Here is a 275,159-nt window from a genome sequence, read left to right on the forward strand (position 1 = left end):
AAAGCATTTACTTGTGTCTTTATTTGTCATGTCTTATTTATTTCACTCGAGTAAATTTCCATATGCTTTTTTTTTTTTGTGCAGCTAAAAACCCTCGTGTTCAGCCAGCTGAGTGTCAAGTGTCGGCGGCCCCGATGTTCCGTCAGGAAATGACATACAAAAACACGCTCGGGCAAAATCCCCATTCTCAAGACACCACAACACTTCTGTTTTTAGCTTGTGGCGAGCAGCATGGCCACTGTGCTCCACAGGGGGATGGAGCCCCCCCCCCCCCTCGTGATGCCATTTACACACATACGGCTCTGACAGAGCAGATGCATGACACGAGCTCACAAGGGATACAAAAAAAAAAGGGGGACCATTTTCAACGTGGTAACTTAGCAACAGCATCTTGATCTGGAGACTTTAATGTCCTGGCGTGGATCTAGCTGTGCCGGCTGCCATTGTGGAAGGTGTGATGAGAGCAAAGTGGCCATGAGATCTGGATGTTAATTCAAAGGCAGAAAGTGAGCGTGGGAACAACTAATGACATTTTCAGTCATGTGCTTCCTTTAACAGGTTAAGTGGCCAATTAAAAATACACTAAGTTGCGTGATGTACATTGTAGCGATCGTATCGGCGAGGTACAAAAGAAGCTAATTTAAAAGGGCATACACAACCTTATAAATAATGCAACTCAAGTGCAGGCCTTCGGGGAGAAAATGAGGGGAATCAGCAGCAGCAGCGTCCCGCTGCACAGGTCAGCTCCGGCGTCTCTCACTCATCGGACTCCATCTGCAGGCCGCTCACGCTCTTATTCTACATGCATTTTCCCCCAAAAAAGGTAGGAAAACCATTTCCCTGCATCCAAAGCGGTTACACAGCAGCAGAAACAAGCTCCTTCGGGTCACGTTGCGAGTTCACTCCACGCTTATTATCACGGGGTACTTGGTGGTGTTCATCTATTTTTGTTAAGAGGAACACCAAGGTTATTTGTGATGGGAAAAGTGGGGGGGGGGGGGGGCGGGGGGGGGAGTGAAATGATGAATTCGTGCGAGAATTTAAAAGTTGTAAAAACGTCAAAGAGTTTTGCCGACATCTGTCTTGGTGCATTTGAATGATTCACCCAGCGGAGGAGTTTTTGTGTTTATCTTCCACCCGAAGACACAGAGGGCAGCTCTGTGCCGCTGAAGGTTACGACATGTCCCTCAAGCTGTCACACAGCCATCTGTCATGTTCGTTTAAGCTCTGGATCCTCTGCAGTCGTGCAGCCTTCCGAGTGTCGAACTGTATAAAACATGTACATTCCCTTGTGTCATACAAATAATAAAGAAACGGTGAACATCTGATATGCGTGTGTAATTTAATCAAAGCTACGATCGGGTCAGTCTGTTGATGTTCTGAAACCTTGTCAAAAGAAATCAAATGTAAACAACAATGCCAGCATTCTCACAATAACATTTATTTCATAAAATCTGCTCCATGCCGCGCGTTTCCACAGTGAATCTTCAAATAACCTTGACATTAAAAAACAGTTATCTGCCGTTTTTTTTCATGTACCAGCTGACAAAGCCTCTCGTGGATTCATGCAGAGTCTATTCAACATTCAGAGCTGGTGTTGTTTGCACTTTTCTGCACGGATACAGAGAAGTCGCTGCCACCCACAGACTAAAAAGCCCAGTGGAAAGCATTTCCTCTGTTAGTTTGGGGGGGGGGGGGGGGGTCTTCTGCGGAATCATCCGACTGCAAGCGCACTTGAGCTGCGATGTTGCTGAGATTGTGCAGTTGAAACGGCTTCAAAGAAGGACATCGCGCGAGAATATTCAGCAGTTAACTATAGACAAATAACTGTGGTCCTCACTCTGCGTGCTGCTTCTGTGGCCCGATGGGGCCGACGGAGGGGGGGCGGTTGGTGAACGGGTGCCACTGGCCCTGGATGCTGGGGCTGTCTGTGTGGAAGGGTTTGCGGATGCGGATGATGTCCAGGCCGGACTGATCCGTCAGCTTGGTCAAAAGCTCCGAAATCTGCGGGGACGTCTTGCCTGTGACGATTTCCTCCCTCACGTTTCCGTTTACTGCACAAGACGATATACAAGTGACTTTAACACTTTTACTTATTACAGAGGAAAACCCGCCCGGTGGGAAATGTAGCAGAGTCAACCAGAATACTTCACTTCTACTGGGCTAGAGGGCTCATAAGAACAAACCAGCGTTACACTGCCCCCTACAGTATCAGGGGGTAGTTGCGAACATAAATCAACATACTTTACTGCAGTTCTCTGTTTGATTTAACTATTAGAAAAACTACAAGGCGTAACGTGTCACACACTTTACCAGAAAGATTGTTGATAACCCTCAACCTTCTCACTGTGAAGCACACCTTGGAAGTCGCATATTTTAGCCGAGGCAAAGTATATTGTACAACAACTTGCTTCAGAGCTCTGCTTACATTTCAGATTATATCAAGAATAATGGATAAAAAGATTTTGTAATGTTTCAATTTCTAATAACCAAGGCTCCTTTGATGGCCGTATTGATACTGAATGGTTTCAAATAAATTAATAATTCACTTAACTGGTCATAAATAACTGGTTACAATATAATGCTTGATTTTACAAGTTCAACAATATAGTTAAAAATCCTGGAAAATGAGCCGAAATGTTACAGTTAAAAAAAGCTATTCGGTGACTCATTAATTCAATTATGTCATATTTGTTTTGGTGTTCTATTCTAAGGGAAATTGAGAAAGTGTTCCAAGAAATATTCCGTAAATAACAATAATAAAGTAAAAACAAAGATGTGAGCACTTACAGTATTCTGCGACTATTTTGGGAACCCTGCACGGCTGAGGAGACACGTAGACCACAGTGGAAGGGTTGCTCTTGGCATAATCCACCACTCCCTCTTCGATGAACTCCCTGAAGACGAGTAGAAAGAGGGGATGAGGCTGTTTGTGTCGCTATGCATGAGCATTTTTACTCATTAGTGGAAACCAAATAAGATGTCGCCCTTTTGCTACAATGCAACTGATTATTTTCATTACCGGTCTATTTGTTTAAGCAATATTTTTACCCTAAATACGGTTTCCATTTTCTGCTACTTCAAAATCCTCACCATTTTAGAAAAGAAAAATACAGGGAGTACATGAAAAATACACCTAGTTAATCGGCAGATAAAGATTCTAAATCTTAAACAAGATGAACAAATACAATTACAGATTAAAGTAGCCAACAGTATATGAAGTATAAATAGGACGTAAATGGGGATTCAATTGACCATTGAGTTCAGCAATAACTAATCGCATGCTGTTTTTTTTTTTTTTAGCTTAAACACATTTACACAATTTATTTCGTAAATAAAATGTTAAAATATCGGTCCCAGCTTCTTTAAATGTCTGAGAAATGAGAAACAAGTTTTTAAATTCATTGATTTAGCCCATTTATTTACACGGTGGAGGCAATATTGAGATGGTTTGCTTATATAAAAGTCATATCCATCTAACGTTATATATTATAAGTCATTTTTGTTGTTGTTACTAAAGCTATTAGATACTTGTGTCGAGTGTAAAGTGCTTTATTACAACAAGTTTGAGATTTAACGTTGCTGCAGTATAAATATTGAGAAAATACCAGGGTGAAATACAAATAGAATACATCAAATGAGAACTTCGTACATAGTAAATTAACTGTAATAACGTTATATTCCACTACTGGTGGGATCTTCATTTTTTGGTAAAGTAGGAGTTAATAATTTTACTGTAACGTTTTATTTGAAAGAGTTTTTCTACCTGACTCCCAGAGAGCTCTGGCCCTTCTTAGAGAAGCGGATGGAGACTCGCTTCAGCTGACAGACGTACCGACCGACGCCGTTCTGAAGAACACTTTTCAGGAAGCGACTCGCCGTCCCTCTGGATGTCATTGTTTAAAGTGTTTATGAATTACAGTAGTTTGAAAGAAGTGGACGTTAGCTAGCAAACAAGCAGCATAGAGGACGACCTAGCGGACATGTACGTGCGCCGGTCCGTCGGGGATAATGTTCCGGAGTGCAACACGTGACTGACAAGAAAATACGCTTTTCACGTTAAACTTCTTCGATTAGCACATTGAAGTGTTGGAATCTAATTTAATGAAAGACAAATTTCACACGCGCATGTTTAAAATGTTTTGAACTGTAACATTCATTTTGTTGTCAAAAAAATGTAGACGCAGTTCACCTTATGTTTCGGACGGACTTGTTTTGATGGCACACCAAAAAGCCCGGGTTTCAACAGCATGGAGGAAAATGAGGGAAGACTCCAAAGCCAGTAAGAAGGATTTTGTCTATTTGTTCTTTCATCTTTTAATAGTTTTTAATAATGCTTTTGTGCACATTCAAGCTGATTTTCTGTTACACTCAAAGTCAGTTTAGGAAAAAATAAGAATATTTAAAAAAAACGTGTTTTAGCCTCACTGTCTGCCCTGTCTTTGACCCAGACTAGCATAGGTCATCCAAGCTTCTGCAGCTTTGCTGTGTGTTACTTGATCTCTCTTCCTCTTGTCGTGTCCGTCGCAGGTTCGACGATCTAACCAGCTAACTAATGTGGAGGAGCTGGCTGCAGAGGGGCACCACCTGTCTCCTGCAGGTGGCACCCCCGAGGTTTCTCCACCAGAGACGCCTCCCCTCCGTCCGTGGTAGACTTCCAGCTCAGAGGCTCCTTCACAGGCCTCCCTGCGGTTTGGAGCTTCGGGGTAAAGTCTACTTCCTGTCCCAAAGCAGGACCAGGGCTTACAAAAAAGATGCAAAGTCCACCGTGGAGTGTCCCGTGAGCCCCATCACAGTCACAGACATCAAACAGTATTTACGCACCAAAGAGATCTCCTTCCACGATGGCTACAGCTGCCTCCACGCGCCGAGCATCTTCGTCGAACCGTCCGCCAGGAGGGACAACTTCGCCCTGTTCGTCGACAAAACCACCGGGCAGTTCCTGTGCAAGGACACGCTGGTGGAAGGGAGCTGGGAGGATCTCCAGGACTGCCTGGAGGTGATGCAGAAGGAGGAGCAGGACTTCCTCAGCCCTGACGTGCTACTGGGATACCCGGAGAGTCTGGAGGAGCAGGAGGAGAGGGAGAGGGAGCTGAGGGAGGTGCAGAGGATCTGGTCCAGCTCCGTGCCTTTCTCTGACCTCCCCGAGGACGAGGCTCAGCTGGTCAAAACCATGTTTCAGGTCATTTTGCTATAATAAGTGATGGGGAGGGATTGCTTGCTTTTGTTATTCTTGCGTATTACACTTTTCCAGAATAGACAAAGGAACAACAAAGTACATCACAATCATTGGAAAGCAAGGAAAGTAGATCCAAAAATGTATTTATAGGTGCATATATTAAGTGATATATATATATATATGTAAACGAGGCAAACGAATATTGCACCTGTAAATGTTTTAATTGCATTCCATTTACAACTAAACAAACTCGTACAAATCTTGTATAAATACTATAAATGTTCAGAATAAAGCGCATTAGTCACTTCAACATAAAAGAACAAGACAAGGATGCAATAGAAGACTAACCAGAAAAGTCTTAAGTTATTGTGAACAGATCAATACAATCAACTGTGGTTAAAAATATGAATTGTGTTTTTTTTCTAGGATGCATATGTATTTACATGTTTAATACATGAGGTTAATCACAAACCTCATGTATCCCCTGCAAAAACATCTCATTTCATCAACATTTTGTTTCAGATCACAAAGGTCTCCAATGCGACCCTCAAGAGGTTTGGCGTGAGGCTCTTCAAGCCGACCAAGAGTCTGGTGTTCCCCTGGTTCGGTGGACCCGACTCCTCCCTGAAGGGGGTGAAGCTCCTCTCCGCCCAGAGCACAAACACCGACAAGGTCGCCTACAACGAGGCGACGGTCCCGCGGTGCAACTCCTACTACAACCTCTTCGGCCTCCCGCTGGTGGGCCGCATGGACGGCGAGGTGGTGCTGACCGGCCACGAGCTGGACGCCCTGGCCGTGAGCCAGGCCACGGGACTCCCCAGCGTGGCTCTCCCGCGGGGGGCCAGCTGCCTCCCGCCCGTCCTGCTGCCGTACCTCGAGCAGTTCAAGCGCGTGACGCTGTGGCTGGGCGGCGACATGCGCTCGTGGGAGGCCTCCAAGATCTTCTCGCGCAAGCTGGGCCTGAGGCGCTGCTCGCTGGTGCGGCCCGGGGAGTACCGGCCGTGCCCCGCGGAGGCGCTGGCCCAGGGGAAGAACTTCGGCCACATCGTCAAGTCCGCCATCCCTGCGGCGCACAAGTCCATCGTGTCCTTCAAGCAGCTCCGGGAGGACGTGTACGGCGAGCTGGTCAACACGGAGCAGGTGGCGGGGGTGAAGTGGGGGAGGTTTCCGGAGCTCAACAGGATCCTGAAGGGACACCGCAGGGGGGAGCTGACTGTTTTCACAGGTAAGGTCCTCGGTGATTTAAGTTGGTCACATACAGGAGAAACTCGAACAATTAGAATATCGTGCAAAAGCTCATTACTTTCAGTAATTCAACTTATATTAGTATATATTATATAGCCATAATCATCAAACTTATATCAGATAAAGGCTTTAAATATCTCACTTTGCATGTAATGAGTCTATATAATATATTGGTTTCACCTTTTAAGTTGAATTACTGAAAGTAATGAGCTTCTGCACAATATTCTAATTGATCGAGTTTCACCTGTAATTGGAATTTGAAATATTGTCATGAGTTTAAAACTCTGCATGTCCCCTCGGCCCTTTGGCTTCTTTTCATTGTCCGGGCTTTGTGGAAAAATACACCGTAGGTTGGCGTTTTCATCAAAAAGCTCCAGAACGTTACTCTCTTTTACCATAAACCAGAGAGGAGTCGATGGTAAGAGGTTACATGTCAGTGTCCGTTAAAAAAAAAAAAAAATTATCCCAGCTTTAATTTTGTTAACATCAATGATTTTGCAAACACGCGGCTATCATCAGCATCATCTCTTCTTCATCCCGTGCACCAGGTCCTACCGGCAGTGGGAAGACCACCTTCATCAGCGAGGTCGCCCTGGACCTTTGCATGCAGGGCGTCAACACGTTGTGGGGCAGCTTCGAGATCAACAACGTGCGCCTGGCGAAGATCATGCTGACGCAGTTCGCCATGCAGCGGCTGGAGGAGAACCTGGAGCAGTACGACTTCTGGGCGGACAAGTTCGAAGAGCTGCCCCTCTACTTCATGACCTTCCACGGGCAGCAGAACATCAAGTGAGTCTCGCCCAAAGACTGCATTGTGTGAAAAGCACCTCAAGTAATTCGGTGACTCGTAGCGGTTCAATTTAAGCGAAAAGAGAGCTGCGATGACTCTGCCGCAGCTTCATTCCACTGGTTCCTGCACAGAATTTCTGTATTTCATAGTTTCAAAGAGATATTTCTTTCAATTAAGGCCTTTCACTTGGGTTAAAAAAATATTTTCTCTCTATAATTTGGCGCACACAATATAAAATAATATCAACAAAAATATTACATGTATCTAACCACACTAACACATGTGCGCCCTGTTTTGCCAATGTTTCCTAATTTTTCTCATTTCTGTATCATTATAACTTGAATATATTCAGGTTTTGGAGATATCTGAAGATCTCAAACTTCAAATAACAAATTCAATGCAAAAAATGAATTTGTTATGAAAATAATTGAAGTCTCTTTTGCAGCCCTAACGCTAAATAACTTGTCTGAAATACTTTTCTACCACTGTGGCAGATGCAAAGTATACAAGTTTTTTTAAATTTGCTCTGTGATTAGTAATTACAGACTTAAAATTTGATATAAATGCAGCATTTTTCTACGAATCATTTTTTTTTCTCCAAAGGACAGTGCTGGAGACGATGCAACACGCCGTCTACCTTTATGACATCAACCACGTCATCATCGACAACCTGCAGTTCATGATGGGGCAGGAAAACCTCTCCGTGGACAAGTGAGTACGAGTCACATGGTGTTCAAAGGGAACCGATCCAAACGCGGTGCTTTGACGGTGCGTTTTCCAACTCAAAGGGGGGGGAAATAAGGGATGTTTTCTGTTTCCAGGTTCGCCGTCCAGGATCACATCATCGGAGCGTTCCGGAAGTTCGCCACTAACAGCAGCTGCCACGTCACCCTGGTCATCCACCCGAGGAAGGAGGAGGATGACCGAGAACTGCAGACCGCCTCCATCTTCGGTTCGGCAAAGGTAACCTCTCACTTTTTCTCTTTGAAAAGGGACTGCGCTGCAAATTGGGCTCTTTGCCCTTCCAGCTGGGACGGATTATCCAACGTGGTTGAAACGCATCTCGACCTTTGACCCCCCCCCCCCTCCAGGCCAGCCAAGAAGCCGACAACGTCCTGATCCTGCAGGAGAAGAAGCTGGTGACGTGCGCCGGCCGGCGGTCCCTGCAGGTGACCAAGAACCGCTTCGACGGCGACGTGGGAATCTTCCCTCTGGACTTCATCAAGTCTTCGCTGACCTTCGCCGCGCCCGTCAAGGGCAAGCACAGGCTGAAGAAGGTCGCCGCCAAGCCGGAGGGCGAAGAGGGCGAGGAGGGCGAGGGCGGCGAGGCGGCGACGAAGGTGGCGAAGGTCGAGGTTAAAAACGAGAAAGTGAGCAAAACGAAAAAGACTCCACGAGCTGTTGCCAAAGGAAATGAAAGCGCAGAGAAGTAGCTACAAGTAGGGTCCGTTTTTCTATGTCCATGAAAAGGTTTGACTGAAAAGAACATTCAAGTATGTGGGAGCGATGCAAAATCATTGTAATTCACAATGAAACAATCGGAAAGATATGAGACAACAAAAGGTTTATTTCATTATGAATGAATGAATGAAGTAGGGACGTCTTAGAATGTGAATGACGGTTTAAGTGTTAGTACCACAGTGTTGGTACTTGTGTATGTTACTACTGTGCAAAGTGTTGATAAACTACTGCTAGAGTCCACTCATTTTCACAAACAAATACTGTGACGACAGGCGCTACTGTTCCCATGGAAGTGTCCACTATTTAGTGGTAAAACAACACCACGCGGTCACATGACCGTAGTGTGTCCTCGACTGACTTTTTCTACAATAAGAATTCATTGACTAAGCTTTTTTTTTTTTTTTTTAAATAAAATGCTCAGTTGTTTGTATGTGTTTTTGTGTCGGTTCAGCAGAGGGCAGTGTGTGCTGTATGCATGACGGAACCTCCATACACACAATCTCTTCTTTACAACTGACCGCCTCTGTGGGTATTTATTTACTGTTGTCTTTTTGCCCCGGTCACCCTTTTGATTTAGAGATAATAACAAGTATGAAAGTGCACACTACAAACCCCCTGTGACAAAGTTTCCCTATGTGATAACTTCCACATATATATATATATATATATTTATTAAACCATATAGGTACCATATCATATAGCTTTAATTGGGCAATTTGTTAGATCTTTGGGCTCATTTTCACCTGCTGTAAGTGTTTTCACCTTGATAACTTGGTGGTTTCAGATTACACTGCTGTAATAGTGTTTTTCATCCACGGATCCATCTCCAGTGTCCAATTGCAGAATCTATTATTTAGACTTTAAACAAAGAAAAACAAACCTGTACATCTTCATGTGGATGTTTCGTGCCGGCGGGGTTTGGTGTAGAATCGGCAGTTTTTTTTTTTCGGAAGGGAGAAACCCCATCATTGCTCTGCTCTCTCATCTGCTGCAGGACGTGTTGATGCTCCAAGTGTCGTATTTGCTGCACAGCCAAATCGATTCTGATTAACGGTCGAAAGGTACGTGCTCGGTGTGGTAAATATGGAAGGCATTTGGTGATTTACTACCCTGGCTACCTCTTGGTCTGGAAATTAGGGAACTTTGGTCTCTGAAGATATAACTTAAACACTCTTGGAATAAAAGTTGTAGCGCTGCCACACACCAATACCGTGTCTTTGGATCAACAGAAAAACATCGGCTGACTTGTAATGGACAATTCAAGTCCAAACAGCAGAACCAGACACTGTACTTTTCGTTGCTTGTGGGCCGGCATTTACCCAGAATGCAACCTGACCGCCTACAGTTCAGACAGAAAAAGCAGTCTGTGCAGACTGTTGTGTTTTGGTGTTGTTGTGTGACGCGGATGAGATGTCAGGTGATGGACAGGCTTTTTGCTCTCAAGCCTTCCTGTGCTGCTCCATGTTTTACTGTCTGTGTAGACATCTGTCCGTGATGACTCCGGGGGGGGGGTGCATGTGCTGGATGGGTCTGCGTGTCCTCTCGGCTGTGTGGGTGGGTGTGGGACAGCTTTTCGGCAGCTGATGGACTCCGTGAATGGGGCTCTTTGTGTCCTGGCGCCTCACTGCGCCCAGATGATGGCCCGGCTCTGTCGCCTCAAAAAAGGGGAAAACACGCAAAAAAAAAAAAAAAAAAAGGTTGGGGAATGAGTCTGCAGATGCATGTCCCAAATACTTCTGCTCCGTCGCTTTCCGTCACGCTGTTCAGCAACAATGAGCTTCACCCAAAGAGGATAACTCGAGCTATTCCTTTCCCAGGATAAATACGACGTGCGTCCTGATTGTTGCGTTTGTTTTTTAGCGGCCCGGGCCCAACAGCCGCCATCTGGACAGCGCCGAGCGACGTGAGTAACGCGGCTCTTAATCACCAATCAGACTAAATTGTGCGGAGACCAAAAGGATTCCAATCAAAACGGTACAAGACGCGGGAGAACGCGGATGACGCGGGGCGCTGAGAAAAGATGATTCAGCTGCAGATAAACCTTGTGTTGAACCCTGAACTCTGACCTCAAATCCTCTGAAAACAGCAACCAGGAGTACAGGAACTAAATCTACCTCATTAACTGAGTCTGAGAATGATGCAGTGGAGGCTCCAGCTGCTCTGGGCACTGCTGATGATGGGACGCATGGAGACGTGACACGCACGCATACCTCTCGGTCCATTAGCCGCCCCTTCATTACGCCGACTGTTTGACCGAGTCTGGAGGTAATTTTGGGGCCTTCAATCAGAGATAATCTGCTGCGAGCTTTGGCTCGGGGCGAAGGGGGAGATTACTCAACGTTCAAGGCAGGATCGTATTGAGAGAACTTGGTCACGGTGGTGGGTTTCCTCTTGGACGTGGTGGCAAGAAGGTATTGTGTTGATTAGAGCAAGACGGCCGACAAAAACACAAGGAAGCGCTTGGAGTAAAACAGAAAAACATCTTTATTTTTTTGCAAATGTGAAAGAATTGACTTAAATGTGAATTTTGTTCTTCTGATGAGAGGATCGATACCTATCTCTTATGTGTAAAGCAATTAAGAAGTAAAAGTCAGCCGCTTAGCTTAGCTTAGCTTAGCCTAGTTTAGCACAAAGACTGGAAATAGGGGGGAAACTGCCCCTCTGAAGCTTGACAATTAACACGTCATGTGTTGCTTGTTTAATCGGGACAAACGCGAGGTTTTAATTGTTGTTACTTGTCACCAATGTTTGCAGTGACTTCCTGAAACCAGGCTGGCTTGTGATGTAAGAGTTCAACCATCAGAAGGATTTGCACTGTTTTGTCCCTCAACAACCAAAGCAAATCAATTATTTTACAAAATACCGAACTCATCAGGCCCGTTCATATGTATTTGTGGCATGTTTATCTAAGCCTGGAGAGAGACATATAGAGAAATATTCAAACACAAATATCCTCATCTTAAAAAAAGTGAACCTTTTGATTATGTGATTCACACTTCCCGCATCACTACTGGTGTGGTTGAAAGTTGTTTGACAAACCCCATCAGCTTTAAGAGACTCTGAGAACATGACTTGACCCAGACTGGCCTTAAAATAGAAATGATGGGAGAACAGCGAGTGCAATGGAGGGCTTCATTTAGCATGTGGAGCAGGTTCATCGCTGCACCTTCTCTGTCACTTCGGGGCTTCTTCCTTCAAAGCGGGGAAACTGGGACCCGGTTCTTCCCCCCCCCCGGTGCGTCGCTGGCAGACGCACCGGGGGCCGGTTCACTTCCTCACGTGCACTCTGCACGTTTTGACCCACATTACCCAGCAGTACGCCTGCCGCTGAATATATATTAATAAACATGTGCACATCCTCCCCACTGACCAGGAGGGAGCTTGTGTTTTTTTAAACTTAAGACTCGTTGCACTACATTTTTATTATTGCCAACAAATGAAAAGACCAGAATTGTGGAGCCTTAGCCTATTGCATTTGTTTTGCATTCCTTTTTTCCATAGAGGTACGTTGTTGTCTAAGTGCATCAGTGTGGTTGCACTGAAGATATAAACGACTCATTCTAAGGTTTTCCTTTCCCACTGTGCCATGCACAAGAATCGATTAAAAACTAAAAATATTTTTCTAACTTCATACACGTGGGACTCACACGGCTTTTAGTTCCCAATGTGAGCTGGACCCCCCCCCCCCCCCCCGTGAGGATATCTGCAGTGCTTTCCCTCTCCGTGAGGGGCCCCGTAGGGTGCAGTCATCCCAAATGAACCCAGCGTGTATCGACACGAGTTTGTGCACTCTCGTTGAGCTCGGGGGCCGCATCCATGCAGATACCAGGCCGGGGGAGGGGGGGGTGCACGCCTCGTGCTCATCTCCGGAGATGGCGAACCGTCGTGTAGCGTTAGCAATGTGCCGTAAATACCATCTGTGTCACTGTGCTCTGACTCCTGGACTCACTCGTTGAGAGTGTCAGGAGCTTATGCAACAACAACCGAGACCCACACTGGCACTGCGGATGTGGAGGGACTGGAGGGACTGGAGGGACTGGGGGGGGGGGGGTGGGGGGTGCAGCAGGGTGCACTGTCACACCCTGCTGTTCAGGTTGCTGAGGCCAAAAAAGAGGGGGCAGGTGTGATGGGTGTGTGGTGAGGAGAGTGGAGGTGGAGGGAATAGTCGAGGAATCTGTGAAATGGGGGCTTTGAGGAGGAGGAGGAGGAGGAGGAGGAGGAGGGAGGGTGGGGGGGGGCACCCATCCCTGTTTTTAATGAGTTAAGGGCCTCATTCCTCGTCGGCGAAGTGGTCATAATTGGCAACCTCCACCCGGGGAGGAGTTGGGCCCTTGGAAGGGCTCCAGCACCCTTACACCAGACTTTCCTCTTTCAGTTCACTTTGAAAAGACGGAGCGGAGCGAGGCGGAGGCGGCTTTGCTCCCACCCTCCCCCCCCCCCTTACCCGAGCCTCGCCAAAGAAAATCGTCCCATTCACTCCAGATTAAGCCGTCCACACGGCCGCCTTCATAGGAGGCCCCTCTGTGCCTAATCTCCCCCGGACTGTGTGCACACACTCACCGTCTGCTTTGCGGGGAGCCAGTGCCCCCCGCCCCCCCCCCCGGTGCAGCAGTCGGTTAAAGCATTATCGGCCTGTGCCCGGTCACTTAAGCTGATTATCTGATCGAGATGCTAGTGGGATGGAGCCGAGCACCAGGATGCTGGACTGGATCGTTTCCCGTGTCAGCCGAGCCACGGTTTGCATCAGCAGGGGGGGGGGGAGGGGGGGGGGGGGGGTGTTGAGTGTTCCTCTCACATTCTGCGTGAAATTATTGCATGTTTTAATTAAGCTCCTTGGTTTTCAAAAGGATGAAGTTGGAGAAAGAAAAATGGGGATTGAAGTGGGCTATTCAGTACAACAACAAAAACAATTGCCGTTGGCACGATGGTGTCCAGATTAGATGGCTGATGGAGCCTTTGGCACCTCGCAGCTCCAGACAATAACGACAAAAGAAGCTGAATTCCTGCAGAAAATAAACAGAGCCCACACGGAGCCATGCCGGAGATGTTAAAATTCATGTTGAGGGACATTTTCTGGCTTTAAATGTGAAGATTTTGTAACTAAATTTGTGGGAATCGGTCTTTTAGCAGCAAGGGACACACGTTGACGGTTAGTGACCGCTTTGTTAGAACAACACATGTGGAAATATGATTCATAAACTGCTTACTCCTAATGAGGCAAAGCTTGAACACCATATGCTCCACTCAGCTGCGGGACATTCTTTAATGAGACAATATGGACTTAGCAGCTGCCATGGAAATCAGTTTAATAGCTGCTGTTCATCAAAGTTATCATTGGATCATCCATCAGACTTTGACTGTGCTCTCTCTTCTCCGTTATAACACAACGCTCTTCATGACTATTTCACGTTGAATATCCATCTGTTTGATGAATGTGTAATATAAAAATAAAGAAAAATAAGAAATAAGTCCTGCAGCATCAGGACAGGATTTAGTCTGAGCTGATCCTCCTCTTTGTGTTCTTCAAAAGGAGAAAATGAAGTTGAACAGCCGTATTATCTGTATTATTATCTTTAAACAACTCGCATGATTTAGTGTGACTGTGTCATGTGACCATCTGTTTTTGATGAGATGCTTTTTCTCCAGGTGGAGGTCACATTCTGCCGGTGTTCGACGCGGCCTTTTCAACAGGTGCAGCGTTTCTGTTCATTCCTCCCCCAACAGGTAACATGCAAAACAGGGTGTTTTTGGGCTCAAGTGTCAGCGGGTCGCCCTTTGTTCCCACATTCATGCAATTTAAAGAGACAGGTAATCCCCCCCCCCCCCCCACACACACACACACACACACAAATGAAAATGACATGTTGGAATGTCTGCCTTATAACAACCGCAGGTGATAACATTGGACTTGTGGTGCTCAAAGGGCCCATAAAGAGGTTTGAAACACTTCAGTCTCATTCCAGAAGTCATGAGCGTTGAACGTTCCACCAGGTTTCTATTTAACATCGTTTTTTTTAATGCTTTTCTAACTACCAACAAGAAATAATTAAGAAAACGCCACCGAATACCTCGAGGACAGAAGAGGTCCGTGCGGGAAATGTAAGTCAAGGAGGCTCCAGCCTGCTCAGCAAAATAGTCCACGTCATGCAAGTCTGCCAGTGCCCAAACAGGAATATCAACTGCATGCGTGATTCGCATCGCAGGGCACTTGAAGTGTGTCTTCCTGGCTTCCAACTGCACGCTCCTGATGCATCACAATAACAAAAAGAGGAAGCACTGCAAGGGGCCACTCTCACGATAGAGGAGATTTCCAGGCGAGTTGCATGGTCCGACTGCATTTTTTCACCAATTATCTCCATCCGGCATGTTTGTGAATAAAAAGAGCTCAGGGTGGAGGCGGAGGGAGGCGGGTTGGGGGGAGGGGGGGGGGGGTCATTATCAGCCAACGAGGCGGAGAGAGGTCTCCGAGGTCGGGGTTTTGGGGGGAGTCATTATCGACGAACACGCCACATTCAACCCACGCACAATTATCAAATTACCGTAACAGCTCTTCTCGTATTCTCCAGCGGCCAGATAAGTGGGGGACAATCCCCCCCGTCCCCACCGGCGCCTGATTGCTGCAGACCCTCCCCCCCCCCCCCCCCCCCCTGCTCCACCAAGCCGCCCAGTTCTGTAAAAACAATTTCCTGGCTTTGTGCAGAAAGTTTATTCTGTGAGGACACACATCGACGTGATAAAGCCTTCCAGATGTTTTCTGTTTTCAGTGTCGATTGCTTTAATGAAGCCTTTTATTCACAGAACCCCTCAGTTTAAAGTTGACATTGTTTGTTTTGGTTTGTTTCGGTCTAAAACTGAATGAATTGCACCCAAAAGTACCTGCAGAAATAGCGACACCAGCCGCAGTAATAGGACTAGCAATACTTAGCACACTGAACTAAGCTGGTGAACATTGTAAATCAGTGTGTTAGCATCGTCATCGTCATTAATTATAGAAAGTAAGTATAGGAGCGGAGGGCCAGAGTCCACCTCGCAAAATGCCGGGCAAACTGGGAATTTAATTTAATTATTATTAGTACGCTTCTTATCTAATTTTTTTGCCCATGCGGAGAGAAAAAAAAGCCCGGGTGACGTTCACCACAGATTGAAGACTCTCAGTGGGACTATTTTTATCCTTGTTTTACTCCTCTGGAACAGAAAGGCTTGCCTGGGAGGGTTGAGGTCAGTCAGGTGACCTCTTTCTACATATTTAGAATACAGAGCAAAGAACTGGTTGTTCTGGGACACGCCAGGAATCTAGGGTACTTTCATCTTTGTCACACCGCTTTAATCCCTTTACGTACCAACCACACGGCTTGTAACACCACTCAATAGAGTACATATACAGAACGTGTTCATACAGATATTTGATATTGTTAAACACAGAATGTCTTATTGGAAAAACATAGTTTCTTTAAATTCTAATTTTGAAATCACAACTTTAAAACACAAGCACCAAATAAAAAGCTCTTACATACAAACAGCCACATTATCCACAGGCTCATGCATTCCGATGTCAAGAATATTAACGCAAATACAATAAGAAAATGAACTAATTTGTTCGTTCCCAATACTCAAAGTTATCTGACGCTGCCGTGAACATGTTTACTGTAAATAAGAGGCAGTATTTTGCAAACGTCGTCCTTCAACGCTCCATGCACTCTCAAGAGCAAAGCCTGAATCCTGTTTGGGTTGTTTCCACCTGTGATTATTACGTCATCTAATTGGTTACCAGTCATTTGCGTTCTGGGTGCAGGCGATTGGTAGTTGAGTTTTGTATTTCAATGACGGTCTATTCATCTGACATATTGGGTGTAAGGAAGTCGTTTGGTGCTTTATATATATATATATATATATATGTAACGTTTAATTATAATAGAACCTACTCTCTTTGTGGCAGACTGTGAGCATAAGTGTTCCACGTGTGTTTTTTAGGGTAAAGGCATGCGCGTGCGCGCGTGTGAGAGAGAGGGACAGAGAGCGAGCGAACTGTCCAGGTGAGTCAAGCACATCATGCAGAGAACAATACCGGAAGCTATTCAGGTTGCGTTTAAAATAAAATAATTTAATAAAAGTTCTGAATTCACCTAAACTCATTCATGTTCGGGTTTTGGGTTTCGCCTTTATTGTGCGGCATATATTTCTTCTACAAACTTTACTTCAACACCATTTCAGGTTAGTTTTAGAAATGTTCAATAATCCATTTCTAATGTTTTGTTTATCCCATTCTAGTCATTGAGAGTTTGCTAAATATCAGACATCAAACATCAGTTTCAACTCTAGAACTCTGATTGCATATACATTTATATTTAATACAATCAATATACCAGTAATGTTTCTGACACACACATTTCTGGTAGCTGGCCTGTGTATATATGGTTATCATATTGTTTCTAACTTCTCTTAGTCTCCTAGTGTCTATTCGTTTTTTTACATTCAGAGTCTGAGAAGGTAAAAAAAAAACTGTCCGAGACTTAGGCTACAAAAAAACCCCGTATACATTAACATGATTTGTTCACTTGTACCCAAAGGGAAATGTATCTCTCTTATTTTGAAATCCATAACCGGATGTGGCCGCCTCGTCTCTTGCCAGCTTGATTAAAACCCGTCTCAGCCGCGTCCAGCTCCGCCGCACAACAACAAACGGGCTCAAACCGAGAGAAAGAAATTAACATTCGGGAACAAGTTCCTTTTGTCACGGGTCGCCCTTTGGTGAGGCTACGGGTTTGTGGATAAGAGGGTTAATGAACGGACGAAGCGGAAGAAAGAAGAAGAAGAAGACCGGTTCGGATTTCCTCGGCGGACTTTCGAGGACTGAACGGTACGTCACCGGGGTTTCACTCATTCACTCGGCCGGTTTTAACGCGAGTGTCGCGTGTTGAGGGACAGAGTCGTAGCCGTTGCCTCTTTGACGTTCACGGACACCTGCCACCTTTTAAAAGGTAACAATCTGTGAATCTAATCTTTTAGATCGTGTATGGCCTGGATCAGCGTCCTGGAGGTCTCCCCTTGGTATCAGCATGTGCATCAGACATGGCAGGTCCACCGGGTTCAGACACAACAAAGTGCCTCCTACGTACACACTCACTTCCTGCTCAAACCTATGCGTCAATCAACAGCTTCCCCCGAATGCAACCTCCCCAAAACCAATCTTCTAATGTTGTCTTTTAGTGGACATTGTTATTATTAGTGGAGACTTATTTTTTTCTTCTTCTCGTGTTTTGCTTGTTTTTAGCGGTTTGCACACACACACACACACACAGAGGTCCGGGGGGGGGGGGGGGGGGGGGGGGGGGGGGTTCACAGTTGGAGGCCACAGTTTTTATTTACATTGCTAATGTCTCCAGTGATTTTATTATATTCTTATAAGGGCGTTGCAACCTTCCCTCAAGTGTCCTTGGAGGAAATGCTGCGTCGCCCTTTCGGTGGTGACATGAGGAATATTAAGACTGTGCGCGTTTTGCATTGGGGATTTTTTAAAAAAAATTTTTTATTTGACCTCCTGTGATTCATCAGTGCACGCGTTCTTGATCCCTTGTTTGTTTGGTGAGGAGTGGTTTGGTAAAATTGCACCCATAGTTTCTCCAGAGGAATTGATATTATTTGAATAAGGTGTTCACACTGTTTTGGCACGAGACCCAAAAGGATAAAGAAGAAGTCTGAGAGGGCAGAAACAAAAGCAAACGCAAACAGGAAGTAATTTATATTATATTGGAACTATATTACATCAGCGATCCTGGATGAGAGGTGTTTCCTCCTCTGATGTCACCTTTCCCTCAAAAAGGCGTCCCATCGAGGAGCCACCGGAGATGAGGAGAAGCTTTGAATCGTCCTTGTGTGTCTCTGAAATCCCACCCGTGTGTGTGTGTGTGTGTGTGTGTGTGTGTGTGTGTGTGTGTGTGTGTGTGTGTGTGTGTGTGTGTGTGTGTGTGTGGGACTCGACAAGCAGGGTCACTCCTTCGCTTCTCCTCCTTCTTCTGGAGCAAAACAAAACAAACCGCAGCAGGCTGCCGGACCGGTTTTACTGTGGCGGTGTGACTCAAGTCAGACCGCAGGAAGGTTCTAAGACTCTGAAATCAGTTTTGTAAACACTCTTTGACTTAGTGTGTGTGTGTGTGTGTGCGTTAGTGAGTGTGTATATAGCAGTCAACACAAATGGTTCTTTTCTAAAGATATTTGTGGTTGATCCCCTTCAAGCCTCCATTCAGGTGGAGGTTTTTATTTCCGGTCTTGGGTCGGTTCGGTACTTTTATAGTTTTGGGCCCAGGTGTCAGAGGTGGATTCTCAGGTACCGACACCGAACCGTAGAACAACTTGATTCGTTTTTATTTTTATTATAAATTAGCTGTGATATTGAGATAATTCTCATTAGAGACCTGAAGAGCCTCAAACCTTCATATTTCAGTGCCTGGACTTCAGATTTTCAGAATATTTAACACTCTAATACAATCACATTATATATTATATCAAAGTTCATATAACCTCTATTCATTCACACTGAGGCCAAAAGTGAGCACAATGTAACTCACTAACAGACGTCACTATGCGAGTCCTTGTAACGATTAAAGTTAAACTTTAACTTTTGGGGTTTGTTTCCTTTTCAGATGGATTATTTTAATCTGCAAAACTTGACTTGCCAAATGATTTGTGCATAGAGTCGGTCTCCTTGGCGTCCCGGGGGAGGAGGAGGGAGGGAGGGGGGGGGGGGGGGGGTTCAGCCTCGTCTCCTTATCTCTCCTCCCCCCGAAGCCACAGGTTGTTCGCAGCGTCTCGAATGTTCAAGGTTGCCGTCGATCTGAACGTGACGCAGAGCCAAAGTTATGCAACCGGTTTGCGGTTTTGGTCACACCCCCCCCCCCCCCCCCCTCTTTCAATGGTACATGTGTTCATCCTTCTGAATTCTGATGACGGGTAAATACCCCCCCCCCCCCCACATGTGCCCACCTTCCTTCCCAAAATCTCCCCCAAACCCTTTTCCTTTCACGATTGACCCTCTTTTCCTTGCAGCCACTTTGCTGCAGTGCTGATTAGATTTAGTAAACAGTCCAGATAAGATGGTCATGAGTTTGTTGCCCTCACTGCAAAGTCACATCACTTTCAGGGGGGGGGGGTTGTCCTTGGATTGGAGGGACTTCTTACTCAGGATAACTTAACAAAATGTCCTCTGTATTCCTTTTTTTTTTTAAAACGACTTGTACTTCACCAGTTTCAGCGTCGCCATGGCTACGGCTTTTTTTCAGTTGTTATGGTGACGACACCCCGAGAGCGGACGGATGGCGAGTCGCGCCTCGGTCACTCCCCCGGGGGGGGGGGGCGGAGTGATCGTCCGCCCTGCCGCCCTCATTCGCCCCGTCGAGTTCCCGAGGAGCGGCCTGCGATCCGCCGAGGTCGTGCCCCCCCCCCCCCCACAGCGGCTGCGTGTGTGCTGACGTCCAGGGTGGGCGGTGGGGTGTGCCCCCCCCCCCCCCCGCGGCCCCTCTGGAGTCCTTGCGCTCTTGCCGCGGCGGCGTTTTCACACTCGCCCGCTACTTGGCGGCGTCAACCTGTGATCCATTCCGCTGTGATCCGTCCCACGCCTTCCGCCCGGCGTGGAGCCCTCAGTCATTCCTCACAGACCCGGGGGGGGCAGGAGGGGGATTTAGTATCTTTTTTTTAAGGTCCCTGAATGAGAAGAAAACCCAACAAACCTCAAAGCTCATCCGTTTTGGGTTATTTCTCCGTAATGACATCACTAAAAGAGGGAGGGGAAGAAACCAAAACCTGCTTCAGCCGTATTTAAACGTGGCTTTGACCCCCCCCCCCCCCCCCCCCCCCTCCATCGCTTGTTGTTTGTTTTTCTCGCCATCGGAGGCGCAGCGTGTGAAGTGGGACGAACCCCTTCTGACCCCCCCCTCCCTCCCTCCCTCCCTCCCAGAGGCTGCTTCTTAAATACATTTCTCCTCGCCGTCTCTCTTTCTGCCCTGTTTATTATAATCTCATGCTGAGAGGACACACACACACGCATTAGATTAAAAACACACACACACACACACACACACACACATTAGATTAAACACACACACACACACACACACACACACACACACACACATTAGATTAAAAACACACACACACACACACACACACACACACATTAGATTAAACACACACACACACACACACACACACACACATTAGATTAAACACCGGCATGATGTGCACTAAAAATAAAACTACATGCAGTCCTGACGGTTCTGAAGGCAACTGAGGAGTGAAGGGGGGGGCGAGAGGGTAGGAGAAGCTACGTAGGTGGTGGGATGCCTGGCCCCCGGGGGGGGGGGGAAGTAGCTGCGTCACAGTGTTCCATAAGGCCTTTCACTTCATGGCTAACGCTGCCGTTTTTTCATTGAGTGGCTTTTTGAAAACCCTTTTTTAGTTGGCAGAGTGTGAGTCACCGCGGAGATCCACCGCTGCTGCTGTCGACCAATCGATTTGTGTCGATCCGACCTCGAGTTTCCCCGTGAAAAAGGGTCACGGAGTCGTACGTTGAGGTCTTGGCCTGAAAGGATGATCTGAGAAAATGCTGCGGCCCGCTGGAAACGGGATGGTTTTCCACGCCGCTGTCAGGTTCTCCCTCCGGCGCTCACCTCCCACCTTCTGAACCCCTCGCCGTGGGCGTTTTTCTTCACCTACGTGACCCCCCCCCCAAAGCGGGCGGCTGTCAGGCGGAGGGCGACGAAGAGGCCGGTGTGCCGCCCGCTCTTTGTCTCGTGGATCCAGAGGACAGAGCTGTCAACACATCGGTTTGTTTGATTTCCCCCCCCCCCCCCCCCCCCTTTTTCGCTTTGCGCCACTTCCCTGTTTTCCCCCGAGCGGCCTTTTGTTCAGGGTGTGTTGGTTTCCCTCCTTCTCTCCTGTGGGGGGGGTTGTTTGGAACCTTTTGGCACACGGCTGAACTTTTGGGATAATAAACCCAAGTGCTGTGGGTGGCGGTGTTTGGATAGGAGGAGAAGTGGGCCGCCTCCCTGTTTCTTAACGCCCCAGTGGCCCTGAGGGGGAGGGGGGGGGGCGGGGGGCCTCCGCCTCATTCATTACCGTTTCTTCCTGTCCGGCACGCCGCTCTCCTCCTTTAATCTTGAACTCAATTCATTTCCGGTCCTTTCCGAACGCGACTCCAAATTCTCCAGGACTCCAAGTGAATGCTGATGTGTTCCAGCGGGTTTGTTGATCTGATTCGGGGGCTTCGGTGGCGCCGAGGATCGCCTTTTTGAAGGCGCCTGTCGGCAGATGGATGATGTCTTTACACGGTGGTCAACTCTCTCTCTCTCACACACACACACACACACACACACAGAGATGGGACGGCTGCAGGTTTGTTTGCTGGTGATGGTTGAACCGGTTGGCCTCAAAATAGTTTGTTAGAAAGAGAAACAAATAATACAATAATAATAACTAACGAACTTGTTTCAGACGACTTATTGTTTATCTTTAGTTAGTTTTCGCGCCAAAAAGACCTAAATAAAGATTGGTTCTACGCCTACTGTTATACTGCAGGAATATTTCTCTCTTTATAACCTCTTAATGGGAAGTATTTTCTTTTTTTTTCTAGTCTTTTTAAAGTAAGTTTAGGAAACGGATTAATTTTGTCTGTTTTATTACGAAGCTCCAGTTACAACAGGTTGGAAAGCTGGACGTTGAGCACCGTGGTTTTAAATTGGTCGATTGAACCTGAAGCAGCAGTTTAAAAGAGGTCTGGACTTCTTCCCTCGGGCCCCTTTCTCAGGCTCCTCTGCCCCCAAACTCAAACCTTCCCAATAATAACCCTCGCTTTAATGAATTACAGATGCACTGCACTTCTTCACCGTCTGCTACTTACCTCTTTTGGTCCTTTTGCTGAATTGAATTTTTTTGTTGCATATCATCAACGGGTATTTCTCCAGTTGGAAACTTTAATGGTGGTAAGATGAAACCTCGTGAAGAGTAACGCTGCGTGTCGAGTGAACGCGGGGCGAGTTTTGTTTTCTTTCGCTGTTGTTGACACGGCAAAAAAAAATAAATAAAAAAATCCCCTCGCCATGGTGACTCAGGTTTTCCTCTCCCGGTTTCCCCGTGAGCGCAGCTTCGTTCTGACTCCCCAGCAGGCAGCGGTCTCACTGAGTCTTGTCTTTTTTGTTGCTTTTCTTTGCCCTCAGAAGCGAGAGAGCGCAAAGGTGTGCTCGCCGCCGGCCACCGTGAGCTCCCGGGATGACCCCCGCCGACCCGCCCGCCATGTTTGTCTAAGGCGCCCCCCCCCCAGAAGCTAGAGACAGGGCGTCGTTAACAGGTGAGCCTTTCTGACAAACACCCCCCCCCCCTCTTTTCTGACCAAGAGAGATTTGTGTTGACCCTCCGCCACCTTTCTGGGTTAGACTTTATTTATTTGTGTGTGTGTGTGTGTGTGTGTGTGTGTGCCCTCACACCCCCATTGTCACAAGGCCCAGGATGACCTTGAACTCCCTCTCCTACGTCTCACTGCTTGAAGGGCAAACTTTGGTCCAATCACATGACCCAGTTCTAGAAGCAGGGAGGTGTGTGTGTGTGTTTGAGAGAAAGAGGCTGTTGCAGCCCATAGCCTACTTCTCTTACCCTACTTTACCCCACTCCTCATCTCTGAGCCGGGCTCTGACTGAAACATCTCCCGTTGTTGTTTCTTTTTCATTTTTTTAAAATAAATTTTGGCCAGATGGCTGTTTACGCTGCCGCTGTCACGAGAAGTATTTTGGGAGCCGATCTACTGTTTCACAGGATGCTACAGACCCTGAACATCCGATTCAAGGTCAAATGAACACATGGAGTTTATTGGTCACTAATGGCTCGCAGGGAACGCGTGCACAAATGGATCCATTTAAAGTCAAAGCTATAAGATCAATATGTTTATTTAAACATGACATCAGATGACTGACGCCTCATTCAATGCACATGCAGCTTAAGGCCTTTTTCTTTCTCTGCAGTTGATGGACAGTTCATTGTTTTGTTTAATTATATTGTTTAATCTGGCACTGTTGGATCTGTATTTTTTTAAAAAGCATTCGCTGTTACCAACAGCGACCAAAGGGATCTTCCCAAAGCAGGACTGGTTTCACTAAAGGGTTCTTTGATATCTTCTCTTCTGGTAGCAGACAAGTGGGAGTTGAGGCCTCCTTGTTGCCTTCATGTTTGCTCCTGTGAGTGTGTTTTTTTTTACTGTAAGCTGAAAGATCTTTGATCGGTTTACGTCTCTTTAGTTTTGGAGCGACGGCTTCGTTAATTAGGACTTTGCTCGGTAATTAACTGAGCATCGGTTCTGTGGCTTTGGATCGGATTGACGGAGGAGAAGTAGGTCTTTGGTGAGGATTTGTGAACCTTTTCTGGATGTTTGCCTCCTTTTTTTTAAAGTTTAAGTGTTGCACTGCACAGATTTTTCTTTTCACCCGCATCTTTTAGATTTCTCAGTTCTTATTTGACGGATGAAAAGGCCGAGGCAGCCTCTCTGAACGGAGTTGATAACCCTCACGCCTTCCTTTCTACTTGTTGCACCCAGGGGAAGTAGAAGAGCCTTTGACTGACAACTCCTCGTTTCTTTCTCCTGTCTTTTCTCTTTTTAGCAGCTGACAAAGGCAGCAGAGTGTAGTTTCAAAGGAAATGGCAGAGGGAGGGGGGGGTGGGGGTGTATCTGTCAGTAAGAGAGGCCGAGAGGAGGAGGAGGAGGTGGGAGAAAGAAGGGGCATTAAGGGAGAGGGGAGGGGACTGTGCTCCCGTCCACATTGGCAGCGTTGGGCTTAAGAATAAGCCGGGGGGGGAAGAAGTTGTCCACCTGGTTAAAGCCAAACGTCCAGGAGAGCCGGAGCAGAGCGGACGGCTCTTGAAGGAGCCCCTCGGACGCCGGAAGCTAAATGCAGGGAGCAAAGTGGGGTGAGAATGTTTTGGGGGGAGGAACGTTGGAGAAAAGGGGAGGTGACCACATGACTGCAGCGTGACGAGAACGTTCCACTCTGTTCATAAAGATGAAGAAGTTAACTGCAGGTTTTTTTAAATTGAGACTTTATATGAAAATATGATTCTATAAAAAATTTGTATCATTTTTGTCATCAGCAACGATAAAATGTTAACTTTTACTCTTCATTACTGCCTGTTAAAATGGGTTTAAACCTTTTAATTCCCATGGCAGTCATTAAGAATTTGAAACATATCGACAGGAACAGTGAGTAAAAGAAAACCAAAATATTCCCCAATATGTATTTATTCTCTGCCCTGACTATTCAGACTATTCAGTGTACCCATCATTGCATTAGCATAAACATGCCCTGAATATCCCTGACCCTTAGAGATGCCTTTCACTGATATTTCAGTTTAAATGACATTGAGAAACGAGCTGTGCTTCACATCTGGCACCGTGACCGTAGTGTCTGCCTGTGCAGAGGTAGGTTGTCTACAGCACTGAAATAGCCTGGTCACACTTTTCCTCTTATGGTCCAGTTTCCAGGGAGGAGGGGGGCTGTGGGGGGGGGGGCAACCAGAAGTTTGGGCAGCGAGAGCGAGGCCCTGGATGTGTGTTCACGGCGTGGCACCAAACAAAGAGGGATTTAGCTCTTTCAGCTTGTGTCAAAGCAGGTTTGTGTGACGTTGCCGTCCGGTAAACCCTGTCTGTACTGTATCTTAAAAAAATCTGCCTATTCCTAAATGACCACAAACCCAATTAAAATCACATATTTTTAAAGGCTCTCCCTGTATAAAAGGATTGGGAATAAGGATGTGGTGTGATGGCAGATCCCCAGAGAGGCTGTTTTTTTGTTTATTGGTCAGTCGTTCTTTTCGATGTGATCCTTCACATAAGGTGAAGGAAGGAAACGGATAAACACGTCAAATAAAAGACTGACATTTATTAACGGAGCGTGAAATAGTTCGTCCAACCACTCAAACGGGAGGATTTGCTGCTTTTCTTCAATCCTTTATGTGAATTGAATAAGTAATCTGATAACATCCCTTTTGGAAAACCAAATGTCAAAACGTTGTGAAAAAGGCCCAATTAATTAAGCAAATGATCCTATAAAGGCTCCATAGATCCCTGAATGGTTCCTCCGGGGGTCATCAGATGTTAATGTGCATTTTCCTCCCATCAGAGCCGACTGGAAGATGGTCCAAGCTGTACAATGTCTCTGGGGGCTTGAAGATGCTAAGGAGGTGCTCCTGCCCCCCCCCCCCCCCGTGTCAGCCCTCTGACCCCTTGTAAGGTTTGAGGGCCCCGGTCGCCATGGCGACAACAGAGAGACTAGGGCCGCATGATCGTGGGGGGGGGGGCAGTCTCTCTGGCCCTCTCTTTTCCTTCGTAGAGTCCAACTTTAACGGATTAGAGCTTATTCAGCTTGAGGGCAACAGACATTTAGTTTTCTGTTTTTGTTTGTAACAAAACCCTTTACAGCGCAGTGCCGTCATCAGAAAGGATTATTTGTAATAAATATTGTCACCGACTAAGTAGCTTTTCTCAGTGCAAAGTGAAATCACACAAGATTAATCCTAGAGGCTCATTAGGGCCAATCCTGCCCCCCCCCTCCCCAAAACGACTCTCCTGCTGCTGCCCACTTACCGTTTCCCCCCCCCCCCCCCCCACTGTGGTAGAAGTACACTGAAACACATTGAACTCATTGTATTGTTATAAATAAAATTCTAATTTAGTACATAGGTGACACAAAGGATGCCTTAAAACTACCAGACTCGGAGTGAACTATTAAGGATTCTGGCGCAGTATTCGTCACAGTAGAAACATTCATTTGCATATTTAACATTTTAACGTATCATAACCACACAATTCAGTAACAGAGTTGTCTCGGCCAGTCATTGCGAGTATAAGTCGGGGCTTCATGCCGCCACTGAGCGAATAAATGCGCTCTAATCACAGTTAAACCCCACTTGGCTTTCTGTTGACTTGGCGAGGCCTCGTCCTGGCAGGTGGAGTCCCCCCCCCCTCCTCACCCCCTCACCAGGTTAAGAGGTTTAGAGAGGAAGTCCCGCCACACTTTGACGGATACTCCGTGACTCCGCCCCCTGGGGCGCCATGACCTCGTCGGCCATTGTTCTCCACACAACCTGTTCAAGCCGTGTCAATATTTACCTGCAGCTGTGAGGGAGGCACGAAGTGCTGCTTGAATGGGCTTCATGAATGGCCCGCCCCGGTTCTCCCTGTGTGGGCCATAGCGGGACCTTCGCACGCCTCAGTCTACTGGACATCATCTCTGTTTTGCCTCTGTTGTTAGTAGAGACATTCCTTGAATGCCCCGCCCCCGTCGAGGCGGTTGAACCACTTGGATTTGACCTATTTAATGTCCGGGGGGGAGGAGAAACATGCCATTGGGAGCATTTTGGTTTTCCAGATGAGCCAATTTAAATATGTCATCGGTGACTAAAGCCATCTGCTCTCGTTTCTCAGGAGCAAGTGACCCCTCCGAGCTGCCGCCATGGCCCTGGTTCAGGCTCCGCCCCTCTCTGCCGAGCCGCACAACCCAGGCCACGGTGGAGGATCCCGCAGGAGACACCCGTCCAGCTCTTCCCCCTCCACCAACGCCGCCGCGCGCCCCGCCCCCTTCCAGGACTACCGCTCCTTCGCCGAGCCGGGGGCGAAGGGCCGGCGGCCCACGCCAGGCGCCTCCTGCCTGGGTTCGGAGTCGCCCCCCCCCGGACCCTCTGTTTCTTCAGGGCGCCGCGACGTCCGGCACGTGGGCGGAGAAGGAGAGCGGGAACGGGAACCACGCCTATCGGAGCGAGGACTACGCAGGCGACTGGAACGACAACCGCTTGGCGCGCGGCAGCCTGGGAAGTGACGCAGACGAGACCAAAGCGTCGGGGTTTAATGGCACCATGGGAGGCCCTCCTCCAAAACTCATCCCTGTGTCTGGAAAACTTGAGAAGGTACGTGTGTAGGTAGCGGTGCCACTAAACCACATTGCACATAAAGAGGTTTCTGTTGTTAAGCTGATTTTAATTCGAGCTCATTCCCTCCCCCCCCCCCCCCCCCCTAGAACATGGAGAAAACGGTGCTGCGGCCCACTGCCTTCAAAGCCGTCATTCCAAAGAGCCGCGCCGCCATGCAGTACCTCTCCCCCCGCCACTGTGCCAACGCGCCGGAGAGCCAGAACAACCTGAACCTGCTTAGCCCCGCCCACACGGAGGCGCTGCCGCCCTCCGAGAGGAGCTGCGCGTACAGCCGGGCCCGCGTCGGCTCCCAGCTGAGCGACTCGGGACGCAACTCCCTCTCCAGCCTCCCGCCCTGCGGCGGCGGATACGGGCCGGCATCGGGGGAGGCCCCCGCCGGCCACCCGGTGCCCGTGAAGGGCACGGCGGCGGCGGGCGGCGGCCACGGACACTCCAACTCGGACAGCGGGCGCTCGTCCTCCAGCAAGAGCACGGGCTCCGGCTCCATGAGCGGCCGGGGCCAGCCGCCGTCCGACAGCGGGTCCGGCGGGCGCTCCCCCGGCCCGGCGGAGGGATACGAGGGGCTGGTGAGGGACCTGGAGGACAAGCTGAGGGAGAGGGAGCTGGAGCTGCTGCAGCTCCGGGACCACCTGGACGAGAACGAGGCCGCCATCTGTCAGGTCAGCAGACGGCAGATTCAAATAGAGCGTCTCAGACCGCTTCCAATGCTTGGAAAACACTCAACACTCGTTGTGCGTGTCTTTTATTTACTTTATTTTTTATGTCGCAGGTTTACGAGGAGAAGCAGAAGCGCTTCGAGCTGGAGCTGGAGGAGCTGAGGCAGGGCTGTGCCACCAGGATGCAGGGGGCCTCGCAGAAGGCCCAGCGTGCCCAGCAGGTGGCCCAGTTGCAGGTGAGAACCTCCGGCTGCAGTGAAATAGACCGATAAGCAGCAGTTAAACCAGCTGCTGAGTCTAGTACGAGTCCAAAGGAGGCGCTTGACCGACTCGGGCTGTGTCCTCGGCTGCAGGTTTATCAGCTGCAGCAGGAGAAGAAGAAGCTGCAGGAGGACTTTTCTCAGCTTCTGAAGGAGAGGGAGCAGCTGGAGGAGCGCTGCACCTCCTATGAGCACGAGAAGATCCAGATGGGGCCCCGACTGGAGGAGAGCAAGTGGGAGGTGAGCGGCTCAACGGGCTTTTGTATTAATGGCCGCAATAAAAAAAAAAAACGGTTTAGGCTGTAAAGTTTATTACAGAGACAGAGGGCTTTATTGATCCCTGCTAAAAGTCAGTACCACTTATATTGCTGCACATATTATTCCAGTCAGTCAATCTGACTATGACCGCTTCCCCTTGATCCACATTTATGGACATGCTGTTTCTTCACTTGATACTCAGGTGTGTCAGAAGTCGGGGGAGATCTCGCTGCTGAAGCAGCAGCTGAAGGAGGTGCAGGGGGAGCTGGCCCAGCGCGTGGGCGAGGTCGTCCTGCTGCGGGGTCAACTCAGGGAGACTCGCGGCGAGCTGACCGACACCCAGCTCCTGCTCCAGGAGGCCACCGGCGCCGCCCGCACGCGGACCCTGGAGCTGGAGGTGTGCGAGAACGAGCTCCAGCGGCGCAAGAGCGAGGCGGAGCTGCTCAGGGAGAAGGTGGGGCGCCTGGAGGGGGAGCTGTTTCACCTGCGGGACGCTTTGGCCAACCAGGGCCCGGGGAACCGACAGTGCCAGGTGTTCCAGGAGGCCGAGGAGCGCCTGCTGGCCTACGAGAGCGAAGAGGCGAAGGCCCAGCGGCTGGGCGGGGGGGGCGGCGGCGGCGGCGCCGAGGCGCGGGCGGACGGGATGAAGGCCGAGCTGGACTACGAGCGCCAGCGGGCCCAGCAGCAGGCCGGGGGCTTCGAGGAGGAGCGCAGGATGTGGCAGGAGGAGAAGGACAAGGTCCTCCGCTACCAGCAGCAGCTGCAGCAGAACTACGTGCAGATGTACCGCAGGAACCGAGAGCTGGAGCAGCTCCTGCGGGAGCTCAGCCAGGAACTGGAGAGCAGGGAGGAGGACGAGGGCAGCGGCAACGAGATCATCTTCGACGAGATCGCCGCCACGGAAATTTGACCCCCTCCCCTCCCTTACGCTCCCCCATGCGTCTCCCTTATCTTTGGATTTGCACTACTGTCAGCGTGTTCTCTCTGCTTGACCAGACCTCTCCCACGTTTTTTTTTATTTTTTTATTTGACGCATTCGCGGGACAATTTGTCATCCGTGAGTAACTCCCTCGCACTCGACCTTTCGCTCGCTCGTGAGTCCACACACACTCCCACTCGGCGTGAGCAGCCCGCTCTGGTGAGACGTGGGACCGCGCACATTCAGCGCGTCGTGATGCGTGCGAGTGAATCACAGGCCGGCGGGCCCCCCCCCCACGTGACCCACGGGGCAAACAGTAGGTGTTTCCAGAAGAAGTCCACTTTCAGAAAATATATGTGGGGCCAAAAAACACTCCAGTTCTCCTGTCTCTCTGGTTGATTTGTTTTAGAGCTCTACCCCTCCTCCACACATCCTGACCACTTAAACCCTAAATGCTGGGAAGAAAATCATGAACATCTGGGTTGAATACAGCCTTAATGGGACAGTGTGGATTTTTTCATGTGGTGTTTGTAAAAGGTATTGAACTCATAACCTACAAGTAACGGGGGGAGGGCCCTTTAAATAGCTCATTAAAGCGGCTTGTTGCACCTGCACGTTTCCACCGTGGCTGGACTTTCCTGCGTGTGCACGAGTTATCCAACTGAACACTTCCTGCTAAGACACAGTAAACATTTACAGTAATACCTCATCGTCACACGTTGATGTATAAATATCTGAACTCCCCATTTCCTGCTGCTCACCATGCAGCAAACTACTGAGGGGCTGGGGGATTTATTGGTCGTCACGTCGTCCTAAAAACCACTGGCGGTTCTTAAATCCCATTAATGCTAAATGTTCGGTCATTTCTGCCTCCCAAAGAACGCCAAACCGCTGCCTTAAGTTCGCCTGCTCCTCGGAGGCTCCTGGTTTGGTGCCTTCGTTATGTTTTAAGAACGTATTCCATCCATTGCCTGAATGCAAGTCATATATCAATTTATGGTTATAAAAGTAGTAGTCGTAGTGTTTCTTTCCAGTAAAACAGATGTTTTACAGTTAAAACCCTCTATAAAAAGGTTGCTTATTGTGTGTATTCTTTACACCCCTGACAGAAAACCTTCCCTGGGTGTTTTGGTGTAAAGTGTCACATTCACAGCATTACATCCGCTTCGTGTTTATTTTACTTTGCCTGTACGGCGGAACCAGAAGAACAGAGAGCATCTCCGTTTTCTGCTGATTGAGCCGTTGCCCTCTGTAAATAACCCCGAAGCTTCATTCCACCCCCGAAACCCCTACAACAGCCACTGTGAACGGACCAAAGCAATTTAGCTTCTGCAGATACGATGCCCGTCTTAATGGTGGAGTGGATGTTTGCTCTGGTTCCTCTGTATCATTTTATAATCCACAATATTTGTATGAAGACATTAGATGTATATTTTCATGCTGTGTACCTGTTGGACAAACTTACAATGTTTTTATTAAAAAGAAAAAAAAAGACAACATTTAAAAGCTTGTGTGCTACATTCAGATTTGTCTCCATCGAGGACGTTGTGGGGAAACGGTTGTCGTTTTAACGGATTGTGGTTCGGGGGAAGCCTCAGAGAGCAGCCGTGTGCGTGTGCGTGTGTGTGTGTGTGTGTGTGTGTGTGGCCCTCTGCAGGTAAGTGTACATTCACAGTGTACATTCTACAACTCGGTGCTTTAAAGCCACTCCGGTTACAGTTTGCCATCCTGCACATTTAAACTAACACGGCTGCACTACCTTTATGGGAGGAGCTGATTGTTTATGCATAACCCTTTTTTTTTTTAGGATAAAGGGTCATTTTAAGGCATCAAAAGCGCCATTTTTTCCATCATTTCTGTCCTGTTGCTTATGTGTTCCTCTGACACGGTCCTTCCTGTGCATGATCCTCACGTCCTGTGATCAGCTTCCTCAACACTCACCGTCTGAGTCCGTGTGATTATTTCCGACCTGCGACCCCGGCTCGGCGGTGTTTAGAATCCACGGAGCGCTCCTCCGAAGTCACGGCGGGGAGATGTTTTTGGGGACTTTGACCACGAACACCATGGGGTCTTTGGCCTTGTGGCTGAAGGCCTTTCGGATGATGTCGACGGCGTGCTGATGGGTTACGCCTTGAAGCGAGACGCCGTCCACGGACACCAACTCGAATCCAGCCTGGAGATGGAAGGTCATGAACAAATATTTTAGTTTGATCCGCACATAATATACTATTTAGCATGCAAAGGAAATATTTAGAATGAATCTCATATGTAAGGATGTTCTAATACATGTGGTCGCATTGTGCAGTGGGTTTTTTTTTGGCTATTCTGGCCCACAATCTTTTGCACAGCAGATATTTATTTGAGCAAGAGGGCCATAGATCAAGGTGCAGAAATATGTCCCACGTGCATTCAGCAGTGTGTCGTTCACTCTTTCACCTTGAGCACTTCACAGGTGGAGGCAGCTCCTCCGGGAAAGATCTTCTCGATCTTCACCACCGGCTGAACCTTGGACTCCATGCCACCCGATATGCTGATGCCTGAAACACCAAAAACGCAGAGGAGCGGGCGGGAGTCAGGGACTCCTTTTCGATATCGATGACTCTCAGGGGTTACGGTGTAAACAGAGATGTTGTGCAGATGGCAACAAGTAGAAAGACACAAGCCAAGTTCTCTCCAGTAACTGCTCCTGTTTTGTAGATACAAAGTAGGCCTTCTGTGATAAGCATCCATGAATATCTAACATGTTGCTGGGTTTCATCCTCCCACTCCATTTACTGCAGTTTGTTTCTAAGAAGGGAAGAAGAAGAAGAAGAAGAAGTGTCCAGCCAAGTGGCTGCGTGGAGGCCTGATGAACATCTGGGTCAACTCGCCCTTTTTTTATGACGACAAACTGTCCACATCCACAACACAGTGACGAGCTTAAATCCGACGCTTACCCAGCGACTGTCTGGTCTTGGAGATGACGACGGTTTTGAGCTCGTGCTCCCGCTGAGGCCCGGAGCCGCTGGGCCCGTTCCCGGGCGGCGCCGGGTGCCCGTTGGTCCGCTCGCCGCCGGCCCTCGGACCGGGACTCGACCTGAACACCGGCGGCAGCGGGGGCCGGGGCCGGCGAGCGGCGCTCTGCAGCGTGAACACGGCGTCCTCGCTCCCCCCCGTGTCGCCCCGGGAGTGGCCGTTCCGGAAGGGCGACCTCCCCCTCTCCGGGGCCGTGTCCGGGGTCGAGTGCAGCGAGACCTCGTCGAAGTGGACCGAGCGGATGGTGCCGACGTCTCTCCGGGGGGGAGGGCGGGAGTCCCGGCCGTGGGCGGCCAGCAGCCAGTTGGGGAGCGCGGCGCCGGCGGGAGGCGGTCGCGGGTCCCCGGGCTCTGCGCCGTACCCGTCCACCGGCACGTCCAGCAGCGGGGCGAAGAACCTGGAGGGGCGGGGCCTCTCCCTGGACCCCCGGGGCCCGGACACGCTGAGCTTCTCCAGCTCCTCCAGCAGGTTGCTCTCCTTCTCCACCTCCTCAGCATTGTGCAGCTCGAAGCCTCCCCTGAAGTCTGGAGGGGGAACATGGGTTCTATTGACTTTTAATAATAACATGTGCAATTGTAATTACGTGTGTAATTAAGACATGCTTTTAGAGAATAGGAAAACACTAAATGAAGCACTGACCCGGGATCGGAGTGATGAGGCGCCGCTTTGGTGCTCGACCGGGTATGGGGGAGCGTAGAGGCGGAGTTTGGACTACGACACCGAGAAGAAAATGAAGAAGAAGAAGAAGAAGCGTAAGTCGAACTGTTCCGAGTCCACGGGATCGGACCGATTCTGACTGACGCACTTGAACGATACTTGAGGATTTCGTAGGCCTCGACTTCCACGGGGGTCACCACGTTGTTGAATGCGTTGAGATCAGGAGGAGGAAGCAGCATCCTGGAGGATAAACAGGCCCAGTCAGTTTCTTTACTCAACAAACCACTAATCTTCTCACTGATGGTTTACTTTTGAATATAATGTCTGAATGGAATCAGTGTTAAATTGAGACTCGTATGTATTGTTTTCTACATTTTTAACCACAATATCAGGCTGATGAAGAGATAGGACGGAATGTCTTTGATCCATTTGTAGTCGTCCTTCAGGTCATCACCAGTTTAAAGAACGCATTGCTGTAAATATCCAGTGATTATTCCTCTTTTCCTCACTGTCCTCACCGGACTTCCCTCAGCAGCAGCAGCTTCTCGGGTCTGTCCAGCACGGCCAGCAGGTGGCGTACCAGGTTCTCCACTGACTGCTCTGCCACATACTGCAGAAGAGCAATGACTTGAAATCAATGAAATACGTTGCACGATGAACAACTGTCAACACGGACTCAATCTAAGAGCAGAACATTAAAGAGCTTCGACAGGTCGTGTGCTGCGCTTGAGAGCGCCTCACCCTTCGGCACGTCTTCATCACAGCAGCCACCTCCTCCTCAGCCAGCAGCCGGCGGGCCATGTCCTCCACCACGCCAAGCATCTCCGAATTTGGCTTTGCACCGGCCTGTTGTCCCCCTGAAAAGCCGAACCATTGCTTACTTTACAACATCTGACAAAGGGGGAAGATATTCATGATCGAGGTAAAAGTGTAAAGTAGAGGTACTTTTCATTATGTATGAATTGATGTTCTTGCATTAGAGAAAATAACAGCAACCCCTCACCGTATATTGCGACACTTTTTAAAATATTTTATATTTTAAAATATGAATTATATTGGTTAAGAATTTGTAAAAAAGAAAAATGCCAGAAATGCAATTTGTCATGACCAAAATCAAGGAATCAGATAACTCATCACAAACCACTCAAGCTCTAAATGTGCTCTAAATGTCAAGCTCAACGTCCACAGTACAGTTTGCTTTTGCTCCTTTCATGAGATCCGTTCTGAATACAGATCAGTGTTTGACGCCGTGACCTTGCGTGGTCCTACGTGTGCCGCTACCTTTGCCGGCCTGGTGCGTGGACGGGGACTTGGAGCGGCCCCTGCCCCTCAACAGCAAGTGGACGAAGGTCTTGGAGCGCTGCAGGGTGCTCTTCTTCTCCTCCTCCGGTCGCTTCCCTTTCTGCTTCTTCTCCTTCTTCTGCTGCTGCTGCTTGATCTCTATGGCGATCGGGGGGGGGGGGGGGGGGAGAGAAGAGCAACAGTCGGCCATTTTTGACCCCGACCACGTCACGCCCCCGCCCTGGATCGTTCGCTCGGGGGGCCTCACCAGCCACGGTCACCTGGCTCTGGGACCTGCTGATGGGTCGGCTCGGCCGGCTGAGGGCCAGCAGCACGGCTGTCTTGGCGGACTCCCGCCTCCCGTTGGCCTCGCCCTCCTGCCCGCCAATCACCGTGTCCCGGAGCAGAGTGGTCCGGCCCAGGCTGCGAGTGGTCTCTGCGGCGGCCCGCTGAGGGGGAAGGTCCGTCTGCATGGCGGTCTCTGTTCTCGCCGACTCCGACCTGGACGACAACAACAACGAACGACTAGAAGTTCAGCGTTTCGAGAAAAATACTACGTTGCTTTTGTCTAGAACCCGACCCTGACCTCTGGTCCTCGGTAGAGATGCAGACATCCACCATGTCTGACCCGAACGGCGTGCTGGGAGGGAACATGACCTGCGACAGGCCGCTCAGAGAGCTGACCGGGGTCCCGGACGACAGAGAGGAGGCGGAGGAGGTGGACTCTGACCCCTGGGAGGAAGACTTCTGAGTACCGTTGGCGACTGAGGAGGAGAAAACAAAAAGACCGGACACAAATGTTTCCAGGCGTACCGGGGATCTCCACAGACTCTCAGATGGAACCAGATAGCCCTCAGAGCAATGAAAACGGATACATACGCTTATTGAGCCACCTGTATTCCGCCACCATCTCTTTGTAAGCAGGGTATCGTCCCGCTTCCTGTGAAGATGTGGCCACAGATTTGCAAATGAGATACAGTAGAGACCCTGAAACCTCTCTCTCCTTGACTTTTCGATTAACCTTTTGATCGTCGGGATGCTTTTCTAACTCCTGAGTTTCCTCGGGGGGGGAGGGAGGGGGGGTCAAAGCGAGGGATCCCGCAAGAAAAAAAATAAAAACGTAACGCGGCTCCAAGCTTTTTTGATCGGCACCTGATCCCCCGGCTGCCTGGTGAATAATGCACACGGCCCGGCTATTTCTCACTGCGAGAAACCCAAGCTCCGATAAGTAAAGCGAGCAAGGGGAATATTGCGGCTGCTCGCCGGCTGTCGGGGGCCATGCTACACCGACCGCCACTGTGTGTGTGTGTGTGGGGGAGAATTAATGATGAAAAAGGTTAGAAAGTTAAAAGCGTCGTCACGGTAATCAAAGAGCCGCTATGCCTTCTGATAACAAAGGGTCCTTATGAAATATGATCCTTCAGCCCTGAATTCAACACTAAACATTCAGCTGAGACATCTTCATTTCTACGAGGCTCCAAATTCACCCAAACGTATTACAGACGTTATCAGAAAAGCTTCGGTTTACGCATGAAACGTCTGATGAAAAATCTCCTGCAGGATTTCAAAAGATGTTTAGTTCTCTGACGATGTCTGCGTCACATCATCGCCGCTCTCACCTTGATGGTCAGCATGACGTGTGTGTGGCTCTTCAGCACCTCCACGGCGCTACTGTGACTGATGTCCTCGAAGCTCACGCCGTTGGCCGCCAGGATCTGGTCCCCCATCTTTATGCCGTTGTGCTCAGCCACACCGCCGGGATCCAGTCTGAAAAAGCAGCACGCGGAGGGGAGTGAAAACAGTGCTCGGGGGTCCGCTTGGAGGCCTTGGAGGCATTTCAGGGTTTGATTGACAGCTCTAACACCACACGAAACAAACGGGACTCCAAACTCTCCCGGGAGACTTAAGTCTTCTCAGATGGAGGGGAAAAAAATGCACCTTGGCCGTCCACGGTTGGAGGTACCTACTTGGAGACATAGATGCCCAGACCAAACTCCTTCCCCCCCCGGATGTTGAAGCCCAGGCAGTAGTCGTCGGAGGTGGTCGAGAGGTGGACGATCCTCTGGAGTGCGCTTCCCGAGCTGGCGTCCGAAGGCGTCTGCCCGCTCTCCTCTACCACCATGCGCCTGTGTATCAAATCCACCCTGGAAGAATTGCCCACAGTCGGTCACAATCTCTCTTTTCGTTTTGTCGGTAAAAAGTATCTTTGGTAATAGCTCCGTGGTCACCAGGTAGTCTTCTCCTTGGAGTAGCGGATGCCGGGGACTTTGCCCACTCGCCTCACCACCATCCTCAGCCTGTTGTTGCCCGTCAGGACCTTCACGGCGCTGCTCATGGTGATGTTCTCCAGGCTGACGCCGTTCACCTCCACCAGTTTATCCCCTACGAGCAGGCCGGCGTCCTCTAAAACACACACACGAAGGAGTGTGAGATCACACACACACACACACAAAGTCACAGATGGTGTTAGCGTGGAGTCACTATTACCTGCTGTGCTGTTGTCCTCCACCTTGCTGACGAAGATGCTGAGGCCGTGCTCGGAGCCGCCGCGCACGCTGAAGCCCAGCTTGCCGTCCACGCTCTTATCCACCGTGATCGTGTGGAGGTCCTCGCAGTCGTCGCCGCCTAAGCGACATCAGATAGAGATGTTTCACTCTTTGTGGTCTGTAATCATAATGTTGCTTTCTGTTGTCAGAGTAATTCAGACGTACAATATTGGCTTGATTTTCTTCTAAAAGCTGCACCCACATGACTCATGAACCAGTAACCAGTATTCGGTGTCTCGGGGTGGGTCGCAACGTGCGCTACACACCCAGCCCAACCCCTCCTTACCATCCACGGGGGAGTTGATGAGGATGACCCGGCCCATGGGCGAGCAGGATCGGATTCCACGCCGGCGCTGCTCCTTCTTCCGTAAGAGGTTGCGCGTGGCCGTGTGTGACCCTTTGGTCCCGGGGGTCTTCTCCCTGCGGGACGGGTCCGACGAGTGAGCCATGGAGGCCGGCGGGGTCCCGTTTCACACGCGCTCCTCTGACAGGGGGGTCTCAGCTCCGGGCCGAGGAGCCTACAGCAACATGCAGGAGAAAGAGAGAGAGAGAGAGAGGTAGAGAGAGAGGGGGGGGTGGATTCCGGCACACTCGCACTAGAAGCTACGCTCTCATATCATCCAACTCACCGATGCAGGTGGCTTTGTGACATGACAGCTGACTCTTCGGCTTCCTGCAGTCACATTTTGCCCGAGTCCCGGCATGTTTCATCTCTCTCACCTGTCTGAGTGTCGCAGACACAGTTAAACACATTAAATATCTAGTCCTCACAACTCACATTAGGTCTCTTCAACAGGTGAGGTTAGAAATCGGATTAATGGGTTAATTTAGCTCAGACCTGACCGATTTAAGAGTCGGGATGTCACATGGTGCCGCTGCCATGGTTACCAGTCACTAAACTTAACCCCCTGATAACCGTGTGTCCTCAGTGTTCTCAATGTGTTTCAGCACCCCGGACCAGCGACCCCCCCCCCCCCACCCCCAAAATAAAAACGCATACCTGCGTCACAATCAAAGTTCAATTTAAAAATTATTAAACCGGAATTATTTTAATCTTTGCAGCTTTATTTTATTCCACCGCCCCATCTTACTGAAGTGGGAATAACGTAGAGTAATATCACTTACCGAACATTTTACGTTTCATGTCGAGGTCACAATGAAGATATACAAGATATGGGGCAGCTCTTCGTATGCTGCTTAAAAACTACCGGACAGACACGAACAGGAATAATAATAAAAAATGTTCCTCGTCCCTCTCAAAGCTATCCCATATTCTGTAGATGAAGTAAACGAGTTGGCCTACCTGAGTCAATGTTGTGCAAAATGATCCGTCGCACCTGGCTGAGATATTGCTGTGACCGGTACCATAAGGCCCGCCCCTCTGCCACGTCGATTGGCTGCATAGAGCGTATTTGATTGGACGACTGACATACCGGTACATTGACAACATGTCAGTACTTACAGACACGGGAAAAACGATTACAGAGCAACACTGGGCACACACAATTATTTATGAAACTCTACATAAAACAATGTTTTATTTAATATAGACTACTGCAAGGAAGTACGACATGTGAGTGCATATCCCCAAAGGGTGTAATAGAAGCAAACGGAAGGGCACAAAGCTGGGTTTTATTGGTCAAAGGTTTCTTGGCTCCTACGACAACATGAAAGAATCACAGCGTAATGGACCGTGTGCAGGAAGCAGAGTGTTAGGCATCAGGTCAGCTTCCTCTCTTTGAGTTTAAAGACGGACCATCATTAACACACTCTGCTCTTCTCACTTCACCGTGGAACCCCAAAATGCATCATGGTTGCCCAGAGGTCAGTAAACCAACTAACTCCAAACTCTAATGTGCCCTTTTTGGATTATTTTTCTCCCCAACATGATCACTGGTTGTGAACGGGTGTGTTTGGTATCACTCCCCTTATAGTTCTGATGAAATTCGTCTGGCAGCTTGGATGACATCTTGAGTGTTAACTTTATCTCCAAATTCAATCTCCCTGTGCTCCAAAAGAATTCCCTGTAGGAAGATAGAAACAAAAAAAAGGGTTTTATATAACATAATTAAACAGTGGAGACACAGTTTGTGACTGTAGGCGTGTCACCTGCTGGCCTTGCCCAATGACGAAGACCCCGCCGAGGACAAAGCCCTCCCCCAAAACGTTTCCCATGAAGCGCTTCTTGAAGGCCCGCAGGCCATTCATCCACACCCCGACACGCAGGAACGCAAGGAGACCCATCTTCCGCTCACGCGGCCCATAGAAGCGCCTCTGCGATGCAAGCAGACACAAGAGAAGCTTTTGAATCAACTCGCGCAGAACTAAACAGATTTCACGTCGATGCCGAAATGAGTCCTTATCAGGCGGGACCACACAGTGCATGAATTCATCAGAGGAGAGGGGGGGGAAAAGCAGCGCACCTTCTTATCCAAGAAGACCTCGCCCTTGAAGTACGGTCGGAAATTCTGGACCTCTGTGCCGACGTCCTCCTTCACCACCGCGTACAGAGGGACCCCGAGCTCATCCAGCTGGGGCTTCAGAGAGGACAGCGCCGCGGCCTCCTGCGGCGAGAGGACGGCGTCAAACAAAGACACTGCACATGCACAGCGGACACCTGTTAATGTCTGGATGTTTTAACCTCCTAGAGGGGGTGGGTGGGGGTCTCTTTCCTCCAACTGCAACTTAGTGGCTGAGCTACAACAATGTCTGTACAAGTCCATTATCCGTGGAGGACCGACCCAATTTCCCCTCTGATTTAATCCGTCATTTTGGTTGTTGCACAAATACAAAGTGGTGGTGGGGGGGGGGGGGTTTAAAACCTCTCAAACTCAGTGGTTGCTCATGCATGCAACGTCAAACACTGTTCAAATACACAGAACTTGGAGGAGATCCCAAAGATTAAGAGATGTGTGAGGGAGGGGATTTGGGGTCAGATGTACGAGAAGATGCTATGTATTTGTTGGGGTGGTGCAGAGAGTAGAACGAGTAGATATTTAATAGATTGTGAATCTTTTTTCATAAAAAATAAAAATAAAAACACGAGACACTGACGATTACCTCTCTGCACAAAAATCACCCTGGTCTCCGCACTGCCATGATGACAGCCCCGGATCTCTCCCACAGGGACCTGGCCTTCACAAGTTGTGTTTCTGAGGGAAGAAATCAAGCAGAAAATAATGCATAAATGTAAAATAAGGACGGAACTACCGCTTCGTTCAGCACGCACAGCCCCCCATTGAACCGGATTACGAAATCGTAAACTCGACCTCATTAAAAAAAAAAAAAAAAAAAGTTACCTCCTTTCAAAGTTTTCAGTTCAGCCTCCTCCAAACTTTTGAGTGTTGCCTTCAGCGGTGGAGTCAGAAACATGTCGGTGAAGAAGTTCATGACGGCGGCGAAGAGGCCGCATGCTGCAGCCAGCGCGCTGCGGATCATCCCGGTCTCCGTCCCCGTCTCCATCGCCCCTCTGCGGCCCGCCCAGTGCACCTCGGGCTCGGCTGCTGCTGTGTGAACGCGCCGCGGATCACCGCGCATTTAAATCCTAGCTGTAGCTGTTGATTTCTCTTCTCCCCCCCAAAAAAAAGAGTAAACCCAAGCTTTGCACCGAGATATCATCAGACCACGTGATTGAACGCAGCTGCGTGTGATAAGCGGCGCCGACATGCAGTCTGCTGCCGTGAGTAAAAAAAAATGAAATACATTACTGTCGTTTTTGCACAAGCGCTCTGTTGGTCCTCCTCTTTCAGGCCAAAGGTCTCTGGAAGAAATGTGCACCGTCATTCTTTCAAAACATCACAAATAGCCTCAATGTGGAAAGCTTGTGCAATATAATGCAATCTGTGGTTGGAGATTATGGCTCGGAGTACTTCACCAGGGATTTGTACTGCAAGGAAGTACGACATGTGAGTGCATATCCCCAAAGGGTGTAATAATAGAAGCAAACGGAAGGGCACAAAGCTGGGTTTTATTGGTCAAAGGTTTCTTGGCTCCTACGACAACATGAAAGAATCACAGCGTAATGGACCGTGTGCAGGAAGCAGAGTGTTAGGCATCAGGTCAGCTTCCTCTCTTTGAGTGTAAAGACGGACCATCATTAACACACTCTGCTCTTCTCACTTCACTGTGGAACCCCAAAATGCATCATGGTTGCCCAGAGGTCAGTAAACCAACTAACAAATATGCATCATTGCATGCATTGCAAGAATAACTTAACAATTTGGCTACAGAGGTGCATAAATAACAATGATAAATAAACAGGTATTGGAAATAAAAGTTTCTTTATTGTTTTTTATTTGTATCAATCTACACATATACTGCATTAATGGAATAGTTGAAACATTTTTAAGAAAAGATTGATCGTTATGCGCCACTGTTAATGGTCTGCTTCTTGTTCTTCTTTCTGAAAAGCAACACAAAACGTTTTTATACAATTCATTCAACACTAAAGCTGAAACAGTGCCACCTATCAGATGCCAACAAACTAATACCCATCGTTATGGCTCATCATTCCCATGAATATTTATGCCCATGATTCGTCTATACCTTCTCTTCCTGCTCCACATCTGGAGAGTTTTCAGCCTCCTCTTGAGTTCTCTTGCTGGACTGCGTCCCCTCTGCGGCTGCGCCACCGTCGCCTGGGGACAAGTTCTCAGCCAGAGCCGAGCTTTCAGCCAGGGCCGAGCCATTGGCTGGTGCCACACCGTCACCTGGGCCTGAGCTGTCAGCCGGAGCCGAGACGTCAGCTGGTGCCAGGATGTCACTTGGAACTGAGCCGTCTGCCGTAGCCAAGCTATCGACCAGAGCCGAGCTATCAGCCGGAGCCGAGCCGTCAGCTGGTGCCGAGTTGTCACCTGGTGCCGAGTTGTCACCTGGACCTGAGCCGTCTGCCGTAGCCGAGCTATCAGCCGGAGCCGAGCCGTCAGCTGGTGCCGAGTTGTCACCTGGTGCCGAGTTGTCACCTGGACCTGAGCCGTCTGCCGTAGCCGAGCTATCAGCCGGAGCCGAGCCGTCAGCTGGTCCAGAGTTGTCACCTGGTGCCGAGTTGTCACCTGTATCTGAGCCGTCTGCCGTAGCCGAGCTGTCAGCCGGAGCCGAGGCGTCTGCTGGTGCCGAGCTGTCACCTGGACTTGAGCTTTCAGCTGGTGCCGAGCTATCAGCAGCCTCAATGGGGCGTTGCCCGTCTGGCACCTGAGATGACGTGGACATAAAATCTGTGGTTAAGCATTAAAACGAAGCAGTCTTTGCCTTTCTATCCTCTGATAGTTGTTGATTGGCTGACTGTCTACGGCTGTTGGTGCCGTTCGGTTGTCAAACTCAACGCGATAATGAGTGAGTACGCGATAATAACAATCAGGCACCTTTTCCTGGTTTTGAGGAGGAGGATCAAGCCCTCGTGTGGTCACCTTCTCTGCGTCTTGGGGGACGTGTTTGTCTTCCGGTTTCGAGTTGGAGGCGATTCGACTGGGGGTCGAGCGCAACGCTTCACCAACGTCCGCTTCACCGGGGACCTGCAGGGGAGTCGCGAGACATACAAAAATGAGTTGGTGCTTGGATGTGATTTGGCCACAAAAAGTGTCTCCTCACCTTTTCTTTATCTTCGTCCACTTCTTTCTCTTCTGTTTGATCGGGGGTAGCGGTTCTGTCCTCCACACTCAGCTCCACCTCCGTTTGCTCCTCTTTCACTTTGCTCTGTTCAGCAGGCATTTCGGGCTCCGGTTTGACCTCTGCGCTGAGGGCGCCTGGGAGGGCAGAGCTGCCGACCTCAGGCGGTTGTCTCTCGTGCGGCTCTGGACTGGTGGCGTTATCTGTGACCTACACTCCGGTAGACACACCACCTCATTGCATTTGAAGACGTTTGGCAGACATTTCCCTCACCACACAAGGCGAGTCATGCATTTTTAGAATAAACAGAAAAGACTTGATCGAAGCTTGTGAATCCAGCCCAAAGGTCAAAATCTAACCACCGAAGTGATTGCATTAGATCACCACCACCTGAAATACACAGATCTTTTCATCACCTGCAGTTCAGTTTCCTTTTCCTGAGCTTTGGTCTGGTGTTCGTCTGTGTCCATCTGGGTTTCTGGATCAGAGGGTTTTGGTTGCTCTTCTGTCACGAACTTGTTGTCCTCTACAGCTCCGGTTGTGGGTGACAGGGGCCCATCATGCTTCTTAGAAATCTGTGAAGAAAAATGAGAGATTGGCTTCAATCCACAAAATATCTAAAACTGGATACCAAGGAGGGTTTCAGTTTAAAATGAAAAAAGGTGTTTTTGTTACCGTAGCTCCTTGTAAACTAACTTAAAACAGAGATTTTGTCACACAACATACGTCTGTTTTTGACTCTGCCAAGGCCTCGCTGATGGTTCGTTCCTCCTCCCTCAGCTTCTCGCGGTGCATCGCCTCCTCTCTGGCTTTCGCCTGCTCCTGCTGCAGGAGCGCCAAAGTTGCTTTTTTCTGCAGATAAGAGATTGTGACAACAAAAAAAGGTATGTGACTGAGAAAAAACACTTCCACATTTTAAAGTTCCTCCCCGACGCTTTACCTGAAATGAAAAACAACTTTTAAGACGTCCCAAAGGCTTTGACCTGTGATAAACACCCGAGGGAGCCACAGATTTGCAGTATAAGCTAAAGGTGAAAGGGGGCCGGTTGCCAAAGACCTTATAAGCTTTACCACACTCATCTCGAGGAGCTTAGACTCTTTAAGTCTGTGGCATCCTTCACAGCGGCTCTCCAAATCTGGAGATCAGAGCTTTGAGGTAGTGGTGTGGCAGTAATGAAGCAGCTCGAGCACTTAGCGGTTCAATAGCTTGCAGCAATGATGCCGTTTTTCTCTAACCTGTATCGGGAAATTTAAAAAAAAGCAATTTTCCACTATAATTTAAAGATAAGCCCTCTATTAACACTTGGATGAATGTGTAAGGGGACAGATTAAGCTTGAGTTTGTGATTAATCTCACTTTTGTCACTATGAGCAAGCACCTTTCACAAGGAATCATGCTCCCTTATGAAAACAGATTATACATTATAGCCACATATTATTTTTAATTCCATTTTATTGTTGTATTAATAATCCCTTATAAGTAACTGACTGTTTTGATTTACCTCTTTATATTTATATTTTTAATCAGAAGTGTATAATCACCCTCTGTCAAATGAATGTAGTGGGGTTAACCCGAAAGTAAAAGAACAGTAGTAAAATAGAAGGATACTCCATGCTTGTACCTGACATAAAAGGAGAAAGCAGCTTACCTTCTGCTCATATTCAGCGTTGGAGTTGAACCTGTAAAGCCAGTGGCCGAGGTGCTGGATGGGGTCCACGGGGCGCTTCTCGGCCACGTCGGCGAGTCCTTCTGCCAGACACTTCCCCAAGTTACTCTTTATATACTCAGAGTCCATATTTTAATCCAAACACAACTGAAATAGACTTGGCGAGTGGTGAACCTACTACTGACTTGATTCAACGGAGATACGAATCCGGGTTTAACTATTTAATATTCAGCTTATTGATTACTGTGTATTATTTCGATAGAAAGCAAAATCCAACAACCGATTCAAACAATAGTATCCACCAAACAAGGAAATTGCCAAAACAATCGCTCTTCCGGATGTAGCGTTTGAGTCTCCATGGTAACGGTGTCACGCTAAGGTTCCCCCTCAACTATTTACAAGAGGTTCCTACTGCGCATGTTACTGTTACTGCTACTACTATTATTACTACTACTACAATTATTACTACTACTACCGCTACCAATACCCCTACTACTCCTACGGTTACCACTACTTTTGGTCCTACCATTACCAAAGCCAGCGCCACTTGGACTGTTCCGACCCCCCCCCCCCCCCCCCCTCTACAGTGGTATGTTCCACATGGCCGAGTTTAGTTCCCGGTCCAAAAGAAGTTTTTATGACTTTCAATTAAAGCCAAAGCAGAGGTGCCACTGGCTTTGTTGGACGGCTGTGGGTCACATGTTACTATAAATCATGCACAGTGTGTTCAGCACTTTTTAAGTAACTATGGAATTGTAATTGTGTATCCAATGTGGGATTTACATAACCAGACAGCTTGATTGTTATGCATCAATAAGACGTTTTTGTGACGGAGATTGAACGTTAAGACTTTTTTTTCTTTCTTTGAGTTTGTGGAACACTATGTTAGGATTTGTCATGTGTTCTCACTGGTTATTGTTATACAGCGCTGAAGGGTTTGCCAAAATACTTCTATATATATGACAATAATACTATAATTACTAAGCACAAATAACTATATGATTTTTTTTATCAAGGATCAATGCTTAACATTTTCTTAATTTCCATTTAAGCTACTTCCCTTAAAGATCATTAATTATACTGTCCAATCGCATTGTATTTGCTTTTTGTTATTTCACATGAATTTAACAGATTCTCTTGAAATGTCGTAGGTTTCTTAACGATCACGTGCAAATCGTGACATCGGCTAATATCTTGAAAACTTGTGACTCAGAGCTTGCACTCCACAACAGCAAAAGTAAGAAAGGATGGAAAATACAAATTTGATTCACTATGAACATACTGAATTCTCAGCCTATACACATCAAATATCATCGTGACGTATTATGTGGGGCAATGTTTTAAGTGAGATTTGTAAATCATCATTAACTTCATTACTCATTGAGGAAATAAGAGACTTAACGTATTATTTGCTGCCTGTCCTGAGACTCGGGCAGTTTTCTCACACGTGGGGGGCAGCAGGCTCAGTTTCCCAGATGACACCCAGCTAATATTTGTAATATAATTTTCCTTGTATAATCATACTACACACCCTACAGCCAAATATAACTTTCACGGTAGCAGAAGGAGTCGTCCAATCACACCGGGTGCAATCCTGTGCCTCTCACTGCACACACGGCTTATTGGAGCTAATTTAATTTAAAAAATGCATAGTTTGACTTCTGAAAGCTTCATATCAACGTTATCGAGTGGATTGTTTCCGTCATATGAAAGCAAAAATATCAGACACTGGTCCTTAAGTGATGTTGGCCCCATGGGCAAGTGGCCTAATTGTTAACTCCTCTTAAACATGGACCATTGTACGTGAACAACGGACATCTTTTTGTGATGTCCACACTTTGTTCAAGCTGCAAAGCCGTCACGGGTCATAAAAACGGGATAAAAGAGAGAACGTTGGAGAAATATTTCCTAAAAATGTCATTCTTTTCTTTTTCTTTTTTATATTGAATAATAGGATATGATATTAAAATCCACTATGCTGCCCTCTGGTGGTTGTATACTGTTTTTCTCATTAATATAAATAGTTGAAATATTTTCATTAGTTCATATCAGTGGGCATGTCTTTTTTTTAGGAACTTTTCCTCATATGAAAAATATTTCCCCCTTATGTCCCTTCAATTCTTTCTGAAGAACAAAACAAAAACAAATGCTTTTCTAGATATTTAAAGGAACTACACAATCCGCGTGTGTCAAAATGTTCTAACAGCTAATCCAGACAACCACAATAACCCAAATGAAATAAAAAGGTAAGCATAAATCAACACACAACTAAATTGTGCATGCATGCTTCTAACATAATCAATCTATTAATCTGTACACAATTACTTCTAAAGCAGATCCTGCAGGTGAATCCGTAGAATAAAGCACTTTTACGCAGAGAAGCGTCGACTTCACCCCGAACCGCCCTCCAAAAAAAAACCCCGTCAGTGAGCGACCAGCTGTGTGGGAACGGGGGGGGGGGGGGGCTATGGTCCCGCAGCTTAAGTGTCAAAGGTCTGATGTGATACCTGCAGCGACTCCTCCGGTTGCACTGCAGGTCTCCGCCACTGCGTCAGCAACACGTGTCCCGCAGCCGCGCGCCGGCTGCCAGAAAGGGAGAATAAACGTCCACGGTGCACGGCTTCACGGAAGGCTTCATATATATATATGTATTTACATATCTATATTTTATCTATATCTATAAATATTGATATAGATATATTTGTCTCTCTGATTTTTGGATTCATTGGGAGTATTTGCTTCATCAGTGCAAGGTAACCCGTCACCTGAGATTGCATGAAGCTCAGAGTGTCAAACGTTTCCTGTCAGGCTGGAAGTTGGATGGTTATTCTTTGAGAACTTGGTGATTTATTCTTTAGTGTCTTTTTTTTTCTTCCTTTCTTTCTTGCTCAGAATATTCTTTTGCACTGTGCCCTTTGTTCTAATTATAACCACCTGGACTCAAATGTGGAAATAGTAGATTTATGTCTTCTGGTTTTAATACGATGTTTGTGTTGTGAAGGCGCACAGCACATGCAGTGCTGACCTGGTGTTTATTAGCAGACTACAGTGGAGCCGAGCACGAGCATCAGAACAGGTCTTCACCTGGAGGCGCGTGGATGTAGTGTCCGGTTGTGGACAATTTGCAACCCTCTCAATCCCCGCTACCCCTCCTTCCCACGGGGGGGGGGGGGGCGAGGCGTTATTTTTAGCTCATGTCCTCCTGGCAGATGGGCGAGACGCGGCGATGCTGCTCATGCATACCCCACCGTTTCTCCACTTGACCCCTCGTAGCCCAAAGCAGACGTGTTGGATGGAGGCGTCGTGGCTTCATGAATGCCCAGCAGATCTTTGGACACGTTGGTGGCAGACATTACATTCCTGCAAATATTACTCCTGCAGAAGTGAATCCTCAGGTGTCTTAGTGAGTTTGGGGTGTAGAGTGCAGCGTTTGTCTCACATATTTCTCATGCATTCTCTGCGTCACTCATGTAAGCACAAACACGGGTGATTGTAAAAAAAAAATACTTATTTCTTTAGCTTTTAACATGCGTCTATGTGTGTTTGTGTCTCTCTGATCACATGTTCTTGGATGCAGAAGGTGTCGGTTTTGAGTTTCTTTCACCAACTGAGACCATGTGACTGCTTAGCCAGCCCTCTTATTTTCACAAGTTTGAGTTTTCGAAAGGTGAAATAAGGTTAAAGTCCAGTGAAACCTTTTTCTTTTTTTAAATCTTGTTTGTTCACTCCGCTGTGGTTCAAACGTGAGCTCCTCCGTGGTGGACGTTTGTGTTGTTTTTATTTTTCAAGAACTGACCGTCATGACGAACATGAGAATGTCTCCCACTGGTCTCTCAGAAGCTGGATGGAAACTTCTCCGTATCGTTTCCACACTCAGATTTCTGTGCAAAGGCCAAATGGGTCAGTCAGCGTAGAAAAAGCTGCGTTGGACTACGTGGAAAAACACTTTATTTACATTTTTTTTTGAGTTCCTCAAAGCCAACGTCACCACGCGCTCGTTAAAATACTCGAGGTGAAACACTTGCTCGGCCTGGTTCCCGACTAGAGACCCATCACGTGGTCAGGATGCATGGATCAGCAGGCCTTCACGGCTGCGTGACCCCCCCCGACCATCTGACGGCATCGTTTGGGCAGATCACGCCGGCTCTTCACAGGTCCTCGGCATGCGGCCGACGTCCCCTTAGCACCAACGTAGCGCATGCAGGGACATGAAGTGTTTTTAATGGGGCTCCCCATTGAGTTAGAAACACAAAGGTTAACCGTTTGGTGACGGGGAGGGAGGGGGCGAGGGGGGGGGTCGTGCTCCGGTGCTGCAGCTTGAACACATTCCAGGAGCGGTCGGCGCGGCGCTGTGAGGCGACTGAGGCGTACGCCGCGTTGCCGCAGGTCAGAGTTTGAGCCGACCGCACATTCAGAGGCGTTAAAACATCTGTTAAAATAACGTGGAACTCATCTCACATTGTTCCTGCTCATCATCGAGTTGAACACATTTTCCATCTTGATCTACAAACGTAGGCCTCTTCTCTCTCTCTCTCTCTCTCTCCGTGTAACGATGTAACGATGTCTTCGAAACCGGAATGTCACAGGTCACATGGCCCTCCCTGACAGCCAAGATGATGTATATATTACTATAGGGCGGAAAAGCTCCTGAAATCTAACACACAGCGTTTATCCCAAGGGACACGACCCCGTAGCTTAGAAAGTTTTTTAGAAAGTAGTTAACCATCTTGGCCGTATAAGCTGAAGCAGTAAAATGCTGCTCATATTGAAACATCAGTTTTAATGTCCGTCCCTGCGGCTCTTCTATTGCAGAACGAGCACTTTCACTTTGGTACCTACTTAAAATGCCCTTTGTAATCTTCCTTGAGAAGGATTTTGACGCAGTACCTTTAAGGGTCAGACAGCACATGTTTTATGAGGACTTTAGACAGGATGTAGTTTGAGGGAAACAGAATATCGTACTAAAGATAAATGCAGCCCCAAACAAAACACATTATTTGCCAAACTGAGGAGGCAACAACCTGCTCCGTGGGACTATTTTTAAGGACATCTGATGGCTTCAGCCACAACGTCGTGATGTAACGCAATGTGCAAATGTCCCCCCATAAGACGCACTTCCCTTCTCAGGATTGGGTACTTTAAGGTTGGCTCCCGGTCGATGGCGCGGGGCGGTGTTCTTAGTATGAGTTTTTCTAAAGGTTTTCTGTTGGGCAGGACTAAGAACACACTGACGCGTCTCCTGTCTTAAGGAGAGCTGTGTGTGGGGGACACAAGGTGGTTTAAATCTTTCTATTAAAGAGGGATTTTAAGGCCTCAAGTGTCATGTATCTGGGAGCTTTAGTTAATTGCCAGCTACGCGGCGGCGGAAGCTTGGTGTGTTCGGGGGGAGGGGGAGGGGGGCGAGGTGGTGGTGGAGGAGATGGAGGCGGAGTCGGAGGAGGAGGCGAGGTCCGCTCGGTAAGAGGAGTCGGCACGCCATCCTGTTTATCGCAGGGATGTGAGGCGCAGAGCGGAGGCTCAGCCCGGGGAGGAATGAGCAGAGTCATCTGGGCCACTGTAACGCAACGCTCCGTCCTGACGGCCCGGAGCAGCTGGTGTGTGTGTGTGTGTGTGTGTGTGTGTGTGTGTGTGTGCGTGTGTGTGGGTGAGGTGGTTTGTGTGATCAGTAGCTATATCTCTTTTCACAGCCTTCCTGGTTGTTAATGCCATGTCTTTATTCTTTGTGAAGTCTTTGCAGTTAACTCAAAATAACATGGAGGCATAGTTAACTTTTAGTTTTATAGATTATTATTACTATCATACTTATTAAGAGTCTCTTAATAAGAGAGGTGACATCTTAAGGCCACAAGAGAAGCCGTGTAGATTTATTTACTGCACATTGTGTATTTAAACAACCTTACTTGTTGACTCGGGGCCAAATTATAGTTATGCCCTTCAAATCTGAGCAAATGCATGTCAAAGCTAATTTGCAAATAATTTAACTTGCAAAATGCATACTTAATTTGTTGCTCTCTGGTAAATATATTTTACCAGATATATAAAAATACCACCTTCAGGTGAAGTGGCTGCAAAAGTACGTAATAGCAGACCAATATTTCTCAAGCATCGGTAACCTTTTTAGGAAACGCATAAAACATAATTGATATTATAACACGATAAAATCCAGCGTTCTGACCGGAAATCCTACAAATGATCGTTTTGAGGCAAGATGAGCTTTCGCAACCGGACAATTTAAGGTGGACGTCATGAGATGTGAATGAATGAGATGGTGGAAACTTAGACCCGATGCTGTTTACATGCACGTACGGGGACTAGTTTTTTTCTCTCGGCTGATACAAAACGTTTGGTGGCTACAACTATTTTGTGCTGAAAGGCAGCTATACTCACCATTTATAATTTCGCTGGTAACAGTGTCATAAAAGCAATAAGGTAACGTTGCTTGAGGCAGTAGTTTCGGAGGGTGTTTTCAGGCCCGACGCGCAGCCTCTCGTACCTTATCGCTTTGTTATAACTGCTATATTACACTTTGATACACTCTGTGTTCTCTCCTTCATGCGTCCTAATAATATAATATAATAAATGGCCTAATTCTAAGCAAACAAAAACGGCTACTTTGTACCCCTCCAGCTCCTCCTAGGGACACCCCGGTGTGGCGGTATCCCTTCGCGATGCAAAGATGGCGCCCCTGCTCCCTCGCCGAGGCACCGACGCGTTCCGCCGCTTCACCCGTGAATCGCTGGCGGAGATCGAGAGGCTCAAGGCGGAGAGCGCCGACGCCGCAGGAGTAGCGGGGCCCGAGGGGGAGGAGCCGGCGGCCCCCAACGCCGATCTGGAAGCCGGCAAGGGCCTGCCCATGATCTACGGAGAGCCCCCATCGGAGCTGCTCAACACGCCTCTGGAGGACCTGGACACCTTCTACCAAGCGCAGCACGTCAGTGGGAAGCTTCACGGTGGGGGTGGGGGGGTCTGGTATCTGATCCGTCTCACACTCATCTGTGTTTTTCAGACATTCATTGTGATCACTAGAGGAAACACAATCTTCAGGTTCAACGCTGAGCCGGCCTGCCACATTCTGAGCCCCTTTAGTTTGGTCAGAAGAGGAGCCATCAAAATTCTCATACATTCATATCCTTTGAGGTGTGCAAGAGTCTTCTTCTGCGACATATGTCACGTACACTGAATGGCCCATGTTTGTTTCCTTAATTCCCGAATTAAATTATTTAGCATGTTCATCATGATTACGATTCTATCGAATTGTGTTTTCATGACGATGAGCAACCCACCAGCATGGAGTAAAACCGTAGAGTGAGTACCTCAACGTTTGTTTTCTCATTGCTGTATTGCTGTATTTCCTTGTGCTGACTTGTGTTCCTGGCCACACGTAGGTATGTTTTTACTGGCATCTACACCTTCGAGGCAACAGTCAAAGTGTTGTCCCGAGGGTTCTGTTTCGGGTCGTTTACATTCCTTCGAGATCCGTGGAATTGGCTGGATTTCATGGTGATCAGCATGGCGTACGTCTACTTTGGATTCCTTTTTGTTGTTGATCACAAGAGATGAACTGCTAATATGTTGAGTCTCATGGGGCTTGGATTAACTTTATTTTTTATTTTTTTTGTCTCTCCACAGATACGTCACTGAGTTTGTTGACCTAGGCAACATGTCCGCCCTCAGGACATTTCGTGTACTTCGAGCCCTTAAAACAATTACTGTGATTCCTGGTATTTTCTCCTTTTTTTGTGATTTTTGTAGGGTGTGTATTTTCTCAAAGGAGAAAGCAGATATATATAAACTTAATGTTTTTATCTACATCTTCCGCCAATTTGTTTTGCGGGGAAAAGACACTTTAATTGTCTACGAATCCTTTGTCGTGTTGATCATCACGCGTCTCAGACGAACAAATCCCACTTTGTCAGGTTTGAAAACCATCGTGGCCGCTCTGATCCAGTCGGTGAAGAAAATGGTGGACGTGATGATTCTGACCGTCTTCGCGCTGGCCGTCTTCGCCCTCATCGGCCTCCAGCTCTTCATGGGAAACCTGCGGCAGAAATGCGTGCGATGGCCCCTCCAGGCGAACGGAACCGCCTCGGAGTTCCCCAACTCCACCGCCACGTTTAACGACACCGCATATTCCAACAGCACCTTCGATTTCAGCCAGTATATTGAAAACATCGGTATGTTTAAAACACCTTATTTCTCAAAATGTTTAAAGCCAATATTTTCCTCAACGCTGGTTTTGCTTGTAGAGAATCACTATTATGTGGAAGGCAGCCTCGACGCTCTCCTTTGTGGGAACAGCTCTGACGCCGGGTATGTGTCCCCTCACACGGACATGATGGCCTCATCTGGTGCGAGTGGGTTTTGGAGCCTCTTTTGTCTTTTGTCTGCTAGAAAGTGCCCGGAGGGATACACGTGCATGAAGGCCGGGAGGAACCCCAACTATGGCTACACCAGTTTTGACTCCTTCGGCTGGGCCTTCCTGGCCCTCTTCAGGCTCATGACCCAGGACTACTGGGAGAACCTCTTCCAGCTGGTTGGCGCTCCTTTCGTCCGTCACAAAACAGCACCAGAAAATCAAAACTCACAAACTTTTTAACACTGAAAATCAATTTGTCCTAAGTTCTCGTAGCTTCTTTTTTTGCTCCAAACACAGGTCCTGCGGGCGGCCGGTAAGACGTACATGCTGTTCTTCGTGGTTATCATCTTTCTGGGCTCCTTCTACCTCATCAATCTCATCCTGGCCGTGGTGGCCATGGCTTACGAAGAACAGAACCAGGCAACTCAGCGAGAGGCCATAGAGAAAGAGGAAGAGTTCCAGCGGCTACTGGAGCAGCTCAAGGACCAGGAAGAGGTATCCGTTACCAGCAGAGAGCAGACAGCCGGGGTCACACGTGTCATAGTTGCTCTGCGAGGTCCAAGTCAGTCGCTTGAGTATTTTTAACTTGGTGGCTGCAGTGTGACGTGCACCGCCGAAAGTTTTGTTCCCTTTTTTTTTATAACCGCTGTATACATTTTTTTTTTGTAGGCTCAAAACATGTGACAGATTTGGCTCCTACGTCACACGGAGGCTCTTAATAACACACTTACAAGTTGCTTTTCTTTAAACAAATATTTTTTTTTAGAAGAACTGAAACAGCCATGAAAAACACTGTACTTTCACTAACTGTTTAGTTCTCTGTATATTTCTTACTTCTCCTTAGCTACAGGTGAAACTCAAAAAATGTGAATATCGTGCAAAAGCTCATTACTTGAAAGATGAAACTAATATATTAGTATACGTATATATTATATAGCCATAATCATCAAGATTATACAGATAAAGGCTTGAAATAGCTCACTTTGCATGTAATGAGTCTATATAATAGACTTAGTTTCACCTTTTAAGTTGAATTACTGAAAGTAATGAGCTTTTTAAATTCTAATATTTTGAGTTTCACCTGTATATTGATCAATTGCCATATGCTCCTGTTTAATCTTGCTTACTCAATTTACAAATACTGTTCACCAATCTACCATCCATTCCTCTCGTTCATCCTTTATATCTATTTTAGACTTAACACTATTTATATTTATATTTATTTATATTATATTTTATATTTTTGCTTGAGTGCATAGAGAGCAATACATTATTTTTATCCACAACTTATTATTTAACTTAAATGTTTTTTTATTTTAAATTCCTCAGGCTCCAGCTCTTGGGAGCCGGGCCACTCTAACCAGTAAGGAATCGCTGAGTCGTCACACCATTTCTGAGTTCCCCGAGGACGAACAGAGCCTCGGACGCGATGAAGTGATCAAGGATTGCAACGGGAGAATTGTTCCTCGTCTGTTGGTCCGAGTGCCCACCATGGTCCAGGTGAATCCATCCCCCTCTGCTCACGATCCCGTGTCTCTTTGCTTTTGGTTTGGCACGTGACAAAAATGCACAATTTTTACAGCGTGCTGAAGATTACGAACCGAGAGAGAGGTCTTTGGGCTCCGGGCACAGCATGCATCGTCTGGAGGAACCGGGCCTCACTCGGAGGACCGCCAGCGCTCTGACGGTGCTCACCGTGGCGGCTTTGGAAGGTACAGTTGCCAACAAAGAGTAGAAGATCAACACTAATAAAAACCGTAATCAATTGTTTTTAAACATAAAGCCCTCCACCCAGAGCAGGCTTCAGCAGACATACAGCTGAAATCAGCTTATTTAAAGTAACTGCACTTTCTTGTTTCTTGTGAGTTTGTATCCTTATGGTTGAAATGCAGTCATTTTGGATAAAATGTGTGAGTCACTTTGGATAAAAGCTTCAGCTAAATGACATGTAATGTAATGTGAAATTCATTTTCCTTAGACCACAGCATTATACCAACATTATTTCTTATCATCTGGGCGCTTTGACCTCTCGGGTCAAACGTTTCTATTCTAACCCTAACTGTGATTATTTATATCTTATTATAACACAGGTTAGATGAAATCCAGCGTTCTGATTGGTTGATAGCGAGTCACGGCGGGTCCATTATTCAGCGATGATGTACACTTGCTGTTTCATGTCACTGAACCCTACTGAAATTTGACGTTTTGGTGGCTACAACTATTTTGTGCCTTAAAGGCAGCTATTTATTTACTATTTATCATGTTGCTGGTAACCGTGTTATAAAGCACAGCCTCTCGCACCTTATTGCTTGAATAAACAACACATGTTCCCTCTTCCATGATATGAATATAACAAGATGTGTACAACAATGGTTGCAAATTTGCAATTTCACCCTAAACATCAGATGAAATAAACAGCATTCATTGCATCTGTAATAACGTGGATTATCGAGCAGTTGTTCACACTTCACAGGGATTTTATCCAAGGCCAATACAGTAGCATTGCCTTCAGCGCGCCATCATTTGCCTTGTGCTCCGGAGCCCTTGAGGTGTTAAGCTAAGGCTATTTTAGCTTCAACGATAGCTTGGCACACACACCGGTTGCGCTCTGTTAGCCGCACTGCGCATGTCATTTAAACAGGATTGACAGAACGGTTCTTATTGTCACTTTTGATGTTTTATTACATTAGCGATCGTTGGGTCAGTCGGTGGTGCTTTGGAAAAAGTGACGTTAGGCTTCCGGGTGTTTTTTTTTCCTTTGTCTAGAGTTGGAGGAGGCCCAGAGGCCGTGCCCACCCGCCTGGTACAAGTTTGCCGACGCGTTCCTGAAGTGGGACTGCCACCCGCAATGGGTGCTCTGCAAAAAGTGGGTGCTCTTTGTGGTGATGGACCCCTTCGTTGACTTGGGCATCACCATCTGCATCGTGCTCAACACCCTCTTCATGGCCATGGAGCATTACCCCATGACCGAGGAGTTTGACCACATGCTCTCCGTGGGGAATCTGGTGAGTATGTCCCCTTTTTTTCCAAAATTAATCATTTTAGCGCAAAAATGTCTGTTCGTCTTGATTTTGAACAGGAACCCTGTCTCCCCGCCGCCCCGCAGGTCTTCACTGGGATATTCACAGCGGAGATGTTCTTCAAGCTGATCGCCATGGATCCCTACTACTACTTTCAAGTCGGCTGGAACATTTTCGACAGCATCATCGTTACCCTCAGTCTGGTGGAGCTGGGGCTGGCGAATGTCCAGGGCCTGTCCGTCCTCAGGTCCTTCCGTCTGGTGAGGAACAATCATCGGATTAATGCCCATTCACCAGGACCAGATAACCCCCCCACCCCCCACCCCCCCCTGTCATTACTCACTGTCTTCTGCTCGTGTCCTGTGTTGGAGACAGCTGCGCGTCTTCAAACTAGCAAAGTCCTGGCCCACCCTCAACATGCTGATCAAGATTATCGGCAACTCGGTGGGCGCTTTGGGGAACCTGACTCTGGTGCTGGCCATCATCGTCTTCATCTTCGCCGTGGTGGGCATGCAGCTCTTTGGCAAGAACTACAAGGAATGCGTGTGCAAGATCTCCTCTGAGTGCGAGCTGCCGCGCTGGCACATGAACGACTTCTTCCACTCGTTCCTCATCGTTTTCCGCATCCTGTGCGGGGAGTGGATCGAGACCATGTGGGACTGCATGGAGGTGGCCGGGACTGGGATGTGCTTGGTTGTCTTCATGATGGTCATGGTCATTGGAAATCTAGTGGTGAGTGCAGCAATTATTCCCATTGTAATTCTAAAGGAGGTGAAGTACAATTCAAGTATTCTCAGTAGATCAGAGAGTTTAAAGGCTTATTTTCAGATGAAAAAACAATGAACAGCTGATTGCATTAATCAGAATGATTGATTCTTGACTCATGGTCAGGGGCCGTGTTTGTAGTCATAGTCGCACACTGAGTCTTAGTTAAATTTGCCACCGTCACGACTGTGAAGCTGTAAAGCTGTCAAACTGTTTAGATCTTTAAATCTTTTTTTAATCTAACAGTTCTCTTATTACAATGCCAGGAGGTTTTGTGGCCTTTGGGGGGGCAACATTGTATCCGCCAGGAAGGATTGTAGTATACCAGGCTCTTGTTTTATGAGTGATGCATAAGAGCGTGAAAGGGGAGTGTCTTCGTGGTTTGGGGTGTGTTTCCGGGTTCGGATCGTTTGTCTCTTTGTTTGCACGAACGTGGACAAACCTGAATTTCACTAAACTTGGTGGAAAGCTCTATCGAGGGACACGGTAGAAGCCTTAAAACATCTGGAGCCGCTTGTTGGAAGCCTGCTCTCTTGAACGCCCTTTCAGTTTCACGTAACGTCTGTTCTCTAACCTTTCGAAACAGGGTCTCGGTGCATTGGTGCAAACAGGCAGCAGGGTTCTGTAGCGCTTTGTGAAGAATCCTGATTGTCCCCCCCCGACAATTTATGGGAGGGATAATACACGGATGGTCACTTTCAGGCATCACGTGGGTTCTGCTTGAATCGAACGACTCGAGCCGCCAAACAGTGGTTTTGACCTTGAGTACGTGCAAAGATCCGTCTCGAGGAGGCCTGCTGCCGTAGAGGGAACAAACGGCGACAGCTGAGCAAGCGCAGCTCAAGTGGCGGCGGGATGCCGGCTGTTAAGAAAAAGTCACTCGATAGCACATTAAAGCATAATTCATCAAGAGGTAATCATATTGGGCCACCAGTGCCTCAGCATATGGAGTGGATTTAACTCGCCGGTATAGGGAAGCGCAGGTGATCATTTTGTGCTTGTGGTCTTTTCTCTTTATGATTTTAATGCTTTTCATCTGGGGAGGTTTTTTCAAAGAAAAAAGTAAAACCGCTAAAAAATTCTTATTATTTTGTGGAATTTCAAGGGCTCAAACAAACGTTATTAAAACATGATGGATCATGTTCTCCGAGCAAGAAGGGAAAGGGCAGCATTTTGATCGATGTGCTATTTTGTTGTTGAGTTTGATGAGAAGATCTATAGCTACATTTGGTAAATCTAAAGCTTAGTTTAAGCCCGGCATTAAGACAGAGAGGAGGAGAATACGAATTCCCTGGCTCTGGTGAAAGGTGACAAAACCATCTCACTAATTCACCAGTTAAGTCTCAAATGAAATGACAACCTGGCAGTGACTTCAAGACACTTTTTGTACAGATTTAACAAAGACGTCTTTTGACCTTTTGTTGGTTTGTTTATTTCTTTCCCTCGTTGGGGCTCGTGTGTTTCTGTGCGGCTCATCCTCGTTACTGATTCACAGCTCCCCCCCCCTTCCCCCCCCCCCCCCCCCCCCCCCCCGCTGGAACCAGGCGGATCAGCCTGCAGTGTAACGGTGATCTCCCACTAATCCTGAACAGGAACCCCCCCCCGAAAAATGACCAACAGGTTTTAGACTCTAAAGATAGCTGCCTCTGCAACAGGAGGCCCGACGACATGACGTTTATTGATGGGCCAACGTGATATGTGACGTGCATTTGAGACGTTCGTGTTCGTGCAACGTGGGCGTTAAATAAAAGAATCGTTATTTCGCAGTAAGGCAAAAAAAAAAATAACTTGAATGTGAATACACTTTGAATTAGTGTAGATAGTTAATACACTGAAGCTGTAAGTTGGTAATCATTTGGGTGTGAGCTCATCTGTACCCCCTGGCCTTCCTTTCGTCAGGTGCTGAACCTTTTTCTGGCCCTGCTGCTCAGCTCGTTCAGCGGCGACAACCTCTCCACCGGGGACGAAGACGGGGAGATGAACAACCTCCAGATCGCCATCGGCAGGATCACGCGCGGCGCCGACTGGTTCAAGGCGTCCGCCGTGCGGACCGTCCTGCGCGCCCTGGGCAAAAAGCGCGGGGAGCCCGGCGAGGGCCCGGCGGGGGGCGAGGACCCCAAAGGGGAGGCGTTCGAGATGAACCACATGGACGAAGGTCGGAGTTTCCAAATGTCCGACGACGGGGTAGATGATTGTTTAGTGGACGGCCGGCCGTTCTTCGGGTTTACTGTGGACGAAGAGGTCAGCATCAACGTGCCAATCGCTCATGTCGAGTCAGACTTCGAAAACCTGGGCGGGGAGGACGACGACAGTGCTGATGACTCAGAGATATCCGATGAGAAACTGAAGTATCAGGTAAGTATGGTACACGAATCCACAAGTTCAATCTTCCTACCGACAAGCGCTGACAATACACCCCCACCCCCCTCCCAACATCATAAAGAAGTTTCTCTTAGGATTCATTGACAGCCTCTGAAAGAAAAAAATGCAATTTTTTTTTTTTTTTTTTGAAAATGTAATATCTTATGTTTGGATTTCAGCAACTTTTATAATTTCCCCTCACAGTGAAGCACATTGTAAAATTTAAACATTTAAAAAAACTTCATTATAGAGATAAAACACAACGTGCTGGATTTTATAGTTCAGGGTGAAGCAAATGTGGAAACAAATCATCTGACGGGACTGAACAACACAAAACCTTTTTTCCTTCTTATTGCCACGCGTTTAATCAGCAAAGCGCCGCCGGATTTTACCTAACTAATGAAGATGGTGCCGGTGATAGAAAAGCTAGAAGAGTTGGTTTAGTAAACTTCAGTAAATGTCACTCGAGCAGCGTGTGTTGACGTTGAATTAAAGGACTAATTCATCAATCATCCAATCAGACGCTTATTTGTCTTCTTGCATGTGAAGGCCTGCTAGAGTTAATTATTCATTCCTTTGCTATTTCAGGGAAACTTAAAAGGTGAAAGCGGTATGCGGCGAAGTGTCAAAGTGAGTAACTGTGCAGAGCCCCAAACCAAAGGTCACCCGTCCCTGCTTCAGACATTGATTGAGGTCATTGCTGTATATGTGCTTCTGCTTACTACATGCATATTTTGCATGGTGGCTTTGTAACTGAGCTTCAATTGTAATTCTTGACTAGCTGATGGGTGCTTTGAATGATGGGGATTCTTCAGTGTGTAGCACAGTGGACTACCAGCCACCCGAGCCCGAACCCGAGGAAGAGGAGGAAGAAGAGCCAGATCCCGTGGAGCCGGAGGCCTGCTTCACAGACGGTAAGGACGCCCCACCGAAACTGTGACGCTGATCTCCTCCCAGGCGATGAACCTTCTCGGCTCTGCGTTCCCCCCCTCAGAGTGTGTGAGGCGCTGGCCGTGCCTGTCGGTGGACGTCACCCAGGGCAAAGGCAAGGAGTGGTGGAACCTCCGTAGGGCTTGCTTCACCATTGTGGAGCACGACTGGTTTGAGACCTTCATCGTCTTCATGATCCTCCTCAGCAGCGGGGCTCTGGTGAGTGCAGACGCCGCTGCGAGATCCTGTGGAACCGTGAGGACGTTTCTCCAAGTATCTTCTGCCTTCCTTTGGCAGGCCTTTGAAGATGTATACATAGAAAAACGCCAAACCATCAAAATAATCTTGGAGTTCGCCGACAAAGTGTTCACCTATGTCTTCATCATCGAGATGCTCCTTAAGTGGGTGGCATACGGCTTCAAGACCTACTTCACCAACGCTTGGTGCTGGTTAGACTTTTTCATTGTGGATGTAAGTTCCGGCATCTTCTTTTACAGCTGATCTGAACGTGTAGCTTCACGACAGATACGCTGCTCACAAAGGGCAACATTTTTGGTAAATGTTTTGACTCTTTGCCACAGATTTCCCTGATTAGTTTGGCTGCCAACTGGATGGGATACTCCGACCTGGGGCCGATCAAGTCCCTCAGGACTCTCCGGGCACTGAGGCCCCTTCGGGCACTGTCCAGATTTGAAGGGATGAGGGTGCGTTTGTTTTTTTTCTCCGCGCAACCACGCTTGAGCGGTGTGCGCGACTGACGAGTGGGTGGAAAGCGCCGATGTTTGGTCGTGACTTGTGGAAGGAAGCATTGAAGTTTAGTTTTCAAAAGGTGTTCAGTGGTGTTTTGATCAACAAACACAGAGTGCCGTGTAACCTTATTGTGTTCAACAGAAGGCAAATATCTCCAAATAACACCAAAACGATCTAGATCAATAATCAGCACTGCGCTCCAGCCTTAAGTAGTTACATTTGATGCAAATACCCTTTAAGTACATTTTCCTGCTGATGTGTGTACTGTTACTTACTTGTAACATAGTATATGATTATTTTACCTCTTTTCCCGCATGAATCTAGTTGATGCAAAAATTGTTTAATGCATTATCGCACTAATTTGACTGGCTTCCCTCTGCAACGCGTGCTGCTGAACGCATGCTAACACCGTGGCTGCTGTGCGCCGAGCGGAGCGAGGTAAGAGCACCGCCAGGACCTCGAAGCTCGTTCAAACCCGAACCCATTTCCGTTCACCTCTTCATAATCCCCTTGACTCCTCCCGCAGGTGGTGGTGAACGCTCTGGTGGGAGCGATTCCCTCCATCTTCAACGTGCTGCTGGTGTGTCTCATCTTCTGGCTCATCTTCAGCATCATGGGCGTCAACCTGTTCGCCGGGAAGTTCTACCGCTGCGTCAACACCACCACGGGGGAGCTGTTCCCCATGACGCAGGTCAACAACAGGAGCGACTGCGCGGCCGTGCGGGAGGCCACGCGGGACGCCCGCTGGGTCAACGTCAAGGTCAACTATGACAACGTGGGACAAGGCTACCTGTCCCTGCTGCAAGTGGTGCGCAGTGCGCTATTACGTCGTGGCGAACGCTTGAGTAGAATCAATGACTCATTTCAGAGGCCGTGCTGTGTGTGTGTTTCTTTCAGTCGACCTTTAAAGGCTGGATGGACATCATGTATGCCGCCGTCGACTCAAGAGAGGTACTTATAGATGAGTCATTCAAGGAATTTGGCGTGTTGGTATTTTTAAAGTCATGTTTTTGTGTACTAAAAAAAGATAACACCTGCTACTTCAATTAATGTGGACTCCTCCTGTATTATTTAGTCTATTATTCTCAATACTTTTCAAATGATATATAACGTGGCATTGGGAAAAATGGTTATAGTAAAATCATTTTTAATAATGATGATAATTAATGAAGTAGTTTATATAGGCTACATGCATGTGTTAATGTATGCATATACAGATTTTAAATTGAACATTCATGTTTCTATTTTATTTTTCATCTACTGTTTATTTATATTTACAGTGTGTTCCCTTTTTAATAGTAATAGTTGCAAAATTAGGTAACAAACTAAACTAAATTAGTAATTTAGTTAATTGCAAAGAAACTATTCAGAATGTTTAGAATGAAGGAATTACAAATCTAAAATCACAAATAACCTTTTAATATCTTAACTGTGTGTGTGTGTATATATATATGGAATGATGTAGTGAGAGCGGTCTTTAGATCCACAAGTCCCCTCCGACCATCTTGTTCCAGTATAACCTTTCATACTTAATGTAAAAAGACCGATTTGTCTTGTCTAAATGTTTTGTTCCTCCTTTAGGTAGAGGAGCAGCCTTCATATGAGATCAACCTCTACATGTACATTTACTTTGTCATCTTCATCATCTTCGGCTCCTTCTTCACACTCAACCTCTTCATCGGTGTCATTATTGACAACTTTAACCAGCAAAAGAAGAAGATGAGTATCACACGCCGTGTGTGATGTTTTTCTTCCACATTCTACATGTAAAGTAACTGTAATGTTTGTTTCATGTTGTGTCTGCACTTTGGAGACAAAGACATCTTCTTGACTGATGAACAAAAAAAGTACTACGAAGCCATGAAGAAACTTGGATCCAAGAAGCCGCAGAAGCCGATCTCGCGTCCAACGGTGGGTCTGAGAGCAACGCGGTCTTGTGTTTCTTCCTGTTTGGCGCGAGCCGGTTCATTTTATATATAGAAAAGAGCAACGTCACACGTTGTGTGACACAAAACGCCGCCGCCTGTGATTTATGCCTCTGTTCCTCGGCCCTCTTCTTCTCCCCCCCCCCCCCCCCTCCCGTTTGACCCGCAGAACTTGATCCAGGGACTGGTGTTCGATTTCATCAGCCAGCAGGTCTTTGACATCTTCATCATGGTGCTCATTTGCCTCAACATGGTGACCATGATGGTGGAGACGGACAACCAGAGCGCAGAGAAGGAGGATTTCCTCTTCAAAGTGAACGTGGCGTTCATCGTGGTGTTCACCGGCGAGTGCACCCTGAAGCTCTTCGCCCTGCGACACTACTTCTTCACCAACGGGTGGAACGTTTTTGACTTCGTCGTGGTCATCCTGTCCATAGCCGGTGGGTAAATTAAACCTCACTTAGAGACCGCCGTGGAATTTTCAAACGGTTAAAAAGGCGTTCATTTCGTCGTCTCCTTTTTTTAATTTCAGGTACGATGCTCTCGGACATAATCGAGAAGTACTTTGTGTCGCCAACTCTGTTCAGGGTGATCCGACTGGCCAGAATAGGCAGGATCCTGCGTCTCATCAAAGGAGCGAAGGGCATCCGGACGCTTCTCTTCGCTCTGATGATGTCGCTCCCTGCCCTCTTCAACATCGGCCTCCTGCTCTTCCTCATCATGTTCATCTTCTCCATATTCGGCATGTCGAACTTCGCCTACGTCAAAAAGGAGGCCGGCATCGACGACGTCTTCAACTTCGAGACGTTCGGCGGCAGCATCATCTGCCTGTTCGAGATCACCACCTCGGCCGGCTGGGACGGGCTTCTGCTGCCGATGCTGAACAAGGAGTTCCCGGACTGCGACCCGGACTTCGAGAACCCGGGCACGGGAGTCAAGGGCAACTGCGGCAACCCGCTCATGAGCATGACGTTCTTCTGCGGCTACATCATCGTCTCCTTCCTGGTGGTGGTCAACATGTACATCGCCATCATCCTGGAGAACTTCAACGTGGCGCAGGAGGAGAGCGGCGACGCGCTCTGCGAGGACGACTTCGAGATGTTCAACGAGACGTGGGAGAAGTTCGACCCGGGCGCCACCCAGTTCATCGAGTACGGGCGGCTCTCGGATTTCTGCGACGCCCTGCAGCCGCCGCTGAGGGTGGCGAAGCCCAACCGCCTGCGCCTGATCGGGATGGATCTGCCGCTGGTCATCGGCGACCGGATCCACTGCCTGGACGTCCTGCTGGCCGTCACGCAGATGGTCTTGGGGGACACGGTGGAGATGGCGGCGATGCGCGAGAGCATTCAGGCCAAGTTCGTCCTGAGCAACCCCACCTCGGACTCGTTCGCGCCGATCACCACCACGGCGCGCCACAAAGAAGAGCAGGCGGCCGCCGCCGTCGTCCAGAGGGCCTTCCGCAGCCACCTGCTGAGGCGCTGCGTGCGCCACGCCGCCGCCATGCGGGGCCGCGGCGGCCTTCCGGAAAGGGAGGGCTTGCTGGCGCGGAGGATGGCCGTGCTCTACGGGAGCGGCGCCGACCTCGCCGAGGAGGGGCAGCGATCCGGCGATTCGGGAACTCCGGCGAGCCGACCGGCCCGCGACGCCGGAGGCCGGGGCGGGCCGGACGACCCCGGGGCGAATGCGGCGGGCGCACCTTCGCAGGCGACTGGGGACGTGTCACTAGGTTCTGGCCCCGACGCTCACTTCCTCACCTTACATGCTTATCTGAGGGAGACCATCGTGTAAGAAGCGGCAGGCGATTATCACGTTGTTGTTGTTTTTTTCAAAGGTCAAGGAGTGTCGTCACTGCTAATTAATGATGAAATTGTGTTTTGACAAACTGAACAAATAATTCCTGTGTTTTCATGCGATTTTCACGTCGTTTTGGGGGTTTCGAGGTTTGAATTTCCTCTGATAATAACCATTCGGATGTCGACATCAAATTTATATATATGAATAAACACCACTGTTAATGCTAAGGGTAAACTAACTGCAAAAATGTCCACATGTTAAACTGTTTTCACTTAAAAAAACGACGCAGTCCCACTCAAAATTAAAACAGCGCAAAATCCTAGTCGTGTTTACATGAAGTCACTTTCAAGTGGAATCTCGCCAAAACTTTTTCTCGGGTGGAGTTATTTTTGTTTAAGGCTCCTCATCACATTCATCCCCCACCAGTGAAGCCCTGATCTCTGTCCTCCTTTTATTGGTTAACGAGAACGCCAGCCAGCTAGCATCCGAAGGCCCAGTTTATATTGCACTATTTATATCCCTTCCAGGTCGGGTCAGAGCAAACCGAGAGACCTTCCTGTTTTCTGATTTCACCAGTGAGATTTGCATGTCTTTTCGATTCAATTTAATCTTTTTTTCACCGTGACTCGATCTGAAAACTCAAAGGCAAGCAGTCACTTTACATTTCAGCATTTAGATTGAATAACTTTAAACTCAAGGTGCGGCGTTTTCATTAACAGAACTATATTCGTCTGCTTGATAACAATTCTAGCAATAATATAAATAGTTCATCCTGAGCTATTACCTGCGGTGCATTTTTAAATACTTTTAAAAATGAGTTATACCTCAGATTGCATAAATTCAACTATATTTAAAAATTTGGAAGGCACAAGTCTGTCCTCGTGTGGGCAAGATCACTTGTTGCTGTTTAAGTCTTAACTGAATTTAAAACGTCTTACTCCAAATAGATTCACATGAACAACAAAAGCACTTTGACAGTCATATCGTTTTTTTTTTTTTTGTTTAATTGTTTTTAATAGACAAAAGAAGGTTGTGCCCTCCCTGGTTCATGTGTTCAGAAGAGTTTTAACATCAACCCTGAGAGATAAAACCAATCGTGGATGCTGGTGTCTCTTTGTCTTACCCAGCTGCCCCGATGGCGGCTGTTCTGTCATGTGACCTGCAGGTCGATTTAAGGTCTCCTCTGATGCTCCAACTCACAAGATGGTCTCCTCCTTTTGTTTACATTTCTAATGGAGGGAGAACTTAACCGGTACACTGCTGCTTGTATATACACCTTTCTGTTCTTTCTTTTACTCTCTATTGATTATTTCTATGATTTTGTTATTGTAAAAATTGTAAGTATATTGTGAGAATAAAATACTACTTTAAAGTAGGTTGTGAAAAGCTGTATTCTGTGAAACTCCACTGAGGACCTCTGGTGGTTTGTCTGTGTGTGGGTTTTTTTTTTCTTGTGAACGTGTGACAAGGCTCTTGAAGTTAGAATAGACACTATAAAGACAACATATAGAACGTTTGGCATCTTACTTTTACATTTTTCAAATTCAAATGTCAAGTATCATAAAAGCTGGTGATATTTTCTTTGTTTTTGTCTTGTTTTACTGAATGACTGAAAATGAGAACAAACCACAGAGGGTTTGAGGTCTAAGTCACAAACCCTCCCAAGGCCGATAAGAATGACCCATCGCATGAACCCGACGTATCGTACACCTTACGATCCAGTTTTATCGCGTTTCACCCCTCCATAAAAATGGAGAAACATCTGATGCACATTGTTGATGTAATTTTTGGTTCCACGTGGCTGCTCTTGCCCTTCTTTTCCTCTGTGGTGACAGGCGGCGCACCCCGCCCTCTTCTCGCCTGCCATCTGCAGACACCACTCCTCCTCCTCCTTCCCCTCGCCACCACCTTCTGGTGCCTGCAGAGAAGGTTCGGGGACGAACGCGTGAGGACTTCTGGGGCTCTTGATATTGGCTTCTTTTCTCCTGCATGTCATCATGCGCTGGCTGCTGGCTGCATGCTGGGGGCTCGCTTTGATCAGCGTCTCAGGTAAAGTGGGAACCTTTCGCACTCGATGAGGGGAAAGAGATGAAAATATTCATGCTAAATATTGACGTCGGTCAAATTCTGAATGTTGTTTTCACGGCATCTATCATTTCATAGAGGTCCACGTAGACGATTAATATACCTTTTACAACTGTTTAACCGCAGCACAATGCTTACAATTGCTTTGCATGTTATTTTTGACTCTTCAGTACCGTTACTTCCTGACCATCTGGGGGAAAAGAGGAAGTTGTGTTTGGGGAAAAAAACGTCTGCCAGATTAACTATCAGGTTACTTAACTTCATACAAGTCTGTTTTTAGGAGGAACAGATGTGAAATATATATCTAAATAAAATCCAGATATATTTATTGAGCACATTTTAAAAAGGTTGACTGTTGCTGTTCAGATTAAGTAATTGAGAACAATCTCTTTGCTACAACTAAACACATGAATTTTAGTTCCAAAGCAGAAATAAACATCTAAACATCTACCACGTCCGTACACCTTCTGGTAACCCCAAAACGGAAAGACGTCATAAACATAGATGATTTTCGGATCCAGGCTCGTAAACCTCGACACTCTGTTTACAGCTTTCCATCGTCCATAGCGACGTCGATGAACTCTTCCCTTGTTTTGGTCTTTATCCTCTTCGTATCCACTGAGCACGCATCTTCTTCACATCTTTTCGCGTGCCGCAGTCCACCAAACTGCTCAGATCGCAGCCGCAGGTGCCAAACCGTCACCAACTGACCCTCTCTCGTCCGCTCCAGTGGCCCCAGACCCCGAACCCAAGATCACCCAGAAACCCCGCTTCTACGGCGTGACCACCGGGACGAGGGTGCCCATCTGCTGCCTGTCCGACCAGGGCCGGCTGGCGCCCCGGGCGCGCTGGTACAAGGCCGACCGCCACGGAGAGGACGAGGCCAACAGGCGCGAGATACTGGCCGGCAAAATGTTCACATTTTACGACGACCATCCTCAGAAAAAGTATGTCCTCTTGCAACGCGCGCGCGTGGAGGACAGCGGAGTGTACTTCTGCAGGCTGAACGGCACCTGGGGTCCCGGGACGGCTGTTCAAGTCGCCAGTGAGTGACCCTGCCGTCCCAATGTTTACAGGCTCCGTGCGATGCTAAGTGGACATTTTACTGGCGTTCACCGGTACCAAACATGTCTCGCGAGACAGCGAGATCCTCCTTGTGGCACAGGGAAGCAATGGCAAGTCTGTGGCAGGTGGCAGTCGGGCGTCAGGACTGCGGCGCCTCGGTGGCATCCCCCGATGCCTCGCTGGCGGTCGTCAGTCAGCCTGTCGGTCAGGCGCCAAACAACAAGGTGACACTCGTTTGGCTCCTGTCAAGAAGCTGAGTGGGCGGAGCCACGTTTTTCTCCCGAGAGCAGCCGTTTGTTCTTACCGGCAGGTCGGCTGCTGAAATTGAGTCCCTTAAAGCCACTGACCGGCGACCCGCCACAGACTTGCCATTGGCCGCCAGTGCCACGAGGAGGCTGTCGGCCTTGCTGACCTATCTGCCCTCTCACAGGAGCCGTGGACCTTCGCCAGGCTGAGCACAGGAGCAAGATGAAGGATGGACTCATCGTCCTGCAGGGCCTGCTGCTGGCTGTGTGCATTGCTGCTGTTCTGCTGCGCAAGCGGCAAATGGTGAGGAACTAATCCGATCTCAGAAGAAGCCAAAATATAGGCCTTTGAAATGATATCCCTTAATTGTTAACACGTTCCTGGGCTAATGTAAGGTTTTACTCTTACAACTACACAACTTTGAGCCATTTTTTTCAATCCAGCTTGAAGCAGCTCAGCCAGCTGGGTGGATTTAGATGTTGCATGAGAGTACGGATAGATTAATTAAACTCTAAGGGATATGTTGGACATGCAGAGTGTGTTTACCAATGAAATGCATTTCATATTTATTCTTTACTCTTTAACAGACTCAAATGAAGGAGAGCATATACGAGGAGCCTGAAACTGATCACATCTATGAGGTTTGTTTGCCATCATTTCACAAATGTGTGGAGTAAGAAGTACTTAAAAGTACAAAAGTACTAATACCATACTGGAATACTCCATTATAAGTCGTGCTTTAAAAAAAACGTATTTAAGTAAAAGTAAGTAATATCAGCAAATGAAGGTATTTATTGTTCAGTTTTAAACTCCTTTAGTTGAATGAGATTAGATAAGATGATTTTTACCACTTGTTCTTGAGAGACACGTAACAGCTTCCTTGTTGTTTGAACATCACAAATGCATTTGCAAGACCGAGCAAGGACACACTGAGTCTTCTCGCACCACTGAGCTCAGAACCACGTTGTTTTTTTCAGTTCAGCTCTCAGGTCTTTATGAACACAGCACACGGACTGTAGGCTGAACTTGGATTTTTTTATTTTTTATTACCATAGTTTTCTGTTTAAAATCACCACTCTTTTTCATACAGCAAGTGCCGTTCAGAGGGCTTATTTCACATCATCGTACATGACGACAATGAGAAGACAGGAAGCAATCCGCAGAAGCTCATACAGTCAATAGTTTGAGATGTTTAAGAAGAAATATAGTAGGAGAAAAACTGCACCAATACAAACTTGAACTCAAATCGGACCGGTTTCCGTCCTCCAGGGTTTGGCGATCGAGTCGTGTGGAGGAGACCTGTATGAGGAGCTCTCCGTGTACGCCCAGGCGGAAGAAACCGAGGCGCCGTGGGAGTGAGGCGGTCTCACATACTAATAAGAAGTACTAATGCGTTGTTGGAGGGGAAAGGTTGGATTTGATGGCCTATATTTAGAATATATTTCACTGCTTTACTTTGCTGTGAGACAAATATGTGCTCGGCAAAGTCAAAGGTCACGAGACTCCGTTAACAAAATCACAAAGGAGTTACTGCTCCACTGCTGCCTTCATCCATGCTTTCATTTTGTGACTTTGGCCTGATGAAAGGTTAGTTTTTTTTTACCCTAAGTCTCATACAGATATGTGGTGTTTTTACGATGAACACTGGTGGCCTGGATATCGGCCTCTTTAACGCACATGTGAACTGGGATTGAATGTGTTCTGAGATTTTAAATGTAATGACCTGAAAGGGAACAATTGTGTAATTCAGATTCAACAGATTGCTTTTTTGGTGCTTCAAGAGGCTTTTTCGGGGTTTTTTAAGGGTTAAAAATGACTTCTCTGTAAGCATATCTATTTCAATCTAGTCTTACAGGGTGTGCAGAGAGCCTGAAAAAGACACTGCTTGATGTTTGATTATGTAAAAACATATTTTATGTTTCAAATTAAAAACAAACTAATTTTTTTTGTTGGAGAAAATTATTTTATTGTTTTTGGCAGGTAATAATAAATAGAAAATAGTACAAAAATAACATAATTCTTATAAAAAAATACAGGAGTAGAACATTTCAAGAGATGAATAAGCAATAATAAATATGAATAAATTAATAAATTAATCCATCCGACAGTTTTAGTTGGTGAGAGACAGAACCAGCTGGTTACTTACAGTATAATATCAGAACAAAAATGTTGGTCTAAAATCAACAAAGACAGATGTTGGTATTAAGTAAATTAACAAATAAATAAATATGCAAATCAATAAATAATGAAGTAAAAATCGAATGAATAAGTTAATAAATAAACTAAATAAATAAATAAATAAATAAACAAATAGATAAATAAATAGACTGCATGTCAGCACATGAACCAACGCATTTGGACTAAAAAAACTAAACAGTTTTAGTTGGTGAGAGACAGAACCAGCTGGTCTGTTTTCATCAGATGGACTTTCATTTCCTTCCTGATCAGCTCCCAGGATTCAGCACTGTGGCCCTACAGACATGAAGGTCATCATTATTAAAACACGATCAATACAGCTCACTGATTGACTGACTGGCTGATCGATAGAAGGACTCTCTTACCATGTGCTCCAGGACACGGCGAGATAGTCTCCCGAAATACATCTGCAGCTTCTTGTTCTTCTTCTTGTGGCCGTGGCGCTTAATCTAAATCCATCAGAAGAAAACAACTGTTACAAAAGATGCATTTATTGTGCTTTAAAGTGTCATGTGTTCTCGAGTCACAGCTTCAGGTGCATGGTTAAAAGCTACAGGTGAAGCTGCACGTTGTGTCTACTTACACAGGAGTGAAGGCCGTCGGCCTGCTGGGTCACTACCATCAGGAAGTGCTCCACCGTTTGCACCTCCCATGATGCATTGCTGTGATCCTCGTCAAACAAGGCAAGCATCTCCTCCAGGATCTGAACTGAGAACCTGAGTTTGTCCTCAGCCTGAAGAAGAAGATCAATGATTCATCACACTTAAAAATATACGTACAAATACAGATGACAGTTGATATTTGACAAACTTGTCTTTGGATGCTGTTTGTTCCATAAAATGAGATGAAAGGTTGAGGGGGACTCACTGATGCTTTGGACGCCTGGTTGTACAGATCATTGGGGAAGTTAATTTCAGCATCCTCAGTGGTGTTAGTGGAGTTATGAGCCTGTATCACACACACACACACACACACACACATGGTAAGTATACAGCAGGGTAAACACAACCAGAGACTTTAAAGAACATCCAAAAGAAGTGCTCTCACCATGGTGTCTAGTAGATCCATAGAGCGTCTGCTGAGATGACTGAACTTGTGATGCACCCATCTGCAGCTCAGCGAGGAGGCTGAAGTGTACACACTGAGACACACACACACCAAAAACATCCTGTACAGCATTTTGAGACGAGGTTCAGATTTTCCTGTTGTGGAGCGAGTAGAGATTTCTCTGTGGAAGTTGTTCTGCTGGAGGAGAGCTGCAGTGCCTCATTTATACAGCAGGGCGCACCTTTTTCACTTTCCAGACGCGGTTTACTTTTACAACTCACACAAGAATGTCAGACGTAACGTTTCGGATTCTAATCAGCGGCCTGATGAAAACATTTTCCCACGATCAAAGCATAATCAATGATCTCTGTGATCACAAGAAACGAGCTTCTAAAACATATAAAATGCATATTATAGAATACCTAAGTAAAACACAATTTACTAACATTATTATATTCACTTCACTCGGCACTCTCCCGATGAGATGATGCGCCGATCCACTGGTGACGTCATTAAAACGTCGTCGTCATGCATCATTAACTGGTGACATAAAAGCGGGAGTTTCCTTCCGTAGAAAGTGAAAGCGGCTTCGTGCCTGCGGCCTGACGCGCGTGCATGTGAACTGGTCTCTGACATTTCACCTTGTTTTTAGCAAGAAGACGCGGCTTGGACCGTGAGAAGCAGCGAAAAAGGGGGGTTTCTGCACCACAGGAATAGTAAATATCTTTGTTTTATTAGTAGTAGAACTTTATTACAGAAGGCTAAAGAGCGGAGAAACATTTGCGCGGGCCTTCATTTCGGTAATTAGTCAAATTTACTGTGGTTTTATTTATTTTGTTTGCAACGCATGCTGTGAAATTGTTTTCGATTGTCCATCCGATAATTAATTAAAGCACGAAAGTACCCGAAGTATTAGATGAAAAAATGAAGAATCGGGAATAAAAGTTCGCCGAAAAAAAATCCAGCTGGATGAACATAGAAATCGTAACATTTTTGAATAATATGAGAATAATAGTTTTATTGCTCATCAGCACAATTTTCCAATTAAGAAGATCGGATTAATTAAAAGCATTTCATTCATGCAAAGAAAACACTGCGTTTTAAACACATGCAGATTAACTTCAAACTATCCAAGAAGACAACAATTTAAACTTTACTGGCACAGATAAAGATTTATTCATTCTTCATTTCCATTTTTTATTAATATAGTTTCAATGATGATTAAACACCGGTTTGAAGAAAGGAGTTTAGAAAAAATCCGCCTGAAGGATACAGATGTTAAGGAGGAGATCCCAGACCTCTCCAGATGTTCCAACACTTCCAGCACAATTAGTTATGGTGTCGTAAGTTTTAGTTGTTAAAAGATATAAGATATTGTACAATGTGTGAGTGTACAAGTGCCAATTTAAGCTTTTAAATACCAGGGTTCTTTTCAAATGCATTAATGATAAAATATAAAATGTCTACATCCTTATTCTTTAACTTCAGTGGAATAAGCCTCATTCATCTGACTCATCAAATGTAGAAACAGAGATGCTTTTGTTAATGATCTCATTTTCTGTTACTCAAAACTCTATCATCAAATTCATCCATTTAACAGCACATTTTTATGTGTTTTGTGGATAAAATTACATCAACTCAAGTACTAAAGTCTACTAACCAAGATCCATTTTGAGGTAAATGTCATTTATTCTCAATAACACTTTTCTCTTCTACACAAGTATTTCACTTTTTTCTTTTCTGTAATCACTCAAAAACGTTGCGATATTCAACTTAATGCTACGTTATTCATCCTTTGGAGGAATTTAGAAGTTATACCCAGAATGAGGCTCAATAAAGTTTAGCATTAGCTCCACTCATGCAGAGTGAAGAACAAAGTACCTTAATGCGTCGCTAAATATTATTTATTACAATACATTTAACTCTGTAGTGAAGCAAAGCTTTCTTACCAGTACTTTGGTATTTTGAGGCTACTTATTATATCAAGATGTCTGAATGTGACGGTAAAGTGAGGAAACTGATCGCAGACACACGTCTGATATGTTTGGTGTAAACTTTGCGAAGCAGGTGAATCTGATAATAAAGTATAAGTATAATAAATGATTAATGACAAACCTCTCGGTGGGTGTTTCTCAGTGTGACGTGTCGGATGAGAATCATAAACTATGCTTATTGTTCAGAAATTAAAGAACAAGTTTGCCAGCAAAAAAACAGAGATTTGCAGTTTGAAGTTGCACTTATACTGATATTACTGGTCAGTTTTTATTCTCTAAATTGATGATTTAATATCAATTCTACCTTCGGTGGGTGTAAGTACTGTAAAATATGCCAGAAATGTTTGATTGAGTGCAGTAAAAGGTCAAATGTGGATCATTTAAAACAGTGACAATGAAACCATATTCTCATGTAAAAATGTTTTCTTTATTGCTTATAATATCAGTACAAAAAATGTTTGTCCAAAATCAACAAAGACATATGTTGGTAATATATAAATAAACAAATAAATACATATGCAAATGAATAAATAATGAAGTAAAAATCTGATTAATAAGTTAATAAATAAGTAAACAAAATAAATAAAGCAATAAATAAACAAATAGATAAATAAATAGACTGCATGTCAGCACATGAACCAACGCATTTGGACTAAAAAAACTAAACAGTTTTAGTTGGTGAGAGACAGAACCAGCTGGTCTGTTTTCATCAGATGGACTTTCATTTCCTTCCTGATCAGCTCCCAGGATTCAGCACTGTGGCCCTACAGACATGAAGGTCATCATTATTAAAACACGATCAATACAGCTCACTGATTGACTGACTGGCTGATCGATAGAAGGACTCTCTTACCATGTGCTCCAGGACACGGCGAGATAGTCTCCCGAAATACATCTGCAGCTTCTTGTTCTTCTTCTTGTGGCCGTGGCGCTTAATCTAAATCCATCAGAAGAAAACAACTGTTACAAAAGATGCATTTATTGTGCTTTAAAGTGTCATGTGTTCTCGAGTCACAGCTTCAGGTGCATGGTTAAAAGCTACAGGTGAAGCTGCACGTTGTGTCTACTTACACAGGAGTGAAGGCCGTCGGCCTGCTGGGTCACTACCATCAGGAAGTGCTCCACCGTTTGCACCTCCCATGATGCATTGCTGTGATCCTCGTCAAACAAGGCAAGCATCTCCTCCAGGATCTGAACTGAGAACCTGAGTTTGTCCTCAGCCTGAAGAAGAAGATCAATGATTCATCACACTTAAAAATATACGTACAAATACAGATGACAGTTGATATTTGACAAACTTGTCTTTGGATGCTGTTTGTTCCATAAAATGAGATGAAAGGTTGAGGGGGACTCACTGATGCTTTGGACGCCTGGTTGTACAGATCATTGGGGAAGTTAATTTCAGCATCCTCAGTGGTGTTAGTGGAGTTATGAGCCTGTATCACACACACACACACACACACACACATGGTAAGTATACAGCAGGGTAAACACAACCAGAGACTTTAAAGAACATCCAAAAGAAGTGCTCTCACCATGGTGTCTAGTAGATCCATAGAGCGTCTGCTGAGATGACTGAACTTGTGATGCACCCATCTGCAGCTCAGCGAGGAGGCTGAAGTGTACACACTGAGACACACACACACCAAAAACATCCTGTACAGCATTTTGAGACGAGGTTCAGATTTTCCTGTTGTGGAGCGAGTAGAGATTTCTCTGTGGAAGTTGTTCTGCTGGAGGAGAGCTGCAGTGCCTCATTTATACAGCAGGGCGCACCTTTCACTTTCCAGACGCGGTTTACCTTTACAACTCACACAAGAATGTTTCGGATTCTAATCAGCTGCCTGATAGAAACATTTTCCCACGATTAAAACATAATCAATTATCTCTGTGATCACAAGAAACGAGCTTCTACCCTTTACCTCTACAACACACACCGAGAATTTTCCCGTTAAAGTGGTTAGTTTACTGTATTTTTGTTCGCAGAAGTATATTACATGCATTTATTTAAGTTATGACATGAATCACGTGAATACAATAAAATAACGATTCTCTATTTATCGTTGTCATTTGTCTGTGTTTTGATCAAGTTCATAGTAAATGATTAATAACTTTGGAATGGAACGAAGTCTATCCATAAAAAAAAATGCGCTTCAACAAAAGGAAAGCGACATGCGGCGGCCTTCGTGACGTAACGTGGCTTTCACGTCATGACGTTTATGAAGAAGAAATTCAAGATAAGACCGAGGAGAAAACTTTTATTGTTCTCCATAGAGTTTGCTTGGCATTTCATCTTCTGCTATGGTTAAATTGCATTTTCCCTTTGTGATTAAAAAAAAAATTAAAGTCAAGAATTACGGTGGTTTTGCATTTGGCTTTTCTAATTGGTTATGGTGTTGGAAATTAAAATACATACTTGTGCGTTTCTATTTTTGTATTTTCCTTTTCAGTACGAAGTTCGCCATTCAGAGGAATTTATGGACGCTGTAGAGAATGCATGATAGATAAGGAAAGCTTTTAATGAGTGGAAATACCTGACTTGCAAGACCAAAAGTCAGAAATAAGTACGGAAAAATATGTAATTTAAAAGCTATTAGTACATACAGAACATAAGTAAATACAATAAAAAAATACACAAAAGGAGCTATCAAAGTTATGAATATAATGCTGGCTCGTTTTTTAATAATAACGGCAGAATATTACAAATCTAAATCGATGTTACTTTTTTAGTGTTGAGTGTTGACAGCCAGCACACTTTTACACGTGCAAGAGATTTAGGATTCGAATCAGAGCTTGATTCTTTGAGTGCGCTCAGGCACCCCCTGTTGAACCATATGACGACTGCTAAATCACTGTATTTTCAGATTGCGGATGTTCTATTATTGGATTGTCATCCACAACTAATTTCCAGGGTCCAACTAAACTAGAATGTGAAATTAAAATAAAGTGTACTTGTGGGGATACCGTGGTTGAGTTACTTTACATTTCAACGCGGTGGAGGATGTTACTAGATCTTTTTGCGACTGTGTTATCAGTCTTTACAGGAACTGTAAGAGAACATAAAGTCCTCTTATGACACAAACAGACAACAACATTTGCACGCCTCAAAAGCTGCGCTGCCTTTGGGTGTTACATGTAAACTACAGTTTCCGCCATATCACAACATTTGCGCGGCTTCTAAGTTTATATTTGAATGCCTTAAAACATCACACAATTAGTTATTGCTTGGATCGCATCTCGACTTGAAGTGTTATCAGTTTGAAACGTAATAAAGTACAAAAATAACGTATAAAATAGGTGGGGATATTATCCGTGTTTTTTGAAGAGTAAACGTCGTTGATGTTCGTTCCTATCACGTATCTCCCTTTTACTATATTTTGAGAGCGCCTGAAGGCATCATTATTCTAGTGGAGCTCCCATGATGCATCTGTCTTCAACTGGAAAGTATCAAGGCAGCGTCTCACCTTCTCGAGAAAACAAAGCTTATTTAAAGCTAATTTGAGTTTGTGTGTGTTTTTTTTCATGATTTGGAAAACATGGAGAGCGACTGTACGGACTGACGTTGCTTTAATTTACGTTTACTGAGTTGACGACGATTTTACGGAGGATTTCGAGGCTGTCTTTTGATCTTAATGGCAAGTTAGCCAACCCGGTTGGGTAAGGAAGCTAACGTCCGCTGCTAAACCCACAATAAGCCCAACTGTGATAACATAGCGGGCTGAGTTCTGATTCTCTGTTAAATGTTATGCCGTATTGCTACATGATGGGCTATACGATACCACTGCTAACGTTACACCTTGTACTAAAGTTACGTCTCCTATCGAATCTCATTACGTTCATTTTGTTTATTTATTTACTGCTGCATCTAACGTCACCGAATAGCGTCTGCAATGTTAAATATCCATCTTAGTTAAAGTTAACGTTACTTAGAGTTCTCTTATCTCGGTGTGATCATATGAACAGCCTTATTTGCCCTTGGGGTTTCTCTTTTCTTTTTTTTTTATAGGGGGAAGTAAGTTCTGGTTCATTTTTTTTTTTGCCACTTCCTTGCAGCCAAGGTCTTCAATCCGGGCGTCACGTGACTCATAGTTCCTTACTGACACCGCGAAATAGCAGATATGTCACAGTAGAAACCCAGTCTTGTGATGGAAAATGTGTCAAATGTGCTGGTAACATTTAGTGGGGGAAAAAACAATCACATGCCTTGCTGGTCTGCAGGGGCACACAGTCACACACCACCTAGGGGTCGGTGAGGCCGTTATTAGAGGAGTGCTGAAGAGTCTCTGTGTTGGTGTTTTCCAGCGTGCCCTGTGGGACCACGCCTTGCCCGGAGGTGCCATGCTAGCCACACAGATGCCAGACACGCCGCCCGAGACCCAAGATGTCAAACAGGTAAATCCACGAGCTTTCCCCCCGCAATAATCCTCCCTCGTGTGCTAAGATCCTCGATGGGTCCTCGGTGATTGTTCCTGCGATACCTCTGGAGAACTAGACTCCTATGGATTGATTTGCGCTCAGTCGATTGTGACATGGTGGTAAAATAGGGCCAAATGTTGTAATGGTGCGTTTGTAACTGTTCTGCATTGTTGCGCCACTTTTAACCGTGCACTTGTACATGCACTCCGTTGTCTGTGTGTCCTTTTTAGTATGATTTTATTACAGCAGAGTTTTGCAGGCAGCGCACAATATCTGCAACCTATTGCACAATGTAGGCTTGCTTTCTATATGTGTATGTGCTCTCTTTCCATGTCAGCTGACAGTGAGTGTCATGTGACTGTAGGTGATCTAAAGATTATGTTGCATAACACCGCATGGCAATCTGGGTATTCCTCTTCAAAAAAATGTGCTGGCTGATTTCTTAATTGGGCCTCTAGGTTAGTTGGTGAACCGGGAAGTGGTTTGTCCAACTTGCTTCTCGTTTGAACCACAGTGTAGTCCCTCTGACCGAATGAAACGAGGAAGCTGGATGATATTTTCCCCTGGCACGCACTGTCGCACGCAGATCAAGGAGAAGTTGGCACAGGCACTCAAGGCCCTGCAGAAGAGATACGTAGCGTCAGACGCAGTGGTCACCAGTGAGGATGGGGATGCTAACCTCCTCTGCTGCGCCCTCGAGGCCGTCTTCATCCACGGCATCAAGAGCAAGTACATCCGCTCGGTGGCTGGGGGCCGCAGTAGGAAGGGGGACCGAGGATCCCTCCCTCAGCCTTTCTTCTGGAGCCTCCTCAAGGCTGTCACCCACCGGTAAAAAGCACATTATTCTAAAGGAACATCATTAAAAGCGAGAGGATTGGTTGGATTAGATTAACAGAACATTATATATGTTATAATGGTAATAATTATAATGTAATAACACTCACTCTGAAATCCCCAGTGACGTGGTCAAAGAGCTGGAGAAGATCAGCTTCGTGAGCACGGACGTGGGGCGCTGCCGGTCCTGGCTGCGGCTGGCCCTGAACCACGGCCTGCTCGAGTGCTACCTCACATCGCTGTTTCGCGAGGGCTCCAAACTGCGGGCCCACTACCAGCCCAGTGCCTTGCTCCTGAACGCCGAGGAGCGGGAAGTCCTGCTCAGCTACCTCCAAGGTCTGGGCTCGCTCACGTTCAGCCTCTCCTACAAGTCGGCCGTCCTCAACGAATGGACCACCACGCCGCTGGCCCTCGCGGGTCTCTGCCCCTCAACCCAAGCGGACGCCATCGACTGGCCGCTCAACGGAGGCGACGCTCCCACCCCCAAGCCCGAGTTGAAGGAGTCGTGGGACACCGCTTCTCAGTCGTCGGGCTCATCCGATGCACCAGACATGCAGAGAGGCTGCCCAGCGACGCCGACCGGGACGGGGACGGGTGCATTACAAGGGGGCAGTGCTGCACTCAACTCATCTAATTTAAGCCTTGACACCACAGGCTCCTCTCAGCTCTCCTCCAGCTTGAGCTCTGATAGCCTCCTGCAGGGGCAGGACCCCCGCAGCCCAGCGGGAGAGCAGTGGTCTTCATGCGACCTGGACGTCCCCATTAATGTCACCATCAGCACCAACAGGCCACGGAAGGAGTAAGTGTATCTTCTAAGCTAAATCTAAAAAATAAGCTAAATAAGTAAATAAGTTAAAGGATGAGATCATTCTTTTTTGAAATTACTATTTTTTAGGCTTTTTAATTAATTATCAGTATGATAAGTGAGCTCGGGATCTTTCTTGTACTTTTTCTTGAAATGATTAAAGAAATGTCATTAGTGTTAGGATTCAACTTTAGAAATGAATAGTAGTTCTTCCTACCCTTTTATGATGAGCTCAAATCAGAACTTTTTCATGTCTCTGCAGTTCTCGGACAGATTTCAGGGAGAGTGGCCACTGCAGTCAGGACTCCATGCGTGAAGACTCCTTGGTCTCCAGCCTGGGTCCAGATGCGTATTCGGAGACGGCCGTTTTCAGCGGCTCGGACAGCGAGACCCAGGGTCCCCCTACGCTGCCCCAAGACCGCTCGGACCCAGTCCTGGACCCTGTGCCGTCCGATTCGGAGCCACCGGCGGCACCGGATAAGAACCTCGCTAACGGCTCTCCCTTTGAAGCGTTCATCGGCACTCCCCCGCGGTCACACCCGGTCACGGACCTGGTTCCTACCGTCAGGGAGCCTGTGGATGGAGGACACGTCGGTCCTGGCAACCTCCAGGTGGAGAGGGAAGATGGACCTTCAGTGGATCAAGCCTCTCGTTGCTCCAGCAGGATATTGTGCTCAGATTCTCTATCAGTAAGAAGCTCTCCTGTCACTAAACATGTGTTTCGCTCTGTTGTGGCTCCTCTGTACAACTTCAAGGGAAAATGTCAGTATTTTTCACCCTGGACAATATTTGTTCCATGTTTTTTTTATTTTTTTTTATCTGAGAGGCTTTTTGAAATGGGTCCAGTATGGAGGGAGAACACTTCAGACTGCAGCCGATCAATGGTCTGCAATAAGGGGATATTCTTTTTCTTTTTTTTTTTCACTGACAGCCCCAGATTGCACGTATTAGGTTTTTGACAACATTACGTTAAACAAGAACTCCAGAAAAATCAACATTAAGAAATACTTCCCCTTTAATATTTTACTGATGGAGAAATGCATAAAAGACCTAATAATCTCTAGAATTATTCACAAAATATTGGTCGTTGCCACACGTTTTGTCAAAATAGTGACACATTTGACCCTGAACAGAGAAGAACTCTCCTCATATTAATCATGTTATTAAAGAGACGTGATAACAGGAACTTCTCTTTTGCAGGCTGTGGTCGGTCTGTTGGAGATCAGTAAATCTCATTTGAAAGATCTTTGTTAGAAAGCATTAAAAGAAAAGATCCTCTATTAGTCAATTTATAAACAAAAAAGCAGCAAAACCTCACATTTTATGTCAATCTTCCTAATTGTTGCAGCCCTAAAAAGTACGTGTCAGCTTTTATTTTATTCCCCCCATACATGGTGTTCTGGATAAAGGAACCTTTTGCTCCTCTCAGACGTGCACAATTAGGTCAATTTGTTGTTAAATGAACATGTCGGTCTCTTGATCTTGATCTAATGAAAATTCAGGAGCAAAAGTCTGAACCCAAAATGTCGACACGCATTAAATGCACAAAGAAAAGCAAACGTTGTGCACATTCTCCTTTCTTCTCCCACTCAAGAGGTTGAAATAAACTTTCTGTCGCAGCATTCTCGTTCCTGGATCTCTGAGGATGACATCTACAAGCCCCACCCGGAGGAAGTATCAGACCGAGACGAGGCTCCTCCCCCGGCTCCGCCCACTGAGCTCCAGGTCTCTCCGTCGCCCCCCAGTGTCGTCCATCGCAGGCAAATAGGTAAGTCCATGATTAGAGGAAAAAAGTGTAGGAATCTTACTGTACAGATGGTTCTATTTTTTTTTATTATATATATATTTTTTTTTCTGGTGAAACTGAAAAGTCGGATGAACTGATTATAAAAGTATTGGTTTGCTCCTGATGTATTTACATGAAAACGTTATCAGTAAAGAAGTCATGTGCTTGAGATTCTTCACATTTCCTTCTGGTGAAATCCTCTGCAGCTCCTATTCATCTTGGTTTTGTTTAGGCTGCGTGTTGCTGCCCCCTGTAGGTCAGCGGAGTCCTTTAACAGTAAACTCTATTCAACTCTTATTATCCCGGCTTGTTATTTTCGGTGTGAAGTTGGGCGCTTTAACACGGGAGGGGGGTTTCCTGGGATTTAACTCACTCTTGTAGTCTTTCGGAACTCGACTTCATTTTTTTTTTTTTTTTTGTCCAGCCGCTTATTAGGTAATAAAATAATCTTGTTGACAAGGTGCAGGGAATTCCAGCAGCACAAGAAGCTGTGGAATGACACTTCAAACCACTCCCCCCAAATCCGTGACCAGCTATTGGGTGCTTTCCTGTCAGCTGTCAAATGACAAAACAAAAGGGTATTGCATCATTTTCGGGACGCAGCCAGCTGGTGGCGGAATGTAATATTCCTGCATTCCACTCACAACGTCACCTGTGTGAGTGCTTGGACTGTGGACCCACTACTGTACGATCTCAGTCAGGTCCACAGGTTTAGGGAATTTGCCAATGTATAGATGATCCTCTGGGTCAAAAATAGTTGCAAACGCCCTTATGACTTAAGTCTCATTGTCCTCTGGATAACAACAACCTCCTTTTCATGACTCATTCTCCTTTTACTCTCCCCGTTGGTCAGGTCTGTCCAACCCTTTCCGCGGCCTGCTGAAGCTCGGCCACCTGGAGCGCCGCGGCACCATGGGGATTTGGCGCGACCACTACTGCGAGCTGTCGCCCTTCGAGTTCCGCCTGTACCTCAACGCGGAGGAGCGCACGTGCTGCGACAACTGCTCGCTGCTGCGCTGCGAGGACGCCCGGCTCGCCTCGCCCGCGGGCCGCTTCGAGCTGACCTTCCCCGGCAAGCGGCTGTGCCTGCGCGCGGCCGACCGCGGCGAGGCCGAGGACTGGGTGGACCGCATAGTGGAGGCCGTCGTCAAATGCCGCCCGGCGCCCTGCGCGGTCGAGCAGTGGGAGGTGCTGCTGCCCCCCTGCGAGAACGGCGTGGACGCGTCGTGCCCGCCGTCGCCGCCGGACGCGGGACCTCTCGCTCCGGCTCCGCCCCCTCCTCCTCCTCCTCCTCCTCCTTCCGCGCAGGAGGCGTTCGACTGGACTCGGACTGCGGACGTGGAGAACGATGCGATCAAGGAAGCCGTGTTGTACTTCTCCGCGGATCCGGAGGCTCGGACGTGGGCGCCTCTGGTCTTCTCCCTCTCCCTGGAGGCGCTGAGGGGGTTCCAGGTCCAGGACGGCAGGAAGTTGCTGCGGCGGACGCTCCCCGTCGATCAGATCCGGGACGTGGTGCCCGACGTGTCCCAGGGGGGGGCGGCCTTTTTTAAACTCCTCACCCTCAGGGAGACGCTGCGACTCAAAGCAGAGAACCCGAAGGAGGCCAGCTCCTGGAGGGTCCTGATCCGAGGAGCTCTGGACTCGTACCTGGAGAGCGGGGAGGACGGAGGCTCCGAGGAGCCCGCCGGGGCATCCCCCGGTGCGACGGGAAATCTCTACAGACTGGTGCAGCACAGGCTCAAAGAAGACGGAGCGCTCCTCGCTCATCTGTGCGCCGTTCCCTCGGAGAAGGGTCTGGACTCTCAGGGCTTCAAGTGTGCCGGTAATATTCCGTCGTTGATCTCACACATGAATTGATGTCGGTTAATAGGCTGCCTCTAAATATCTAAGTGGCCGCCTATCATTATGATTATGTGAAACGTTTAAATTATTTATACATGATCCAGGACCTTGAAATGATGTTGACTATAACAGGTAATAATAGTCTGGAGTGTAGACGTGTGAGTGAATGCCATGAATGAATGAATGAGTCTGCTGTGCGTCACATGCAGGGTGTCCTCAGCCGATCGGCCCGTCCCGGGGCCGAGCCAGGCTGTGCGAGTTCTCGGGCCAGTACTACTGTGACTCCTGTCACCACGGCGACACCACTGTCATCCCCTCGCGCATGGTGCACAACTGGGACCTCACGCGGCGGGAGGTTGGTGCAGCACACGCAGGTCACCACACATGCTCTGTGATGAGGAACAACCAATCAGAAACCGGCGGCTATCTTCTGTAAATAACTGATATAAGAGAGGGGTTGAAAGCTGCAGGTCGTCACAGACAGATGAGGAAGTTATAGGGCTGGAAATCCATTTCTTTCTACTTCAGTCGCTGACTATCACTGCAAAATTAACACAACCTCATCATTGTGTCGATGCAATGCACAGGTTGCTGGTTGCTTAGTAACGGCAAGCTCGACAGCAGCATCCCTCGTGCCCCCCAACACCACACGCCCCAAATCTCCTTGAGTGAATGAATGCAAGCAGCGCGTCTCAGATGCAACAAGCAAACGTTCCTGAAGTTAGACATACGATGTGTGACACCTTTGTTTTCGTGTGTCTGTGTGTGTGACCAGGTGTCTAAGAAGGCCCTGCATCTGCTGGCTCAGGTGGAGCAGGAGCCTCTGCTGAACGTGGAGCAGTTGAACCCGGAGCTGGTGACGCACGCCGAGTCCATGTCTCAGGCCCACCAGCTGCGGAGGAGGCTGCGCCTGCTGGGCGACTACTTGCTCACCTGCCGCAGCGGAGCCTGCAAGAAGCTCCAAGCCAAGTGTGTGCAAGTGCCGTTTACATTTCACCCGTATTTTACCTTGGCGGTTTATTTTTATTTTTTAAAGTGTGCTTTAAACCCCTCTGATAGAATGGGGCAGCGGACGTACCCGCTGGAGTCGAGCCACCTGTACAGCGTCATGGACCTGCGACAGGTATCCCGACGGCTTCACTGCGCCCGTCATCGGACGCCTAGAAACACGTTAACGCGCGTTTACTTTTCCCCCAGGTAGCGGGCGACGAGTATGTGACCTACCTGGTGGCACTGACGCAGCACGCCTCCAACCACGTGTTCCACTGTGACCTGTGCTCTCAGCGCGGCTTCATCTGTCAGATATGCCACGCTGATGACATCATCTTCCCCTTTCAGCTCGACATCACCACCAGGTACGATGTTTGGGGCTTGGTTTTTTAAAAATAAAGGATTTTCTTTCATCTATGAAAGAATTAAAATGGCCAAATGAGGTACAATACAATTGAAATACAATTAAACATACAATAACTAAACAAACTGGATGCACTGAACAATTCTACAGTTCTCGATGTGCTTCTAGACCATTTTTTGTTTAATAATTCCCTTCACATTCTTTTTTTTTTGTACCTGACCCAGGTGTGAAGATTGTAAAGCTGTGTTTCACCTGCCCTGCAAGGCCGCCGGGGTCCCGTGTCCTCGCTGTGAGCGGATGAAGAAATACCTGGAGAGGAATCCGCTGTTCTGAGCGGTGGGAAAGCTAGCTTTCACATGAAGAAACCTCAAGTGCAATTACGAGTTTGTGTGTGTGTGTTTGTGTGTGTGTGTGTGTGTGTGTGTGTGTGTGTGTTTGTGTGTGCGCATGCATGTGACGGTGCTGCGGTAGCTTGACTCTCTTGCACTAACGTAGAAGCTCATTGCTGTTAAGAACTCTATGAATTCTGCATCAAACGGAGGAACTCGACACCGATGACGGTTGCTGCCAAGACACTTTTTTTTTTTTTTTTTTGTATGTTTGTTTTAAAGTTTCTACGTTCGTTGTCTTTACCGGAAATGCTCCACAGAATATTCCACTTTTTGGTGCACATCATTAAAACAGAATGCGGCAGGTTGGGTGGGTACTGGATGTGCAGAATATTTAAAGCAGGGCTTCAAATGCACCCCACATATTGTGATTGTGCCTTTTTTCTTTTCTTTAAGCTTTACACTCTTCTTCTGTGTGTGTTTAACTGTGCTAAGCCTCACTGGTAGGTTTTTAATTGACCTAAAATGTAAGAAGAAATTCCATCGCTGGATTTCTAGTAAAAAAAAATGTTTGTTATAAAACGTACAATAATGTGATTTAAAAAAAAAAAAAGTCCCTATAAAGTCCCTAAAGAAAATAATGGGTGGCTGCAGCAACCAATAATTGGATTTAGCATTGATTCTGAAAAGACATTTTGCACATTTGCACATATTAGCAATGACTGTTAAACTGATTGTAGTTGTGAGATCTTCTAGCACACACAGTTAAACTAACTAACCAGCGTTGCTGGCATTTTTATTTTCATTTCTGCCAAATGTTCTTTTCTTCTCCTGATTATTTGTCTCTACCGTAGATGGGAACTTGCTGAAGTCACACAGAGACATCTAGTTTTGCCAAAATCTGCAGAGAACAAAGAAGGATATATGCAGAACATATCACATGCGAGATGCAAAGCACAGATTACTTGTTTGTCTGTTCATCTCATGATGTATAAATGACTTATGATTAAATCTCCCTATTACTCAATGAATCTCTTGTATTGTCATACTGGGAGAAGGGGTTTTATTACCTGTTTTACATTGTTTCACTGCTCACTGTGTTCAACTCAGTCACCCACATGCGCATCCAAACACTATTTACTTTTTTAATACATATAGTCAAGGTAGAAGCTTCCAAAGTAATATCATGTTTTGAACAACCTCCCGTAATAGTGTCACTTACAACAAGTGGATTGCTGTGAAAGAACCATGTTGTTGAGGAACCTGCTGCAGTAATAAAGCACAGGTGAAATGGATCACGCTGGTTGCAGGAGGTGGATTCGGTTTCCCGGCGACGGTAACGCCCCGGAAGCGCCTCACATAAACCCTGCACCTTGTCAACGGAATTCATATGAGAGATGCGCATGAACGCAGGTGAATGAAGTGCTCTCAGTCCAGGTCAGACGCAGAGGGAGTCCACGCGGGTTCCTCCTGCAACGCAGCCGGGGTCCAGGGTGGCAACAACTACTCGTCCCGTTGATGGGAGGAGTGAGAACCGGACACCGAGCAGGAAAAACCCGCTCCGCCGGCCCTCCGACCCAGTTGGCCTTCCGCCGCCCGCCTGCAACCCGGAGCCAGGGACACATTCCGGGGAGCGATCCACAACCCTTGTAGCCGTCGAGGGGGGGGGGGGGGAAGATGGATGCTGCGGGGGGAACCGGCCCGGTGCGCCGGCTGGAGAGGAGCAGCCACACGGCGTTCCTGCGGGAGCGCACGCTGTACGTGTGGGGAGGCAACCAGGTGAGAGACGTGGCAGTGCAACTTGTACCTGTGCAGGGAGCCTCTGTCTATCGTAGGTTACCCCGGTGTTTGTTTCACCTCGTTAGAGCGGCGCGATGTAATGAAGGAGGCCAACGTGTCATGGTCCCCCCCCCCCCCCCCTCTGGTCCTAATGATAAAACCCAATGGAGCCAGAGGGACCTGCACCCACTTAGTTTTGGGGACAAAAGGACACGAGCAGCAACACAAAGGCGCGTCACTGTCCTGCTGCATGTTTTGGTTGTTTCATAATCGTTTATGTTCATCTAACTTTCATCAAACACAACAGGGCTGAAGATCAACCTTTTTTTTTTTTTAAAGCTATTTCACTTTTGACGTTCAGTTTTTTTTTAGAGCCGTGCTGTTTCACGGGTGGTGCATAAATATTGTCACTTCCTCATGCGCGGTGGACGAAGAGCGCTCATCAAACTCGTTTACCTGGAGCACAGGTGGCCTCAGAGAGGAACTTAAACGGGCCGAACAGGTTTCGGCAGAGACGACGTTCCTCGGACCGTGCGATTCGCCTCAAGTCACGCGGTCCCTGGTGGACTGATTTTTTTTTTTTTTTCACGCAACCTGTTTTCATACTTGAGTTCCTGCCCCCTCACAGGTAGTGGGTGGAGAGGACGTCATGGTGCCCTCTGATGAAATCTGGCTCTGTGATTTAGACAGCGGGACCTGGTAAGAAGAGAAGAATGCAGTTAGTGTCCATTTTCTTCTCTGTTGTTGTTGTTAATTGTTCACGTTTTCTTGTCTGTTTTGGACAGGGAGTGGAAGATCATCACCGGGGAGCCCCCTCCGGTGGGCTTTTGCGGCTCTCCCGTTAAGGGAAAGCTCTACGTGTTTGCAGGAAGTGACCCAGTGGGATACACCAACGAGGTGACCGTGGCAAAGGCTCTTTTCTTTTACACTAGAGCTGCACGGGATGAACACCAGGAGTTCTTCTCCTCATCAAGGCATTTCCAAAATCTTCTATACGGCTCTCCTCAGCATCCTCTCTTCTGTTGTAGCGCATCAAGATGCTGCATGTGTAAAAAGGTCTTTTCTCCTGCAGCAGACCGAATGGTCTTTAGTCGCATTAGAAATATTAGCATTTCTGTCACTTTCCTCATGTGCAGAACCTTCAGTCTCAATTTTATATTCATGAAATGACTTATTAAACTTGTGAGACTTTATTTGTGCGCTAAGGTTTGGATAAATCCTCATTAAAAATGTAATCCAGACGTCGGTGATGGCAAATGATCTCTTTTGCAAGCAATGAAGAAAATGTCAGCATTCTTCCAAAAAAAAAGACTTGTTTTACTTCCCCGAGATGATCCTCGATCTAAACACGATGTCCCCGCTTGCAGATGTTCAGCGTTGACGTCACCGAGCAGAGCTACTCGTGGAGGAAAGTGATCGACACCAAGGGAGCGACGCCGTCGCCGCGCAACAAGCACTCCTGCTGGGTCCACCGAGACCGGTCGGTCCAGAAGAACCGCTGGACCAACGCTTCATGTTCCTTCTAAATCAGTCACAGCTCTACATTTTGTTTTTGTTTTTTTGCTTGCTTGCTGCAGATTAATCTTCTTCGGGGGCTACGGCTGTAAGACCGCAGGGGAGGTACGGAACACGTCGTCGTCAAACTTCGTGGTGGAGGACATGTCCTGGGTAAAGAGCCTCTTCTATTGTGCTCTTCTCTCTGTGAGCGACCTTCAGCATCCGTCTAGTCTCCCAATCCACTCACTTTTCTTTTTTCTTTTTCTTTTTTTTAGACCACAATTGGAAACGCGTTATTTCGCTGCTGGGGCTGGAACAACGAAGTGAGTGTTTTCGACACTGCCACGGCGACGTGGAGCACGCCACAGACTCGGGTGGGTGGAGCCGCGTTGAAGGTTGTTCACGTGCAGGCCCCGAGCGTTTCGGGCTCCTTTTGCTACTGATGATGATGATGATGTTGTTGTTGTTGTCGTTGTGGTGCGCAGGGCCCCGCGCCGGCCCCCAGAGGCTGCCATGCCAGCGCCCTGCTGGGGAACAAGGGTTACATCTCCGGCGGCGTGGTGAGTTCTCTTGACGAGGCCAAAGGTCACATCTTTGCATTCTGCATTAGTGCGGGATACTGCCGAGACTTCACTTTATAAAAAAAAAAAAAAAAACCAAACCATTCACGTCTGCAGGAGGAGTCCGAGCTGGACATGTTCTGCTTGGACCTGGAGACGTGGACCTGGACTCGATTGTAATTCCACACACACACACACACACACTCTTTCCCACACAAACCCGTGACCTTTTCTTCTTATATCCCCTGACTCCCGTTGCGTTTGTGCTATACTTGTCCACCAGTGACCTCCCCCAGTCCCGCGCCCCTCTGGGACGCTCCATGTTCACCATGACGCCCACGTCGGGTCACGCGCTCTTCGTGTACGGTGGCCTCGGCACGGACGGAAACACGCTCAGTGAGTCGCCGCCAATCGACCTTTTCAACCCGCTCCAAGTCCTCGTCTCGGCTCTGACGTCCTCTCTGCCGGAGGGACGTCACGGGGACACAAAACGTCCTCCAAAATAATTTGAATTGCCAGTCTTTTTCTTCTGGTGGTTGTTGTCTAATGAGCGATATTAACTGTGTCCTTGGAACATCTTAAGTCTTTGTCTGTCTCTGAGAAGGTTGATGGACGCCACTGTTGCTCGAGTGGTTCGTTTTTCCCCAAAATGCTGAAAGTCCAGCTCCCTGTTTATTTCATCATTGACCTCTTTGTGCTAGATGATGCCTGGCAGTTTAACACGGAGAAGAGAGAGTGGAACAAGATGGTGCACCCTCACGAAGACAAGCCCAGGTAGTTGATTTGAGATTATTATTATTTTTCTGTTGAAGTGTAGCGCAGCGTTTTCAATACTAACTTTTTCTTCACCCAAATGTTCCTCTTCCCCAGAGTTTGTCACACGGCGTGCCTGGGAAGTGACGACGACGTCGTTGTGTTCGGGGGAATCAGCAACCTGTGCTTCCTCATGGACTCGGTATGTGACTGGAGGAGAGTTTCTTCTTTTTTTTTTCCTGATTTAAAAAAATTGGAAAGTAATGCACATATATTTAGAGGTTACTTTTACCAGGCTGAAAGCTTTTATTTTAAGGTCCATTAGTGAGGTCTTTTTACCCCTCTGGATTTACATCAGCAAAACAGTGCAGCCTTTTTAAACCCTCATTCCTTCTAGTAGTAAGTTAACTTGATAAGTGTTTCATAAAGGGAGCTCGGGTGGTCTAAGGACTCTGAGGTGCATGAACTGGATAGACATGAGGTATGCATGATGTTTGTTCTGAATGCATCTGTTACACTCTTGGCATAGCGCGCTAACTTGCTAGCGCAGAAACAGCTGAGACTTGAGTTTGAAGAATAATGGGCGGTAAATATTGGACCTTTTTTTTTTTGATGGCGCTAGGCCAAAGGTCACAGAGTCCCCTTTTGGTCGTAGTCATCCGGGTCAGTTAGCTTGACCATTAGCATGAATCACTAATTCATCACCCCTCGCGTGACTGTTGAACCTCTTCACCAGGTGTTCATTCTGAGGGCTCCATCGCAAAACCACTGCGGAGACGTGTTCGTGTTTCAGACCCAGCCGTACTCCCTCTTCAGGTACGGCCACCCCGCCGCGCTTCCGTTACAGGACGTGTGTGACGTCGCTTGTTCTCCGCTGTCACGTGGGTCTTTTTTTTAAAGAGCTGTTTGTGCGCTCGCCCTGTTGGACCAGCTTCTACAAACGGAGGACTAATGAGCTTTACATTATTCTTGCAGGTGGTTAGGCAACAGTCTGTGGCATGTTTATGTGAAACGGATTAAACTAGGTAGGATTTATCTTCTGGGAACAATGCATTTCTCCGACAGTAATGCAGAACAAGACCTGGACAACAGGACTATTCAATTGAGTGACTTTTTATTTTAAGCCCAAAGTGAAACGTTGGTCTCATGCTCGGAATAAAAATATAATTTTTACATAGGTTTCCAGAGGAAAATATGCTTAAAATGCACTATGAGGGCAAGTAGGATGGAGGTAGATTTTGGCCAGTTTTAGTGGCTGGAAAACACGTCATTAAATAGTTTTGAAACGATCCATTTTAAAACAGTTTGCTTTTCTGCGTAGACTTTGTGAAGACCTGATAGGAAGGAACCCGGAGCGCTTCGGGAAGCGTCTGAACTGGCTCCCATCAAAGGTACGCGAGAGAATCAACAAGAGAGTCGCCTTTTTCTCTGAGCCGAAGGCCGTTCTCACAGCGTGACGAGTCTGAGCCAGTCGACTACGACGGGGATTCGTCTTTAGTTTTTGTCAAATGATTAATTGTTTTAACCTGAGATTTATTTGTAAATAAGAGTTTTTGACTTATTTTAAAAACTGTTTAGATTTGGTAACCTTTTACTCTGATTTAATGATGTGGAATCTGATTTTGAATAAAGGTGTTGTATATTATTGTTTTTTCTTTCTTTTTCCCACTCAATATATTAAACCTTGGCATTTCTATTAATCTATTTTTGTAGATTAATCTACAAGTATTTGTAACGTTAACTAAGTGTTGCCAATATGAGTAATTAAAATTTACTGCAGGACAAAATGATCCACTACGCACACAAAGCGACTTCAAATACGACTAAATATTTTTTTTTCACCTGCAGCACTTGAATGCATCAGGTTGCTGCCATTCCTGCTGAAGGTCACGTTAAAGGTAAATCTTACCTGAGACCGGTTGCAAATGAAAGGGAGCACATTGTAAATCTTTTTTTTTCTTCGTGAAACTCCTCCACTGCCTCACATCCTCACCGCTGCACACAAAAAGAACGAGCGAGGCTGTGCAATCTTTTATTTTTTTTTAGTTGCAAGTTTCAAAAGGTGCTCTTTGAGTAGAAGACGCCTGCGCGAGGACGGCTTCGCGGCACGCGTCACACGGGCCGGACGTAGTTGGCGGGAAGCATGCCGCGCTGCCCCGTGCGCTGGTTGCACCCGAACATCCACCCCTCGTCTATCCGCTCCACGTCCGAGAGCAGGTCGCCCTCCTGCAGGGACACCTCGTCCGCGTCGGCTGCCGCGTAGCTGTACACGGCCTGGTAGCGTCTCTAAAGGGGTTCCGCCACACAACACCAGGAAGTCGTTACCGGCAATGTTCCTACTGTGGGAAACGTGACATTGGGACCGCGCGACATGTCGACGAGCTCGAGGCCCGGTTCGTGACAAACGATACTATACTGCTACATGCATGTTTTAGGTGCTGTTTGAAGGAAAAAAAAAAAAAAGCTTTCCAGGGTAATCTGAGAAGTTGCTGAATCTAGCAACAAAGTTTCACTTTGCACATGACCCCACCCCAACGCCACCCGGTGCCTCTGCAGTAGCCTTACCTCTCCACTAGGTGGTGCCACGGCAGCAGGGCGCGTCTTTGCCACTGGCTGACCGAACCTCTCAGGGTTGGGTGGTTGTTCCTCATAGTCTGCACACACACACACACACACACACGCGTGTGAGTACAAACGTTGAATAGTTAGAGGAACCCCGTGGGGAGGTGTTCTCACCTTGTCTGTTCTCAGGAGGAGGAGCGTCACTGCGAATCCGGCTCTTCTCAAACTCTTCGTGGTACTTAACCTGCACAAAGTGAAACGACTTCACATCTGAATGTTGAGCCTCACATAGAGAAGCAGCAATCTCACCATTTTAGGAGGTGCTGTGAGATGATGATGATGATGGTTGGGGGGGGGGGGCAGGCAAGGCAACAGTTTCAGTAAAAGAGAAACATCAGTAAAGGAAGACTTTGAACACCACTAACTTAAAAAAAACTGTAGTTGAATATAGAAAATGACCTTCACTGGTGATTTAGTAACGTAGTCTTTCTTTTCATTCACATTTTCACATTTTGCCCCCCCCCCCCCGGCGTGTCCTCTACAGACTTCAGCAGGAGAGGAAAACAGAGGCAGGATGGAAGGAGAAAACAAAAAGGCAAGCAAGAAAAGAGGGAAGGAAGAAAGGGAGGAAGGAAGTAGGGAAGAACCAGAGCAGGGAGGAAAGGAAGAAAGAAGGGAGGGTGAGGAAATAGCAAAGGGAAGAAGGAAAGCGAGAGAGAAAGACAGGACAGGAGGGGGGGGGGGGGGGAAGTAGCCACTAGATTTTCCCTTTTTCACATGCAGCTTCTCACCCGTCATTCCTTTCTGCACCCAGAACTCTCATGAGACAAAAAAAAAAGAAGTGTGTGTTTCAGTGCGGTATGCATCGTGTGTGCGTGTGTGTGTGTGTGTGTGTGTGTGGAGGGGGGAGGGGGGGGTGCGCCGTTGCCTCGGTGTCCACAGCTGAGAGACTTTGACCATGTAGGGCAGCTGGACGAGGAGAAATGTCTGACATGCTTTGTCTGAGCTGCTTCTCTGTTCTCCTCTGCAGGAGCTTTGTCCTCGCGCTCCGTGGAAAGGACCCGTCCTTAAATCCACTTCCTGCCACTGGACAGAGCTACAATCGATCTCATCCAAAAGAAACACGACGAAATCTCAGAAGACGTGGTCACAAACTGGCCACGTAAAAACCCTAAACTCTCTCTGTGACCAGGAGGGGGAGTAAATGATGTGTTGTGTGATTTCTTTGTCCCGGCGTGTCTTACGTTACTGATCTGGTCCTGCGTCTTCTTCACTCTCTGCATCTCCGGAGTGTCGGCCACCACGCTGAAGCCTTTCCCCTTGTTCTTTTCAAAGTCCTCCTTGTAGAGGGCCTGTCAATTAGTAAATTCACAAAAAAGGGTTTCAAGAACTCAAGAAGCTCGGGATGAGATGTCCCCCCCACGCGCACATAAACACGCTGTGCTTTAAACGCCCGTTTGTCAGAATGTCCTCGTGTGTTTAGGCGCAGGGGGGAGGGGGGGGACACGCACACGCTGAAACGATACTAAACAGAGCGACAGATGTTTACTTCAAAGTCAAACCTGGGATCCTCACACACACACACACACACGCACGCACACGTGAGTCATGTTCTTGCTATGAGGAATATGCGGCCTCGGTGAGAGGCCTTGACTGCCGAGACTTTTATGGTTATATGAACTGGGGGGCATGAGACGAGACGGGAGGAGAGAGAGAGAGAGAGAGAGAGAGAGAGATGAAGAAAGAGCTTTTGATGTAAATTTGATCACAGTCATGTAGCAAATCAACAGATTAATGCTACATTTAGTTTAATAGTGTTAAGGCCAGGAATGGAACTGGGCCCATGTGGGCTCATGGTAACAAGAGCACCCAGTTTAGCAAATTAAACACTTAAATAAATAGTTCGCTGGTACAGCGTATTTATTTCTTAGGACTGATTCGAATTTTCCAAAGTCCAAACTGACGCTCAGAGTTTCAACAGAGGACGAAATGCTTTGCCCGCAAGTGTGGAGTGTCAAGACCACCTGTAAAGGGAGATCCACCCTTTCATTCTCCTCGCGTGACTTTGGGGCCACTCGGGGCCACTCGGCGCCGTAATCCGGTTAAACGGCCGGCTGGTGCAGTGCGACGCGGTCAGGGATTAAGGGCAGTGAAGGCGGGCGCCGAGGCCCGAGTTGAGGTGTGATTTACACCTTGCTAACCAGTTTAGAGTCTGATCGGTGGACACGGGGGGTGGAGGGGGGGGCACCGAGGACAGACCCCCCGGGCGTCTCACCTGGCTGTTGAGCATGCTCTGCTGCTTGAGGCGCAGATTCTCGGGCGTGTCGGCCACTATGGTGAAGGAAGTTTTGGGGTAATGCCTGGAAGACGAGAGGATTAATTAAAAAAAAAAACCTGTGTTCAAGTGTGACTATAATCATTACACACACACACACACACACACACACACACACACACACACAGACGTAGACGCTGAGACCCGGTGTGTGTGTTGGTGTGTGAACGCTCACATGCTGCAGTAGGGTTTCTTCTCGAAGCCCTTGTAGGTTGTCATGCTGAGGGCCATCTTGCACACCTCGCAGCTGAAACAGCCCTTGTGCCAATACTGGAGAGAGCAAAACAGTTCAAGCACTCGGCGCTGCTGATTTATCGGACTAAAACTCCGGGAAGGACTTCACGGCAACTTGCAGTGACTTGCAGCGTGACAATTACAGCAACACCACATGAAAAGGATTATCAAAAGAACTTTAACAGTGACCTGATGTTTTTTGGGGTTAATCACAATGTTTGTTTTGCAGTGAGAAAGTGCATGGAGACAACATTTGTGCATGATCTCTGGTCTTTGTTGGTCCATGCGCCATCCTGGAGGAAATGCATAGATAATCATTAGCTTTTTGCTTCGATTGTTTCTTTAAATTCTCAAACTATAGTTATTTCTTCATCTGGCCGCAGTGACATGGTCAACGGCACATCTGGCTCATTTTCAGGTTCAAACTCGTTTTGGGGAATCCTACCAGAACATCCATATTCAACAAAGTCCATTCACCTTCTGTCTGAGACTCTCGAAAAAAGGCCAGTCTGCTCTGATTGGCTAACGAGAAACGGTAGATCCACAGATTCATAAGCAGAGAGGTAGACTGGGAGACTTTTTGTCCCCGAGGGGGAATTGTGTTGGTCTCAGCGCTGCAGGCCTTTGCTTTTTTTAAAATAAAAACCATCCCAGAAACAACGTAAAACCGAGCGATTAGCATGCTAAGCGCTACAGCATCTCTGTTTCATTCGATTATTAAAGAGCTCAGCAGGTTGGTGGAGGCCTGCCCAATAGGCCCAATAGGGTGGAGGCCGGGTCGAAGGTCGAGCTGTGGGGTCGTCACACCTGCTCGCTGTAGCCGTGGCTGCGGTGTCGGAAGGGTTTCAGCAGAAGGCGCTAGACCCGAAGGGACGGCGTCCAGTCGGCGGGATTTGACTAAAACTAACGTCAGACGATACAAGCTAACCTTTTGTTTGCGTTATTTTAAATAAAAATCTTTAGAAATCATTGCAGAATTTTAACCCTCTATGTTAACCCTTAAGTAAGCAGCTAGGCCCCGCGGACGCCTCAATGAAACACGTCCATCGCCTTCATGTGATATAACACCGGACTCTACGGTTATAGCCCGAATAAATCACTCCTCTTTTAACTCTCCTTGACTTTACACAAAGCTAGTTGATGAGCGTGCACGTGATTCGGGGAGGGGAGCCAAATCTGATTCTGGCTTGTTGAATCACGTCTTCTCGCCCCAGAGAAGTAGACTCCTGATACCCAAATGTATGGGCATAAGGTCCGTTTTCCATTATGTGTGCTCTTTAATAAGCTAAAGCCTCCACAAGGACACACACACACACACTTACTTTCTATGTAATTTTGATGTTTCCTTGACGTTAAAAGTGTAAATAGATTCCCATAGAGGCCTTTTAGCAGCATAAAAGCATCTAAATGAGCTTAACCCATACCAGCTTCAACATGAAAGAAAACATTTTAATAACACACTTTCTTTATTGTGTTTTTGTATTGTACTCTATTGTGTTATTTACTTTAGGTAAATAGAGTTCCATCTTACCTTGTCAAGGCAATTTATTTTTTCTGTGGGATAAACCGGTTTATTGCATCGTCCACAGGGCGGATTCATGTTGCTGCAGGAATTCCTCACAAAAAAACAAACAAACCAAGAAAAGTGTCAGTAGACAACAGGCTGTGGAGAGCTGCAGGGACACAAGTCGTCCTCCTCTTCGTCGCCTACAGGAAATTTCAATGATATATTTATATATATATATATATATTTACGGCCGCGAGGAGGAGTCGAGCGCGCAGCCTTCACGGTGCCTTCACGGACCGCCGGATCTAAGACAATTCACCCCTCGTCTGTTTTACCTTTAACTCTTCAAAGTAACCAAGAATCCCAGTTGTATCAAAAGCTCCGGGGTTGAACACATGTTTGTTTTAAAACACTTAAAATCACAAAAAGACAGCAGACGTCATTGTTGTGATATATACCCAGTAATGGGCAGGTCGGAGCCTTAATAAAGCTTTGGGCATGTAAACAGTGACATCTGGTGGCTTTCTCCACTTATAGCAGCCGTTGAAGACCAGAGTTCATGGCTGAAAGAAAATGGTGACGCAAGTGGTGCTAGCGGATTGTAACTCACGGACAATGATTAAATCCGGAAATATTACCGTGTTTAAAATATGACCTGTGTATTAAATAAATACGTAGATTGTGACATATTTTCGACATCGGGGGTATAGCTCAGTGGTAGAGCATTTGACTGCAGATCAAGAGGTCCCCGGTTCAAATCCGGGTGCCCCCTCTTTTTTTTAGTTCGTCGTGAAAAGTTGCTCGTTCTGCTTATTCATCACAAAACGTTCATTTCTGTGATTTAACGAACAAAATCTAACTTTTCAATCGTCAATAGTCAGGTCAGAGTGTGTTATTGTTGTCTCTCTTTGTTTTTCTTATGTACAATGTATTATTTCAAAACAGTGATTTTATATTCTTTGCAAAACTTGTGCAGGAATTGTACGTTTTGGTAAAAACAAAGGGAAGTAAGTTTAAAAAAATAAGGATAATACAATGCATTCTATTCTGTCTGTTTATTTAAATGCATTAATTGAATGCATCAATAGCTCACTTGTGCCTGGGCATCTAAGTTTAGGTGGCAGTTTGCATGCAAAGACAATGTTGGTATATTCACATCCGTTTTTAATGGGAGGGAGCCTTTAAACGGTAAACAGGATGCTACCCTTTGACATCACACATCTCATCACCAAGCCTGGGATCATTATCAACACTCACCACCGACTTTTATTAGAAGACATTTAAACAGAATGGTTAAAAGAAAACAGCCATATCTACATCTCTAAAATGAATACAGACAACATTCCCCCAGAGAGGTTGAAGATGATAATTATAATCACTATCAGTTATATAGCTAAATATCTGTTATAGTGAAAGTCCACAGAAATATAACATTTTATCAACCAAACGTCGGCCACGTAGAACTTTCATGAATCAAAAATAACTCCATAAAGTAGAAACACACTGTTACGTTGAGCCGTATGTTGCTTTGCAGTAAGAAGGCTTCGTCCACTCCTTCCCTCACGTCCGACATGCGTTGATGGCTTTTTTCTTCTGTTTTTTTTTTTTTGTACAGTTACACATTTGCACGTCGTCATGTTTTGTGGTCGGCGTCCTCTCTCAGACCCTCCAAACCCCCGCTATCGAAAATGTCAAATCCCCCCCCCCCCCCCGTGCGGTGGCAGAGACCCGGAGAAAGCTTGTCCATGTTCTTCCACCTTGTGATGTCTGTGCAGTCCTCAAGGCGGATGTCCTCGCTCCTCCCCGTCCCGACGGTCCCGGGGACCTTCACTAGCACTGCTCGGACTCGATGAAGCCGTCCTTTTCGTGACCCCCGAGCTCGACCTCGGCGTAGCTGGACTGGCAGCCCTGGTTGTGGAACTTCATGGAAGGCCAATAGTTGTTGGTGCGACGCTGCGAAGGACAGACGGCGGGATATCAGGAGGACACGAGACACGGCCGTAGGAGTAGTGCTCGTTAAAGTCAAGTTTACTTAAGGTATGCACTCGTCACATAATATAAATAAGTGAGCAGTTTGATTGAGTTTAGTTTATTTTGTAGTTATTTATTGTTTGCTGTGGTTTCCAAATATTGTTTGCTGCGATTTTCTTATATTCGTTGCTGTGGTTCTGCGTTATTGTGTGTAGCCGTGGACTGTATTTTTTTCCCTCTCTCACGAACTAAAACACAACTTGACACACCTGCGGAACCCCGTTAATCAGCTGATTTGCCAGCTGAGCAGACCTCTCCCAATAAAAGGAGGCGGAACACTATGGTGGAGAAGCGTAGTGAAGGGGCAGAGTGGCGCCCCGGAAACCCTGGTCCCCGGACTCCTTCATGTGGAACGGACTTATTGGAATACCGTGAGAGTGATCCGTCCGGTGCCTGTGGCTGAGGAAAACCCGGATCTAATTTCAGTCTGGGCTACCTTAATGGGTTTTTCCGCTGGATCGAATCATCCCTCGGGTTTTATTGTCTCCTGGCTTTTTACTTGATGTTGTTTTAATATCTTAAACTTAACTTAAATAGAAATAAATTATTATTTTTGATACATATATATTTTGTCTGGTTGTTTTCTCGCTGTGTTGGTGTGGCCCGGGAATCTAGTTCTATTTAAAAGTAGCCAGCTTCTTTCCGGACAAAGAAGTAAATAGGGGGGGTTACACACTGAGAAAGATGCAGCTGTTATACTATATTATATCATAATGTTAATATTACCCATCCGTCATAATGTGGTCTATCTGTTGATAATGTGGTTTATCTCTATCGTTTTCTCAGTTTATCGTTCTTGACTTTTGGAATTCTTCAGATATAAACTTCAGATTATGTAAATGGGCCAATTCTTGATTGTTCAAAATATATGGAGAAATTCCATCAAGAGCTTTCTGTCCATATCGACACCATCAGTGTTTTTTTTTCTGACAAAATCACAAAAGTCCCAATAGTTAAAAAAGGAATTAAAACTATTAAAGTAATCAAAATGAAATCCTCACATTTATTAAGCTGCAGTAATGAATTGTTTTGTATGAAAAAAGGAAACCACAATGAAAATGACCAATTTCGTAAATTGACCAACTCTTCCAGTGGATGTTGCAGATGTGTAGTTAATTTTAGAAATGATGTTTATATCTGAGTTGGTAAATGAACTACGTACCAAAATTCCATCATCGGCAAACATGAAGAATTCGGGAGCGTTTGTTTCCCTCACCTGCATGAGGTAGAAGGGCGGAGCCACCGCGGGGTGCGTGTTGATGTAGTAGACCGCCAGCAGGGTCAAAGCCACCAGCAGGACCAGCGCGCCCACCACGCCGGCTATGATGGCCGCGTTCTCCGTGATCCCGGAGACGTTCGGGGGACTCGCCTGCACGTCTGAGGGGAAAGAGAACGCGATTGTTGCCAGGCATGCTGGGATATTTGTGAGGACGCGTGACCACGAGAGCTCCGGTGGACATTTTCACGAATGAGTGAGAGTGTTTTTCCAATGCGGTACTTTGCGTATGATGCAGTAGTGAGGCCACATGATCAAAGCGCTTTGTTAGGAGGTAGAACTCCTTAGAATAAAGCCTCGGTAGGTCTATATACTGAATGGTTGGTTTACAACCCTAAACTTTGTGTAGTAATTATACTGTTTCCCTTTGTTTTCTCTTAAAAAATAACCGAGTAGCCGCAACATTTCTTTAAAACACGTCTGACTCGGTGCTTTTGGCCTCGACTGAGTCTTTTACAGACGGCGTCTTACATTCTCGCACCTCAGCAATTAACTGAATGAATACAAAGTTATTATCACTGTCAGGAAAGAGCTCAACCATAAGGATACAAACTCAGAAGAACAAGAATCAAGAAAAGTGCAATTTCATCAACGTTCCTCTACCTACCTGATGTTCCTGTATACACCTGTAGTTCCTGTACCTACCTGTAGTTCCTATACACACCTGTAGTTCCTGTATCTACCTGATGTTCCTGTACCTACGGAATGTTCCTGTACACACCTGTCGCTCCTGTACCTACCTAATGTTCCTCTACTTACCTAATGTTCCTGTACCTTCCTGATGTTCCTCTACCTACCTGTAGCTCCTGTACCTACCTGATGTTCCCGTACCTACCTAATGTTCCTCTACTTACCTAATGTTCCTGTACCTGCCTGATGTTCCTCTACCTACCTGTAGTTCCTGTACCTACCTGATGTTCCCGTACCCTACCTGATGTTTCTCTAACTACCTAATGTTCCTGTACACACCTGTAGCTGCTGTACCTACCTGTGGTGACGGGCTGTCCTTCGTCTGCCGCTGAAGAAGCCGTTGGCCCTGGAGAAGACTGGTTGAAGGAGCTCATCGATCCCTCGGGTGTTCCGGGGTTGTAGTCCTCACACGTCCCTTTCGCCTGGGAGAAAGACCAAAGGATTGAATGGTTGACTGGAGACGTCACCGAGACCCTCATTTCTGTGGGAATGAATCTCACCTCTTCGGGACAGTTGTAATCCAACCACTCCTGTCTGTGCCTGTCGATCCCGTCGGAACATCTGTAAAATCACAGCGTATGAGAAGGGCCCGGCCCTGTGAGGCCTCGGCCCCCCCCCCCCCCCCCCCGGAACCTGCCAGGATTGTGTCCCACCGTTGAAGTGTGTTGCACCAGCCGCAGCCGGCGGTCAGGTTGGAGGTCATGCAGAGGTCACAGGACGTGTGTTGAAGACAAGCTGGGGGGAGTCAAACGAAACACGGGTCACAGCGCAGGATAACGAGGCTCCGCGGTGGCGGCTCGTTTGTCGGGATACTTACTCGGCAACGGCGTCAGCTCAAAAGAAGATCCGCTGACCACCTTTTCGGTGTCGATCTCAACCCGGTGATACTCGTAGATGGTACGTTGGCTGGCTACTTCAAGACAATGAATATATATATAAAAGTTAAGGTGTTGCCAGCATTAACACATGAGCCATTTGCCGTGTGAAGAGACCCTGGAGTAATGTCTCCCCGTGTGTGTGTGTGTGTGTGTCTGTTAATCCGCCGCCCTGCATCTACACTCATGAGGTCTTTAGAGAAGAACCAAACTCACCCGACGGCTGTGAGGAGGGGAGGCGGGCCAGGAAGGCATCGGACAGTCCCACTTTCACCGGGTGCTCGGTGGAGTTAATTTGCTCCACTGGGATGGGGATCTAATAGAAAAACAAGAAAAAGACCACCACCGGCGGTCAGTCCAAAAAGTGCACCGAGGAGAAAAAAAAACAAAAAAACGGGCTGAATCCGTAACTCACGTCTCGGTAGTTGAAAACAACGGTTCCATTTCTGTCGAGGATCGCCTGGAACGTGAAAGAGCCTTCGGCCTCGCGGTCCTTCAGGCGCACGTTGTCCCACTGCACCACAAACAGGTGACCTGAGCACAGCGGGACACGGGGGGGCGTGGGGGGGGGGGGCGGTCAGCGCGAGGCAAACAAACACGCACGTCACGCACAATCCGGGGGGGGGGGGGGCGGCGCGGCGCTTCACTCACCGTTGTCCGAGTACCTCACGGTGGAGTTTTTGGAGAAGCCGGGGTTGAAGTTGGCCATGAGGGGAGCGATGTACTGGGTGGCGGTCAGCATTCGATGAGTGATGTCCCCCATGAAGATGAAGCCTAGGCCCGGCGGGACCGGTACAGGTGTTTGAGGTTTTGTTTCATATTTTTTACTTTAAAAAAAAACACAGCTGTTGGTTCTGACCAAAAGCCGAGTCCTTTTAGAAGTTCATACTTTAAGTCAGTGAAGGATGAACTTCCCGTTCTTTCCTCAGATCCAAATTCAAGGTGATTTCTGATACATCTATTGTTTTGTTGAAACTCAGATAATGTTTTAGTAATGGCAGTCAAAGAGTTTATAGCCCTTGTTTTACTGCAAAAAGCAGCTGAAAACTTTGAGATCCATCACCCGATGGGCCTCCGGATCGGAAAAGAGCAAAGCAGGTGGACCTCTGCCGGGATGTGGAGTGGAAAATGTAAAGAGGAAAACTCACCACCAGTCGCAATGATAATTTGTCTCAGGTGGTGTCCGTAAAAAGGGAAATCAAAGGAAAGCGCCACCCTCTGAGGAACAGAAAACGCATCAGACAAATGCCGGGTGCTATATCGGACTGTGTGTGTGAGTGTGTGAGTGCGTGTGTGTGTGTGTGTGTGTGTGAGTGTGTGCGTGCGTGCGTGTGTGCGTGTGTGTGTGTGCGCGCTCGACTAACCGCTGCCTTCTGGTGTGCGTTGGACAGTATGCCGTGGATCTGGACTTGGCTCTTGTGCAGGTTGTTCAGATCGACCCACTTGTCCCCCGACCGTCTGTCCGTTGGACCGAAACTGTGCCACGTGTAGTACTGCTGGGAGTCCTGAGGGACACGTCACCACATCGCAGACGGATCTCATCAAACTAGACGCCGCTTTGACAGCTTTGACTTTGAACTCATCCAAAATGTACTGAAACAAACAGGATTTTAACATGTTTTTCCTTCTTTTTATCCTCCAATGGCGAATAAGTCAAAGAGTTTTTTTTTTTTTTTTTAAGTGAGAAGTGAAGCGTCTACGGGTGGTTTGGGAACCAGTCCTCGTGGGATTCCACCTCCCCTTTGAGGGAGCTGCACGGCGCTTTGACCTTGGGCCGGACGCCACGGTGGAAGGTGGCAGAGCGCGGCGGGTTTTCTGGGGTTCACTGTGGGCTCACAAAGTGGAGCAGTTAAATGCAGCGCCCTCGCTGCTGCTCCACATACAGCCAGCGACCCACTTTCCTCCCTCCCTTCTCCACCACATGTTTTCTAGAGTGGTGGGTGGGGGGGGGGGGGGACGTGTGGGATCTCTAGGTGACGAGGAGCGAAGGATCAAACACGTCTCCCTCACAGCTGATGGATTCATTGAAGAAGAGGTGGAGTTTTTTTTTTTTTTTTTTGAGTCATTTCCAAGCACGCGCACATGTAGCCGAGCGCACTCACACCTAAACAAACATTGTAAGCTGGCAGCACGAGGCCGTCGTCTGTTTTCAATTTGAAATGGAACAAGTAGAAAAACAAAAGAAGGTTCGACACGATTTATTTGGGTTGAATTTGACTGAGGCTGATTCAAGCACAACAACAAGAGTCTGCGACTCGAAGGCCCAATAAAAACCCCACCGTACACACACACACACACACACACACACACACACACACACACACACACGGAGGCCAAAGGTAACGAGTGGGAAAGGAATGACAGAAACCTCCACTCCGCCAATGTTAAGATAACGTCCACAGTCACGTTAAAGATGCTCAAACGCACGCAAATAATTCCACGCTCCACCGGACGACATCCTTCTTTCACGTCATTCATTCAGCCTCACGATGTGTTTTTATATTTTCTTTTGTTGGTCTGAAATCAATAACAAAAGCTATAGTAGCACGAAAATCGAAGATTTAAGAAGTTTTGGTAGCTCTTGACTAAGTCACCTTAAAAAGCGCAGCCAACAGCAGTTTAAGGGCCTTAGACGTGTATTACTCATAAAGACCAGAAGGGGGCGATGACGTCACTACTTCTCACTTCATTTATTAGTAAAGATGGTAAACAAGAGTTTATTGTCTCCAGTTTCAATTCTTTTTTTTTAATACAGCGTGTCCTTTTTTTTACATCTACAATGGCCCCAGCAACAATGAACTTAGTATAAGATCAATTATTGGGATCTCACCACAATGTGGGTCGTGTTGTCAGGCAGAGTGCTGACGTCAAGTCCTCTCCCTCCTCCTCCGCCGCCGCCGCTGCGGGCTTCTCTGCGTTTGTGTGGGTTCTGCTGGTCCCTCCCGGTTCTGTGCAGACTGGACGGAGCCACATCTGTCCGCAGATGTGTCGCGGTCGGGGCATCTGGAAGAAGACGGGCACGGCGGTGAATGAAGAGTTAACGCGCGCGCGCGCGGAGAGAGGTCCAGGAGGATTTCATCCGTGAACGAAACAGATGCCTCTTTAAACTCTGCCAGGCAACGATGTTTTTTTTTTCTTGTCATAATCTCTTCACCCTGGAGTAATTATTCACCTGTTGTTGACACTCAAGTGAAAAACCGATAAAGCTTCAGAGTTTAGACTCCAGATAATTAAGAAAAACAGGAATTCTGTCCTCGATTCCCGAAATGTGTGAAAGAGAGCTCTCTAATTATCTGGTGAAATGGATTTTTAAACGGAACTGGAACAGTTTCAAACCCCGCGGCCACATCTGCTCGTTATCGTTGCCTTGATTTGTGTCATTAACAAGTCCGCAGAACACGTAAACGTAGCTTTAACCAACGAGCAATAACTCACGCTAAGACAGAAGAAAACAAACCCAACCTCCGCCATGAAGACACATCGTCTCTTCATTTGTAACTAATAGTGTGTGTGTGTGTGTGTGTGTGTGTTTTTGGCTGAACCACAGGTACTTAGTAACTAATTGTGAAGCGTGATACAATGTTTATATGGTGCAAAGGGCTCTTTATTGACCAATTGTTCCTGTGTGTATTTCCTACATTTGTGTGGGCTTCTCGCTCAACAGACCACAGACTGACGTTTGTATGGTTTCACGTTGGAGCCCTTTCCTTCTCCATTGAACGTTTTAACGCGTGAAGGTCTCCCACTGGAGAACAAATTGAAGGCCGATTCCAATGTTGTTGTCTGGATTTGTCTGATCTGACCTATTGAGAAACAAAGAGGAGAGCAAAGAGGTTCAGACCCCCCCCTCTCAGCCTCTTTCCCTCGTACACGGTGTTTACAACACGTGACCACAAGCATGTAGCCTTGGTCCGCCTCTTCCACTTTTGTTATGGAGCTGATGTCCCTGACGCTCTGGTGGCTGAGTTCAACATCTGGTGGAAAGTCTCCCCACAAGAGTGGAGTCTGTTACAGCAGCAGAGGAGAGCCCGCTGGTCTCGAATGAGATGTTCAGCAACGGGGAGAAGTGTGTGGGTGTCCACAAACATGTGACCAACAGGTTGCTTTTTCTCTCTTTGCCTACTCGTGAATGTTGGTCTGTGTTGGGTGAAGTCGCCGATGTGTGAGTAGTTAGTTAGAACGGTTCCAACGTTGTGGGAAATGCGCTGATTTGCCCCCCATGCAGAGAGTTAGAGGAGTGGTGCAGAGGTCACGTTTGTTTCGGTGAATATGAAGCTTAGCTTAGCTTAGCATAAAGACCGGAAATGGTAGAAACCGCTAGTCTGGCTGAAGTGAATCTACTATTGTCAGACGTGTGACACCCAACGAAAAAAAAGAGCACAAAGTGGGACAAGAGAAAAGAAACATTGAGAGCTTGTCACACACTCGGGGGGGGGGGGGGGGGAGGCTCCCGTGAGGCGTCCCGTTTGATTAGGGTTTAGAGGAAGCTGTTCCAAACGTCTTCAGAACCAACAGGAACCTAATTGGGTCAGAATGGCATCACTCAATCATCGTCATCGCTAAACAGCTGAGGTGGCGTCAAACAGCAGGGATGAGGAAGAGCTCTGAGGGGGAGGGAAACTGGAAATGTCAGATCGGGGGCTCTGCAGTAGTTATTGCAGAGTATAAGCCGAGTTCCTTTTAGAAACATTTTTCATTTGGCAAATATTCTAAAAAATGTTCTGATCTGATCCTCTGACATCTCTGACTGAAGGTCTGCAGGTGTGACTGGATGGACTTCTGACGACAAAAAAATAGGATGCATCAGGACTTGAGGGAAGTGACCTTCATAGCATCAGATCTGGCAGACGTGTGTGTGTGTGTGTGTGTGTGTGTGTGTGTGTGTGTGCGTGCAACCTGGGAATGTGCAAACTGGAGCACAAAAAAACATCCTGGTGAATTGGAAACTAGGCCCCGAAATCCAGCGACCGAAGTGACACGTGTGACACATTTCCCCCCCCCCCCCGATGAAGAGCGGCTGGTTTTCTTACAGTAACACTAAACAACGATAAACTGTTAGAATAACATAAATGGCTGTATTTAGAAGTATTAACAAATGCTCATCAGCTTCTTGTGAGACGATGGCGGCGGGTTGTGCGCCTGCATTGCAGCACCTCCTCGATCCGGTGGGTGTTGGGAGGCGCGACGAACTGGGCCACATCATTGTGAGCCATATTCAGCGTGCGATAGATAGACTTCCCAGTGTTTATTCCTGCCTGCATTGTCTCCCCACTCACCCATCACTCCCCCCCCCCCCCCCCCCCACCCCCCCGCGATCTCTTCCTCTCCGTGTCTCTGTGGCATTATTTCACCGCTTGCTTTTTGACATCTCAGAGCGAATGATCTGCAGGCCCAACGGAAGATGGCAGAGAGGCCCGCCATCTTTGCTCCAGGGACGGAAACACAGCGCGGGGGGGGGGGGGACGTGAGACAACTGTGAGACAGTGCGTCCGCGTCGCCTCCATCGCTCCTGGCGGCGAAAGAACCGCCGGCGGAGTCAGATCCCAGTCGGTGGGATCCGTGCAGGACGGAGCGCCGTTTGGCATCAGCTGCCGCAGTAACCATAACAGAGCGCCACAAAACAACCGGCAGCTGGACACATAAATCCGATCGATGTGGAACCGTGGACGGAGCTCCAGAGCTTGTTTCTTGTTTACGTCTCGGAGGTTGCAGTCGCTTTGTCCGGCCTTTCTTTGGGAGAGGAGATTATTTTACAGTAAGGAATGAGAAAGAAACTCTTGATGAATCTGGTATCAGGATCTATTTTGATGGTTCTGGCTCAGCTGTTATCGTACTGCTGGACTGCTGTGGGATTATTTTTTATTCCCTTGGCTAAAATAATATGATGATACTCCCTTGGTGACAGCTAAGAAAAAGTTAAAGAGAAAATATTGGTACATTTTCAGCTCCCTGTGGTCACTTGTCTGCAGGTTCAGGGCCACCTGAAACCTATTAATATCTTATCATCAAACTGAAGCCAAAACATGTCAGTGTCACTTAAACAGCTAAAAAAGTGAAATGATCAATATCTGTCTGTGGGTTAACTCTATAACTCTGATGGTGCCAGGGATCTCCTCTCCTTCTGCGTTGCATTGTCCTGCTGGAACAAACACTGACATGCTGACTGAGCTCCATTTACCAACGAGGAAGACGTTTAGGTGACCTGCTGAACCGTAGAGGTCACACAGCGGGTCACACAACCTGCTTTGGCAGGTGTGAATGGTTTTTTGGGGGGAGCCCCCCTAGAGGAACCAAGGAAAGGGGACAGGAAATGGGGGAGGGACTGTTTTCTGTCCTCTGTTCCCTGGTCTCTGTTCTCTGGTCTCTGGTCTTTGTCCTCTGGTCTCTGGTCTTTGTCCTCTGGTATCTGGTCTCTGTTCTCTGGTCTCTATGCTTTGTCCTCTGGTATCTGGTCTCTGTTCTCTGGTCTCTAGTCTTTGTCCTCTGGTATCTGTCCTCTGTTCTCTGGTCTCTATGCTTTGATCTCCGGTCTCTGTTCTCTGTTCTCTGTCCTCTGGTCTCTGGTCTCTGGTCTCTGTTCTCTGTTCTCTGTCCTCTGGTATCTGGTCTCTGGTCTCTGGTCTTTGTCCTCTGTTCTCTGTCCTCTGGTCTCTGTTCTCTGGTCTCAGTCCTCTGTCTCTGGTCTCTGGTTTCCGTCCTCTGTCCTCTGTTCTCTGGTCTCAGGTCTCTGTCCTCTGTCCTCTGTCCTCTGTCTTCTGGTCTCTGGTCTCTGTCCTCTGTTCTCTGGCGTCCTGTCCTGCAGAGCCGAGCCCCTGATCAGAGAAACTGGGGCACCGCTGATTGTTGAAGGAGGAGAGGCAGCGGAAGAAAGGAGGGGTGGGGGGGGGGGGCTAAAAATAATGTATCTCCAAGGAGAACGAAAATACATACATGCGCATACACTCATACACTCATACACACCCACACACACCCACACACACACATGGGGGCAGCGTGCACGCAGGTAATGCACAGAACAAGCGTTTGTTGATCAAACATAATTTAAGATGACATAAAGCAACGGAAAAAAAAATTCAAGAAACTTTCCAAATGTAAGTTGTCTTGGTTTTTCTGCTTTTTACAAAGCGCCGGTTGGAATTACAAAGATTTACTATCACACAATTCCTATTTTTCACGCAAGTGACCACCAGATGTTTGGTCTTTACAGATTGGAAACAGTGGTTATGGAATGTCATCCCAAGACAATCCAGACCAACATGCATGCGCACAAACACACACACACACACGCACACGCACCCACGCACACAAACTCATGCTTTTAGTGAGTTTCATTTGACTGACAGAGAAAAATGTCACAGGACCTTTAGCTTCACTTAAGAGGCAAACCCATCCATATAAAAACGTGCCTGTTGCCTGAGTTAGTGGCAAGAATTTAGTTGCTTTCGACCTGCTTAATTTTATTTTAACAGTCTGCTCTGAAGTCACAGCGATGTTAACATTGGAAGCGCTATGAACACATGAATACCTGAGAGAGGGGAGCTTACCTTCATGCTGGAGAGCCCACGCTCTCCCCAGCTCAGCCTGGGAGAGACAGATGAGGAGGACGGTGCAGAGCCCCATGTCCAGCCAACTCTCCTCCCTCCTCGCTCGACTCGTTATCACTCCTCTCTCCTTCTTCTTCTCCTTCTTCTCCTTCTTCTAGTACTCCCCCCCCCCCCCCGAGGCTTTGCTGGTAGGTCCGGGGCGCCTCACTCCTCCACTCCCTTTGCCGTTTTGGTCGCCCTCTCGTTCGCCCACGCTTTCCCAAATGCTTCCTTACTCACCTCAGCACCAGGTTCTCTGGTTTTCTCTCCCTCCTCCGTCTCTCCGCTGGGCTGCACCTCCTTGTTTTGCCCTTTACAGTTTCTTCTGGCACAACGGGTCCATGTCAGGAAAGTTGACTCATGTGTCACAGGAGCGAGGTCACCCTCTTTTTTTCTTTCTTTAGCATATGGTATTTTTTACCTCCACTTCCACCTTTCTTTCTCTCTCTCTCTCTCTCTAATTCCTCCTCTCTAATAGGAGCTTTGGATTTCTGTACGTGCGCCACAGAGAGAAAAAAATAAATAATTTATGTATTCCCACATTTTCTCATTCCTTCTGAGCTCCAAAAAGGGGGTTGGAGTTGAGAGGAGAATGTCTCCCTCATGTGGAAGCATGTTGAATCAAAACAATTGTGACGTTGCATTGTCGAAACATTACCTTTATTAATAAAATGTTATATTGGATTTTCTGGGAAAATAAATCATTATAAAGGGTCATGCTGAAGTTGCAGTATATATATATATATATATCTGCTGTAATCTGACATGTTGCAGAAACCCGGTCCATCTAGAGTTAATCTATTGCAACTGTTACGGTAATTGTTTTCCAACATTCGTAACAAACGGCCTCTTCAAGGCCTCCACCGTCTCTCTCAGAACCAGAAGCAGATCGCTTATGGTTAACAACAACAGCACAGTTGTGTGAAAATTCTTACTCAACACGGGGTGTAAAATCATAAAATCCGGAAATGCATCAATAATACTGGCAAGTGGGAGACAGAATCGGACGACAAAAAACAGGTAATGCATCAAAGCTTTTCTCGAAGGTCTTCCTTCCCGGTGTGGAAATATATAGCTGGAAGATAAACACACCAAAACAGCTGGGGAGCGAGCGTGAACATGGACCATCGTGTTCTTCCCCCCCCCCCCCCCTCAGGACTTACATTTCACCACGGGATTATCCGCACGTCGATGCCCAAACATCTTGGCCATCAGCTGCCGTGACTCATCGACCATCGGTGCCCAGTAATGCAGGGATGCGGGGCGGCGTGCAAAAGCATGCTCTCGTATGAGTTGTTCCTTTGGAGGCAGCCGCTGTGGAGTTTACGTGTAGATTGATTGCACAAAATGTGACAATGGATTTACATTCCACTTGGACCAGAGACTAGATTAGCACAGCAAGCGCAGTGGAGGGCAGGTCCGATCTTATATTGTTGCGTAGGAAGCTTCTTGGCGTAGCTCTATTATGGGGCTTATTTTGGGGGGATTCCGAGCCGGCTCAACGTTCTCTGCAGGAGTTGAGCTTGGATGCACGTGGGCAGGAGGCAGGCAGGAGGACCTCCTGTGGGGCTTTGCAGAGAACAGGCAGCTGTAGCACTATGGAAGATGATAAGAATGGGATTCACCCACTCCCTGTTGAAATAATCTCTGCTTCTGTACCAGCATACACAAAATATATTAATGATGCATGAATAAAAAATACATGTACCAACAGGCCCGAATAGGGCCTTAAAGACTGCTTTTGGTCTCACTTTTGGTCAAGAGTTTTCTCTTTCTGTGGCTCCAGGGGAAAAAACTGTTGATTTGAGTGGAGAAAACCTATTTTAGTCTGATTCATCCAAAAAACTAATTTAAAAGGAATATTGTCTCAGCTCCGGATGCTCTGGTTCGGCAGATTAGGGTTGGGTCCAAAGATGGAACCACGTTAGATTGGATCCTACTTTGTTGTGTAATCTTTGACCGAGGGACGAGTAAAACTTGGAGGAACCACCTTCCAACCTGGAGATTTACCGGGATGAAGAGGCTTCTCCACCACCTCGGTCCCCTGATGATTCTGCAAGGAACTCCGCCAACGACCGCCCAATGCAAAAGATCCTCAGGAACCACACGAAGAACCAGACAATGATGACAATCTACATCTCAACCAGGGCATAACTGAACCAGAGGACAACCCCTCCCCTCTCAGAGATGGAAGTCCTGCACCACGTGAACACTATCTTGGAAGAAATATCGACAGGACAAGACGTGAATGGTATGAATAGTATATTCCTCGTGATGGAGTCTGGGGCAGCTGACGTACCGACAGCATGAATCGGCCTGAGCCATAATATTCTGTAGTTTAGGCCTCTTTCACCCCAGATGTAGTCCGGACTGGGGGGTAAACTATGGCCTGAAAAGAAGGCATGATGTCCGCTCTGATCCCGTGTTCTTGACAAGTTGATTTATTTCTTTACAGTGGTTTTTAAAATCCGAATAACGGCATATTTGCGAATATCGGCCACCAGAGACTCTTGCTCCAGTTTCTCATCCAGCCCTTGTTTATTTCATTTATTTTAAAAACCTGGCATGAGGACGGCGCTCGGCTGTTTCCCATTAGGGAGGAAGACTCACTCATCTGCCCTGTTCCAATTGAAAACAGCTTTGGAGGAACATTAGTTGAACCTTACCAGCAACGCGGCTCAAACACGTGGCGACAGGTTGGACTTGCTCGCACTATGTGACGATGAGGTAAGCGCATTTTCGACCCGAAACAGCGATCCAACGTTTTATTTGCTAATAATTTTCCCCACTATGCAAAAATGTGTGTTTGAAGGATTACTGTCGCCGTGTTTTTTTGGGAGGGGGGGGGTCGGCCGGGAGTCAGCGAGCACTGTTGGGAAATGACAAGGTTGAATGTGTCTGGGTGAGGAACATCTGACCCGAGGGCTGTGTGTGTGTGTCCGTTACTGACGGTCCTTTCCAGAAGCAGCAAAGGTCCCGACAGGTGTCATAAACTTAACCGACAATAAAGATCACTCTCCCTCCCAAGATACTACGCTTTTTTTGATGACGGGGAGAATTCAAACGGGAGTAAATGTCAGCATGTTTTAGAGTTTAACATTCAAATCCGCGGTGGGAAAAGGTTTTACTTTTTGCAGCGTTCACTGGCCGCCCTCCCGCCGCTTCACGAGGCGCCATCTCCAGCCCCCGTGACCCCTGAAGGTAGACCTCGTGTGCAACGTCTCCGCGCCGCAACACCCAAGGGGCATCCGTCACCTTGTTAAACATGTGACTACAATTTAAGATTTAAGTGCGGATGTGAACGTTAGAACACCAAGTGCTTGAACTTGGACATTCGCACTGCCAGTAAAACCCCGTCGGGGGAAAAAAACAGTATTTCTGCCACTTTTTTTTTTTTTTTTGTCTGCACCAAGAAAATGTACCAAAATGTGTTTACATTATTACATTACAGGTCATTTAGAGACTTCCAATAAGTGCATTTCAACCGTAAAGGATGCAAACCCACAAGAAGAGGAAGAAGAAGAAGAAGAAACAAGAAGGTGCATCTCACGCAGAGAGGTTGTAGTGGGGCTCGTCGCTCGCTAGGAAGGAAGCGATGGAGCCGCTCACAGGAGCCGGTGAGGAAGCACGTGTTGACAAATCGGAGGCCCGACGTTGTGCAACAACTCGCTGAAGTGAATCTCAGCTGTGAGGAAATCCCAAACGAGCTACAAGCCCGGGACGAATTTTCTTTTTATTGTCGGCGGGTCCCAAACGAAAAGCCAGTCAAGCCCCCCCCCCCCCCACCCCGAGAGAAGCAAGACTTGACGAAACAATTTGTTTTTTCCTGCAAAATGTTTTGCGGTTTCTCTGAGATTTTGAATCTCGAAGAAACGGAAGCTTCTCGTCTCGGTTGTCTCCTGCACCGGACGTGTGTTGCTGGGAAGGCAGACTCCTCGCGCCATTCAGAGCTTCCCCCGGTGGGGGGGTGGGGGGGGGGGCGAGGTCCATTACAATGGACCAGCATCACCCTGCCCCGTTGTTTTTGTCAGCTTCTAATTGGAAGGCCCCCGGCAATGTTGTTTGTGGCATTCATTACGAACGTCATTAACTGAGTCATTAACACTGAAGGGGGGGGGGGGGGCATGTTAAGTTGTTTTTGGAGACAGCTATGTGCTTTTGGCATTGGGTAAATAAAAGAGGCTGTAAGTACGAATGTAGAACACGGGTACGTGTGTGGAGGAGCGGGACACGAGAGGGGGGGGGGGGTTGTTATTCATGTCTTGAAACACATAGCTGGGAGAAAAAAAAGTCACATGAAGGACTTTCCATTTTCTGCAAACTCCAAATGTATAAATCTTTGTGACTAAGACACGATAAGTGTGCATTCCCCCCCCCCAATATGTTCTGAATCATTGTATAAATACGCCCTCCACGGTCCAACTAACAGCCCAATGCGCATGAATCAGAATCATAAAACCGCTCCTTCCTTCACATCAGCACGACCCCATACCCGTTTACATGATGCCAAATGACCCAGTTGCCGCCATTGTTCCCGCTAATTGACCGCCAATCACGTCGTTAGTCTGCGTCAGCTCGTTCAGATAAGGACTCGACTACCTGGAGCTGAGATAAGTGCGGTATCTGCGCTACCGATCTGTGGTGTAAATCACTGCCAATTACCCAGGCATCTGCTGTAAGTCGGAGCCCCCGACACTGAATGCTAATGACACACTGAATGCTAATGTTAAGGTCGCACACAGACCTGATGGTCACCAGCAACGCGGTCCCTCGACGCAGAGTCCGTGTTGGGAGGGATCATCCGACGCATCACCTCTGACTTTTTCCCCAAAGCCGGAAAAAAAAAAGACTCTTCCGGCGTGATCGCCATTAATGGAGCATCTAGTGGGTTACTGGTTCTAGCGGCCTGGAAGGCTCGGGGGGCCCCGTAAGGAGATGAGGTGCGAGCTTCTGGAGTGACCACAAGAGACGGATTACTACTAGAGATACACACAATTGTCATGTTTCACCTCTTCAAGTTATGAAAAGCTCTCCATCAAATCCACACATAATCCACAGTACAGAATTATATATATTATCTACGTTAAGTGCGTTTCGTCCCATTATCTATTTGGCTTCGTTTGAGCCGTGAAGGGAAAAAACGCACAGACGACAGCACAAAAAAAAAAAAAAAAAAAAGGGTTCAACACTTCTGAGCAAACACACATTCCTGCTGGATTACTCTTTAACTGAAACACCAAAAAAAAACTGCTTCCAGTCCCTCTGTGAAGCCAGAAGGACAGATGTGCATCTTCTCAATGTTGTGCTAAATACTTGAAACAGACTGGTTCTTTATGGAGTGTCTCGGAGCGGGGGTCCGGGCCAACGACTCTCACAGTGACACGTACTTGGATGTGCCTCCGGCCCTCAAGACTACAGAACATTTGAAATATCTTATTTTGGCAGAAAGCGTCCTGACCTCGCAGATTATATTTCATTCTATTCTAGAAGAAACGGTTATTGAACATCTCATTACAAAAATGCCCCCCCCCCCCCCCACTTTCGCGTGTGAAAATCATTTAAACAGGACGTTTTGTAGCATAACTCTTGCGAGCAGGAGACACATTTGAAGTGATTGCTTTCCGTTGTTCTCGTAGGGGGCCTCGCTCCTCTCAGGTAGAAGCCCAGCTGGGAAAGACATCGTGGAGGACACTCGTTGTGACGGATGTGAGAGCAGGGAGGAGGTCACGCCGTTTCCAGAGTGAAAGTTGGTCCGTATGAATTATGTTTGGACGAGTAAAAAAGAAACTAAAGTGAACAAATCGGTTTGTCCCCTCTTGAGTTACTTGTGTCTCCCCCCCCCCACAACCACACACCCTCACTCACTCCCCTTCTCCCCCAGAGAACTAATGGCTGATGGTAATTACATTTAATGAGATCATGGGGTCGTCTGCGGGGTGCACTTCTGCAAATTGCTCCCAGCGTGGGGTCTGAAGTGGGATAGGGTAGGGGGCAACGGGGCAGTGGAGGTCGGGGCCAGTGTTTGCCCGCTGGGGGGGTGAGGGGGGGGGCACAGTGGCTTTACCTGTCACTCAGCAAGCAGTGAAACATGTCGAGCAATTGTCTGCCTTTGTCCTCCTCATTTGTTTGTCTGGCAGAGACGACCACGCAGAGGTGCTGTTCTTCTTGGCTCCATTGTGTGAAGCTGCTGTCACGTCAATCAACCCCCCCCCCTCCGCCCCCCACACACACACACACACACAAACCACCCCCCCCCCCCCCCCCCCCCCGCCCTCCCTCTTTCTCTCCCCCCGCTCTACGACTGGTCATTTCGCCAAACTATTTTCTGGCTGCAGGCGATTTAGTTAATCCATTAACAACTAATTGTCTCCTCCTATAACAACATGTCTGAGGGAGGGAGCGGGAGGGGGGGGCAAGACTTGTTGACCTATAAAAGTCCCACTGGAAGAAGAGGCAGCCACTGCACGAACCCCTGTAGTCCTAATCCTCCACACATCTACTGGGACTTTAAAGCTGTGGATTTTTATCTGGATGACTGTGAGTCACCGTTTCTCCAGTTCATCGTCGTGGGTTCCGCTTGCTTTTTTTTTTTTTTTTTTTTCCAATTCGTTGTTTTTGGGGCGGAAATGTTTTTCAATCTGTGGACCCTCTGCCTCTGTCTGTGCTTCCACTTGACTGAAGCTCGCATCTGGGCCTGGATGCTCAACATGCCTCACAGCCCTCCCAAAGCTGGAGCCAGGACCCTGAGGGAAAGCTCCCCTGCAGCCAAAGCCGCCGCCGCTGTAAGGGGCCCTGAGACGTCATTTCACGCTTTGCTTTACATGCCTTGATGAAAAGAAGTTTTAACATCTCCCCCCCCCCCCCCCCCCTCCCCACCTCCATATTTCTCCCCAGGCCGCGTGCGAACACGACAGGGCCTGTGGACGGGGTTTCTCCTGCGATCGTCACTTCGGCCTCTGCGTCCCCCTGCGGGGGGAGGGCCTCTTCTGCCGGAGGGACGCCCAGTGTGTCCGCGGACTCAGCTGCATGTTCGGGAAGTGCCACCGCAGCATCCCCAACGGACAAGAAGGTGAGAGGGGGGCACCTTGGACAGCCTTTAAACCCCACCCCTCCCCACACACACCCACCACCGGACCTTGAACAACCGCGGTTTCTCCCCCCCCATCCAGGCGCCAGGTGTAAAGTGGACAGGGACTGCGGGGCCTCCATGTGCTGCGCGCGGCACCACGGCGAGCAGGTGTGCAAGACGCGCCTGGCCCGCGGCGAGAGCTGCTTCGTCCCCGACGGCGGCCTGGCCTTCAGCATTAACCAGATCTGCCCGTGCGACGAGGGGCTCCTGTGTCGAGAGAAGGCCGCGTCGCGCCGCAGAGAGTGAGTGGAGAGAATTCCAGTTTTCCTCTCATGTGAAATGGTTCATTCAAAGGGATTTCGAATCACTTACAATATCAAGAGATGCTGCTCTTTGGTCAAAATCTAATTTTAGGAGGTTAGCTGTGGCCTAAATCCAGACTACTAAACCTTTTTGAGTGTATATTTATACACTCTAGTAGTAGACTTTGTGTGTGTGTGTGTGTGTGTGTGTGTGTGCACTATTTTGCCACAGTGAAAACCGAGCAGCTGCACACAGCTGGAAAACATTAAAACAAATTAGGGATATTGGTTAAACCGCTCAAGGATCAGCTTAGAACGCCATAAACAAGTTGCTATCAAATTCTCTGAGAAACTTGTTCGACCTTTGCCTCCCCCCCCTCCCCCCCCTGAATGAACCTGATAGTGATCTTGCCCCTGTTTAATCAAACTAAACTGATGGATAAAGATGCTTTAAAAATGTATTTGCTAAGGCATCTACACATGTTCTTACCTCAGTTTGTTTGCCTTTCAGGACAGATTTGGTTTACCAACCAGAACGAACAAGCTGGACGTGCCAAGTGCCCAAATCTTGACGCCAGCCTCCACATTTGGGTTATTTATTATGTAAATATGTTGCATATGATTGTATATTTGTTTTAGTATCTCCAAATATGTTGTAATGGTACATTTTATTATTAGATTTTTTTTTTTTCTCCCCCATTTTGTTCATTTTGTTTATTTTGACAAAAGCACTACTGCATGCATCTCATCAATGCCATTCAGTGTCTCCCTCACGCGTCGAAGTGATCTCCCTCTGATTATGTCTGTGAATGTACGCTCCCTTTCGACTTACAGAATAAAAATATCACTCCTACGAATATGCACTGCGAGCACTCATAACTACACATTAGAAAAATAGATAATGGAGAATAAAAATGCTTTGCTGCACTCTTGTGGGGAACACCTGTAAAGGGATCATGTCACAAAAAATGTGACATTTTTATTTGTTTCTCTGATAACTAAACCTACCTTTTAATGTTTGTTTTTTTTGAAAAATTAGTTTTTTAAGTTACAATAAAAAATAACCGTGGACACTTTTTTTTTTTTCTGCGTGTCTTGAATGAAGAAGCAACAACAAACTTAGTTTAAATGTAAGTAAATGTTTCTCCGTGAAAAGGCTTTGGAGCTCAAAGTGGACACAGTGACGACTCTTGAGATCACGGTCACGTAACCCCCCCCTCCCTACCCCCCCTTCCGATTGTTAGCGTGGCCAGATGCTGTAACGCTAGCTGTCGGCTGACCTGTTCTCAGATCGGTATCTTCCTCACAAATGAGCCCGGCCGCTCCATTCAAATGCTAATCGTCTGCGGTCTGCAGTTTGCTGGATGAATTGTCCCGTGAAGGACGTTAGTGTTTAACCTCCTGAGATATCGCTTTACAGCTCTCATCCTTCAGGCTTCGCAAGACGGGGTTTTCAATGGAAGAGCATGTTAGACCAGTTTCTTTATATATATCTATATAGGCATATCTGGCTTTTCTCCTGCAGCATTTTTTATTTTATTTTCCTAAGAAGTTGATTTAAAAAAACGTGAAGCAAGCAGTTGCAAAGGCTTCAGAAACAATGCATTCTAACAATTAAACTGTGCAAAACAGGCAAAAGAGACGACTGGGAGAGAAAAAAAATATATTACTGAATGCTGCGAAAACACGAGCTTATCGTCCGGAGGCCGCAGGTTTCTAGTGAGTGGCGACTCTTATCTCAGCTGCCATCACTTCTTTCAAGGTGCCCATACATGTCTGCTTGTGCCATTTGGCTTCTTAGCCGGTATTCTGTTTCGTTTCGGCCTGCTGGACAAAAAAAGGGGTAACGTGGCCGTCAGGTTCTCTTGTCTGCCCTCCAAAAACCCTCTGTGACGTTATCAGATGTGCTGCTGGGGTTTACACGAGTCTCCAGCGAGGGATTTGTTGTATGGAAAGAGATTTATGGGTTAAAGGCTGACTAGCTTAGCATAAAAAAGGGGTGAACTACTTCTCTGGCTCTGTTAAAAAGGTAAGAAACACCAAATAGCCCCTTTAAAGCTCAACAGTGAACACAACAGTTTACGTTTCTTGGAAACCTGACTGGTAAAAAAAGTAGTTTTCTCCCAGCGAAGAAAAAAAGATCCCCATGAAACAGGTTAACAAACAAAATATCAACCGTTAAGCATTGATTTTATGAGGCTAGCTACTTGCCCTTGTCTTTAGCTAAGCTAAGCTAACCAGCTGTTATGTTTAACATGTGTGCAGAGTTTTTGGCAAAGTGGAATATGGTATTATTATGAGTCAGGAAAACGCGGGATACATGAATTAAGTGATAATGGTGATAACATGATAAAATTGAGAAATCTCCTGTCTCCAGAGAAGGTGACTTTTGAGCACCTTTCCGAGCGGTAAACCCGTGAGACGCTGCTCATTTGAAAGTTAAATGTCCGAGCAGCACAGAGAGCTTTTTGTGAGGAGAGACACAATAGAGCTCTTAAACCGGCGATGTGGGGAGAGGGAGGGAGGGTGGGAGGAGGAGGAGGAGGGGGGGGCGATTGTCCTCACCTGTGAAGGTATAAAAACGCTTTCTCAAGCTGTCAAGATGTTAGTTACAAGAGGGGTTGGAGAGCCATGAAGATCCTCTGACATCAGACCATTCGAAAGTGCTTTTTCGCTCTACAGGTGCGTACAATCTTCATATGTTGAATATTCATCTTCATATGTCATTGCTAACCTCTTTGATCTCCCTACAGCATCCCAGTATGGCTTCGGTCGGAGCCTTACTGATGTTGCTGCCTGTTGCATGGACGTGTTCCCCCCAAAAAGCAGGTAATACAGATGCGTTGGTATCACACCTTAAAGAGAGGAACACACAGCTCACGTTGACGGGTCTCGACACATTTAATTAAGAGTCAAACGGCATCCAGGTGCTTCGGGGGGAAGGGGGGGTCGCAGCCCGATTCGAGCCCGCCGGAGATGTCGCAATGTTAAAGTGTTCCTAAAGGTGAAGGAGGTCGTCTCTCGGGCCCGTGCCTCATTCCAGACTACGTCATGGTGTCGTGTTTCCCCAACGCCATCATCGCCAACGTCCCGGAGTGCCCTTACGGCTGGGAGGTCGACCAGCTGTCCCTGGGGGGGGTCTGCTACTCCGGAGCGCACACCCCGGGCTACTACCGCTTCAGCATCCCGGACCTCACCCCCAAAAACCACTCGTACTGCGGCACCCTGTCTGAGGTGAGGGACGCGAGAAGACACAATAGAGATGTTTTTCCCTGGGTGTGTGTAGTCACCAAATGAAAAAAACTGGGTGGATATTGCGAGATGTATGTCACAATTTGTGTTTTTTTTTGTATTTTTTCCTCTAGTTGTAGTATTTCTCTCAGTCAGCAGGTGTTTTGACAATGCAGGAGATAGCGCTCTGAACCATATAAAGGGACACAAGGGAACTTGGGGAGGAAAGGGGTACAGGAAGCGTGAAGATAAATCACTATCTGACGCAGTGCTCCTTTGCACAGGATGGCACAGAGGGGGGGGGGGGGGGGGGGGGGACACCTAAACAAACCAGCTAGTCAAACTAGTCTTCAAGGACATGAGGAGATTATAAAAAGGGTCAGAGTCGGACAACAGGCTGACTCTTGGATGGATCGCTTTGTGATACGTGTGTAGAGTCTTAAAGGGAATTGTTCATTTATCTTTTTCTCTTCTAAATAAATGGTAACTTTTTAACTTGACGTGCCGGATTCTTCTCATCAACCAACTCGGATTTGGATTTCCACGCCACTTCTGCCAGTACATGCCCGGCAAAGACCCCAAGTACATCTTCTCCAACTCCATCGTGTCCAACGACACGTCGCTGACGCTCAGGAACCAGCCGGTCAACTACACCTTCAGCTGCGTGTACCGGGCGGCCTACCTGCTCAACAACGCCGTGTTCAGCCAAAGGTAGGCCACGCGGGAGTCGGAACCCCCCCCCCCCGACTGCGTTCTGACCCGATGGCTTGCAGTGTTTTCACTAAACCCTCTGCTTCTTCCAGAGTGGCCACAGTTTATGTCAACAACGGGAGTTTAGGCACTTTTAGGTCGCAGTTGTCCATGAGCGTGTTCGCGGTGAGTAAAGACGCCCCTACCCCCCCTACCCCCCCCTACCCCCCCCAGGCGGTTCGAGAGCCGCGTGTTTAATGCGTCCCGTGCAGGGAAGTGTTTTGTAGTACGTCTCGTTTACACTTCAAAAAAGAAATAAAAAGTTTCTTTGTCTTTTTTTTGTCCCCCGTAGAACTCAAAGTTCCTGTACGCCAAGGACTCGCCGTACGTGATCGACACGTCGGACATCGGCTCGGAGGTTTTCATCGGCGTCGAGGCGAAAGGGCTGAGCAGCAGGTCCGAAGATCACAGCTCTCCTTCCCACACAAAGTAGGTTGCCCCCCCCCCCCTGATTTCTAAACCCACCTTTTTTTGTTTTCCCGCCTCCCAGGTTCAAAGTCGTGATTCACAACTGCTGGGCCACTCCTACTCCGTACTCGACAGACAAGAAGAGGTGGAGCCTCATCATTAACAGGTGGGTAAAAGTTACCCCATTCAAGAGTCCCTTTCGACCCGAAAAAACATGAGCCGACTGAAACAAAGTGGCCTCATTTGAGTAGCTGGATGTGAAATAATGACGTTCAATTGCCCGTAAAACATGTTTCGGCCTCCCCCCCCCGCCAGCTGCTCCTCCGACCACACCGTGAGCATCTTCGAGAACGCCAAGGACAGCCGCTCCACCTTCAAGTTCAACTCCTTCCGCTTCCAGCGGCTGGAGAAGGTGTCGACGGTGTGGCTCCACTGCGAGGTCCAGGTGTGCGACGCGGAGAGGCTCGTCTGTCAGCCGGTGAGCGCGTTGAAATCCAAAACTCCGGCTTGGAATCCACTTGACGCGTCCGTGGTGATTTTAACGAAGAAACAAACAAACAACAAAAAAAAGAACCCGTCGCTGCCTCTGCGTCTTGCTGTCTAGGGCCCCTGCTCCTCCAGGAGTCCGTCGTCGCAGGCGGAGCCGAGCGGGGGGGTCCTCACCGCCGAGTTTCACATTAAAGGTACGGTTTTTGGGCCTTGAAGCGCCTCGGTGGACCGAGGAATCATGAAACGGTGCGCATACATCATACAGTACACCAGACGTGTCCAGGGAAACCCTCTCCCTCTTTCAAAACATTTTTTTTTTTTAGTCTTTACAGAATAAGCTTTTATTTTTTTATCTCTCAACAGGTATTGATTCCTCCAATAATGGACACATGTCAGGTAAACAAAATGAGCACTGATAACTGATGTGTGACGTTCAGAGCTGTGAAATACTGAGATTTCATTCATTTAGTCCTTCACCGTCTATTCATGTGCTCATTCAGTCATATTATTGTGTGCAAACACTATTCATTTATTTGTTGGCCCCCGTAACATGAGTTTCTTCGTATCAAGGTTTTTACGGATCTTTTTGTTTTCTTCTCCTTCTTCCACATAAGGCTCTTCACTCTTCATCCTGCTGGCTGTGCTCATGAACACATGCTGTGATTTAGTAAACGGATCAAGGATGTAGAAAAACTTGAAAACATTTCATCCGTTTCCTCAGAGATATCAATTAGGACCTTTGTCGACGCTTTTGATGTGTTTTTAAAATGCCAAAATACTGCTTTTTTCAATAAAGATGAGTTGACATTTTTAAAGAAACAACCCTCGGCCCAATTGTTTTTCAACAGACAGAAATTAAACTTGGACTCATAAAAGCAACATATTTATTTATTCCTTTCAATGATACTACCCAGAACCAATTGTAACACAACGCCATTTATCAAAACTAAATTATTTTGATTGAATTCTAAATGATTTAATTTGATAAAATTGTATGTTATAAGATCGCTTTTTGTTTTCTTGGATGTCATTCTTTTTTTACCTCACTTATAGATTTTTATTTTCAAATTTGATTTTTTTTTTGTTGTTGCATTTTCCCTTGTTTAAAGAACCACATTTTTAGCAAATCAAGCAAATCACTTTGAGCAACAATCAGTTTTATGTTCATAATGACTAAAAGTATCCTGTGTGAAAGGATGGAAGTGCGATTGTTCTAAAAAACCCAAGAATTAAGTTTAAAAAGATTAAGATTTTAAATTCAAGAGGATTGTCTTTTGAATATACATATATATACACACACACATGTATATGTGTATATATATTTATATATGCTGCAGTCAACCACATTTGTGTCTCCTCTTTAAGTCGTTTTGTGTCCTCTGGGAGCTTCTGAATGGTCGTTTCCAGAATTTCCTTCATCTAAAACGGTTGTTGTATCTAGTTGTCCCTTAAATGTCCACTGCAGTCATCATGGCTTTGTTCGAGGTGGTGTGGTGTCTTTTCTCTGCAGCTCTGGTGATCCCCAGTGTCTTGAGCAGAAACATCACAAACTCCATTTAAAAAAAATACACGACTTTACACAAAAGCACCGCACATAGCGTACTTGCTGTCTTTGTGCAGGAGAGGAGCTGCGATGTGCGTTGACCGTACCTCCGTTTGCAGTTTGAGACTGTCCACCGTCGCAGGGCTGTGAGCAATAAGCGGAGGATTAAACCCCTGTTTGCTCAGAAGCCAGTAGGTCTTCAGTGACCCTTTTCCCTGTCGTGCACACACAAACACACACACAAAGACACACACACGTGTCAGAAACACAGAGGTGGCAGGTCGCGCGGGAAAAAAGGCAAAAAACAAACCCTTAAAGTCACCTTAATTTCCACTTCCCCTCTTTCCTCCATCTCAAACGAACCAGCCTGGACCAGGATGTCAGCAGTGCTCTGAGAAATGTGAATCTTCAGGGCTGCAGGAAATACAGAAGAGATCCACAGTTGTTTTTTTAAAGAACTGCTTCTTCTGTTCTGCGTCTGATGAACAGCCATGTTTGAGCTCAAGTTAAAGCCACTGAGACATGTCCACATGCTGAACATTAGCAGGTAATATTCAACAGGTCCACCTTCTTATTTTAGCGTACCTATGCGTGTCTGTGCAGTTTTATGGAAAATTTCTGGCAACACAGAAAGTAAAAACTATATTCCTCGTGTTGCTGGCTGGTCTCAACGATTCCGTTTACCCACGCGAGCTGTTGCTCTCCATGCGAGAGGCCGTGTTCACCGTGTCACCGAAGAGACAGTAGCGAGGCATCGTGGTGCCGACCACTCCAGCCACCACTGGACCTGCAAACCCCCCCCCGCCAAAAAAAATGATGAATTCACAATTATTTCAAGTGTAAAAATTCAACAAAGTCTTAAGGAAGAATCCAAAGTTAATGGTGAGAATCCATTAAAACAGATAAATCCTGCATGCATGTGGCCAGCGTATTCTCCCTTTAAAATATGAAATGCTTCTTAATATTAAATATCCAACAAAATAAACAATGGTGGACAAAGGCAACGGTCTCTCACCGGAGTGAATCCCGATGCGTATCGCAAGACTCTTAGTGGGCATGTGGTGGATTCTGAAGACCTTGATGGCACTGAGGAAATGCAAAGCCATTGTAGATATCTCCAAGGCGTGCTGCAAGCCGTTGCTGATGGGTAGACCACTGGCCACCATGTATGCATCACCGATCGTTTCCACCTCGTGAAGACGTTCAAGGATTTAACGGATTTGAAAAGTGAAAAAGTTACAATGGAGTTTGTATCTGTATTTAAAAAAAAATAGTTTAACATTTTAGGCTTATTTTCTACTTTCAAAGTTAGAGGAAAAGAATGCTTCCATATATGAAGCTATAGGGCCGCAGCTCGTCTGGTTCTGTCCAAAAAGGTAAAACAACCCAAATACCAGAACCTCTAAAGCTCATTGACTAACACGTTTTATCTCGCTTGTTAAATCTGTAAAAAAACATGGTTTGATGTGTAAATGTGTAATCAGATCCCCTTACATTCCTCCCCTCTTTCTTAAAATATCCTTTTTTTTTTACATCTGGATGAAGTCAGGAAAGCTGTCTCCAGTCTCTATGCTAAGCTACGCTAGCTGTATCCCTGTGTTTCCAGTCGTTGTGCTAAGATAAGCTAACCAGCTATACTTTGCATTACATTGAAAAAAAACCCACATTATTTAATGTCACACTCCTAAACTTTTTGTTTCATTGAAGCGACTCACTTTGTAGACGTCGTACATCTTGATGACGTCGTCAAAGAGGCTGTAGAGGTCGTTGAGGAAGGTCACCACCTCCATCGCCGAGCTGACGGAGCACATGGACGTGAAGCCCACGATGTCGGAGAAGAAGATGGTCACCGCCTCGTAGCTCTGAGGCTCCACGGAGGCCCCCGCCATCAGCTGATCGGCGATGTACCTGCGGCCCGACGAAAAGCACCGGCGAGGTGAGGGACGCAGGTCAACGCGCGTTTTCCCCCCGATGGCTTCATCGTCGGGTTACCTCGGCAACATGCTGGAGAGAAGCTTGTCGGCGCGGGTCTTCTCCGCTGTGAGCTGGTTGGTCCTCTCCTCCACCACGTCTTCCAGGTGGTTTGCATATTTCTCCAGCTTCGCCACCATGTTGTCCAGTATATTCGCGTGACTGCGGCACAGAAAGCAACGACCGCCCTGCTTGGAGGTGTTTTTCTCACGGACCCCGAATCCACCGAAACATCAGAGGCCATACCTTTCCGGGCTGCTGTCCCTCAGCTGTCGTCGTATGGAGGCAAACGGGGGCCGGTGGTCGGGGTTTTCGCTCCAGCAGGCCCTCATCAGGGAGTTGATGCTTTCGTCGCAGAGCTCCTCCGACAGCGCCGGTCGGAGGAGCTCCCTTTGGGAGGGCGTCCGCAACTGCGTGATGATCTCTGGAGAACAAACGCGAGGCAGGAAGCGGGGGGGGGGGATCAACGGTTCGATTGGTCGCCCTTTGTCCCAACGTTTTTCATCAACATTGTGCAACATTGTTGCCTTTGCGTAGATTGACAAACGGCTGCGGGTAAATAGGCGTGCTGACCTTTGGGCGCCAGGTTGATCTCGTGATACGGGCCGGACTTTGCGTTGTACATGAGTTCCCACATGATGATGGCGAAGCTGTAGACGTCCGCTTTGGGCGTCCCGCGGACCTGGAGAGCGGCTTGTCTCAGGAGCTCGGGGGCGGTCCAGTACATCTCTAGGACAAATCCCCCTCTTTTCTGTTATTTCTGTGAATGCGTTCGGAAAAAAAGGCCTCGTCGTTGGCGAGCAATTCCAGTGGGCACCCGACCTTGATGATCAGGTTTCTCCAGCGCGACCATCTTGTTTGGGCTCCCGTATTTAAACTCCCACAGGCCGAAGCCAGAGAGTTTGATCTGGAGCCGGCTGTCCACCAGACACGTGCTGGGCTTCAGGTTCCCGTGAAATCTCAGGTTACTTTTGTGGATGAACTCCATTCCCTAAAATTCAGAAAAACAGGTTGGAAGCAGGGATTTTCCTCGAATTACCATGTAAATAATTATACTCATTAGTCCTGCTTCATAGATGCTGCTTTTATCCGTTTACGGGTTAAAAAATGCCAGTTTGTGTTTATTTTGCAGATGTTGTTGTGTTCTTTTAACATGCTGGGTGATGTAGTTGTTTCATCTATTATTGTGTGACTAATCCCACTGTATTTATAAGCAGTTTTTAACTATTTCAAGATGATGAATCATGATTCCTGGCATTGTGACACACCTAAGAAACTAAAATATCAATAACTTACTGGATATTTGACTTTTTATGATTTATGTAATTGTTTTGTATTTTCCTTTTTAACTTTATTATTTTGCACCTTTTGTTGTAAGGGTGAAAGTTTCTCTCCCAACGCAACACAATGACATTAACACGCTGCTAAATGAACTGACTCACATTGACTATGTCATAAGCAAAGGACAGCTTGAACATCCCGTCCAGGTCAACATCTGACTTCAGAACGTCCTGCAGAAAAGACAACATCTGTAAACACACACGGCTAACTATAGTGCAGATGAACGTTTCTTTGTTACACTACTGTCTGATTATTTATTAAATCTATTAAAAATCAAATACGTTTATTTTAAACACATGCGTTGTCGGTTGTATAAAAGGATTTGTTGACTCTGGGTAACCGGGTGGAGTAACAATGCAACACAACACAAGTAGGTCTGTGTCCGTACCTTCAGACTGCCCTTGGTGCAGTACTGCGTCACCAGGCAGACGTTCGGTGGCGCGATGCAGACGCCAAAGAACTGAACCAAGTTCTCATGTTTCATCTCTTTCATCTGTCTTGAAGAGTTTTAGACGGTTAGACACTAAAGAGGAAATTCAGCAACTGCTTTTATTGCCATTCCCAGCTCAGTCATTTTTATTTTATTGCGGCAAAACGCAAGACTGACCAAAAATGTGTGTTTTATTTAATTGAGGATCTCAAAAGTTGAATAAGGATCTCCACTAATAATAGTTTATATGAGAAAAAGATCAATATGCCCCGAATTATCCAAATAACTTTTGAATGTGTTTATTAATTCATCTTTTATTGAATCTAACTAGATTTTAAAAAGTCGATACAACTGAGGGGAAAAAAAGTATGCACAAAAAACAACTTTACCACACTGAACTCTGCGATAATTGAAGGTCTCTGGAAATTACTGCCATCGTGGTCCTTGAGGTACTTGACGGCCACTTTATTTCCCTATTGAGAAACAGATGACACAGGTGAGAGAAAGGCGCGTTTTGCCTTTACGGGAAGACGCCGCTTTGACCCTGAGACGGGCACCTGGTAGAGGCCGATGGTGGTGTAGATGTGTTCTCGGCCCGTCTTGTCCTTCAGGCCGTAGCTGACGCTGGAGATGTCGGACTGAGAGCCGGAGCACCGGCTGGTCGTGGTGGTCAGAGACAGACCCTGACACCCCTGCAGAGGAGCACACGCACAAACAACCCCTGAGCACACCGGAGGAAAAGCCCCCCCCCGGGGGTCACGACGACGTGTCTTCGACTGCCCGTACCGAGAGCTCCCGGATGATGGTGATGTCGCCGTAGCTGATCAGCCACCAGTTGGAGCCATCGAGCCTCGTCTGGAGTCGCAACTTCTGCAGCAGGAGGACCCCGATGCACAGAACCGCCAGCACGCCGGTGACGGGCAAGGTGACGAGCAGAGCCAGCAGGGCGATCTCTGCCAAATGACAGCACAGTCGTGGCACCATCAGGCTTTGGGATCGAACCCAGAAGGGAGACGCGAACCACTGGGATGACCTTTTTTTTTTTTTTTTTTATCCAAAGGGATATTTATATATTATGGAAGTGCTACTCCTACCATTAATTAGCCAGTCGCAGAGCTCATTGTTGTAACCACACACGGGTTTATCGGATGGTCTTCCTCTCGGCCAGACCACGGAGGCAAACTTAGACGTCGGTCTGAAATCAGGTTCAACTTTATTGTCATTGTCAGTACAGGCATCTGACCAGAAGTGCTAATATATATATATATTTTAAACAGAAGTGCAATGCAAATATAATATACTATGGGTATGTATAAATGTATTAAGGTGCGATTGGGGAGGTGTGTGTGAGAGGTGAGAATAAATTAAATGAAAGGTGTTTTTTTTATGGTTTATTTGTATGTATACCAATTGACTTGCAAACAAACAACCAATATAAACAGTGCCAGTCCAAAGTTTTGGACGCACTCTCTCGTTGAATTGAATGACGGGTATTTTACCGGACGGAGCTGGTGTGACTGTCGAAATGGAGGATGGGCTCCAACTTTGTGATCTGTCCCACGTGCTGCAGGTCGTAAATGGAATAGTCCAAGTTTCTCTCCCCCTCTTTGTCAAAGTGGACCAGTCCAGAGGCCCCTGCAGACAACAAATCCTGCTCATTGTGCGTTTACTCTACTTTGCAAACTAGTGCACATTCATTAAAACGAGCTACCAACCATTGAATCGAATGTTGTTTCTACTCCTTAAACTCTGCAGCAGCTGCCGTCCGTCGCGGGGGTCTTTGCCCTCTTTGAGGACTTCCTTCAGCGCCATGGCATAAAGAAGCACGGCGTCGTGCAGGTAGGCAGAGTACGGGCTCACCTGAAACCACAGAAAACACTTCCGGTCCGCCACTGGACCCCTTTTTTATCTCGGCCTGGAATGAAAAGCGTCCGGCTGCCCACCTCTCTTTCGGACGTCAGGTTGCTCCGGAACGGAGGTGCTTTTAGTCTTTCAAAGACTTGCTCGAAGAAGTCGTAGTACTCGTAGCCATCGTAGGCTTTCTGGCCGATGATGAAGGTCATGTCAAAAGCTCTTATGGCGGCTTTGTTGATCCGGCTGTTCAGGGCATATTTCCACATGCTATCCTGCTCAGAGGGGAAAGATCCGTACCGCACAGATGAGGAACGCCTCAGCGCAGCAACATCTGGCATAAACTGAAGATCTGTTTTTGTTACTGCTGAATGGAAGGTTGTACTCACCACACTGCCACTGACCTCAAAATGCTGCACCAGGAAGAAGACGTAGTCGCCCTTCATCAGGCCCTGCCGCTCTGCCTCCAGCAGCAGAGCCATGGAGTCCACGGAGTTCGTCAGCACCACGATCACTGGGGGGGGCAAACGGACACGATTAGTGGCCAGATCACTGGCAAACAGGTGCTAATGTGTGGTCCTCCTCACCCCGGGCGACTGTCGCGATGAACTTCACGTTTTGGTAAACCAGCTCAGGGTTGCTGGTGTCGAACTTCAAGGCGGCAGCCAGGTTGAATCTGTCTCTCAGCGGGTTCTCGATGGTTATCCACAAAGCGTCGACTTTGTCCCAGGTGTTGGAATCCAGTCCCCCGCCGATCATCGCTACGTGGCTCCAACCGAAGAACTCCAGGGTCTTCACCAGGACCTCCGAGCTTCTTTTGAGAGGTGGCACAACTTTGATGTAGGAGTCGTAGATGTCCCGGTTATCGGTTTTGGAGGATTGTCCCACAAAGCCGAACATGGGGATGTTCCACGCCGACGCAATGAGGCCGGTGACCTGGGAGGCAGAACCAACGTGAAATGGGGACGTTCTATTCACAGAGAACCTTTAGATCAAAGCAGCAGCGACGTAAGAAGATACAATTCCATTGTGGCGAGAAATTTAAAACCCCAAACTTTTCAGCTGCCCGGGTTCAAGCGTATCAAAATAGAACTTAATTACAGTGCTTGGGTAAATCTATGCTACTCATCCACTCAAATGCCACGCATGTTGTCGACGGGGTCTCGTACCTCGGCTTCTTCGGGACACGCCGGGCCGAAGAGCGCGGAGACGTTTTCTTTCCACACCTGGTGGATGAATCCTCCCAGGGAGACCTTGGGGTTGCAGTCGGTGTCCGCGTAAACAAAGTCCAGGCTGTAGTTCCCCAGGAAGGAGGGATTAGCGTTCACCTTGTCGACGGCTATCTGGATGGCCGAGCCCAGCCGCGGGGCGCTGAAGGGGAGGGACATGTTCCAGGGAGCCTGGAAGCCGATGATGAGCTTGAGAGAGCCGCCGTTGGCGGCGGCGTTGCCGGCGGCGACGGCCGCGGCCGCGGTGGACAGCGCGAGGTGAAGCGCCAACGCGAGCCCCATCACTGCGGTCTCCATTCGTTGCATCACGCCGGAGGGCTTAAATACCCAACATCCCCCCTGGTGATGCCCGGGCGAGATGGTCGGGGAGGAGGAGAAAATGTAAATTTGCGGAGGAGAGTGGGAGGTGCAGAGAGGCCTTAAGTCCATCACTTTTCATTATTTTTATTAAAGTCTATTCTCCTGTCACATTGAAGGCCCCAAACCTGACCATATGTTCATAGGGAGTTCACAGCCAGATCAAAAACACATTATTTTGGTGTTCATGTTAAAAAAAAAGGTTAATTAAAACGAGGTCTATGGTTTATCTTCTTGCATCTTTTTTTCAAACGTGCCAATTATGTCGGAGAAGAATTTATGTAAATATATGTTGTTTGTTGTTAAATGTTTGATTTTGAATCACAGCCGGGCGACGTCATGCTCCTGTTTTTGCGTCTCGGACATCGATGTCTCCACGTGGGCTGCATTTCAAATGTCTTTCTGTCTTTGTCTTTTGTGAATTGTCCCGCAATCACTTCCAGTGTTAGATCACATCCAGAGGAATGTCCTGGGAACTTTGAATTTAATGGGCAGATTTTAGGCAATCAAGTCAGACTCGATGATTAGATTAGTTAGTGTGAAGTAAAAACAAAACATTTCTAATTCATGGCCACGTCACACTCTTACTTATCGTATCTGATATTGTTACAACAGATTCAGGCAAGATGTTATCAACCATAAATCAGCAAACTCCAAAGGTACCACACCAGGTGTGACTTGAGCTATCGCTCATAAATCTAGTGACAAAGTTCATCATCTCTGTGTGCCTCACAGGGGAGGTGTTCACAGACACTTCATTTTATTCAGAAGACAGCAAAATCTAAAGTGAAAACTGAGTTGCAGCCCCCCCCCCCCCCAGGGAGTGTTTTTCCTGCACTGCCCAGGTGAGGCAGGTTGAGCCTTGCTTGGTGGCGGGGAGAAGTTCACACACACCTGTGTGCAGTTTAAGGTGCTAATGATCACAGGTGGGCAGATTGTGTGCATTAATGGTGTTGCTGACTTAAGGTGCTCTTTCTCTCTCGCCTCCCCACCCACCCCCACTTTCCCCCCCACCCCTCTCCCCCCCAGAGGACATCACCTGCTCAGCTTTGCCCCCAAAACCCTGCCTCGGCTAATCCCACCAGGTAACCTCTCAAAGCTTCTCCTAATGAACCTTTACCTTGTGCCCACGGTCCAGCAGAAATTAATCAAGGCACTCTCTCGTGAGCAGATGTCACACATGCTTCTGCTAAGTGAATACAGCGTGTAGTGCAGAAATGTGATTTATTATTCAGTGTAAAGTCTGTTTGGATGATTCGATTTTAACAATTGCATTTTTAAGGATTCAGTGGAAATATGAAATGGACGGGAATGTTTTCTATGAGCTATAAAGTAGCAGAAAATGCAACAGCAGTTTGGTGACATTTGTGCCAGTCAGATCCAGCTGTTTTTTTCCTCTAAATTACAACTTGAAATGCACTGCATGAAACTGCACCTGTTGCTGTATTTCACTCACTTTTATGCAGAGCGAGATTTTAGAGGTTTGATGTTTTGTCGATAATGTGAGCTCTTTGAACACAATTAACTGAAGATAAGCGTGTTGACCTTTCACCTACTGAAGCATCTTGGCTTCTCAACAGTATCTCCCGATTAAGTGTTTTTCTATCTGGACCCAAATGTAATTGGTTTGTTGAGCTATTTATTTATTTTTTCTTCTTTAATATCTAGCATAATAAATCGCTTAATATCATCATGAAGTTGAACATCGGAACAGTTTTAGGAGCTTGTGCTGGTGTTTCTTTATCAGTGGGAGCGAGGAGCAAAGGTCTCTTTAACTCTATTTTATGAGACCTCGCTCACTCCGTGACTCTCCTTCAGGAACAGAGGAAGCAGATCGGCTGCCCACCTGTCGACCGGGAGCAGACGAACACCTCCGGGGACCAACGGCAGGTAGGAGAGACCCTTAAATCTACCATAAAGGATTTATCGAAGAAGCCCATGTGGCACGAAATATGCGTCTGTTTTTACTTTTTTTATTTGGATCCCAAGATCCAGAAAGCCTCTGATCCAAACAATGAGTGAATGCATGCATGTGATAGATAGAGACATGGCTATGCATCCATCAGTATATAGTATTTAATATAATGAAAAAACAAGTGGAAAAAGCTCTGACAGAAAAGAAACCAATATCTTAAAAATCAGCGTCAAACTTTTATACTATCGAGTTAAATGCAGTTTAAACGCCACAAAAGTGGCTCGTACCCAATTAGACGTTTGGTAGGTCCTCATTAAATAATTAACCTTGAGCGCTGTCGTTCACAATCAATGCGTCTCAAAGGTCAAGAGAACTTAATTACATCCCCCTATTGAGATAAAAAAAAGCAGCATTTGTTTAACCCGTTTTTAATCTCATCTGTTCACCTGTGGAGGTCAATGCAGGTGTTTCGTTTGAGCATCGGCTGTTTTAAAAAGTTAGTGTCTGAGTTGTATCTATGTGGAAATACACTTATTGTAAGTCGCTTTGGATAAAAGCGTCAGCTAAGTGACATGTAATGTTAAAAAAAAAAAGTCGAAGTTGACTTATTTGCAATGAATTCAACGTAGAAATGAACGCTGCCGTACAAGACGAGGCTTTTTGGTTCCGCATTTTAATCTGCGCAGCTCCAGTGAACGCGTTCATGGGTTCGACTCCCATCTTGAGTGATTGTCAACGGCTGTTGCGCAAGTGGCGTTGACCTTGAGGCCGACCTTTTCGTTCCCAGCCACCCAGCAGATCTTGAACCATGGACTCCCTGGTGGCGCTCCTGTTCTCTCCTCTTCCCCTGCCGGCCATCGTCTCGCTCTTCGCCCTGGCGGCGGCCGCCTTGTTGTACCTCAACACGCGGCCCGGTGCCCTCCACAGCAAGATTGACCTCGGAAGCCAAACTCTGGGCATCAAGGTGATTTTCCCCCCCCCCCTCCCCCCTCACATGTTCAGCGGGTGTCGCGTGAACGCAGCGGTACTGATTCTGCTCGACGTCCACAGGATGGAGCGAGAAAGACGGCGCTGCTCGAGGACAACAACAACCTGGTGTCGTATTACCACGACGACGCAACAACCATCTACGAGGTCTTCCAGAGGGGCCTGAGGGTTTCAGGTGAGACTTTACCTTTGCAGTTCAAATTGTTTTAAACTATTGGTTTAGCATAAAAACCTTAAATCTGAACAACGGCGCCTGTGAATGGTGAAATATCTCCTTTCCCTAAATGATGTTTGTCATTTCATTCTGTTGCTTTTATTTGCCAGACTTTTAAACCTGTTGCCTGAAGAAAAGGCTTTAGATGAAGGGGTATGAATGTTACATTTTCTGAACACCTTTTAGGTTCACAGTCCACACGCTGACTTCTCTCCAGGCATCAAATTTGTTGTCTCTTCTAAAAAGAAGCGGGTACCGTTTTTTTTTTTTAGTTTAATGTTTTCACCTGCAGGGAACGGGCCGTGCTTGGGCTACAGGAAAGCAGGAATGCCGTACCAGTGGCTCCATTACAAGCAGGTAAAGACGGCAAAATTTAAGAAAAAATAAATAAATAAAAAATGAACTTCTGTGGACTCCAGCTGACCATTTTGAATCCACTTCCTGTTTTTTTTTTTTTTTAATGGAGGTTTCTGACCGAGCGGAGCACCTGGGATCAGGGCTTCTTCAAAAGGGCTTGAAGCCCAACTCGGACAGTTTCATCGGCATCTTTGCTCAGAATAGACCTGAGGTGAGTGAGACCGAAAGCACAACTGCCGGGCTTTTTTATTTTTATTTAATTTTTAGAGTTTCAACAACAACAACAACAACAACTCAATCAATGTGTGTGTGTTTTTGACTCAGTGGATTATCGGTGAACTGGCCTGCTACACCTACTCCATGGTAGCTGTTCCCCTCTACGACACCCTGGGACCCGACGCGCTCGTCTTCATTATCGACCAGGGTAATTGGAGCTTCTCTCGCACCGTTAATGCTGCTAATTATCCCCCCCCCCCCTCCCCCCACCCCGCAGGGATCTGTGTCGAGTTTCCTCTAATCTCCTGTTCACTGATTCAACACAACTGCTCCCTCAATCTGCCTCTTCTTGCTTTTGGTTATGTGATGCCACTGGACAATACATATGTATATAAATGACAGTGTGTGATTACTCCAGTAGGTCTTTCTTTATTTTATGCGAGTCTTAAACTACATCAGTGTCTACAAATTAGGCGTAATGTAATGACAGCGCTACACTTTTTTTTTTTTTTTTTAAATTCTTTTGATAGTCGAGTTCATTTTTTTTTTTATTCCAGCGGAGATCTCCACGGTGCTCTGTGACAACCAAAGCAGAGCGGTGACGCTGCTGCAGACCCGAGAGGCCGGACAGACGCCGGCCCTCAAGACGGTCGTCGTCATGGACCCGTTCGGCTCCGAGCTGGTGGAGCGGGGCGTCCGGTGCGGGGTGGACGTGGTGTCCATGCAGGACGTGGAGGTAAAGCACGCTTCGACGCGCATGAATGGTTGCATTGCTTGTTGTTGTGAGACTCGGGAGAAGCTCAGACATGATGGTGTTTGTCTTTTTTTTTTCCCCCCCTCCAGGCCCTGGGGAAGAGTAACCTTGAGAAGCCAATTGTAAGTTCCCCCCCCCCCCCTCTGCCGTATTCATATAATCCGTCCTATAAGATTAACGAGCGGCTCCGATGTGCTGGTTTCGTGTCCCTCAACAGCCTCCGAAGCCCGAGGACCTCAGCATCGTTTGCTTCACCAGCGGCACAACAGGTGATGTTTCTGTTCCTGGGTTGGATGTGATCAATCCTATGGATCCCGGATGGCCTTTGCTCAGATGGTTTTAACCTACCTAAAAAGGGGTTTATAAATTTAAACCGTTGCCAGAACACTTAACTGATTTTATTTTTTACAAAAAAATCCAACATGGCGACATTAAAGAAAAAGTTGATCAGTAGAATATTTAAAAGCGGCCTTTATGCATTTTATTCTTTTAAATTGACACCTGCAGCCTGAACTGTGGATTGATTCCAATTGCATGACGTGTGATAAATTTAGTCTAAAAGGGGTGATGTATTCCTCCAGGAAACCCAAAAGGGGCAATGTTGACCCACGAGAACGTCGTCTCGGACGCTGCAGGGGTCCTCAAAAGCTTCGACGTGAGTCTGATGACCGTGAGCCGTCATCTCGGGGGGGGGGATGAACCGTTGTTTTCAAAGCGTACGCTCTCTAAGGAGGTCTTCCGTCCCACAGGCCGCCGTCACGCCAACCACGGAGGACGTGAGCATCTCCTTCCTGCCGTTGGCGCACATGTTCGAGAGGGTTGTACAGGTGAGCCTCGGGTCCTCGACGGGGCGCCCCCGGCAACCGTCGGGTCGAGGCGTGACGCGTGAGGGCCGTGCCTCTGCTCTCTCTCTCTCTCTCGTAGACGGTGGTGTACGGCGCCGGAGCCCGAGTGGGCTTCTTCCAGGGAGACATCCGGCTGCTGCCAGACGACATGAAGACCCTGAGGCCCACCATCTTCCCCGTCGTGCCTCGACTCCTCAACCGCGTCTACGACAAAGTCAGTGATTCACGGTTGGAGTGAAATGTCAGAGGGGGAAACATCGTATTTTATTTTTTAATTAAATTTCAATCAAACTTATTAATATTTTCCATGAATTTATCCACCACACACGACTTGCAAGCTGAAATGAGAAGTAGTTTAATAGAAATACATTGGCTTTCATTTGGAAATATTTCATGGTTTCGGCTTCTCAAATGACACATTTTACAGTTTACCCCTTTTTTTTTTTTTCCTAAGGGTTGGGGTTGTTTTTAAATACTGTGGTCAAACCTTGGTCTCCAGGTTCAAAGTGGAGCCCAGACACCTTTCAAGAAGTGGCTGCTGAACCTCGCCGTGGGGCGCAAGTTCGCCGAGGTGAAGGCGGGCGTCGTCAGGAACGACAGCATCTGGGACAAACTCGTCTTCAACAGAGTGCAGGTACGGCGGCCTGGCGCCAGGCGGCGGGAACGTGGGGGGGGGAGTGGGGGGGACGCCGCCGACTGTGAAGCGTGACGGCGTGTTGATTGTTGCTTGCAGGAGTCTCTGGGGGGTCGCGTGCGGGTCATGGTGACTGGGGCCGCTCCCATCTCGCCCACCGTGCTCAACTTCCTCCGCGCTTCTCTGGGCTGCCAGGTAATAAAAAAAAAATAATAAAAAAAGTCCATCCAGGTGGTCAGGTACAGTTTTTACACAGAGGTAACCGGGACAGTTATCTGTGGGGCTGATTTAATGCATTTCATCACATAACTAACTTCATATTTTTATAGTTTTCTACTTTAATGTCTTTGTGCCGCTACAACATCCCACTGGGGATCAATGAAGGCTTATTTCATCTGATTAAAAAAATACATATTGTACGCTGCGTGACTCTTTAATGTAACGCCACTAAAATGTGTAAATCCAGTTGCTTCGACAGCAGTACATTTTGGGATCAAAGTTGGCTTTTATTGTGAAGGATGAAGACCGACGAGTTCTGTTTCTGACGGGTCCCCCTTTTTTTTTTTTAGATCTTTGAGGCGTACGGTCAGACGGAGTGCACAGCCGGCTGCACCTTCACGATGCCGGGAGACGCCACCTCGGGTACGCAGCTCGACCTCAAACAAAGAAATGTGTTCATTTAATCAAACATGCCATAATTGGTTTTTGGACAATCAATTAATGGAAAAATAAACTGCCGAAATTTCCGTTCTCTGTGTGTGAATCACATTAACTTCATGTTCCGTTTTGGTCATGTGATCTTTTGCCATCAGGGCACGTTGGGGCGCCGCTGCCTTGCAATGTCGTGAGGTTGGTGGATGTCGAAGAAATGAACTACTTTGCCTCAAACGGAGAAGGAGAGGTAAGATGAGCAAGTGAATCGGAGGTGAAAAATGATCAAGTCACTAATCCCACATTAAATCTACTCGGGAATTTATCCAATGTAAAAGATTCAATCCAGTCGCCTTTCATTGGTTAGTTTGTCAATGAACGTTCAGAAACTCGCAGATTGTACTTTTGAGAACTATTTTAGATGAAAGGCATTTGATGGTCGTATTGTTTCTCTCTCTTTCAGGTCTGTATCAAGGGTAGAAATGTGTTCAAAGGGTACTTGAAGGACCCGAAGAGGACCGCAGAGGCCTTGGATGAAGACGGGTGGCTCCACACAGGGGACATCGGAAAATGGCTCCCGGTATGAACAAAAGCGCGCTGGGGGGGGGGGGTGCCAGAGCCAGATTGGGTTCGGATTCCGAACTCGAAAAGCTTGTCGATTTTCTCTCGTCCGTTTTGCGAACAGAGCGGAGTGTTGAAGATCATCGACCGCAAGAAGAACATCTTCAAGCTCGCTCAGGGGGAGTACATCGCCCCGGAGAAGATTGAGAATGTATATGTACGCAGCGGACCGGTGGCCCAAGTGTTTGTGCACGGAGACAGTCTGCAGGTAGGAACCTCTGCTGTGTGTGTGTAGATGTATGTTTGTGTGCCCCTCTGCTCACCAAACTTCTCGCCTCTGCAGTCCTGCCTCATCGCCATCGTGGTCCCGGACCCTGAAGTCCTGCCGGGTTTGGCGAAAAATATTGGTTGCCGAGGCTCCCTCGAGGAACTCTGCAAAAACCTAGTAAAGTTTCTGTCTGTCTGTCTGTGCAGGAAATGTTGTAGAAAGTAACCTGAAGTTGGTTTTCCGGGAAGATTAATTGAGAGACCACCTTGTTTTATTCACAGGAAATTAAGAAAGCCATTCTTTCAGACATGACCAAACTGGGCAAAGAAGCAGGACTCAAGTCATTCGAGCAGGTGAGAACGCCGTGGCATCCTTTAGGTCTTCATCTGGATACAAACCGCAAGTTGTTATTCCAATTTTAAGAAATTCATCTAATCAAACTAGAAATATTAAATAACTCCTAGAAAACCCTTGCTAACTTTCTTCTTGCCTGATGCAGGTGAAGGACCTGTACCTCCACCCCGAGCAGTTCACCATCGAGAACGGCCTGTTGACTCCGACCCTGAAGGCCAAGCGGGCCGAGCTCACGGCCCTCTTCCAACCACAGATCACCACACTGTACGCTAAGCTGCAATAAATGGAATCAAACCACACCGCCATCTTCTGTTTTTTTTTTTTTTGTTTTGTTTTTCTTCCAACAATTCTCCAGTCTTTTTGGCTTCAGGCTCTTCTCGAACTTGCAGAACAAATGTTGCAGTGCATTCTGGGGGTTTAGCTGGACCAATTAAAAAGATTTAAAAAAAATTATACTTTTGTTGTAGTGGTTAGGTTCTTACTCCAGTTGCAGAGTTTGCTGCATCGGTTCACTTTGGGTGTGTGACTTGTGCATCAAATGCTCAACCGTTCATTTCTAATAACTAATGGTGATGCTGCACAGGAAACTCATTCTCTGGTTTGTGGGTAGAAAAATGAGGTGAAATGAGACAGCTGAAATATGGTTGCAGCTATTCTTGATATGAAGGTTCACGCCACAGTAAACTAAATGAGGTCATTTCATGATAGTTGAGCCAAAAATCTATGACGTGTGGTTTGTTAAACCAACAAGGTTTTTGTGCATAGTCATAGTTTTCACTTAAATGATTTTTGTATTTTTAGACCAGAGGAAGAACGGCTCTTGTAATTGTCAAAAGTCGTAATAAATGAACTGAAAACACTGAATCCAACACTGCCCTCGTGTGTTCTAACGCACACACCGCAGGTGCAGCGGTGACTGTTGAATGGAAAACATACAGACTTAAAGATGAACATTGCAATGTTAACAAAACCAGTTTATTTCAGAGATGGAACGAGCAGATGTTTCCATATTTGAAAAAGAATGATCGTGTAAGCACATGAAATCTCATAAACTCCAGCAGAGCGTCACGCAACTCCAACCTGAGCAGATCCGACACTTTAATACCCGTGTTTCCTATTGACCAACACACGAGTTCGTTTATGCTCCTTCACAGGCGTGAAATACACTGGACGTTTCTAAATCGATCAGCATTGAGACGTGTGGAGCTGATCATTGATCATTAAGGCTTGCACCCATCCGGTGAATATTGAGGGTTAAAGCGCGCTGCTTTGGTGAAGATGGAGGAGCGGCGCGTCGTTTTGTCTCCGTGTTGGTGGTTAACTTTGATCTCTGTCTTTTTAACCGTTTCGTCAAAAAAGTCTCATGGGTTGCGGTTTGTGACTGTGGGCTCCATGGTAACGCAGCTCTGACAGCTGGGACGGAGTGGGGAGGGGCGGGGCTTAAACGGCGGGTACGGTCCGCCCCGCCCACTTGGAACAAGCTTAACGTTAAACGTTAATTATTTAAAAAATATCACCACCGCCGGGATACCCGCTGCCACGTGGTGTGAACCTCTCTCTCTCTCTCTCTCTCGTCTTACCACCGGTGGAGTATTTTTTTTAATTTTATTTCTTTGTTTGGGCGCCTTCCTCCTCGACTCCCCGGGATCCCGACCGACTCACCTGTGAACCCGGAGCGGCTTCTTCAACATGGCTTCTTCCGCCACAGGTGACCTCGAGGACCAGGTAAGCGGGTTCTCCTGCTCGCTTCTGCTCGCTTTTCGCGTGACGTTAAGTTGTGTTTCGTTAGTTTGAGGCGCGAAGCGAACGTTGAAGAAGCGTCTTCGTCTCCAAGTTCCGGACTTTATTTTCCTCTACAGGGGGGGGGGGGGTAGGTGGTGGGGGGGGGGGGGGGCATTATCATATATGAGCCGTTTACTTTGACATGTAAATTATGCCATTCTCTGTACCTAGCTGCCTGTTTCACTGAGTGACGTTAAAGTGTTACCTCCAGATACATTTGGTATATATATATATATATATATATATATATATATAAATATGCTCTATGTTAATACCTAGTTAACTACATTTCGTGTGATTATAACTGCCATGTCTTACATCTTTGAAAAGCATTGTATTCTTAAATGTGTACCATGTGCTAATCGGGTGTCCTGTGTTTAATCCATTCTGATTAATGTATAAATTGGTGCCTGGCGTTCACGGGTTACGATTATCTGTTTCGACCCAAATTTCAAATAACGGGTGCCATTGATGATTTCAATTCTTACCCCGAATGGTGTTACAATTTAAAATCTATATATGTGATTTTTAAAACATGCAAAGCATTGCTATAGTGGCTCAAGTACTTCATACTGTGGTATTGCTTGTAATGAGTGATATGGATGCCTTTTTTTTTGCCCTTTTTTTGCTATCAGGAAAGCTTTCCTGCAGTCTGACTGAAGGTGTGTTGTGACGTGACTCTCCCTCAATTCTTTTCCTTAATTTTCCTAGAAGTTAAACATCACCCGCAAAATGTGTTAGCTTGCAGTTTTTGCGCACACCAAAAGGGCGTCAGCAGAACCAAGCACCGCTGTACTACACTGGTTTTGACGGTAGTCATCACTCTGCCAAACATCCGGTTTAAGTCATACACCTTTTTAAGAATTGATACAGTTCCACCAGAAGTGCGAGTTGTAATCGATTGATGAATTGAATTAAACCTCAAACTATGTTGGCTTCTTTCTGCATCCTCACTTTTTCCCCCATTAAGTGTGAGCAACATTCGATCTTAAAACCTGACTTACTGGCAGTTAATATGCAAGGAAATAAGTGGCACAAGAGACATAAATCAAGTAGCAAACCTCGGAGGATTGTTGCCAACTTTCAAACCTAAGCCTGAATAGTTTGTATTGTCGTCCCGGAGTCATTGTATTAAACCCTCAGAACACAGAGCTCATTTAATGAGTTGGTGAGAAGACCTCGTGAGGGGAATCTTCTAGTTAGAGGATTTCAGCATTTTGCTTTCAACTCTTTCAGAGGCATCTGTTCCCACTTTATCATCAATAAGTCAGTTTTTACATTCATAAAAAGTATTCCGATTTTGACCAAACAGAAATTTCTTTTTTTAATAGACCTTCTTCAGAAAAAATAAAGCTGTCTATGGTGATTTTTTTTTTTTTTGGGGACACTCAGTCCTACCGTCTGTCCTTCCTGTCAGGTTCTTTCCATCCGTCCATTAATGTTTGACCACAGATTGTGATGGGGACGGGAGGTTCCTCAGAGGTGGCGGTAATAACCGGCTGTTGTCAGGAGAGTGCGGGAGTTTTATTGTGGCGGAGCAAACACGACGGAGACTCCACCTATGTCCTGTTTCAAGGGCAAAGTGGCACCAGGGGTGAATTGCAAGTGACTAGCCTATTGTCTTATGGCTTTAGAGACCCACCCAAATGTTGCTATTGAGGATTTCAGGCAGTTAAGCTGGTATTTCTTTTGTAGTCGATGAAATCCCCCCCCCCCCCGAAACACCTCGATGTCTCTTCTAACTCTCGATTTCATTTCTACCCCTGCTGATTTAATAACAAGGTCATGAAAGGTCACCGCAACACAAAAGGTCAGCCCGGTCGGCGTATTAATTAATTTATTCTCCCCCCCCCCCCCCCCCCCCCCCGTGAGCCCGCCATTGTAATGGCGAAAGGTCCAGTTAGGCCGAGTCAGCAGGAGCTTACTGATTCACCCGCACCGCCTCTCGCTGCACAGCATTTCAGCGGAATGAGCAAACATGACCTCAGTAGCGGTGAGGCGATTGTCAAGTCGCTGCGTTTTACTGTTTGTTTGTGGGGAGGCGGAAGCCGTTTTTTTTTTTTTTTTTTTTTTTGGTAAACAGGTGCAGGATCGCTGGTGGTTGCGTCACGTAGTTTGGTGGCTCGGGTTGAGGACGCGTGTTAGCGGCATCAGCGTATATATATATATATATATTTGCACACCCTGTCGACGGTTAGCGAGTGTGTGTGTGTGTGTGTGTGTGTGTGTGTGTGTGTGTGATGTGCTGGCCTGTGACTAGCTGAGCCAGATACACAGAAGGCCGTGGTGAGACAGAACAGCGCCTGTGATGACTGAATGGCGGCCATTGACCAAAAGTCCCCGATACAGGGAAATATGCCAGTATATAAAGTCTCTATTTACTAATCCCTCTATTCCCGGGGGGGCGGGGGGGGGTGTCAAATTGCTGAAAGAAAAACCGTACAGCTGTACTGTGTGCAGAGTGGTTGGACACCATGACCATGGCGAGTGTAGCTGCTGTCTACCACTCGTTGGAAGATGCAAAGCGAAGTTTTTTTTGGGGGGGGGGGGGGGGGGGTTCGGCTTCGGCGGCAAAGATGGTGAAGGAAAGCTCCGTGTTTTGGTGGATTTTAACACCCTCCCGTGCAAAGTGTGACCAGACATCTAAGCAAACATTCCCATCCTCCGGTGTGTGGAGGAGAGGGAACCTGTGACGTCTGAGAAATCCCATAAAATAACCCCCCCCCCCCTGAATCTAAATGTGTTTAATAAACACATTTAGATTCATGGTTTTTCTGGGTTATAGGAGGAAGTGTCGTATTTAGTATTTTGGGTTGATGCTGGCATTCATTCCCCAGATCTGGATTAAGATAAGTGAAGTTTATCGGATCATTTCACATAAATGGCAAACTGTCATCAGTTATTCCTCTGGCACCCATAACAATGTGGATAAGTGATAAGACAATAATGATTTGCCTGCAAAGAAATCTCAACTTTTATCAGTTAAACATAATAATGATGTTTTTTTTGTATTAAAAACACACGTTTTCTATCTATAAACTCATGCTTTCTGTTTTATTTTAACTGACCTCTAACTGCTAACCTGCTGTAATGTGACCTTTGACTGCATCATAAACCAATTCTACCGAATTTTGAATCCATGATGCCAAAGGTCAAAAAGACGATAAGATGTCGAAACAATTGTCATGTTAGTTTAGATAAAGCTCCGGCTAAAGCTCTGGTATTGTTTCAATTTTACGGTGCAATTCAATTCCCAAACAAGTAGTTTAATTGTGAAGGTTAAAAGGAGCATATCGCACTTTTTTTTTTTTACACATAAGTCGATACAGAAACCTTTCAGGATACATTGTCTGGAGAGCGTGCTCTGGTTTCAAAAGGAGACTTATAGTAAAAACTTATACTATGGATGGAAATACTCTGCAGCACCATGACTGACAAAAGCACATCTGCACATGGAAAGCAGGATTTGATGAATGAAAGAGAGGCAGTGTGCGAGCGGTGGGTCGCGCGGCTCTGACCGCACCGGGCCCGCTTGCAGCATAAGGAGGTGTATTCTGCGTCTTTGTGAATGGGTCAGCGTGGACACGCGGATTGCGGGTCATCATCGCCTCCCTCGAATGGAACCAGAACCCCGGCTCAGCAGATCCTCTGTCCCTGCTGAGGGGAGCCCGGTGTGAGGAGACAATACAATCTTCATTACAGCTGAAAGTCGAGTTTATTAGACATCAAGTTTACATTTTACAGTGGTAAACTGTTCATTTGATCACAGCTTGTTTGTTTAGGTGAGGTTTAGATTTATCCCACTGTTGCCATCTTCCGACACATTTCCCTTATTTCTCTCAGCATCCAACGGTTTATATTCTCGCCAATATGCCGTTCAGAAAAGAACCGTTCGAGTTGAATGCTTCTGTTATTGTGTTTAAATGTCAACGGTTGTTACTTGTGAAGTAATTTTTTCAACTCTTACGACACTATTGGGCTGGAATCTAAATCCGACTCGTTTACCGTCAGAACCAGCAGCGTCAATGACACAGCTGTGAAGTGACGAGGGCACTTGGGTCTGGACGTTGCAGAGAAAGCGCCCCCCCCCCCCCCCCCCCCTCCCCTCCCCAGCTGGTACCAAGCGAGCTCGGGCCTGACGCGTCCAGCCGAGCTGCTGCTGCGGCTGGACGCGAGACCATTTTAGGCGTGGAACGGGATCCGTCTCGCTGCCATTAGCATCGCCAGACAAAGACGGATTGTACATTTAAGGGACGTCGGAAAGTCCATCTCTTTGTGACTGGTGTTTGTGCGTCTGCTTTTTCTCCATAGTCACTGTGTGTGTGTGTGTGTGTGTGTGTGTGTGTGTGTGTGTGTGTGTGTGTGTGTGTGTGTGTGTGTGTGTGTGTGTGTGTGTGTGTGTGTGAGTCCTTCTCTTCTTTGCAAATGAGTGTCTTTAACTTTATGACAGTTGTTAAACCTCTTCACCTGACACTTAACTTTTGTCATGTGGGGTGTTGCTAGACCGTGCGTCTGATTGGTCAGTTTAAAGTGAGTAAATATGTTTTCTGTGGTCTTTATTTATTTATGTATATAGGTTTCCTCTCTAATGTGCACATCCCTGCTCCATTGAGGCTGTTCTCATAAATCTAGTGAAGTTCAATATTTAATGTAAAATACTCTGTAAAAGTACCTCAAAAATGTACAGGATTTAAGTAAATGTTATATACCCCAAACACCACTGATTGAGTAGTTCCAACTTTTCCAAAGCTCTGATTGCGTTCTTCAAAGAGAATCGGCTTTGGCGGCAAAATCCCATTTTGTCAGTTTCCATGGGGACGCTCCCTTTGGCAGTCAGACTCATTTCCTCCTGTCTGGTCATCATCAAGATTAAACCCAGAGATGTCATTGATACGCACCCCGCGCCGCCGATCGCTTGAATCGGTGACAGTAAATCGTGGCGTGAAGCCGGCGTTCCTGCGGGAGAAGAAGAGGAGTCGGGGATGTGTGTGTGTGTGTGGGTGTCGGGGGGGGGGGGGGGGGCGGAGGAGAGAAGTGAAGGAGAAGAAACAACAGATTACAGGAATGGCAGACACTCTACGTGAGAGCGGGAAAAAGAAAGGAGTGTTTTTCTTGGCTCCGGTCGTATCGAATTCTTCGTAAACTGTGCAGAGTCTCACACACACACACACACACACACACATGCAGGTCCTTGGATCTGATAGCGAACACTTTCACCCAAATGCTGTCGACTCAGATGAGCTTGTTTGATGACACCCACTCAGACAAGCAGACACAAGCCCACTGGGTGCCACGAACTGCAGTCACGTTGGTCCCGTCAAACGCACAAAATACCAGGGTGATTGATTGGTTATTAAGCCAGATGTCTGCTAACATGATCAACTGAAGACAGAGTTTGCCTCAAATCCGTACGGCTCATCGTCGCTTCTGTTCTTTGTGCTTGTTCATAATATCAGTCTTCATATTATTTTTTTTTCATCTACCGTGAAATGAAAGACTGAGTAATCATTGATCATCTGAATATTTAATAGTTTACCACACAGAAACCTTGCGTCGTCCCCCTGTGCCTCGCTTATCTCAACACCTCCATGCAAACTCATTCCCGACCCACATGTGCTGTACCCACCGGCTCTGGAGTCACGAGGCCGCTCCCTCTTCCAGGAGGCCTTTAATGGCTGACCGAAAGCGCATATTAGCTATATAAAGTATTGTGTTTCCTCTGGATGCATGGGTGTAACCGGTCTGGAGGCACATAAGTGTGTGTGTGTGTGTGTGTGTGTCTGTCTCATCGAATTCAGCCTGAGATACGAAGAGCTTGCATCAAAGCGACAAGGCCAGAAGGGGGAGAGATAGTGAATCCAAGCAAAGGAACCCGTGACCAAATTCATATCATCTTTTCTTAGGATAAAAAAAAAAAAAAAAAAAACTAAAAGGTGGCCAGGTACTTGTCTGTTATGGTTTAGTGAAACAGGATGTTCTTGTAAGGTTTGATTGGACAGGGGCAGCAGACGGGGCAGGGTTAATTACACGCTCTGCCACGCCATGGCTGGTTAGATTACAAGGCTTTAAGTGCAGGATGAGCTCATTGTTAGAAGATTCATTCAAGTGAAGGTTCTCCAGACACAATGAAGGTCCAGGAGAGTCCGCCTGATCTAACGAGGCCCCGAAAATACCATCGACTGAAATTGGGTTAGAGACGTCTGTAAATCCATCGATTTATTTTATTTTTCAGTTAAATCGACTTACAAGATTCAATACTTGAATAACCCTTTTTAAAATCATTGTACGGTGGACTTTGGGCTGAATCCGAAAAAATAAGTATATCATGACAATTGGTAGATAGTACAATTGTGTACATTTAGTATGAAATATCGTCAGAACCCCCCCCCCCCCCACTTGGGGGGGGGGAGTCATCTTTTGGATGTGGCTGTTGTTGTTGTTGTCGTTGCGAGTCTTGGCCACCAGATGTCAGCCTGGGTTCTTCAGTCCAAACAGGAAGAGTCGCAATAAAACGTAATAATCCTGAACCTCATTTCCATCAGTGACACTAGGAATACATGAAGCCGGGATTAGGAGTGACTTTTAACACATTATTCTGCGTTGTTTAGGGATGTCTTTGCATAGAAAACCTCTTTCTTACTGCATCTTATTTCAGCTTGGTGTGTGCAAAACAGAACAAGAGTGTGTGTGTGTGTGTGTGTGTGTGTGTGTGTGTGTGTGTGCGCCCTCCACTACGGAGGATTACAACAATGAATTGCCATGAATACAACCCCAGTCCCTCTGCTTCTCAATGGATGATACAGTTATAATTGTACTGGGCAAACTGGCTCACACTGGGATAATCCAGTCACAGCACACACACACACACGCACACACAAACACACAAAGAGCAATAATCCACATTGGTCTGCCACCTGGGGTTTTACCGTGTTCATTATTGATAAGGCCAGGGTAGGGGAGGGCAGTACAGCGATGCGTCGCCTCTTCCGTCTCTTCCTTCTCTTCCTTCTCTTCGATCATCACCTTTCTTTTTGTTTTGAATCCACTCCACCTCCATGTGTTTTTCCACCTTCCTTCCCCAGAAAGAGCTCAGATTAAGAAATCTGTCTGACACGTAGCGAGAGAGAATGCAGCGCTTCATCGAGGGACCCTTTTGTCAACTCATCCCTCTATTATTACTGTCTTTACACATTTGATCACAAGCTGAATTTACAACGCACGGCCTCAACTTTATCGCAACTAAAATGCCCGACATCATGACAATGGCAATATTTGTTAAAGTGGGGTCGTACGAGGTAGTATTTGATAGTCGCTGCATGTCAATGGATCTGCGTATTCTTTGGCTAATATAATAGTAATATAATATGTACCTGTACGCTTTGCAGCGAGAGGCTCACCTCTGAACCTCAAGTTGTCCCTCCACTTGTTGCAGAAATACACAACCTCCCGTCTACACACTAACAGCCATATTGATTGTTATTTAATAGCCGAGCCCCTGCAGCTTGTTGCTGCCCTGCTCTCACTTGTGGAGCGAGTGGGAGAAAACCAGCGAAACGGACCAGCACCAGTGAAGTGCGCCAGTTACAGATCAGACAGAAGAGAGAGGAAGGGAGAAGAGCGTGTGTGTCTTTTTCACCGCTTCACCCGGGCATCTTTGGTGACTTTCTCTCCTCGCGGACCCACTACGCGTCTGTGCGCGTGTGTGTGTGTGTGTGTGTGTGTGAGTGTGAGAAAGTGGGTGTGAGCAGCTGAGTGGGTCGCTGTGCACGCTGAGAGTGGACGCCACTCCACTCTTCTCTCTGCGCACCAATGCTGGATTAAGAACAAAGAACAAAAAACAAAACCCCCTTCTTTTTTTTTGGGACTCGCACACACACACACACGCACACACACACACACTCTCACACAGCTGCCGAAATGAGCGAGGAGGTTAAAGAGAAGACTCCAGGGAAGTCCGCTCATCGCAAGAAGAAAGGAAAGAAGGTAAAAGAACGACTCGCTTGAAACAAATCCATCAGACAGGAAATGATGGCCCGGCTTTATTTTGCACTAAAGTTGGTTTGTTATTGTTTTTAAATATGTCTGATTTGAGATGGAAACTATGATTATTTGAGTACTTTGAGAGGTAGATTTCCGATTCATCGCCTCTGGGCTGTTGTGCATCCATGGATTTTGCTGATGGAGAGCAGACCTTTTGTAGTGGTGGATGTCTGCCTTTTGTCTAAAAGGCGATCTGATGACGAAGCACTAACACAATGAAGCAGCTTATGATCCTCACAGGGCAGTTTTATTCATATGACACTGTTCATTGTGATCCGTGGACCTATTGAAGTATCTTATAGGTCAGCTATCTTATAGGTTGCTTCCATTCTTTGGTTTGTCTTGAGCTTTATTTCAGTACCAAATATTTGTTGTAAATATTTCCCTTCTTTAAATTGTCACAAATACATATGTTATTTCACATGTAGCTGCAGGCTTTAAGCCGGTTAAGATGCCGAGTGAGATCGGAGGCTAAGAAATTAAAAGAGAGATCAGCCAGTTTCAGAAAAAATGAATGTATGTGTCGGGATATGAATCAACAACAAAGACCTTCAAATGTGATTTACAGCTTATTCTATCAGCTGCTCTGATAGCATCTAGTTTACAAGCATCATTCCTGATTAGTAAAAAGCTGTCTGGAATCCACTGCAACCTCTTGCATCGACACAAAAGGAATGAGCCGATATGGCAATAATTGGTCGGGATGCTAATCCAGAAAATGCCTCGTCAGCGCCTGTTAAGTGAAATAAAAAGGGTTTCCCTGTGCTTTGCAAACACAGATCTACATTAGCGTGACATCTCGCGGCTTTGTGTCTAAAACAGGAGAACCACAAGTGAGTGAAAAAGGGTTCCGATCAGGACCTCATCAGTAAAATAACTTTGCCCTATTAATTAGTAAAAACTGGATTAGTATTTGGGTTTAAGAATAGGATTTCGTCGGCCCTCTTGTTTGACATATTTTAATGCTAATAGCTCCCTGACAAAACAACATTCTCTTAATAACTTTGTTTGAGAAATACATTTTTACTAAATCATATTAAAAATGGAACTACGTGAGTTTAAAATGTCGCCTTTACCTAAGAAGCTTCACATGATGTTTGGTTAGATACAGAAGTCCAATTCAAAAGGCACTCACAGGATTAGCTGACGAGCTAACCGCTAATGCGCTAACCACATAATGCTAATCACATTTAATTATGTCATTAGGCTAAATAAGTCATAACCCCCCCCCCCCCCCAATATTTAGGCAACAGGCTACCTTCTAAGTGTCTCTACTGTTGTTGTGTACTTCCATCCCGTGAGATACTTTTTATGTTGTGTGTACAGTACGTGTGCGTTTCTTTATTTCAGTAAAGTGCTTCTGTGAAAAAGACTGCTGACTAAGCACATTTTATCCCACAAGATTCAGCCTTATGTTTAGTCAGCTATTCCTAATTGTCTCCATTTACACACAAACAAATACACACACACACACACCTTTCTTAACTATTAAATTGGTGTAACAGGTGATTTTGGTTCATTGGGGCGACAAAGAAGGCTCATTGCAGCGGATAGGATTCATACATCCTCATGAATATTAATGTCATGCCCTGTTGGGGGAGATGGGGCTCTTAGTCTGAGAGGAAAGAGCTCGAGGGAAAGGACCAGAAAGAGTAATTTAAATTCTTTAAAGTTCAATTCAAGTATTGACAAACAACAAGTGGCGGAATGGAATGTGACATCTCCTGCATGTTTACCCTCATCATTTGGTCCTCATCCGTCTCCTTGTGGCTGTAATGGCAGCTTGTCTTGTTTTTAGGTCAAAGTCTGTGAAACAAACAGAGAGAGAGAGCGTAGCAGGTGTGTAAATGAACGTTACTATGACAACCAGAGACCCGCTGGGAGCGGGAGGAAGTGAGAGAACCAGTGACGCGCAGTGGAGGTTGGTCAGAGGATCACTGCGTGCAGCTCAACACAACACGCAACATACACACACGTTTAGACTTCTTAAAGACAGCTCATCAGTCAAAGCGTCGCGCGGCTTCATTCATCCTTTTTACGTTTGAGTCAAATAAGCAGCAAAAGGATCCCTTATGATTTACTGCAGTACGAGTCCAGCAGTTCGAGCGCCGTGTGGCACTGGTTTCATGCTCTTTTTTTTCTTTTTTCGTGTACAAATAAACACACACATCTTAGCCGGAGTGCAAACCCACTCAGAGGAACAGTGCCTCTTGTTGAATTGGACGTGGTCCAGAGCAGGACCATGAAAACAAATCGCTATGCCGGGCCCTGCTCTGGACTCTGTGGGTGTGACTCAGCGGGCGTTGCGTCTTGTGTCTGAGGCACAACAGAAAGTGGTGAAATACTTATAACAGAGTGTAGAACTGTGTGTAGACTCACTAGCAGGATTAGGATATGATATAATCTGCATTAGTAACCAGCCTTCTTCTAACAAAGAAAACTCCCCTCCGTTGGAGGGAGGTGAGCAGCACGCTGGGTGGTTACTGTGCTGTTTTAGTGGGAGAAGTGGACGGGTGCTTATGTAACGTGACTGCCCACGTCCAGTCGCTTTTTTTTTTTATTATTATTTTTTTTTATCCCACACCCTCTCCGATGTCAATACTGTCGATGCTTTCGATGGGCATGAAGTGGAAGCTTCGGCGCGCTCTCAATCGGACTCGCCCGGAGAGGCGAGTGAGATGAACTAGATAAGAGCTGTGATTCTGCTCCAGATCAATACAGGTGCTGTGCTGCTTCTCTTGTTAGCGAGGAGGAAACGTCTCTATTACGTCTCTAAATACGCAATTTAGCTTTCATCACCGCAGCAGCGACGCCCAACTAGAATCATTTCAAAAATCTGTATTTTGAGTCTAAACGATTATAGCAAGTTGTTCCTATCAGTGAACTCAGGCGGAGTCAGCCGTGATGAGGTCTTCATGGGTCATATTCTGAAGGCCCTCCAGCGGAATGATGCTCTTCTCTCACAGGGGGGGGGGGGGGGGCACCACCAAGGCAGTTCCACTGGGACGGAACTGAATTGGGTTATTATATTGGGAATCAATGTTGCTTTGAAACTCCTTGAAAGATGTCTGTAATAATGCGTGGGGGTGGGTCATCAGAGAGGCCATTCATTCTAAATATCAGGTACCTTTAACAACAGATCATTTTAAGAGTGAAGAGCTCCTCTACCTCCACAGTGATTCACACAAAACGGTTCGGGGCTCAGTTCACAGAGTGTCCTCGATGTCCCCGGAGGACACGAAACGGAAGGCCACCAGTGGCTTTGGATGATAAGAAGAAGAAGAAGAAGAAGACGCACCGTAAAGTCTTTAACGGAGCAGGAGCTGACTCAGCGATAATACACACAGCAACCCCGCGACGTATCACGATTCATCATGCGGGGATTTCATTGTCCTACCGGATACTGGGCGCATAATGAGGCCGAGGCTGTTCTTTGGGGTGGGGCGGGGGGGGGTTGGTGGGGGGGTCGGTGGGGCTGCTGCCAGCTCCGGCCCTTTAGAGACAACATATTGTGTGTGTTTTTGCTGAGGCAGCCGGGCAGCAGAGTGCTGAGCTCGGCTCGCTTAGCTCACAGGGGCAGGACGAGGCTCTGTTAGCGTGGTCAGTTCAATGTGCAGCGACCCCCCCTGAACCCCTCCCCCCCCCATCATATACAGTCATCACACCAATCAGAAACTGTTTTTTCCCCCCTGGGCTGAAATATCATTTTGTTTATTTTTTCCAAATGTATTATCAGCCCTAGAGCCTCCTCTTCTTTGCCAGTGTAAAGTAAAGAGACATCAAAGAAACTACATTATTTCTCCCATCATTTCAATATGCCGATTTGTTACTGGAGGCGAGAAAACAAAGTGAGATGGTCCGTCTCCTTGGCACCGGCCCGATGGACTCACTCCCAAATGAGCACTGCCGTGCTGGCCTTGCTCAGCATTTGGTCTGCAGAGCTTTTTTACCTCCCTATAAAGATCGGCGCTTTTAATCCACTCCTGATGCTCAGCAGGGAAGATATATACGCGCTGCATCCATTACTCGCCGCGTGGGTCCGATCCTCCCCCAGCGGCCGTTCATCTGACAGATGCAGGTGTCACTTAATATTAATTACTTGGAGGGTTTCAAGTTATTAAAGCAGGACAGACCGAATGAGTAAGTAAATATATATGGTGAATATATTTTGAGGGTTTTAGTGGTGTTGGTCAAACACATCGTACAATCTTTAGACCCCAGTCTGGTCCATCACTACGTTGTTAGGGTTTTTAGGTCCTTCGTCGTCGTGGTTACGATTATAACAACTTGAACAACAGTGGTCATGCTTTACAGGAAGAATGGTTCACTTGTTGTGGGCCAATGTTGAACTTTCCTCCTGTTGACCTTCTGGTCCTTGAGCAATGAAACAGCTTCCCTCTGTTCTCCTGATTCTCGTCGTTTGTTTTTTTTTGTGGTATTTGCCGAACCCACTAAAGCTCTGCTGGTAAACGAACGACTCGCTCCAAAGTTTATATTCACTACCGTTTGTCTACCTGCAGGGTGTAAACTTTGGTCAATTGTTCTGACCGTTTAAAGCCGTAATCCGGCCACCATTCGTCCCCTCTTCTCTCTCCTCTCCTCTCCGTCGGTTGCTGTTTTCCATCTCGGTTGCACCGAGGGAATCATTATTGTACGGTTACTGCCGACCTCAGCGAGAGGTTCAATGGCAGGATTTTCTGTTTTATTAGAATCCATCTGCCCTCTGGTGCAAAGTACAATGACGTCACATCGATCGATAGCGGGGAGTGGGGAAATGTTGCAGGTGCCACAGTGTGTACAACTAGAGGAGTTGTGTATATATATATATATATGAGACCATGTGTGAGCACGTAGGCTTTCAGAGCTCACTGTGACCTGCTGGCGTGCACCTGGCTTGTAGAAGGATATCTGCTCTCAATGGAGAGGAAAGAGCTTCTGCACAGCTGTGAAAATATTAGATGTGACGTGAACTTTATTTATCATGAGGGAATTTCCAAAAGTAAAATATTTGAAGAATATTTTCAATCAACGTATTAAAAGAAGGATAAATTAAATTAAATTACACCAACATGCGTCAACGTTTGTCATATTCAAGCTGTAATGGGGGACGGCAAGTTGACCATTTCTTTGTGTGCTGTTTCTACAGACTGAACCGAGGTTTGGTTTGGTACTTGACCCCCCCCCCCCCCCCCCCCCCACGGGGCTTCTGGTGACTCAGAGAAGGCCTCTGGAGAAGGGGGGGGGGGACTACGAACAGCAGCGAGCACGATCGAACAATGAGGCTTCACTGTGACACGAAGCCCGGAGTTCATGGACGGATGAGTGAAGGTGGCACACAGTAGTATGATTAGGCTAATGGGACTCTGTAGCCATGGCAACAGGAGCATGCAGAAGGTGACGCAATCGTTTCGGGGGGGGAAAACGTCCATCTCTGTAGCTTCATATTTGTCTCTGAACATCAGTCTTTTCCACCCTTCGTGATTATGTGTAGCCTCTTTCATTTCATCAGCCTCTCATTCATGTCTCTTCTCATTCTTTGTTCCACATCCTCCCTTCACACTTTTCTTCTTTCTTCCTTGCTTTCTTCGGTTCTTTATTCGTCTCATCCTGCATATTTCTTTGCTGCTTGTTTCATTTCCAGTCAAGTTGAGAGGACAGACGGACAAAGGAATAAACATACAGACATAAACATATAGTTCGGACATCTTAACTCTTAGATCAGTTATATTTGGTTATTTGGGTCTTTTGTTCGGTACAGAAGTGGCACCTTTTGACTCCTCCCTCCCCCCGAGTTCACCGATAGGTCCGGCATTTAAATAATGTAAATAATCAGCCCTATAATGCAATCAAATAAACGTTAGCCTGTGATGATAGCAGCCGCCGTGCCATGGCAACCTCACCAGTTATCAGGAAAGCAGTATTGTAAGTATTATTAACTCTCGGTCTTTGCATCGCAAAGAACAAGTCCCATTAACAACAGATATGTAACAACCCCACACATGTTTCTGCCCGGTTCCCATCATGGTTTTTGGACAACGTTATCTCACCACTGAGTCACCAATTCGGCCTGCGGTGGCGCTCCGCTGTGGCGGCCTCGTGCGTCAAAGGCAGCGGATGAAATGATTAAATGATGAAATGAGGAACGAGAGCTGCAAGCGATGTGACGAGAGGCAGAAGGACCAGAGCGTCGGGAGGACTGGCAGGTCGCCTGCTTGGAAACACCCGGTCTGTTCCTCACACACATTGAGACGCACGTCATCATTGTGTGTGTGTGTGTGTGTGTGCGTGCGTGCTGCTAATGAAGGCAGCGTACACTTACAGTGTTTAGTGCCGTAATAATAGCGTCTTCTATTCAAACAGAACGCCATCAAAGAACCAGCATGCCCTCTCTCTCTCTCTCTCTCTCTCTCTCTCTCTCTCTCTCTCTATTAATCTCATGGGCTATTTGTCTCTGTCACTTAGGTGCAAACACACACACACACACACAGACACACAAAAACACCAATGTGTCCCATGTTAATTCAGCACAAAATCAGCACACGTGCAATAAAAGTAATGGTTTCATTGCACACTTTAAGCACAAATAGGTGCAAATAACACTCTTTTTTTTGCTGACTACGTCCTGCAAAAACAACATAACGCCGTCTCGTAAGCTTGTCTCAACCGCAGATATTATTTGATACGCCTCTAAGCAAGAAAACATCAATCAGACGATGGAACCAGAAGCGCATAAATACAGATTCCTTTGGGTGTTTTTACGACTCATTCCTGCTGCGCTCTCTAAAATGGGACAAAGTCGGCAAAAGGACGAGTTCAATAGACATCGGAGCGCTGTTAACGTCCGCTGTTGACTTTTTGACCCACATTATGTAACCTGAGTTCGTTTTTTTAGTAGGAGGATAAAATACATTATTAATAGATCATTAGTTGATTTTTTTTTCTCTCCTCCTTCATCACCTTCCTGTCTCCTTCGTCTTTTTTCCTCATCACCTTCCGTTCTCCTCTCACTTCCTCATTTCTCATTCCTTTCTTTCTTCTTTTTTTCCCTCGACCAACCTCTCATCCTTTCACTCCTCTATCTCCTCCTCTTCCTCTTGCTCCTCCACCTCCACCTCCACTTCCACCTTTCATCTCCTCCCATAGGCCACACGCCTGCCACTTGATGCGTTGCCATGACAGCCTCTCCAGGGTCATTTGCATATACCCACCAGAGTCGGGTCAGGACACCCGTCCCGAAGTGGCTACATCCTGTTGAGTAGGCGTGTGGTGAGAAAACAAACATGCTGTGTGTGTGTGTGTGTGTGAGGATTTGTGATGTAAAGACAACCAGATGAAAATGTGCTCTTCAATTCCAGTGTAATTTCACTTGATCCTTGAGGAGCTTTTTGGGGTGTGCTCATTATGCTGAGTGATCACTGGGGCTTCTGCTGAGTTGTTGAGCCTGAAATATTCATTGAATGTAATATGGCCGCGTTGCTTGGCTAAAAATAAGATCTACTCACCAATGAGACCCAGAAGTTCTGAAACTTGCATCATTATTAGATTAAAGGCAGTGGTTTTGAAATACGCGATAGACATTTTAACACATCTAGCGTTAAATGCAATGCAACATTTAGTCTGCTGTCTTTTATTAAAAAGCAACACATCCTCATATTCAGGTGGCAGGAAAACATCAAATGAAGACTAGAATTTACTCTATATTTTAGTTTATACCAAAACTTTTGACACGTCAAATAACTGTAAGACCTGAGAAACTCTTAAAGGATTTTTTTTTTCTTTATTTTGTCTGAAAAGGAAAATAAAATCTGGATTCCCTTCAATTAGTTCAACAGAAACTGTGGCTCCACATTATCTCCTCCCTTCCTTTGATCTCAAATAGCCAGTCTTTAATTTCTCTACATAAACCATACAGACAAACATACTGTGAGTTATTAGCAGAGGGGAGTCCCCTGACGTCCCCTGATGTCCCCCTGACGTCCCCTGATGTCCCCTGATGTCCCCCTGACGTCCCCCCCCGATGAGATGAGATCTATCTGTTGCCGCGGAGGGATGTGAAAAGCCGCGATGTGGTTTGATACGAGCGGCGGAGGGATACTCTCCTCGCGGGGGCTATTTGTGGCTCGTGTTTCCCGTTGCCTTGGAGACAGCTGGCAGAGCGCCAGCGGGACGCCGAGGTTGACCCCACGGAGACAGACTGACGAGTACACAAATGGATCCAAACCCTGACATGCAGATGTAAAGGTGACAGAATGGACACCGCAGGGGGGGGGAACCTGAATTTGGTTTGTAATATATAGCTAAATTATAGATATATTTCTCATTCTACCTTTCCCAGTAAAACCACCCCTCATATGCGGTGATGGCGTGTCCTCGGTGTCCCTCCCATATCACCGTAGGGCTGTACTGCTTCACCCTTTGTGTCATTGTGTCTCTATGGCGACGTCACACTCATCCTCACAACTCTTTATTTGGTCCTGATGAGATTTCTGGCCAATTTGTTTTTGTCATTTACATCTTGAAAATATGTTTTTCTGACAATTTATCAAACACTGAATTGAAAGCTTTTGAATATGACGATGAACACGTTGTACATTTTGTTAGAATTACTTTAGTAGCACATTAAAAAGTGGCACATCTTCTTTATAGTGTGCGCTCAGAGGACTACATGAAAAAAAAAAAACGTCATCATAATGGAGCACACAGTATTTGTTGCCTCCTCCATTACGTCATTTGACATTTGGGAATGAATCAGCTGGAGAGTAAACGTCTTACTTCCATTATCACAGCGGTCTGCTCTCACAAACTCTCTTTTTATGGAGGCCGCACCCAAACCGGCCCCTCGCCATCGCACAGCCTCTCCAGTATCCTATGACCACTGATATGCCTCCTAATTCAGTTTATACAGATATATATATATATATATATATTCCATTCACAGCCTGTCAGGCGGAGGATGAGACAGAGAGGGGGCGCGTCACCTTAGACCCTATAAGAGCCTTGATGAATTCTGTCACCAAACCAATATGGATAGGGAGGAGTCCCAGGTACGGCCAGCTCGGAAGAGGCCCCCCCGGGGACCCAGGAATAGGCGGAGAAATGTTTATCTCCACACTGGCCTGGGAACGCCTTGGTCATTTAGTCTCTTTGTGGCTGCGGTGGGACTGTGTTGGACAAAAGGACGCCTGTGTGTCCTGTCCTCGGTGATAGCCGCTCAACGGGCAGCAGGCTCCACCGCTGGTGTTTGGACAAGATAAGGGACCACAAGAGCTTGACATCGGGCCACCGAGGACAACTACCGAGGGCAGATAATGCTCCCCACAGCAGGAGGGGGGGGGGGGGGGGGGGGCTCTGCTTTTGAGATTGCGTCACATCTGGCGTTTTGTCTTCAGTAAGTTGTGTGGCTGGTGACGCAAGGGGAGCGTCCCCGTCTCGACGTTCAGAGCTTAAGGAGGTCAAGAGGTTCGCCAATTACGCCGAGCGACGTGACGTCTGGGGTTTCAGAGTGGGGCCACAACCACGCCGCATGTTGGAGGGGATCCTAATTGCCTGTAATGATGTACTTTCCTATTGAACCAGGATATTGTGGTCGGGCCCATAATGCATGTTAAATGAGATCTGACCAACAAGATGGAAAGATTGCTCCTAATTTCTCTGAGCTCCAAACTGTTACCACATAGTACTTATACGTAGTCCCTGAAAGTGTGAGAAAAAAAAACTGAATCCATCAGATAATTAGACGCTAATGACGTAATATTTCGGTCTGATTGGTGCAGTCAACCTTGACTAAAGAATAAAGCTGTAGACTGGCTGGTTTGTAGGATTCATTCGCTGGGTTAAGGGAAGTGTCAAAAAATGTCTTATTACGCCTTATTCCTGAGGAAACGCCACCTAAAAATGTCTGTTTGTCTCGGTGCGATGCTGCCTCCAAGTGGTTAGGAAGAGTACTGCATGCACAGCACATTTTAATATATCACTAAAGAGAATATTGGTCATTTACGTAAAAAAACACAACAAAACATCTTCATTGAGTTGTCTCTTAGATCTCATAATATTCCCTTGTATTGCACTGATTTACTGTGGATTACTTTCACTCTTATTTTATTGAATTATTAAGCATTTATTAAGGCTGTATTTATTTGAACTGTAACCATAAGGGCTGAAATTGCTTGCCGTATACAGTACATTATGATTTAATGTACGTAACGAATGTACCACTAGAGGGAGCCAGACACCAAAATAAATACTCAGTGTTTCTCCTGTACGTTGCCCAATACCTTCACCATTATTTGTTTTTGAACATTACAAGGAGTGTGACTTAATTTTCACTCACTTTGAAAAGATTTTGAGTCTGTTGTGGCTCTGTGGACGTTTTGTGTCATTTTGGCCTTTTTAGAGCTGTGCAGTTGTCTTTTATGTCTGAATTGGCCCCGTCCCTTTTGGCCACCCATCCATTCTAAATCCATCTAAAAATGTTTTACAGTAAACACACACACACACACACACACTCTCTGTTTCTGCCCATCCCTGATCAAATACAAACCACTTACAGACGTCGCCTCCGACATCCACCAAATGAATTGAGAACAACGCTTCCTGCTAATGGCCCAGAAATGATGTTTGTTTTTAACGGTCGCAGGTCAGGTTGCACAATGTTATCCATCCGTAGCCAGGAGCCTCCGGTGGCCCCTGGGGAGGGTGGGGGGGGGGGGGGGGCACGCTGTGCTCAGCACCCTCGATGGAGCGCTAAAGTGCAGCTTGCGCACACACCCACCACCGCTGGATCGACTGCGGTTTCACGGCCCGGGCGCACGGCGTTCCGTGGGCGGAGGTCAGCGCTCGCTCTGGGATGGGCGGAGGAGAAGCTCAAACGGAGGTGACACCAGCAGCTCTCCGTCGAGCATCTTTTGTTGGGGCTGGTTTTACATTTCGGATCCGTGTGCAGAGACGTCACCTGCTGCTGATCCCGGCGTGAGAGCCTCTCCTCCGCGTGGAGGTAATGACGGATCAGCAATAAGCTCCAGATGTAGCTGTGCAGAAGCATTTCACCTGCACTGTGCCGTCACAAAAAATCAAGCTCATCTAAAGATTAAATTATTGATGAGCGGAACAAAAAACACAACAATAATAAGTTCTCCCTTTAGGTTTTGTTAAAGATGTTTATTTATAAATTGTGTACCATATGTAAAGCTCTCTGTCGGCTCTACAAACGGCATTGAATACTGAAGCCATCCTGAGACATTTCAATCAAAACGTCGGAGATAGAGGGCGCCAGAAGGGAAAATAAAGTGGGCAGGATTCATCCTCTGATGAACCCGAATCTACGAAATGTCATGTTGATCCTTCGGGGAGTTCTGTCTCGATCCACCTTAACTACCAGATGATAGATATATTGTCTTTGGGGGGGGTTAGCGAGTGTCAAATATTATGCACACACATTCTCCTCATGTACAATTAGACTTCTGGGACATAAGCTGTAGAGCTTGTGATGCTACGCTTAAATATTTGTTCAATGTGTAAAAAAACATGACCACAGTTCCTGAGATGTCATCGTAACACGTAAAATGTGCCACCTCTCCTCTTTGTTATTGTCCTGTTATTGTGGGCGGGGCCTCCCTTTTCCAAGTAGCCAATTACGGCCCTCTCTCATCCCAGACGGCCAATAGCTGGCCTGCTCGGCTGTCACGTGGCGCTGTAACAATCCCATCCCCTTTCCCTTGTTGTTAATATTCAAAGGCTGCAGTACGCCGACATGAGCTCATAACAACGCACGCACACACACACACGCACACACACACACACACACAAGCAATACACACTAAAATATTACGGGTCTCCTAAGAACATCTTGATATTTTTAAGTCTTTGCTGGTTTTAGTTCACAGGGCTTTTGGTACATTAAAATGTGGAGATGAAATCCTCTCCCCCCGGGCAACCCCCACCCCCCCTCCTACACACACCCCCCACACACTGCTACTCATTAATTTTAAGCTGATGCTTCTCAAAAGCAGCTAATCGCACAGAAATCTTTCCCTCAAGGGGTGATTCTCTCAAATTGTGTATTTCATTTCATTATGAATAATGCATTGAGGTGTTAATAATTAACTGCATGTCCCTTTGTCGTTTACTTCTGAAACTTCAGTGGAAAATGTTTGCTCGAAAAGGGATGCGTCACCCCAAAAAATGACCCCAAAATGACAGTATATAGCATTTCATCTTCTTGTGTTGACTATTTCATATCTATTCCAGTCAAATGTTTCCATTGTTTCGTTGTTTCTGGGGTTTTTTTTCCGGCTAATACATTTAGCCGGATGAGAGATCCAGCTCTTGCTTTGGGTGTCCAAGACAGACCGAGAGCCTGAGTGGAAGAAGTTTCATAACAGGAGCATCCTGGCTGCACTGTGTGTGTGTGTGTGTGTGTGTGTGTACCCAGTGTGAAGTATCATCCTCTCTTTATCTCTCAACCAGCTGGTACTAAGCAGAGGTATTCATCCATCCCCTCCTGTCTCTCTTTTTTTCTTCTCCTGCTGTCACAGCTGCTCTCTCTACCTCTCTTTGCCTCCTCCTTTCTCACCCTTCCCTCCTCCTCCTCCTCCTCCTCCTTCCTATCTCAACCTCCTCTCCATCGTCATTTCCCTCATACGTCCCGGCGTGGCGTTGCTTGTACACATAGAGGACGGCTCTGTGCTCAGGTGCAGGCGGAGGGCTCTGGGAACCAGTCTAGCAGGCAGCAGGACCATTTCAGTTACCCAGGCAACCCCCCTCTGGGTTAATGGGCTGGAGCTTGAGGACCTTCATTGGAACCCCGTTGCCTTCAAGTTCTTTTTATAACTTTCTATTTTTTTTTTTTAAATACATTATTCTTAACCACTGGGACCGTGGAGCATATACATATTTTTAATTTGCTATAACCGGCACTTGTTTTCCCCGGATTTTTGCATTCCCCCCCCCCCCCCCCCCCCCAACGTGCTGCCGAGGGAGATGGGGAACAAAAGGCTGAAAGGCTGATCTGGAGATCCCTTTCCCCTTCACACACCTGTGAGGGCGTCCGCCGGGGGGACACAGCAGGGACAAAAACATCATTTGGAGCCGAGGAGGATAAGGCTGAAAGAGCAGACTTTTGTCTCCGTCCCCCCCCCTCGGCATTCCCACCTGTGAGGATTAATTAGACGGGAGCAGCATGGCGCACGCTGCCTCGCAGCTGAAGAAAAGGGCGGATGAGAACCTCAACGCTGTGGAGGATGAGAAGGAGAAGAAGAAGGCGGCGAGGAAGCGTTCCAGAGAATTGAAGAAAAAGGTAGAGAAGAGAAATTGGGGGGGGGGGGGTCTGCTTAAGATGTGTCTGTCTAGTGGAGTCTCTTTTGTCACGATGCAGCCTACACACACACAAACACACACACACACACACATTCATGCACACATGCATGGCCTGTGTGATAAGTCAGGGGGTCCCTCTGGGAATACTGGGAGGGGCGGTGGAGGGGAGGGGGGGGGGGGGGCGGCAGTGAAAGATGGATGAGTACAGCTCACGGACGGAGAAGAAAAGAGGAGCGGATCAAGCTATTGAGGGCAGATTGGTATTTTAGGCAGCGGCGCTGCTATTAATATGTCAAACAGACAGTTTGCTTGTTTCAAAATATTTCCTCTTGGTGAGACTTGATCTTTCTTAGAAACCCTCTTTCTCACACACACCAAAACCTCCTTGTATGTCCAGGCTTACCCCACTTTGATAGTAAAACATGATGTGTGTGTGTGTGTGTGTTTATCCTCATTCACCCTGCCCCGTAAACTTTTTCCTTGGAACATATTTTGTTATCGTTTTTCAATTTAAGATCTCTCATCCCCTTCATCTCCCTCTGCTGATTCATAGTAACGGTTAGTAATTATTTTCATGTGAAATGCGGGAGCGCCCCCCCCCTCCCCCCCAAAAAAGGGGAACGTCAGCGTCAAGCCTGTGTGTCTTCTGTGTGCGCCACACGCGTCACCGTGCAAAGCCAGAGTAAAGACACACACACACATGTGAATCCCAGGTGATCAATAGGTCTGACATGTGATCAATAATCACTGGAACTCAGCTCGCGTCGGGGTTTGAATAACTTTGTTGAGCTGCGTGTGTTTATTTGAGTTACTGGGATTGGCCCTGTGGTCGAAAATAATTGTACATGTTGACATTTGTGTGTGTGTGTGTGTGTGTGCGTGTGTGTGTGCGTGCTGACTGGCCCGAGGCCAGGATTTGTCTGGGTTCGCCACCTGTCAATAAGAGACCACACCGGTTGACCTCATTAGCTCATCAAGGTCAACGTGGGCCGAGGGGGTCACTTCCTGTGGTCACAGGAAGTCGGGGACGCAGCAGTTGTGATGACAGTTTGCCCAGAACGGACAAACCAAAGCGTGGACTCTTTTCCGTCAGCTAAAGGTCACCACCGGAGGCCCCTGAACGCCACACAGTGGTCCTTTGAACGTCCACCGAATAAACATTATTGTTGTTTTGCCGGAAAAAATATTTTTTTTCAAATGTATTCAGATTATGGCAAAACTATGGCATTTATCTCCTATGGCGACCTACTTACCGATAGACGTCATCTTTTGTCGGTAATTCTATTGTTGTTTTTTTTTACCCTTTTTTTTACCCATATTTCACGGGGGATTCCCTCAGAAAACGATAATGAATTTGGAAGCCCCTCCCACTCGCATAACGCGGCGTAGTAGATTATAAATTACACAGAAACATTGAGGGCAAAGCAAAGCAACCGTGGCTGGAGAGGGGGGGGGGGGGGCGGCGGATTTGACCTTGAGGCCGTGTGATCGGAGACTTAAAAGCAACAGGTGAGGGAGCCGTGTTGCTGTAGATCTGTGACTCTCGGGCGTCACAGGGTAAGAAATATCGCCTCATATCGTCGACTCGGCTTGCTTTGCTTTATCTTTCCCCCTCTGGGCCTGTTGTCTGCATGAGATGTAGGTTAAACAAAAACTGAATTCTCTCCCCTGATTTTGCTAGGCTTACAGACGGAAAGAAAGAAAAAGCTTTCTAAAATCAAAAGCTATTGTAAAATATCTTTTTTATTTTTTATTCCACACGTGAACATTCAAATGTGCCCAACGATGAGACAGTAAATCTGCTTGTTGACTTCCATGTTTTTAGCTTCCATGAGACGACGCTGGCGGTTTGGTCCCGTAAAGTTTGTTCATGTGTATATTGACTTTTTGTCTTTATCCCACTTTTTTAAAGAACTTTCGTCACAGTTTTTTTGAGATTTAAATCTGCTGATGTACAAAGATGTGGAGGGAAAACACCAGGTAATGAAAAGTTAGCTCCAATTCTTCATTTAGATGTTTCATAACACACAAAGAACGTGTTTTAAAGATTCCCCCCTATAATTACAATCAACGATCAATCTAAATTAATCACACAGGATGCAGAGCTACTTCAACAAAGGAAAGAAAACAGGCAAAAGCTCTCTACTGTAAATTTAGTTCTCCTTAACGAACGCATGAATTATTTCAGCAGTAATGTCTTTAATAAGTATTTAATGTTGATTGCACATTTGTCAATTCATCATTCACTTCAAACCCTGTTGTGTTTGTGCAAAAAGCCGTCTGTGTGTTGACCTTTTTAAGGCAGATGAGGAGTGTAATGTTTCTCTCAGCGGGGGAATGGAAAGGACAACGTCAGTGTGTGTGCCACCAAACGGGCAGCAACGTGTAATAAGGACATGAAAATAATAATATGTGCATATATGCATGTACATGCACGTGGTGTTTGAATACCTAAAGCTCGTACATCAACATCAAGCCTCAAGAGCGTTTCACTCAAATCGCATTTTACAAATCTACCCGGAAGTTTTAGGGCTTCCACTTCCAGGAATACGCAATTTCGACCGAATGAAAATAAGTGTTAGAAGATTAGATGTGTTTGGAATCACTGAGGGGGGGGGGCTGCTTATTTTTGGGAAGGACTTGATTCTGGCTTTTTAAAATGTTTTTATTATTCATCTGCAGCTTCCACTCTGCTCCCCTGCCCAATCTCTCTTTATCTGTCGCTCTCTTGATGCCTCCCCCCTCCCTCCCCCCTCCCTCCCTCCTCCCCTCCCCTCTCCTCCCTTGCTGCTTCTCCGTCAGCTGGCAGAAGGTTGTATTGTTCAGCCACACTTCTGCTTCTGGGACCTGGGGGGGAGCAGGGTACAACACACACACACAAGGTCCCTTGTGACCAGGCATTGTACCACTTTAATCCCTGGACACTTATTTGAGCCAAGATTCATATTGGCGCTCCACATCTCTTTGTTCCCTTTGCTTCGCCAGTGTTTTATTTATTATTAGACTTATTAGAATCTTCACATTTGAACAGCGTGCAGACGCTCGTGCACATAGTCGGGGGAAAGTTATTGTCTATAAAGCAAAGCTGTGGTCATTACGCACAGAAACGCTTGTGCTTCAATTCATACGAAGATGTTCTTGTTAAATGCTGTAGTTAAACCCTCAATCATATTAAACTATATTTTTGGGGGGGGAGATTTATCCGATTTAAAAGGCAAACAATTGATTGTTGGAGAAAATTTCCTGGGGGATTAAATGCTGATGTGAATACTTCTCAATCAATCCACTCCAATGGATCAATCCCGTTTTCCCCAAAGCTACTGATTGTGCAGCCCTGAAACAGAAAAGGCTAAAGGTTCTATACGATGTGCAAAGAGAGGATCAAACCAAATCATTTGATAATCGATGCAACAATTCAAATCTTCGTATGACGGATAGTGGGTCGGTGCAGTTGATTCTGCCAAACTTTTACCGCCACGTCTCTTTTTGTTTGACCGCATCAGAATTACTCTGAGAAAAAAAACATCTAATTTCCACAAAATATTGTTTAAATCATCATCATCATCATCATCCCCACTCTGGAAATACTGGCGGAACCCATTTCTCTCATGAGTAATAAAGAAATGCGCAATGACTCATATTCCTTTTTCAAAAAGGCAGGAACACGTGTAACTCCTCCTCCTCCGGAGCGCCAACATGCCAACACTGACAAGCCGGCAGCAGTCACCTGACCGAGGGGGGTAGAGAGCGGCTTATGAATTATAGAACGACTCCATCATGGGAGCGGGGGGGCAGGAGAATGATGTGAAAGAAGAGGAAAGGAGTGTCGGAGGAGGAGGAGGAGGAGACGCGTGGAGAGAGGTGCTCATGTTCTCGATGCCACCCTTTGCGGCTCCAGACCTCAACGCCCGGCTGTGAAGGGGGTTGCTGGGCCAGTCGATTGGTGCAGAGCCAGACGAGCACCGCGATTGGTGGATGGGGGACTACGAGGAAGGAAGGGAGGGTGGTGGAGGGGGGGGGGGGGCATAACACATCGCCAACATACTGCAAACAAGAGATAGTGGAGGGCGAGGGAGATGAAATCAAATCCAAAATGAAGGGGGATCAGAGAGGGGGGGTGGTGGGGGGAGGTGGCAGAGAGCGATTGATGAAGAGGACGATTGTTGTTCGTCATCCCTTTTTCCCTCTTTTCCGCTCCTCTGCCTCCACGCAGCCCTCTTCCCTCTGAAGTTGGAGACGGCGAGGAGGAACTGGGCCATTCCATTCATTTAACCCCCCCCCACACACACACACACACACACACACACACACACACACACACATCTTCATCACACCGAGCACAACACTGTTGTTGCTTTCCTTTTTCTCAGGCAGATTAGCGTTGAGCTCGTTTTGTGTTTGCATGAAACACCTCGTTGGAGCAGCTTTTACAGGCCAAGTTGCTGTCGCCCCAAATTAACCCCCCCCAAAAAACGTTCTCTTTTTTGGCATTGCATTTATACACCAAAGGTCCCGCCACTCAAACAATGGCCGGCCAATCACAGCATAATGTTGCTACCGCCGAAGGGTTAATAGATGTAGATATTAGCTTGTGTCTTATGTGGACAGGAGAACAACATACCTCCTACAATTATATGTCATGGCGTCACATTATATTATATATTATATTTGATGGCAAAGCGCGGTGGTCTTGGGGGGGTTTGGGCGGGGGGGGGGGGGGGGGGTAGAGGACATGTTGAAGGTGAGCAGCAGGGAGGAGACCCGCCTGAACCAGACCGACAGGGAGGGACAGACCGAGACGACACTGGAATATCTTACAGACTCACGAGAGAGAGACGGCCGACAGAAAGAAACGGCTCCGACAAACTCTTTTACAATGACAGTAGCTCCATTGCCCCCCCCCCCCCTCCCCCCCCTCGTGTGCATTTCAATGTAATCAATAAAAATATCCAAAAGGTTTCTTTTTTCCAAAGGTTTAGCCACAGTTGCTTTGAGGTTTTCTCTGGTTTCTCTTAAGCTCTACACCAGGAAGGAGGAAAGAGCCGATAAAGGTGCGGCTCTACGAGGCCCGACAGTCAGCTGACAGACGTCCTTAAGTGCTCAATCGATTCTTATGAGCCGCACCGTGAAAGAACTTCCCTCCTTCTGCTGTTTCTTCGTCACACGGCAACCCGCCTCAGAGAGAGTCAGCGAAAAATCCAAAGCTAATAACAGAAATTCACCTCCACTTCGTTTGCCAGGTCACCTGGAAGCATTTTCTCTTTCTCTGTTTTCACCACCGATAAAACTCACAACAATTCACGTTCTGCTGGCATTTTATTTTTAGCGGAGTGACAAAAAAAACAAAAAAAAACATCTTTAATGGAGCTAAAGCCTGAGTCTTCTTAGCCATCGCTATCGCTTCTTGAAAAACCCTTTTTCCTCACTTACGCTTCTTCAATTTTGTGCCACTTTTCCCGATACCGAGGCAGAGCAGATGTGTCCTTCAGTATGTGGTGAAATCGGGGGCCTCTGTGTGTGTGTGTGTGTGTGTGTGTGTGTGTGTGAGTGTGTGTGTGTGTGTGTGTGTTTACGTCCGGGGCAGTTTGGATGCTCGCATGCACCGTGCCACGCCTTCCTGTTTGGTGCACTGTGTGGGCCAGATGTTAATTTATTCATGACCGGCGCTCCGTCTCTGTCAGAAGAGATTAAACCAGGCGAAGCTTTTCCTTCCCTCTTATAATATTTCATTGTTTTTGGACCTCGCCGTGTTTTTGACGCCCAGATGTGAGTTAGATGTGAAACGGATGCAGCTGAGAGAGTGTGTGTGTGTAGCCTTAGTCCGTATTTAGGGTGTTTCCGTCTGACCCCCCCCCCCCCCATCCTGTGCTGGTGTAGTGTGTCTACCTCAACAACACACCATGCATGGAGCGTGCACACGGCCTCACGTCAGCCACACGCCCTGCGTTCCAGCAGCACGGTGACGTCACTGGGGGCCGCCGTCCAATGAGATGAGAGCGGAGCGGATCAGCCAGCCAATTGCGAGGATGAACTGGGCAGGGAAGGAGCCTGCAGCTGACAGCGAGAGCTAGTTGGAGGGAGGCTTTTCTTGATGTCTGGAGTCAAAATAGCTTAAAATGACACAACACAGCCCGTTTTGTGATTTAACACATGTGAAAGATCACATGTTTTGAGCTTTCGTCACATTCTGAACTGTGAGGAGCAGCAAAGAGCAGCTGAGTAGTTTGTGTAGGCCGTGCATTTTGAATATTTTTTTTTGTATCCTCCTCTCATGTGCTCTGAGAGCACCAACACTGCAGTAGCTGAGCGGCCAATCAGATCACGGCACAAGAAGAGGCAGGATAACTCGCACACAAACACATCCTCTTCTGCATATACTCACACAATTACAATATATGCAATGACAAATGGTGCAAATCCTTTTCCTATGAAGGAATGCACCTGTTTTCATGTAACCAATTATTATTCCGCATGTTGATAACAGCATTGACTGTAGAGTCAAAATTATTTTTTTGTCTACTTTAATCTCAGGAAACTGAGAAAGACGAACCGCTGTTATTGTTGACATTTAAGGACAGTCGTCCCACTTTACTGCTGCAGTCTGATAGAGAAATACGAGTGTCCACTAGGGGCCGATGGAGGACCTGGAAATGAATGATGACCTGCGTAGCTGTGTGTCTGTGCGTTTGTGTGTGTTTTTAGTTGGTCCATCACACACATTTCTTATGCAGACTGCTACGTTTGGTGACAGAATACTTCAAATAATGACACTAAGTTAGACCAAAGTCACTTTATAATTGCACAGAAGGGATGGAACTATTGAATGTTGATTGATTGATTGTTTCCGTCATTTTGCCAAAAATATATTTGCTTCCCCCACTCAAACGTGATGATTTGCTGAAATATTTAAATCATTGAAACTTTAAGTCAAGCAAAACAAACCGTAGACATTACCTCTGAGGCACAAGGTAACAATATATATTTAATATACTAAATATTCAACCAGTTAGAGATTAACATTTAAAGTTAAACTTTTCAAGCAGTGTTTCATTCTGTGGAAAAGCGCATTGAAGTCCAGGTGTCCTGATCAGTGAACTAATAAGTAATTAAGCACTTCAGTATTTCGAACTCATAAAACTCATTTTTATTACAAATATTACTGCGTGGGCTCGTTGAAACTCAACCGTCACAGAGTTGTAACACCGGTCGGGTTCTTCCTGCTGCGCATTCAACGAGCCCACTGCAGCGCTGCAAATTGAGGAGCCCCAGTTGCCAAGGCAACCCCTCCCTCCCTCCTTCACAAATGCGATAAAACCCCAAAGACACATCAGGACCATCAAACTGTCGCGTGTGTGTGTGTGTGTGTGTGTGGGGGGGGGTGTAATGTGTGTGTGTGTGTGTGTGCCTTCCTCTGCTTTTCCTTCACAGCAGAAAGGAGAAAAAAAGCGATCGATTGATCGGTCGATCAACAACGTTGGTTCTATTGGGACATCTGCCTGGTTACTCTACTGGATGTGATGCGTCATTTAAATTAAGGCCGAGTGCTCTGACTCAACCCTCGACATGATTGAAGGTGACCCAGTTCCATTTTCATGCAATCTGATCCTATTATCGGGTTTTTTTAAGGAGCAACTGAGCCCTTTGATAGAGGCTCACTATTCACCAACAACATGGGGGTGGTTAAGATTTATAATTTAGAAAGAGACTTATTATCCAGAATGGTCCAATGCAGACTTAAAATCCCACATGGAGTCTTATTTAAGAAGTTAGTAAAATAAAATTCCCATAAAAGCACCACCGGCAACTTTCCTTTTGAAAAACAGTTGATTTATCACACCAAGATAAAAGTACCAAATATAATGCTTGGATTAAAAAAGGAATCTAATCTTTGCAGGCTCAGTCTCAAACCTAAAAAGCTTTCATACAGGGCCAAATGGGAACTACATTCAGAAAGACATTTTGCTGGGGTAAAAAGGTGTGAACTGAAGTCTGCAACGCGTCGGATTTCATAGATTAAAATCATCAAAACAGGAAATGTAATGTTTGCAAACAGGAGACAGACTTGACACGCACACAACTAACTAAGGTGGAACATTATTGCATCGACTATAGAGCTTTAGCAGTGGACCGTTTCACTGTCACTCTTAATTTTTTAAGCTAGCAGCTAGCTTGTGTTAGCTCCCTTCAAATCATCCATCATTTTTGATGAAGTGAGCGAAAGCGCGAGTCGGCGTCCTCGTGCGTCGTCGCGTCTTCTCAGAAGACTGTCGGACATTAAGGGATTTGACGGGGATTCGGTGTCGAGCTTAAAGAGACTTAATCAGGACGTGTGGCTGTGGCCGGGTGTGACCCTCTAATCTGAGTCATGAGTCACTGGATCTGAACATAACCGCTATCTACACATTTTAAGACTCTCGGCGGATGAGAACCTATTTGCTGTGACCTTTTTTTCTTTTTTTTTGAAGAAAGAGCTCCGCATTGTAGGCGCTGGATCCAGAGAATGTTTTGCAGTTCGGTAACTTTTTTTTATATTGACAAATAAACTTGTTGTCTGAGCTATCAACTCATTTCCTGAACTGTCACTATGGTTAACTAAATTTTCTAGATGTGTTTTTTTTTTTTTCTTCACTTGACTCAACAACCAAATCAAATGTACTAAACTCAACTCGAACCAGGATATTTCTCTAAACCTTACCAGACCGTAACCATAGCCATGTCACAACAATTAAACCAAATCAAAACCCAAGGCACTAACATTAGCACGCCACTGGCTAGCTTTTAGCACTTTTATGCTATGCTAGCTGCTGAAGGTAGCTGCCAACTCTCACGCTTTCGCCGTGTGACACACGTTTTTGCCTGTTTTCACGCGCACTCACGCCACACATCCTAATTTCTCACGCAAAAAAAAAAAAAAAAATCCGGCCCTCGTTCGTTCCTTTTTCAAAACTCCACGATAGATGGCGCTGATGAGCGTCACTGCGCCACATGCGCTGCACCGCGAAATAAGCCACAGAAGAAGAGACACCAGTGGCGCGAAATAAAACATAAACAGACGAAGAAACGGTCACTACCGACAAGCTAGGTATGTAACAATGAAATAGCATCCAACTCACTACTCACTCTCTTAAACTTTAAATCTTGAAAGAAATGATTCGTTTGTGAATGTGAACATGATTAACTAACCTTGTGTCGTTTTTGGCTCTTTAAGAATACAGCCATTCTAATCAAAATATCAATCTACCTACCTAGGTCCAATCTTAAACACAGCTCTATGAATAAGGCTTACATGTGGTGCACAGGCAGTCAATTATTTATCAAAATCCACTAGAATGCAGGAAATCACATCTACATAATCCAACATGTCATGGGGGGGTTTACCTTCAGCTATGTCTGCTTCACAAAATGTAACTAATATTGTCCCATCTCCACTAGGCTGCCCCTATCAGTGGCTTTGTGCCTCCCCACAAACCACCTGAATGCAGGGTACAACACGGCAAATTAATTCCAATTCTCTGATATATGAGCCACCATCTTGTGTGGCTGTGTGCGTGGCAGGATTTTAGTCACCCCCCCCCACAAAATCTCACTCCAAGGTTTTTTTGAAAAGTTGGCAGGTATGTAACCTACATGTAAACACATGCTGCTTTTACTTTTTAAGTGAAGTGACTTTTGAGGGTTGACCGCCGCTGTTGGCTAGCCTCCCTCCGCGCTAACTGATGCTGGTGTTTACCTCTTGTAATACCCCCCAGGAACCTTCATAATCCTGCTAATCTGTCTGCTGGGCTCCGGGCCCTGAAGCCTCAGCTGGCTGTTTGCTATACGCGGTGGAGATGGTGGAGATGGTGGAGTTGGTGGAGAGGCCGGGGGCAGGGATTCAACGCGACCGGAGGTGTGGTTGTAACTGTCGAGGCCCGAAGCTGGTTTCAACTTCTTTGTGCACATTCGGGTTGGTTCTGCCTCGACCAGGAGGGTCGGCGGACGGATCCGAGGGTTCGCGAGGTGACGAGGGAGGAAAGAAGGATCAGAATTCAGTCGGAGGTGCCTCGTTTATATACCTATCTCCGCCTAAACGCTTCATATAGAACTCCCTCCACGCACAATTATTAAAAGACAGAACAAATACGCATGTTTAAAGTTTAGTTGTCAGCACACTAGGTGGGTTCACCGTCTGGAGGAGGTCGCTAAACTTTCCTTTGATGCACTTTTCTCAAAGTCTTAGTCCTGATTCGGTGTTGATACACTGCGATCGTGGTTTTCACTCTCTATGCACTGTGGACTCGGCACCTTTTATTTTTAACTTTTCTCTTATCTTTGCCAGAGTAGTTAAGCAGGCGAACGACTCTTCTGCTTTAACTGCTGAAGCATTGGTTCCAAATAAAAAAGATTGGAATCAATGTTTTTGGAATCAGGCAAGATATTCATCTCAAAAGTAACTTTGTAACTCCAACTGTCAGACAGGCACTTTCAGCTTTAACAAGTGGCTTAAACACACTCGCTGTCCTCTGATCCCGTGTTTCTCCAGTGGGAGTTCAGATTAAAGCTGGAAACTCCCCCCCCCCCCCCCCCCCCCCACACCTCCTCCTTCATGCTCTGGACTTTGTCACTTCAAGCCAGGTATTTTTAGCTGTGACATAACGCCCCTCTATCTATCTCTGTGTCTCTGTCTCTGTCTCTCTCTCTCTCTTTTTCTACCTCTCTCACCCACGGACGGTCCCTCCCCCCTCACCTCCTTGCCCCCCATCCCTCTCTCCCTAGCTTCCTGGCCTTGGTGCTAGCTGCAACAGTAAGTGAGCGCTCAGGTTTCACTCGCTCAGCTGCGGGCTGAGGCAACAACATGGCAGTGGAGGAGGCAGCAGACTATTTGGCAGAAGTAAGTCTCTTCTGTCTGTTTGCTGTGAAGTCACGGAGGTGGGGGGGGGGGGGGGTACTTGCAGCCCGATGGATTAAGTGATGTTGCGGGTCCGGAGAGACGTGGTCGGACGAGGTGGGACGCCGAGAGGTCGGAGGGGTCGTTGATGGGACGGGTCGCAGTGGCGACTCTGCTGCACCACTCTGCTGCATTGTGCGTGGATGAGTGTGTGTGTGTGTGTGCAGGCGGGGGGGGTGTAAGTCAGCGTTTTTGGCATTCTTACCTGCTTCCCTGTGGTTGTATGTTTCATATAATCCTGTGCGTGTGAGTCTGTGCATTCAGTGTTTGGTGTGTGGACACAGTTTCGTGTTGCAGAGTGATGTGAATGGAAGCACCTGACCTTGGAGGGTGCTCTGTGTGTGTGTGTTTGTGCTAAAATATGAATCAAAGAGCCAATGGAGGGAGGAGTAAAAGATACAAGAACAACAAGAAGAGAGAAATTGAAGCTTTTAATAGGTGAATTTCCTCGTTAACCTAGATCCACTCAGTGAGGGACAAAGACAGCCCAAAAGGCTCCGGGAGCCTGCTGATATGTGATATACAAGATGTGCTCGCTCATCAGTGGCTTACTGCAGCGCCCAGAGACGCATTTTCATGAAAGTCAACTCGGACTTCAACATTTGTCTGCAAATCCAACCAAATAAGAAAAGGTTTGCATATTGTTTGCTTCAGTTCCAAACGTGGGTTTGACCTTTTGCAGTAAACAGGTGTTTGTACACAGAAAAACGGACGGTCAGCGTCCCTCGTGGCTCCCATGTTGGAATGTGTGTGACCGGGTTCTGGAAGCGGAGCGACGGCAGCATTCTTTGAATGTCTCTTGCGGACAAATAAAGTTACACTGGAAACGACAGATGTCCCCACGCTGTTAACGGCCGTGACATAATCCGACACTAATAAGCTGGGCTCTTTTAGTTGGACCCAAGTCCAAAAGCTCCAGATTCCATGCAGAAAAGATACAGATACATAATCAAACACATTACAGGACAGAAGACTGAAATATTTAGAAGAGGTGGAGCTTAGGGAATAAACCCCTAAAAAAATGTATAATCTTGTTTCATTTCTTTGAATCTTTAATTCCAAATCGTACCCTCTAATCTATGATTAGATTTGTAGAACATTTGATCAAACTATGAGATGTACAACTGCCACGTTTGTTGATTAATCTCTTCCTTGTTTGGTAAAAAATGTCACACTAGTAAAATAAATCTAAATCTAGATCTAAATCAACAGTCTGAAGCATGAAAATATGTACTTTACTGAATATTTGATCTGGATTTGAGCCATTGATCCGTCTCCATTTGCACAGCTGCCTTCTAATCGATCAACCATTGTTCCCGCTTTGATAAAGACATCATAGTAATAGGATGAACTTGGTGTGGAATCACAGCTCAGAAACCTGAGAGGCATGAAGAAGATGATGATGATGATGATGTGTACACATGTGCTCTGCTTGTTGCTCGTAACTACAGTTATGAAGTGATTTCCTCCTCTCTAGTGTTTGCTTTCACTATGTCTTCTTCTTTCATAATTACTTAGTCATGGAATAGAGAGGGAATCATGACGTGACTTACTAGCTACTAGTAAAAACCATAAGAAGAATCAACAATGATATATATATTTGTATTGTGTTTGTAGAAATAATCACTAATGATGATTATAACCAGCATTTACACTGACTTTCTGGAGTTTTTTATTACAATAGTCTATGATTTATCCAATTATATCTGCAGAAAAATACTGTGTGCTGCTTTTCCTTTTGATCTGATTACATCTGTGACTGAAAACCCAGACAGAGTCCAAACTGAGTGTTTACGAGGAAATTTAACTTTGTATCCTAAAAGAAACCATGTTTATTAAAGAGGGGGAATCAGACTTTTAGAGTTATTGAAGAGCTGTGATGACAGAAACAAGAATAATACCATGGGCTGTGATTGTCGTGTTAAATGAACGCTCAGAAGGTGCTGCAAACGGCTCGGCTGGACTTCAGTGCTCTTTGGTTTGACTTCTTTCCCGACGCTTTGAACTGGAATTCTGAAAATGCTCTCGACTCATGGCCAGCCGGGCCTGGCGCCTAATTTAACTTAAAAGGCTTGGCACTGTGCCTCTAAACCGCTCTCAGGGTTTAAAAACCCAACCACAGGTCCTGTGGACGAAGCATGTGTTGTCGCTGTTGCTATAGTTACCGGGCTCCGCCTCCAGGGATAGTCAACGACTGCGTGTGAGCCGCACCTTTAGTTCAGTTTCCACGTGTGGTGAGAATCTGATTCACGAGTGCAGGAGATGAAAACTCTTCCACAACCCTTTTAAAAATATCGCATTTATATGTATTTGATCTCTAAATCTAGAGAGTTAAAGCATCTAACGATTCAGCAAAATCAATTCGGAAAAACAAAAAAACGTATTCATACGTAAGCTGTAATATGCGCAGTTAACAGAACATTGTTGTTCTCTGTGTTACTTTATTAAACTAAACTTGAGCTCCATGGGTGGCCTCAGTCTGTCAGCAATGCAGCAATAGCAACAAAAAAAAGCAGTTTGTTCTATCACTGCCAGTAGCGGTCATTCCACAGTAGGAGCCTGTGTGATGTCATGTGCCTCTGGTAACCCCCCCCCCCCCCATGCTCTCCACAGAGTGAACGCTGACACCAGAAACAGCCTTTGTCTGTTGGCGTGTGATGGTGAACTCAGATTAGGTCCTTTTCACCGAGTGGGAAGTGAGCTCACTGTCAGCTTTACCCAACAATCCGTCTGCGACAACGCGGCGAGCCGCGCGGACCCGCCGGCTAACACCCCCCCCCCCACCCCCCCCTCGCTAACACCCCCCCCGGCCCAATCCAACGCTGGGGATTTCAAGAAGAAATTCCACTGGCATCAATGAGCAAGAATGAAAACAGTTGAACGCTACTTTTTATAAGACTGTAAGGCTTTAGCAGTGATCCTAGTGAAACGCTTTTGTTTCACTGAAATGGCAAACAAAAGCGTTTCAGCATTTATAAAGTCCTCAAATATTCGTCACAATTTTTAAAATAAAGTCTGAAAAATACAGTTTATGCATCTGAACTCATCTCCCCGTTTGAATCCAAATGTTCTGATGCATTCGGCGTTTCTACGTTTAGTTCTTTACATCAAAACCATCTTATGAAACAGATGATTAAATCCCTTTTTGTGTGGTTTTTGATTTGGTTACTTGTGATGATGTAACACTCCACCCATCATTCATATTGTATCCAGGTGTTTATTCAGCTTCTCAGCACAGTATTTACCAGATTTTCATAGCAGCCAGTGACACAGAAGCCTTGAAGGATTCAATCAGCACGTCTCTGATTACAGGGATTCATGCAACACAAGTTTGCTTCTGACCGGTTCCTTTCTAAAATAACAGACTACCAGCTCCGAGCAACTTAAGATATTGAATTTCGGTGGCTGAATAGTCCGTGCTTTGTCCCTTTTTTGCTCGTGTCTTCGTTCAGACATCCGCGTGGTTTTTCTCCTTTCGTCTCTCTGGAGCTAACGTGGCGACCCGCTCACCTTTCTCTCCGCCCCCCCCCCCCCCCCCCCTCCCCGCAGACGGACGTGAACGCCTGTTACCTGAGATCCGCTCGGGCCGGGAACCTGGAGAAAGCTCTGGACTACCTGAAGAATGGAGTCGACATCAATATATGCAACCAGGTGAGTTACAGAAGAACAAGAGTGAACACACACACACACACACACACACACACTTTTATGATCTGTTACAGTCAGTGTGGAGTCTATAGACTACTGTCCGAATGTCTCGATATCCCAAAATATACGGCTGCATACATGGCTTCCATATAACATTATCACAAAGGCTCTAAACCCCCCATACGATACAACTTGATGGCCCACTGAATGTGGACCATCAAGTCGTATCGTATGGGGGGGGTATTATTTATATAAACCAAGATATAAAGCAGCGCGTTGTTGATTAGCTTCACAACAGCTCACTAAAGTGTGGTTAAATATAGCAGTCCTTTCCTTTTAAGGTGTGCCCCCCCCCCGCCCCCCCACACACACCTTTTTGTCGAGAAAAAACAGTACACTTGAAGTAGAAGCTGAGAAGGAAGAAGAAGGTTCACTTGTCTTTTACTGTCTTGAATTAAAATATTCAAAACATTAGCGCGTGATCTGGTCAACACCTCCTCCTTAAACACAAGACATCCCCGTCAGCCTCAGTTGTTGTGTTTCTTTAGCGTTACTATAATCTCTCTCTCTCTCTGTCTCTCCAGAATGGTCTGAATGCTCTCCATCTGGCCTCCAAGGAGGGCCACGTGGAGGTGGTGGCTGAGCTCATCAAGCGCGGCGCCAACGTGGACGCCTCGACCAAGGTGTGTGTGCGTGCCACCCAGGGGTCAAAAAACACACACACACACACTGCTTCGTCAGCGCCTCTCACAAAGTCACTTTGCTGGAGCAGCAGTGAAGATGAGCACGTGAGCAGAGAGGCTGAACTGATTTAGTGGAACGTTCCTATGTAATGTATGAGTCTACTTAATAAATTAGACAGTGATGTAACTCCAAACAGGAAGTACAGCTCCAGTTCTTCCTCATAAAAATACTGTAATGAAGTACTCCATCATCTATTTTTATACTTCTACACCTTTTGTGTGCGGTGTGTAGCTGAGAAACGCAGGGATCCGATTGGTCGTGGCTGAACATATTTGAAGTGTCTCCAGATGCGCCTCCCTAAAACCCAACATGTAGCGTGTCGCCGGGTAGCACGACTGGAAAAGGAGATACGGGAGAGGTGTGTGTGTGTGTGTGTGTGTGTGTGTGTGTGTGTGTGCGCGTGTGTGTGTGTGAGAGAGTCTCCAGTGGCAGCAGGAGTTACAACACAGCTGCAGCTCAGCTGCTAACGCACAACAGGTGCCTCCATTAGAGGTTCATTGCTTGCGGCTCGCTCCTCCTTCTCCGGGGGGGTAAGACGGTGTTTCCTTCACCAGAGAGCTTCCTCTCACGAAAGGTAGATAGAAACGTCATAATATTATGGAATCTAAATGTGAAGTAATCTGGATTTTGTATGCAGAGGCGATCTGGGAGCAGAACTGACACAACGTTTGTAAAACAGTTCGTCAAAACTGGTCTAGTAGCACAATGAAGTCATTCGAGCCTGAAGGCGTGTTGTACCGTACATCTTAAAAAGAAACATATAACATATTGGTAGTGAAACATGAATAAAGTTTTATGGGGAAATCAGCTGATCTTTACATCTTGGTAAATTAGAACCAGTACAACTATGCCAAATAGCTGTTAGCGCTTCTTCAAAATCTGACAACTCCCATTCTGCAGTGAGCGACGTTTCTGGACGTAACATGTGCATCGTGTCTGTGTGTGAAGGTCGGACTGCGCTGTAATACTTATACTTATACTTATACGTAAAAATGTTTTTTTTTCTGTTTCTCAAAGCAGAAAGGAAACACCGCCCTGCACATCGCGTCCCTCGCCGGGCAGACGGACGTGGTGAAGGAACTCGTGACCCACAGCGCCAACGTCAACGCCCAGTCTCAGGTGGGACAAACGCACACACACACACACACACACACACACATCACAAAGCTCTCTAATTGTGACATTCAAAGAAAAATACGTTTGAGTGGGTCACGCAGATAAATGTGTATGCAGCTATTGCACACTGTGTGTGTGTGTGTGTGTGTGTGTGTGTGTGTGTGTGTGTGTGTGTGTGTGTGTGTGTCTGAGTCTGAGTCTGCTGCGTCAGCAGCTCTGCAGTGCTCCCTGGCCCACATTCGATCGTCAGCACACACACACACACACACACACTCACAGTAACCACAGCAACCATAATAGAGATGCAGAGAGAAGGAAAGATGTTGTTTTTATTGTTCTGTACTGAAGCTCATTTATCTTATTTATCTATTTTTTACTATGTTTAATTTTTGTAGCAGAATTCGGAGACAGTTGATTAGATGATTAGTTTTGATGAGGTTTGGATGAAACGTCTGATGAGAGAACCTGGTGGAGCGCCGGCTCCAGAAGGAATGCACAAAAGAGAGGACGACGACGACAAGGAGGAGGACGGAGAGGAAGCTTTTTTTTGCTTATTGAAGTGATTTTTGAATCGTTGTGTTGCTATAAAGAACCGGCCTAGTTCTAGTGCTAGTGCCCCCCCCCCCCCCACACACACACAGACACACACTCACTTATACTGCAGCCCCGGGTCATATCTTTTATCTCTGCTGTTGGTGTGAGGGACGTGCGGAGGTGACGCCTCGTCTCCGTGGTACCGGCAGCCGTGGCGGTCGAAGCGGATCCAAACTTCTTGTTTACAACAGCCATACGTCGTGGTTCTCTATATTCTATCAGGAAGCCGCTTATAGATTAAACACGTCTGTTTTCAGCTGACCCAGTGAGTTACAGGCATGACCAATGAAGCTGCTTCATCTCGTTAATGCTGAGCATTTAAAAAAATCCAATATTGGCGTAAAGCAGATTATTGATTTTCCACGCTGCCAGCGGTGACCTGATGGCAGCAGAGTAATGAGATGGATTATTTACATTCCAAGCCTTTCCTTTACTCTACATGTGACTCAGGTTCCTAATAGCATGTGCTTCAGCTAATACGAGACTTTGCAATGTACAGCCTCTTCTGGAGGTCATCTAAAACTCAAAAGAACTACATCTTCACAGCCAATACAAAAGTGTATGAAATACAAAGCAAAACCTTTTCTTGAACGTTTCATAATCAGCACATGGTTTTAATAATAATCCCAATACGGGACTACACACCAGAACCTTTTCTCTGATGCACCGCGTCCTTCCTCTCTTCCAGAATGGCTTCACGCCGCTCTACATGGCGGCGCAGGAGAACCACATGGACGTGGTGCAGTTCCTCCTGGACCACGGCTCCAGCCAGAGCATCGCCACAGAGGTAACGGAACACCCCCCCCCCACACCGAGCCGCCCTCTAATCACACGGTTTGGTGCAGATGGGACCAGGTCGTTGTTTACTGTGATGTCAGAGGTGAAGAAAACAGATGAAGAAAGAGATGGCGATGGAGGATGAGGAGGAGAATGAGGAGGAGAGGGAAGGAGGCGTACAGAGCTGAGAGTGATGATTCATGCAGAGCAACCTTGACTGTCTGCGGAGGGAGGACGGTGTGTGTGTGTGCGCATGTGTGTGTGTGTGCGCATGTGTGTGTGTGTGCGCATGTGTGTGTGCGTGTGTGTGTGTGTGTGTGCGTGTGTGTGTGTGTGTGGGATCAATCCATCATCTGCTGTAGTACCAGCAGACAGCAGACTGCCACTAAAATGTGAGCAACACGTCCTCACCTCATTTCAAAGGCCAGTGCTTATGATAATATATGAATTCTCAGGCTTGATGCTTTTTAAACAGCGATAATCATGTAATTTATAGTACATCGGGACTATTTATTATTAAACATGTTTGAATATAATGGTAATTAAATGGCACAATAATTAGAAATAAAAGTCCCTTTAAAATGCAATAAGTGGGGTTCTAGTAACATGACATGGGACAGCTGTGTGTGTGTGTGTGTGTGTGTGTGTGTGTGTGAGAGAGTGTGAGAGACATTAAACTGTAGGGTTCATGTGTTCTCATGTCATCTCTCCTAGCTTCTCTCCTTCATCAGTCCTCCTTTTGTCTTCCTCCTGTTCCTCCTCTTCGGTCTCCTTCAGCAGGAGACATGAGTGAATTATTCATGCGGGGAAATGTATATCCACGTTTGAATTAACTCACGGTGTTTAATAATTCAACCATTTTTACCATTCAAGAATAGCATGCGGCAGATAAACAACATATCTCTGGAATATCTTCAGTCTGTATTTGATCTTTTTATTGCAGGTTTAGTTTTTTGTTCTTAAAAACAAACATAATATCGCGATGTTCTATTCTCATCATAATTTTTGGTTGCTGATCCATTTCTGGAATTATGTTTGGCTTTTTCTTTTTAATCTTCTTTCGTTTCACTGAAGGGAAACTTTGCTGCGTCATCGCAGTTTTCGAGCTCAAAGATAAAACAAAAAGCTTTTTTTAGTACCTTTTTTTGGACACTGAACTGAGTTTTTGTCTTTCTCCTGGATCCAAACTGGATCAAACCGGATGGGATGGCGTTTGGACTTAAGCAATGCTAAAAAAAAGAAAAAAAACAGACTATATTTATGTGTGTGGCTGCAGACATGATGGTGGACGTGTGTTTGTGTGTTTGTTTGTTTGTTTGTTTGTTTTGTTGTTCATGTTCTTGCCTGCACAGTTTTGTGTGCGTCTGTGTGCATGATCTCTGGGGGAGCTTCTGCTTTGATGTGTGGGTGTAGCGATGCTGCGGAGTTGGTTTTCTCCAGACAGCTGGCGTCCTGTGTAAACACACACACACACACGATTCATAGATGCTGCTGCTTTGTGTCTCATTTGTTACACATACTGTGTGAACCACTACGTCTGCAGGAGGATGCGGTTAATGTCGTCCCATTAGCAACATGATTTCCTTTTCTGTTTGTCCTTTAGTGGGAAACTGATCTCCGATTGGCTTAAAATCTCATTACATTGCCCTTCGCTTGTTCTAAGTAGTAGTAAGTTTTCCTTTGGAAGTCCACAAACTCCAGCGTAGTTTGAGTATATAAAAAGTACAGAAATACAAGTCTTACCCCCGGGACATGAACAGGTCGCCGGGGTGAAGTCCAACTCATCAATGTTGGGATATTTTTCATTCATGTGTCGCCTTTTCGTATATATTTTTATTTGCGTCCTCAGGACGGTTTCACGCCGCTGGCGGTGGCGTTGCAGCAGGGCCACGACCAGGTGGTCTCCCTCCTGCTGGAGAACGACACCAAGGGGAAGGTCCGCCTGCCGGCGCTGCACATCGCCGCGCGCAAGGACGACACCAAGGCCGCCGCGCTGCTGCTGCAGAGCGACCACAACGCCGACGTGGAGTCCAAGGTAGGCCCTCTGGGACCACGACCCGCTGTCCACCAAATCTCTCTTTTTCTTGTGTTTGTGATTATAATTCCTTCTTTCTTAATTCTTTAGTCTGATCTCTTTTCACCTTTTCTTAAATTGACCACTTTTAATCAAAGACATTCCGATTTATTCCATTCGGTCTCCAGCGTGTAGAATAAGCAGCAGGTTTAGTCTCGCTCCGCCGGGTGTGCGTCGCTCTCTGTGGTTGCTTTCTGGTTCTTCCTTGTACGTCCGGCCATGTTGTCATTTATCCATCGTGCGGCTTGGTGCCACTGTGGTGCTGGTGTTGTAGTTGGTGTGGTGCACTAACCACCCCATCTTCTCCTCCTCCCTCTATTTGTTCCTTTTGGTTACCCACCGCTTCCCTCCCCTTTTGCCTTCTAGATGATGGTGAATAGAACAACAGAGGTACTTCTTCTCTTCCTCTTCTCCCCTTCCTCTCCTGCCATTGTTCCCTCACTGTCACCGTTGCCAAGCCTTCTGTCTGCCAGCATGAACGCTGAGTGCCAGCATGAACGCTTTTGCCGCAGACGGCGTCTCACCTGCTGTTTTTCCTATGTTGACTGCGCTGAACGTGCACCGAGCGGCTTGCTGCTTTTGGGAGGAGATGAGATGCATAACATGAGAGTCACGTGAGGTAGAGTAAGTCGGAGGAAAGCACTTTCAGCCAACAGCGTCATTGACTTGGACGTGGTTAAGTCGGCACAACTCACATTTCCGCTGCATATTTCTGCAGAGAAAAAGTGTCAAAGGAATTGACTGAAATGTGTAGGTGGATGAATACAGCGAGACAAACGTGAGTCAAGATAAAACAGTGCTGTGGAATTATAAATAGCAAGACAAACAACGTCGATTAGTGTAAGTCTGTGTCGATTCCTGATCTTTAAATAAAGCTCTAGGTGGATATCAGTTACTTTTCGTTACGCTGCAGTGTTTAAACCAGCGGCATACGCAAAAATGGTATTTTAAACCCAATAAAGGTGCAATTAAGTTGCGCCTCCATTTTGCACAGATCTATGAGCAGATTTCATATGAAATATTTGCCAGAAAAGATGTGGTTCATCTCCAGCGTGCAAAGGCTCCTCAAAGTTTAAACTGTTCCTTAAATGTCTACGGTGGAGAGCTTACGTTTGGCAGTAATGGATCATGAAGGATCTAATGTTTTTTTTTGTTTTGTTTGGTTTGGCCAGCAAAGGGCCGGCGTGTGTTGCGTCCGTGGTGTCGGATGATGCGACTCTCACCCTCCAGGTTCCCGCCTTCCGTCTGCCGTGGTCCGGCACACAGTCGCCCCTCCCTTTCCGTCTTTAGGGGGCGACTGCCGTGGCACACGGAGCAGCCAATGGCGAGGCGGGTCCGTGTCTCGGTCCAAGCCGGAACGAAGGATATACTCTCCTCTTTCTTCTTCTTTTTCCACACGTCCTTGTAGTGACAGAAGCGCGTTTCTGTAGCGCCATCCTGCTCCACTCACAGATTGTTTAAGTTGAGCCGATCAAGTTTAATTCAATTTGTCCACGGGTCTCATCCAGCTGTCAATAAGGGGGGAAACCGGAGGGCCGAAGTGATAGTGATGGATTTAGTTGAGCTTTAGCGCGCCAATATATTTTAGTTAATTGCTTTTTTCTTAACAAACACGAGCCTGAATTGTGCTGATTGTCCTTTAAGGAAATGCTAATTACTGTCACTGAGCACCAGGAAGCTGTTTCATCAACTTTTCATTGATCACCTCGTGGATTTACATGATCAAAACATGCTGACATGTGCTCTTTGTTGATTTGGAAGGTAAAAAAAAAGACAGATCAAGATGATCTGATCAAGTTAACAATTTATGTTTTGAAGGATTATGACTTTACATTTATATCAATCCAAGCTGGTCATGTCTGGTTAATGTAATGCAGCCTTTTATAACTAAATGTCCGATTAAAGCTAAATGCATGCTCACCTGCATGTCTTTTCTTATAAAAGCATATCGCTGAAGGGCAGTTTTTTTTTTTGGAAATGGGGAAATTGACACAAAAACGTATAGCAATGCTGAATTTATTAAGCACCCTTGCATGTTTTTCACCTTACAGAAGCTTAATGTGCTTTCATTTGCTTATTGCTGCGTGAAACTAAACATCGTCAACGTTACACCAGGGAAGTAGAAATCTACATTTTACTCTAAATAAATCCAGCACTTAAAGCATGCTCGACTCGTCTGCTCGGTTGCTTTTGGCCAAACCCGCTATTTAATATCCCATCGTGCCTTTGATGAAGACTTGTGTTTTCCTTATTTCCTCCCCTCTGTTAGTACTGATTGTGTTTGGCTTTCTGTCTCTCGTCCCTCACAGAGCGGTTTCACTCCTCTCCACATCGCCGCTCACTACGGCAACATCAACGTAGCAACACTCCTTCTGAACAGAGGGGCGGCCGTGGACTTCAAGGCAAGGGTGGGTGCTTTGGCTCACACACACACACACACGCGCACACACGCACGCACGCACGCACACACACACGCACACATCTTTGGACGTGAGTGCTGCTGCAGACATTCACTCAGACTCTCGTATGAGGGCGGGCCGATGTGTGTGTGTGTGTGTGTGTGTGTGTGTGTGCAGGACATGTAATCCTGCAGCTGTGCTTGTCCCTCTGCAGGGACATACACACATATACATGTCGCCAGCTATGTGACCTATAGAGCGGAGGAATGGATGCTGGTTTTATGGGTCCTACTCAAATAGTCTGTGTTGAAGAAAGAAATTGGATGTCTTGTGTTGGCAAATGTAGCAACGACAGTGAAGAAATGTAGTATTATTTTCTAAAGGGACTCTGTGAGCACCAAATACAACCAAATAGTTTGCACTACAGAATAACATCCAGCCATCTCTTTTAGAATTTAAGGAATACAAGAAAGAAATAAGAAAATATGTTCTTATAATGACAATATTTCAAAGATACAACGCCCAAAGACCCTTGTGCTGTCTCTAGTCACACAATGATGAAATAGTAAAGTAGACTATGTAAAATCCTCTCCCCACTCTGCAAAGTGTCCTATTAATACATCCTCCTCCACTTCAGCCCTATAGGAAAGACACTCAAAGGGAAACAAAGAGAGTAAGAAACAGTTAAACTGCAGCTGTCGCTGCTGGAATGCTTACACTCCCCTAGAGGGGGATATTTATCCATCTTCCTCCCGCACTGTCAAATAAAGCCCCTTTTCTCCAGGTGATTGTGCAAATTTCACACAAGTGGGATGCATTTGAAATGCTGCAGGCAGGGAAAAGCTGGCTCTGTGTTCCGCTGAAATTCTTTTTTGGGGCCCATTTAACGCACCGTTTGTTTAATAATTGTTGTTAATCATCGTTACTCGACACGTATGTGTGCAATGTTCCTTATTTTGTAAAATGGACGCAACATAAACTGGGCCATCAAATCCCTCTTTCCTTTGTCGCTGAATGAGAAAACGATGCTCGTCTTCCTCCTCAGAATGACATCACACCGCTGCACGTAGCGTCCAAACGTGGGAATGGAAACATGGTGCGACTGCTGCTGGAGAGAGGGGCCAAGATAGATGCACGGACCAAGGTACGCACACAAACCTCTGCATTGCATTAACTGGAAAGAGTCCTGCACTGCTGGAGAAAACGTCATAATGTAGCTTGATAGCGTCGTAAATCCTGTTTTACAGCTTCGCCTTCGAAAATAATACAAAATTAGTTTGTTGACATTTCATTGCAGGTGTAAACTCCATCATACTTTTGTTTTTTTTACTTCTGTCTATTAGTTCAGTCCATAATCCCAGGTCTTGTGTCTCCAGTGGTACGCTCCCTACTCCCCAACCGACGTGCACCTCCACTTTACTCTTTTAAATAAGAAGTGTTTTTGCAAAGTGTCTTTTTCGATCCTCCGTTCACGGTGGAGTTGAGTATCCACTGCAGAGGGGTTGTTTTGTGGGCGAGGTACTTCCCTCGAGGACCCCGTACAGAGATCTCACCACGCCTCTCCTCTCCTCTCCAGGACGGTCTGACCCCCCTCCACTGCGGAGCCCGCAGCGGCCATGAGCAGGTGCTGGAGATGCTGCTGGACCGAGGAGCGCCGATACTCTCCAAGACCAAGGTGACCTCCCGGGACTTTGTTCCACCTTCTCCAATCTCCCTCTCGGGCCCAACCCCCCCCCCCCCCCTCTCACTCCTCTTCTCGTTCCCTCCTCCCGCAGAACGGCCTGTCTCCGCTCCACATGGCGACGCAGGGCGACCACCTCAACTGCGTCCAGCTGCTGCTGCACCACGAGGTGCCCGTGGACGACGTGACCAACGACTACCTGACGGCGCTGCACGTGGCCGCCCACTGCGGCCACTACAAGGTGGCCAAGGTCATCGTGGACAAGAAGGCCAACCCCAACGCCAAGGCTCTGGTGAGGAGTAAAGCGATGGCATATATCAGCGAGTGATCAAAGGAGAGGAATGATGTTAAAAAATGGGGATCTGAACTAAACGGTTACTTTTTTATTCAGTAGTCCGGCACAAGAGAGAAACATGTTTTTCTAATTAGAAGCAATAGTAACATTTATTAGAACCCTCGTAGAGGAGAGATTGTGGCAAACAACTAGCTACACTTGGACTGAAAGTATTCACGCCCCTCTCCTTTACTTCCTCACCTGTCAACGTTTAAAACAAAAAGAAGATCCATTGGGGGCTTCAAGGAGAAAAAGACAGATGAAGGAAATGAGTGAAAACAAGGTTTTGTAACCGTGGCCACAGTCTCGGTGTTGGAGAACCATCTCTGCTCTGTAATGGGAGACGTCTGGGTGTGGTTACAGCGCTGGGACTTTGTAGCCAGAGAGAGAGAGAGGAAAAAAAACCAAAAGAAGAAGAGGAAAATGAAGTCATAGGTCTGAGCCAGAAACCTCAAAGTCAGGAGAGAGAGGGAGGGAGGGAGGGAGGGAGGGAGGGGGGAGAGTGTATGTGTTGTAAAAGAAAAAAGAAAAAAAGTATCTATTTCCGTGCAGCATACTTTAACTTTAACAGTCGACTCAATTATTCCCACACATGCTCGTGTGGTGTGCATGCAGAGAAGAGGTAAAAGAGGGGGAAGAAAGCGAAGAAGGCTTTCTACTGTATTTTCCATTCGCCCGTTCCAGACTCCGGCCAGCTCAGCAAAGACCTGCGGACAAACACAGACTATTTTTGCTTAAAAATGTTTTTGTGTTAATTCTGTGATTTTTTTAAAATTTTTTTTTAAGAATGGTTTCACTCCCCTGCACATTGCCTGTAAGAAAAACAGAGTCAAGGTGATGGAACTTCTTCTGAAACATGGAGCGTCGATACAGGCAGTCACTGAGGTAGGATTGTGTGTGTGTGTGTGTGTGTGTGTGTGTGTGTGTGTGTGTGTGTGTGTGTGTGTGTGTGTCATGGAAACATGGTGACATCAGTTGTTATAAAAGTTAAACTTTCCGGCATGTTAAAGATGATAATAAGTTAAAATAATAATGAAAATGAGTGCAGAGTAGCTAGTGCTCAGCAGTTAGAGACTATTCTGATGTAGTTTATAGTTATATTTGTGAGATTTTCTCACAAAACTGACAAAGACTTATATTACTAACGTTGGAGATGGGCCATGTTAATGTGTCGTGTGGCATGACTCTTAACCCTTAATTGCGTCCTGAATTTGAGAATGTTCAGTCCTGATAGGCAGGTGGTCCTCCAAATGGTTAATGGCGCAAGCGTTGAAGCACGCAAGTGGTCTTCGGACCAGAAAGCGATTAAATGTTGTTTATGTCCACGCCTCCGCGTGTCTCTTCACCAAACAGTCCGGTCTGACTCCGATCCACGTCGCTGCATTCATGGGACACGACAACATCGTGCACCAGCTGATCAACCACGGCGCTTCACCCAACACGAGCAACGTGGTGAGTTCCGTCCCGCTTCCTTCTTTGTCCTCACAGGGGACTTCAACACGGCTTCTCCTCCGCGTGGGTGGGAGAAGATAAATACATAAACTCAAGTACTGTACTTACATTTTACCTGACATTAAACTTCTATTTCGGTACAAAGCTCTACTCTTTAACTAGTTTTTCAGCTGAGAGGGTGGAGACCCACGATGGAGCAAAAAGTGAGACCATATTGGACTTAAATTCCTCAGGGGGCCACAAACGTATATTAAAATGACTGAAATGATCTTTTTGGCATGTACATGGAGATGATACATCAACCACTGAGAAACAAGAGAGACAGAATTATGTAGTTTAAACATATCTGCAGTTCAGGCTGGAGAAGTGAACTTCTACTCTCGTCCAGTCCACGAACGCTACAAACTCCCACCACTGACACCATTGAACCTGGAGGTGGAGGAGAAATAAAGACAAAGAAAGGAAAGAAAGGTGCACGAAAAGTTGAAGTGAGTGACGAGAAAACAGAGAAGGCTGAAAGAGCGCTGCACAGCTGACTCTTCCACCCCAAGCGTTTAGTCGCCCACGCCGTGTCTGTGGCCAGGTTACCGTAGAAACGCAGCATTACGGGATGTCATTATGGTGAGTTGGGTGTGAAGGGGGTAAGGGGGTCTCTCTCCCTTTCTCCCTCTCTCTCCTTCTCGCTCTTTATTCCTTTCTGTGTCCCATCTCAACAGAAAGAGACTTTTCACCAGGAGGAATCAAATCTTCCGTGTATTCTTTCAATCCCGCTTTCTTGTGTGTGTGTGTGTGTGTGTGTGTGTGTGCGTGCTTGTGTGTTGCAGAGGGGGGAGACGGCGCTCCACATGGCGGCGAGGGCCGGACAATCGAATGTGGTGCGATACCTGATCCAGAACGGAGCACGGGTCGACGCCATGGCCAAGGTTATCCCCACCTCCCAGAAATAACCTCTACCACATCCGCCCCGGGGGGGGGGGAAGGGGGGGTCGCTCGAAAGGAAAACCTGATTGTCTCTCTGTTGCCAGGACGACCAGACTCCGCTGCACATCTCGAGCCGCCTCGGCAAGCAGGACATCGTCCAGCAGCTGCTGGCCAGCGGAGCGTTCCCGGACGCCACCACCAACTCCGGGTACACGCCCCTGCACCTGGCGGCCCGGGAGGGCCACCGAGACGTGGCTTCGACGCTGCTGGATCAGGGGGCCACTCTGGGCATCATCACCAAGGTACGACGGGCCGTGTGGGGGGGTTCGTGGAAGGAGGAGCTTGGATTGAGGAGTATCGGTTACAGTGGGCTCAGTGAACTGGTCCTGGGGAGGCTCTGTTTGTGCGTCATTCATTTTTGCATCCGTTCAAACTGCAGTGGAGGCGTTTGATGGCTGCAGTTACGACACTGTGGGAAGTCCCTGAACACCAAATGGAGTCAAACAGTGGAGATGTTTCCAGTGGGCACTTTAAAAACTAGATATAGGCAAAACAAAGATTGAAACTAACTGAAGGTCATGGATGACTTACTTTCACAAGAATGAAGCACACATTTGGGACACAGTTCAAAGATCGATATGAATCAACTTAAATTCATATTAAGTTAAGCAAAGGTTTATGAATCTCTAATGTCAAAATTCAGGGTCCTTAAATCAGAAAACCAGTCTAGATAAAGTCTCGTAACCATAAGTCACTTTATACATGAACACACACTGGAGAGAGCTGGTTCAAGGATGTGTGTTGCCTCATAGCTGGAGGAACTCCCGACATGCTGTTCCACACCCTGTCCACGTATTTCATCATTTTTTAGGCACCAAATAATCATTTCCCCGTGCTATGTCATGACATAACCCTGCATTGTACGTGATTAAACACACATGGTTCGAAATAGCAGACATGTACAGAATCATAAGGGATCATGAGAGATAAGAGAAGCGTAATTAGATTTAGTAATGCAAGCGGTTTAACATCGCTGTGTGTCTCTGCAGAAGGGCTTCACTCCTTTGCATGTGGCTGCAAAATACGGGAAGATTGAGGTCGCCAACCTGCTGCTGCAGAAAAGCGCTCCGTCTGACGCTGCCGGGAAGGTGAGGGGTGATGGGATGAGAGGATTGTTTTACAGCATACACTCCAGCTTCTCATATCCACAGCACGACACTTCTTCTACTGTATGTTAACCACTTAACGATCCTTGTATGTGTATGTGTGTGTTTAGAGTGGACTAACTCCACTGCATGTGGCAGCACACTATGATAACCAGAAGGTAGCGCTGCTCCTGCTCAACCAGGGGGCTTCACCGCATGCAGCCGCAAAGGTAAGAGTCCGACCCGATGCTCCTCAATGCACCAAAACCTCTCTCTCTCTCAATCTCTCTCTCTCTCGCCCTCTGGCTCCGGGTGAAAGCAGGCTGACCTAGTTGCAGTCACCCACATGCCATTAGGCTGTGTACTGTAGCTGAGAGCAGCCTTGGCGATTGGATGGTTGGTTTACACTCTTAACAGGTTCTGTCTACGAAGAGCTGCCAGGGAAATGAGCTAAGACCCAATAACTCTCACGCTCACTGTCGGGGGGGTTTCTGGCCGTAGCACCAAAGAAAACATTATCTAATGTTTTAACATCTTTAGCTCCTGGACAGTTAACACCGCATATTAAAATGCACATTTTGAGGAGGAAGTTCTGTCCATCTAGCAAACGGGTTACAACCTAAAAGAATGTTAAAGAAAACGTCCTGAAAGACACGGCTTAAATTATAATCGCTAGAGTCATATTTTTCTTCTATTATAACATTGCAACTTTCTGCAAAATCCCATGTATCATGCTAAAATGTATGGGAGGTCAATTGGTTTCAACCTTCTTATTTGGCTTGCATTTATTTGCAATTTATTGAAAGTCATTTTTAAATTTTAATTAAATATCTGTCTTCATTTTGATGTCTGTATACTAAATATAAAGCTACAGCTACCAGTGGCTTAGCTTAGCTTAGCTTACTGGAAACAAGGGTCTAGTGCAAGCTTCTCTTCTTTTGTACAAGGAGTTACGTATTAAACGATTTCTTGATCCAGCGTTGTATCTTCTTGAACTTCTGTTGTTGTGACGTTGCCATTTGCTTTTTCGAATGTATTCCCCCCCCCCTTTGTAACCCCCTATTTTGTTGCCTTTCACCGTGTTGATTTAAATGAATTACAACAAAATTGATACGTAGATTCTGTGTATTCTTTTTCTGAATTAAATTCAATTATTTTTCTTATAACTAGAAAAATCAAATAACGTGAACAAAGAAACGTTCCTCTCTGTGTCCCTGTGCCCAGAACGGCTACACACCCCTCCACATCGCAGCCAAGAAGAATCAGATGGAGATCACCACCACCCTGCTGGAGTACGGGGCCTCCACCAACACCGTGACTCGCCAGGGCATCACTCCTCTGCACCTCGCGGCACAGGAAGGCAACGTGGACATCGTGACCCTGCTGCTGGCCCGAGACGCTCCAATAAATATGGGCAACAAGGTACCGGATTTGCATGAACGTATGTGTGGTACATATCCATGATTCTGGTAACTTACCAAAAATCTGTGCAGTTTCCGTCGTGGGTATGTCAACTTCTCTTGTTATAACGCATTGAATCTTCTCCGTCTGTAAATATCTCGTCTTTAAATGTAACCCTCTGTCCTCAGTCCGGTCTGACTCCGCTCCACCTGGCTGCCCAGGAGGATAAAGTCAACGTTGCTGAGGTCTTAGTCAACCAGGGAGCGACCTTAGACCCTGAGACCAAGGTGATGATTCAAGTATTTTCTTGTCCTCATTGTGCTTTTCAAATGGATGGATGGATGGATAGATGATGGATGGATGGATGGATGGATAGATGATGGATGGATGGATAGGTAGGTAGATACATGGATAGATGGATGGATAGGTGGGCAGGTATACATGATGGCTGGATAGGCAGGTAAGTATGTGGATGGATGAGCCGTATAAGGAAAAACCCAGAGCGGGTCAAGGTTTTTATTACTGCTACTAAGAGCTTAAGACTGGAACTCTTGATCTACGGAAAAACAGTTTCTTAATCTGGTATTTTATAGACGCTAGTTTAAATCAATGTAAATTAGCCTCAAGGTCATACATCAAACATCATCTGAGGCTCTCAAGAGATCAAAGTGATCCCACTCCTGCTCATTGTACCTCTTATTAAATGAAACCACAATTCATACATAATCTCTGAGACAGATGTGCTGAACATCTTTTTGCTGATCAAATATTTTCAATTGATTCCCTGTCTCATTAGCTGGGATACACTCCACTCCATGTGGCCTGTCACTATGGCAACGTGAAGATGGTCAATTTCCTGCTGAAGAATCAAGCGAAGGTCAATGCTAAGACTAAGGTAACCATTTAGTGTGTATATATATATATACTATACATATTGCTGTATAACACTGAGGTAGTGGGAGAAGAACTAATGCATCTAAGCCATCTCTCTCTCTTTCCCTCCTTGGCAGAACGGATACACTCCTCTCCATCAGGCTGCACAGCAGGGACACACACACATCATCAACTTGCTGCTACTTCGTGGAGCATCGCCCAACGAACTCACAGCTGTTAGTACACACACACACACACACACACACACACACACTCACACTGGGACTATATTACTATCATTCTAAAATTCATTCTTTTGTCCAGAGTGGGAACAGCGCTCTGTCCATCGCCAGGAGGCTCGGCTACATCTCTGTAGTCGACACACTCAAAGTGGTCACAGAGGAAACTCTGATCACTAAGGTGAGAGCCAGTTTGTTTGAAATGTATAGTTTTAGTTAGTAGATTGTGTACATGGCCTCCACTCTGCTACTATCTCTTGTTAGTAGAAAAAACACACAGATTCTTTTGCAGTTGGCTCTCCTTTGTCATTTCTTCTTTGAATCTCATAGCAATGTGTCCAATGTGGTTTAAGAAAGCAGTGCTAAAAAAGAGAATAATATACAGGCTTTTCTGTCACGACTGAGTTTTTTTTGGGGGGGGTATCTCTGTTGGACAGACGGTAATAGAGAAGCACAAGATGAACGTTCCAGAGACCATGAACGAGGTGCTGGACATGTCCGACGACGAAGGTGAGGGTTCACTGTTGAATTTGTGTTTGAATCCATTTTTAAATCAATTATTTTCTTTACCATCTTCAACTTATTTCATGAAATTTCATGAAATTTCCTTATTTGACATTTTTCCACATATTTTCCTTTTTTCCTCTTCTCCTTCTCCTCCATCCCACTCACACAGTCTTTAAAGCCAATGTCCCTGAAATGATCACAGAGGACTATATATCTGATGTGGAAGAAGGTATTTTTCATTTTACTTCATTTTATTTTCTTCTCTCACACCTCTTTCTGTATGTCAATCATCCGTCCCGCTATATGTGCTTCAGTGAATAGAAAGTAGTAAAAAACACCATGATGGAAACGTGTTCTAGTTGAAGGTTCTCCATCTATTCTGAGTCCCAGGTGTTGTACGTGTGATACGCGCCTCCACTTTCTCACGCTGCGTTTCTGCAAAGGCGCCGGTATTGTCATGCATTGAAAAGTGGGGAATATGCTTTTTTTTTTATTTATTTTTTTACTCCTGGTTGCTATGACGACCGTCTGCATGCGGCGTTGTGGAGTGTGTGACAGATTTCTTTTCAATGCCGTGGAGTAGACGGCGCGCGCACACACACACACACTCGAATGCTTTGTCTTCGCAGGGCTTGTCGGTGATGCTTTCATTGTGGTTTCACTCTTTCGGGCCAAAAGCAAATAACGGTGTCAGATGCTTGTGTGTCTTTCTGTGTGTGTGTGTGTTTACTTTGTGTATCTCTTTTCTCTTGGTCTGCGGTGTGACCGAAAAGCGGCCGAACTTGAACTTTTCCCTGACCATTTCCAATGAGATTGGGGGAGGGAAAATAAATACTAGAGATTTTTTCAATCATTAGCTTATTTCGTTAACTGATTTAAACTCGCAATACATGACCTATTTTGGTCTTTTAATCAAAATTAGGGTTCATAATCTGAGATTTGCCGCCCAAAACTGCTGCAATGTTTGGGGCTGGGGTTGTTGCTAGGCAGATTTTGAAGGCCAATTACAGGGCTAATATATAGAAATGCTGTTTTCTGTAACAATACGCAGGTCTATGTAGAAATGTCTGTGCAGGGTGTCATGGAGTATACGCTCTGTGCCAATAATTCTGGCTTTTGTCTCTGAATATTTTGTCTTTTAATGTTTTTAGTAAACCACCCTTGCATTATATTCAGAAAAAAGGGAGAAAAAACTTTCACTAACTAAAGATGAATCTCGTAGATAGAAAATAGTTGAAGGTGTACTTGTGCTTCATTTGGACAGAGATGGATGTTGGAAATATCTGCATCAGCTATTCCTGTAAGTCCAGAAAAAACAGCCCGACGGCGTTGCCTTAACTCCTCTAACCAGTCTGAGGTGGTGCAACTAAACTCATTCACACATCCGTGTGTGTGTGTGAAGTTGTGTGCAAGGGCTTTGTTGTGGTTGTTTTTTTTTGCTTCTTGGGTCTCCGTCTTTTAATTCTGATCTAGAAATATATACGGTGTGTAACTGTGAGCTCACAAACACGCTCACGCACTCTCACTGGCTCACATACCAGCTGAGTAACAGCAGTGATTGACATCTCCAATATCACACGCAGTCGTGGGTCTAATTCAGGACGCCCCACGAAACCCTCTGCAGTCATTTAGAAGCCGGGCGGCGTTTTATTTTTCCACAGCTGTAAATGAACACCGTGGTCAGCTTGGATATGGAATCTGAATCGTCAATAACTCAACTATCAATAAGGCGACAACATATTCACCACACGTGCTGGCTGACGTTTGGGTTCACTTCTCCACTCGTTCCGGTAATTGATGGAGTTTGGAGTATTATTTGTTGTCTCCACTCTGTGGTACCTTTTCATCATTCCATGCCTGACTTTGGCTCTGACATTTCATATTCTAAAAATAGCAGCACTTAATAATAGAAGCCATTGATAAGAAGGATGCCCACTCATTTGTAAAATCACAACTAATATAATCCTATATGGATATTTGGAATCAAGTCATGGTTAATGTAAGGAACATCAATGCAACCATTCAAGAGAAAATGGCCTCATTGAACTTGATGAACGTGTCATTGTTACCACGTCCCCCGGCCAACAGGGAGTTTTGTCACATTTTAATGGCACGTTCTGATTGGTTGGATTGAAGATGAGGGTTGTAGCAGCTTTCTATGCACACACACTTTTTATTATTCGTCTTATTAAGAACAGACAAGTAGACCGACAATTTGGCTCCACCCCCAGATGCAAAAAAAAAAAAACTTTTCCAGAGTTATGAATTTCTGCATGAAGTATCCCAAAAAATGATCAAATATAACAAACTGGAAAGATGACAAAATAAAAGTTATGGAGGATGTATTCTCCTCGTCGGTACAGTTTGGATTTTAGAGAACTTGAGTCACACCCACTTACTATTTCTGTCCTGCAGTGAGCTCTAGCTGACACACACACACACTCACACACACTCACACAGACCCACACGCACACTGGATAATCCTGGGTCGGTAGGCGGGAGAAAGCCGATCTGTTTGTGTGAGCGTCAGGCTGTGAAAGAGAGACAGACAGAGTGTGTGTGCAGGAGTGAGAGAGACAGAGAGACAGACAGAGAGACAGAGACAGAGAGACAGACAGAGACAGAGAGACAGACAGACAGAGACAGAGAGACGGACTGAGAATTGAAGGAAGCCAAAGGAAAAGTTCAGGGTTGTAACTCCTGCAAACCGTGCTTCTGGCTGGATGAAGCGCTTCAAAGCAGGAGGTGAGTTGTGGCTGCTTTCGGGGGGAGGTTTTGAAGGGGCTGGAATGTCGGCAGATGGGGTCTGTGAAGTGTGTGTGCGTGTGTGCGTGTGTGTGTGTGTGTGTGTGTGTGTGTGTGTGTTTTTTGAGCGAGAAAGTTTTTAGGGAGTGTGGGGGGAAGGGGTGCAGTAGCAGGGGGAGGGGGTGGGGGGGGGGGGGGGGGGTCTCCGGTGCTTTGTGGTCTCTGGAATGCCTTCCTTTCTCTCGGCCGTGCTTTCGCCCGCATGCACTTGTTCAGCTCCTCCTCTTCATCAGCGGGCTGCAGCATCCACAGTGACTCTGGGAGGGAAGGACACGCCGCTCTCTGTCTCCCTGCAGTCCTGGAACGTTTCAACTACTTTACTTTTACGGCTTGAATGATTTGTTTGCTGTGCTGACAGAGACTTCTGCTGTTTGGTGGGCCGTTATTTTATTTTTCCATGTTGAATTGTTCTTTATTTGCTCACTAAACCCACAAACATTGGCTGGCGGCGGCGCTATCTGTTGGTGACAGCAAAGACGTTTGTGTGTGTGTGTGTGTTTCGTTAGTTGGAGGCCGGGCCTCAACTGGAAAACCGCCTCTGGGCTGAAGCTGCATTGATCCCACTAAAAGAGCAGCACTGTTGTGCATGCCCCTCAAAATCCAGCACACCGATTTGCATTGATAGAGTTTTCTAGAACAGGATGTCAGGTGTAACCGCTGAAGAGAGCGCTGCAGGGACGGCACTTCTTTGCTCACAGAAGATAAACACATGTTTGATTCCTTTTTGTCCAGCAAGACAATCCCCACAAAAGAAGCGTAAATACAAGCAGCTGACACATTGTTAGCAACCGCTTACTTTTATATTTTAAACCTCGCAGGTGACGATGCGATGACGGGGGACACGGACAAGTATCTGGCCCCCCAGGACCTGCGGGAGCTGGGGGACGACTCGCTTCCTCAGGAGGGCTACATGGGCTTCAGCGTGGGCGCCCGCTCGCAGAGGTGAGACACACAAAGACACCGCAATCACACCCCCCCCCCCGGCCCCCCAAGTCAATGATCAATACTGCGTCCTTCAAGGTAAAATGGGGCTTCTAGATGGAAGACAGTTTTTGGGAAAAGGGAACCAAGGAGTCCAGACTGGAGGAAGCTTTTGCAGCTGATTAACCTTCGATGTGGTTTAACCTTTTGGATGCACTCAGTGACATCAGTGTCAGCTGTTCTCTGCCCTGCAAGTAGTCGCCAGCCTCAGCATCCTTCCACCGCGAACTGAGGGGGGGGGGGCCTTTGTGTCGGATGGGCGGGGTCTTTAAAAGACAGATCCGTCGTGGTCGTTGGCAGTCATTGAAGGAAAGCGCTCACGATGCTGTGCTGAACAGGAAACGGGTTCTTCTGGTTCAAAAAGAGAGGGAAGCGTTTAGCAAAGTGTGATCTCAGAGAGGAAGCAACCGCATTTAAAGTACCTAAAGTACTTTTTCCAATGACTTCGGAGGTTTTGCATTCTTCCGAGCACCGATTTTTCTCTTTTTCAACTCTTTTTCTCCCTTTTTTCGCTCGCACAGAAGTGAGGACCCTCGGGGGGGCCGCGGGTTATTGAATATCTGAGCGGTGACACACGGACGGACGTTGAGCCACAGGAAATTAGGAACATGTTCGATTGCGTGGCCTTGAGGCCTGCGTTACATCGACACACACTGTTTGAGGGGGGGGGGGGCCTGTCAAAGCTACGCAACTCACCACAAGAAAGCTGTATCTGCTGTCGTCTTTCATTCATTACCGGGAGCTGACGTGGGAGGTTGTTTTTGTTTCGTTTTTTTTAATTTCAATGATTTATCTAAATGCTCCAAAACAGAGGCTCCTAATGGACAACTTGTTGCACGCTTTATGTTACGGCCATCAGACGTAATTATGTCTTCTATTTCATGGATAACAGTGAACAGCGATATTCACATGTGATCCTGACATCCTCTCCGTTACTGAAATGCTTCTAGGGAGTCCCAGTTAAAGTTGACCTTTTCATTCTCTCCTCCTGTCCGTTCTTTGTTAGTCCCAAAGTCAGGTAAGGCTGAAGGCATGGACAGCCCCCCCCCCCCCCCCCCGTCACTTCTCACCTCCCCGACCAAGCCCATCTTACCCCTCCCCTGACTCCCCGTCTCCACGCCGTGGTCCCATGTAACTCATGACGACTGTGTGTATGTTCCTCTACTAACGTGACGATTGCTGCGCCCCGTGTTTCGTCCCGTGGTTCTCGTGTGTGTGTGTGTGTGACTTTGAGTGGAAGCCCGTCCCGCTGTGTCCCCCCTGCTTGTGAGAGGACAGCCTGTTGCGTCCGCTTGGGTGTCTGACCGTGGCTCTCGTGTCGTTAACGGCGTCGCGGCGCCCGAGGCCCCGGAGCTTTGCATCGTTTTGGTTTCTGTGTGGAGTTTTACTTCATCCAGCTTCCAGGGACCTGAACTGATCCTTCATCCGAAGGCAAAAGCTTATTGCCTTCATCAGTTTAGTGTCATGCGATGGACAGTGCAGAATAATCTCACTGCATGTTGCCCTCAGAGAGTTATGTACATTATAAACAAAAATGTACAATAAAACTGCTTTAATGTAAAAAATAATCAAGGAGCAAATGTCACTTTATTTATTATAGTCATATAGTAATTACATTTTGTGTTACAAGCTCATTTATTTTTTATTGAATGAAACTAAGAAAAAAATGTATAACATAGAAGATTTTTGACAAACATTTCATGCAAGTTAAAAAATGTCACTATTACTTTCAAGCATCTTATTTTTACTTCCCTTATTCAATAATCCTCTTAGTTTACTTTACCATATAGCAAAATAGTTTTATAATCTTCTAATATCAGCACTTAAAAAAAACATTCATTGCAAACACGGCCTCTTTCTGCTTCCGTGGCTTCGTCATCTCACGGAGGATTTGTGTGTTGTTCGTGTTTTTTGCTCCCCTGGACGCGGGCTGATGGGGTCACATGACCTCACGCCGTTCAGGGCAAACGGCGCTGCTGTCATAGCGGGTCGAGACGTTCCAGGCCAGCATTCATCCCGAGTCAACGCTCCTTATTTTCCTCGTTAAAAGCCTCCCTGAAACGAACAGGCGTTTCTCCGCACCGCCACTATTCAACAGGACAGAAACCTTTAAAAAAAAAAGCAGCTTCCCGTCCTGTTGCCGTGACGATTGTCCATCCCAGTCGGCCTGGTGAGCTCCTTCAGGGCCCTTGAATTGTGGGTCGGCGAGCTGTGAATAGTCGTGGACACTGAAGACGTTGAATAGGGTTTAGGCACTGTGCTTATTGATTTATTTATTGCAGCACATTTTGCCGTCTAAGTATCTTTTTTTTTCCTACAGTTTGGTGTTTTTTTTTTGTTGCTTCAGACACAGTTCACACCGCTCTTCTTCTAATCTCTGGGTTCTATTTTGGATTTGGCTTTATCTCTCCTTCCTTGTGGTTGTCACTGGGGGGGGGGGGGGGGCTTCAGTCAGGTTCCTGGAAGATGCATGCATTTAATGTGTTTTTTTCTTTTTCTTTTTTTCTTTTTTCTGTTCACTTTCACCCCCTGTCCTCCTCCTCCTCCCCCTCACCCCCCCCCCCCCCCCCCTCTCCATCATTGTGACTGTTGTCTTGGTAACCCGTGACTACTGCGGCAACCGCACCAAGCCTGCGTTCCTTCAGTTCCGATAGGTCCCACACGCTGAACCGGAGCTCGTTCACGCGGGACAGCATGATGATCGAGGAGATGCTGGCCCCCAGTAAGGAGATGGTACGTACCCGGGTGTCTTCTCCCCTCCCCCCCCCTTGCTGTGTTTATCACTCACTCAATGACTATTGACATCAGACGACAAACAAAAGTTAAATTAAGTCCTTCAAGCTCGACCCCTGAAGGAAACACACGTGTTTGTTAACAATGGGACTCGTGGCTTTAGGCCTTTGGTCAGGAGGCGTCTGCTAGCGTGTTTGAGCATATGCGACCTGTGAATGTAGCATCCGCCAAATAACAGCTGGTCTCTTCTCACGCCGCTCCAGATGCTCTGTAAGGAAAGGTCTTTCATTGTAGAGCAACACAACAAGGTAGATGCTCAAGTGCATGGGAGAATGTGTCATTCACCACTTTCATTTGATGTATGTAGATTGATGTGATTTTCATTCGTGCTGTAATTAGATATTTCTTTTTTTCTGTGATTTCAATGTGACACCAATGTCTATTCTTCATCAGCGCAGGTTGCATCCTCTTCATTTCTCGTGGTCATTTAAATGCATGGCTCCGTGTCCAAAAGCTGCAGACCTTCTAATCTCCTCTTTCCTCCGGTGCACAACGACCCCGTTGTCTCCCCCTCAGCACTTGGCGGTGGCGAAGGACTTTGACAGCGACTCTCTGAGGAGATACAGCTGGACTGCAGACGTAATGGATAATGTTAACCTGGTGGCCTCTCCGATACACTCTGGGTGAGCACAGATAGACCAACAGGGACGGACACCAGACACCTGCTTGTTTTTTTGTTACCTGTCGCAAATCCTCCGTCCGTCTTCCCTTTCTCATTTTCCTCCCGCCTTTCCCTCCCCCTCTCTGACTGTTTGGTGTCGTTGTAAAAGCAAATCTGATAGCAAAGATTGACATTGACATGATTACTGTATAATAACAAGGTAGCCCAAAAGAATGCTTAAGCAGAGATGAGACTTGGCTCAGATTTCAAACCAAATTTGTCGCCAAAGCTCTCCCGATGCTGCAGGTAAAGATAAATCCACACGTGACCATCGAGTGAAAATGAATGAGCTGTGTGGGAAATACGCCGAGTCACATTCTGGCGTACAGAATGCAATATACGGGTGAAACTCGAAAAATTTGAATATCGTGCAAAAGCTCATTACTTTCAGTAATTCAACTTAAAAGGTGAAACTAATATATTATATAGACCTATTACATGCAAAGTGAGATATTTCAAGCCTTTGTTTGATATAATTTTGATGATTACGGCTATATATATATATATACACTAATATATTAGTTTTACCTTTTAAGTTAAATTACTGAAAGTAATGAGCTTTTGCACGATATTCAAATTTTTCGAGTTTCACTTGTACGTTGGACGAAAATAATTTTCCTGTAAATTGGCCCGTTCTGGGGATTTGTCATCAGGACTATCGAGGGGAGATCACAGATCACAGGTTCTACACATGAACAGATCCCCCCCCCCCCCCCCTCCTCGCCCAGATGGATTTATTACTATAGTGAAGCTTTTGAGTTTAAGCTTTGGTTCGGTTGAGGTGCTTGATTGACAGCTGCCACACCCGGGCCCAAACGGTTTGTTTTAAACGTTAAAGAGACAAACCAGCTCGGGGGGAACCGACCCCAACTCTCTCTCCGACCTGGAAAGCGAACGAGGGGATCTCCCCTATCTCCCCGGGGGGGGGCGGCGCTTTGAGGGGATGGCGCCGCCCCCCCCCGGGGGGGGGTCGCCTCCTCGCTGGTGTTCCCGATGACGAAGCTCTGTTGTTGACCTGCTTTGTCGTCCACCCTCTGCAGTTTTTCCTCTCCGCTCCCGCAGTACGACAGCAGGTGATTGGTCGCTCCCTCTTCTGTCACCTCCACCCCCCCCACCCCCCCGTGTTTTGTGGCCTTTTAATTAACCCTCCCAACTGCGTTCACCTCATAACGTCCGTGTTTGCCCTGCTCACACCTGACCTGTGTTGTTACAGATTTGGATTTGCTGTTGTTGTTCCTTTTTGTTTGAAGTGATCTGATCTCAAAAGATGAGTTAAAGCAAAAGGACAAAGCAATTGTTCAAAAGGAATTTAAACCAACTTGTCTCACCAAATGGCATGGTGTGAAGTTGTGTGTGTGTGTGTGTTTGTGTGTGTGTGCGTGTTATCAACACAATACCTTCTAACACGGATGAAACACCGCTTACACTTGAGGCTCCTGTTTTGGCGTCTTGGCTTCTTCATCCACACAAAATAATGCCCACTCAAGAATATTTTCTGTCAACATTACAACATCTTTTTTGAAAAGAAATGTCAACGCGCAGCCACAGCCAACACAGAAAGCTCTCCACCTTCCTTTGTATCTCTTCTTGTTCTCCCCACACTTTTTGCTTTTTGTGTGTGTTTGTGGGGACCAAAGCATGAGACAGGACTTCACCTCAACAAAGCGCCTCGCTCTCCATCAATTCTGCCATTTAATTAATGTGTACTCTCCCTTCTCATTGCGTTTTCTATACACCCTCTCATCTCCTTTCCTCCCGACGCGCTTACCTTTCACTCACTTCTTCTCTCCCGTCGCTCTTTGTCTCTCTCTCGTCCTCGCCAGGTTCCTGGTCAGCTTCATGGTCGACGCCAGGGGCGGCTCCATGAGAGGAAGCCGCCACAACGGCATGCGCATCATCATCCCGCCCAGGAAGTGCACGGCGCCCACCAGGATCACCTGCCGACTGGTCAAGAGGCACAAGCTGGCCTCGCCTCCCCCCATGGTGGAGGGAGAGGGCCTGGCCAGCCGGCTGGTGGAGGTCGGCCCCGCGGGGGCTCAGTTCCTCGGGTAAGACGCCATCGCCGCCGTTTGCTTAGTGGCTCGTTTCTTCCTGCGCTTCTGCCCGGGTGACTCGACGTCTCCGTCCTTTGCGCTTCTCGCCGTCGCCGCCTCCAGCCGCCCCCCCGCGGTTTGCCGTTAAAGTGTTATTGTTGCGGTGTGCTCGTCCTCAAGCATCAAGTTCCTGCTTTGGCAAAGTAAAGGCAGCATCCATAATAGGTCTAAAAGTCTAAAGTGTGGAAAAATTTAGTAAATATGTGCACATTACTAATTTGTTGAAAAGAACCCATTTGTTGAATGTAGCAGCACATTCTTACTGTCAAAAGAAATGAAAGAGCTGCACTGTTACCACCTGAAGTAAAATGCACATTATTACATTATCATCAACTAGTAAATGATCATCAAATACCTTATTTTCTTTGGTGATCATATTTTAACACTTGTGTATTTTTCATTTGGTATAAATCCGTTGCGGTGTAACTACTTTTACTTTATATAAGAATTCTGTGTGTCTACATCAACCGGAAAACTTTTCTTGTGAGTGAGTAGGAGCCAACGCTGATGTCACTGATGAGTAATGGACACAAGAAACATCTTTTCACTGATGCAACTCACGGGCGTCTGCTTTCACTCACTTTGCGAGAGTGTGTGTGTGTGTGTGTGTGTGTGCGCGCGTATGTGTGTGTGTGTGCGTGTGCAATCATGCGTGGGTGTTTCATTATCTTGCGGACGCAGTAAACTCCACCTTCCCCGAAAGCTGCCGGCCCTTAATGAAGGCGAGAGCCTGGTTAGTCCAGTGCTTCAGCTGGGACCCAGAGGAACTAGATTTGTTGGGTAGGAACCAGACGTAGCAGCACCCCGCATACCCCCCCCCCCCATGCGATCGCTCCCGTACGTCCCACCTCCCCTCGAGGGAGACGACGTGACCGAAGGCTGACTCATGCTGATGGATGTGATTTATTTTTGTTGATTTGTTAGAAAACCGCAAAGTAGTTTTGGGAAGAAATCAAAGGACGTTTGGAAGGGAGACAAACTAGTTTGTTATTTATTAATAAATGTAATTAAAAAAAGCTGATTGAGAAAAGTTTGTCCACGGTAAGATTGCAGCGAGGCATTTGGAGTGAAAACATTCTTCCTAAAACTACGCAGTAGAACTTTGAATCCATCACGGTGACTTTCCAGCCACTTCCACTCGGAGACCATCGCACTCGTTTTCATTTCAGAAGCTTTCAGCGGGCCTCTGATGTCACTGCAGGGGAAGGTTTGGATTGGCTGTTGGGACTGAACTGCGCTTGTTGGGGCACGAGCCTTTTCCTCCTCGAGCCGCACGTCATTCCGCTTCTCATGCCCGCTCTCGTTTTACTTCATCTCTTCACAGCCAGTTTCTCACGTTATCCCACAATATCTCAGTGTGATTTATTTCAAGAGACGTTGGAAGTTGTGCAGAGTGACACTTTGTTGTCCGTCAGTATATAACGTTAACAATTTACACCTATTGACCTAGTTAATTGGTTCCAGACATCTCCTGGGCAGATTCCTCGATCAAAAATCAAACACTGCACAAGTGGCTTATCTCCTCTCCGCTTACAAACCTGGATTCATCTATATTTCTGGCGTGAAACAATATTGTGTTCATGCGGGGCCTGAACCCTCTGAATTCAGAAAGCTGTTGAGAAGAACGATCATTTTGTGGATGATTGATGAATAGAGTTCCTCTCTGTCCCTTTTGTGCGCTGAGAAAAGGCTCCTCGTCAGACTAGAGCGCGCTCGTCCAGCTCTCTTGTGTGTTGCCATCATGCCTGGTTTGAGAAAGGGCTGCGCAGCTTTCACCCCTCACTCACCGGGTTCCTGTCATATCGCGGCGCCAGTGGATGGCACAAAACGTCCCATCGAGCTGCAGCACGGCCTCAGTGGCGTCATCGCGAAGCAGAGCTCATTCATACATTCATACAATGTCCTTCTTTGTTACTATTTCACTTCATCTGTAGAATGATCTAATTGGTTGAATGGCAACTTAAGGATCCACTTTCTTTTATAGCTTGCATTGCATCACATTTAACTATAAATGTATTTAGAGAGAACTAAACCGGTTTCCTGGATTTTCCCATTTTCTGCCATTTCTTCTGTCTTAAATGTATCTAATTCTTCATGTACCCTACCAGGCCCGTGATAGTGGAGGTCCCTCATTTTGGCTCAATGCGAGGCCAGGAGAGGGAGCTGATCCTGCTGCGCAGCGAGAACGGAGAGACCTGGAAGGAGCACCTGTACGACTACAAGAACGACAACCTCAATCAAATTCTCGGTGGGATGGATGAAGGTAAAGTGTGATGTAGTAAAATAGAAAAGTCTGACAACAGTGCTAGTTGAGGCAAATTATTAAAAATGATCATCATTGACGTGTTATTTGTGTTATTTGCGCTCCCTGTAGAACTAGACAGTGCTGAGGAGCTGGAGAGGAAGAGAATCTGCCGGATCATCACCAAGGACTTCCCACAGTACTTTGCTGTCGTGTCTCGAATCAGGCAGGAGACCAATCAGATGGGACCAGAGGGCGGGACTCTGTGCAGCCGGAGCGTCCCATTGGTTCAAGCTTCCTTCCCCGAGGGCGCCTTAACCAAGAAGATCAAAGTTGGACTGCAGGTGAGATTTCTTCTGTCTTCCCGTGCAGGTTTTTGACCACAGTGGCAGAAGCAACTGACACACAAATGTACACAAACCCACGCCCTCAGTAAACACACACACACACCCTTGGTCTCTCGGCTCCTAGGCCCAGCCGGTACCGGACGACAGCGTTAAGAAAATCCTCGGTAACCGAGCAACCTTCAGCCCCATCGTTACCGTGGAGCCCAGGAGAAGAAAGTTCCACAAGCCCATCACCATGACAATCCCAATCCCGCCTCTCTCAGGGGAGGGGCTCACCAACGGCTACAAAGGGGACTCCACTCCATGTCTCCGCCTCCTCTGCAGCATCACAGGTGTGTCTGATGGCAGCTTTCTCTGTGAGGACTGATTTTGTGAAAAATGTCTGGAGAGGCTGATCATTTATGTAGATGTTGAAAGGGATGTTTGAGGATGGGATGAAAATCTGTGTTCGCTGTAAATGGGTTGTATAAAGAAATGAATCTTATGAACAGAGGATCTTTCTGTTTTGTTCCCGCAGGTGGTACGTCGCCGGCACAGTGGGAAGACATCACTGGCACAACGCCCCTCACCTTCGTCAACGACTGCGTCTCCTTCACCACCAACGTCTCTGCCAGGTGAGACCGGACCGCGTGCAGCGCTGTAGTTATTCTCAGCCGTTTTATACTGGTCGGAAATGTTCACCGCTGCGTTATTATTTATTTATTTATTTTTCCAACTCGTGCAGGTTCTGGTTAGCCGACTGCCACCAGATCCCAGAGACGGTGGGTCTGGCCATGCAGCTGTACAGGGAGCTCATCTGCGTTCCCTACATGGCCAAGTTCGTGGTGTTTGCCAAGACCAACGACCCAGTGGAGTCCAGACTGAGGTGCTTCTGTATGACGGACGACAAGGTGGACAAGACCCTGGAGCAGCAGGAGAACTTCGAGGAGGTGGCCAGGAGCAAAGACATAGAGGTAGTTATATTTTCTGTTTTTGAGGCTGAATTAATTGTTTTGTAATTAGGCCCCTTTAAGGGTTTTAATAGATTATCACATGCGTAAATCCTTTATCGATAACCACTTACCCCTAAACACATATAGCAAGCAACCAGCTTTGTGTGGACAGCACAAGAGCTCCTGTCCATAGAATGCAATCACTAAATTGAATGTTTAATCCCACAATCGTTTTTTTTTGTCTTGTTTTTTCATTTCACATGTGCAGCAGGTGGAGAAAGTTTTATATTAAAACACATTTTTAAACTGTAAAGCTGGTTAATACAAGTGCCTTTGAGCAGTGGTTCTCAACCTATTCGTTCTCTAACAAAGCTTCGGGTGGGTCGCACCTTCAACTTTTGAGCTTTCGAGGCAGCCGTGATTGACAGGCGATGACAGGGGGGGGGCGTGTGCCAGGTTGGGTCAAAGCATTCTGGTACATTAAATCACCTGAACTTATTTAATATTTATTAAGTTGCCATTTTTAAAAGGATTTGGATGGATGTTAAGTTTTATTTTATTCTAAAAGAAATCTCACCCCCATTTGAGAACCACTGTCTGAGAGTAACGTTTTACATGAGGCCAACAGAGCAGAGTTTAAATGTCAGAGCAGAGGAGAATTCTCCTGTAAAGACACGGCCAGCTGTGAGGGTTGCGTTGCAGGCCACTTCCAGACCTCGCCGTGGGTTCTTACCTCTGCGATGTGCTCTCGCAGGTTCTGGAGGGGAGGCCCATCTATGTGGACTGCTACGGAAACCTGGCTCCTCTGACTAAAGGTGGTCAGCAGTTAGTTCTCAACTTCTACGCCTTCAAGGAGAACCGTCTACCCTTCTGCGTCAAGGTACTGCCGTCACCCTCATCATCGCTATTGCTTCCACCTCTTTCCCCGGCATGAATATGGACCTGGAAGATTTATAAGCCATCATGACATAGAAACCTGTTGGAAGTGACCTAAAAATGGCGACATAGGAGTGCAGGCGGGTGCGTTACGCTCACCACACGGGGCTTTCTGAGCAGGAAACCCACAATTTACAAATAACACCCCTCTACTTATTACTACTTGCTGAGGTACCATTTGGAGTCTATTAAGGCAACCGCCCCGGAGAGGAGACCCGACAGAGGTAACAGACTTTAACACAAATGTTACACACATTTACATGTGAACCCCGTTTTGGGTGCCGTAAAGCACAACAAGCAAACTAGCCGCGCTGCAGAGACAAACACAGACCTCACTGTGTTTGTCTCTGCAGGCTCCGCCTCCAATCAATTCTGGCTGAGGCAGCAACAACATCGGGCGGAAACCAAGCATCAATGCACTTCAATAAAACATGCAACCCTTGGAGTGTGTGTGTCTTACTCCATTTTAAAAAGTCTATGCCAAGAGCTGCAATTACTAGTACTGGAGAGGGGCCGTCGTTACGGGGCACAAGTCTGGAGAAAAGGGACCGCTGGGACAGTTGTGTTGCTGTTAAATTACTGCATCGTTGTTCTATTCCCCTTTCTGCCTTGCCACGGCTCACCCAGTGACCCCAGTCCTCAGGGGTCTAACCTAGTTCCCGCTGCCCACCAATGAACAACCAGATGTCATCGATCGGCCCATTAGTCACACATTTCGCATAATCGATCCTCGGGCATCCTCTGGTGACAGCTGCGCAGCGCCCAGGTTCACGGTTTCCGGGATGCGTGTGTGTACCGTTACAGATAAACGTGGCTTTTCCTACAGTCTGTTCAACATTGGCCCAATTAGCAAATTAACAAAGTCAAACATATATATATTTTTTTTATCTTAATTGATAAGAATCCTTTTAAGGGAATACCCCAGTGATGATGATTCAAACTGTGGTTAGTCTAATTACGCTGTATTTGAAACACGTTATTGTTAAAAGTAAGCCTGAAGTGTGCGTTCCATGTGCAGTGATGAAACGAGGTGCATAAAGAAGCATTGTCCTGTCTCCAGGTGAGAGATCCCGGCCAGGAGCCGTGCGGCCGCCTCTCGTTCCTCAAGGAGTGTAAGAGCACAAAGGGCCTCCCCCAAACCGCCGTGTGCAACCTGAACATCACGCTTCCTCCCGTGAAGAAGGTACGCCGGCCAAGAACTCTCCATTCTCTGTTTCCATCTCCACCACCACACTCACGGTCAGGGTTCCCAGTGACGGATAGCTGAAAGACAGAGAGTCTTCGGCCAGACTGCCGCCACCGTGTCTTTTATCTGTTGTGAGCTTCTCTCTTTGTTGACCGGACAGCTCTGCAGTGGATTCTTGTCATTGGCTGTTTCATGTTGTTCCTTCCTACCATTTGATTTGGATGACATGCTTTTAGCTGAGGGCTTTTGTGCAAAAAGCTTTTTTTTTTGCTATGATTGTAAGGCTGGCTTTTTGTGGCTTGAACTCATTGGCTGTTTTTTTTCTGCTGAGTGTTGGAGCTTTTTTTTGTTCTGTCTGTGTTTTATTTTTGCTAAAAGTAGCTTCTCGTCTCAGTTGGAGCTTCAGTCAATCACTCCTTTTTCACACCCTGTTTCTTTCCCCCCCCCCCTGCTTTCCATTATGTTACTCCACCCTGTTTCTGCAATGCATCTTGGGAACCAGGAAATGGAGTCAGATGCCGAGGATGAGGTAAACCGCACCCCCCCCCCCCCCCCCACACACACCATTTGCTGCCCTCTGCGCTAGAACTATAGCGGCCCTGCTTCGTACTAGCTTTATTCTTTCCGCTTCTACAAGAACAATACAAGCTGTTCTTGTTCTTTAGCTGCTCAGTTTCGCATGCTCTAAGGTAGATATGGAAAAAATATATACGGTATATATATTTTCTGTGCTATCCTTGCCCCTTCCGCTCTGCACTGTGATACCAGTGAGATTTATTGATTTTACTTACATTGTACTTAAGTTAAGACTTAACATTTTTGTAACAGTACCTTAAAACTGGCTTCTTATCATTTAGAGTTTTCAGCCTTATGACTAACTTACGCTAATTTGGGTAGCTTGGCATTGTAAAACTCCTTGTAGATAGTGATGTCAGTACTTACAAATAAAGAAAGAAAAGATTATTGAACCGCAGAGAATTTCCTGGTCTTTTACGCAACAGTTAAATATGGGCTTTGTATTACTTTAACAGAAAACTAATGCACACCATTGGGTTTGCTTTAATTTGACATTTATAATGTCCAAATGTCAGTCAATCGGCCACATCGCAGAATGTAGAGGACATAGGACTAATAGGTTCTTGTGTTGTTTGCTATTGTTGCAGACTGACAAGCCAGAGCGACGTCATACCTTTGCATCCCTAGCCTTACGTAAGCGCTACAGCTATCTGGCCGAGCCTGCACTGAGTGAGTTTTGACATTTTCACTAACCAATTGATGAGTATAATAATGCCAGTTTTTGCTGGATAGGTTTACAGTTTAAAGTTCATTAACCATTTTAGTTATATGCGTGAACGATATGTCGACCGATGTGAATTACCTAATGTAATACATGCATACTTCTCATCCTACATAACATGCACCGTCCACATGCTTGTTTACGACATGGTACATATTTTTGCATGGGTCAATGAGTGGTTTTTGTGCTGTGCTTGCCCACGTTGTGAGTTGTTCTTCCTCTGGGTTTGTTTGGTTAATTTGCACTGCTGAGTTTTGGTGCAGCAACATCCAATTTTCTTTGACTTAACAACTCAATGTTTCACGCATTTGGGACGGCTGTCAAAGCAAAATTAAATGTTTTTTTTGAGTTTACAGCTGTTTTTTGATGATGTATCAGCGTTTTGTAGGACAGAAAAGCATGTTAGGAGGTCTTGAGTTTGGCTTTCTTTGAGTTTTTTTTTTTTCAGTTCACATTGATCTTGCATGGCAAAATGGGTCTTGGAAAAAAAACATTTTGTCATATTTGTTTTTTATATTATAAATGAGAAAAATGGAATCTTCTGAGGCCGTTGGCTCTGTTGTATCATAGTGTCTAAATGGTCTTTGGTAGATCTATTATTGAGTCATTTTTGGACCAAACGGATAAAAGGCACTTAAAAAGCGGATTGAAATTACAGCCAGAATCCATGCGCTGATTTGAGAACATTTGAAGTCCAAAGAGAAAATTCGTTTTTGAGTTGATCCTGCTGCATTTGTCCTACCATTCTTCGATTTTCAATTGTCCGTCTATGCCATTGCCTTTTGAGATATACTTTGCTGCTCTATGTGCTTTGTTCAGTTTATTCATAATGTTCCCTGTTTGCGTTATTTCCTCATCTTGAATCAGCCATTTCGTTTCATAACTTCAACCTCAACCAAAACTCGTATACAAGCACTTCATAAAACTGCTATTTTTCCTTCCTTGATACTAGGACTGCGTCACTGATAAACTCTTCGTCCTCTGATCTCTTTTTTTCTCTCACATTTTGTATTCCTTTTCCTTCCCCACCATAAATTTCGTTATCCTTACTATTCCACATTCCTTATTATTTTTTTCCCCCCCATCTTTTATCATTATTTTTACAAATCCATCTGAAGAAACTGCAGTTGAGCGAAGCACAACAGCAAGAACACTGCCTGCTGGTTACCCTCACAAACCTGTCTTTCCAACCCGACCTTTCCCACCATGGTCGCCTGCTCCTATTACCGTCCCTGGCCAAACAAGGCCCGTCGGAGTGGGGGGTTCCCTCACCTGTACCGATTCACCGGCAGGCTCACCAGCTGCTTCTCCATTGAAAACTTCCTGGCCATTGTCCTCCCCATCGCCTGCATGCGCCGCAACAATCAATGCCTCCATGGAGTCTTCCCCAGTGAAATCTGTCAGTGACTTTATGTCTTCATCCCCCATTAGGTCTTATAGGACTATGCCCTCACCCATTAAGACTGTTGTCCAGCTGGGTCAGTACCCTGTCCAGGGGTCTGCCAGCCTTGTGTCCCCTGGAAGCCCATATAAACCTGCAACAGATCCATTATCTATCAAAAAGCTTGCTTCAGCATACACATCAAGGACTTCCCCACTGCACTCAATACCTAACGGTTCTGTAGCAGAGAGGCCGTCAGTCTCTATTACTGCTCCAGCATCGCCAAAGGGGTTTTATAAAACTGCCCTTGGGTCCACAATTACAACAGATGCCGCACCTCACCTTTCTTCTGCGAAAAGCACGTCCAACATGTCATCTTTGAAAACCTCTGTAGATTCAACGCTATCATCCAGAGGAGGGAGGTCGTCTATCTCGTCGCTGTCCTCAACTGGGCAGACGACCATCGCTTCCTCAGAGTTGTCCATGAGGAACGGATCGGCTTCTCCTGTAAAATATCCATCCTCCTCCTCCACGCCATCCTCCCCTTCTTCTCGCCATCTCTCAGAGCGGAGTAGCAGCCTTCAAGAGAGGATCCAGGCCACCACCCAGGCAGCGACCACTGGTGTCAGCGCAGCCATAAATGAAGCTATAAACTCATATTCTGTGTCCAACTACGGCACTCTGAGATCACTGTCCTCCCCGCGTAGGTCTGCAGCAACAAGCGGTGCTTACCGGAGATCAGCAGCCACCTCCTCCAGCTCGGCGGTTCCTTCTAACACGGTGACAGTACCTGTGTTTTCGTTAATCAACGTCATTCCAGAGACACCTGCCAAACCAGGGCCAGGGTCCCTCAAAATGGCGCTGCCTGATTCTTCCCGTGCCTTTCCCTCTTCCTCTTTGTCTTCCTGCGTCACCTCATCAAAAATAAACGCCCAAATGAAATCCCCTCCGTTCATCACACCGCCCATAATCCACCCGACTGGAACTACGAACCAGGAGATACTAAAAGATGTGGCGGACATGAAGAAGGACCTGATCAGAATGACAGCTATCCTGCAGACAGACACACAGACAGCAGCTAAAACGGTTCAAACGTCACATACTGGCACTCCAAAGGAGGCCAAGTTAGAGGACGAGGAACCTTTTAGTCTAGTGGAGAAAGTGAAAGAGGATTTAGTGAAAGTAAGTAATATATTAAAGAAAGATGTCAAGGGTGAGGGGAAGGCTATTGCAGGTAAGCAGAGAGCCTCAGAGGACGAATGGGAGGAGTTTTCCAAAGACGAGATTGAGGAGGCACAAAGTAATTCCCTCGCAGACCATTACCTTCCTTTTGAAGAACACACACTCCTCCTCAAGCAGCAGTCCATGTCGAGCCAAGAGTTAGAGTTGGCTAAAGTGGTAGAATTTTTATCAAATGACATAGGCGCTAGCTCACTTTCCAAAATGGCCGAGTTGAAATGTAGGTACGAGGAGGAGGCAAAGCGGGAAGGGGAAGAGAAACAGAAACGTGTTCTTAAACCATCGATGTCGATACAAGAGCACAAACTCAAGATGCCTCCACCCGTCTCAGGCATGCTGCGGTCTCCCTCAGAGAAAGACCTTTGCAAACTTGCTGAATCGTATCAGGGGACGGACACTATTTTGGAGTCACCCGAGGACCTGTCCCATGAGCAGGATAAGAGTCCACTATCGGACAGCGGGTTCGAGACCAGGAGTGAAAAGACACCCTCTGCTCCTCAGAGTGCAGAGAGTACAGGACCCAAGCCTTTATTCACGGATTCACCCATACCTCCCTGCGTGAGTGAGACCAGGACTGAGGTCCACATTAGGAGCTATGAGCTGCCTGATGATCCTTTTGAGCCTATACTCGTGGAGGAGGCTGCGGGTGCTCCTCCTTCTATAGAGCCAGATGGAGCTTCAACAAGCTCCGTCAAAGCCTTGCACATGAAAATGCCAGAAGAGGACTCCATGATGAGCAAAAGTGTGTGTCTTAAAGAGGAAACTCAAATCACTACAACAACTAGAATGGTTTATCACAAGCCCAAACTCACTGATGGCGCAGAGATGATAGAGGAAGGTATGTCAGTTAGAGATATCATGAAAGCTTTCCAGTCAGGCAGGGACCCATCTAAAGAACTAGCAGGCCTCTTTGAACACAAAGCTAACCAGGATTCTATAAAAGGTGATGAGCTGACTCCTAGATTTCTTGACAGAGACGGTAAGTCCAAACCCAAAGTTGAAAGGATAATTGAGGTTCATATCGAAAAGGGCCACAGTGCAGCTGAGCCGACCGAGGTTATTTTCAGGGAAGCCAAGAAACACCCCGAGCTTTATGTGTACAAGAGCGACCATGGAATTAGGGAACTTACTGACTACGATGAGGCCCAACGGGAAGAAGAAGAACTTAATGCAGAGGAATCTCTGCCCACCTTCCTAGAAACGTCTCGAGTTAACACCCCTCTTTCACAGGAGGAAGACAGTCGCCCAAATTCTGCCCAGCTTATAGCAGACGATTCATACAAAGCCTTGAAACTATTGAGCCAGCAATCCATTGAGTATTGTGACGATGAGCTATCAGAAATCAGAGGCGAGTCGTACAGGTATGCTGAGAAAATGCTTCTTTCAGAAAAACTTGACGCATCACCGCTGTCTCACTCTGACACAGAGGAGTCGGCAATGACGACTGACAGAAAACACCACCTAATTTCTGATGAGAGTGGTGCTAGCCGTAGCACTGAGAGTCAGCAGCATGGAAGCCCTAAAAGAGAGTTTGTTTCTAAGTCCTCCAAAGATGGATCCCCTAAGTCTGGTAAGTTTGTGCACAGAGACGATCCATCTCAGTTTGATAAGGTGACAGTGCTGCATTACTCCACAGAGCAGGGCAGCCCTAAACATGCTGTTTGGATGCGATTTACAGAGGATAAACATGACAGGAGCCGAGATAAGCTCCTTTATGAGGATAGGGTGGATCAATCAGTAAAAGAGGCTGAAGAAAAACTCAGTGAGGTGTCACAGTTCTTCCGTGACAAAACTGAGAAGCTCAATGATGAGTTGCAGTCCCCCGAGAAAAAGCCTGTGAGACGAGAGCCGAAGGAACCCCGGTCCTGGCCTACTTCAGCCTGCAGTACCCCTGAAAAAACACAGCAGAAACCTAAAGCAGAAGAGGGGGCCAGTAAAAGCAAACTCAGGGAGCCTTCTGTTAATAAAATGTTTGGTAGTGCAACTGAAAAGAGAAGTTCCAGCTTACCAAGCAGTCCCCAGAAAAGCACGCTCCATCATATCAGTGAGGATCAAATTAAACACCAAACTAAGACCAGTGAGTCTGAACCCTCTTCTCCCTCTCATGTGAAATCAACATCTAAAGTCAGTGCTGTTAGGATGAAGTTTGAATCTGAGGCTCAAAAACAAAATCAATCTAGTCCAACTAAAACTCCTCCTCTAGTACAGCCAAAACCTTCAATAAAGAAATTGCAGGAGAGCAAACTTCCTGTTTATCAGTTTGCAGGAGCAAAAACGTTGAAAGTATCTGAAGCATCAGAAAAGGTAACTCCGAAAAAGGACAATGAGAAAGATCCATGTACTGCCACAGAAACCAGTAAACCTGATCTGATATCATCAACATCTAAAACTCCAAAACATTCAGAAGACAAGTCTCTAAACAAAAACATCCCGGAGCCTTTGTTGCAAAAACAAATGAGTGAAACGGACAATCAAAAATCAGTCGGTAAAGGAAAAGATATTGACTCTACTATTACTCAGGATATTAAAGACCGCAATAAAGGTCAGAGAGTCCATGATACTGACAGACTATTAGTGAAAGAAAGTGATTCTAAAAAGAGCCAACAAGGCACAAAAAATGAGTGTGCTTCCAGAGAAATAATATCTGAGTGGTCGAGAAATGAAGCAGAAGAATCCCTAAACAAAAATCTCAGAAAAAAGACAGAAACCCGAATTCCTGTATTATCGCCTTCCACTTTAGATAATGAATTGACTAAGAAACAGACAATGACTAAACCTTCACAGATACCTACATTATCTAAGAACAAAATACAGGCAAGTCTTGAGCCAACACGTGCCAAGACCCTTGAAATTCTAGATAATGCACCCAAAGATTCCAACTCCAACAACCTTTCCAGCTCTAGGGACACTCTGGAGAAAATCCTAACCCCTCCAGCTGCTACAACAACCAAAGAGAACTTTAAGGGCATTAAAACATTACCCGTTTATATCAGTGTCCAGGTGGGAAGGCAGGGAGAGAGGGAGGCCAAAGGAGCTCTGTGCACAGTCAAACAGAACTCAGCACTCAGCCCCATTAGCCCAGATGATGACACTCTAGAACAGGTGTCTTTCATAGATAGCTCAGGGAAAAGCCCCCTTACACCAGAGACCCCCAGCTCTGAGGAGGTCAGCTACGACCTCACGGCCAGGACCCCTGATGGCTTTATGGAATTCATGCTCGGGAAACACAGCCCAATTATTGAGTTGTCTGAAGAATCAGAGGAGGATGAACAAAACAACGTTTTCTCGTTCAAAGAGGTCCTACCACAAAGCAAAACTACTGTTCACAGCACACAAGCAGACCTGGCTAATGCTAATGAACAAGACACAAAGAGTAATGACAAACAGTTGGAGTTCCCTGATAATATAAACCAGCAAGAAACATCAGTCAATGGCCTGCATGATGAAATGGCCAAGAAAGTGAACCAAGAGATCTCGAAAGACAAAGGTATTGCATATATTGAGTTCCCTCCTCCCCCTCCTTTGGACTCGGCTTCAGAAATGTCTGACCCTGAGAGGAAAGGTTCCTGCGGCTCTTCAGAGACTGAGACAGATATGATGGAGGTGAACCTACAGGAAGAACATGACAATCACCTGCTGACCGAGCCAATTATACGTATCCAACCCCCTACCCCAGTGTCCCCGGGGGAAGATGACAGTCATTCGAATGACGAGTCAATATTTCAAACCATTCCTTGTAGGAAACTGTCTTTGAAAGATTCTGAGGAGGAGGAGAAGAGGAAGGAGAAGGAAAAGGCATCTAAATCCAAAAAACATGACAAGAATGGAAACAACAAAGAACCCAATGGTGGGACCAATGGCTCCAACGGTTCTAATGGAAAAGGAGAGGACTACGAATATGAACAAAATGGAAATGACCAGTCAATCACGGACTGTTCAATAGCCACAACTGCCGAATTTTCTCATGACACCGATGCAACAGAAATTGACTCCCTAGATGGGTATGAACTTCAGGATGAGGATGACGGCCTGTGCGAGCAGGCAGATTTACGCCAGCTTGGGCCTCCAGACAGCCGGAGGGACGTCTGGGCAACGGACACGTACAGGTCCACTGACCGCTCTTTTCCTCCCACCAAACTGGAAGTTATTGAAGAGGAGAAAACCCCAGAGGAAAGTCAAAAGGAAAATTTCACAAAGGAACCCCCCGCAAATGGCGGAACCCCCGACGGTGTGAGTAATAACGGGGCTAAAATTCAGGAACAGAAGTCTGATAAGGAAGGATTTTCAGATACTTACTTTAGTTATAAGTTAGAAGAGGAGTTTAATTCCACTTTTAAGACTGTTGCCACTAAGGGGCTGGACTTTGACCCCTGGCCCAGTAAAGGTGGAGAAGAAGAAGTCGTTGACCTGGGCGGGGCGACGGGAAGCAATGGTGAGCCTAAGCCCTTTGGACTGGCAGTGGATGACCAGTCTCAGGCCACGACACCAGACACGACCCCAGCCCGAACACCAACGGACGATAGCACGCCAACGAGCGAGCCGAACCCATTCCCCTTCCATGAAGGGAAGATGTTTGAGATGACGCGCAGTGGTGCGATTGACATGAGCAAGAGGGACATGGTGGAGGAGAGGCTCCAGTTTTTTCAGATTGGTGAGCATAACTACTCAGCGGGCAGGTACAGGGTCAGGGACTCGGAGGTTAATGCCTCCTCACAATATGGGGACGAGTTTATATTTCAGGATCCCATAGATACTTTAACAGTCCCTCATGTCTCCATTCAGACCACTACTGTCCAACTAGAGATATCAAATGTGACTGGCAGCTACACCACATGCAGAGACTCAACTTCCAACACTGAGCCTAAATTCTCCACTTTTAGAACAGGCTTTAACTTGTCATCTGATAAAAGTTCTGATGCTTCAAATAGCAGTTCTAAATGTAGAAAATCAGGCATCTTTGATCCCTCTGACAAAACCTCAGGAACAACTATAGATAGTTCTTACTCTGCAACCTCAAACTATACAGATTATTTTCATACGTCAGGCTTGGCAGATGACTATTTGAATAATGGACCATCATGCCTCACAGATTATTATTTAAATCTCACAATTCCTTCAGGGACTTCCAGCCATTTGGACGGGACTTCTGAAAATCCCACACATTACCAAAGCACAGATTCTCCCTCCTCACCGTCGACACATATTGGCAATACCAGCAGCAACCACCCTGCCTCCCATTGCGTTCGTTCAGATGTCATTCAGACGGGCGATGTTGTGTTCGGCTTGTTGTCCTCCGTGGGACCCACTACGCAGGAGGTCAGCAGGATAGAAGCATCGTTCAGCCAGCTAGAGGAGAACTTAAGAGAAGGTGGGGCTGATTCTAATGTAGCAATAACCAACACAGCAGCCAAAGAAGTCAAAGTCAAGTTATGCAAGTCCAGGTTACCTGTCAGGGCGTGCGCGCACAAACTATGCAGTCAAAGTCACTCAATTGTAAAAGACAATTCTGATACATGTAAAGCAAGGAAATATGCAATCCACAATGTCAGGGAAAGATTAGACCCTTTTTATTTATTTCCTAAATCTAGAATCCCTGTAATGAAAGCCATGAAACGCTCCTCCTGTCCCCCGGAGCAGAAGCAGGTTCCAACCAAGTCTGTGGTTATTGGTAGAAGTATGAAAACCAGTAGGGTTGATAAACAACTAGCTAAAGGCAGATCCAGTAATGACCACGGGTTCAGGGCGGTGAAAGCCACATGTAGGGTAAGCACAAGTGACACAGGGCGAAAAAACATTGCGGTCGTCTCCAAAAGGGCTAAAACCGGGGCGGTCGATAGCCGGGCGGTCGAACGTTTGGACCGAAGCGCTCCCGAGGAGGCTGAAAGACAGTTAGAGGGGAGGACACCGGCCACCGAGGACGAAGAGAGCTGCAGCCTTAGCACTGCCAGGAACACTTCCATGTCAGAACCCTCTAGAGCCTCTAGAGGTTCCCGCCCTTCACGCACCTCTACCTCTACCTCCACCTCCACCAGCACCACCACATCAACACCATCTGCTAGAGATGTGAGAGCTCAGGTTGAGCAGGCCCGCAGTGAGAGGATGAGGAGGAGCAGGAGGAAGAGTAGGCGGACACTTGGAGGGAAGGAGCAAGAGCAGAAGGAGGAAGGGAGTAAGGTTGATCAACCAATCGCGGCTACTGACACGGAGAAGCAGACTAGTTTGTAAACTCTTTCTAAACACTTGTTATTCCGTATCTTTCTCTCTGAGATGCATGTAGCTGTTGTGGTTACCTTGTGATGTGACGTCGTAAGTGTAGCTGTCACTTCTTCTTCTTCTTCTTCCTCCCGTCATTCTTGTTATCTGTGTCCTGTGCTGTCTGATTTAGACAATCCGATAAAAGGTTAGACACAGAGGATCGATGGCAGTATCAACAATATTCAAGGTCGGCCGCTGGATTCCTGATTTCATGCTGATTGATGTTTAAATCGGTTTTCGGGAAAGCGATGTCTGAATCTGTGCTTCATTGCATTAACGGCTGGTGGAAGCTTTACAACAGACTGTAGTTGTGTTTTATGCAATTTCAATATCAACAAACACTTTTTTTAGTGATCAGTTTTGGTTTGCGAGTAAGCACACTCGGCTATCACACACACACACACACACACACACACACACACACACACTGATTTCACAACGTAGGTCGAGTTAGCTTGCAACCTCACCCCCCCCCTCACCTCGACCAGATTAAGACGCAACATGTGGAAGATACGACCTTGTGTTTGTTTTGGTCTGCTTGCCTGGTTTGTAGAAACCTTTTTGATGGTACTTCTGCCCCCTGAAAACACTGTGAGAAACAATTCATTGGCTGAGCTTGTCGATCGGGAAGCAGGCTGCAGAGGGGCGGACTTGTTGGATTAGTCCGTCAATGGGAACCCTGCTGCAGCGGGATTCTTTTGATCCCAAGTTGAAGCCATGAATTGCTTTCATCAGTGAGCGGGAATGTTGCCTGATGGTAGTTGTTTGTCGTTAGTGATGTCATGCAAAACTCTTTAAACTCTTTAAACTTTTACTACAAATACTAATACTACTGGGTATTATGTCGTGATTCTGTGATTTATCTTTCTTTCCTTTTCTGGCCGCACACATCCTCATACTTGTTTTAATACTGATTTTATGTCTCGCTGATGTTCTTTGATAGTGAAGTCTAAAAGTAGGTGCTGCTGTAGTTTAATTACTATTTTTCATTATAATTTGGGGGTTTTCTTTGTTTAGTTGTACTTGTTCGGCAACGCATGAAGGCGGGTAGAGTAAAGACAATATGGAAATGTTTACTAAAGTACTTTCCGAAAGCTTAATAATTAAGAAAACAGAAAAAGAACACATTAGTATAAACCAGACTCTTTTAATTGTCCTCATAACAGCACATTTCCCAAAATGTCAAACAACTAATTTTAGCAAGCCTCCGTTATGCTAGACTGAATCATTGAGGAGCGTCTGGCCAGAAAAACTCCCTTTTCTATTTCATATTCTATTCTAGAGGTGGGACGGTGAGCTAAAGTTAGTCTTTGTTTGTTCAGTCGACACCACTACAGGGTTCCATATCATTATCACGTCAGAAAATGCCCAAAATAAAGACACAATTTCACATTTTAATTAAGTAGGCATGTGTATACCAGGTATTTAGTAGTTATTATACTTAAAACACATCTGAAATAGACAAACTTTAAGTTCACAATCCCAAACTGTTCCGTTCATCACTGATCTACCTCTGTGGCCATTTTATTGAAGCCATCTAGTGTTCAACATTAAGTTAATTTGGGGAATGTTGTCATAAAGTGCCGTCTTAACTGCTTGTTTCTCGCACTTCCCTGCCTCCTCGCCACAGGCCCTCAGAGTCCCTGTGAGAGAACAGACCTCCGTATGGCCATAGTAGCCGACCACCTCGGACTCAGCTGGACTGGTGAGTTGACTCACATTTCACACACAAAAACGCACAAAAACAGGCTTGAAAAGGAAGATCTTTATTCTGGTAATTGATACGACACAAAGAGAAACTTAAATCTCAATCCGTTCAGCGTACAACAGCTAGTTTGAGTTTGAAATGATTGTTTTTGTGATTACGAAGAAGGTGAAAACAGTGTGAAAAATGTATATTTTTATGCATGATAATAAATGATAAAAAGAAAGTCGGGACAATAACAAACGAGGAAACATCCGGAGGATCCCTCAGACAACATGACGCACAGATGAAGACCAGATAGGAAACGTGCCTCATGACAAAGTGAGCGTGAGTGAGTGAGCTGAAGCCACCGCTCCACGGCGTTTGTTGCCATCTGGTGGATCTGTAGACTACAAACGTGCAAACCGAGCCGCACCGCAGTGGCATTTACACCACATGCATCATCGGCACTACACGTCTGATGCAACAAGGAAGGAGAAACATTGTCATTCATCAAGAGAATCTTTAAGAACACACACACACACACACGCGCGCCTCAGGATGAGGAAAATTGGAGGTCAGGTGCTGGAAAACACAAACGTTATGTGTGATTAATTCTTACAGCACGAAGCCTGTACAAACAGCTGTTTATATTCTCCATGTCATGTGTATATATATATATTTTTTGGGGATGTCATTTTAGGTACATATGTAGTCCATCTGCGATTAGGGTGGGGCCTCTGCAGTTTATTCCAAGCCTGACCGCCTGCACTGCAGCACTGCCCAGCTGTGTGTGTGTGTGTGTGTGTGTGTGTTGTGTGTGTGTGTGTGTGTGTGTGTTGTGTGTGTGTGTGTCTCTGTGAGACGTCCATCTGAGTAGGAGTAGTTGTGTGCCTCTCCGTCCGGTCCGTTGACCCAGTGCGTGAATTCTAATCCATAATTAACGCGTGTTCCCGTTGCAGAGCTGCAGCGAATGAGCCACTGAACGTTGTGCTCTTGTGTTTTTTTTTGTTTTTTTTTTAACTTTCCGGCCGCATTTCACTCCTCAAAGACAACGTCCATCCGAGTTCAGCTCGTAACACGGGACCCGATGGGTCCGAGGGGGGAATTGTAATGGCTGCAGCCTCGAAATCTAGTTTAAAGCTTGCCTCCCTCTCCATATTTCCCATGTCTCTACACAAGCGATCGGTTTGCACCACATGTGATCAGACAGCTGACTCTCGTCTTGTTAAGCCCTTTCTGTGCCGTCGATCCCCTTTTTGAAATGTTGTGATTTGTGTTAAGTGAAGTCATTTTTTGGACGGGTCACTAATGGAAAATGAGCCTCTAGAATTGGCGTCGAGCGTCTTCATGGTTCTGCCCTCTTGCCGTTTCAGAGCTGGCCAGGGAGCTGGATTTCTCTGTGGATGAAATCAACTTCATCAGAGTGGAAAACCCCAATTCCCTGACGGCACAGAGCTTCATGCTCCTTAAGAAATGGGTGCACAGGGACGGTAAAAACGCCACAAGTAAGCAGCGGGCCGCCGTGACCTCGTGACGGAGAGAGCAGTGGGATGTGGCCGCTGGCGGTCGTGTCCCTCGCGAGAAAACATTTTCATTTTCCTATCTCGAGAAAACAATGCATCAATATGGAGGTTGTGTGGTGTTTATTCAATGCATTTCTGCCTCTCTCTCTCTCTCTCTCTCTCTCTCTCTGTCTCTCGTCTCCCCAGCGGATGCTTTAACTGCGGTGCTGACAAAGATCAATCGGTTGGATATTGTGACTTTGCTGGAGGGGCCCATATTTGACTACGGTAACATTTCAGGCACACGCTGCTTTGCCGATGATAACGCAGTATTCCCGGATCAGTCCGATGGTAAAGTGTAGCCCACCCTAGCTGAACTTCTTAAGTCTATCTCTCAGTCTATCCCCTCACCCTCCTTCACCTCCTTCTCTCAGACCAGACTGTGTAAAACAAACGCCAGAGCCAATTAGGCTCAACCAAATAGTGGAAGTTCATTAAGAGTTTGACCAAAATGAAGCAATGCCCCGCCGGGTCCATTGTGCTTGATGGACCTTCAGGTGGTAATAGCATCAGAGTCGAGTCCACTGGTTTGTTTTTCAACACTAGGCAGTGCACTTAATCAGTAGCACTCAGTCATTGGAACATCTGTAAAAACCTGTACCTTTTTGGGTGCATGAGACGTTAGTATGTTTGTCTGTTTTTTGTAAGCATGAAACCTGAAGCAAATGTAAGCTGCCAATGAACCGGTGTCTCTGTCCCATCTGAACAATGTGTTCTGATGATCCCAATGGGATTCTGAATGAGGCTCATTTTCCTCAGATGCGAAAGGGCAGAGGTTCATCTGGTGTAACAATAGTCATGTTTACGTGTATGTCATAACAATTTGAACTGCTACACAACACATCGTCTTTTTGTCAATTTCTGTCGTATGCTATTGCATAATGCAGAGAAACATAATTATAACAACCAATTTATAACAATTGCATGCTTGCTTTAAGCAGCATGGCAAGTGTTTTCTCTCTTTCTAACTCTCTCTCTCTTTCCTCTCAAATGAAAATTTAAATGTGGCAGCCCCTTATTCTCTGATTACGACGGACCAATGAGGTTCATCTCAGAACTTTGATTTGCATTTTTCACTAAGATCCGCTGAACGTTTCCCAGCTCCAAAAGCCTACTCTTTTACAAGAGTGTGTAGCTCCCTAACGAAGGAAGCGTTCTTTTACTAATAATTTTCAGCAGGTGTGTGCATTGTCATCCCTTTATTTTGGAGTATCACCAAACAACATTTTGGAAACGATTGACAGTTACAATGCAGGTATCGGACCTGTAAAATACTTTTCTATTATTATATTTTCTAGTAGAATAATTGAACATTTCCTAACCCACTGCTTCCACTGCTTGACGTGTTAACCACTGCCTTTATAGTGGCGAGGCAAACTTCTGAAATGGACCTGGTTGCCGATCCTTCTGATTGGGTTTCGTCCCAGCACGAGGAATTGCGCATCTTTCTGCAAAGATGACCTGAAATGAAGCCGATGTTTAACAGATTGAAAAGAAAAAAAAAAAGAAAAAAGTCAACAAATGCATGGCTACCTACGGCTTTGTGTGAGAGGCTGCCCGCTCTTTGAAAGGGGGTGGAGCCTTTTCAACACGCGGTCGCCTTGGCGACGCCCCACAGGCGGGCTGAAAACCAAACACCCCTTTTCAAAGTGTGCAGTGTATAATTCTGCTTCTGTGTAACTACCGCTACAGCTGTACGGTCTCTGTCGTCTCCTGGGGGGGGGGGGGTTGGGCCCCTTTCCCCCACCCTCCATGAGCCTCCCAGCTTCTACGCTCCTCTGCAGCTTCTCCTGCTTTGAGACCAGCAGACTGCCTCACGCCTCCTCTTCTCCTGCTTCTCGGCGACTAACTCCTTCAGCCGATTCCCCTCCTCAGCGCTCACTAACCAGCTAGTTTCCACCAGTGACTGCGCTACACGCTAACCTCAGCAGCCCCCCCCCACCCCCCCCCTCGATCCGGCTTCGCTTTGACCCTCGCCGCTGAGCTCAGGCCGACTAAAGTATCGGCGGAAGCACACAAGTCCTGTGGGGAGTGAGTTCATCTGTAAAGCCTCCCTGCGTTTTGACCAGATGACGCCCACAGCTAGTACGGCTAGCGTTAGCATTAGCATATCCCCAACCTTATTGCCCCTTTCAACAAGACTTTTCACTTTCTCTTCTCTGGTCTAATTGGTAGTGTCACTGTATTGTAAAACTTCCTGTTACAAAATATATATATTCAGCTTCTTCTTATACTAACGCTACCAACTTCAGTTTTATTTTATCCCCCCAACCTGCTCTGAAGCCAGAACGTATATCATCTTTACTCCACTGATGGAAAGGAAGCTGTTCTGCTTTTCCCCGCCTACTCCCATCAACTGCGGGATCCGCAATCCCATGAGTCTTTGCTTCTGCAGCTTCACTTCTTCATCGACCACGTTCATGTCCCTGTCTTTGCACTCATCTGTTTCATAACTTTTGTGTGTCTTTTCAAGTTCTGTCTAACTGTTTTGTTTGTTCTTCTTTTGTCTCGTGGTGACGTGTGTTTTATTTTAGTAGCTCCAAAGCTTCTTAGATCTCCTACGTTCCATCGGAGTCCTCAAACGCCCCGGCCGCTCTGCCCTCTCTATACTCCCACTACCTTCGTCTTTCCTTCGACTCCCCCCTTCGATCCAGGCCGTGTCACCCCGTTCTCTCCCCCCTCCCCTCCTCCTGCCTCTTCTCCCTCCTCCGCCTTTCACTGCTCGTCCCCTCCTCCCTCACCTTCCGTTTACTTTCTGCCCGTCGCTCCTCTTCACCCTTGCTTTTTAACCCAGCCAAACCCCCCATCTCTCCCCTCCTCCCCTCAAAGCCCTTCTAGTTGCTCCTCTTTCTTCTCTCCTCGCCTGCTTATTCCTCATCCCTTTCCTGACTCGGCCCTGCCTCTGCCCTCGTCTCCTCCAGCTCCGTCTATTCCTCCTCTCGCTCTTCGGCCTTCTCGCCTATCCCTCTCCACCTCTACTCCTTCCTCTCCCACCTTCCCATCTCCTCCTCCTTCTTGCACCACCTCTACTCCTTGCTACCCCACCTTCCCATTTTCTCATCCCCTGCCACCTTTGCCAGTTACTATCCCCTTCTCTCCTCCTATCCACTCTCCTCCTCCCACCTCTCTCTATTTAACATGTGCCTCCTCACCTCCTCCAGATCTTCCCCTCTCTTCCCTTTCATCTTCTCCCTTTCCTCCTCCCCCACCTCATTGTTCCCCCTCTCCAACCCCAAAGCATCACTTTCCTATCTCCCCTCCGCCCTCCCCCCTCCCTCCTGGTGTCCCTTCCTATTTCAAGCGAGATCGTTCTGTTCCTGAATACTACATTTAGAAGCCTCAAATGTTGCTTTTCTCTGCCTTTTTTTGTTGAATTCAACACAACTAACTTACCTGAATTCTGCTTGAGCCTTTGCTCATACGTTAAAAATAAACTATTATATATTTATTGAGACAATCAGGCTGAAACCCGTCCTCACTAATTTTACTCTTGTTGCGTTTTAATGGTCTTTAAAAGTCTGGGCTTGGCTGACCTAACTACAACACGTCCTAAAGAGCCCTTTGTGGATACAGTACATGCGAAGTTTCTTCCTTTCTATATTGTGTCTTTGCTTTCTGTTTCCATTGTGATGTGTGTATCGCTGATCCAGCAGTCACACAGGGATCCCCACTCGTGGAGAATCCTTAACGCAGCATTCTTTTTTTTGTGGGCCACTTTGGGGCAACACCTTTGAAAACACAGCAAGAGCTGAGATGGCTCACAAGTAGCTGCAAATTGACACATCCAGCAGCAGCATTCGTCCGGAGTCGTGTTTGAATTTCTCTCTTTATGCTCCATTTTTGGTCTCCACCAACTACTGAGGAAATATCTGTCTCTTTATCCGCTAAATGTTGATATTTATATAATTTATATATACAACATTTTTAGAGAAGAACAAATAGTGCTGGACTCAAATACGACTGCAAACGAATGACAATGTTAATTTCACCCATATGAGCTTCCTATGAGCTGCATAAGAGCTTCATATGAGTGATAACATTTCAATGTTGTGTTTACAGCTCACTCTGCTTCCCCTTAGTGGCCATAAAGAAATAAGGGGTGTTACACCTGTCTGACTTTTGAACAAATGTTAGATGTTACAAGTGTTTTCATCACCTCCACCATCCAACCCTCCCCTTCCCTTCCTCCTTCCTTTCTCCCCTCCCCATGTTTTCGTCTCCCCTTCCCCCTTCAATCCCCTCACCCGTTAACCCTTTACTCCTGCCATCCACCCAGGATACAACAATTTAGATCTGGAGCTGCAAACCCCCACAGACCTGAACTTCCAGCCCCCCACCCCGCTTCGCTCAGACGACTTCTTCTTTAGCGAAGGCGACGCTAGCGCAGACTCCCCTAGCAAGGTCGCGCTGACTAGACCCAGCGACCTCTCCCTCACTCAGACCACCAGCACTTCTAGCAGCGACCCCCCCACAGTGGCCGCGGGCCCCGCCTTCACGGCCCCGCAGCCCCCCATGGTCAATGCCGAAGACACGACCTTGAATGCCGGCGAAAGAGAGGCGTCCCGGGAGGAAAACACAGGGCGGGTTTATTTCGAGAGGCCGGAGAACGACAGGAGGACGGTAGAGCAGTTGGGAAAGGGAAGAGACAGGGAGGAACCGAGGGGGGGGCAAGGCGTCGTTTTGGAGCGCCAGAGGGAAGACGCGCCCTCGGCCACCCCTCGCAGAAATGGAAAGCCGGATGAAGAAGCAGCAGAAGAGGAGGAGGAGGAGGAGGAGATGACTCCGGAGAGGCTGCAGAGCCTGCTGGACGACATCAAGCAGGAGGGAGGCTTCGAGGACGAGGAGATGACGGAGGAGAGGATGAACGAGATCCTCCGTCAGCTTCATCAAGCGGAGAAACCCCTGTGTTCAGTTCCAGGCTGGAGATGCGAGACGTCGGGCGCCATCGCCGAGTCGGCGGCCGCCGGCGCCGAGGAGGGCAGGTAGGGACGCCGCAAGGTGTTGGCGCCGCTCGTTTCGCCGGCCTCAGCCCGGTGAGACGACGCCATTGCGACTTATTGTCTTATTGTTTTTTTCCGCCCCGCAGCCCGGCTGATTCGACGCGGCGGCGTGCGGCTCGGAGCGACAGACACAACGGAGGTGACGCCGGTGCAGACGTGGAAGAGGAGGAGGAGGAGGAGGCGGCCCGGAGGAAGAGCCCTCAGGGGGACGGCAGCACAGCGGCGCCAAGCAGAGGACAGCAGGAGGGAGGTGAAAGGTCACAGCACAAAGCCCAGGTGAGAGTCGCTCTCCTAAGTCAAGCTGGTCATATTTTATTCACTCATTTATATATTTTTTTTAATTTACACACACACAGACACACACATGGTGTCTGTGGTCTTGAATAAGGGATTGATATGTTTCTTTGCTACAATAATAATAATCATATAATATATACATGTAAAGCCTTCAGATCTAGTGGGATTAATCTTAATTAAACTTTCTACAAAGTCATAAATTGAAGGCTCTCACACACACACACACACACACACTTTCTCACTGACACAATGCTCCTGGGCTGCCCTCGTCAGGGGAGCGTTAGAGCCGAGGAGTCCGACTCCGAGGAGGAGACCACTGTCACCACCAGGGTGTACCGCAGACGAGTCATCCTGAAGGTGTGTGGACCGCTCGAGCCCGAGTGAACTTGCTTTAAAGCTTTGAGACTCGAGTGTGAAGAGTCAGCGAGTCAGATTTAAAAAAAAAAAAAAAGTTGTGGCGGTGTGCGTTTTGTGTGTTTCTGCACATGATTTGTTAACATGGGAGTGGCTTTGTGTGCAGCTATCATTTATATCAGAGAGGTTTCCATCCAACTGTTTTTATTCGTACATGAAACATTACAGTTGAAAGTCTCATGATGCTATGCTGAAACTATGCAAAGAAGTGTAATGAAACCAGGTAATTTATACATAAAGAAGAGAAGGAGTACACAAGAGGCTGGTGTGCTTGTCTGAGAAATGATTTAATGATATATAAAAACAGCTCAAGTTTTCTATAATTACATAACTTCTTTTAGTCATCCTGATGCATTCTCTCTTACTCAGATTAACATCAACTATCTTCATTCGCCCCTCACCTGCAATGGATGGAAACGTGTGTGTGTGTGTGTGTGTGTGTGTGTGTGTGTGTTTGTTTTTCCAGCATGAGGTGGATCTCACTGGGCTGCTGTTGGTGCTGCGTGTTGCCTTCATATCAACATTTGATTCGCTCGTGTCGTAATTGCGGAACGACGCAATTCTTTCGTGTGAGAAACTGAGGGAAAATCGTCATACTTGCTTGATTATTTTTTGGGGGGGGGGGGGGGGTGGGGGTTTGGACACATCTGTTGGACTTACAGCACACTATGTACAGCTTGTGTAACTCTGTGTTTGTGGAAAGCATCCCAAACAGAAGCAAGGTTCAGTATTCATTATTTGAAAGGAGGGAAACCCAACGGCTGTCAATGTCTTCTGTAATGTAAATAACCAGATGACCAACAGTCCCAACAGATGGCCTCTCAAATCTCCTCCCAAACTACATCCACCTCCCCCCCCCCCCCCCCATCCTTTAACCCTCCATCCTTTCCTCTCAGGGGGAGGAGGCCAAAAACATTCCTGGAGAGTCTGTGACGGAGGAGCAGTTCACAGATGAAGATGGGAATCTGGTCACTAGAAAAGTAACCATTCGCACCTTCCTCCATCACCTGTCGCATCACACAAACATCCCCCCTCCCCCTGACACGTTCTGCCCTCTACAGGTCATCAGAAAAGTGGTGCGCCGTGTGTTCAACACGGAGGAAAGGGAAGGCGCTGCTGCTGCTGCTGATGGTGGTGGTGCTGATGGTGGTGGTGCTAGTGGTGTAGCTGCTGCTGCTTCTTCAACAGGGGCCGCAGGGGTAAAGGGCAAGAAGAGGGGCAAGCGCTCCAACAAGGGCCCCAAGGCTGAGAAGTCTGGAGGGAAAACTGAGGTTGGCGTAAAAAAAACACCTGCAACCTACCTGTAGAGGCCGACTTCCCCCCCCCCTCCTCCTCCCCCCCTGCATGACGCTGTGACCAATAGAAACCAGGCAACAGTCTGACGGCCTTCTTGAAATCCTGCTAAAAACGTGCGCTATCTTTGGTTGATAAACGGTTAAAGACGACATTGGTAACAAGTCGGATCCCTAACAGCCTGCACACACAAACGTGTGTAGATGCTTGTGTGTGTGTGTGTGTTTTCTTCGTATTGCTGTGCATCAGTAGAACTTTCCCACTGCCATCCCGGCCTGTGGATTGGACCAACACTAACACACACACTGTGTTTCCACTAATATAGAGACAATGTGATTCTAACGCTCTTTTCCCGTCTCTCTGGCAGCATGAAACCTGTAGCTGAGCTCCGCGGTAGCTTCACTAGCACCAAGCTAACTTCGGTTTTCTCTGTGTGTGTTTTTTTCTTCTTCTTCCGTCTCTCAAACCTCGCTCTGCCAAGCAGCCCGGAGGCAACAAGAAACCAGGGAAGAGGAGTCAGTCCTAGCGGCGGAGCTCCGAACTTCACCAGGTGAGAACCTGCTCTTGTGCATAAATACCAATCAGTCCCATCTTGGGAAATTCGCTTATTCGCATTCTTGCTGGAAGTTGGATGAGAGGTTGTATTGAGACGGGAGAGCAACAAGATGGCATGTTCCTTTGTTTATAAAGTGTCTGGAAATAGTAAAGAAGTAACACGTTAAAACAGCTTGTTTGGTGTGATTAACAGACGCAGCAAGTCTATAATGAACCTTTTCAAATAGTTATGAATAGAATATTAGATCTCATTAGAACGGTGTGATCAACGCGATCCCTCTGCCTGCAGGTCCACTGACGTCCACACGAGCACCTCGGGGGGGGAAGACCGGTCCATCGGGGCCCCTGAAGCTGTCCCTCACCACGCATGGTTCTCCAGCGGGACGACGCAACAAAAAAACAAAACAGAGTTACTTTTCTTTGATTTCGCATGAGCATGTCACCTAAAACTCACTCACATGTCGGGGGAAGAAAAGAAGAAAAAAAAGGACACGTGAGCTGGAGCTTCATCGCGTCTTCGGCACAAAACGAGGAAGACCGTAAACTCTGAGGAGGAGGAAGAGGTGCGACTCTCACTCGCTCCTCCTGGATCCGCAGCATCGTGGGCCCACCGAATTGGTCCTTTTTTTTTAAATTGAAATATAGAAAATGATTGGGGGGGGGGGGGGGGATTTTTTGTTTGTTGTTGTATAGAAAAGACACTGTATAAACTCTTTAAAGAAAACCAGGAGGAATCAGTAGCTGGAACGGATTGTTTCTGCACTGACGTGAGTTGATGAAGCTTTTTGAGGGCGCGACCCTTGACCTGCTCTTCCCAAACAAATACAAAAGAAAAAAAAAGCTGTGTGGAAATGAGGAACGAATGGACAGAAAAAACAAAAAAAGCGCTTGATTTGAATGGAATGTTTGTTTAAAGCCAACAGCTCTTCCCGCTCTTTGTCTCCAGAGGGACGACCTTCTGCTGCATGTGACGTCACTTTACTTTATCGCCTTTATTTTAACCCTCAACTCAAAAGCACTGCAACGCCATCAGAGCGCCGGCTCCCGTCAGCACTCGTAACGCATCTGTATCCGTTTTTACTTTTCAACACAAACGTGTAACCTCCTGACTGCTACCTGTACGCCCATAACGCATACCAGAAGTGGAAGTTTAAGCTTTGAGATCTGCTTTGATTTTAAAAATTAAAAAAAAAAAAAAAAAAAATCTAATAAGCATTGACTGTTTGATAACTTTTATCTTTAACAGGTTCTAATTACATGAGAACAAGGGACTCCTTTCAGATCCATTATCCAAATACTGTTTTTATTAACTGTTAAACACAGTACTGATCACACGTTCTGTGTCGTTTTTCTTTCCGTTTGTCTTTTTACACACGAGTACACCCCCCCCCCCCCCCCCCCCCCCGAGCATCCGTTGTTGATGAATCTGTTTCCAACATGTATGACAAACCAACATAGCCTACACTGGATGATCCAAGTAATTATTTAAACAGAAAAATAAACTGTGTTTAAACTGAAAACCTGTGTTTTTGTTTTTGTCGCAGTTTTGAGTTTTTTTTTCAAACCTTCTGCAACACTATTTATAAGATGACATGATTTACTTTTTGCAACCTAACTAGCATACCATGATTTTATGCCATTGTTTGAGGTAAAATAGTTTAATATACTATAATATTACCATTTAACACTTTACTTATTGAAGCCTTTTAGACATGCTATTTGCTTTCAGCCACTACTTTATGGCATAATGTCACTGATTTAACAGTTGCAATATTCTATGACACTTAAGATAAGTTGTGAAACTACCATAAAACTATAATAGTTCTGCACATTATGTTTTGGAATAGCTCTCTCGTTGAATATTTGGGCCATACAAGATTGATCCAATAAATCTGCATATGCAGTTTCTGTTTAATCCATCAATAAATTATTTATTCAGGGATATTTGGATTTAAAATAAAATAGTACTTGTAGTTATCTTGCTGTACTGGTCTCAGCAAATGTACATATAAAACCATTAAGTAACTTGATTAACGGCTCTTTTTCATATATTTACATGGTCCCTCTTTAGAAGATGTTATTTAGTCCAGTACATGAAGAACAAAGCTCTATAAAACGGTTCTACAACTGTTGAGAAAGAAAAAAGTAGAAGCTTCACATAATGTGTGTAGATTTAAATGGGAAAAAGTGTTTCATCATCACCCAGAACTTGTGGCGGCGGCTTTGCTTGAAGACTCGTCCCCGTGAGCCCGGGCGCGTCTCTTCAGACGCTCCGTCCTGGCGTGCGCCCGCCCCCCCCCCTCGTGCACGCCCATGTGCTTGGCCAGCGAGCCGCCGGCCCCGAAGCTCTTGCCGCAGACGTTGCACAGGTACGGCTTCTCGCCCGTGTGGGACCTCACGTGGATCTTCAGCGCCCCGCTCTTGTAGAACGCCTTGCCGCACACGGCGCAGCGGTGCGCCGACTCCCCCGTGTGGATCATGGAGTGCGTCTTCAGGGTGCCCCGCTGCCTGAACCCTTTCCCGCAGACGCTGCAGAGGAAGGGTTTCTCCCCCGTGTGGATCCTCATGTGGGCCGTCATGTACTCCTTGAAGCCGAAGCTCTGGCCGCACACGCTGCAGGCGTAGGGCCTCTCCCCCGTGTGCGCCCTCATGTGACCCATCAGATTCCCGTTCTGGGCGAACGCCTTGCCGCAGACGTTGCAGACGTACGGCTTCTCCCCCGTGTGCGTCCGGCCGTGCATCGCCAGCTGCTGGGGGCTCTCGAAGCGCTTGCCGCAGACCTCGCAGTCGTTGGTGCGGACGTACGTCTGCAGGTGGCGCCGCAGGCCGTCTCCGGACTCGAAGCGCTCGCCGCACACGCCGCACGCGTCCGCGTCGCCCTCGTCTTCCTGCACGTGCTTCAGGAAGGAGGCTCTGTAGCAGAAGGACTTGCCGCAGACTTTGCAGCTATACTTCAGAGGCGATGGGTCCTTACCGTCCTTTTTTTGGCCTCCTCTTGGTTTGTCCGTGCCTTTGGTTTCGGAGTTTTCTAAACGAGGTTCGTCTTTGGTCTCCTCGCCGCCCCCCGCCTCGTCCCCGCGGGCCTTTTCTTCTTCTTCCTCGTTGTGGGTTTGTAAATGCGTCTTCAAGCTCTCGCCCGGCTCCAGATGTTTCCCGCAGGCGCCGCACAGATCCGAGCTCTGCTCGTGCAGAAGCACGTGTTTCAGAAAAGAGCGCTTGGAGCGGAAACCCTTTCCACACACTCGGCAACGACTCTGTCCCCCAAGTTGGATCTTGTTGTCCGCGGAGATTTGACTTTCGGTTTTCGGTATCTTCTTCCCAGCCACACCTCTGAGGGAAGACCTCCCACACACGTCGCTGTGATCCTCAGCTTGATTATGCCTCTTAAATGTTTTCCGTTTGTTTGTTTTGAGAAGTTTCTCGGCTTCGGAATCGTTTGGCGGGAGCAGCTCGTTGTCGGCGGGGGACAGCGCCTCCGCACGTGAAGGTGTACCGTCCGTCTCCGTGGACGCGTCTTTAGTCCTGGGCAGATCGGAGGATGTGTCCTTTCCACAGTTGGAGCCGCGGAGCGGCCGTGTGTCTGAGGAGAAGATCAAAGAGAACCTTTAAACATGGAAACACTGAAAACTAGAAAGAATACAAACATCAAGCATACTTACACTATTTTCTCTAAACTGCATGGGCATTGGCCACCAAAAAGATAGATAAATAAATAAATAAATAAATAAAGAGTATTGTCTAGTTGCCTGAATGGAAATGTGAGCATTAGATACTCAAAGATAATTATTACATTTAAAAAAAAAAAAAAAGGAGATTTAAGTGCACAACAAATTCAAAATTGAATTTTAAAGCTTCAAGCAGATGAATGAATGAGTCCATCCATCCATCCACCTTCATACGGGGTCCGTGCCATCTTCAGGCAGGGTACAGGGTACACCAGCCAACACAGAGACAAAACTAACCAGTCACACCCAAACACCTACGGGCAAACAAAGGCTGCTGGGTGGAGGCGACAGTGTGAACCACCAGAATTAAATAAATATATCATTGCACTGTATTTTACCTAAATGTAAAAAAAGAATGATTGCAATTAATAAAAACCACTAAACTATTGTACTCCTTGGCCTTGGATATGCATCCATAACTACTTCTAGATTAACCTACAATGCACCTGTCCTGCGTACATTTGTCTCAATTTTTTAACAACATGCTCATCAGCTGGCGCTTACGGTCGATCTCTTCACGGGGACTAGAATCTTCCGTCTCGTGTTCTCCCACCATCTTCTCCAGGATCCTGAAGATCTCGTCGACAACCGCCAACAGCCGCCTGCGTACAGCCGCCCTCTGCTGCTCAGGGGACATATCTGCTGGAATGTATATTTATATATGTTATAAGAATTGAATGCATTGTACATCTTTGACATTGTGTACACGTGGCGTCCATCGTGGTCTGTCTGTCCACCCCGGAAGAGGGATCCCTCCTCTGACGTTCGCCCTAAGGATTGTGGGAGTTTTTCCCCTGTGCCGATGTGAGGCTTTCGGGACAGAGGATGTCGCACGTGTTACGATTTTGGGCTGTGCAAAATAAAATGAACTTTAACAACTGCAACATAACAAATATTCATGATGTATGTACAAATGTTTAAATAACCCACTCTGCATATTGTGCAAAACGTTTGACTACAATACTTTTAACTCTAACTGAATACTTTTACACCCAATAATCGCTACTTTTACTCAATTAACAAATCGTAGTAGTTCCTACACACTTGAAAAGTACCTCCAACAATCAAGTGTCGTGTGTAACAAACAAAAAGACGAGTGACGTATTTAGGCAGCAGAAGATGACGTCACGTAAAACCCGCTGGGCACTTTAATTTAAAAACAACAGACCTGACTTCTCCTCCGCGGCGCGGAGTATTTCCTCCGCGACCGCCGTCAGTCTCTCGGCCAGCAGCGTCTTCACCGCCCGCAGGTCGGACATTGTGCGCCGACGCGACGTCTTCTCATATAATTTGTTTTTAATTTTCCGTCTTTCGCACCCGACGACGCTTTGAACGATACGACAGCGGGCGGGAGCGAGCGAGGCCACCACGGGACTTCCGGGTTTGTCTTCTTCGTGTGCATCAAAAAGCCAACGGGTTGCCGTGGAGACAGCGCCACCGCGTGTTGGTAAAATGGTGTTACAGTGGACTCTTGTATTCTAAAAAATTCACTTACCAAAAAATAAATAAGTACTGAAAGCCTCAAAGTACCAATGTTTAAGGTTCATCATAATAAAGAATGCATACAAGATGCATTAATGTGTTCAGCACTTTAATATTGCAGCTGGTGAAGGTGGAGCTATATTATTTTTTTTAATTATTATTTATCATGGTTTCGCCGTGTGACACACTCTTTTGCATGTTTTCACACACGCTCGCACGACACATCAAATTTCTTTTGAACTTTCATCGACTTTGTTAGTCTTCGCGGAACAACTCATCTACAGTAAAGGAAGTTCCTCTTCACACTGCTAACTAATATATAGAAATATATGTGTATAACAAATTCATCTTGTTCGTATATTTGGAGGTTTTCGTCGCTAAAGAACATGCTTTGACTAAATCTTTATTCTACCGCAGTTTGTCCACTAAACAATAATAATTAGGCTGTGTTTTATTTGAACTCAATGTCTCCCAAGGTGAAATAATTGAGTAAACCACAAATGTAGATATGCACGTCTGTCAGCGTGCCTCTGTGCACAAAAAGACGCAGACAGAGGCACGCTGCGTGCATCTTTGTGCGTCTACATGTCAACGTGCCTTTTTTGCACAAATGTCAGTGTGCCTCTGTGCACAAAGATGCATGCTGACATGTAGACGCACAAAGATGCACGCAGCCAGTCATCAATAAACTGTCAGCTGGTTGCACTGATAGAACATTCTGGCCCATTGCTTGTGGATTGGACTATTTATCTTTATTTTGTGCACTCTCACAGTTCATTAAAAACTACAAAAACACTTGGCAGTTCCTAGTAAAATCAAAACTCTTTTTTTATTTAATAGTTTCTCTACGAAAACTGGCCTCCAGGCATAGGTCTTGAACTCTCACTCACGGCTTTGATGGTGCTCCCAATCAGGATGGACCCTCAATTAAGCCTTCTGATGGATTGTCTGCAAAACACGGAGGAACAAGCCACCAACAATGGTCCAGTACATAACCACTAAAAATCAACGTATCTGAAATCAAGCAAATTATTTAGTCATTAGTTCAGTTCTTCTATGTGTAATTCTCTTGCTTCTTTTTCTTTTCCGTTTCACTTTGACCTGGGTGTGCTCCTGTGCACAAGACCTCGTTGAAGTAATAGTAATAATTATTATATATATATTAAATTAAACAAACAGTGACACTGTGAATCATCGTGAGGTCTGGTGTCTCTAGTGGAATCAAAGCTGACCTTCCTGATCCACATTTGGGATTTTATTCATGCCCCTTCATGCAGACATCGCTTCTGCTTTGAAAGAGTTTTGAGGTTTGAGTAGAAATCTCAAGGTTAAATACGAGAAACAAAGGGTTGATTAGTGTGTGGTGAAGTAGCAAAGGGGAAGAGCTGCTGCCACAAGCCTGCACTGCATTTCAAGGTTGTGGGTTCAAGCCCAGTCTTGGGTTTGAGCCTTTGGCTTTACTTCAGGTTTGAGTAGCAATCTCAAGGTTAAATACAACAAAGGGTTGGTTCGTGTGTGGTGAAGTAGCACAGTGGAAGAGCTGCTGCCACAAGCCTGCACTGCATTTGAAGATCCTGGGTTCAAGCCCAGTCTTGGGTTTGAGCCTTTGGCTTTACTTCAGGTTTGAGTAGCAATCTCAAGGTTAAATACGAGAAACAAAGGGTTGAGTAGTGTGTGGTGAAGTAGCAAAGGGGAAGAGCTGCTGCCACAAGCCTGCACTGCATTTCAAGGTTGTGGGTTCAAGCCCACTCTTGGTTTTGAGCCTTTGGCTTTACTTCAGGTTTGAGTAGCAATCTCAAGGTTAAATACAACAAACAAAGGGTTGGTTAGTGTGTGGTGAAGTAGCACAGCGGAAGAGCTGCTGAAATAAGCCCCTGCACTGCATTTCAAGGTTGTGGGTTCAAGCCCACTCTTGGTTTTGAGCCTTTGGCTTTACTTCAGGTTTGAGTAGCAATCTCAAGGTTAAATACGAGAAACAAAGGGTTGAGTAGTGTGTGGTGAAGTAGCAAAGGGGAAGAGCTGCTGCCACAAGCCTGCACTGCATTTCAAGGTTGTGGGTTCAAGCCCACTCTTGGTTTTGAGCCTTTGGCTTTACTTCAGGTTTGAGTAGCAATCTCAAGGTTAAATACAACAAACAAAGGGTTGGTTAGTGTGTGGTGAAGTAGCACAGCGGAAGAGCTGCTGAAATAAGCCCCTGCACTGCATTTCAAGGTTGTGGGTTCAAGCCCACTCTTGGTTTTGAGCCTTTGGCTTTACTTCAGGTTTGAGTAGCAATCTCAAGGTTAAATACAACAAACAAAGGGTTGGTTAGTGTGTGGTGAAGTAGCAAAGGGGAAGAGCTGCTGCCACAAGCCTGCACTGCATTTCAAGGTTGTGGGTTCAAGCCCAGTTTTAGGTTTGAGCCTTTGGCTTTACTTCAGGTTTGAGTAGCAATCTCAAGGTTAAATACAACAAAGGGTTGGTTTGTGTGTGGTGAAGTAGCACAGTGGAAGAGCTGCTGCCACAAGCCTGCACTGCATTTCAAGGTTGTGGGTTCAAGCCCAGTCTTGGGTTTGAGCCTTTGGCTTTACTTCAGGTTTGAGTAGCAATCTCAAGGTTAAATACAACAAACAAAGGGTTGGTTAGTGTGTGGTGAAGTAGCACAGCGGAAGAGCTGCTGAAATAAGCCCCTGCACTGCATTTCAAGGTTGTGGGTTCAAGCCCACTCTTGGTTTTGAGCCTTTGGCTTTACTTCAGGTTTGAGTAGCAATCTCAAGGTTAAATACAACAAACAAAGGGTTGGTTAGTGTGTGGTGAAGTAGCACAGTGGAAGAGCTGCTGACATAAGCCCCTGCACTGCACTTGAAGGTTGTGGGTTCAAGCCCAGATGTGGAAATAGCATTTAAAAGAGTTTTGAGGTTTAGTTCACATGCTCAAGGTTAAATAGGAGAATCAAAGTTGGTAAAATGTGACCAGGACTGGTAGTGTAGGGGTGCAAGCTAGAGCCCAGAAGCCTCTGTGCGCACCGCCAGTGGGTTCAAATCCCGCTCGTGCCAAGTCTTGAGCACACTGCCGCGGAGGTAGTAGTGGGGGCATTGTCCCCACGGTTGTTTCGGAGAAGTGAACCCTAGGGGTTATGCAAAAAGACAAGGCGCGTTCACTTGAGTTATGATGGCATTGTCAAGAATGATGAAGAATCTTTTGCTACTGAATTGAATTTGATGTTAATTGCTTTGCTTTAGCCTTTTAGCACTTATTAGCCATGCTACATAGCAGAGGTGGGAACAAGTCACTGTTAGGCAAGTCTCAAGTCATTGCCGTCGAGTCAAAGACGAAGCAAGTCCCAAGTCGAGTCACAAGTCAAAGCCAACAAGTCTCAAGTCGAGTCACAAGTCGTACCATTTTAGTTTCGAGTCATTTCGAGTCCTTTTATTATAGTGGGGACGGGGAACCCTGGGTGATGGTGCGCTGCCTCACAGACCTAGACTACGAAGGGAAGGGTAATGGTGGATCGACTGTGACTGTGTTATAGTACTGTAACGCTCACCCCAATGCTGCAGCGTAAATAAGGAGGCGATGACTGGCTTGCAACTCCGCTGCATTTATTTATATAAAACAACTCAACTTCGGTCACTGTTGGCCGCATACACGGCCCCCCAAAACTCGGGTTGTCTCGCGTAACTACAGCTGGTAACAGAGCATAACGTGAACACATGCAACATCTGCATAACTGATTAACTAATAACTTTAACTCAGCTCATTACACTACTTTAAAACGGACGTTGACATAATGTTGGCGAGGATTTCCATCGGAGTCTGAATCCGGGTTTTGACGGGAGAGAAGGCCGGATGAGTAAGTAAAGATGAGCAGATGTGTCTCATTCAGTGGTCACACTGACATGAAACTTATTACAGCCTCTGAGGGCATTTTTCAAGACAATCCCATGTTTGTCTACTTCAGGGCATCCTGTGGACAACCTTAAACTGACAGTCTGGCACAGGGTGTAGATTTGTTTACCCTTTTTAGTGCATCCACCCTCCAATTCTGTTACATTAAAATTCAACTCACTTGTGCCCTTACCAATGCAGGAAAGATGAATAGCATGGTTGATCCTCCAAGATGCACCAATCCGTCTCTGGGGCAATATCCCATTATGATTTTTTATAAATGTCAGTTACCCAAAACTAAAAAAGGATTTAGGAAGAGCCACCATGTCCCTTGAGGGTTGAACTCAGATTCAATTCAATTCATTTTATTTTGTATACCCCAAAATCGCAAATTACAAATTTGCCTCAGAGGGCTTTACAGTCTGTACGCATGCAACATCCTCTGTCCCGAAACCCTCACATTGGCACAGGAAAAACTCCCCAAAATATGAAAAAAAACCTTCAATGGGGAAAAAAGGGAAGAAACCTTAGGGAGAACGTCAGAGGAGGGATCCCTCTCCCGAGATGGCCGTGTGGTTAAAACAATGAGTTGGTTTATTTACAGTCTGACAGAAACCAATTGATTCCAGCAAAGAAAGAAATGAAGTACCAAGGCTGTCGTTATCGACATCCACATGAATGTTAAAGTCACCCACTATAATTACCATGTCCGTTTTAAGGACCAAACTCGTTAAGAACTGTGAAAATCACATAAAAATTCAGAATAAGGACCTGGGGCCCTGGACACTATTACAAAGAGAATCGGCTGGATTATTTTCCAGGTTGGTTGTGAAAGACTGAAAGTCAGACTTTCAAATGAGTTATAATCTAGTTTAGGTTTAAGGTTTATTAAAAGGCAGGAGTCATAAATAGCTGCCACTCCACCCCCTCGGCCTGTGCCTCGGGGGATATGAGTATTAACATGACTTGGAGGAGTCGCTTCGTTTAAGCTAAAGTACTCCCCATCCGATAGCCATGTTTCAGTAAGACAGAAAATATCAACATGGTTGTCAGATATTAGTTCATTTACTAAAACAGCTTTAGAGCACAGAGATCTAATATTCAAAAGTCCCCCTTTAATTCTCCTAGTTTGTTGCACAGTTGTATTGTTACATTTAACTTTGATTAAGTTATTAAATATAACTCCTCGGTTGTTTACCTTTAACTTAAATAACGGTGTCCGTGGGGCAGAAACAGTTTCTATAGAGTTAATGACGCTGAGTGACTGCTCGGAATGAAGCGCAGAGAAGTGTGTAAGACTGCGACTCTGCTTCCTGGTCTGAACTCTGGGTCATGGATTAAGTCCATTAAGAAACTGGGTCAGGTTCTTAGAAATGAGTTGAGCTCCATCCAAAGTTGGATGGATGCCGTCCCTCCTAATCAGACCAGGCACTCCCCAAAACGTCTTCCAGTGATCAACGAAGCCCACATTATTTACTGGGCACCACCTCGACAACCAGCGGCGGAATGACGACATGCGGCTATACATGTCGTCACTGATCAAGTTTGGGAGGGGGCCAGAGAAAACTACGGTGTCCGACATTGTTTTAGCGTATGTACACACCGATTCCACGTTAACTTTTGTGACTTCCGAGTGGCGTAACCGGGAGTCATTACCGCCGACATGTATTACAATCTTAATGTATTTACGTTTATCCTTAGCCAGCAGTTTAAGATAAGACTCAATGGCCCCTGGTTCCGCTAACTTCACGTTCCTCAGAATGGAGCTACCTATCACCAGCGGGTGTGTCGCTGAGTGGGGAGAATCGGTTTGAAACGTGAAGTGGTTGGTGGTTAACCGTGTGCTTCGACTTAAGACTTACGCTTACTCCGGACAGTCACCCAGCCTCCCGGCCGCTCGGGGGTTGCCGGGGGACGGTTAGCAGGAGCAAACGATACGTCTATGTGGTCCGCACCGACTATAGGAGATGGCTGGTTAACAGCGGCTACCTCCATGGTGCGGAGCCGTGCTTCTAACTCACTAAGCCTCGCCTCCAAGCGATCAAATATACTACACGTCTTACATGTACCATTATCCGTAAGGGAGGCAGAGGAATAGCTAAACATGTGACACACCGAGCAGGGGAGGTAGGGAGGGAAGACATCACAATGTTAGCTGCTAAGCTAAGGCTAAAAGAGGTAGCGCTAACGCTAAACAACGTCTAAGCAACTATTCGTTTAAACGATAAAGTGCTGGACGGCGAGGCGTTTAACAACGTCTCACGTAGATAATTCGCCGCTTGTACTGACAATATCACGACAGAATCAACTTGGTATCGCAAGAGCTCTGGGAGAGTTCAATGACATCAAACACGCTGTCGACAGGAAGTGACGCAACAGACTCACCGCACCGGAACCACCTGAGATAAGGTTTAAAGTACAGAAATTTGGGGAATTTGGCATTAGTGACAGGGACGTGTAGGTTGCTCCATCTAAGATTATTCCAGTCATGTCATGGGAAAAAAAATATTGTGAAAAAAGTCAAAATATGTTGGGTCAAAAAAGAAAAGATTTTTTTTAAATAATAGGTAAAGAATTATTATAAAAAAATATATGTAAGGTAATATATATATAATATAATATATATATATTATTAGGGCCGGGACTCGATTAAAAATATTAATCTAATTAATTAGAGGCTTTGTAATTAATTAATCAAAATTAATCGCATTTTAATTGCATAAATATTTGACCTGAGAACAGTAAGTAATTTTTTCACATGGATTTTTATTTTTGTTCAACCAATTCCAGCAGACAAGTGTAGAAATAGCATATTCTTTAAACTATGTTTTTTTAAGTAGACCAATACTTTCAAGTACATTCAGAACATTGGTTATTTTTTCAGACGTGGACTTAGTTACCCTGGTCCTTAAACCAGTTAGCTGGTGCAGTGTGGGTTGGGTGTGGGTCCTTGTACTCGGGTCGGGCTAACGTCCACGCTAGCTGCTAATTGTTTTGCGTTGAGGTGATACTTGAGGCTCGATGTGAATTCCTTGTTGCACAGCTTGCACACAACCATGCTCGTATCGACGCTTCCATCCGTGTGTTTATTATAATAAGATTTCCCATTCACGGGGCCAACCGACACGGTCTCGTCAGCTTCTTCGTTCATGTTCACTGTGGTTTGTTGTTGTCTGAAGTGCTCCAGTATAATCGGTCCTCGGAAACTCATCCAGTGAGAAACGTTCCGCGGTGCAAAAAATACGTGTAAAAATGCGTAAAAAATGTTTAATGTGTTATTTTTTGTGTAATTAATTAATCTTAATTCACATTGTAATTAATTAATCGTAATTAATGCGCTAAAGTCCCGCCCCCCCGTTCTCGCGCCCCAGGTAATCCAAGAAGCTTTGGACAAAAGCTTGGATCGAGGGCTGACTTTCAGTAGATCGCAGCGAGGGAGCTGCTCTGCTACGTACGAAACCCTGACCCAGAATCAGGTCGTCATTTAGCACCAGGTTCTCCACAAACATGCGGTGCGAGGTAGGAGAGGGGCGACCATCATCCGGCCGCGCCCCAGCCCTGTCTCGAACGGCTCTACTCACCGGCCGAAGCCGGCTATCCTTGGCGAACCGAAGCTCCACAGCCCCACATGGAAAGAACCTATATAAACATATATGTTTTAATATATGTTTTGATATAGGTAATTGATATATGTGACATATATAAAATTGGGCGTTTTCCTATATGTTATATTATATATGTACATATATGCGCCACATATATGCGCGCATATATGCACGCATTCATGTACACATATATATACATGCATAAATGTACCTATATAGGTACATATATGCACATGTCCACCTATATATTAGTAAAATTATTAAAATCCAAACTAGGAAACAAAAATAAAAGCCTAAAATGTGGAAATTTACATTATTTATTTAAGGACTATCAAAATGTACAAAAATGACAACAAAAAAAAATCATTTCATGGATCTTCGCATCTCTGCGAGCTTGGAATTTATAGCTGTGCCTATCTGCCCTCGGCTGGCTGCCGGCCATTTCTTCAATGTAGCATCTAGAGAAGACAAAAATAATTAGACAATATAATAATATTGTAACAATAATGAGCGAATGGCATTCAGCCATCTGTTCTGAATTAACAAATCCTGACTTTTTAACACATTCCGTGTTCTCTGGGCTGGGCTTTGAGCAAACAAGACCTTTTGTTTTACACACACACCATGCTCGAAGAAGGTATGTATTAAAATCAAGTAAATCAATTACCGGCATAGACAAAATAAGGCAGGACAGAGGGGATTAAGGGTGAAGGAGGGGTGAATATTATTTATGAACACTTCAGACAACAACAATATGCCATGAGGTTATTTGCATGTTCTACAAAATAGAAGACTACACACCTTACAGCACATTGAGCGCAATACCCCAGAAATTTGGCTTTAGAAAAGGAAAGGTGGGATCAAAAAGTGAGCAAGCAATGAATTAGTATTATAGGTGCGAAGCAGATATAGTAACAATAATGGGTGCCCTACCTTATCCAGTCTCCATTGATGCCTAATAAACATTGATACAAGTAGGCTATGGTTAAAGTGGTGAACTTATAAACTTTTGTTTTCCCTTCTCAACACATTATGCATTTACTCACCAATAATGGCTGCCTTTTTTATTTTGTCCAGGGCAACCAGCTGCTCCCCGTCCCCTCTGGTTGGCATCCCACCTTAAAGTAATATTTCAAAATTATTATGAAAGGCGGGTAAAATGAAGGTGGAGTAAGCAAGAGTTTTTTTTATATATACACACACATCACGTTTTCTTGAGGTGCAAGGAAATACAAAAATGGCAAGTAAAAAAGCGATGGTATGCCCGCACACAAACATGATTTATTCCACTGCATGTAACGCCTCGGCTCGGCTCGCTTTGCTTTTCCACTGCGTGGTACGACTCGTCTTAGTACGGCACAGCTCGGTTCGCTTTAACTCAGTTGCTTTTCCACTGCAGAAGTACCACTTCAGTATGTTCATGTCACGTTTAAAGTACCGGTACGGTACGCTTAGAACATCAACAGACCAGGTACCATTTAAAGCGAGCCGTACCATGCTGTACTATGCAGTGGAAAAGTGCCATAATTGGATCCTACAAAGCATACAGTTTATACTCATCCTTACTACATAATGTTATTCACCTGTGGTTTCGCTGAGTTTTTAGTTGTTGCCGCAGTCTTGTTAGAGAAGAAAAACATCTTTTCAACATTTGTATGCATGTGGGGCAATATGCTGCATATATGTGGCTCAACAAGGTCTTCTTTCCCCGCTGATTCTGCCAAGCCCGTTCCCTTGGCTGTGGTTTCGCTAGATAATAGGTAGGGACAGTGGGAATCTCGTTCATCCATTCATGCGCGTCACTAATTAGTTGACGAGGCATTTGGCTACTTTTAAGAGAGGAATGAACGGCCCCCCCCGAGATCATAACTCCGAAGTGCGGTGATCGGCCAAAGTCACTTACCATGGATACTTACCTAGAATCCCACGCGGCGAAAACGTGTCCTGCCCGGGCTGCTCAGCTTCTACAAAGCGCGTCGCTAGGAATAGACTCCCCGCTGCCCCGCAATGGGGCACACTTCTGCATCTGCGAACTCGCCCGGGTGGCTTTCCAGAACCAACTAGCATATTCCAAGACATGACTCACCCTGTTGCATGAGTTGAGACGACGACTATTAACGGGGCTCATGCCCCCGAGAAGCCGCGACGAGGGAACCCGCCGCCCCTTTCCTCGTCTAAGTAATTGCTTACGTTACTCACGTCAGTCATGTCCCGAACCGAGAGTGCACCAAGAGGTGGCAATGCCAAGTGACTGGTCTCAAGTTCTTACCAGTATTGGTTATGCTGGCGCACGGAGCTATACTGCAATGCCCCACTCGGTCACAGAGGCCCTTTCCACTCAGGCTCCACAGACTCTTGTAACCTCGTTGTGAGAGGCTCACCCTGCTGCAAAGCCCTCCAAACGCAGGCAGGTTTCAGCTACAAACATCTAATTTTGACCCCCCTGTTAGCTCACAACACCACAATAGGTGGCCTTCGGGTCAGAGTGAAGGGTCACTCCCCTCCGTCGCGTAAGGAATCAGGTGGATCCCCCCGCTAGGGAGTTTAGCATGCTTCGAGTGAAAGCACACCGAACCGACTAGCGCCTAGCCTGGGCTAGTTGATTCGGCAGGTGAGTTGTTACACACTCCTTAGCGGATTCCGACTTCCATGGCCACCGTCCTGCTGTCTATATCGACCAACACCTTTGCTGGGTCTGATGAGCGTCGGCATCGGGCGCCTTAACCCGGCGTTCGGTTCATCCCGCAGCGCCAGTTCTGCTTACCAAAAGTGGCCCACTAGGCAGGTCGTATTGTTTGCAGAGTCCCGAGTGATTTAAGGGGGTGTGGGGGGGATTTTAGCCCCGTGTCAGACTGACGGATATGGCTGGGGGGAGTGAGGGGAGAGAATTTAGCTGTCTGACAGCTTGGTGTATGAAGCAGTCTCTGAGTCTGGTGGTACGGCAGCGGAGGCTCCTATACCTTCTTCCAGAGGGTAGGAGGCTGAACAGACTGTGTGCGAGGTGGGTAGTGTCACTCGCAATCGAGGTAGCTTTCCGGATGAGGCGGGTGGTGTATATGTCTTTCAGGGAAGGGAGTGGGAGTGCCAGTGCTTTCATGCTGTGTTCAGTACAGCTACTGCCCCACACAGTGATGCAGCTGGACAGGATGCTTTCAATGGTGCCCCGGTAGAATGTGTTCAGGATTGGTGTGGGAGCTTTCACTTGCTTGAGCTTGCGGAGGAAGTATATTTCTGCTGGACTATTCAGTAACTTGCCGTGACGTGATTTTTTTATCTAAAACCCGAGCACCGGGAGAAAAGCCACCGAGGAAGAGAAGGTTGCCTACCTCCTGACGAACAGGTGGAAAGATCCACCTCTCCGTCCCTCCACCATTTTATCCCAAAACCCGAGCACCGGGAGAAAAACCAACGACCTAGATAAGGTCACCTACCTCCTGACGAACAGGTGGATGGATCCACCTCTCCGTCCCTCCACCATTTTTTTTCCAAAACCCGAGCACCGGGAGAAAAACCAACGACCTAGTGAAGGTCATCTACCTCCTGACGAACAGGTGGAAAAATCCACCTCTCCGTCCCTCCACTATCTACCTCCTCAAGCCCATCTCCGTCTCCATCGCCACCATCTTCCTCCTCATCTTTGCCAGCTCCGTGGCCCTGTCTTCCATCGGCCTCCCAAAGAATCCTAGGAGTTTTTTCTTCAGCCGGAGGCAAATGTTCTCCAGGAGCTTCTGATCCAACATCCGAAGCCTCTTATCCTCCTCCAGGAGAATCTTTTGGTAGCCCAGGTGCGTATTACGCTCCTCCAGAACCGTCTTTTCCTGGGCCAGGACCAGATTAGAATGCTGCAAATCAAGCTTTTCCTCCAGCAGGACCTTGTTACGCTCTTCCAGAATTAGTTTTTCATGCTCCAGGGCATCTAGTCTAGAAATCGTATTTCTCTGCTGGAGGATCATCTTATCATCCTCCTGCAACTTCTTGGTCTCATTGGCCAGCTCCTGAAACATTTTGGCGTCTTCTTGGAACTTTTTGGCGCCTTCTTGGAACTTCATGGCCTCGTGTGGGAACATCTCTTCTAGCGTTTTATTCTGTTCCCACAACTTATCCTGCTCCATCTGCTTTGTCTTGGCCTGCTCAGCATGGAGGGCAATAATCAGATTATTGTGTTCCCCCATGAGAATCTTGTACTCTTTTTTACAGTCTGTCTCGACTTGGAGAAGTTTGGTCTCCTTGAGATCATGAAGACGCTTCTTCAGACTGGCGATTTCTGACCCTTGACTCTGGATGGTCTTCTCAGCCTCAGCCATGGTCTTATTGCGACTGTTCTTATTACTTCGGGCTGGTAATAAAGAAGCTTGGTCGTCATCTTCGTCAAGCGTCTTCCAATAACCCATTGTTTTGGAAAACGCTTCCCCTTTATATTTCCTCGATTTTAGGAGCATTTCTGTGGCCATTGTTCTCAACATGATGTTCCTTATTAGTATTTGTCTTTAAATCCTTAATGTCTCCCTGGTTCTGCCTTCCGTGTGTGTTAAGGAGTTGATACTGTGGAACAGAGAATGTTGTGACTGACTGCAGCCAGTGTGATCTGGCTATAAGTGTTCTCAAGATCAGGGCGGGTGATGTCATAGGGTGATTGTCATGTGATTGTCATGTGATTGTCATGTGAGGTTCCGCCTCTGATGATCACATGACACGGAAAACAAGCTTAGTTTTCTTTACTGTAGATAGTTTGTATAATCAAATATGCTTTTACTCATTCATATTAATGCTTGGCAACAATGGAGCCCTAGGTTGAGCAGGTCCCTTGTATTTTACACACATTAAAAATGCTATGATTTCCTACAGTCATTTACACATGGTTCTAACTTTCTTTTGTATGCCGTGTTGCACCAGGCTCAGCTCTACACAGGACTACAAATGTCAAGAAGGATCTGTGAGGGAGAGCATCGGGTCGTGCCTTACTTCTGCTCTTCACTTATCTATAGAAAGTTGTAAATTGGCTTATTTGATGAAATTGCACTTTCTTGTTTTGTGTTCTTCTGGGTTTGTATCCTCGTGGTTGAAATGCATTTATTGAAAGTCATTTTGGATAAAAGCGTCAGCTAAATGACATGTAATGTAATATTAGTTTAAAACATACTAAAAACTTTATTTGTGTCAGAAAAATAAACGCCCTGTGCGAAGTTTGTAGAAAGGCAACTGCATGAATATAACCTACCATTGAGTCTTAACTTCACACCAACTGCTTATTTTAGCTTGGATCTTGTAACTCAATTCCAAAAGCAAAAAATCAATCATTGTTTAAGAAAGTTCCAGTTCCAGTATACACAATGCAGAGTGAGATCTTGTTCATAGAAGTACATTATACACTTCCAATGTTGTAATTAAGACAGATGTAATACACCCTGGAACAAATGTTTGTTTCTTACAATAAATTCATTCAGTCTTTGCCTATAATCAACAGCGGCCGGTGCTTGTTACTATAAGCTACATAAACCCAGACAAGCCCCACATGCTGGACTCAGGTTGGAACTGCCGACCATATCTGATCTGTAAGCTATAGTCTGCAATCTGTAAGGAAGACACAAATATGCTCACCAGTGGATCCAGTACAAGCAGAAAGCCATAAAACCCGCAGTAATGCACCCACACACACAAACACACCCTCGTTGCTCTGCTTGCATGCAGTGATCGTTAAACACGTTCATCACAACCTCCAAGGGCAGAACAGGCAATAGACCAATGCGTGGGAGGCCAGGGGTGAATCCATCAAAGTGACGTTAATAAAGACCACTTGATTTGGCCCGCTGGCTCAACAGATGAAATGGTGGTGTTCAGGTCCACTGGAGCAGAGCAGAGTCTGTGGCTTCCCCACTTTTCCCAGGCCTTGTGTATTGAACACTGGTTATTGTCATTATGGGCACGAAGACAAGGAGATAGCAACCTTAGAACTGCGTTATGGTGTTGTCCTATGCTCGTTAGCGCGGTCGTGAAATTCACACAAAAAAAAGGTGAGAATCCTGTGAAATGGTAACCCTCCGACAAATAGAAAAATATCTTACCAATTGCCTACCAGCATTGCAACAGCAAAAATATCCGGGTCAGGGAAAGGTCACTCATCGGTCCATGTACTGGACGGCTTAAACCTCTTCTCTGTATTTCAGGGGAATTATTGCTGTAACATCCTTTCATTTATCTGACAATGTTTTTTTAAGATATTTTTTTAAGATAGAGATTTTCTAAATAAATTGCATATGATCTCAAATGTTATGCATTGTTTTAGATTACTTAGTTGGGTAGTGTAAAGTAAACACATTGAAGGAGTAGAAATAACCGAGAGCCAGGTTTTTACTTTTGCTACTTACTACTTTTAATACATGTAGCTGAATATGCTTTTGAATGCTGTGTGATTTCTTCCATTAGAGTACTTTTACTTTAGTAATAACGTTGCGGGAGCTGTTTATTATTGGTGATGGAGTGGATCATTTTGTATTAATTAAAATAAAAAAGTCAAAAATTAACCAATTCATGAAGTACATTTTTGAAGATTTTTTATTAAAAATATTCCAAACAGTTTCAAAAATACTTTGTATAACATTTAAAATACATTACTAATACAGTTGAAATACCAGGTGGAAGCAGTGAGTGACTGTTTGAGGTCTAACAGAAGAGCTGCACGAGTTCATTTGTCCTCATCAGGACTCTGAAAGAAATATCTCATTTTAGTCAATTCGTAATCGCTCTTTGCAAGTGCCACCGGGTCGCCTCCTGGACAGTGCTTTCACAAAGTGCTCTACACAGTTCAGTGTCCAAGTCACAAAAGGTGTCACGGGCCTTTTGTCCTTTCCGTGGAGACAGCGCCACCGCGTGTTGGTAAAATGGTGTTACAGTGGACTCTTGTATTCTAAAAAATTCACTTAACAAAAAATAAATAAGTACTGAAAGCCTCAAAGTACCAATGTTTAAGGTTCATCATAATAAAGAATGCATACAAGATGCATTAATGTGTTCAGCACTTTAATATTGCAGCTGGTGAAGGTGGAGCTATATATTTTTTTTTATTATTATTTATCAGGGTTTCGCCGTGTGACACACTCTTTTGCATGTTTTCACACACGCTCGCACGACACATCAAATTTCTTTTGAACTTTCATCGACTTTGTTAGTCTTCGCGGAACAACTCATCTACAGTAAAGGAAGTTCCTCTTCACACTGCTAACTAATATATAGAAATATATGTGTATAACAAATTCATCTTGTTCGTATATTTGGAGGTTTTCGTCGCTAAAGAACATGCTTTTACTAAATTTTTATTCTACCGCAGTTTGTCCACTAAACAATAATAATTAGGCTGTGTTTTATTTGAACTCAATGTCTCCCAAGGTGAAATAATTGAGTAAACCACAAATGTAGATATGCGCGTGTGTCAGCGTGCCTCTGTGCACAAAAAGACGCAGACAGAGGCACGCTGCGTGCATCTTTGTGCGTCTACATGTCAACGTGCCTTTTTTGCACAAATGTCAGTGTGCCTCTGTGCACAAAGATGCATGCTGACATGTAGACGCACAAAGTTGCACGCAGCCAGTCATCAATAAACTGTCAGCTGGTTGCACTGATAGAACATTCTGGCCCATTGCTTGTGGATTGGACTATTTATCTTTATTTTGTGCACTCTCACAGTTCATTAAGAACTACAAAAACACTTGGCAGTTCCTAGTAAAATCAAAACTCTTTTTTTATTTAATAGTTTCTCTACGAAAACTGGCCTCCAGGCATAGGTCTTGAACTCTCACTCACGGCTTTGATGGTGCTCCCAATCAGGATGGACCCTCAATTAAGCCTTCTGATGGATTGTCTGCAAAACACGGAGGAACAAGCCACCAACAATGGTCCAGTACATAACCACTAAAAATCAACGTATCTGAAATCAAGCAAATTATTTAGTCATTAGTTCAGTTCTTCTATGTGTAATTCTCTTGCTTCTTTTTCTTTTCCGTTTCACTTTGACCTGGGTGTGCTCCTGTGCACAAGACCTCGTTGAAGTAATAGTAATAATTTTTATATATATATTAAATTAAACAAACAGTGACACTGTGAATCCTCGTGAGGTCTGGTGTCTCTAGTGGAATCAAAGCTGACCTTCCTGATCCACATTTGGGATTTTATTCATGCCCCTTCATGCAGACATCGCTTCTGCTTTGAAAGAGTTTTGAGGTTTGAGTAGAAATCTCAAGGTTAAATACGAGAAACAAAGGGTTGGTTAGTGTGTGGTGAAGTAGCACAGTGGAAGAGCTGCTGCCACAAGCCTGCACTGCATTTGAAGATCCTGGGTTCAAGCCCAGTCTTGGGTTTGAGCCTTTGGCTTTACTTCAGGTTTGAGTAGCAATCTCAAGGTTAAATACAACAAACAAAGGTTTGGTTAGTGTGTGGTGAAGTAGCACAGCGGAAGAGCTGCTGAAATAAGCCCCTGCACTGCATTTCAAGGTTGTGGGTTCAAGCCCACTCTTGGTTTTGAGCCTTTGGCTTTACTTCAGGTTTGAGTAGCAATCTCAAGGTTAAATACAACAAACAAAGGGTTGGTTAGTGTGTGGTGAAGTAGCAAAGGGGAAGAGCTGCTGCCACAAGCCTGCACTGCATTTCAAGGTTGTGGGTTCAAGCCCACTCTTGGTTTTGAGCCTTTGGCTTTACTTCAGGTTTGAGTAGCAATCTCAAGGTTAAATACGAGAAACAAAGGGTTGAGTAGTGTGTGGTGAAGTAGCAAAGGGGAAGAGCTGCTGCCACAAGCCTGCACTGCATTTCAAGGTTGTGGGTTCAAGCCCACTCTTGGTTTTGAGCCTTTGGCTTTACTTCAGGTTTGAGTAGCAATCTCAAGGTTAAATACAACAAACAAAGGGTTGGTTAGTGTGTGGTGAAGTAGCACAGCGGAAGAGCTGCTGAAATAAGCCCCTGCACTGCATTTCAAGGTTGTGGGTTCAAGCCCACTCTTGGTTTTGAGCCTTTGGCTTTACTTCAGGTTTGAGTAGCAATCTCAAGGTTAAATACAACAAACAAAGGGTTGGTTAGTGTGTGGTGAAGTAGCAAAGGGGAAGAGCTGCTGCCACAAGCCTGCACTGCATTTCAAGGTTGTGGGTTCAAGCCCAGTCTTGGGTTTGAGCCTTTGGCTTTACTTCAGGTTTGAGTAGCAATCTCAAGGTTAAATACAACAAACAAAGGGTTGGTTAGTGTGTGGTGAAGTAGCACAGCGGAAGAGCTGCTGAAATAAGCCCCTGCACTGCATTTCAAGGTTGTGGGTTCAAGCCCACTCTTGGTTTTGAGCCTTTGGCTTTACTTCAGGTTTGAGTAGCAATCTCAAGGTTAAATACAACAAAGGGTTGGTTTGTGTGTGGTGAAGTAGCACAGTGGAAGAGCTGCTGCCACAAGCCTGCACTGCATTTCAAGGTTGTGGGTTCAAGCCCAGTCTTGGGTTTGAGCCTTTGGCTTTACTTCAGGTTTGAGTAGCAATCTCAAGGTTAAATACAACAAACAAAGGGTTGGTTAGTGTGTGGTGAAGTAGCACAGCGGAAGAGCTGCTGAAATAAGCCCCTGCACTGCATTTCAAGGTTGTGGGTTCAAGCCCACTCTTGGTTTTGAGCCTTTGGCTTTACTTCAGGTTTGAGTAGCAATCTCAAGGTTAAATACAACAAACAAAGGGTTGGTTAGTGTGTGGTGAAGTAGCACAGTGGAAGAGCTGCTGACATAAGCCCCTGCACTGCACTTGAAGGTTGTGGGTTCAAGCCCAGATGTGGAAATAGCATTTAAAAGAGTTTTGAGGTTTAGTTCACATGCTCAAGGTTAAATAGGAGAATCAAAGTTGGTAAAATGTGACCAGGACTGGTAGTGTAGGGGTGCAAGCTAGAGCCCAGAAGCCTCTGTGCGCACCGCCAGTGGGTTCAAATCCCGCTCGTGCCAAGTCTTGAGCACACTGCCGCGGAGGTAGTAGTGGGGGCATTGTCCCCACGGTTGTTTCGGAGAAGTGAACCCTAGGGGTTATGCAGAAACACACGGCGCGTTCACTTGAGTTATGATGGCATTGTCAAGAATGATGAAGAATCTTTTGCTACTGAATTGAATTTGATGTTAATTGCTTTGCTTTAGCCTTTTAGCACTTATTAGCCATGCTACATAGCAGAGGTGGGAACAAGTCACTGTTAGGCAAGTCTCAAGTCATTGCCGTCGAGTCAAAGACGAAGCAAGTCCCAAGTCGAGTCACAAGTCAAAGCCAACAAGTCTCAAGTCGAGTCACAAGTCGTACCATTTTAGTTTCGAGTCATTTCGAGTCCTTTTATTATAGTGGGGACGGGGAACCCTGGGTGATGGTGCGCTGCCTCACAGACCTAGACTACGAAGGGAAGGGTAATGGTGGATCGACTGTGACTGTGTTATAGTACTGTAACGCTCACCCCAATGCTGCAGCGTAAATAAGGAGGCGATGACTGGCTTGCAACTCCGCTGCATTTATTTATATAAAACAACTCAACTTCGGTCACTGTTGGCCGCATACACGGCCCCCCAAAACTCGGGTTGTCTCGCGTAACTACAGCTGGTAACAGAGCATAACGTGAACACATGCAACATCTGCATAACTGATTAACTAATAACTTTAACTCAGCTCATTACACTACTTTAAAACGGACGTTGACATAATGTTGGCGAGGATTTCCATCGGAGTCTGAATCCGGGTTTTGACGGGAGAGAAGGCCGGATGAGTAAGTAAAGATGAGCAGATGTGTCTCATTCAGTGGTCACACTGACATGAAACTTATTACAGCCTCTGAGGGCATTTTTCAAGACAATCCCATGTTTGTCTACTTCAGGGCATCCTGTGGACAACCTTAAACTGACAGTCTGGCACAGGGTGTAGATTTGTTTACCCTTTTTAGTGCATCCACCCTCCAATTCTGTTACATTAAAATTCAACTCACTTGTGCCCTTACCAATGCAGGAAAGATGAATAGCATGGTTGATCCTCCAAGATGCACCAATCCGTCTCTGGGGCAATATCCCATTATGATTTTTTATAAATGTCAGTTACCCAAAACTAAAAAAGGATTTAGGAAGAGCCACCATGTCCCTTGAGGGTTGAACTCAGATTCAATTCAATTCATTTTATTTTGTATACCCCAAAATCGCAAATTACAAATTTGCCTCAGAGGGCTTTACAGTCTGTACGCATGCAACATCCTCTGTCCCGAAACCCTCACATTGGCACAGGAAAAACTCCCCAAAATATGAAAAAAAACCTTCAATGGGGAAAAAAGGGAAGAAACCTTAGGGAGAACGTCAGAGGAGGGATCCCTCTCCCGAGATGGCCGTGTGGTTAAAACAATGAGTTGGTTTATTTACAGTCTGACAGAAACCAATTGATTCCAGCAAAGAAAGAAATGAAGTACCAAGGCTGTCGTTATCGACATCCACATGAATGTTAAAGTCACCCACTATAATTACCATGTCCGTTTTAAGGACCAAACTCGTTAAGAACTGTGAAAATCACATAAAAATTCAGAATAAGGACCTGGGGCCCTGGACACTATTACAAAGAGAATCGGCTGGATTATTTTCCAGGTTGGTTGTGAAAGACTGAAAGTCAGACTTTCAAATGAGTTATAATCTAGTTTAGGTTTAAGGTTTATTAAAAGGCAGGAGTCATAAATAGCTGCCACTCCACCCCCTCGGCCTGTGCCTCGGGGGATATGAGTATTAACATGACTTGGAGGAGTCGCTTCGTTTAAGCTAAAGTACTCCCCATCCGATAGCCATGTTTCAGTAAGACAGAAAATATCAACATGGTTGTCAGATATTAGTTCATTTACTAAAACAGCTTTAGAGCACAGAGATCTAATATTCAAAAGTCCCCCTTTAATTCTCCTAGTTTGTTGCACAGTTGTATTGTTACATTTAACTTTGATTAAGTTATTAAATATAACTCCTCGGTTGTTTACCTTTAACTTAAATAACGGTGTCCGTGGGGCAGAAACAGTTTCTATAGAGTTAATGACGCTGAGTGACTGCTCGGAATGAAGCGCAGAGAAGTGTGTAAGACTGCGACTCTGCTTCCTGGTCTGAACTCTGGGTCATGGATTAAGTCCATTAAGAAACTGGGTCAGGTTCTTAGAAATGAGTTGAGCTCCATCCAAAGTTGGATGGATGCCGTCCCTCCTAATCAGACCAGGCACTCCCCAAAACGTCTTCCAGTGATCAACGAAGCCCACATTATTTACTGGGCACCACCTCGACAACCAGCGGCGGAATGACGACATGCGGCTATACATGTCGTCACTGATCAAGTTTGGGAGGGGGCCAGAGAAAACTACGGTGTCCGACATTGTTTTAGCGTATGTACACACCGATTCCACGTTAACTTTTGTGACTTCCGAGTGGCGTAACCGGGAGTCATTACCGCCGACATGTATTACAATCTTAATGTATTTACGTTTATCCTTAGCCAGCAGTTTAAGATAAGACTCAATGGCCCCTGGTTCCGCTAACTTCACGTTCCTCAGAATGGAGCTACCTATCACCAGCGGGTGTGTCGCTGAGTGGGGAGAATCGGTTTGAAACGTGAAGTGGTTGGTGGTTAACCGTGTGCTTCGACTTAAGACTTACGCTTACTCCGGACAGTCACCCAGCCTCCCGGCCGCTCGGGGGTTGCCGGGGGACGGTTAGCAGGAGCAAACGATACGTCTATGTGGTCCGCACCGACTATAGGAGATGGCTGGTTAACAGCGGCTACCTCCATGGTGCGGAGCCGTGCTTCTAACTCACTAAGCCTCGCCTCCAAGCGATCAAATATACTACACGTCTTACATGTACCATTATCCGTAAGGGAGGCAGAGGAATAGCTAAACATGTGACACACCGAGCAGGGGAGGTAGGGAGGGAAGACATCACAATGTTAGCTGCTAAGCTAAGGCTAAAAGAGGTAGCGCTAACGCTAAACAACGTCTAAGCAACTATTCGTTTAAACGATAAAGTGCTGGACGGCGAGGCGTTTAACAACGTCTCACGTAGATAATTCGCCGCTTGTACTGACAATATCACGACAGAATCAACTTGGTATCGCAAGAGCTCTGAGAGAGTTCAATGACATCAAACACGCTGTCGACAGGAAGTGACGCAACAGACTCACCGCACCGGAACCACCTGAGATAAGGTTTAAAGTACAGAAATTTGGGGAATTTGGCATTAGTGACAGGGACGTGTAGGTTGCTCCATCTAAGATTATTCCAGTCATGTCATGGGAAAAAAAATATTGTGAAAAAAGTCAAAATATGTTGGGTCAAAAAAGAAAAGATTTTTTTTAAATAATAGGTAAAGAATTATTATAAAAAAATATATGTAAGGTAATATATATATAATATAATATATATATATTATTAGGGCCGGGACTCGATTAAAAATATTAATCTAATTAATTAGAGGCTTTGTAATTAATTAATCAAAATTAATCGCATTTTAATTGCATAAATATTTGACCTGAGAACAGTAAGTAATTTTTTCACATGGATTTTTATTTTTGTTCAACCAATTCCAGCAGACAAGTGTAGAAATAGCATATTCTTTAAACTATGTTTTTTTAAGTAGACCAATACTTTCAAGTACATTCAGAACATTGGTTATTTTTTCAGACGTGGACTTAGTTACCCTGGTCCTTAAACCAGTTAGCTGGTGCAGTGTGGGTTGGGTGTGGGTCCTTGTACTCGGGTCGGGCTAACGTCCACGCTAGCTGCTAATTGTTTTGCGTTGAGGTGATACTTGAGGCTCGATGTGAATTCCTTGTTGCACAGCTTGCACACAACCATGCTCGTATCGACGCTTCCATCCGTGTGTTTATTATAATAAGATTTCCCATTCACGGGGCCAACCGACACGGTCTCGTCAGCTTCTTCGTTCATGTTCACTGTGGTTTGTTGTTGTCTGAAGTGCTCCAGTATAATCGGTCCTCGGAAACTCATCCAGTGAGAAACGTTCCGCGGTGCAAAAAATAAGTGTAAAAATGCGTAAAAAATGTTTAATGTGTTATTTTTTGTGTAATTAATTAATCTTAATTCACATTGTAATTAATTAATCGTAATTAATGCGCTAAAGTCCCGCCCCCCCGTTCTCGCGCCCAGGTAATCCAAGAAGCTTTGGACAAAAGCTTGGATCGAGGGCTGACTTTCAGTAGATCGCAGCGAGGGAGCTGCTCTGCTACGTACGAAACCCTGACCCAGAATCAGGTCGTCATTTAGCACCAGGTTCTCCACAAACATGCGGTGCGAGGTAGGAGAGGGGCGACCATCATCCGGCCGCGCCCCAGCCCTGTCTCGAACGGCTCTACTCACCGGCCGAAGCCGGCTATCCTTGGCGAACCGAAGCTCCACAGCCCCACATGGAAAGAACCTATATAAACATATATGTTTTAATATATGTTTTGATATAGGTAATTGATATATGTGACATATATAAAATTGGGCGTTTTCCTATATGTTATATTATATATGTACATATATGCGCCACATATATGCGCGCATATATGCACGCATTCATGTACACATATATATACATGCATAAATGTACCTATATAGGTACATATATGCACATGTCCACCTATATATTAGTAAAATTATTAAAATCCAAACTAGGAAACAAAAATAAAAGCCTAAAATGTGGAAATTTACATTATTTATTTAAGGACTATCAAAATGTACAAAAATGACAACAAAAAAAAATCATTTCATGGATCTTCGCATCTCTGCGAGCTTGGAATTTATAGCTGTGCCTATCTGCCCTCGGCTGGCTGCCGGCCATTTCTTCAATGTAGCATCTAGAGAAGACAAAAATAATTAGACAATATAATAATATTGTAACAATAATGAGCGAATGGCATTCAGCCATCTGTTCTGAATTAACAAATCCTGACTTTTTAACACATTCCGTGTTCTCTGGGCTGGGCTTTGAGCAAACAAGACCTTTTGTTTTACACACACACCATGCTCGAAGAAGGTATGTATTAAAATCAAGTAAATCAATTACCGGCATAGACAAAATAAGGCAGGACAGAGGGGATTAAGGGTGAAGGAGGGGTGAATATTATTTATGAACACTTCAGACAACAACAATATGCCATGAGGTTATTTGCATGTTCTACAAAATAGAAGACTACACACCTTACAGCACATTGAGCGCAATACCCCAGAAATTTGGCTTTAGAAAAGGAAAGGTGGGATCAAAAAGTGAGCAAGCAATGAATTAGTATTATAGGTGCTAAGCAGATATAGTAACAATAATGGGTGCCCTACCTTATCCAGTCTCCATTGATGCCTAATAAACATTGATACAAGTAGGCTATGGTTAAAGTGGTGAACTTATAAACTTTTGTTTTCCCTTCTCAACACATTATGCATTTACTCACCAATAATGGCTGCCTTTTTTATTTTGTCCAGGGCAACCAGCTGCTCCCCGTCCCCTCTGGTTGGCATCCCACCTTAAAGTAATATTTCAAAATTATTATGAAAGGCGGGTAAAATGAAGGTGGAGTAAGCAAGAGTTTTTTTTATATATACACACACATCACGTTTTCTTGAGGTGCAAGGAAATACAAAAATGGCAAGTAAAAAAGCGATGGTATGCCCGCACACAAACATGATTTATTCCACTGCATGTAACGCCTCGGCTCGGCTCGCTTTGCTTTTCCACTGCGTGGTACGACTCGTCTTAGTACGGCACAGCTCGGTTCGCTTTAACTCAGTTGCTTTTCCACTGCAGAAGTACCACTTCAGTATGTTCATGTCACGTTTAAAGTACCGGTACGGTACGCTTAGAACATCAACAGACCAGGTACCATTTAAAGCGAGCCGTACCATGCTGTACTATGCAGTGGAAAAGTGCCATAATTGGATCCTACAAAGCATACAGTTTATACTCATCCTTACTACATAATGTTATTCACCTGTGGTTTCGCTGAGTTTTTAGTTGTTGCCGCAGTCTTGTTAGAGAAGAAAAACATCTTTTCAACATTTGTATGCATGTGGGGCAATATGCTGCATATATGTGGCTCAACAAGGTCTTCTTTCCCCGCTGATTCTGCCAAGCCCGTTCCCTTGGCTGTGGTTTCGCTAGATAATAGGTAGGGACAGTGGGAATCTCGTTCATCCATTCATGCGCGTCACTAATTAGTTGACGAGGCATTTGGCTACTTTTAAGAGAGGAATGAACGGCCCCCCCCGAGATCATAACTCCGAAGTGCGGTGATCGGCCAAAGTCACTTACCATGGATACTTACCTAGAATCCCACGCGGCGAAAACGTGTCCTGCCCGGGCTGCTCAGCTTCTACAAAGCGCGTCGCTAGGAATAGACTCCCCGCTGCCCCGCAATGGGGCACACTTCTGCATCTGCGAACTCGCCCGGGTGGCTTTCCAGAACCAACTAGCATATTCCAAGACATGACTCACCCTGTTGCATGAGTTGAGACGACGACTATTAACGGGGCTCATGCCCCCGAGAAGCCGCGACGAGGGAACCCGCCGCCCCTTTCCTCGTCTAAGTAATTGCTTACGTTACTCACGTCAGTCATGTCCCGAACCGAGAGTGCACCAAGAGGTGGCAATGCCAAGTGACTGGTCTCAAGTTCTTACCAGTATTGGTTATGCTGGCGCACGGAGCTATACTGCAATGCCCCACTCGGTCACAGAGGCCCTTTCCACTCAGGCTCCACAGACTCTTGTAACCTCGTTGTGAGAGGCTCACCCTGCTGCAAAGCCCTCCAAACGCAGGCAGGTTTCAGCTACAAACATCTAATTTTGACCCCCCTGTTAGCTCACAACACCACAATAGGTGGCCTTCGGGTCAGAGTGAAGGGTCACTCCCCTCCGTCGCGTAAGGAATCAGGTGGATCCCCCCGCTAGGGAGTTTAGCATGCTTCGAGTGAAAGCACACCCAACCGACTAGCGCCTAGCCTGGGCTAGTTGATTCGGCAGGTGAGTTGTTACACACTCCTTAGCGGATTCCGACTTCCATGGCCACCGTCCTGCTGTCTATATCGACCAACACCTTTGCTGGGTCTGATGAGCGTCGGCATCGGGCGCCTTAACCCGGCGTTCGGTTCATCCCGCAGCGCCAGTTCTGCTTACCAAAAGTGGCCCACTAGGCAGGTCGTATTGTTTGCAGAGTCCCGAGTGATTTAAGGGGGTGTGGGGGGGATTTTAGCCCCGTGTCAGACTGACGGATATGGCTGGGGGGAGTGAGGGGAGAGAATTTAGCTGTCTGACAGCTTGGTGTATGAAGCAGTCTCTGAGTCTGGTGGTACGGCAGCGGAGGCTCCTATACCTTCTTCCAGAGGGTAGGAGGCTGAACAGACTGTGTGCGAGGTGGGTAGTGTCACTCGCAATCGAGGTAGCTTTCCGGATGAGGCGGGTGGTGTATATGTCTTTCAGGGAAGGGAGTGGGAGTGCCAGTGCTTTCATGCTGTGTTCAGTACAGCTACTGCCCCACACAGTGATGCAGCTGGACAGGATGCTTTCAATGGTGCCCCGGTAGAATGTGTTCAGGATTGGTGTGGGAGCTTTCACTTGCTTGAGCTTGCGGAGGAAGTATATTTCTGCTGGACTATTCAGTAACTTGCCGTGACGTGATTTTTTTATCTAAAACCCGAGCACCGGGAGAAAAGCCACCGAGGAAGAGAAGGTTGCCTACCTCCTGACGAACAGGTGGAAAGATCCACCTCTCCGTCCCTCCACCATTTTATCCCAAAACCCGAGCACCGGGAGAAAAACCAACGACCTAGATAAGGTCACCTACCTCCTGACGAACAGGTGGATGGATCCACCTCTCCGTCCCTCCACCATTTTTTTTCCAAAACCCGAGCACCGGGAGAAAAACCAACGACCTAGTGAAGGTCATCTACCTCCTGACGAACAGGTGGAAAAATCCACCTCTCCGTCCCTCCACTATCTACCTCCTCAAGCCCATCTCCGTCTCCATCGCCACCATCTTCCTCCTCATCTTTGCCAGCTCCGTGGCCCTGTCTTCCATCGGCCTCCCAAAGAATCCTAGGAGTTTTTTCTTCAGCCGGAGGCAAATGTTCTCCAGGAGCTTCTGATCCAACATCCGAAGCCTCTTATCCTCCTCCAGGAGAATCTTTTGGTAGCCCAGGTGCGTATTACGCTCCTCCAGAACCGTCTTTTCCTGGGCCAGGACCAGATTAGAATGCTGCAAATCAAGCTTTTCCTCCAGCAGGACCTTGTTACGCTCTTCCAGAATTAGTTTTTCATGCTCCAGGGCATCTAGTCTAGAAATCGTATTTCTCTGCTGGAGGATCATCTTATCATCCTCCTGCAACTTCTTGGTCTCATTGGCCAGCTCCTGAAACATTTTGGCGTCTTCTTGGAACTTTTTGGCGCCTTCTTGGAACTTCATGGCCTCGTGTGGGAACATCTCTTCTAGCGTTTTATTCTGTTCCCACAACTTATCCTGCTCCATCTGCTTTGTCTTGGCCTGCTCAGCATGGAGGGCAATAATCAGATTATTGTGTTCCCCCATGAGAATCTTGTACTCTTTTTTACAGTCTGTCTCGACTTGGAGAAGTTTGGTCTCCTTGAGATCATGAAGACGCTTCTTCAGACTGGCGATTTCTGACCCTTGACTCTGGATGGTCTTCTCAGCCTCAGCCATGGTCTTATTGCGACTGTTCTTATTACTTCGGGCTGGTAATAAAGAAGCTTGGTCGTCATCTTCGTCAAGCGTCTTCCAATAACCCATTGTTTTGGAAAACGCTTCCCCTTTATATTTCCTCGATTTTAGGAGCATTTCTGTGGCCATTGTTCTCAACATGATGTTCCTTATTAGTATTTGTCTTTAAATCCTTAATGTCTCCCTGGTTCTGCCTTCCGTGTGTGTTAAGGAGTTGATACTGTGGAACAGAGAATGTTGTGACTGACTGCAGCCAGTGTGATCTGGCTATAAGTGTTCTCAAGATCAGGGCGGGTGATGTCATAGGGTGATTGTCATGTGATTGTCATGTGATTGTCATGTGAGGTTCCGCCTCTGATGATCACATGACACGGAAAACAAGCTTAGTTTTCTTTACTGTAGATAGTTTGTATAATCAAATATGCTTTTACTCATTCATATTAATGCTTGGCAACAATGGAGCCCTAGGTTGAGCAGGTCCCTTGTATTTTACACACATTAAAAATGCTATGATTTCCTACAGTCATTTACACATGGTTCTAACTTTCTTTTGTATGCCGTGTTGCACCAGGCTCAGCTCTACACAGGACTACAAATGTCAAGAAGGATCTGTGAGGGAGAGCATCGGGTCGTGCCTTACTTCTGCTCTTCACTTATCTATAGAAAGTTGTAAATTGGCTTATTTGATGAAATTGCACTTTCTTGTTTTGTGTTCTTCTGGGTTTGTATCCTCGTGGTTGAAATGCATTTATTGAAAGTCATTTTGGATAAAAGCGTCAGCTAAATGACATGTAATGTAATATTAGTTTAAAACATACTAAAAACTTTATTTGTGTCAGAAAAATAAACGCCCTGTGCGAAGTTTGTAGAAAGGCAACTGCATGAATATAACCTACCATTGAGTCTTAACTTCACACCAACTGCTTATTTTAGCTTGGATCTTGTAACTCAATTCCAAAAGCAAAAAATCAATCATTGTTTAAGAAAGTTCCAGTTCCAGTATACACAATGCAGAGTGAGATCTTGTTCATAGAAGTACATTATACACTTCCAATGTTGTAATTAAGACAGATGTAATACACCCTGGAACAAATGTTTGTTTCTTACAATAAATTCATTCAGTCTTTGCCTATAATCAACAGCGGCCGGTGCTTGTTACTATAAGCTACATAAACCCAGACAAGCCCCACATGCTGGACTCAGGTTGGAACTGCCGACCATATCTGATCTGTAAGCTATAGTCTGCAATCTGTAAGGAAGACACAAATATGCTCACCAGTGGATCCAGTACAAGCAGAAAGCCATAAAACCCGCAGTAATGCACCCACACACACAAACACACCCTCGTTGCTCTGCTTGCATGCAGTGATCGTTAAACACGTTCATCACAACCTCCAAGGGCAGAACAGGCAATAGACCAATGCGTGGGAGGCCAGGGGTGAATCCATCAAAGTGACGTTAATAAAGACCACTTGATTTGGCCCGCTGGCTCAACAGATGAAATGGTGGTGTTCAGGTCCACTGGAGCAGAGCAGAGTCTGTGGCTTCCCCACTTTTCCCAGGCCTTGTGTATTGAACACTGGTTATTGTCATTATGGGCACGAAGACAAGGAGATAGCAACCTTAGAACTGCGTTATGGTGTTGTCCTATGCTCGTTAGCGCGGTCGTGAAATTCACACAAAAAAAAGGTGAGAATCCTGTGAAATGGTAACCCTCCGACAAATAGAAAAATATCTTACCAATTGCCTACCAGCATTGCAACAGCAAAAATATCCGGGTCAGGGAAAGGTCACTCATCGGTCCATGTACTGGACGGCTTAAACCTCTTCTCTGTATTTCAGGGGAATTATTGCTGTAACATCCTTTCATTTATCTGACAATGTTTTTTTAAGATATTTTTTTAAGATAGAGATTTTCTAAATAAATTGCATATGATCTCAAATGTTATGCATTGTTTTAGATTACTTAGTTGGGTAGTGTAAAGTAAACACATTGAAGGAGTAGAAATAACCGAGAGCCAGGTTTTTACTTTTGCTACTTACTACTTTTAATACATGTAGCTGAATATGCTTTTGAATGCTGTGTGATTTCTTCCATTAGAGTACTTTTACTTTAGTAATAACGTTGCGGGAGCTGTTTATTATTGGTGATGGAGTGGATCATTTTGTATTAATTAAAATAAAAAAGTCAAAAATTAACCAATTCATGAAGTACATTTTTGAAGATTTTTTATTAAAAATATTCCAAACAGTTTCAAAAATACTTTGTATAACATTTAAAATACATTACTAATACAGTTGAAATACCAGGTGGAAGCAGTGAGTGACTGTTTGAGGTCTAACAGAAGAGCTGCACGAGTTCATTTGTCCTCATCAGGACTCTGAAAGAAATATCTCATTTTAGTCAATTCGTAATCGCTCTTTGCAAGTGCCACCGGGTCGCCTCCTGGACAGTGCTTTCACAAAGTGCTCTACACAGTTCAGTGTCCAAGTCACAAAAGGTGTCACGGGCCTTTTGTCCTTTCCGTGGAGACAGCGCCACCGCGTGTTGGTAAAATGGTGTTACAGTGGACTCTTGTATTCTAAAAAATTCACTTAACAAAAAATAAATAAGTACTGAAAGCCTCAAAGTACCAATGTTTAAGGTTCATCATAATAAAGAATGCATACAAGATGCATTAATGTGTTCAGCACTTTAATATTGCAGCTGGTGAAGGTGGAGCTATATATTTTTTTTTATTATTATTTATCAGGGTTTCGCCGTGTGACACACTCTTTTGCATGTTTTCACACACGCTCGCACGACACATCAAATTTCTTTTGAACTTTCATCGACTTTGTTAGTCTTCGCGGAACAACTCATCTACAGTAAAGGAAGTTCCTCTTCACACTGCTAACTAATATATAGAAATATATGTGTATAACAAATTCATCTTGTTCGTATATTTGGAGGTTTTCGTCGCTAAAGAACATGCTTTTACTAAATCTTTATTCTACCGCAGTTTGTCCACTAAACAATAATAATTAGGCTGTGTTTTATTTGAACTCAATGTCTCCCAAGGTGAAATAATTGAGTAAACCACAAATGTAGATATGCGCGTGTGTCAGCGTGCCTCTGTGCACAAAAAGACGCAGACAGAGGCACGCTGCGTGCATCTTTGTGCGTCTACATGTCAACGTGCCTTTTTTGCACAAATGTCAGTGTGCCTCTGTGCACAAAGATGCATGCTGACATGTAGACGCACAAAGTTGCACGCAGCCAGTCATCAATAAACTGTCAGCTGGTTGCACTGATAGAACATTCTGGCCCATTGCTTGTGGATTGGACTATTTATCTTTATTTTGTGCACTCTCACAGTTCATTAAGAACTACAAAAACACTTGGCAGTTCCTAGTAAAATCAAAACTCTTTTTTTATTTAATAGTTTCTCTACGAAAACTGGCCTCCAGGCATAGGTCTTGAACTCTCACTCACGGCTTTGATGGTGCTCCCAATCAGGATGGACCCTCAATTAAGCCTTCTGATGGATTGTCTGCAAAACACGGAGGAACAAGCCACCAACAATGGTCCAGTACATAACCACTAAAAATCAACGTATCTGAAATCAAGCAAATTATTTAGTCATTAGTTCAGTTCTTCTATGTGTAATTCTCTTGCTTCTTTTTCTTTTCCGTTTCACTTTGACCTGGGTGTGCTCCTGTGCACAAGACCTCGTTGAAGTAATAGTAATAATTTTTATATATATATTAAATTAAACAAACAGTGACACTGTGAATCCTCGTGAGGTCTGGTGTCTCTAGTGGAATCAAAGCTGACCTTCCTGATCCACATTTGGGATTTTATTCATGCCCCTTCATGCAGACATCGCTTCTGCTTTGAAAGAGTTTTGAGGTTTGAGTAGAAATCTCAAGGTTAAATACGAGAAACAAAGGGTTGGTTAGTGTGTGGTGAAGTAGCACAGTGGAAGAGCTGCTGCCACAAGCCTGCACTGCATTTGAAGATCCTGGGTTCAAGCCCAGTCTTGGGTTTGAGCCTTTGGCTTTACTTCAGGTTTGAGTAGCAATCTCAAGGTTAAATACAACAAACAAAGGTTTGGTTAGTGTGTGGTGAAGTAGCACAGCGGAAGAGCTGCTGAAATAAGCCCCTGCACTGCATTTCAAGGTTGTGGGTTCAAGCCCACTCTTGGTTTTGAGCCTTTGGCTTTACTTCAGGTTTGAGTAGCAATCTCAAGGTTAAATACAACAAACAAAGGGTTGGTTAGTGTGTGGTGAAGTAGCAAAGGGGAAGAGCTGCTGCCACAAGCCTGCACTGCATTTCAAGGTTGTGGGTTCAAGCCCACTCTTGGTTTTGAGCCTTTGGCTTTACTTCAGGTTTGAGTAGCAATCTCAAGGTTAAATACGAGAAACAAAGGGTTGAGTAGTGTGTGGTGAAGTAGCAAAGGGGAAGAGCTGCTGCCACAAGCCTGCACTGCATTTCAAGGTTGTGGGTTCAAGCCCACTCTTGGTTTTGAGCCTTTGGCTTTACTTCAGGTTTGAGTAGCAATCTCAAGGTTAAATACAACAAACAAAGGGTTGGTTAGTGTGTGGTGAAGTAGCACAGCGGAAGAGCTGCTGAAATAAGCCCCTGCACTGCATTTCAAGGTTGTGGGTTCAAGCCCACTCTTGGTTTTGAGCCTTTGGCTTTACTTCAGGTTTGAGTAGCAATCTCAAGGTTAAATACAACAAACAAAGGGTTGGTTAGTGTGTGGTGAAGTAGCAAAGGGGAAGAGCTGCTGCCACAAGCCTGCACTGCATTTCAAGGTTGTGGGTTCAAGCCCAGTCTTGGGTTTGAGCCTTTGGCTTTACTTCAGGTTTGAGTAGCAATCTCAAGGTTAAATACAACAAACAAAGGGTTGGTTAGTGTGTGGTGAAGTAGCACAGCGGAAGAGCTGCTGAAATAAGCCCCTGCACTGCATTTCAAGGTTGTGGGTTCAAGCCCACTCTTGGTTTTGAGCCTTTGGCTTTACTTCAGGTTTGAGTAGCAATCTCAAGGTTAAATACAACAAAGGGTTGGTTTGTGTGTGGTGAAGTAGCACAGTGGAAGAGCTGCTGCCACAAGCCTGCACTGCATTTCAAGGTTGTGGGTTCAAGCCCAGTCTTGGGTTTGAGCCTTTGGCTTTACTTCAGGTTTGAGTAGCAATCTCAAGGTTAAATACAACAAACAAAGGGTTGGTTAGTGTGTGGTGAAGTAGCACAGCGGAAGAGCTGCTGAAATAAGCCCCTGCACTGCATTTCAAGGTTGTGGGTTCAAGCCCACTCTTGGTTTTGAGCCTTTGGCTTTACTTCAGGTTTGAGTAGCAATCTCAAGGTTAAATACAACAAACAAAGGGTTGGTTAGTGTGTGGTGAAGTAGCACAGTGGAAGAGCTGCTGACATAAGCCCCTGCACTGCACTTGAAGGTTGTGGGTTCAAGCCCAGATGTGGAAATAGCATTTAAAAGAGTTTTGAGGTTTAGTTCACATGCTCAAGGTTAAATAGGAGAATCAAAGTTGGTAAAATGTGACCAGGACTGGTAGTGTAGGGGTGCAAGCTAGAGCCCAGAAGCCTCTGTGCGCACCGCCAGTGGGTTCAAATCCCGCTCGTGCCAAGTCTTGAGCACACTGCCGCGGAGGTAGTAGTGGGGGCATTGTCCCCACGGTTGTTTCGGAGAAGTGAACCCTAGGGGTTATGCAGAAACACACGGCGCGTTCACTTGAGTTATGATGGCATTGTCAAGAATGATGAAGAATCTTTTGCTACTGAATTGAATTTGATGTTAATTGCTTTGCTTTAGCCTTTTAGCACTTATTAGCCATGCTACATAGCAGAGGTGGGAACAAGTCACTGTTAGGCAAGTCTCAAGTCATTGCCGTCGAGTCAAAGACGAAGCAAGTCCCAAGTCGAGTCACAAGTCAAAGCCAACAAGTCTCAAGTCGAGTCACAAGTCGTACCATTTTAGTTTCGAGTCATTTCGAGTCCTTTTATTATAGTGGGGACGGGGAACCCTGGGTGATGGTGCGCTGCCTCACAGACCTAGACTACGAAGGGAAGGGTAATGGTGGATCGACTGTGACTGTGTTATAGTACTGTAACGCTCACCCCAATGCTGCAGCGTAAATAAGGAGGCGATGACTGGCTTGCAACTCCGCTGCATTTATTTATATAAAACAACTCAACTTCGGTCACTGTTGGCCGCATACACGGCCCCCCAAAACTCGGGTTGTCTCGCGTAACTACAGCTGGTAACAGAGCATAACGTGAACACATGCAACATCTGCATAACTGATTAACTAATAACTTTAACTCAGCTCATTACACTACTTTAAAACGGACGTTGACATAATGTTGGCGAGGATTTCCATCGGAGTCTGAATCCGGGTTTTGACGGGAGAGAAGGCCGGATGAGTAAGTAAAGATGAGCAGATGTGTCTCATTCAGTGGTCACACTGACATGAAACTTATTACAGCCTCTGAGGGCATTTTTCAAGACAATCCCATGTTTGTCTACTTCAGGGCATCCTGTGGACAACCTTAAACTGACAGTCTGGCACAGGGTGTAGATTTGTTTACCCTTTTTAGTGCATCCACCCTCCAATTCTGTTACATTAAAATTCAACTCACTTGTGCCCTTACCAATGCAGGAAAGATGAATAGCATGGTTGATCCTCCAAGATGCACCAATCCGTCTCTGGGGCAATATCCCATTATGATTTTTTATAAATGTCAGTTACCCAAAACTAAAAAAGGATTTAGGAAGAGCCACCATGTCCCTTGAGGGTTGAACTCAGATTCAATTCAATTCATTTTATTTTGTATACCCCAAAATCGCAAATTACAAATTTGCCTCAGAGGGCTTTACAGTCTGTACGCATGCAACATCCTCTGTCCCGAAACCCTCACATTGGCACAGGAAAAACTCCCCAAAATATGAAAAAAAACCTTCAATGGGGAAAAAAGGGAAGAAACCTTAGGGAGAACGTCAGAGGAGGGATCCCTCTCCCGAGATGGCCGTGTGGTTAAAACAATGAGTTGGTTTATTTACAGTCTGACAGAAACCAATTGATTCCAGCAAAGAAAGAAATGAAGTACCAAGGCTGTCGTTATCGACATCCACATGAATGTTAAAGTCACCCACTATAATTACCATGTCCGTTTTAAGGACCAAACTCGTTAAGAACTGTGAAAATCACATAAAAATTCAGAATAAGGACCTGGGGCCCTGGACACTATTACAAAGAGAATCGGCTGGATTATTTTCCAGGTTGGTTGTGAAAGACTGAAAGTCAGACTTTCAAATGAGTTATAATCTAGTTTAGGTTTAAGGTTTATTAAAAGGCAGGAGTCATAAATAGCTGCCACTCCACCCCCTCGGCCTGTGCCTCGGGGGATATGAGTATTAACATGACTTGGAGGAGTCGCTTCGTTTAAGCTAAAGTACTCCCCATCCGATAGCCATGTTTCAGTAAGACAGAAAATATCAACATGGTTGTCAGATATTAGTTCATTTACTAAAACAGCTTTAGAGCACAGAGATCTAATATTCAAAAGTCCCCCTTTAATTCTCCTAGTTTGTTGCACAGTTGTATTGTTACATTTAACTTTGATTAAGTTATTAAATATAACTCCTCGGTTGTTTACCTTTAACTTAAATAACGGTGTCCGTGGGGCAGAAACAGTTTCTATAGAGTTAATGACGCTGAGTGACTGCTCGGAATGAAGCGCAGAGAAGTGTGTAAGACTGCGACTCTGCTTCCTGGTCTGAACTCTGGGTCATGGATTAAGTCCATTAAGAAACTGGGTCAGGTTCTTAGAAATGAGTTGAGCTCCATCCAAAGTTGGATGGATGCCGTCCCTCCTAATCAGACCAGGCACTCCCCAAAACGTCTTCCAGTGATCAACGAAGCCCACATTATTTACTGGGCACCACCTCGACAACCAGCGGCGGAATGACGACATGCGGCTATACATGTCGTCACTGATCAAGTTTGGGAGGGGGCCAGAGAAAACTACGGTGTCCGACATTGTTTTAGCGTATGTACACACCGATTCCACGTTAACTTTTGTGACTTCCGAGTGGCGTAACCGGGAGTCATTACCGCCGACATGTATTACAATCTTAATGTATTTACGTTTATCCTTAGCCAGCAGTTTAAGATAAGACTCAATGGCCCCTGGTTCCGCTAACTTCACGTTCCTCAGAATGGAGCTACCTATCACCAGCGGGTGTGTCGCTGAGTGGGGAGAATCGGTTTGAAACGTGAAGTGGTTGGTGGTTAACCGTGTGCTTCGACTTAAGACTTACGCTTACTCCGGACAGTCACCCAGCCTCCCGGCCGCTCGGGGGTTGCCGGGGGACGGTTAGCAGGAGCAAACGATACGTCTATGTGGTCCGCACCGACTATAGGAGATGGCTGGTTAACAGCGGCTACCTCCATGGTGCGGAGCCGTGCTTCTAACTCACTAAGCCTCGCCTCCAAGCGATCAAATATACTACACGTCTTACATGTACCATTATCCGTAAGGGAGGCAGAGGAATAGCTAAACATGTGACACACCGAGCAGGGGAGGTAGGGAGGGAAGACATCACAATGTTAGCTGCTAAGCTAAGGCTAAAAGAGGTAGCGCTAACGCTAAACAACGTCTAAGCAACTATTCGTTTAAACGATAAAGTGCTGGACGGCGAGGCGTTTAACAACGTCTCACGTAGATAATTCGCCGCTTGTACTGACAATATCACGACAGAATCAACTTGGTATCGCAAGAGCTCTGAGAGAGTTCAATGACATCAAACACGCTGTCGACAGGAAGTGACGCAACAGACTCACCGCACCGGAACCACCTGAGATAAGGTTTAAAGTACAGAAATTTGGGGAATTTGGCATTAGTGACAGGGACGTGTAGGTTGCTCCATCTAAGATTATTCCAGTCATGTCATGGGAAAAAAAATATTGTGAAAAAAGTCAAAATATGTTGGGTCAAAAAAGAAAAGATTTTTTTTAAATAATAGGTAAAGAATTATTATAAAAAAATATATGTAAGGTAATATATATATAATATAATATATATATATTATTAGGGCCGGGACTCGATTAAAAATATTAATCTAATTAATTAGAGGCTTTGTAATTAATTAATCAAAATTAATCGCATTTTAATTGCATAAATATTTGACCTGAGAACAGTAAGTAATTTTTTCACATGGATTTTTATTTTTGTTCAACCAATTCCAGCAGACAAGTGTAGAAATAGCATATTCTTTAAACTATGTTTTTTTAAGTAGACCAATACTTTCAAGTACATTCAGAACATTGGTTATTTTTTCAGACGTGGACTTAGTTACCCTGGTCCTTAAACCAGTTAGCTGGTGCAGTGTGGGTTGGGTGTGGGTCCTTGTACTCGGGTCGGGCTAACGTCCACGCTAGCTGCTAATTGTTTTGCGTTGAGGTGATACTTGAGGCTCGATGTGAATTCCTTGTTGCACAGCTTGCACACAACCATGCTCGTATCGACGCTTCCATCCGTGTGTTTATTATAATAAGATTTCCCATTCACGGGGCCAACCGACACGGTCTCGTCAGCTTCTTCGTTCATGTTCACTGTGGTTTGTTGTTGTCTGAAGTGCTCCAGTATAATCGGTCCTCGGAAACTCATCCAGTGAGAAACGTTCCGCGGTGCAAAAAATAAGTGTAAAAATGCGTAAAAAATGTTTAATGTGTTATTTTTTGTGTAATTAATTAATCTTAATTCACATTGTAATTAATTAATCGTAATTAATGCGCTAAAGTCCCGCCCCCCCGTTCTCGCGCCCAGGTAATCCAAGAAGCTTTGGACAAAAGCTTGGATCGAGGGCTGACTTTCAGTAGATCGCAGCGAGGGAGCTGCTCTGCTACGTACGAAACCCTGACCCAGAATCAGGTCGTCATTTAGCACCAGGTTCTCCACAAACATGCGGTGCGAGGTAGGAGAGGGGCGACCATCATCCGGCCGCGCCCCAGCCCTGTCTCGAACGGCTCTACTCACCGGCCGAAGCCGGCTATCCTTGGCGAACCGAAGCTCCACAGCCCCACATGGAAAGAACCTATATAAACATATATGTTTTAATATATGTTTTGATATAGGTAATTGATATATGTGACATATATAAAATTGGGCGTTTTCCTATATGTTATATTATATATGTACATATATGCGCCACATATATGCGCGCATATATGCACGCATTCATGTACACATATATATACATGCATAAATGTACCTATATAGGTACATATATGCACATGTCCACCTATATATTAGTAAAATTATTAAAATCCAAACTAGGAAACAAAAATAAAAGCCTAAAATGTGGAAATTTACATTATTTATTTAAGGACTATCAAAATGTACAAAAATGACAACAAAAAAAAATCATTTCATGGATCTTCGCATCTCTGCGAGCTTGGAATTTATAGCTGTGCCTATCTGCCCTCGGCTGGCTGCCGGCCATTTCTTCAATGTAGCATCTAGAGAAGACAAAAATAATTAGACAATATAATAATATTGTAACAATAATGAGCGAATGGCATTCAGCCATCTGTTCTGAATTAACAAATCCTGACTTTTTAACACATTCCGTGTTCTCTGGGCTGGGCTTTGAGCAAACAAGACCTTTTGTTTTACACACACACCATGCTCGAAGAAGGTATGTATTAAAATCAAGTAAATCAATTACCGGCATAGACAAAATAAGGCAGGACAGAGGGGATTAAGGGTGAAGGAGGGGTGAATATTATTTATGAACACTTCAGACAACAACAATATGCCATGAGGTTATTTGCATGTTCTACAAAATAGAAGACTACACACCTTACAGCACATTGAGCGCAATACCCCAGAAATTTGGCTTTAGAAAAGGAAAGGTGGGATCAAAAAGTGAGCAAGCAATGAATTAGTATTATAGGTGCTAAGCAGATATAGTAACAATAATGGGTGCCCTACCTTATCCAGTCTCCATTGATGCCTAATAAACATTGATACAAGTAGGCTATGGTTAAAGTGGTGAACTTATAAACTTTTGTTTTCCCTTCTCAACACATTATGCATTTACTCACCAATAATGGCTGCCTTTTTTATTTTGTCCAGGGCAACCAGCTGCTCCCCGTCCCCTCTGGTTGGCATCCCACCTTAAAGTAATATTTCAAAATTATTATGAAAGGCGGGTAAAATGAAGGTGGAGTAAGCAAGAGTTTTTTTTATATATACACACACATCACGTTTTCTTGAGGTGCAAGGAAATACAAAAATGGCAAGTAAAAAAGCGATGGTATGCCCGCACACAAACATGATTTATTCCACTGCATGTAACGCCTCGGCTCGGCTCGCTTTGCTTTTCCACTGCGTGGTACGACTCGTCTTAGTACGGCACAGCTCGGTTCGCTTTAACTCAGTTGCTTTTCCACTGCAGAAGTACCACTTCAGTATGTTCATGTCACGTTTAAAGTACCGGTACGGTACGCTTAGAACATCAACAGACCAGGTACCATTTAAAGCGAGCCGTACCATGCTGTACTATGCAGTGGAAAAGTGCCATAATTGGATCCTACAAAGCATACAGTTTATACTCATCCTTACTACATAATGTTATTCACCTGTGGTTTCGCTGAGTTTTTAGTTGTTGCCGCAGTCTTGTTAGAGAAGAAAAACATCTTTTCAACATTTGTATGCATGTGGGGCAATATGCTGCATATATGTGGCTCAACAAGGTCTTCTTTCCCCGCTGATTCTGCCAAGCCCGTTCCCTTGGCTGTGGTTTCGCTAGATAATAGGTAGGGACAGTGGGAATCTCGTTCATCCATTCATGCGCGTCACTAATTAGTTGACGAGGCATTTGGCTACTTTTAAGAGAGGAATGAACGGCCCCCCCCGAGATCATAACTCCGAAGTGCGGTGATCGGCCAAAGTCACTTACCATGGATACTTACCTAGAATCCCACGCGGCGAAAACGTGTCCTGCCCGGGCTGCTCAGCTTCTACAAAGCGCGTCGCTAGGAATAGACTCCCCGCTGCCCCGCAATGGGGCACACTTCTGCATCTGCGAACTCGCCCGGGTGGCTTTCCAGAACCAACTAGCATATTCCAAGACATGACTCACCCTGTTGCATGAGTTGAGACGACGACTATTAACGGGGCTCATGCCCCCGAGAAGCCGCGACGAGGGAACCCGCCGCCCCTTTCCTCGTCTAAGTAATTGCTTACGTTACTCACGTCAGTCATGTCCCGAACCGAGAGTGCACCAAGAGGTGGCAATGCCAAGTGACTGGTCTCAAGTTCTTACCAGTATTGGTTATGCTGGCGCACGGAGCTATACTGCAATGCCCCACTCGGTCACAGAGGCCCTTTCCACTCAGGCTCCACAGACTCTTGTAACCTCGTTGTGAGAGGCTCACCCTGCTGCAAAGCCCTCCAAACGCAGGCAGGTTTCAGCTACAAACATCTAATTTTGACCCCCCTGTTAGCTCACAACACCACAATAGGTGGCCTTCGGGTCAGAGTGAAGGGTCACTCCCCTCCGTCGCGTAAGGAATCAGGTGGATCCCCCCGCTAGGGAGTTTAGCATGCTTCGAGTGAAAGCACACCCAACCGACTAGCGCCTAGCCTGGGCTAGTTGATTCGGCAGGTGAGTTGTTACACACTCCTTAGCGGATTCCGACTTCCATGGCCACCGTCCTGCTGTCTATATCGACCAACACCTTTGCTGGGTCTGATGAGCGTCGGCATCGGGCGCCTTAACCCGGCGTTCGGTTCATCCCGCAGCGCCAGTTCTGCTTACCAAAAGTGGCCCACTAGGCAGGTCGTATTGTTTGCAGAGTCCCGAGTGATTTAAGGGGGTGTGGGGGGGATTTTAGCCCCGTGTCAGACTGACGGATATGGCTGGGGGGAGTGAGGGGAGAGAATTTAGCTGTCTGACAGCTTGGTGTATGAAGCAGTCTCTGAGTCTGGTGGTACGGCAGCGGAGGCTCCTATACCTTCTTCCAGAGGGTAGGAGGCTGAACAGACTGTGTGCGAGGTGGGTAGTGTCACTCGCAATCGAGGTAGCTTTCCGGATGAGGCGGGTGGTGTATATGTCTTTCAGGGAAGGGAGTGGGAGTGCCAGTGCTTTCATGCTGTGTTCAGTACAGCTACTGCCCCACACAGTGATGCAGCTGGACAGGATGCTTTCAATGGTGCCCCGGTAGAATGTGTTCAGGATTGGTGTGGGAGCTTTCACTTGCTTGAGCTTGCGGAGGAAGTATATTTCTGCTGGACTATTCAGTAACTTGCCGTGACGTGATTTTTTTATCTAAAACCCGAGCACCGGGAGAAAAGCCACCGAGGAAGAGAAGGTTGCCTACCTCCTGACGAACAGGTGGAAAGATCCACCTCTCCGTCCCTCCACCATTTTATCCCAAAACCCGAGCACCGGGAGAAAAACCAACGACCTAGATAAGGTCACCTACCTCCTGACGAACAGGTGGATGGATCCACCTCTCCGTCCCTCCACCATTTTTTTTCCAAAACCCGAGCACCGGGAGAAAAACCAACGACCTAGTGAAGGTCATCTACCTCCTGACGAACAGGTGGAAAAATCCACCTCTCCGTCCCTCCACTATCTACCTCCTCAAGCCCATCTCCGTCTCCATCGCCACCATCTTCCTCCTCATCTTTGCCAGCTCCGTGGCCCTGTCTTCCATCGGCCTCCCAAAGAATCCTAGGAGTTTTTTCTTCAGCCGGAGGCAAATGTTCTCCAGGAGCTTCTGATCCAACATCCGAAGCCTCTTATCCTCCTCCAGGAGAATCTTTTGGTAGCCCAGGTGCGTATTACGCTCCTCCAGAACCGTCTTTTCCTGGGCCAGGACCAGATTAGAATGCTGCAAATCAAGCTTTTCCTCCAGCAGGACCTTGTTACGCTCTTCCAGAATTAGTTTTTCATGCTCCAGGGCATCTAGTCTAGAAATCGTATTTCTCTGCTGGAGGATCATCTTATCATCCTCCTGCAACTTCTTGGTCTCATTGGCCAGCTCCTGAAACATTTTGGCGTCTTCTTGGAACTTTTTGGCGCCTTCTTGGAACTTCATGGCCTCGTGTGGGAACATCTCTTCTAGCGTTTTATTCTGTTCCCACAACTTATCCTGCTCCATCTGCTTTGTCTTGGCCTGCTCAGCATGGAGGGCAATAATCAGATTATTGTGTTCCCCCATGAGAATCTTGTACTCTTTTTTACAGTCTGTCTCGACTTGGAGAAGTTTGGTCTCCTTGAGATCATGAAGACGCTTCTTCAGACTGGCGATTTCTGACCCTTGACTCTGGATGGTCTTCTCAGCCTCAGCCATGGTCTTATTGCGACTGTTCTTATTACTTCGGGCTGGTAATAAAGAAGCTTGGTCGTCATCTTCGTCAAGCGTCTTCCAATAACCCATTGTTTTGGAAAACGCTTCCCCTTTATATTTCCTCGATTTTAGGAGCATTTCTGTGGCCATTGTTCTCAACATGATGTTCCTTATTAGTATTTGTCTTTAAATCCTTAATGTCTCCCTGGTTCTGCCTTCCGTGTGTGTTAAGGAGTTGATACTGTGGAACAGAGAATGTTGTGACTGACTGCAGCCAGTGTGATCTGGCTATAAGTGTTCTCAAGATCAGGGCGGGTGATGTCATAGGGTGATTGTCATGTGATTGTCATGTGATTGTCATGTGAGGTTCCGCCTCTGATGATCACATGACACGGAAAACAAGCTTAGTTTTCTTTACTGTAGATAGTTTGTATAATCAAATATGCTTTTACTCATTCATATTAATGCTTGGCAACAATGGAGCCCTAGGTTGAGCAGGTCCCTTGTATTTTACACACATTAAAAATGCTATGATTTCCTACAGTCATTTACACATGGTTCTAACTTTCTTTTGTATGCCGTGTTGCACCAGGCTCAGCTCTACACAGGACTACAAATGTCAAGAAGGATCTGTGAGGGAGAGCATCGGGTCGTGCCTTACTTCTGCTCTTCACTTATCTATAGAAAGTTGTAAATTGGCTTATTTGATGAAATTGCACTTTCTTGTTTTGTGTTCTTCTGGGTTTGTATCCTCGTGGTTGAAATGCATTTATTGAAAGTCATTTTGGATAAAAGCGTCAGCTAAATGACATGTAATGTAATATTAGTTTAAAACATACTAAAAACTTTATTTGTGTCAGAAAAATAAACGCCCTGTGCGAAGTTTGTAGAAAGGCAACTGCATGAATATAACCTACCATTGAGTCTTAACTTCACACCAACTGCTTATTTTAGCTTGGATCTTGTAACTCAATTCCAAAAGCAAAAAATCAATCATTGTTTAAGAAAGTTCCAGTTCCAGTATACACAATGCAGAGTGAGATCTTGTTCATAGAAGTACATTATACACTTCCAATGTTGTAATTAAGACAGATGTAATACACCCTGGAACAAATGTTTGTTTCTTACAATAAATTCATTCAGTCTTTGCCTATAATCAACAGCGGCCGGTGCTTGTTACTATAAGCTACATAAACCCAGACAAGCCCCACATGCTGGACTCAGGTTGGAACTGCCGACCATATCTGATCTGTAAGCTATAGTCTGCAATCTGTAAGGAAGACACAAATATGCTCACCAGTGGATCCAGTACAAGCAGAAAGCCATAAAACCCGCAGTAATGCACCCACACACACAAACACACCCTCGTTGCTCTGCTTGCATGCAGTGATCGTTAAACACGTTCATCACAACCTCCAAGGGCAGAACAGGCAATAGACCAATGCGTGGGAGGCCAGGGGTGAATCCATCAAAGTGACGTTAATAAAGACCACTTGATTTGGCCCGCTGGCTCAACAGATGAAATGGTGGTGTTCAGGTCCACTGGAGCAGAGCAGAGTCTGTGGCTTCCCCACTTTTCCCAGGCCTTGTGTATTGAACACTGGTTATTGTCATTATGGGCACGAAGACAAGGAGATAGCAACCTTAGAACTGCGTTATGGTGTTGTCCTATGCTCGTTAGCGCGGTCGTGAAATTCACACAAAAAAAAGGTGAGAATCCTGTGAAATGGTAACCCTCCGACAAATAGAAAAATATCTTACCAATTGCCTACCAGCATTGCAACAGCAAAAATATCCGGGTCAGGGAAAGGTCACTCATCGGTCCATGTACTGGACGGCTTAAACCTCTTCTCTGTATTTCAGGGGAATTATTGCTGTAACATCCTTTCATTTATCTGACAATGTTTTTTTAAGATATTTTTTTAAGATAGAGATTTTCTAAATAAATTGCATATGATCTCAAATGTTATGCATTGTTTTAGATTACTTAGTTGGGTAGTGTAAAGTAAACACATTGAAGGAGTAGAAATAACCGAGAGCCAGGTTTTTACTTTTGCTACTTACTACTTTTAATACATGTAGCTGAATATGCTTTTGAATGCTGTGTGATTTCTTCCATTAGAGTACTTTTACTTTAGTAATAACGTTGCGGGAGCTGTTTATTATTGGTGATGGAGTGGATCATTTTGTATTAATTAAAATAAAAAAGTCAAAAATTAACCAATTCATGAAGTACATTTTTGAAGATTTTTTATTAAAAATATTCCAAACAGTTTCAAAAATACTTTGTATAACATTTAAAATACATTACTAATACAGTTGAAATACCAGGTGGAAGCAGTGAGTGACTGTTTGAGGTCTAACAGAAGAGCTGCACGAGTTCATTTGTCCTCATCAGGACTCTGAAAGAAATATCTCATTTTAGTCAATTCGTAATCGCTCTTTGCAAGTGCCACCGGGTCGCCTCCTGGACAGTGCTTTCACAAAGTGCTCTACACAGTTCAGTGTCCAAGTCACAAAAGGTGTCACGGGCCTTTTGTCCTTTCCGTGGAGACAGCGCCACCGCGTGTTGGTAAAATGGTGTTACAGTGGACTCTTGTATTCTAAAAAATTCACTTAACAAAAAATAAATAAGTACTGAAAGCCTCAAAGTACCAATGTTTAAGGTTCATCATAATAAA

At 46.2% G+C, this 275,159-nt stretch overlaps 22 protein-coding genes, 1 non-coding gene and 1 pseudogene across 38 annotated transcripts; 11 read left to right on the forward strand and 13 right to left on the reverse strand.

Annotated features, from left to right (window-relative positions):
* Positions 1–995: 995 nt before the first annotated feature.
* mrpl43 (mitochondrial ribosomal protein L43) lies at positions 996–4,007 on the reverse strand. The gene is made up of 3 exons (XM_037463811.2): positions 3,767–4,007; positions 2,791–2,897; positions 996–2,054 (listed from the first exon to the last, which is right to left on the reverse strand). Exons 1-3 carry the CDS (start codon positions 3,895–3,897, stop codon positions 1,837–1,839), a joined length of 456 nt encoding a protein of 151 aa, XP_037319708.2. The 5' UTR covers positions 3,898–4,007; the 3' UTR covers positions 996–1,836.
* Positions 4,008–4,098: 91 nt separating this feature from the next.
* twnk (twinkle mtDNA helicase) lies at positions 4,099–9,240 on the forward strand. The gene is made up of 7 exons (XM_037463766.2): positions 4,099–4,282; positions 4,531–5,182; positions 5,702–6,404; positions 6,973–7,213; positions 7,818–7,925; positions 8,036–8,177; positions 8,306–9,240. The coding sequence occupies exons 2-7, from the start codon at positions 4,556–4,558 to the stop codon at positions 8,645–8,647; spliced, it is 2,163 nt and encodes a 720-aa protein (XP_037319663.2). The 5' UTR covers positions 4,099–4,282; positions 4,531–4,555; the 3' UTR covers positions 8,648–9,240.
* An 8,035-nt stretch (positions 9,241–17,275) lies between these two features.
* On the forward strand, positions 17,276–31,026 carry LOC119212906 (leucine zipper putative tumor suppressor 2 homolog). The gene is given in 8 exon segments (XM_062559895.1): positions 17,276–17,532; positions 22,883–23,013; positions 27,133–27,375; positions 27,377–27,611; positions 27,722–28,294; positions 28,405–28,527; positions 28,645–28,791; positions 29,012–31,026. Coding segments are annotated over 6 exon segments (2,001 nt in total). The 5' UTR covers positions 17,276–17,532; positions 22,883–23,013; positions 27,133–27,160; the 3' UTR covers positions 29,720–31,026.
* A 97-nt stretch (positions 31,027–31,123) lies between these two features.
* LOC119212902 (PDZ domain-containing protein 7-like) lies at positions 31,124–38,770 on the reverse strand. Its single transcript, XM_062559894.1, has 18 exons — positions 38,531–38,770; positions 37,857–37,951; positions 37,514–37,745; positions 37,169–37,306; positions 36,910–37,084; positions 36,649–36,825; positions 36,301–36,448; positions 35,561–35,621; positions 35,268–35,445; positions 34,950–35,182; positions 34,682–34,840; positions 34,142–34,257; positions 33,919–34,010; positions 33,549–33,640; positions 33,383–33,454; positions 32,665–33,267; positions 32,165–32,265; positions 31,124–31,901 (listed from the first exon to the last, which is right to left on the reverse strand). The coding sequence occupies exons 3-18, from the start codon at positions 37,674–37,676 to the stop codon at positions 31,749–31,751; spliced, it is 2,661 nt and encodes an 886-aa protein (XP_062415878.1). The 5' UTR covers positions 37,677–37,745; positions 37,857–37,951; positions 38,531–38,770; the 3' UTR covers positions 31,124–31,748.
* Positions 38,771–38,839: 69 nt separating this feature from the next.
* Positions 38,840–40,901, reverse strand: LOC119212923 (peroxiredoxin-like 2A; annotated as a pseudogene).
* Positions 40,902–41,174: 273 nt separating this feature from the next.
* Positions 41,175–44,966, reverse strand: LOC119212911 (sialidase-like). The gene is made up of 7 exons (XM_062559897.1): positions 44,480–44,966; positions 43,558–43,683; positions 43,248–43,406; positions 42,814–43,041; positions 42,588–42,737; positions 41,773–42,417; positions 41,175–41,629 (listed from the first exon to the last, which is right to left on the reverse strand). The coding sequence occupies exons 1-7, from the start codon at positions 44,624–44,626 to the stop codon at positions 41,603–41,605; spliced, it is 1,482 nt and encodes a 493-aa protein (XP_062415881.1). The 5' UTR covers positions 44,627–44,966; the 3' UTR covers positions 41,175–41,602.
* Positions 44,967–47,043: 2,077 nt separating this feature from the next.
* On the forward strand, positions 47,044–65,979 carry scn4aa (sodium channel, voltage-gated, type IV, alpha, a). Of its 2 annotated transcripts, none has more exons than XM_062559883.1 (27): positions 47,044–47,250; positions 51,125–51,428; positions 51,504–51,622; positions 51,713–51,802; positions 51,883–52,011; positions 52,127–52,218; positions 52,414–52,671; positions 52,744–52,807; positions 52,889–53,045; positions 53,151–53,348; positions 54,183–54,353; positions 54,436–54,565; positions 55,620–55,858; positions 55,960–56,133; positions 56,249–56,605; positions 58,538–58,993; positions 59,588–59,629; positions 59,781–59,913; positions 59,994–60,148; positions 60,227–60,400; positions 60,511–60,633; positions 61,206–61,487; positions 61,577–61,630; positions 62,261–62,398; positions 62,486–62,590; positions 62,774–63,044; positions 63,137–65,979. In XM_062559883.1, the coding sequence occupies exons 2-27, from the start codon at positions 51,174–51,176 to the stop codon at positions 64,390–64,392; spliced, it is 5,622 nt and encodes a 1,873-aa protein (XP_062415867.1). In that variant the 5' UTR covers positions 47,044–47,250; positions 51,125–51,173; the 3' UTR covers positions 64,393–65,979. The 2 variants fall into 2 exon arrangements, with proteins under 2 accessions (XP_062415867.1, XP_037319648.2); XM_037463751.2 differs by having other exon boundaries at positions 52,889–53,030.
* A 347-nt stretch (positions 65,980–66,326) lies between these two features.
* On the forward strand, positions 66,327–69,766 carry cd79b (CD79b molecule, immunoglobulin-associated beta). The gene is made up of 5 exons (XM_037463804.2): positions 66,327–66,447; positions 67,214–67,528; positions 67,979–68,097; positions 68,382–68,435; positions 69,064–69,766. Exons 1-5 carry the CDS (start codon positions 66,396–66,398, stop codon positions 69,151–69,153), a joined length of 630 nt encoding a protein of 209 aa, XP_037319701.2. The 5' UTR covers positions 66,327–66,395; the 3' UTR covers positions 69,154–69,766.
* Positions 69,767–69,927: 161 nt separating this feature from the next.
* On the reverse strand, positions 69,928–71,169 carry LOC119212933 (interferon a3-like). The gene is made up of 5 exons (XM_037463807.2): positions 71,038–71,169; positions 70,858–70,938; positions 70,574–70,723; positions 70,356–70,439; positions 69,928–70,266 (listed from the first exon to the last, which is right to left on the reverse strand). The coding sequence occupies exons 1-5, from the start codon at positions 71,167–71,169 to the stop codon at positions 70,174–70,176; spliced, it is 540 nt and encodes a 179-aa protein (XP_037319704.2). The 3' UTR covers positions 69,928–70,173.
* A 2,487-nt stretch (positions 71,170–73,656) lies between these two features.
* On the reverse strand, positions 73,657–74,821 carry LOC119212932 (interferon a3-like). Its single transcript, XM_037463806.2, has 5 exons — positions 74,567–74,821; positions 74,387–74,467; positions 74,103–74,252; positions 73,885–73,968; positions 73,657–73,795 (listed from the first exon to the last, which is right to left on the reverse strand). The coding sequence occupies exons 1-5, from the start codon at positions 74,696–74,698 to the stop codon at positions 73,703–73,705; spliced, it is 540 nt and encodes a 179-aa protein (XP_037319703.2). The 5' UTR covers positions 74,699–74,821; the 3' UTR covers positions 73,657–73,702.
* A 1,629-nt stretch (positions 74,822–76,450) lies between these two features.
* Positions 76,451–84,659, forward strand: plekhm1 (pleckstrin homology domain containing, family M (with RUN domain) member 1). The gene is made up of 12 exons (XM_037463757.2): positions 76,451–76,688; positions 77,334–77,423; positions 78,034–78,275; positions 78,406–79,080; positions 79,349–79,775; positions 80,707–80,854; positions 81,726–82,694; positions 82,924–83,069; positions 83,490–83,683; positions 83,774–83,837; positions 83,912–84,069; positions 84,293–84,659. Exons 2-12 carry the CDS (start codon positions 77,370–77,372, stop codon positions 84,399–84,401), a joined length of 3,186 nt encoding a protein of 1,061 aa, XP_037319654.2. The 5' UTR covers positions 76,451–76,688; positions 77,334–77,369; the 3' UTR covers positions 84,402–84,659.
* Positions 84,660–85,732: 1,073 nt separating this feature from the next.
* On the forward strand, positions 85,733–90,722 carry LOC119212916 (kelch domain-containing protein 1-like). The gene is made up of 13 exons (XM_037463788.2): positions 85,733–86,176; positions 86,805–86,875; positions 86,962–87,073; positions 87,544–87,656; positions 87,754–87,844; positions 87,949–88,047; positions 88,159–88,233; positions 88,351–88,409; positions 88,517–88,629; positions 88,935–89,007; positions 89,104–89,188; positions 89,723–89,802; positions 90,308–90,722. The coding sequence occupies exons 1-13, from the start codon at positions 86,075–86,077 to the stop codon at positions 90,441–90,443; spliced, it is 1,209 nt and encodes a 402-aa protein (XP_037319685.2). The 5' UTR covers positions 85,733–86,074; the 3' UTR covers positions 90,444–90,722.
* A 288-nt stretch (positions 90,723–91,010) lies between these two features.
* On the reverse strand, positions 91,011–95,820 carry LOC119212924 (LIM and SH3 domain protein 1-like). The gene is made up of 7 exons (XM_037463795.2): positions 95,649–95,820; positions 94,059–94,153; positions 93,824–93,908; positions 92,793–92,900; positions 91,723–91,792; positions 91,552–91,640; positions 91,011–91,272 (listed from the first exon to the last, which is right to left on the reverse strand). The coding sequence occupies exons 1-7, from the start codon at positions 95,715–95,717 to the stop codon at positions 91,099–91,101; spliced, it is 690 nt and encodes a 229-aa protein (XP_037319692.2). The 5' UTR covers positions 95,718–95,820; the 3' UTR covers positions 91,011–91,098.
* Positions 95,821–96,324: 504 nt separating this feature from the next.
* Positions 96,325–96,396, forward strand: trnac-gca (transfer RNA cysteine (anticodon GCA)). Its single transcript has one exon. It is a non-coding gene; the product is annotated as a tRNA-Cys (tRNA).
* Positions 96,397–96,436: 40 nt separating this feature from the next.
* Positions 96,437–108,796, reverse strand: LOC119212912 (plexin domain-containing protein 1-like). 2 transcript variants are annotated; one of them, XM_037463779.2, is made up of 13 exons: positions 108,041–108,796; positions 103,327–103,499; positions 101,861–102,001; positions 101,645–101,714; positions 101,148–101,270; positions 100,912–101,030; positions 100,713–100,812; positions 100,439–100,531; positions 100,275–100,356; positions 100,122–100,182; positions 99,920–100,043; positions 98,872–99,032; positions 96,437–97,577 (listed from the first exon to the last, which is right to left on the reverse strand). In XM_037463779.2, exons 1-13 carry the CDS (start codon positions 108,114–108,116, stop codon positions 97,455–97,457), a joined length of 1,446 nt encoding a protein of 481 aa, XP_037319676.2. In that variant the 5' UTR covers positions 108,117–108,796; the 3' UTR covers positions 96,437–97,454. The 2 variants fall into 2 exon arrangements, with proteins under 2 accessions (XP_037319676.2, XP_037319675.2); XM_037463778.2 differs by having other exon boundaries at positions 100,439–100,534.
* Positions 108,797–109,233: 437 nt separating this feature from the next.
* Positions 109,234–116,516, forward strand: LOC119212925 (dickkopf-related protein 3-like). Of its 4 annotated transcripts, XM_037463797.2 has the most exons (6): positions 109,234–110,806; positions 113,716–113,829; positions 114,761–114,861; positions 114,974–115,148; positions 115,249–115,450; positions 115,962–116,516. In XM_037463797.2, the coding sequence occupies exons 3-6, from the start codon at positions 114,778–114,780 to the stop codon at positions 116,020–116,022; spliced, it is 522 nt and encodes a 173-aa protein (XP_037319694.2). In that variant the 5' UTR covers positions 109,234–110,806; positions 113,716–113,829; positions 114,761–114,777; the 3' UTR covers positions 116,023–116,516. The 4 variants fall into 4 exon arrangements, with proteins under 4 accessions (XP_037319694.2, XP_037319695.2, XP_062415892.1 ...); XM_037463798.2 differs by lacking the exon at positions 113,716–113,829; XM_037463796.2 differs by lacking the exons at positions 109,234–110,806; positions 113,716–113,829 and having other exon boundaries at positions 114,530–114,861.
* Positions 116,517–118,034: 1,518 nt separating this feature from the next.
* On the forward strand, positions 118,035–121,155 carry tectb (tectorin beta). The gene is made up of 10 exons (XM_062559909.1): positions 118,035–118,132; positions 118,204–118,279; positions 118,494–118,684; positions 119,241–119,392; positions 119,485–119,557; positions 119,724–119,827; positions 119,922–120,005; positions 120,155–120,317; positions 120,444–120,522; positions 120,943–121,155. Exons 2-10 carry the CDS (start codon positions 118,213–118,215, stop codon positions 121,014–121,016), a joined length of 987 nt encoding a protein of 328 aa, XP_062415893.1. The 5' UTR covers positions 118,035–118,132; positions 118,204–118,212; the 3' UTR covers positions 121,017–121,155.
* Positions 121,156–121,693: 538 nt separating this feature from the next.
* gucy2g (guanylate cyclase 2g) lies at positions 121,694–128,975 on the reverse strand. The gene is made up of 22 exons (XM_037464426.2): positions 128,634–128,975; positions 128,052–128,400; positions 127,854–127,978; positions 127,557–127,739; positions 127,329–127,473; positions 127,113–127,248; positions 126,708–126,808; positions 126,400–126,566; positions 126,171–126,305; positions 126,003–126,086; positions 125,572–125,676; positions 125,285–125,353; positions 124,665–124,833; positions 124,416–124,571; positions 124,089–124,266; positions 123,864–124,004; positions 123,587–123,779; positions 122,887–123,061; positions 122,560–122,658; positions 122,194–122,285; positions 121,979–122,086; positions 121,694–121,857 (listed from the first exon to the last, which is right to left on the reverse strand). The coding sequence occupies exons 1-22, from the start codon at positions 128,973–128,975 to the stop codon at positions 121,777–121,779; spliced, it is 3,333 nt and encodes a 1,110-aa protein (XP_037320323.2). The 3' UTR covers positions 121,694–121,776.
* Positions 128,976–130,073: 1,098 nt separating this feature from the next.
* acsl5 (acyl-CoA synthetase long chain family member 5) lies at positions 130,074–146,386 on the forward strand. Its single transcript, XM_037463767.2, has 23 exons — positions 130,074–130,135; positions 130,869–130,940; positions 131,753–131,929; positions 132,016–132,127; positions 132,459–132,523; positions 132,633–132,734; positions 132,848–132,947; positions 133,297–133,475; positions 133,583–133,615; positions 133,711–133,762; positions 134,075–134,148; positions 134,243–134,320; positions 134,418–134,552; positions 134,838–134,972; positions 135,072–135,167; positions 135,542–135,614; positions 135,785–135,873; positions 136,087–136,203; positions 136,309–136,452; positions 136,528–136,629; positions 136,734–136,805; positions 136,952–137,100; positions 146,377–146,386. Exons 3-22 carry the CDS (start codon positions 131,774–131,776, stop codon positions 137,087–137,089), a joined length of 2,052 nt encoding a protein of 683 aa, XP_037319664.2. The 5' UTR covers positions 130,074–130,135; positions 130,869–130,940; positions 131,753–131,773; the 3' UTR covers positions 137,090–137,100; positions 146,377–146,386.
* A 13,200-nt stretch (positions 146,387–159,586) lies between these two features.
* LOC119212892 (ankyrin-3-like) lies at positions 159,587–228,093 on the forward strand. 5 transcript variants are annotated; one of them, XM_062559880.1, is made up of 49 exons: positions 159,589–159,922; positions 174,419–174,520; positions 175,102–175,200; positions 176,279–176,380; positions 177,660–177,758; positions 179,598–179,783; positions 180,189–180,212; positions 182,132–182,230; positions 183,267–183,365; positions 183,798–183,896; positions 183,997–184,194; positions 185,023–185,121; positions 185,590–185,688; positions 186,513–186,611; positions 186,714–186,911; positions 187,659–187,757; positions 187,886–187,984; positions 188,979–189,176; positions 189,344–189,442; positions 189,952–190,050; positions 190,166–190,264; positions 190,353–190,448; positions 190,705–190,777; positions 190,944–191,003; positions 194,398–194,521; positions 197,191–197,293; positions 197,557–197,601; positions 197,870–197,976; positions 199,055–199,087; positions 199,838–200,062; positions 202,216–202,370; positions 202,482–202,693; positions 202,821–203,028; positions 203,214–203,310; positions 203,421–203,649; positions 204,383–204,508; positions 205,625–205,747; positions 206,253–206,279; positions 206,914–206,995; positions 208,166–215,884; positions 217,553–217,627; positions 218,983–219,114; positions 219,319–219,462; positions 223,448–224,153; positions 224,258–224,447; positions 224,742–224,825; positions 225,779–226,153; positions 226,660–226,725; positions 227,020–228,093. In XM_062559880.1, exons 1-48 carry the CDS (start codon positions 159,806–159,808, stop codon positions 226,699–226,701), a joined length of 14,004 nt encoding a protein of 4,667 aa, XP_062415864.1. In that variant the 5' UTR covers positions 159,589–159,805; the 3' UTR covers positions 226,702–226,725; positions 227,020–228,093. The 5 variants fall into 5 exon arrangements, with proteins under 5 accessions (XP_062415865.1, XP_062415864.1, XP_062415866.1 ...); XM_037463746.2 differs by lacking the exons at positions 224,742–224,825; positions 225,779–226,153 and having other exon boundaries at positions 159,590–159,922; positions 226,657–226,725; XM_037463747.2 differs by lacking the exons at positions 224,742–224,825; positions 225,779–226,153 and having other exon boundaries at positions 159,590–159,922.
* Positions 228,094–228,928: 835 nt separating this feature from the next.
* On the reverse strand, positions 228,929–231,855 carry LOC119212907 (zinc finger and SCAN domain-containing protein 2-like). The gene is made up of 3 exons (XM_037463770.2): positions 231,624–231,855; positions 230,960–231,097; positions 228,929–230,310 (listed from the first exon to the last, which is right to left on the reverse strand). The coding sequence occupies exons 1-3, from the start codon at positions 231,712–231,714 to the stop codon at positions 228,929–228,931; spliced, it is 1,611 nt and encodes a 536-aa protein (XP_037319667.2). The 5' UTR covers positions 231,715–231,855.
* Positions 231,856–239,733: 7,878 nt separating this feature from the next.
* LOC134107867 (golgin subfamily A member 6-like protein 6) lies at positions 239,734–243,729 on the reverse strand. Of its 3 annotated transcripts, XR_009942841.1 has the most exons (4): positions 240,993–243,729; positions 240,456–240,527; positions 240,343–240,364; positions 239,741–239,867 (listed from the first exon to the last, which is right to left on the reverse strand). XR_009942841.1 is itself a non-coding variant. In XM_062559905.1 (3 exons), the coding sequence occupies exon 1, from the start codon at positions 243,711–243,713 to the stop codon at positions 242,994–242,996; it is 720 nt and encodes a 239-aa protein (XP_062415889.1). In that variant the 5' UTR covers positions 243,714–243,729; the 3' UTR covers positions 239,741–239,867; positions 240,343–240,364; positions 240,456–242,993. The 3 variants fall into 3 exon arrangements, 2 of the variants coding, with proteins under 2 accessions (XP_062415891.1, XP_062415889.1); XM_062559905.1 differs by having other exon boundaries at positions 240,456–243,729; XM_062559907.1 differs by lacking the exon at positions 240,343–240,364 and having other exon boundaries at positions 239,734–239,867; positions 240,456–243,729.
* Positions 243,730–254,027: 10,298 nt separating this feature from the next.
* On the reverse strand, positions 254,028–258,113 carry LOC134107865 (golgin subfamily A member 6-like protein 6). Of its 3 annotated transcripts, XR_009942838.1 has the most exons (4): positions 255,377–258,113; positions 254,840–254,911; positions 254,727–254,748; positions 254,028–254,251 (listed from the first exon to the last, which is right to left on the reverse strand). XR_009942838.1 is itself a non-coding variant. In XM_062559899.1 (3 exons), the coding sequence occupies exon 1, from the start codon at positions 258,095–258,097 to the stop codon at positions 257,378–257,380; it is 720 nt and encodes a 239-aa protein (XP_062415883.1). In that variant the 5' UTR covers positions 258,098–258,113; the 3' UTR covers positions 254,028–254,251; positions 254,727–254,748; positions 254,840–257,377. The 3 variants fall into 3 exon arrangements, 2 of the variants coding, with proteins under 2 accessions (XP_062415883.1, XP_062415884.1); XM_062559899.1 differs by having other exon boundaries at positions 254,840–258,113; XM_062559900.1 differs by lacking the exon at positions 254,727–254,748 and having other exon boundaries at positions 254,840–258,113.
* Positions 258,114–268,411: 10,298 nt separating this feature from the next.
* Positions 268,412–272,497, reverse strand: LOC119213434 (golgin subfamily A member 6-like protein 6). 3 transcript variants are annotated; one of them, XR_009942839.1, is made up of 4 exons: positions 269,761–272,497; positions 269,224–269,295; positions 269,111–269,132; positions 268,412–268,635 (listed from the first exon to the last, which is right to left on the reverse strand). XR_009942839.1 is itself a non-coding variant. In XM_062559901.1 (3 exons), exon 1 carries the CDS (start codon positions 272,479–272,481, stop codon positions 271,762–271,764), a length of 720 nt encoding a protein of 239 aa, XP_062415885.1. In that variant the 5' UTR covers positions 272,482–272,497; the 3' UTR covers positions 268,412–268,635; positions 269,111–269,132; positions 269,224–271,761. The 3 variants fall into 3 exon arrangements, 2 of the variants coding, with proteins under 2 accessions (XP_062415885.1, XP_062415886.1); XM_062559901.1 differs by having other exon boundaries at positions 269,224–272,497; XM_062559902.1 differs by lacking the exon at positions 269,111–269,132 and having other exon boundaries at positions 269,224–272,497.
* Between the last annotated feature and the right edge of the window lie 2,662 nt (positions 272,498–275,159).

The sequence above is a fragment of the Pungitius pungitius genome, chromosome 21 (genome assembly GCF_949316345.1).
Source record: "Pungitius pungitius chromosome 21, fPunPun2.1, whole genome shotgun sequence".
Classification (NCBI taxonomy): Eukaryota; Metazoa; Chordata; class Actinopteri; order Perciformes; family Gasterosteidae; genus Pungitius; species Pungitius pungitius.

Coding starts and splice junctions, on each gene's coding strand:
- mrpl43 (XM_037463811.2), bottom strand. CDS start 3,897: ATGACATCCAGAGGGACGGCGAGTCGCTTCCTGAAAAGTGTTCTTCAG. Junction 2,898..3,766: donor CAGAGCTCTCTGGGAGTCAG/GTAGAAAAACTC, acceptor ACTCGTCTTCAG/GGAGTTCATCGAAGAGGGAG. Junction 2,055..2,790: donor CAAAATAGTCGCAGAATACT/GTAAGTGCTCAC, acceptor CGTCTTGTGCAG/TAAACGGAAACGTGAGGGAG.
- twnk (XM_037463766.2), top strand. CDS start 4,556: ATGTGGAGGAGCTGGCTGCAGAGGGGCACCACCTGTCTCCTGCAGGTG. Junction 6,405..6,972: donor GGAGCTGACTGTTTTCACAG/GTAAGGTCCTCG, acceptor CCCGTGCACCAG/GTCCTACCGGCAGTGGGAAG. Junction 7,926..8,035: donor GAAAACCTCTCCGTGGACAA/GTGAGTACGAGT, acceptor TTCTGTTTCCAG/GTTCGCCGTCCAGGATCACA.
- LOC119212902 (XM_062559894.1), bottom strand. CDS start 37,676: ATGGCTCACTCGTCGGACCCGTCCCGCAGGGAGAAGACCCCCGGGACC. Junction 37,307..37,513: donor CATCAACTCCCCCGTGGATG/GTAAGGAGGGGT, acceptor GATGTCGCTTAG/GCGGCGACGACTGCGAGGAC. Junction 37,085..37,168: donor GGAGGACAACAGCACAGCAG/GTAATAGTGACT, acceptor TGTGTGTTTTAG/AGGACGCCGGCCTGCTCGTA.
- LOC119212911 (XM_062559897.1), bottom strand. CDS start 44,626: ATGGACTCTGAGTATATAAAGAGTAACTTGGGGAAGTGTCTGGCAGAA. Junction 43,407..43,557: donor TGGCAGAGTCAAAAACAGAC/GTATGTTGTGTG, acceptor TTTTCTTCACAG/ATTTCTAAGAAGCATGATGG. Junction 42,738..42,813: donor TGGACGAAGATAAAGAAAAG/GTGAGGAGACAC, acceptor ACTCCCCTGCAG/GTCCCCGGTGAAGCGGACGT.
- scn4aa (XM_062559883.1), top strand. CDS start 51,174: ATGGCGCCCCTGCTCCCTCGCCGAGGCACCGACGCGTTCCGCCGCTTC. Junction 59,914..59,993: donor GGAGGCCTGCTTCACAGACG/GTAAGGACGCCC, acceptor TCCCCCCCTCAG/AGTGTGTGAGGCGCTGGCCG. Junction 60,401..60,510: donor TAGACTTTTTCATTGTGGAT/GTAAGTTCCGGC, acceptor TCTTTGCCACAG/ATTTCCCTGATTAGTTTGGC.
- cd79b (XM_037463804.2), top strand. CDS start 66,396: ATGCGCTGGCTGCTGGCTGCATGCTGGGGGCTCGCTTTGATCAGCGTC. Junction 66,448..67,213: donor CGCTTTGATCAGCGTCTCAG/GTAAAGTGGGAA, acceptor CGTCCGCTCCAG/TGGCCCCAGACCCCGAACCC. Junction 67,529..67,978: donor GACGGCTGTTCAAGTCGCCA/GTGAGTGACCCT, acceptor GCCCTCTCACAG/GAGCCGTGGACCTTCGCCAG.
- LOC119212933 (XM_037463807.2), bottom strand. CDS start 71,169: ATGCTGTACAGGATGTTTTTGGTGTGTGTGTGTCTCAGTGTGTACACT. Junction 70,724..70,857: donor ACCAGGCGTCCAAAGCATCA/GTGAGTCCCCCT, acceptor CTTCTTCTTCAG/GCTGAGGACAAACTCAGGTT. Junction 70,440..70,573: donor CCGACGGCCTTCACTCCTGT/GTAAGTAGACAC, acceptor TGATGGATTTAG/ATTAAGCGCCACGGCCACAA.
- LOC119212932 (XM_037463806.2), bottom strand. CDS start 74,698: ATGCTGTACAGGATGTTTTTGGTGTGTGTGTGTCTCAGTGTGTACACT. Junction 74,253..74,386: donor ACCAGGCGTCCAAAGCATCA/GTGAGTCCCCCT, acceptor CTTCTTCTTCAG/GCTGAGGACAAACTCAGGTT. Junction 73,796..73,884: donor GCCGTGTCCTGGAGCACATG/GTAAGAGAGTCC, acceptor TCATGTCTGTAG/GGCCACAGTGCTGAATCCTG.
- plekhm1 (XM_037463757.2), top strand. CDS start 77,370: ATGCTAGCCACACAGATGCCAGACACGCCGCCCGAGACCCAAGATGTC. Junction 77,424..78,033: donor AGACCCAAGATGTCAAACAG/GTAAATCCACGA, acceptor TGTCGCACGCAG/ATCAAGGAGAAGTTGGCACA. Junction 83,070..83,489: donor GGGACCTCACGCGGCGGGAG/GTTGGTGCAGCA, acceptor GTGTGTGACCAG/GTGTCTAAGAAGGCCCTGCA.
- LOC119212916 (XM_037463788.2), top strand. CDS start 86,075: ATGGATGCTGCGGGGGGAACCGGCCCGGTGCGCCGGCTGGAGAGGAGC. Junction 87,074..87,543: donor CAGTGGGATACACCAACGAG/GTGACCGTGGCA, acceptor CCCCGCTTGCAG/ATGTTCAGCGTTGACGTCAC. Junction 88,234..88,350: donor GTTACATCTCCGGCGGCGTG/GTGAGTTCTCTT, acceptor TCACGTCTGCAG/GAGGAGTCCGAGCTGGACAT.
- LOC119212924 (XM_037463795.2), bottom strand. CDS start 95,717: ATGAATCCGCCCTGTGGACGATGCAATAAACCGGTTTATCCCACAGAA. Junction 94,154..95,648: donor AAATAAATTGCCTTGACAAG/GTAAGATGGAAC, acceptor TGCTCTCTCCAG/TATTGGCACAAGGGCTGTTT. Junction 92,901..93,823: donor AGAGCATGCTCAACAGCCAG/GTGAGACGCCCG, acceptor ACTAATTGACAG/GCCCTCTACAAGGAGGACTT.
- LOC119212912 (XM_037463778.2), bottom strand. CDS start 108,116: ATGGGGCTCTGCACCGTCCTCCTCATCTGTCTCTCCCAGGCTGAGCTG. Junction 101,031..101,147: donor CGTGAGGTACTCGGACAACG/GTGAGTGAAGCG, acceptor CGCTGTGCTCAG/GTCACCTGTTTGTGGTGCAG. Junction 100,535..100,712: donor CCCCTCCTCACAGCCGTCGG/GTGAGTTTGGTT, acceptor ATTGTCTTGAAG/TAGCCAGCCAACGTACCATC.
- LOC119212925 (XM_037463796.2), top strand. CDS start 114,706: ATGTTTTTCAATCTGTGGACCCTCTGCCTCTGTCTGTGCTTCCACTTG. Junction 114,862..114,973: donor CAGCCAAAGCCGCCGCCGCT/GTAAGGGGCCCT, acceptor ATTTCTCCCCAG/GCCGCGTGCGAACACGACAG. Junction 115,149..115,248: donor CATCCCCAACGGACAAGAAG/GTGAGAGGGGGG, acceptor CCCCCCATCCAG/GCGCCAGGTGTAAAGTGGAC.
- tectb (XM_062559909.1), top strand. CDS start 118,213: ATGGCTTCGGTCGGAGCCTTACTGATGTTGCTGCCTGTTGCATGGACG. Junction 120,318..120,443: donor AGAGGCTCGTCTGTCAGCCG/GTGAGCGCGTTG, acceptor CTTGCTGTCTAG/GGCCCCTGCTCCTCCAGGAG. Junction 120,523..120,942: donor CGCCGAGTTTCACATTAAAG/GTACGGTTTTTG, acceptor CTTCCACATAAG/GCTCTTCACTCTTCATCCTG.
- gucy2g (XM_037464426.2), bottom strand. CDS start 128,975: ATGGGGCTCGCGTTGGCGCTTCACCTCGCGCTGTCCACCGCGGCCGCG. Junction 128,401..128,633: donor CGTGTCCCGAAGAAGCCGAG/GTACGAGACCCC, acceptor TCTGCCTCCCAG/GTCACCGGCCTCATTGCGTC. Junction 125,354..125,571: donor GCACCAAGGGCAGTCTGAAG/GTACGGACACAG, acceptor TCTTTTCTGCAG/GACGTTCTGAAGTCAGATGT.
- acsl5 (XM_037463767.2), top strand. CDS start 131,774: ATGGACTCCCTGGTGGCGCTCCTGTTCTCTCCTCTTCCCCTGCCGGCC. Junction 132,948..133,296: donor CGTCTTCATTATCGACCAGG/GTAATTGGAGCT, acceptor TTTTTATTCCAG/CGGAGATCTCCACGGTGCTC. Junction 136,806..136,951: donor GACTCAAGTCATTCGAGCAG/GTGAGAACGCCG, acceptor TGCCTGATGCAG/GTGAAGGACCTGTACCTCCA.
- LOC119212892 (XM_062559880.1), top strand. CDS start 159,806: ATGGCGCACGCTGCCTCGCAGCTGAAGAAAAGGGCGGATGAGAACCTC. Junction 185,122..185,589: donor CGATACAGGCAGTCACTGAG/GTAGGATTGTGT, acceptor TTCACCAAACAG/TCCGGTCTGACTCCGATCCA. Junction 200,063..202,215: donor GCGGGGGCTCAGTTCCTCGG/GTAAGACGCCAT, acceptor GTACCCTACCAG/GCCCGTGATAGTGGAGGTCC.
- LOC119212907 (XM_037463770.2), bottom strand. CDS start 231,714: ATGTCCGACCTGCGGGCGGTGAAGACGCTGCTGGCCGAGAGACTGACG. Junction 231,098..231,623: donor CGCCGCGGAGGAGAAGTCAG/GTCTGTTGTTTT, acceptor TATACATTCCAG/CAGATATGTCCCCTGAGCAG. Junction 230,311..230,959: donor TCCCCGTGAAGAGATCGACC/GTAAGCGCCAGC, acceptor TCTTCTCCTCAG/ACACACGGCCGCTCCGCGGC.
- LOC134107867 (XM_062559907.1), bottom strand. CDS start 243,713: ATGGCTGAGGCTGAGAAGACCATCCAGAGTCAAGGGTCAGAAATCGCC.
- LOC134107865 (XM_062559900.1), bottom strand. CDS start 258,097: ATGGCTGAGGCTGAGAAGACCATCCAGAGTCAAGGGTCAGAAATCGCC.
- LOC119213434 (XM_062559902.1), bottom strand. CDS start 272,481: ATGGCTGAGGCTGAGAAGACCATCCAGAGTCAAGGGTCAGAAATCGCC.